This window comes from Notolabrus celidotus, chromosome 3 (genome assembly GCF_009762535.1).
Source record: "Notolabrus celidotus isolate fNotCel1 chromosome 3, fNotCel1.pri, whole genome shotgun sequence".
In the NCBI taxonomy this organism is placed as follows: domain Eukaryota; kingdom Metazoa; phylum Chordata; class Actinopteri; order Labriformes; family Labridae; genus Notolabrus; species Notolabrus celidotus.
The window spans coordinates 27,168,951-27,457,308 of record NC_048274.1 but is presented as its reverse complement, the minus strand read 5'-3'; the positions used below and the strand labels follow the sequence as shown (position 1 = coordinate 27,457,308).

The following is a 288,358-nucleotide window of genomic DNA, read 5'->3' as shown; positions in this document are numbered from 1 at the left end:
GACTGTTTCCATCAATAACACAAGTAAGAAACTCATGTAGCCATAAACAAACCCTGAATTGTCCTTAATCTAGATCTTGCACATTTTGTAACAGACAAACAATTTTAGCATTTTATTTTGCACTCATAACGTGTGTGTGTGTGTGTGCGTGTGTGTGTGTGCGTGTGTGTGTGTGTGTGTGTGTGTGTGTGTGTGTGTGTGTGTGTGTGTGTGTGTGTTTTGCTGGTGTTTTTAGAGCTTTCATGTGTAGTTTGGTTTCTGAGATGTGTTATTTTTTTGGGCATGACCTCACCCACCGAGGAGTGCTCACGCGTCTCTAATCTCTTTTAGATGGGATGCCTCACTTTCCCCCCCTTTTTTTTTTCTCCTTGTGGCCCCTGGGTAATAAATCTAATGGTCCAAACTTCTCCTACATCTCATCGCTGTTTCTCCCTCCCCCCACCAAAAAAACTATACGCTTTATGTTCTCTTGAACTTCGTTACGCCGGGCCAAAAAGGAATGATTTCACGGGAAAATGTATATATCGGCTTTGATTTTTGTCTACTTTCTCGCAATATGGGCCCGCTTTAGTGGAATAAAAATTGATTTTTTTAAGCTTTTTTGTGCATTAGCTTTTAAATTTGAAATTGTATTTGCAGAACCTGTTTGTGATCAATGAAAGAAATCAAGATTTATAGCTGTGATGTAATATAGGAGGAACAGGAACATCTGACTGCCTGAAAAGGGAATTACATCTTGTATTTAGACAGTGTTGAGTGTCTGTCCAGTGGTTCTCTCTCTGTCTTTCTTTCTATCTTTCTTTCTGTCTATCTATCTATCTATCTATCTATCTATCTATCTATCTATCTATCTATCTATCTATCTATCTATCTATCTATCTATCTATCTATCTATCTATCTATCTGTCTATCTATCTATCTGTGTATCTGTCTATCTGTCTATCTGTGTGTCTATCTAGTATTTGCTTGCTAAAAAGGGCTAAAAGAGATAAAAGCAGCGAGTCCTTCTCTCATCTTTCCTAATTACTCCTCATCATCGTCATCTTCATCACCTGCCTCCTTACTTCAGAGAAAGCCTCTTTAATGGCCTGTCTCCCAACTTCATGGAGAGCTTCCTTGAAGATCACCAAGTGGCCTCTCAAAAATACACAAGTACTGTAAATGGCAACATACACTGACTTTAGCACACAGACACACACACACGCACACATACACACACAAGCTGCCCAGGTTTCAGTCTGTCTATTGTGTGTATCTGCGGCCTTGAAGAATCTTGAGGAGCGTCTTAAAAGCTTGAAGGGGGTTCAAAGAGGGACACACAAACAAACACACACTAATGGCCTCACATTAGCCATCAGTGGCAGAGGAGGCAGGCACACAAACACACACACACACACACACACACACACACACACACACACACACACACACACACACACTTCACAGGGTCCTTTTCTTCTGGCCAGTCTTCAAGAGGGGTGTTTTGGAGGCCCCTAAAGACTCCTAAAAATTGAATCATCTTTTTTTAGTTTCATTTGAAAGTAAGGTCAAAAATCTTAAATTGCATCCCTGGCCCTGCGAGCCCTCACAGTTACCCAAACATCTCTCTGTGTGTCTGTGTGTTTGTGACAGCAGCTCTGATCCAGTCTGTGGCTGCTGGGTGGTTGGAAACAGATTTGGGATAATCATCTAGTGGTCACATGAACGCATAAATCCAGATGACAGGGAAAACTTGAACAAACATTATATTATTGTGAATGCTCCTTCAATAGTGTAATTCCCTAAAAAACAAAAGACCTTTTTACTTCCAGATTCCCTCACAGTGCTGGAACAACACTCCATCATCACTATGCCTTTGAACTTGTACATTTAACTACACAATGCAGGACTGCACAATACATCAAATATTAATCAAATCAAATCAAAGAAAGGGGCAGTTGACGGCAATTATTGACATTAAAAGTGTGGCCTCCACCAACAGAAAACTCTGTGATCATTGATTAAAAACTTAAATTTAAAATCATTACCATGTTTAATTTAGGTTTGGTTTTATATTGTGATCTCTATTCTCCAAATGTTATTGATGCTTGTCCACAAACCACATAAAGCTGCTCAACTTGCTTCTCTAGCGTTCCGTTCTACACACCCAAACACACACCATCACACACACACTACTCCTGCAACTCCCACAGCAGCTTCTCCCACTCCATCTCACCTTTTTTCTTTGCCTGATCGGTTGAGAATAACATAAGTTTCGCCTAAAATTTAGGTTTAATATCAGGTGATCTGTGTGTTGACAACGATTATTGTTGATGATAAAGCATTATCTTAACGATCCAAAACTAAGAGTGTAGAAAAATATCATGCTGTGACATCAAGGAAAGACTACCTTGATGTCCTACTGATTCTCAGTATGCAGCAGACCAGTCTCCCTTGTGTACAGTTTCCCACAAAGCTCAGCTCTAACGTTCCGCTTCTTCTTTTTTCAGTATATGACGGGGGCGCTCAGTTTTTAGGTACTTTGAAAATTATTAAATTCATGAAAAACCTCTTTTTAAATCATAGGCGATGCTTAAGAAGCAGTTTCGCTATCAGCTTGTCCGGTGTTTACTTCCACTTTCTGAAACCAGAAATTCATCAACTCCTGGTCCAGCATACTGCGAAACCGATCCAACAGAACTACATTCTATCTTTAAATGTCGTAGCTAGTATTTAGCAGGCAGTTTCAGAAACAGCCTGTCTGCATATACACACACACTCAGATGGGCACACACAGCTCTGTTCTGTCCTTCTGGCTTTAATAGAGACACCGTTTTGCCTCTTCACGCCTCTGTTTCTATACTACTGATGAGTTGCAAGAATGATTGATGAGTGTTGAAAGTTTTTGATTTTGACATTCATGGATTTATAAAAAATCGTATTCAATGGAAAAGTCGTCAAAGTGAAATAACTTATTTTCAACATCAGGGCTGCACAATATATATATTGTTTGACAGTCACAATTGCAATGTGGATATGGATTATAAAACAGCGTATTCCTGCTCGTCTCAGTGGTTGTTGATATTGTGGGTACAAATAAGGACTGTTAACAGTCTTTCCCCGTAGCTTTTCCCCCTTTAGTGCACGGACAGTGAAACAATGTGAAAGTCAAATGCAGAGGAAGTCCAGGGTTTTTGTCTCACTTTGACCTCCTTTAGATAATATTCTACACTGAGAAACAGAACATTTCAATAAACTTGAAAAAGTAAAGCAGCCAGATGCAAAGTCTTTTCAAGTTTACTCAAGTGGATTACAAGTGCGATCACTCAGAAGACTTACTCATGCACTTCAGTTAGAAATACTTAAATTACCACATTTGACGAACTAGAAACTGTATTCTTAATGGCTGAATACAAACATTAACGGATACTTCATCATTTTAATCAACAGAACTTTGCTACAAGCAGAATTATTTATACTTCAACTTCCCCGTACATTAGTTAAGTATACTTAAACATAATGTATCTATTTCCTATGTTTAACCAGTTAAAAGTTTACAGTTCTGCCTTGAAACATTAAATGTTTGAGAACAATTAAAATGTGTTTTCAAGAAACACTAAGTCAGGGTGCTGGTGGCCTAGCCCCACATACAGAGGCTATAGTCCTTGTCATAGAGATCAATGGTTTGATTCCCAGCCAGGACCATTTGCTGCATGTCTTCCCCCATTCTCTACTCCCCACATTTCCTGTCTCTCTTCAGCTGTCTTATCATAAAGGCAAAAATGCCCCAAAACACAACTTAAAAAAAAAAAGAAATATAGAGGTCTCTCTATGGTCCGTCAATTAACAACAAATTCACAAAAATGCCAATTTTTCAACTAAACTAAAGACCTATTACAGAGAGTGTCCTACATGTTTGCCTTTGCCTCCAAGCTGTTTACTGGGTTAATCTGAAAAAAATATTCTCTTTGTGAGCTACTATGTGATTCTAATCTCTTCCTTTTGGTAATCTGAAATAATTTGTCACTCAGATACCAGATTCATAGGTATACTGCAGGTTTGCATTCACAGCTGATGCCACATCATCTTTTTGCATGTCATCTTATAATAAGAGCTTAAAGCCTTTTTGAATGCATGTTGTATATGATACTTCAAAACCAAACCTTTGCCTCTAATATTAACCCCATGTGATCCTGTTTAAGTAGTAAAGTGAATGTCTGCCCTCTCTCCACTATTTTAGTGTTTACCTCTGCCTCTCATATCAAAAGCAAAAGTCTTTTTAACATAATCCTGAGAGCCTTTGAAAATCTCACCTCTCCAGCCTCTGAATTGGATGTTTGTTTAGAAAAGTGCTTTTGACTTACTTTCTCAACATTTTTTATGTTACACAGCAGCTTAAAAGACTTGAAGTGCTTGCTAGTTGCAGTTCAACATTAAAGCGTGTGTTTTGTTACATCATCTCGGCTTACTACACACATTAGGTCTAAACTGCATTTTTAAACTGCAACGTCTATCAGCTTTAAACAACAACTGTCATGCATACCTCAACCTGAATCTCTGGGTTTCTCTCACAATATTCTGTTTAGATAATATCAGACTCCTTGATTAATGAACAGAATAGAATAGCCTTTATTTGTCATTGTCAGGTGTATAATGAAATTAGAAGCGCTGCTCCTGAAGGTGCATGTTATAAATGCAAATAAAAGAAAAACAGGTAGAAAATATGTATAATATAAATATAAATATAGTAATAATATAAAAAAAAATGTTGAATATATACAGTCAGGTCGGGAGAAGAGGTATTTGGGTTTAAGATATTGCACATACATGAAAAGTTTTCACAGTTCCTGGTATTGGTAATGACAAAAAAGTGTGACCGTAAATTTCACTCCCTTCTTCTCTAAAGCTGAAAATCATCATATCCTCTAGCGTGCAGAATTGACGATGACTGTTTACTTTGTGGCCAAGTCTTTCTACATCAGTCAAGTTTCTGAGCAACCCACAATCCCTTGAAACACCAAGTTTATGGTCCAGAGTCCCGACTGAACCGTGGACATTTGTGTTATAAAAATGTATTTGTGGTCCTCCAATATATTTAACATCAGTTAGTTTTTGAAAGAGCTCCACTGTGCACCAGGCCTAACCCACTGCAGGCTGCTGCTGTAAATAACGTTGCTGTGATCTGAATCTGTTGGCTGTATGAAAGGTCTCCTTTTTAACCTCTCAGGATTATTTCCCTTGAAGCTGCTATTGTTAAATCAATCCAACATACGCTGTGGTCAACTTCCTTTGGTCCTAAAAAAATCAGATAAACAGATTTAATTCGCACGGGCAACTTTTCCCCTGTTATTGTGTCCCACTGTCTGTGTATGCATGTGTTGGTGTGTGTACTTGCATGGCGGCAGCCTGCTAGGCTGAGACTGCTGCTGGTGATGGGGGACATTGATTTTTTTTCTCCCCCCTCTGTTTTCTCTGGGATTTTGACAGAATCATAGCACCATGGAAACAAAGAAACTGCTTTGTGACAGAGGAAAACCTTTCATTTCAGCCGCAGTGAATGGCGGCTTGCCGCTGATAACAGCATGGGTAATCACACACTCACACACACACGCTTACAGAAATAGACACACACACACCCATGCAAGGCACCACAAAGCACTTGCGTATAAGGTTAAAGTATGATTGTTGCACGTGATTGTGAAAATAAACAACTCAAAGGTCCCTTTTCACTAAGCTGCAACTCAGACACACAATCACAGCTATTATCAACCTCTGCAGGAATACATGTCAGTCAAAGAGTTATTTCACATCGCTGTCGCTAATAATACAGATGTATACAACCAGTGTTTTCGATATACAGATCCTATTCATCTGCAGCAATACATTTGTCCGGCATCATTTAGCACACGTCATTGCTCGGCTGCTATATGTCATTGAGCCAATTCTGCTGTAATGAGTGCAGGAAGTATCATACAAGCTTTAGTTACACTAAGTACTGGTGCTTTCTGCTGGTAAAACTCATTTACTGAAGTTAGGTTTCAGTGACATCTCAAATACATTAAACCCCCTCATCAAAACTATTGACATTCATTTCTAAACTGTCTTAACGCTTGATTCTTTAGATAAAATCATTTCAAATGATTCAGGGCCTCACAGGATTTTAAAATCACTAAAGATGTTAAATATTAACTCTGCATCAGGCCTAACTTTGTAAAAGTGGCTGCATTATAAAAATGCTTTGCTTACTTCATTGTAAAAGGTTCATCTCCATTGCACACTTTGATATGATATGAATATGAAAGTTGTTTTATTTAATGGTTAAAAACAATTTGTGTCATTATGTTAAAATTATAGGCATGAGGTCTTGCTTTGTTTTGGAGCTTTTGATGCAAGCAAAGCTTAAAAACCAACACTAGTGACATCAAGGATGTGTCAAAAAATCCTTTGTTTTCACTTCTATATTTGAATTTCTGTTATCCTGTCACTGATCGTGCCAACAAGAGCTCAATCATATGTGCCCCTTAAATGTAATTGTACTGTTCCTAACAGTTGGTTCGGTCGCTGCTCCTTCAGGCAGTTTTGCAGTGTCTTTTCAAGCTAACTATGATCCAATGAAGCGCCGTGGAAAACATCATCCTAATAGATAGCATGCAGTGAAAGTCCAGAGTCAGATTGCTCTTCATTAAACGATCTGACCCCAAAATATTAGATTTCAGAGATTCTATTGCATTTAGCATCTTTTCTATCATTATTGAGATGACGAGGGATCAGATCGATTCTATGTCAAATTAACTTGAAGAACACCAGACTGCCCGGCTTTCTTTGGATATACGTGTGTGTGTGTTTATGTGTGTGTGTTTCCAGACGTGTTTAGGTTCACTTAAATGAAATGAATGTCTATGTGCAGGCATGTGTGTCTTCATAAACAGTTGTGATTGTAATTTGGTGTATGTGTGCTGCAGCATGCTGAGTTTGTCTGTATTGAGCTGTTGGTGTAACCCGAACAGCTCTACTGAGAGGCTCCTAACCTGAACCCGAGCAGACGGACGGCGGTCAGTGGTCACTGAGAACAGACGGTTAAAGGGACAATCTGCTCTAAAACATAACTCAGCCTGCAGAGGTTACGGACGCTGCAGGCTCATCGGTCAGAAGGTGCTTGCACCATCAGGCTGCCTCTTGAGAAAAGCCTTTGAGCTCCCCATTACTCCAGCCCAGTGATGATCACACTCGCTGCTGGGTGGGAGCTGCTGGAGGGAGTGGAATCAGGATGCTGCATGGCATGACTGAAAAGCTTTGTAAACTTTCTATAAAGGAGTCGAAGACATTAGACAAAGACATGTCTGGTTAAACAGGTTGACATTTCAGCAGTCTCTTATGTGAAGATTATTTAGCCATCCATAAATATATGGCTTATCTTTGTATGTTTGCATTTAGTACATCAAAAATAGACAGTTAGCTCAGCTGGTAGTTCACCCACCCCATGTTTTGAGGCAACTGGACTTAGTTGCCTTTGCAGATCAAGCCGTGACCTGGATGACAGAGAACCTTCACAGACACGGTGTCTTTTTTGCCGCTGCACTACTTGTGACCTGGTGATGGTCCTGACTTTTCTCAGTAAACTACACACCGACACAGTAAATCTGAAATATCTTTCTGTTCAGTTCTTTTGTTGCAGCAATTCCACATTTTGTAGTTTGAGCCTCACTCCATATGACCATATATCTGTAGAGATTATTGTTTGTTGTGTATTGTTCATTATAGCTTGCTTCACACAATGTTCAGCAGGTAAACACTTCGTATGCCTCTTTATGTTCTGTAGCCACACTGTCACTTACATGCACTATGTTGCTGAGGAAAATATATGATTTAGGGAAAGAACACATTTAACTTAGTTTTTGTCCGTAGAAAAAAAAAATCTGTTTTATTTTTTACAAGTAATTGATTAATGACCGTTAACGTCTCCAAAGAACGATTACGAAGTATACTTACAACTTGCAGCCCTAGTTTGTGCTCAAGCGGCCGTGAGAAATTAAGCCAATGCGGAAAACTGCAGTTCATTGAGTGACCACTTGAGGCTGGCTCTGGAAGAAGCGGAAACCCCATACACACCCATTCAAAAAAGATGATCTTAACAGCCTAAATAAACATATCTACAGCCTGGTACAAAAATTAATTTTGGTCTGAGTAGCTAATTTCTCTATCGGGACACACGAGGGGTCAATCTTTTCATTACTCAGTCATTTAGAAAATATTAAGATTCATTTACAAGATTTACATAAATAGAGGCACAGCTGACTTGACTGACAGGCAGGCACCCTGTAGCTGTAAGCAAAGAGGCTAAAGGCCTGCCATAACTCAACGTCTTTGCATCATACTAGATAGACCAAAGTTAGGTTAAGTCAGCATTTTAACATGTCAACCACCAATGATAGGCATCAAAACTGTGCTTCACAAATGAATGGGTGACATCAAGGAGACTTCGTCCAGTTATTTTACAGTTTATGTTTGTGCCCTTATTTTTTTTAGTGTTTCTGAAACAAAAGCATGTTTCACATTATCAAGTTAGAGGCATGACTTTTACACTCTTTCTACACCTCACTGTCGATGTTAAGGTCACATGGGTGACATTTGTGTCAGGTGAATAGCTCCTAGCACTCAGCTGGCATCAGACGTAGTGTCAGAAGTGTAACAAAGGCGTAAAAGCCATTCTGAAACATCAGAGATGGTAGAGTAGGACAGCACTGCGTGTGTGTGTGTGTGTCTGTGTGTCTGTCTGTCTGTCTGTCTGTTTGTTTGCATGTCATATTGAGTGTGTATGTAAAGCTCTCACTTTGAGTCTACACATTGTGCCTCTCACAATTTTCAACACCATAACACACTATAAGATCACAACATGGAAAACCAATATTATGTGGATTCAGTGTTGTAGTATAAAGGTGTAATGACAACATGTGGAAAAAAAGGTCTTGAGACTAAAAAATAATTGTTGTAAAAATATATTTTACTGTGCCTCAGAGAAAAATACCAGGATCCTGACTGTAATTGTAAGACAGAAAGCATTCTAATAAAGGTGAGTTTAAATGAAAGGAGTGCTTTTTCATTCCTTTTTCTGACCGCGGTATGTGTTTTTTTCTTTAACTTGAAGCCCACACTTCTCAAGCATTACATACATCACTGACTTCAGGCTGTTGTTTGTGTGCTTATATTATTCGATTTTACAATCAAAAATTAGAATACAAATATGTGAAACCCATCAATTTAAACACAAACCTGTTTCATATTTGTCTATGACACATCTAAAATCCAACACAAACACCAAATCTCCATGCACTTAAAGTGATATACCTCAGAGTGCGATGGTGACTTGAAGATTCATGCTGAGGGCAGGTCTGGACAGTGTTTGGTGTTTTGATGTGCATTCGCTGCATCTCTCTGCCCTGGCCTTTAGAGGATGACTCGTCTCATCTGAAGCCACTCACAGCTAAATGTCCCATCTGGTAACATTTCCACGTTTCTCCGCCTTAAATCAATAGCAATAATTTTCCTAAGACCCTGATGCACACTCACACACACACACACACACACACACACACACACACACACAAGGACACACACAGAGGTCTGCTCCTCTTTGTTTCAGCTGTCATTTAATTTGATCGTCATTTGTGTGGATCGCCTTCATTTAAGAGATCGGCTTTGAATGTGCACTTTGAAACACAACGACATGCCTGTTTCTTGATGTGCACGACAAATCCTTCGCATATTTTCGTCTCACGGTTTTATTCTTTGATTGTTTCCTGTCCATTTACGTTGATTTGTGGTTCATTTTTTCCAGCGTTTCGGCTATTCTTAAGAAAATCCATACACCAATATTAAGCTGCGGATGCGCTCACAAGCATCGGTCTCCATCTTAGCTCGCTCCTGCTGCAGGTTGTGTGATGGCCGACGCTTTGCTTGGAGGTGCAACGCATCGATGCAGCTTCCTCGAACATGCATGTGAACACACAAGAATGCATAAACACACTAACACACACACATACACTCATTCTCTTTTACTCTGGCAGACATGCAAACACACTCTGCTTTGCGCTGTGATTGATTTAGGAGCAACGGAGTCGGGCTAACGGTGAGTGATGCTTCATTATTAATGTATCCAAATAAGATAATTACTCAGCCTTTCTGCTCCTCCGCCGGTCTGCCAGTTAGTTAAACACGCGTCGGGGATTATGATGTCAGCCAGATTAAATGATCAATTACACGCACCAGGCAGAGTGCATGCTCCCTCTCTCTGACGCACACATATAAATACACACATTCAAACACAGACTAGGCATGAACATGTGGATTTTGTGTGTGTGTTGGTCAGTGGCCGGTTGGTCGGGGGCCCTGGCTTTTGACCTCGACTCAGGGGTCAGGCAGCAGACGGCCGGCCAGCTGGACATTTCCATCTCAAAGACCCCAGAGGTCCCCTCATCTCTCTCTTGTACACACACACGAACACACACACACACAGAACCACTAAGATCCCCTCCCTCCTTTTACTTGTATCTCATTTTCTCCTGCTGTGGACGGTTGGATGGTTTATGAGTGTGGAGGAGCTGCAGCCATTCATTTCTCCCTAACTGGGGGTCTAATGGAGAGGTCTACGCTGGAAACCTGAGCTCTCACTGAGTAATGAGCCGCCCTTTACTGTCCACCGTGTGTGTGTGCTTGTGTGTTTTCTGTGTGTGTGTGTGCTCTGGCCGGCCAGGCTCTGACCCTGTAAATGATGTCTCTCCTCCCCTCATCCACAGTGGCTCTTTACTGCTAATAACCTCTGATCAGATCTTAGATGGCCGAGCCCTCCGCTGGGCCTGGACTACCTCCAGCCCGATGGCCTGCTAATACACTCCAATCAACCATGGGCTTCTCTATTGGAGATTGATACACGGGGATCCTTGGCGAGTTTGGGTCACGCCCAGAGCCCCCAAATGTGGTTGACCCACCAAAGCCCAACTCACTACCTTTACTGTCTCTGAAGGAGTGGTGTAGCTGGGTAGCAGTGATGGTGTGTATGGGGGGAGGGAAAGAGAGCCAGCCACTTCTCCACAGTCTAATGCAGTTAGTGCAGGGCCGATCAGTCATCCCGACCAATACTAACCATGTCGCTGGGCCTCTCCTCCCATCTTCCCCACACAGGAGCCACACAGAGCAGCACTGTACATTTACCTGCAATTAGATTTAGCCCAGTATCCTGCTGGGAGTGATGGAGGCCCCTCAAACCTGAGGATGGCAACAGTTCTTGCTCTTTGTGTGTGTGGGTGTTTGTGTGTGCATTCTGTGTAAGGCTTCATTTATGGAGAGCGGGTGGTTATAGCAGATCAGAATCCAGGGTGAGCCGAGATCTCCAAGCACAGATGGGTAGCAGAAGGGTATTGTCTAACCCTGAGGGGGTTACTTTTAGAATGCCACAATCTCAATATTTCATTGAACCATTTGGTATGGCATCCATGGTCCCATATGCACTTGTGAATTGCGGTCTTTTCTGTTTTGCGTGGAACTAGCTTACATGGTTTATATTTCCCTGTAAATTGCCTCCATTTGTGTGCCTGTGAGTCCACGCCGGGGTGAGAAAACCCCTCTTGTGGAGTAAATATCCAATCACTTAGCGCTTAAGTTGGGGAAAGCTGACAATACTGGTGTCAGATTTCACACATAAGTTTAACATGGTGAGCAGTGAGGAGAGTCAGCAATATAAGGAGGGACCGTCGTCTTTCATATGGGGTGGTTGTGAACGGTTAACACAATGACCGTCTCTAGACATTCTCTTAGATTTGTCACCTACATCATGACAAACATGCATGGCGTCATCCCCCAGAAATATCACTGTCTTGAAGCAGGAAGGCTGACAACAAGGGCAACAACATCATACATAAAACAACAGTTCCTCACTGGTGCCTTTCATCATACTTACTCCACTGGTTGAGAGACACAAAATATAACAAGGGCGGGGGGGGGGGGGGGGGTCTGTTGCCAACGATCCTTTGCCAATCTGCGTCGTTACCTTTTGTATGTATTTCTGCACCAAGGTATTTCCCTGATTTCTATGAAACAAAATGCAAAGGTATGGAAAACAAATTGTCTAAGGCATGGAGCCTTGCTATCACTACTGATAGTTGTTAACCTTGTGGACAAAGGGAGTAACCTCACTGTGAAAGATTTGAAAACAAAGAGCTTAGTATTTGAAACCTGTCCCCTGTATTTCAAGTCCTCATTTGGCTGTGAAATTAATTTAATATGACATGTGGGATCAGGTTGTCTCTTCCAACACTTTGCTCCAACTCGGACACACACTTTTTGTTTTTGATTTGCTATTCGGTAGAACAAACAACATGTTGTCACATACCACATTCTGCTATTAGGGAGGTCTTCTAAGTTTAAATCATGTTTCAATGTAAATCAGCTGGCTAAAGATCAACTGGGGGCTGCAGCTGTGTGTCAGGTTTCCACGAGTTCTTTTGGTGGAGAGCAGCACACAACTGCCACCCATAATGACATGGATGCGAGGTTGAGAACTATACACAGGGCGTTTTCACTATATCTCTGGATACAAAGCCAACAGACTGGGATGGCATTGATGTACAACATCTGATTACGACCCGATTGCGCTCCCGACCATAGACTGTATATATATAATGGACAGCATTGCTCCGCCTTTTCCCATTGTACAGTTTTGAAGCCAAAATATCCTGTTCCAGAAAGCTGACATCTTATAAATTTTCTGCACCCAGAGTCTGCGCAGTAGGGAATTTGTGTGTTTCCACGGTAACAAGCTCTGCCCTACAGCGTACCGTCCCGAGGTCCTGCGGAGTTTCACTATACAGCAGCTGTCAATCAAAGCAAACCCGGAAGTAAAACCCCGTTTTTTTAACCTCAAATAACGAACGAAAAAGAAAAAAGAGGCCTTGAACACAAAACAGTCAAATGATAATTACATATCACCACAGCATCCAGATGTGAGAAACAGTCGTACAATGTGTATTTATTTTTTAAAGTTTGACCGCAGCCCCATTCCAATGAATGGGGGAGACAGAGTTTTTGACCTATGCTGCAGCCAGCCACTAGGGGGAGCAGTTTTTGTGGCAGCCTCACTTCGAGCCGAGCAAGATGACATCCATTTTATATACAGTCTATGCTCCCGACTGACACCTAACCACTTGACCATACTTAATTATCAGGGGCTTGTATTTTTCTTAATAAGAATAAGTAGTTAGACACTGTGAGTCTAAAATATGTTTCTGTTCAGTTCAGTAGTTGCAGCAAATCTACATTTAGTAGTTTGAGCCTTCTGTAGAAATTATTTTTACTTGCCTGCTCCACACGTTGATATATAGATAGATAGATAGATAGATAGATAGATAGATAGATAGATAGATAGATAGATAGATAGATAGATAGATAGATAGATAGATAGATAGATAGATAGATAGATAGATGGATAGATCTTTATTTGTCCTCAATAAGGAGGTTTGTTGCTACCGTCTGTACAGGAATACATGTACAAACACAATAAACAATAAACATCCACCTAGCCTATTCAATGTGTTAAACATTTTGTACGCTTATATATGATCTATAACTATTCAATACCATCAGTTCTATGTATTGTGTTGTTGTGGAAAAGATGATTAAGGGAAAAATGCATTTGGTATTTCACACAGTTTTATTATAATAAACATATTTAATACATGGCTGGGTTGACTTCATTCTGATTGGATAGCAACAATATTCTAAGATCTGCTGTTTCTTTATAACAGACCATTGCTATTAAGAGCAAACTGTAGATAAGCATGCTGCTCTGATCATGTGGTGTGTTCACTTTAATCGTACAACTACACATACACCTGGTAAAGTTTGCGTGTGTTTGTGGTATGGGATACGACAGTGTTCAAAGATGAACTCACGGCGACAAGGCAGATGAGATGAATCAGGCACTGTGGTAATTCTTGAGTTCCTGTTCACCTCATGCTACTTCATCAAGGGAAATATCAAGTAATTTGTAAATTACAAGGGCTAACTAGATTGGTTTTTCGGAGTTTTCAAAGTGTACTGTTACCAAGGACCCAGTGACTAATAGAGAATTTATGGCAACATTTTTCAAGCAAAGGAGAAAAAATGTAATCAGGTCAAACTGAATATTTTTTCAAATTATTGGTTACTTTAGTAAGTTATCATGTAATAAACAGAATAATGTTTTGAAAGCAGGTTGTTATTTTGGAAACATTAGCTTTATACTGTAATCATTCTAATCTGCTATAACAACCCACTCACTATACATTATCTGTTACACTATGAAGTATTTTCAGTGGCTGAACTTGCTTAATTACTTTTCTCTCTTGCAAACAAGCCTTTATGTTAACATTAAAACACTTATAGAGGTTAGGTTTTTGTGTGTGTGTGTGTGTGTGTGTGTGTGTGTGTGTGTGTGTGTGTGTGTGTGTGAGTGTGTGAGTGTGAGTGTGAGTGTGTGTGTGTGTGTGTGTGTGTGTGTGTGTGTGTGTGTGTTGGAAACATATTAAGGACTGGTGCAGCTTGGTGACGGCCCAGTAGTGTTTACCTGGCCCTTTGCTGAGGTGCTGGGTGGATAATGATTTAACCATTGAAGATTAGTGATCGGATGAATACAATGGAGCGGCTGATAGCTGCCTCTGTCTGTTTGCTCTGTCCCTACTGGGAACAAGGTAGATCACACTCACTCACACGCTCACACATTCACTCACACACACACACACACACACACACACACACACACACACACACACATGCATTACGTTAGTCTAATCCCATGTCGCCAAGCTCTGTGATAAACGCAATGAAAGCATGCACAGGAGTGCTAGTGTGTGTGTGTGTGTGTGTGTGTGTGTGTGTGTGTGTGTGTGTGTGTGTGTGTGTGTGTGTGTGTGTGTGCGTTTGTGTGTGTGTGTGTGTGTGTGCACCTGTCCTAGCGACTGTGTGAACCTGTGCTGTGTAAACACGTCTGCAGTTTCGGAGGGAGGCTCTCGCTGCCTCGTCAGAATGCACACACACAGATTCCATTCCCCTCGCCCCCTGAACCCCCCCACACCTCCTCCTCCTCTTGTCGTCTCTCCCCTCCACTCCTCTCCTCTCCTTTCTTCACCTCTAGTTCCCCCCTCTGCTCCCCCACTTTTTCACCGTGATTTACAGCTCCCTGGCCCCTCCCCACACCTCGGCAGCACATTAAGAGCATTTAAACTGTGGCCGTTACTAAACAGGGGTCTTTATGGAGCCGCTCCGCACATCTAAAGCCCATTACAGCTACATCAAAGCGGGATAACAATGACTAATGAACAATAGATATCATGAGAGACTGTGCCAAATCAGTATTCACTGTTACCAGGAGGGTGTGTGTGTATGTGTGTGAGGAGTAATCATAGCTCCATTCAGTTTCTCTTGCGTTAAATGCGAGCCTATCGGTTTTGCAGCAGACCTGAAATCCCAGCATGCAGTGTGTTGATGTGTGTATCTGTGAATGCATGTGTATGTGTATGTGTATGGTACAATTGCAGAAATAAACCATATGGAGAACTTTGTTATCCACACGCATGCAGTCTTATCTTGGATCAAACAGCAGGATCCCAACACGTTGTAATCCCCCAACTCCAACAGGCAGCCTGCACACTGGACTCCTACCTCCTTACCTGAACACAAACCAACCCTGGTTCCCTCCCTGCTTTGAGAGCTCTGAGCCCATGTGAGTGTGGAGGTATTTTGAAGGCTTTGCCCCGCGCTGCACTGCTGAATGGAGAAGGTGGAAGTGGCGTCCATAATCCCATAATGGCAGGTACATGATGACAGGGGGAACCTGTGTAATCCTCTTTCTGATGCAGCTATCATTGTCCCAACCCCAGCCACTTTCCCTACTAATCCCTCCACCTGCACCTCAAGCCAGCACCCCAAACACACACACACACACACACACACACACACACACACACACACACACACACACACACACACAGAGGAACACACCTGAGTGAGCTGTACTCACCATATCATGTATAATCAGTTATGTTTATTGCATACTTTGCACAAATTCAAGTGCAGAAAACAAAGCACACTGGTTGTTTTTTTCCCTACAGTCTGTCAGTTCACAGGAATTCATTCGTAGAGGATCACATGATACATGTAGGAAACTAAAGGCTGACTGAAGCATACTTCCCATCTCAGCTGCAGACATGCCTGCAAACACAGATCAAATATATTCATTTGTCTACATAAAAATATATCTTAATGGTGACTTCAAATGATCAGACTGGAGATATTCAATATTTCTTTGATGAAATGCATGCTTAGACAAGGACACAGGCTTATTTAGAGCTAATATTTCGCATCATACAAGTCAGAGACCGGTGAGGAAGGTTGAATGACACATGGGAAAGTCAGGGAAGGATGATACATGGAGAAACTGATACTGCTGCCATCACTATAGTGTTGGTCTCCAAATTCCTGCAAAGTCTTTTAAGGTTTTATTTTGATTTTCCACTACATTTGGACACAATCCAAAAAAAACAATGCCACCCAGCTGACCCTACTTGCCCCTCTTCACTGTTAGTATGAGCCTCATTGATAATCTTGACTCTGATTGGCTTATGTTGAAATCTTTGGTATTTTTTAAAGCTTGACAGGCACTCAAATTGCAAACATTAATTATATGGAAAAAAGCTAATTTGCCATCAAAGTTTAGCAAAAATACTTTCTTAGTGTGTGTATATGTATTGAGTTCAGCCATGGTTTATATGAAAATGTTTAAAAACAGGCACACACGGATACTGTAGAGCACACACCCTCATCAGCGAAGTTCCCCTGAATTCACAGACATACTCACTTTCACACATACACACACACATATGCTAGCAGGGACCTATTGAACACAAAAGTACAGCCATATACACACAAATGCACATACACACACACAAAGGAGAGGACAGTCTCTTGTTGACATAAAATATATAATCCTTCCCCTTTCAGAGATATAGATTTTCAGGCACAAGTAAAGGACAGCAATCCTTGACCTAACCACTGAGCGCCTTGTTAAATCTTCACACACTGTGCGCCGCTCACACATCACTTTTAACAAGTGCAGCCTGGTTATTAAATATGGCTCCTCCTCTGATGTTCTGATGTGAGTGGCTGAGAGGAATCTTAACTGATCAAGAGGGAGGATCCTGCTTAAAGCATTATCAAAGTTTCAACAAGGGTAACAAGTTCTAGGACATAACACTGCAGGGTGCGAACAATCAGTGGAACTTTGTTTGTTTGTTTGTTTGAGGCTTAGCTTTTTGTTTTCCAACGGTGAACTTGGCAATTAAAAGCAACACTGAAATACTAATTTGGACTCACCTTTTGCATCCTCTGGTTGTTTTTCACTTGGCCTACTAGAAAGACGTTTAGGGTTAGTATGTAAATGTTGAAGCAGGAACTGATGGAAATCAACTGTCACAACTGAAGGGGAAATGAATAGTATGTTAGGTTGCTGAAACTAAAAGTATGACATTCGTTATTTATTATAAATAACGAATGTCATTTTCTATAAATTATAGAAAATTGTGTAGTATCATAAGACAGATACAGACCTACACCACCAGGAGAGAGCAGAAAACATCAAATTAAACGTTCTCATTAATATTAACAGATTGATATTCATGTGTTTAGAAACATCAGCAGCCTCTTCACAGGCTAAGTCTTTAAAGTGATCAAAATGGAAATTAGAACGGCCACAGTTACATGTCAACAATCCAAATTAAGGTTATCAGGTCATGTTATGTGTATTGCCAACAAGCATGGCTGCCGATATCTTAATTATCCTCTTTTTCATATCAGAACACCAACACCAAATAAATCTGAAAACAAGCAAAATGGCATTTTAGGTATATTCAAATGACACAAAACACATCTATCTTCTCTACCCTCCCAACAGATAGTGGAATAAGTCGTCCTTTATTTTGTTCAAAAATACACACTGTCCATCTCACAGTGAGCTTGATGTTCAATCTGTGCAAGACAAAAGCATCTTCCTTTTTTATTTACCTTCTAACCCCATCCCCAGTGTGTACCTGCGAGCGCATTGACCACGGAGCCCTCGGGCCTAGAGGTCGCCGACCTTTCAACCCCGACCCCCTCAGCTGGTCAAACTCTAACCCTGGAACAGATGGATAACGGACTCTATGCTTTATCTCCTCCTGACCACACTCCCCTTCTCCCTGCACTCAACACAGCTCTTCCTTTCACCTCTCTCTGCCCTTCCACTCTTTTCCTCCATCTTCACCATCCTGCTCTTGATTGTCCAAACTCTCAAATCTTCAGATACCTGTCCTCACCTGTGTGCTCTACTTTCTGTTGCCCAGCACTTCTTTTCGTCCTTCAACGCTCCTCCTCTCAGCTACCACCGTCATGTTTTAGTTTTACCCTTCTTCATTTCCTCTCTTTGTCTATCCTAACACAGGTGCATCTTTCCTGGTGTGTGTTTGTCAGCACTGTTACACTCCTCCAAACTTGATTTTGTGCTTTATTATCAGAGAATCACAGAGCAGACTGAAGCATGACAGAAAATGTGACATCCTGCTACTGTGCATCGAATCATAAGGTCAATTTCAGTCATTAAACATTGGTTATTTAACTTTTATCAACATATAATGAATGATTTTAAAGTGTGACTAATGGTGACACTAGTTTTGTCTCAGAAAAATACAGAAATTGTGGTGCAGCAATGAAAGAACAAAACATTTGGCTGTGAGATAAATAAATAGGGAAAATTGTACACAAAAACGTAGTTATTGCAAACCATTAAACCAAACAGATTTAAAATATTAATATGATAAAAAAAATAAAGTGCTATGATATACCCTGAAACTGTGTGGGATAAGATGTTCAACTTGTACAAATGCTTCAAAGCTAAATAGTTTGTCAGAGCCTGAGTCACTGCTCCTGCATCTTCAAATTAACATTTAATTTTTTTCTGCAGAATAATATTAAAGTAACATCTAAATAACTCTCCAGTATTTCCACTCTGCTCTCCTTCTGTGTTAATATATGGGATCATTATAAACATTTATGCAGCGCAGGAGCCTCTCGTGCCAAAGGGGCTGACGCTCATGCGGATCGAACCTTTCGATTGATACTGAAACAATTTGCATACTGATTCTCTTTCAGTGCGCACGGATCCATAACAACACCGGCCAGCTATTCAAATGCGCCTGCATCGAGAAAAGCAGGGAGAGAAGCCCGGCACCGGAGGAGGAAAACAGAGGCTTTTTACCGGACGGATAATTTGCGACTGGAAACAGAGAACTCCTGCAGCGGGCTGTGAGGATGTTTACCGCGGGCAGGAGTGTGGACTCCGGCCGCTGTGGGGAGAAGCTGGAACCCGGAGGAGGAGGACGAGGGAGAGGGTGGGACGGGAGGAACACACACGGAGGAATCGCGCGGATGTGAGCGCATCCTCTTCTTCTTTCAACTCGTTTGTTGGAGTTTAAAGAGTTGAAGTACGCTTGTGTTTAAGCTCTGTGGTTGGGAGAAAGCTGGGCGGCTGTTAAAGATGCATGACAGAAACGGATGCTGCGGTAAAGTCGGGGACTACAGTCTGAGTGTGTGTGGGTGTGTGCGCGTCGCTCGCACAGTGTGAGGCGTGTGGGTTTTTATGTGTGGCGCAGAAGAAGAGGAGTTTTAAACGCAGACATTTTGCACCCTGGCACCCTGTTGAGAAGAAATGTGGACAAAAGAGCGCAGTCCGAGTGTCAGTCTGGTTCTGATGCTTCTGCACACAAACTTACACCCACTGCGACAGATAAGAGACCTGCAGAGCTGCGCCAGTTAACCTGCAGTATATGCAAACTGGCAGCAGTATATGACCTGATAACAGACTGAGAGATCTTTGCTAACTTGACACTCTACTTTATAATATGTAGTTCTAACAATACTGTTTCAAACAAGGACTTTATGTAATAACTGATTGATTATGTGATGCAGCGTCATGTGAATTAAGCTGTGGTATTTAGATTAAGGGCTAAATTTACAAAGATTTGCATTAATTATGACTTATACATACATTTTAACATTAAATAGGATGGCTTATATCAGTGTGGACTAATGGAGTACATGAGTGATTGCTGTGTATATGGCTACTCGCACGAGCGTTCCTAAATGTAGCCTATAGCTGTTTGAAATTAAGAGATGAACTTATTTGGATGTATTTTTCAGACTAAGCAGGTCTAAGTTTTCCTGGAGAGAAAAAATTATGACTGATGAAAATGATCATTCTGACCGGGAAACGTTGTCAGGTCTGTCATTAGAAACCAGCCCCACCCTTATGTTATCAGATGGTGAAATGTAAAACTGAATAGAAAGAAAGTTTTTTAAAAAAACTTCCTAGAATTATCAGGCCCAAGTCTAAAAACAAAAGTTGCTCTAACCCTTAAGGCAGGTATTGATCAGCATTAGGTTTATATTAATATAAACACATCAAATATATAATAGAGAGCAATGTCTTGTTTTGTCAAGGAGTAGCTAATGTAAGGATTTTAGTAACCCCAGTTATCTAAATAAATTCCACCTACGAGATATTTTCAAAGGCAACATATTTTAACTGTCATTTTTCAAAGGATAGCAAATTATTCTCCTGAAACATTTAAAAAAAAACAGAAAAAAGTGCCACAAAGTAGAGCTTATATTTTGGAGAAATCTATACTTTATTTTGTCCTTTCTCTAAACAGATAAATCATACATGCACACACTTTCAGCAGAAGTCGTTCATATTTGTAGTCATATTTTGTACCCTGACTGTGGCTTTGCTCTTGGTTTGGCTATCGTTGACACGGTTTTGTTGTCATAATTGGAGTCTCTCCAAAGTTACAGGGAGTAATTGGACGGCATATGGACTCTTTAATGTAAAGGGATGCCTTGTTAATCTCAAATGAGTGCGCGAAGCAGAGCAAGTGACGCGGAATAACGCGAGAGAAGAGGCAGTTGATTTACCCCTGAGCAAGGCAGCATGTCCGGCATCTGCTGCTCGGCCATGAAGGTATTTTGATTAAGTAGAGAAAATTGAGGATAAAATTCCTCAATCGAGTTAAAAAATGCTGTAGGCCGTTTTATTCTGCGGTCTGATGTGAATTTAATTTGGTTTGGTCGTTTTCATATTGCACAGACACTTTTAACCTGTTCATCTTTAAGTGTTCCAACAGGATAGTTAAAACTGCAGCAGCTTAAAAAGAGATTATCAGTCTTTAGCCCTTAATATAATCTTGGCTCATAGTCTGCCTAATGCTTTCCAGGTTGGTCAAATTGAGATCTTTTTTTATTTTTGCTGCCTATTTTTTCTCTCTCTATTGAAGCCTTGGACCAAAGTAAAACGTGTTAAAACAGCCTCATCAGGAGAGCTTTAACACAGCTCAAATTTATAATAAATGCTGAATGTGTTGTCCTCTCAAAATAATTAACATATAATTAAAAATAACTTTATTTGAATAAAAAACATTTCCTGAACATTCATATATTTACGCCTGAAATACCACTGCCAGAGCACATTTTAAAAGCCTATATTTCCAGGTGTGTTTATTCTAACAAATCAAAGGCCTTCGCCTGAGTTCCTCCAGGAATTATAATTTTAGTCAGTATTGATTGGCTCTCTGTGCTGTGTTTTCAAGGCCTATACTTCAAATATGCTGTAAAGGCCAGCTGCAAACACCGCAATGCACATTTCTGTAAAAAGAGCGAAGAGAGGAATAAATTCATAACCCTTCAAATAGTGCGTCAAAGAATCCTGTATTTTCCTATTGGATCTATAATTTTCTGGAAGGGTTTGATGGTAATTTACAAAATTCATTTACAGAGCAAAATATTTATGGAGCTCGAGACTTAAAGGTGAACCAATAAATGAGTTTATGGTTTCATAAGGATTTAACAAGAGCAATGAGATTTATTTTCCAAAGGCTAATTCGGTTTCAGTATATATGCGCCCTTATATCATACGGCTTCATCCGACATGGATGAGCACAGAGGCCATAGTCAAGTAGCCTCATTTATAAAAGTTTAGCTTCACCAGATGCCATTTAGTAAAGGCTTATTCCTAAACAGGCAGTAATTGTCATTTTGAACATCTATAACGCTTGCATCGCTGTGTCACTTTACAGAGCTGCAGAAATATTGATCCACGGTCGTGTTCGCGAGGCTGCAGATTGTTCCTGCTCGGCTCTGCTGCTGTGGGCTTCACGAGGAAGATGCCCCGGATTAATAATCAGTGTGAAACCTGTGAGTCATTGACACGGTGCATTCAGGTGCCCTAAAGTCACTCTGCCCTGATACATTTTTTTCTTCTTTTTTTTTACACTCCTCTGTATATATCCGCACATGTGTGGATGTAGGAGGCACTAGTTTTTCTGCTTTGTCTTTTATACGTATTGAATTGAAACGTATCCTCTCTCAGAAGTGCTCAGAAAAATCGTGGCCCTTATATTCTCTGCAAAGCAAATGTCAGCGGCTCGTAGGGGCCACGCAGGCCTGTCTCGACACAATGGCCACAGAGAGCCAGCACGCATAAACACACACAGCTCAGGTCGTGCAGACATGGCAGCAGCATATCGATCCGCATGAGAATGTGTGGATGAGGTTTGCTGCCATGTAAGGCCAATATTTGGCCTTTAGTATTTCTCCGTCCTTCTGCATATGTCGTTTGTATATGCGCGCGGGTGTGAGGCTAAATATAAACACAACTTGGATGAACTTGGAGCACGCTTTAAATTAAAGTTTAGACAGTGAGTTTTGTTTTCTTGTGATAAACTTACATTTTATGGAAGGGGGATTTTTCATTGCATTGATAAATTAAAGTGTAGATACCCAATAAATAAAGCAGCCGATTCTCCTTGAATATATGTAAGTGTGTCCTCAGTGTTTTTGTTTCTGTGTTGTCAGCCTCTATAAAGTCCATGATGTGCGCAGGGCTGCACGCTTGGACAGCCACACTCCGAGGAATTAGTGTCCCTTTGTCTCGACACACGTCACACACACGCCGTTGACATTGACTTCACATCAGAGACAGTTTAACTTCTTCTCTTTTTTTTTCTTTTCTTTTATTTAACTCGTTCAACCGAGCGCTGCGGCTATTGTGGGGACCCTGACAGATGCGGGGCCCCTAGCAGGTCCAGGACAGGGAAAAGTCTGAAAGGTTAATCTGTCCCCCCGCAGATGTTGGCTTTGGGAGTCTTGAAGCGTCACCTTTGACATGTCTCTCATTCAGCGGGGGGTCCAGCAGGACACTGACCGCTGCAAGCTGTCACCTCGGCCGGCTGAGGACGCCTTGTAATACCGCTCTATCAGGATAAACGGCCCCTGACATGTACGCAGGGCCCACGGGCTTTTATCCTGCATACAACAGCACAGGGGGAGCATGCATGTTATGTGTCAGCATGTCATTTCCTCCTACAGCTTTACGTAATGTGGATGTGTTAGTAGTCATGTGTATTTCGTTGTACCTGGAAGTTCCTTTTACAAAATAAAAGTTGTCTTATTTGAATGAATGAGATGCTGGCGTTTTATTTTATATTATTGGACATTTTTTTTTTGAAAAGGTTCTCAAATTTCTAAATTAAAAGTGCATGTATTTATTTCCAAATAGCACACACACACACACACACATACACACACACACACACACACACACACACACACGGTGCTGGGCTTGGTTCGTTAAGCCTAATGGCTGAACAATAGACACATCTGCTCATCTTTTTCTATCAAAAGAGAAGGTCCTACAGTCTTCTTCGTTTGTTTAAACCGCCACATATTTGGGGGTGGGGCTGCAGCTGAAGTTATGAAAGAATAAATAAATCCATGTGGTGATTATGAAAACAAATATATGACACTTTAGTGTCTACTATGTAGCTACTAATTAAATAATCTATGTTACATTTTTTGAAGTCTATATTTGTTAAATTCAGAGTAGTTTTGTGTTCATTCGAAGTTGTAAGATTTTTGAACCCCACACCTCACTGGTTAAAAATCAACTCCATATGAACCCGGAAGTTTACTTCATTTGCGCCTAATAATTTAAGGAGGACTGACGAGAGAGCCTCATTATAGCACTAATGAGCCTCTATTTTCTAAATAATTCTTAATCACCTATGAGGTGCCGTAAGTAGTTCATTTGCACGTCTCTAATCTGAGAGGACTCAATAAGAGACTCTTCTTTTTACATTTTAAACATGCAGGCAAAGTAAAAGGTAAATGCTGCTGAAAATGGCTCGTTGGAGGGAACAGCTCTTAGCAGGTGGTTTGATACCTCCCTTCCTTAATAAGGTAGCTGACGTCAGAGCAGCGGGGCGGTGTGTGCGCGCGCGTGTCGGGTCGAGAGAGAATGAGGGAGAGAGAGAGTACGAGAGGAGATGGATGTCAACAGTGCGCATGTGCAGACGGCGATCTGTGCTGCGGTGGAAGAGGGGCTGGAGACACACAACTAGAGAGATGGCGCGGCACCCGACCGGAGCGCGAGGACAGCTGGTTGGCGGTGGGGGGGCTTGAATCATAAAGAGAATCAGAAAAGAAAAAAAATTAAAAAAGAAAGAAAAATGTTTTAAGAAAAATAAGAAATCGGGAAAAGGAGTTTTCAAAACAACGTCAGTGGAAAGAGAAAAATCAGAGAATATCAGGACTGAGAGGAGGCTGCTGCTTCTGCAAGAAGGAAAAAAGCAACAAAAGAAAATAGAACTTTACTGCACGTGAGGACTTCTGGACACCAGCTACGTGCGGTAGGTCAGATAGATGGTTGGTCCACAGCGCTGCCCGGATCATGAACGCACAGCTGTCGATGGAGAATATTGGCGACCTGCACGGAGTGAGCCATGAGACCGTGTCCGCTCACGGGGACCTACTGAGCGGCCACAGTCCACATTCCCGTCCAGGGCCCCGGGGTCTAAGCCACCGCGCTATGGGCATGGCGACCCTGCTGGACAGCGGAGACTATCACCACGGACACCATGGACACCTGCACCCAGCCATCAGCATGTGTGAAGCCCCCCCTGGCATGAGTGCGAGCAGCACTTACACCACCCTCACCCCCCTACAGCCCTTACCCCCCATCTCCACAGTGTCCGACAAGTTTCCTCCCCATCACCACCACCACCACCATCCGCATCATCCTCACCATCACCCGCACCAAAGAATCCCCGGAAATGTCAGCGGCAGCTTCACGTTAATGCGCGAGGACCGGAGTCTGGCGCCCATGAACAGTCTGTACCCCGCATATCATCACAAGGATCCCTGCATGGGCCAGAGCCTCTCCCCGCTGTCCGGCTCAGGTCTGGCCAGCATACACACGACCCAGGCTGGCATCCCTCCCTACGCTCACCCCGGTGCCGCCATGCCAGGTGAAAAGATGCTCACCCCCAGCGGGTTTGAGGCTCACCACCCGGCCATGCTCGGCAGACACACGGAGCAGCACATGAGCTCCTCGGCGGGCATGGTACAAATCAATGGCCTCCACCACCACCCGCACGCCCACCTCGGTGCGCAGGGGCACGGCCAGGGGCTGGGGGGCAGCCGGGAGCAGGCCTCCGGGCCCGGGCAGCAAGGGGGCGGTGGCGGTGGAGGGGGTGGTGTTTCTGGGGGCCAGATGGAGGAGGTGAATACCAAAGAGGTGGCGCAGAGAATCACCACGGAGCTGAAGCGCTACAGCATCCCTCAGGCCATCTTTGCCCAGCGGGTCCTGTGCAGATCCCAAGGGACCCTGTCCGACCTGCTGAGGAACCCTAAACCCTGGTCCAAGCTCAAGTCCGGCAGAGAGACCTTCCGCCGCATGTGGAAGTGGCTGCAGGAGCCTGAGTTCCAGCGCATGAGTGCGCTCAGGCTCGCAGGTGAGCGAAGCCTCGGTAAAGCCCCTTTTTGTTTTCATCCTTTTTGAATATGCTGCTCAGAAAAAAACACACTAACAGGAACATTTGCCCTGAATGCAACCATATAATGACTACTGGGTGAAATAGGCTTGGAACCAAAGCAAACATTGGACTGAGGCAAAGTTATCATGAAAAAGAGATTTTAAAAAAGTTTAATTAAAGCTCATGTCACACCTTGGTAGCATTCAGGACAAATGTTTCTTTTAGGCAAAATATGCATTGATCACCACAACACTGAAAATGACGAGCTCACAGCTCTTCACACATTACACCTGCCCCAGGTGTGGAAAAAATGGTTTCTAGATCTGGCCTCTATGTTGTGCCCTTAGGGGAGATCTGCATCTTCGTAAATTCAAAACGTGCTGAAAAAAGTTTCAGAGTGCTTCGTATAGCTGATGCTCATGCACAAACTTGGTAGCCTGACATCAATCTGCATCCTTTTTTGTCTGTACAAGGATTTTGGGATTGTGTGAAACAAGTGCTCATGTCATTTTACCTCAAAATATCGACCGCTGGACTGTGTGCGTAAGCTGATCCCAGGCCCAGAAATCGTTAGGAATGTGTTTATTTTGGTGTAGATGCAACTGATCAGCTTTTTGGTGTTGGTGTTGGTCTCGATGTAAACAGAGAGAGGGGGGAAAGAGTATGTGCACGTGTCGTTGAGAGTGTATGATGAATTAAAATTAAGTGTTGAGCAGAGCAGTAGTTATGCATTGTGTTGTTTTAATTAAATAGACTGAGAGTAGTGGAACAGAGAGCACGTGTTTGTGTTTTGGTCGTAAACTAGCCCTGACTTGGCTGAGGTTTATCTAATTAACTGATAGACCTCTGTATTAATTTGTCCCTGAGGTATACGCACGAGTCAATTAGGGCGCGCTGTGGAGGCCCCAATAGCACATGCGCGTTCGTGGACACCCAATGGATTTTTTTAACGTTCAAGAGTCTAATCAATGACCTACAAATAGGCTTTTTGGCTTTTTGAAAAGTGAGGCTGCAGTGGTCATTTAGTGGAAAGTGCGCGTGCATTTGTGTGTGTACGGCATGCTCGCGCGAGTGCACGTGGGTGTAATCGCAATAGATCATTTTTCAGTTTTCCCATCTGCTGCTTTTGTGTGTGTGTGTGTGTGTGTGTGTGTGTGTGTGTGTGTGTGTGTGTGTGTGTGTGTGTGTGTGTGTGTGTGTGTGTGTGACTTGCTAATGAGTTAAACTGATTTTTAACTTTTGACAGCTGGTTTTGTCCTCGGTCGTCTAATGGTCATTGCTATGATTTTGTTTTTATCAAAATCAAAAATCAAAGAAAAGAAGGATTAGCTTTTGATTGGCATTGCTCAAAGTTTTTTTTTTTAATCAAGTCAAACTTATACTGGTTGGGGTATACCTGGAATATAGATGTCTCAGGCCTGCTTTAGTAGACCTATTTGTTTTCGACCTTTTATTTGGTTTTACGACTGCTCTCGTTTAATCATAACTTCTTCGAAAGAAAAAAAATACAATATAAACAAAAAATCCCCAAAACGTAAGATTTAAAATATGACATGTCTGATAAATATCGCCCAGAAAAAGATAGGAGCAAATGTACAATACAAAAGTAAATTAATTTGGAGAGAATAGTCTGAGCGCCTGTATATTGATCCGTTCGTTCCTAGGTGAACCAGATATGTGATCGTGTTCTGAAGTAGATGTGATATACTTATTGATTTTAGGCTTCTGAAATTAATCTCGGGCCTTTTCTCCTTTTCCCACGTATTCAATTACCCATCTGAATTTGCTTACCTAGAACAGAATATAATATAATAAATCTAAAAGTGGACGGATTTGGCAGAGGACATAATGAACAAATTCAAAAAGGGAGATTTATTATATAATGAGAAGTAAATCTGTGAAGCATAGATGATGTTTTGTTGACATGTTTATTGTTGACAGTTTTTGATGTACTTGTATAAAACACTGAGTGAATATTACCAGAGTACAGTGAAATAGGATGGATCTTCTGGTTAAAAAAAGTAAAAGGCTGTTTTTCCAGTTGAATATTTGCAGGGTTTTCGCTCAGATGTCTGTTTGTTGTTCTCTGTGAGATTATGAAAAGCAGGACTGTCGCTGTCAGTGTGTGCTGTGTTTGAGTGAGTGTGTGGAGTTATCTGTATATTTGTAATGATTAGCTGGGAGCAGCAGCTGTGTGTGTGTGTGTGTGTGTGTGTGTGTGTGTGTGTGTGTGTGTGTGTGTGTGTGTGTGTGTGTGTATGTGTATGTGTGCGTGCGTGCGTGCGTGCGTGCGTTTGCACGTAGCCTATGTGTGATAACGAGGCCGTTATTGTGTTTCCCCCTGGTCCTGGGAAAGCTGCTGCCTCTGTGCTCGGGCCTCCTGCTCCTCCTGCACCCTTCCATGCTCAGGCTCTGTGGAGGCTCCTGCTGTCTGCGTGGCCTTCACGGAGCTGATTTATAGCCGCCCCTCCATGAAGAGCTCTGGCTCTCTGTTAATATTTAGCAGCACTGGAGACACTGGGCTGCTCAGAGTCACTATTAAGCTCTAGTTTACAGTCACGAGGATAGCATGCACTGTACCTTCACACACACACACACACACACACACACACACACACACACACACACATCTGAGAGAGTGAGTGTTAAAATAAAGTGTGCTGAAGGAGGATAGGATAGACGGTGGAGCTGGCTTAATTAGCAGACACCAATGTGCCAGTTATTTGTATGGTTGTATCTCTGAACATTCTAATTAGCAAACCCGAATTTGGAGGGCAGTGACACCGGTGTTACACCAAAAACTTTACATCAACAACATACAGTGACACACGGCTACATAAAAAATAATGTTTCATTATATAATCGTAGTTATAGCGCAGTAATACGATTATTATCACCATTAGTGACACCTTTTTCATATTTTGCATGAGATTCTGTAAATATTTTGTGTTTCTGTTATCATTGGTCATCTTTGAGGATTTTTGTAGGCCTAATAAAATGTTTTTTATTCACCCTTTGAATTCTGGAAATAAAATCTGCACTGTTTTGAGGAATTACTACGTCTGATTATAAAACAGTTATTGAGAATATCCTGTTGGAATATCTCGTTCATTAATTTCCCTCCTGTCCATGCTGGGCCTTCTGCTCCAGCAGCTCACGTCTGCCCCCTTCCGGTGTCTACTCACAGGTGAACCTTAAAGGGATGTCTGCGAATACCAGGACTTAGCGAGGGAAAAGAGCGAAGTTGAAACAGCAGATCAGTTGAGTGGGGGTTTGAGTTGCGGTCAAAACCCACACAAGTTTTTTTTTTTCAGTATTTGATGATCTGTGGTTCAGTTCTGTCAGAGCTGTGGTCTATAGCGAGGTACGTTTTATTTTCAGCACCGTGGACAGCGCTCATTGTTGCCGGCTGACAGGCCTCCTGTTTTTCTGCTCCACATAGGAAGAAACAGAGCTCCTCTTCTGGTTAAAAGACTAACAGAAGTCCTTGGAAAAATGTGGAAGAGTTCATTAACACAATTATGTAATTTGCATTTGGCCCATTGGAAGAATGTCTGTGTTTTGAACACGAGTAGCACTGAACCTGAATTATTCCCTGAAAGGTAGATTCAAAGATTCAAAGGTTTTTATTGTCAATTTTCACTGTATATACGAGACATACAGGAAAAACGAGATGCTGTTTCTCTATTCCAGCTTTTAAATATATAAAATTTAAATATAAAATACAATAAAATCTAATAAAATACAGTTCTATAAACCATTCTTTGTACACAGTGCAGGTAGTACACAGTGCAGGTAGTACATCTTTGGATAAAATCTAATTAGATAGCTGCTTCTAAAATAAAAGAGGCTCCCATCAACATTTTTAGCCATTTGTAAGTGAATGACAATAAAATGTTGTGACAACCCATTTCCATCATCAAAGCACTGAATTACCAAGTTTCAAGTTTCATAATTTTTCTGACTATTTTCAAAACATTTTGAAATTTAGTTACACAAATCAATCTTTATTTTACCGCTGTATTTTTTAAGATTTGTGGAATCATCATATTTGTGGTTCATTTTTTGATAGTCCTAATAGAATTGTCAGGGTCCCAAAATTAACATAATATAAGCATTTATGGAAAGCTTAACCTGTTTTGGACCAAACAGCACCAAAACAACCCATATAAGGGCTTTTTTTGTGCATGAGAAAATATCAGATACTGGTTTGGGCTTTCTGTTATCTCACCAGTTTGTCTTAGCTTGAATACAAACTTGCAACGCTTTACAGAAAGATGGTACAGGGAAAAAATGTATGGGTCAGTCAATGAATTTGTATATCCCAACCTTTCTAATCAACATACTCTTTCTTTCTTCTATCTCCCATGAACTCTCCACAGCATGCAAACGTAAGGAACAGGACCACGGCAGGAACGATCGGGGGAACATGACCAAAAAACCACGGCTGGTGTTCACAGATGTGCAGCGACGGACGCTCCATGCCATCTTCAAAGAAAACAAGCGTCCATCCAAAGAGCTGCAGGTCACCATCGCCCAGCAGCTGGGCCTTGAGCTGACCACAGTCAGCAACTTCTTTATGAACGCACGCCGCCGGAGCCTGGATAAGTGGGTGGACGATGGCTCCGGTCACTCCATCAACTCTGGCCCCAACTCCTGCACCAAAGCCTGAAGACGGACTGATCTGACCAACTCATGGACTGACTCAACCTCGGTGGAAAAGCTTTAAAACTTTAGAGAAACAAAGAGAAACTTAAAGAGACCTTGAAGCAACGTTTTGCCCTTAAACCTGTACTATATTGATATTTATAGTATCCAAAGATGAAAAAACAAACCAAAGACTTCTTGTTTGACCTGCTTTGAAATGTTTGTTTCAGCAACACGTTTATGTGTAACATACTGCAAAAAGACTATAGTTTTACCCTCCCCCTCACACACATTCACTGTCACTGGTCTATAGCTTTAATATACCCCACTTTACCTCCCCAGCCAGTATCAATCTATCATTCACCATCCTTATCTTTAATCTGATTGGTTGGTTTTAATGATGGAGGTTTTAATCAGCCTGTTGGCAGCCTGGTCTGCAGATGTCCACACCCTTGAAAAAACAGCCAGAATGTGGAGCTCCAGTGGGATTGGCCAATCAACTTTAAAGACAAAAATAATCCTACAGGAGCGACTGGATTGTTGTGTTTGGACAGGTGGAGGTGGACTGTCTGTCCAGCTGTCTGTCTCTCTATCAAGCATTCCAGACAGACAGGGAGATGCCTCATGTGTAGACTGCTAACCCAACCCAAAACAACAAAACCCCAAACCAAAGCAAAGGAACCCCCAAATCGAAGCCCTCGTGGTAGTGCTTTCCTTCAACATGCTGAAGCGTTGAATAATTAAACAAGAGAAACCAAAGCCTTTTACAAACCAAAACCTCTCATTCATCTTAGGGTCACAACACTTAAGAACAAAGTTATTAGACCAAAGAGTACATTTTGTAGTTGTTAATCTTAAAAGTATTTTTACCTCCTTTTCTCCTTTACTTCTGAGACAGACTGTTAGTTAGGCTCTACAACAAAGAGGTTGTTGCTGCTTGAAGTTCATACAACATTCTGAGTCATTCTTGAATTTCTGTTCTTTGCAATTGGAACATTTCTGTGACACAACACTGGACACAGCTATTCAATCAGCCAGTGAAGCTTTATTTATACAGCACCGAATCATAACAAAAGTTTTCCTATGACACTTTAAATACAGAGCCGGTCTGGAGCGTTGTCTTTGTAATATTATATAGAGACTAAACATTAATTCACCATGAGCAAGCACTTGGCAATAGTGGTGGGGAAAGCTTTAACAGGCAGAAACCTCAAGCAGAACCAGACTCATTGGTAGACAGCCATCTACTGAGACTGGATTGATGTTTGCCTTATTGATGCCTTCTTGAATCAACCCATATCCCAGCCAAATCTCCATAAACAGTCTTATTGATGAATATAAGAAGATGAATAAATGCAGAGACATAACTTCCCCACTTTAGCAGATTAGTTGTGTTCAAATACCAGCAGCCTGGAAACATTGACAGATCCATTTATCAGTATGTTTTCTCTGCAAAGGTGAAAACAAAAGACAGCTCTAACTGGGTTTTCTTGACACTGTGAGAGAGACAGCCTCTGTGTCACCGCTCTAATAATGATAAGCATTCAGCCTCAGTGCATCGCCCATGTGTGCTTCATACCTATTTGATTTATCCTCCTCATCAAAGATGTTGGGCCGAGGGGATGATATCAATGATCAAATCACTTTCAGGCACTTACACAGCAATGTCAGCTCCTCACCTGAATACTAAAACACCCCACCCTGCTTGTTGCAAATCCCCACACCCCCCCCCCCCCCCCCCCCCCCACTTCTCGCCTGTCCTAGTAAGCTATGCATTTCAGCAGTAGGAGGAAAGCACTACGCGGGGCCGGCCCAGGGCAGCGTATCATTAAATATATTGAGCCGCCCCCCCTCAACCCCCTCTCTCGTCATCTCATGGCCTGGGTTAGCAGCTCTACATTCATCAGAACAAGCGCTGAAGGAGAGGCGAGAGACTGTGCTCGCTTCTTCATCTCTGAAAGAAAAACCAAAAAGAGGACAAAGAGACAAAAAAATGTGTCAAGACCTGCTGATGTTTTATAGTGTGAACCAAAGATGCTACCTCACTCAAGTTCCATACGTGATTTCTATCACTTTGATGATACCAAAGATAACCAAAGATTTTTTCTTCTCATTGCACGGCCTCTATGAGTGGTGTTTCAAGATGTTGTGTGTCTTGTCCCCTCCCCCCTCCTGTCTCCTCTTCTCTTCCTTTCTTCTCCCGTTTCTGCCCCTCCCACCTGCACTCAACCCATGCACCCCTGCTATGCTTGCTCTTGCTTCATCTATGCTCTGATTACAGCTCCATAGGTAGTCATGCTGATGTAGCTATAGGCAGATATGCTGATCTAGCCATGGATACACACAAGCGGCCACACTGGGGCCCTGCAGGGGACAGAGGGGAGTTGCCAGAAACGTAATCAGCTTTTCTTATAACTCATCAGCTGGACCAAAGGGATTATTTCTACCGTTTTATTTGCTGAAAAGACATTTTCAGGTACCAAATCTGGAAAAAAATTAAAGTTTTACTTTGGTTTTATGATCAATTTAATAACAATCAGTGTGAATTTCATGGTGTACCTGACTGTCTTTTCTTTCCAGCTTCCCTTCTCCTTGGACCTGCCTCTTTGTGTGTATCTGTGGTCATATTGATCCACCATATAGGTCAGACATCTTTGCATGACAATAGGCAGACAAGCTGACATAGCCATGGGCAGATTTGTTGACTCAACTATAGGCAGACATGTTCCTGAAAGTAGAAGCAGACGTGTTGCAATCTTTCTAAAACTCCCAGGACGAGTGCCTTGCTTGAACCAAAGTGTAAAACCGCTGTTGACCTCTCACCTTTGACTCTGTGAATACCTCAGCCTGTAGAAGGGCCACTACTGAAGAAACAAGGAAATGTGTTTTTATTCCTCTTCTTTTTTTTTTTTTAAGTCACACCGTGGTGCTTTTGCCAGCGCAACCATGCAATGAAAACATACCAAAGGAATTTCTGTTGTCCACTTCTACAGATTAAAACCAAAGGTCTTTGTTTCTTCTCTCTCCCTTGACCTCTTTCAACCCTCCTTCCCTCCTTCCCTCCTTCCCTTCTTCCCTCCTAACCTGCCTCGTCTCTCTGCTGTGTGTAGAAAGGTCCAGCACTCTGGCCGTGCATGTCTTTACCAATGTCTCTGAATACCTCATAGTAATAATTCCTTTGAGTTCTGCATTGAGACGTCTATCTGTGAGCTAGGCAGAACTCCACTCTTGTGGTAACTGTTGTTGTTACTTCAAAAAAAAAGAAGCTGTATGATTATCTATTTTTAAGGGTTTTTTTTGGCAGAAGTGCTCTGTTCAAAGTTGCGGAGGACAAGTTTCAGGGTTGATGTATGAAACTTAAAGGGATGGAGGGAGAAGCGTATTTTTTATCAGACATTGGGTTATGCCAATATTATGATGGTAGACTATTGCTTTTACAGGGTAAAACCAACTGCTGTGATATTGTGTTCCTATTTTCCCTTTTTCTCTTCTTCTGTGTTGTGATTTTAATTTAATTGCATTTTTGTAATGGTTAACCACTGCTTTAATTTATGCATTTGTAGAAACTCTAGATTTGTATATAGTAGGTTTTTTGGAAGAAAAAAAACAAACAAAAAAGACAGTTTTATGTTACAGCCTTATTTCCCATGCTTAGATTTAACAAAGGAGTAGTTTGTATTCTTCTTCAGCTGAATCCTAGCCGGCATTTCAATGTGTTTTAAACACTGCCAGAAACCCAGACAGTTGATTTGCCAATGCAGACAAAGTTATACAGGAGCTACTTTGTTAAACAGCTGGCAAAAAGCAGTGTGTACGTGTGTGTGTTTTTTCTATTCTTTTGACTTTTTAACAAAAACAGTTATTTTATGGGTATTACTGCACATCCAAAGATTTTTAAAACAAACCAAAAATTGGACAAAAAAATATGTATAATGTTGAAAAGCACTGGCATTTGTGAGGTAGACTTGTTGAGTTTTGATTTGCCATTCGCACGGGTATAGAATGTAGAAGGCGTAGGGCTGTGTAGACAAGCTTACTCGACCATGTGGGAAACCTCCTGTTCAACGTACAATCTTGAAGCATCTGAAGAAACGAGGGCTGCAAGTCCCGCTCACTTTGCTGTCTCATGCACTGAGTGAGGTGGAGCCGAGGCCGGGCAGCCGGTCTGCCAGGGGGGCCGTGCCGCAGAGCTGGGTCTGTTTTTATTGCTGTGGCACTGCCGCCTCGCTCCATCTAGTGTCTGTTCTTCTGGAACATACTCGTGTAATGACTATGAGCAAAGTCTATTAAAACTGTAAAGAAGCTTACCAAGGAATCAGTGTGTGAGTGTGTATGGGGACAGCCACCTGAATTGATCATTTATTTTGGCTGTGTGCTCGTGTGCATGTTTTACTTTGCTGTGTGTTTGACTTTTGTTTCAAATCAGTTTGTGCTGCTGGTGTGTTTGCATGTGTGTGTGGCTGATTGGTGCATATCACAGTAAGTCTGAATCCCTCTGCCTGTCAGAGGCCTTACTGTTGGATAACAGCAGCATGTTATGCAGTCATTATGTCACTGAATGTGGATGTTTTTGCAGAAAAACTACAGGTGCTTACGTAACAAAATGAAGGCCTGTAGTAGAGAGGGAATGGATGATGTGTGGATTTGCTTTTTACTCATTTTTACATGTTCTGTTATTTATTTCGACCCTAAGGAGTTCCCATATGATGGGTAGCTTAGCTACAAGTCTCATACAATACTGCGGCGCCTAAGACAATCATCTGGATCTCTAAAGCTGGGGAACTAGTTTCTCGCCCGCAGAGGGGTGTCCTCCAGCTCTTCATACACAAAGATGCTTGAAGGGTTTTGATAAACAAGCATATTTGTTGTCATAAACATTAAGGATTAGACCACAGTAGTAGTTCATCTTGCACTTGCATTCTCAAAATGAAATCTCATCGCTCTTGTCCACCTTGTGTTCTATCATACTTGATCTTTTTCTTTTTATCTCCTTCTCAACTCACAATGCTTCTTCAGTTTACGTATGTGTGTGAGCGTGTGTGTTTGAGAGTGTGTGTGTGCAAGCAAGCGACAGTGTGTGTGCGCTTGTGTGCCGGAGAGGCAATGCTGTCAGTGTTGCTCTCAGATGTATAACTCCATGTCTCATGACTTGATTTGTCATTGCTGTTTCCAGGCTTTGCTACTGCTTTCTCAGTGCCGTGCAATATCATCTGTTGTGATTGCTAAGCAAATGAAAAAAAGAAAGAAAATTGAGAAGCAAGTGATGATGTCATCCAGCTTTTTTCAGTGTTCAAATGTTTCAACATTTCTGTAGTCACAAAAAAGTAGAAAATAAACAGTTGGTATTTCCAGCCTCTGAATCCTGACTCTCTTTTTTTCTTAATGTTTCCTTTTTTTGTGACGTGAGAGTGTCTTCTTCTTATTTTGAAACTCTGCTTTTCAGCAAACCATCGACCTACAACAAAGCTGAATTAAATCAACACGTGTCTTCATCGGAATAAGTATTGCTGTGTTTACGCTACACAGTACTTCTGGGTCATGTAATTTGGGATTCATGGTTATTATGCAGTCCTATATATAGTCTGTACCCAAGACAACGGGACCACTCACCGTGACAGTGCGGTAGGGTGGAGCAGCTAAACATTTCATGTCCTTTGAAGCTCTCATGCTGCTGAAAACAGCCTGATCACAATTTAAAGGGCAGAGAAGCTCTGATGTTGCCATTTGGATAATCCAAAATACACTATCATTACTACTACCTGTACTAATTCAAATCAGAAAAATAATAAGGATGATGATTTAAGCTTTAATAGTTTTTCTCCCTCAGCTCCACGGCATTACAAATGAATAACCAGCCAGTCTGAAAAATCAAAATACCATCAACGCATCACTAATTTTCTCTGATTCAAACACCAAACAGTAAAAGTGGCAGATTGTGATGCCTAAGGATGACATGCTAAACTCATACACTGATTCAACGTTTGAAAGCAGACCTATATGTTTACACATAGGAATCTCACATACTCTGAAACATTGGTAAAAGTGGATAAAAAGCCAGTAATGCGTTGAAATCAAATTCTCAATATTTAAATGTACAGACACTGTAAGCACTGAATCAGAGGTAAATCTCTGATCCTCATTAAACACAGTCACTGAACTACAGATCTCTCCTCACTTTGAGCATGTAGAAATCCAAAAGTTTATCAAACTTCATAAAGGAAACAAACCAGAACCAGTGCACAAGAGGAAACATGGAGTATGACATCTCAGCCTGGTTGATTTTAAATATAAAGAAGACAAACATCTTTAATTATGAAAATAAAATAAAATAATTGCACATTTTCACCTGACTCTATGTGTGGTTTGGTAAGAATGCATGTGTACACTACTTCTCTCAATGTCAGAGTGTACCAAATAATGCCATTACAGTGAACTAAACAGATGAAGAACAACCTCTGGATGAGGATCCAGGAGTAACAGGACCATATCCCCGAATGAGTCACAACACCTTCAATATGTTGTTGCTGTTCATATCAAGTGCAAATGTATTCGTATAAGATGTGTCTTCCTGTCTATGAAGATGTGTAACACTTCCACTTCCATGTTCTGTCCCTTTTTGAGTGTCCAAAGACACGCAGATATTTTCCTGCTGTACTACAAATATTCTGCCACTAGATGGGGCTATAACATGGATTTTCTCCAAACACAAAAACTTCTTTGTTTGGATTTGCCAACATCCTTAAAGGGAAAATTCACATTAAAATAAGATTATCTAAACCTCCTAATGTGATCATTGTGAAAGGGTAAATCAATACCTAAAAATAGATGACTGTCTCTCCGCATTTTTCCATTTGGGCAGTTATTGGTAGTTATTAGAATAAAAATAGAACAAGTATGAGGTGTGCAAGAATTTGAATCACAAAGCTGTTTTTGTTCAGTGTTTAGCCATAATGAATTATATATGGAATTGTTTTTATCATGGTGATCCTATCTAACTTTTTTGTATATTTCATGTTGGTCTGTTGTCAGTAATGTTTAGGCTGAGGCTACCTTTTCAAAAGCAGACATTATTATAAGCCCTTGAATGAAACTGAACAAAAGTTGTAACACAGGATCATTAACTCCTGACCTCCACCACCCAAAACCAACTCACACCTGCCCTTATACATATGTTTCTTAGCTAACAGCATGACTGGATAACTGGAATAAAAACCTGTATTTTATTCATTTTTTGTCTTTGTTTCAGAAATGTTTGCAACAGACACCTCCTGGTGTCTCACACTCTTGGTTTTGTCAAATAAGCGAAATTACCCTTGCTCAATAAACGTTGCTCCCTCTCCAGATAAATGCAGATAACCTACAAGAAGAGATTGATGTTTATATTGAGGACATTTTAACAACACACTATCTGGGTCACTGCTATCTGGTTTCATAATTAAAGGACTACTATGTTAGTTTTAAACAGGTTCACAGAAAACAAAGCACAATTCTTTAAAGAAGTGTGGTGCCCTTTAAACATAACATGCTGTAAGAACAAAAACTGTTTAGTGTGCCATAAATGATACATCAAATATATCCCACATGTATTTACAATCAAACTCAAGGTTTCCCTGTCTTTGTGCTGCAAACAACACTAACACAGTAAGTGCAACTGCAGCTGCCAAACAGATTTGTGAAGCTGATTTTGGTGTCCTCATTTTGGCCTTTGCCTTTGTTCCAAGAGGTTTAAGCAGAGATGAGATTATGACAAAGAGCTCTTCCTCTGACCTTTTTTATGTGCACCAATGGACAATGGCCGTCATCCAACATTAAGTAATGAGCAGCCCCGCTGGTTCTATAATGAACATGTCCTCTTCATGTCCTGATCTTCCAGTTTGACTTCAACTTCATTTTGCTTTAGATTGTTTTTGTGAAAACTTCAGGAACATTTCTTTATTTCTTTATCAAGTTGCTTCACCATAACATCCCCTGGTGCTTCAATAGGTCTGATAAAGCCTATAGGCTAAGTTTTCTGATAAGGTCAGTATTAGATGGGAATTCAATTTTGATATTCTTCCTCAAGATCTTCAGCTTTTTTTTTTTTTTGCTAAGAAACTCCTTCATCATTACTTAAAGCAGGGGCCAAACTGTCCCTCAAAGTGACTTAATGTGGCTTAATTTCGCTGGACTGCAGAAAATTTGCCTACCTACATGCACATGTGTCTGTGTGTCCTGTGCCTTTATGAAATAACCTACTGCTATAGATGCTTTTGATAATTAACTATTCACTAACCCTAAACTTAAGAGTCATCTGGCAAAAAGAAAGGCAGAAAAGTCCTTACATTTTCTATTTTTCAAGTTTAGCTACTATTTTTTATCAATATTCTTTACAATAATGGGTAAAATGTACTATTTTACACATAGATAATTTACATAGAAAAACATTCTTGAAGACATCTCACGACCCCCAAGGGGGTCCCGACCCACAATTTGCGAACCCCTGACTTAAAGTAACAATATAAGTTATTTCATAAATCTCTTTTGTTTTTCAGTATTAACAATGACCAACTGTGTTTCTCTACTTGTTTCAAATGAAGAGTTCATTTGAAAAAACACTTAACTCACTTTTGAAAAATTTAAAAGATGTTTCAAAAAATACATTTTTTCTAATACTAGCTTTTGGTAATGTCAATCAACTGAGGTTGGGTGGCTTTGACTAAGTCAAAATGACTTTACTAATCTGAGATATCTTGAAAATGTAACTTTATTAGGAATCTTTATCAAAAAGAAATATATTTATTGAACATTTATCAAAAGGGAGTTATCTGTTTTTGCAAATGAACTCTTCTATATACATTTTAGTAAACATTACTTGGCTCACTGGTCACAAAGACCCAAAAGTTAATATTAAAGATGTTTTCATAATGCGGTGCACTTGAAAGGAACTTCTCAAGAGCTTTAAAAGACCCTCAGACAAGCATTACTTTAAACATACGATCTTTGGCAACATACAAGCCAAACAAGCAGGAACAAAATGTTCACGACGGGAAGCGAACCCTCGTGCGAACGTGAACGCGCACAGAACTGCACTGACCAATCAGCTCAGGGACACTGAACCCTTTTCTGCTTGTGCCTCTTTCTCCACCCAAACTCCACCCAGTAATGTGACAGCACTGTAAAGGAACATCTCAGCTGATGGGGTTTAATTTTGTAAATGTTCCTGCCTCAAAAAGCTACACTGAGTTTTTGGTACCACTTCTAAGTTGGTGGTTGCTATGGCTGCGAGTTCATGCGAGGCTGGCTGGCAGAGAGGGAAGTGACGATGGGGCTGTTGTTGGGACACGTGACTGGAGCTGCACTGATATGTTTTGACAAGCAGTGGGGAGGGAAGAGAGAGAGAGAGAGAGGAGGGGAGGCAGACTGGAAGCATCACGACTAGGAGGACTCACTGTTCCTTTCATCTGAATAATATCAGTATCGACTTAGTGTTCCAGTGTTTGTCAGTCAGTCTCAGGTGTGTCAGCGGGGAAGTGGAAACAGCTGATCGGGGAAACGCTGCAGTCGTAGCCGAAGCATCGAGCGAAGTTGTTGGTTCGAAAAGTTTTAATGAAGATCTCAAAGGAAGTCAGTACAGGTGGCGTGTCTAACATTAGGTACATGGAGACTGTTCGGACGCTGTGCGTGGACAGAAAGTGGAGCATATCCGTCTGATGTTGGCTGTCTGTGACAGAGAAACAATGTTGCGTTAAAAATGTTCTCGTCTTAGCAAAATGAGACAGTCCGACATTGGAATCAGTGTTTGTTGTTGAGCTGCTGCAGCTACCTGTGCTCACCGTGGGGGGGTTGGCGTGTTTGCTGGCTTCTTCGTCACCATTGGACTCTTAATCAAACAGTCAAAGTTAGTCGTGGGTCTGACTGTCTGGCTAGCTAACAGTGCTGAGTTAGCAGCAGAGCGCCGTGGACAGGAGAGGAGACACAGGGAGGGATGCACCGCGACGTGACTATGGTTCAGGTGGAGGAATTTGAGACATTCTGCGAGGGTGGCCTGCTTGCTAGTTAAATCACTAGTCAGATTGCTCACTGGCAAAACAGATTGATCACATCTAACAGTATCTGGCCGATCTGAGATCAGCTGTCTTTGTGTCAGTCAGTTGGACAATACAGTGCGACTCCATGGAAGCGTACAGTAGCATGCTAACAAAGCGAGGCTTTGTTGTTGGATAGGGGCAGCAGGCTTCACAGCTGATATCACTGCTTAGCTAACACAGCAGGTCTCAGTCACCGAGGGGTTTGGTGGTGGGGGGGCCCAGACACCGTTGAACTGCTGTCAAGGCTGATTGGAAGAAAAAAAAGAGAAGACCCTGCAAGAGACCCTGAAGGCATCCTGATGACACTGGACAACATGAAGCCTGAGCGAGGTATGTGGAGCACAGAAACACATATATGTTGGGTGAACCTGATGGTGTGTAGTTCCAGTTTTAGTCGACTGACTGTTTATGTTCCCCTGAGACAAGAATCAGGCCAGAGGGTTATGTAACAGCTGGTCAGCCTGGTCACTGGTTATATGAATTTGTAAAGCTTGACCCCACTCAGTGAGGACGTATACATACAGTACTTATTTACAGCTCTAGTTTTGGATCCAAACACAAAATGTCAGCTGTTTCTTCCCCCCATTTTTGCTCCAACATACAACCTGCAAGATCCTCTCTCTGTCAAATACTGTTCCCTCTTCAGGCAGCTCTTGTTTTGACAGTCTCTTGCACTGCAAAATGTTCCTGACACCCACCCTGTTGTGGAAATAAGGCTCCTTCCATATGCTCTGCAACCTGTTTACATGTCGCTGGATCTGCAGCAAGAGGCAAAACAGGGACAGAGGGGACAGCCTTGTTTGTTCCAATGTGATTATGCTAATTTTACCATTGCATTAATTTGTAAAGGGCATTTCGGTGGCTTAATCTCTGACCCTGACACAGTTACCAGGAGGTGTTGTGTAATATCTTTCATCCTAAAGGTAAACATTGCACTTTGTGAGAAACAGTTCATCGTTGTTTTTTTCAATCAGGGGCAACTGGTGACTTGATCTGTTGTCAACAACACAATAGCTCCATACTTGGAAGCAGTGAGGGCCACTGTTCCCAGTCATGATGAGATTAGCTGCAGTCAATCACAGATAGTCTGAGTGTTTGCAGAGGTTATGAAACTGCTGTCTGGCTGCTGCCTGGTCTCTATGGGATCTTTTTAACCCTCCTGTTTTGTTCGTTTCTCAGGAACAGCAATAATGTTCCTGGGTCAACTTGACCCCAGGAATATTTAATTAACCATTTAAATCAATATTTTGTGCAACATTGTGTTCTTCAACTGTCACAGATCATGGTTCAAATAGGATAACTCACTTGTTTTTTATTAAATTAATGTTACAACTTTTTTTTTAATGTACATTGGAAAGCCCTAAATATAAATACAATAGTTTTACATGACATAGATTTTTATTTATTTTATTTTACATTTGTATTCTTGTATTCTTTGTGTTTCTTTATGAAGTGATGTTGATAAATTAACCTGAGACACCTCTTCTGTCAAATGCTGCCCAGATTTTGATGCTGTATTTAGCTGGTTTGGAAGGTACATACTGCCTAAAATGGAAGGAACCTCTGAATGCCACTAACCTCTCATCCACTGTGACATTAGGGCCTGGGTTATAGACTAGTGGAAGTTGCTTTACCCACTTGTCTCTCACTGTTCCTATGGCTGCAAGCTTGTCTCTATTTGATCCAAGCTCCTGCAGATGTCAAATATGTGAAATGAACCATTTTCATTTTATATGTTCATGTCAGAGGAAGTTTCACACCAAAAAAATACTTGTAACATTTTTTTTAGATTTTTGAACTTTGAAATGGGTCAATTTGATCTGCAACATAACAGGAGGGTTAAAGAACAAAATGCTGGTTATTGGAGCCAAATAAACAACAAACATGTGCCCTATATGGGCCTAGACTGTTAGCTCTATCTTTGTCTGCAGGACCCTAAGCCTTTATAAAAAAAAAAAAAGAGCTGATCCAGACATCTGGGACAGTTCAAAGTAAAGGACACACTGACTGGCACTCTGTTATGTAATTATAGCCAAATAATGCAGCACAGCATGTTGGGTCAAGTGTGAACAGCAACGCTGCTGAAGTATGTTGAAGCATCGTTTGGGGTTATGAATCTCGTGACGGGGTCTTCAGGTTATTTACAACATGTCCAGTATGTGCATGTGTGTGCCCCTGGCTCATTTCAGTAAAATATATAAAACCCGACTGGCCAAGGCTCATCACTACGGCAGATCTGTTCTCCACTCTTCACATATTGTCATCATGTCAGGTTGTCATGTTCTAATTATGAGAGCTTCACAGCAGGAGCTCCCTGTTTGAGTGGCAGACACTGTGGGGCTATTGTTATTTGGAACATACTGTACAGTCCCCGTGGTGGAGATACCAGATTGCTTATAGCCCACATCCCTCCGTTCTTTCGCCTCTCTGCTCTCCCTGTTCTCAGAGAAAGAGACTGCACAGTGAACAGAGATGTTTACTTTAGTAGCCCGGCTGAACCACACGCAGGAAGACCAGGTTGAACAGTGAACCGTCAGTTTCACAGCTCTGGTGCTAGTTTGAGGGTCCCTAGGTTTGAATGGGAGAGCTGAACAAGTCCAGACATGCGCTTCTAACCCTAACACTGCAGCAACAAGTTTCACAAGCCCTGACCGCCTGATCAGAAGGGTGTGAAAAATCAAGCGTAGGCTATGGGATGGCGATGACGAGGTGATAGAATAAGGTTGTACCCTGTCACACGTCTGCTCCCTCTCCACCTTTAACACCTGGGATATGAACGAGTGATGTACAGATCGAACACATTGAATCTGTATGTGATAATGTTCTGGATCCTTAAATTCAGATCCAAGTACCGATGCATACATTTTCCTCTGATGTCACCCTGACAAGATGATGTTCCTATGCCCTTATTTGATGATCATTTAGGATTGGTGTGTTGTTATTCTGAGCATATTTGATAACCCAATTGCTACCTTTACAACAACAGCTGATCTCTAAATTCAACGATGTTCTATGAACACTGTTGTTTAGTTTTTGAGTTAGTTTTGGGGATTTTTTGCGATTGTTAGTAGGTCAGCTGAAGAGGGACAGGGAATGTGGGGAGTAGAGAGCGGGAAAAGACCATAGACTGTATAAATAATGGACGTAGTATCCGTGACGTCACCCATCTGTTTCTGAAGAGCTATTTTGTTAGAAAATACCCTACAGTGTGTGCCGATCGAGAAATTAGCTATCCAGACTACACTCGTCTTTTGTACCAGGCTGTAAACATGTTTATTTCTGCTGTGAAGATCGGCTTTTTTGAATTGGTGTGTATGTGCTTTCCTGTACCTCTGGAGCCAGCCTCAAGCGAGCCTCGATGAACTGCAGTTTTTAGCACTTTCGCAATGGACTCGTATTTTTAGACCGGAGGTTGCTGCTTGGGAAAGACGTGCAGCAAAGGGTCCTGTCAGGGAGTCAAACCAGCGACTGCTATGTCGAGGACTAGAGATTCTGTGCAAGGGCTGCACCATAAAACTGCTGGGCCAACTGCAACAGTGTAACACAATACAGTAGACGAGTGAATTCCCAGCTTATGGTAATGACGACTAGAAAGTGTTTCAAGCAAACATTAGCTTTTGTCCAGTCATACCTAATGGGTTGTCAAATATGTATCTAATGAGGATGTGAGCTGGAAACAGCAACACAACATAAGCCCTGTTCACACTCTAACCTTTTCAGGTACTCAGTGTTTACACATGCTGTGTATGTGTATACTGTGTACACACTGTGGGAGATCATCTGTATCAGTCTTGTCTCACAACTAGAAACACTTCTTTTGTTTTTGGTGATGGGGGGGCGTTTGGGTAGAGCATACAGGAGAAGAAATCTTCCGTTATGGTGACTGTGTTATGTCACAACAAAAAGTATAAGGACTTTTTTCCATGGCAAACAGAAGTATACTGAAACTGAGGTGGGCAGTGACGTAGGGCTGGGCAATAATTCAATAGCAATAATTAATATCAATATAGATATAACAAATGTTCGATACAAATTCAATATAAATAAACCTGTAATTACACCCCCCAACCATTGGAAATGGAGGTGGCGCTAATCAGCCCTAAACGCTATACAATTGCCACCTAACATTAGATAGATGAAGAAGACGCCATTGAACAGCCAATCATGATGCAGGGTGAGAGGTAGACAGGGCTTAAAGACGTTTGGAGCAGAATGTAAACACAGCTGAATCAGCAACACGGAAATTCAGGATGTTGGTAAAAGAAGAGCACAGTGACAACTTCAGCTGTACATTTCTAACACATTAAATGTCCACCCTGACCGTAGTACAACTGAACACTGAATAACCGTGATACATTCACTGCACTTTGAGAAACAATGTTTCCTCGCCTGTAACCTTTAGAGAAGTGCACTACTCAAAACAATACTCTATGGACACAACACAACACTGGGAAGACACAAGGATAACTCTGAAACATAACCAGAAATCAAGGACATGATATTACAAAGAAAATACAAAACAAAAGTAACTAATGACATATATACTATATTGGGGGGAATCATTTGTCAACAGCATCTCAAACTGTAAATCAGTAAATTAAATACCAGGCATATAACTAAAACAAACGGAGCAAGGAAAATACAATCCAAAAAATAGGACCACTATCTCAATGAACAGGAAGTTAGAAAACTCGTTTTTTTATCTTTCTTGCAATCCTACTGGAGTTACATTTCTTTAGTGATGAGAAAAACGTCTTAAACTCATTTAAAAAGCAGCTAAAGGAGGGCTGATTATTTCTCCACTTAATACAATGAATATGATACCCAAAAGTACAACTATATTTATGGAGGTTTGGCAGGAAAAGTTTGGGTGAATTCAGGGTGAACAGAATCAGCCATTTGCATCCACACATGAAGCGCACATGGAAAATGCTGTGAAATTTGCATGTTTTGAAGGAGCTATGATAACATAATTTGAGTGTCGGACCACGTTAAAATGAATGATATCAGGTTGGTGACCAATCAAAATGAAGAGCTGCCCCTCAGTCATCGCTGTATAAACACAATTTTATAGAGATCTTCAAAGTGTTGTGCTCTCCAAAAACAGCCCCCAACAAAACAGAAGAATTTAGACATCAGATGGGCAGAGATTTCATGGACCATATCTTAGTGGCACTTTGTGAACCACGCTTTTGTTATAAAAGGAGAAGAGGAGCACTTCTGTTCTGCTCAGGGGCCTAACCAAAGTCATCTGACCCCCTTGTTTTTCTGTTAGCTGAGCTGTGAGTCAGGTTGGCGTGTGTGTGTGTGAGTGAGTGTGTATGCCGGTGTGAGGAGAGAGGTGAGTGTGTCAGAGAGCACACAACAGATTGCTATTGGCCTTAATAAGCGCTGTACGGTTAAACCATGTGGCTCAACTGACAGCTTTTACTGGTCCCATAAAGAGCGGCTGTGGAAAGCTCCGCCAGGACCTGTTTACACCAGTCAGAGAGAGAGAACAGTCCGTCACTCTTTCAGCTGTAGTGTGGTCAGGCTTGGTTTTATTTGTATCCTTTTCAGACGTAATTTAGTTTCAGTGTTGTTGTATCCACATGTAGAAGAATAAGTTTGATTCAAAACCACATCGGAATTGTTTACAGCTTCAGAATAGTCTGTTTTTACTCACTCATGGTCGTTTTTACAGCCAAGATCACTGATGTGACATTAGAAATAAAAAGGCGTTGCGTAAGATGGTGTTATGAGGTCATCTGGTGAAATAAATGAGCAAATACTGAAGAATGATGGCTCAGTGCCCCCTTCTTTTTGCTCTTAACCACAGCTCTCACCCTCTTTCAGACGCACATTAAACACACAGATGAGCTCAGAGCCGGAGCCGCACTCAGTCAGCGCTCTGCTCCTGCTCCCTGTATGATTATTTGGCGTGTTTGTTTGGAGGTTGTACTTCCTGTTTGGAGCCTTCAGTCCTTTTATAGAGGAGCTGAATAGAGTCCACCACCCACCCCCCACCCAGTGTACTCTCCACTGGCTGCCTTCTGCCGAGCCAAGCGCTCAGCCAGATTACAGCTGCCCTGAGATGTCCCAGCCACATGCCAGCGGATCAGAGAATATACACTCTCACTGACGAGAGGCCCGGATAACACAGAGCGACTAGCACTGTTGTCCTGAACAGCACCTGTTTGGTGCTGTGTTGTCTTTTCCACCTCCTCTTTCTCCTTAGGAATGATTTAACCAAGCGGCAACCTCCGGTCTCAAACTATGAAACCCATGTGGAAGTGTTATAAACTGAAATTCATCGAGAATCTGCTTGAGGCTCGCTGCAGAAACACCGGAAACCACATAGACACCAATTCAAAAAAGACGATATTTGCAGCATTAATAAACATGTTTACAGCCTGGTTCAAAAAACGGCTTGGCTCCACGTAGCTAATTTCTCTATCGGCACACACTGTACGGGGGTGAATTTTTTCTAACGCGACGGTTCAGAAGATATTAAGATTACAAGTTTTTGCCCAAATAAGGACATGACTGACTTGACTCCCGGACAGGAACACATAGCTGTTGGCTAGGAGGCTCAAACTCCGCCCCTTTACGTCACACTCTGCCTGGTTGAGTTCCACATTTCCAATATGGCTGCTGCCGTCGATTGGCTCAAAACAGCGCTCAGGAACAGATGGGTGACATCACGGATACTAGAGGTGTGAAAACATATCGATACTTTGACCTCCAATATGATATCGATATTGCAACTCTTAATATCGATATTTTTGTAAAAATAAAAATTCACATTTTAGCCAAGTTGGAACTAAAATACAACTTCAGTATTTTAAAAACAATAAAGTGGAAAAGTTGTTTTTAATCAAATAGTTTTTACTTAATTTGTCCTTTCGATTTTGAGTAATATTGTGTGATTTACATTTACACCATCCCTATTTTTTCTTGGTTAACTGTGTAGAATATCGCAAAATATCCTGATATTGTGATATATCGTGATACTATCGTATTGTGACCCAAGTATCGTGATGCGTATCGTATCGTGAGGTTCTTGGCAATACTCACCCCTAACGGATACCACGTCCATTATTTATACAGTCTATGGATGTGGCGTATATCAGGGGGCAGCCAGAACAGGTGCTCTGCGGTACTCCTCTCAGAAAGTTGAAGTCCTCTCCTCTTTCTTGATTGACTGATATTGTTTTTTACTCTAAATGTGGTTGGTGTTCGAACCTTTTCCCAAAATACATCCTACTTTTGTCTTTACTTTTCATATATGTGTGAAAATTGGAAACTTAGCGCAACAGAACCCAAACAATGAAAACTTTTAAACATATGTAAATAAATTACAAAGGTGCAATTGCTTTTTTCTCAAACCCTATTTCTCTTAACACATCCCCAATCTTGTAGAAGAAATTAATTGTATCAACTAGTCTAAATGTTTCGCCGTATCGCCTTTTCAATTCAACACCATTGCCATTTGCTGACCCAGCTGTACTGAACATGGATATTGGACTCCCCATTGTGCTGCGAGATTCAGAGCTGCCTTTCGCAATGAATACCAATACTGGTGAGGCATTCAGCTGTGAGTTACTGCCCTGGCCCCGAGAGTAATCAGCCTAAATCAATGCTGTTGTGACAGGTTTCACTGTAAGTAGCCTAGCGGTGCAGAGCCACTGCCTGGGATTGGACACCCAGTCCTCCCAGTCCAGCAATGCTCTTGTGTAATGCTGCAACTTTTTATTTAGCACAACGACCCTTTATCAGGACACGCACACAGATAAACTGATACTTTATAAGGATACTTGTACTCTGCATGCATTGGCTTAATGCTTAACATCACTTGAGTGATAGCGATACAGACATAAAAGTAGGTCTGCATATCAAGTACAGCAACTCAGATCACAGCTCGGTGTTAACAACCTGTGCAGACGCACTCAAATAAACCCTGTAGATTCAAAGCTGGGCTGGCTGAAGCTGAAAGGAGCAGCATGGGTCAGATTTCTATTGCCGGGGTGCCACTGAGCCAGTGATGTCATGGCTTATGTGTTTGTCATGTCCTCCCGCCCCCGTGGCTCCTCATAGCCAACCAGCAGCCGTCTCTGTAGGAACAGGAAGAGCCATCTGGACCTGGTGATTTCGGCTGGTAGGGGTGCTGTTGTGGTGAGGATGATATAATTGTGTTTTTATTTCCGGCTTACCGTCATTTTACATATTTGATATTTCCTTGCTTAAATATGTGTCTCTCTTCTTCAAGGTGCTCGTGAGTCTTAGAAAGGTCTGAATGAAGTAGCTTAAATGTAATAAAATCCTCGTGACCTCTGTGGTGCATCTTTCTATCCACTCTAGTTTTAATCCCTTATGTGGATTAAGTGGATCTACTGTAAATTATGTGGGAATAGTATGCCAGTCCTGGAAACCCCATGCTAAAGGAAACTCAAGCACCCATGCTTGAGCGTTACTACTTTTAAAATACTAGTTTTTCTATTTATAGCTTTTACATCACCTGTTATTTTTGTATCAGGAAGTAGAATGACAGCTGACATATGCAAAAACTCTGCAAGATTTTTCAGGAACACCTTGCAGAGGCTTTTTTGTCTCCCTCCGACCTTGTGGTGGACAAACTTTCCCATTCCTCGCTCCACTGGTCTTCTTCTACTTGTCCTATCTACCTCTCCACTCCTCTTTTCTTCTCTTGTCCTCTATAAGTCACATCACGTAGGCTTCAACTGCTGTTAACACCTCAACACTTCACACCTCTGCCACTATCTGCTGACGATATCTTTACAAAAAGGAGCATATTGGCAGAAATAGAGCACAGCTGAGTTTGTATCATGAACACGCAAAAGAGAGAGAAGGGGATTATAGAACCTGTTTTATTTTAAAGACATCTCTAAGTGCATGATTTGCATTCATTTCTCATATCTGGAATAGAGTAAAAGTAAGACTAGTGTTAAAGCTTTAAAGATGTTTTTGGGCTGTTGGGCTGCACTGCTTTAATTACAGTCCCAATGTCAAAATAGTCATGAAACTAGGGATGCACCAAAAATTTGGCCACAGAGCATGCACCCTAGTTGTCTGATATGTTCAATGAGATCCTTGATTGTAGGGAGGTTAGTACACAGTCATAGCCATAAATGCAATGGTAGGGGAGACCGGGTACAGTTGTAACATTTTTGACATTTCTGTCTATAACTTTGAGCTCTTTTAACCCAGTGTGTTCAAACTGCTATACAAACTAGCTGCAACTAAACTGAGCAAGTGCAGAGTGAATCAGGTGATTCCTAACTTGTTCCTGATTGGAGCAAGTGCGAGTGTTACAACTGACCCGTGTTACAACTGTCCCCAGTCTCCCTACTAATAAATGGCATAATAATTTCTTTCAGTGTTCCGGTGTTTCGTTGTTTTGGTTTTTGGTTTTTGGTTTTTGGTTTTTGGTTTTCGGCCTTGGACCTTGGTTTCCTCATTTTCAGTTTTCGGTTTCGGCCAAGAATTTTCCTTTTGGTGCATCCCGACATGAAACTGTGTAAAATGCTGATAAAAACAGAATTTTATGGTTTGCAAATCATTTAAACTTTTTATTTAATTGAAAATAGCACAAAAAACAACATATCAAATCTTGAAACATTGAATAATTGTAATGTTTTGTGATAAACATAAGCTCTTTTTAAATGTGATACCAGCAACCTGTTTCAAAAAGACTGGATAGGGACAAAGACTTGGACGGCAGAGCTTTTAAGAGCCCTCCATGAACAGGCCTCAGAGTATTTGACAGAGCTCATTCAACCATACTCATCTGCTCACTCCCTGAGGTCCAGCTCACTACACCTACTGTCCGTCCCACAGACACGCCTCTGGGTGATCGTGCTTTTGAGGCAATAGCACCAAACCTTTGGGACTCTCTGCCTACATCTTTATGTTCTACTGACTCAGTTGAGTCTTTCAAAAAACAGCTACTAACATTGACATGTTTAGACAGGCATATAGCCAATCATGCTCACCCAGGCTTATTGTGCTTATTTTTTGTACATTATTATTTTGTTGTTGGTCTCTCAGGACTTTTACGATGTCTCAGTGAGTCCGTCTTTTGTTTGTTTTTATTTCTGTGTATTGCATGCAAGTTGACGTAAATCCCCTTGTGACTTTGATTTGCAACAAGTGCTACATAAATGAGGTTTACTTAGATATGGAGGGACATCACAGAACAGGATTCTATGGAAATTGTCCAGAATTCAAAACAACATTTCCTGTAAAGTGCAAACGACAGAAAAAAAGAAACGATTTGTCAGATAAACAATGGTTGGGGGTTTTTTGCATCCTCTGAGAGTCTCCTTTGGTCTGATTGACTTCAGCTTTTAAGGTCTGTTACCAGACACCACTCAGAGTGATGTAAGGCAACACTTTAATCAGGTTCATATGCCAGACCGACACATAACACACACATCTCATCTCTTTCTGTGTTTCCATGCTGACACTGCTGCTGGGGTGTCATACAATCAGACAATGATAGAGGATGAAGAATGTAAATGTCTGATTACAGTTTGGAGTGAGAAGAAGATAAAAAGATTAGGGATGGGCATTTCAAGCCAAAATACTATTCGATAATCATTGGCAATCTTTTCGACGATTATTCGAATAATTCCCCCCCCACAAACACACACCTGTCCCATTAGGACGAGGTGCTGCTAGTAGCGGGCACTGACAGCGTCTCTCTCAATCTTTATGTCGGCGTTTCTGTGACGAGGCGTGTCGTGTATGTTTTTACAGCCATGCTCAGTCTCTGGAAATACATGTGTAGTAGTGTGAGATTCAGAAACCGAGAAAATCGCCGCGACTGTTGCTAATCTAATGTTTTCTTCTTATTTTGCTATTTAATGAAGTTAGAAGTCTTCTTCTTCTGTTTGATAACAGCTTGAAGATGCTCTATAGCCACCGTCTGGCGGGAATACCGTATTACAACCAGGCACCGTAAGAACGATGAAAATTTGTACTTTTAAAATGAGAAAATATTCAAAGTAACTCTTCAATTTTTACAAAGTGAACGAATACTCGAAAATCATTGCCCATCCCTAGAAAGATGTGTTGAGGAGGAAACTAGAGATAGACCGATTAATCAGGCGGCTCAGTGGCATTTTTTTACTTGGCGACGTTGCCCAATGCCTGTGCTCACGATGATGATATCAGCAAGTTCAACAATTTTGTTTCCCATTTATTATTATTTTTTAATTGTTCAAAAATCAATAGCAAAAAAATAGTATCAACATGGTGAAATCGGCGACATGTATCGACCATCAGCTGACCCACTCCCTTATTATCCACATCAGCCTCAGCCATTGAAAAAACACTATCGGTTCCCTCGCTAATCGGAAGCGTTCTTGCTTTCTTTCTTTGAAAATTTGTGAATTTTTTCAAAAGAAGAGAAATCTTATGCCAACAGATGCCTCCTTATCGATAATTGACCTTCCTTTAAGACAAACTACTCCTCTAAAGTAACAATCATTACACACACGCACTGCTCCCAGTCTGTGTTAACAGAGAGTACCTCAGGGGCTTCACGTGGAGGCGTTAAGCACATTGTTTATTAACAACTGCATGAGGTAAAGTTAATTGGAGACTTGTCACAAGTATCCTCTTTCCTTCTCTCCATTGTCTCATTGCTTCAAGGCTGACTATACTAAATCCCCTATCACCCCCAGCCTTGCTTCATCCTCACAACAAAGCAGCTGACAGTCAGTCTGTCCTGTTTAACTGGGTTAATGTTTCTCCTTTTCCCATGTACTCAGTTGATTTTTAGTGAGGTTTGTGTTTTGAATGCTGTTAATAAATGCTGACTGAACGTGGGGGGTACAGAGGCTGTCGCTTGGAGTTAAAAGCCCTGTCCTGAGTCCTGTTAACTACAATATAATAATAATTAAAGAGAAGCGCCCAAAAGAGGTGACAATAAAGACACTTTTTTTACAGCTGCACAAATAGAGGTGAAGATTATTTTCCCTAACTGAGTCAGGATTGTGATCTTGTTCTTCCTCGTTTGTCCTAGGTGGTTAATTCCAGTCACAAACCACCTCAAACTGCCTGTGCCACAACTGACACACTTTCCACGTGTGTGTGTGTGTGTGCACGTGTGCGTGTGGGACTTGGAGCTAGGCTGCTCGGGTTGCTCAATCCGGACTCCTCTTACTAGAAATTGGCATGGGCAGCAGAGGAGAGGTCAGAGGCCTGTACATTCAAGTCAAACAGGGTGGTTCTGGTTACAAAGAGAGGCTTGTCTGTCCTACTGCCCTAGTGTCCTGTAGCCACCATCAGCCAGCTTGCCGAAATGTAAACTGCTATAGTAAAGATTAAGTTTCAGATTTTGCCTTGAGGGGAAATAGGAATTGCTTGAGGAGACACCATACATGCATATAGTTTGATAAAGTTGCCAGTTCAGGAATATTTTATACTCAAGTGATTGTGCTCTTGATCATTCAGGGCCTATCCATTATCACAGTTTTTTCCACGGCAGTACCTGTTCCTGTTATCTCTACAAAACCAGTGTACTTCAGCTTTTTTAGAGCTCAGTGTCCTAAGAAGAAAAATGTCCACGGCTTCGGCTGTTTTTTGTCGGTGCACCTTCAGTGCTTTTAGTTAAAAATGATTTACCGTTTGGAACACTACCACGTTCATCAATGTCACATCTCTGTCTCCACCTATCAAAATCAAGAGTGGGTGGGACTTTGGATAGAAACTTTGGAGTCAGCCTGTACAGAGGAGAAACTACCCGTACTCATTTTTTTCAATGTATATTTCCAGGTCTAGAGCTACTGCTAAAGCTATGACACCATTTCTACCATTTTTGTTAAGTTTTCATAGTAAACTAACACTGAATGAAAGAGAATAGAGCATCTTGAAACAGTCACTACTGAGGGAAGCAGAACAACCTTCGTAACTTATCAACTTGGGATGTCCAGATCCTGATCCAAACTATCGGATCAGAGCCGACCTGGGCGCTTTTTAATTGATCCGTGATCGGCATTTGTCGCTCATAAACTAGTGGCAGCTGCCGTTCCCTATACCGGCATGGTGCTCCTAAACATGCAACGGTGTTTTGATCTCACTGTCACTTCAAATATTTATGTTCTCTGTCTCACAGCCTGATGCAGCAATTGTGAATAACGCAATGTCTCATGAGAGGTGCATGCAGAGCAGCCTCGGATTTATGTGTGCTGTAATGCATGAACACAAGCTTCGGGCATTTTGGGCCAACGATAATCAATCAATCAATCAATCTTTTTTTGTATAGCCCCAAATCACAACAAACATTATCCCAAGACACTTTTACAAATAGAGCAGGTCTAGACCATACTCTATTTTAAATTATTAACAAAGACCAAACACCAAGACAGGATAAGATCCAGTCCGCTCTGACTGACAGGACTTGATCTTATCTCATCTTAATCCACCAAGAGTATTGCACCTCGCAGTATTTGGCTAGTTACAGCGCAGAGGAAAAACGTCCTTTTAACAGGCAGAAACCTCGAGCAGAACCAGACTCATGTTAGACAGCCATCTGCCTCAACTGAATAATAAAATATGAATAACTTGTTAGCTTAACTAGAAGCTTTGATGCTAACTAACTAGGGTAATAGTTTAGTCATGCCTACTTTTCACAGTACCTGCATTCACAACAAGTCCCTTCTGTCTTTTTTCCCGACCATCATATTGTCGCCTCTTAAAGCTAGGGTTGGTAGCCACAGAAAACTAGCATGAATTTGAATGTAGCATTTCCTCAGGACTCCGTTTAACCCCTCCCTCCACTCCCCTCGGAGCTCTTCCAAAACGGCGCCCCCGTTCACATGCACGAGCGCCGCTGATTCGCTGGTATGATCGTGACTGATTGAAAACCGGTCCTCAGCACATCGTTTGTGTTTTGCACTACGTCAACTCATATCTCACTCAGCGGTAAGAAAACACCAAAACACTATCATAGTGAAAGTTAAAAACAAAAACAAACATTAAATGTATGCACAGGAGGCGGGCAGAACGGCAGGACGAGATTTGATTGGTTTCATAATTTGGCTCCTGATGGCAGGGATTGGTTGGTGTTTTCCAGGTTTACTCCGCCTGTAGATAGCAGCTTTTTTTTCGCTCTTTTTAAAGAACACTTTATGTATTGATTGCCATCGGGACATAACAATAATTTTAACCAGTATAAGAAAGTGTATCTAAATCTGACTACCAACCCCAGCTTTCATCTAAAGATGGATTACAACTGGCTTGAGCTTCATCAGACTGCATCACACTGGTGTAAAAAGTATGCCTGTTATACCTCGGCCTCCATCCAACAGGTAAAATGTTTGCATGCTGGGAGAGAAAGTGTTGCTTGTTTACATATAATATATTTCCCTTATCACTATGATAAAGTCAGACCTTTATGATGTGTTCATTGCAAATGCTTATAACACAATACAAATGAAGCAGCTATTTATTGTTCAGCCTTGCTAGGGCTAGGTCAGGCAAGACCTGCATTATTTTTATGGCTCTACAGGGTTTAGTTTTTCCCTCTTTGCCCACCTTGTCCTGTACTCACTCCACTCTGCGTTACATAACAGGCATTAGTTAGACAATGAGTCTGCAAAGGCCCTCTCTCGCTTGGATAACAGGGGCTTAGGGGTCCCAGCTACAGTATGTTCAAGTCAGGTCAGAAAGGGTAAAGCAAACCATAGCTGCTTTTGGATAATGTTTTTTCTGGCATCTCAGGAAGTATGACAAAGTAAATGTTACGGCATACACAATGACTGCCTTATTGTTTACACAGTGTCTGTATCCTTACTCTAACAGGAACCTTCATAGCAAATGTCTTTATCAGAGTCACTCTTTTTGGCATTTACTCAGCCTAATGCATCTACATCTGGAAGCAGTCCAACGCTACAAGGCTCCTTCTTTTGGCCATCGAGTGACTCATCTGAATAATGATGGCTTTTAAGTACCCTGCTCTTGGACTTCAGTCGCTATGGTTGTCAAAGATGAAGAGCGCATACTGAATATCATTATGGTCAGTTTCTGGCAGAGAGAGCACGCAGGTTTTCTTTTGATTTCAAGGCTTTGGTAGCTCGCTGATTTATTTATTTTCTTCCCAATCTCGTCTGGTTAAAGGTGTGCTTCTCTCTCCAGATCAGCCGGCTCAGCATGTGGTGGCAATAAAACCCTGCAGACTCTTGGCACCCTTTCAACGCTTGTTACCTAACCATGATAGGCTGCCATTGTTAGCAGTAATTTCTTCATTCAGAGCTGATTTAATACTGTAGGATGTGGATTTGTTTGCATGAGCTCAGCAGAAGGTAACTGCAGTAGGTTTGGATGTAAAGTACATGGCCTACGGATATTAAATGTAGAGCAAGACTTCTAAATATCACTTTTTGCTTTCTAAACAATACAAATTTGTCTTGTGCAGCTTCACTTGCCAGTGCTGTGATTCTCAAACAGATATGTGTATGGAAAAGAAAGACAAAAGTCCTAACCAAGTGAAAGAAACACTAAAGGTGCATTTCGACCAAGAGTTCCGGGGTCTTTATAAGCCCCCAGAACTACTTTCCCTGAAACTAAAAGGTTCCTGTGCCCCCATTGTTGTCTGCTTTTCGACTGCGGGCTGAAGTCCCGGGTAGATTGTGCAAATCAGGCCAGTGACGTATGGAGAAAAAAATGTATATTCCATAATATTTTGAAAACTTAATAAAAAGCTAAACTATTATGCATTTCCAGGAACTCCCAACTGTGTAAACTCCACAAACACTGTTACGTTCAACCAAAAGTACCAGGACCTTTGAAAAGTACTACCCCCCTAAGCAGGGTCTTTTCAGGGGGGAGATGAACTACACCTGAACTAAATTTAGACCCTGGTTCCTCTGGTCGAAACGCATGAAGTTCCAGAGTAAAGTTCCTGCGGTCGAAAAAACGCCTTTAACTCAGTAAGAGAGCTTTAAATTACTCTCTCCACGTCAGCTGAGACCGGTTTTGTCCGTCAAGGCCTCATGCCCCATGCTGTAAAGTTTTTTCCAGTGTCTCAGAGCTTGTTTATCAAGTGACTTCACTAGTATGCTAGTTCTAAACAACAGCCTTGTTCATGCCCGACAATGACGGATGTGAGCGAAAGGGCAAGGTGGTGTGTCAGTCTGGGTCGAGTGTGTTAGTTTGTTTGTTAGCAGTGGGAGAATAATGGCAGCTGAGTTCACAGGACACAAGGAGGATTCTCCTCAACTGGAACAGTGCTAACGCCTCTTGGCCAATCAGGGCCTGTTGCTATGTGTGCTGTGAATCTGCCCCTTTGTGTTGCAGAGTGGGAGAGAGGGACACACACTTGTGGGGGGATCCGAAGTCCAAAGTTTTAAAGACATGATTGTTTATCAAGAGGGAGAAAGTAGAAAAGTTTTGAAGTAAGGCAAACTTTCACGCAAGATCAGAAAGTGTGACTGTAACTCAAATTTTTTGTCAAAGAAGTAGTAAGAAAAAGTTTTTCTTATTGTTTTGAAAAATATACGTCTGTGGTGTTTCAAAATATCTGGGTCAGCCATGCTGTTAGCAGTTCTCGTGTTTAGCTTCAACAAATCAAACCCCATCTGAATCAGCTCTTCAACATGTCACTGTTCTTGGCAGACTTGGTGTGTATTTTCATGTTGTAACACAAGGCAGACAAAAACAGGAAAGGTGAGCTGGCACTGACCTGTGCTTCATGTTATAAAACACTGTGGATGGAAACAGCTGACCCCATTATTAAAAGTACAAATGAGCATTTCTCTTCTAAAACTAGAGTGTCTTAAACGCTCGGAGAAGAAGACAGACTCATCTCAGAGAACTGAAGTGGTACATTACAGACAAGCAAGACAATCATATGGGTTCACGTCACACTCAGACTCAGACTGGGGAGACGGAGAGATGACTATCTTGCAAAATCTCTTCTGATGTAAAGTCTCAAAAAGGGAAAGTAGCTTCGGCTTTTACAAGACAGTTTTTCACAATTGAGCCTCCACAGGTGCAAAGATATTTGCTATAGAATCTTAGAAATCTGTTATTTTGACAGTATACCCCAACATCGGGTCTGCTACAGTCCGCCTCTGTGCTCTCTTATCCGTCAACATTTACCGGTTGCATTTCGGGACGCAGCACGGAGCCGGACCGCCGGACAGCTGGAGTCATGTGACCAAGGTTTTCCTGCGGTTATCACAGAATCAAGGATTATCCGACTCCTCTCCTTATCCATGTTGTCTTTATTGGCCTCTCAAAACCTCTGACTTGTTGACTCCGGGCCTGGCTTCACTCATCATGATGGTTTGTTGCTGTAGTTAAGTGAAAAACGATCTGGTGATAACACAGAGTCTTTTGAAAATTAACCGGATGTTTTTATTTTGTTTTGGTGCCTGACTTCCTGTCCTGCTCAATCTGCTCTGTTGAGAGGATGCGTCAGGCTCATAGACTGTATAAAATATGGACGTAATATCTGATACGTCACCCATCTGTTTCTGAAGCGCTGTTTTGAGGCCAATCGTCTGCGGCAGCCATAATGTTGCTGTTGAGCGATTGTGACGTAAAGAGGCGGGCTTTGAGCCTCCTACCCAACAGCTACAGTGTTCCCGCATGTCAGTCAAGTCAGCTGTTCCCCTAATTGGAAGACTTGTAATCTCAATATCTTCGAAATTGCCCCATAGAAAAAAAACTCACCCCCTGTACAGTGTGTGCCGATCGAGAAATGAGCTATCCAGACTACACTCGTCTTTTGTACCAGGCTGTAAACATGTTTATTTCTGCTGTAAAGATCGGCTTTTTCGAATTGGTGTGTATGTGGTTTCCGGTACTTCCAGAGCCAGCCTCAAGCGGATCCTCGATGAACTGCAGTTTTTAGCACTTCTGCTTTGGACTCATATTTTTAGACTGGAGGTTGCCGCTTGGTCGTGCTCCAGCATCCAGCAAAAATGGAAGTCTTGCTTCTCTGATCTGGAGGGCTCCGGCCTGCCGGATCAGAGACGCAGCTGGAACGCAACAGAGCGGATCCAGTGGAAGTTAACACGTCAGATCTGGTGCTGTGACAGATTGGAGACAGACCCGACACAGATCTGGAAGAATTTGTCCGCAACTCTGAAGTTCTTATAGTAGCTCTTGTCTAACTCAGGTGTTGTGATCAATAATAACAAGTTCTTATCTTTAAAGGGACACCATCTGCCAGCTAATAGTATATCAGCTCTTCTCAATTAACATACATTCAGTTGTCAAACCTGCAAACGCTACTTGAGCTACATGTTCTCAACATGGGAAGATGAGTTCACAGTCAGCATGAAGTCATCACAGCTAAACAGCTGATTACAAAAATAGACACCACTCTTCTCCTTGGCCTGTGGTCAGAGAAAGCTTTCTGACCATTAATTTTTTCGGCACCATTAGGAGGGACATTAAGAGACTGTGGAAAAAAAGTGTTGGCTCACCTCAGAGCTGCTAGAATGAAGAATTAAACACCATGACACTGCACACCAGGACTGAATCTCAGCAGGAAATCTGGTTAGCACAAGCGCTATTATTATACCAAAAAACAGGTGTGTTCTGGGTATTTGTAGGTACCACGTTACTTGTTTTAATTCTGTGTGCTGAGATTCAAGTACAGACAGCTTTGCTTACTAACAAAATGCCTCACAGAAACTCTTTAATGAGTGTTATGTAATCATAACAGGTCTTGAGTAGCAGACGAAGGTATGTCAGTGAAGACTCAGAAGGTTATGGAGTTGGCTGCATTGTAGATTTTGTTATCTGATGCTTTACACACACACACACACACACACACACATACACACACACACACACACACACACACACACACACACACACACACACACACACACACACACACACACACAGATGGATTCAGTGCATACGGTACATACTGAGACTGGAGTCTGCTTGCTCTCATGTAGCTTCTCTTCAGGCCTGTTCTACAGCATGTTTGGTATCACACCCTTGTTGTGAGGCGCGCATAGACGAGGAGAAATGGTGAAGAAATCAAAGAAAAAACATGAAGCAGTTTTTATCTGTTGGATGAAAAGAGAGGAGATGCAGTTCAGTCGGTGTTGCAGTCCAGCTGGTCTCCAAATATAGTCGGTCAGACTGCAGAACTGGCGGTGGAACAGAAAAAGACAGAGTTGCAAACAATTCCCAGAGTGGTGAAATGCAGTATCAGGAGCTGCTGACACTTCAAATCTGCCACCTGCTTTGCTACCAGTGCATTTGAATACTTTGAAACTCTCAGTGTGCTCTCGTCCTCTGGGGATATCCACATAGTGGACATCCTGGTCCTGGCAGCCTTAAAAAGCCCAGCCCAGTGGTTTGGATTTTAGGGGAGTCCCTTTGTTATACAAAACCCGCTGAGTCGCCTGTGCTGTGCTATGAAAAGAAGGGTTACTCATACATTAAAATTGTAGCGCTCTCTACTAAATGTCGCTCATTGAAAGCAGCTCAGAACTGCAGATGTGTCAGGGTTTATGCTTAAGTTGTTGCTGTTGGAACTCTCCTAGCAGCCTTGCAATTATTTTTATCTCTCCATACTGTGTGACTTCAGGCATTCACTGCATTAGTCTTTTGTGACAGTGTTTGTTAGCACCCATGTTGAAAAGTCATCATACAGTTGAATGGAGAAACCAGCGCTTTGAAATCACATAGGGAGAGAAAAACTGAAAATGAGGGCAACAAAATTGTGCCTATATTTATCTCATCTGTGCTGAAGTAAGGAGATTTAGCATGGAGGAACTGTCTGTGTAGTCTCCTATTTTGCCTCTGTATCATTTTAGAAGTGCGGCTGTTTGTATGTGCATGTGCGTGTGGGTGTTTGGACTGCACATTTGTTGAGAAAATAAACATATTTCTTTTGTTATTCAAGCAGCTTGAAGAATTGGTCGTTACTCGTGTAGAACTTTGTCTGTTTCACCGACAAACAACACGCAACATGACTGTCTTTTTTTAGCACAAGCACAACAGAGCTGGTGTTAAATTTAGATTTGCTTCTCAGCCTACCTACATTGCGGCACGTTTAGTCTCTTCCAGTTTGACTGCAAGTTAAGGAAAAACGAGATGCCACAATTTGTTTGACGCAGCTGAGATTCCTGTGAATGTAAATGTCAGAGAATTTTGCATATTATTGAACTATTTTACATTACAGATTTGATGTTCCATACATGCACTCGGACCAGATTACATATGAATATAAATGCATGTTTGAAGGTCAGAGTATTACGACATCACGGTTTTCTTGATGCATTTATTTTACACATTTTTAGTGCAGGGTGGTGAATAAAAGGAGGGAGTGGTGCAACAAAGCTTTCACTTTGGCTTGTTTCCCATCATCCCTCCATCTGCTGCTGTACCTGATCAGAATGAGGAGTCAGCACACAGTAAGGTTGAACCTGTACCATTTGGTTCTTTTCAGAGGAAGTTAAACATCATTGTGTGCTAAGTCGACACACCTCAGTGAGCTCAGCAGACCGTCTCTGCTGCACTGAAGCTGCAGTGGAACGTCTTAAACACACAGCCTCCCGACAGGCTGCTTATCTACAGGCTTCAGGTCTTAGAGGAAACACCTTTGAAAACAAGAGCATCCCCGAAATGTACAAAATCCTCTGGTGTTTCTTCAGCTCTGTTTTTATCATGAAGAAATTGTTCAGACCTCTGAACACTTTTTTATTATTAATTATTCATCCTGAGAAAATTGATTCAGTCCCACTGGGACAGTTAGGGGCTTTATCATCTCGCTCAGGAACCGCAACAGCAGCGGTAGACAGACGCTTTCAAAGCCAGTCTCAAAACGTTAACTGGGACGAGTTCACTCCCCAAGACATTCTAGAAACTGTTTCACTTGGTAGATGTTTAAGTCAATGGGGGAATATTGGACTTTGAAATTATGTAAAACACCTTTAGTTTGTGTTTCTGTGTTGTTGCCCTGTCTGCCTGATTACACTGATTCTTGTATAAAAAGAAATAATTAATTTCACATTAAAGATGTATTCATCTCACTTCAAGCACAAGGTTTCTATAAGAAGTATTAAGAAGGATCTGTTCAGTTTTACAGTAAAAGAGATTGAAATAGACATTCAGAGGGGGGCAGGTGGCCTAGCAGTTTAAGCGCCCCTCATACAGAGGTTAAAGTCCTCGTCGCAGAGGTCAGCGGTTCGGCTCCCGGCTGTGACCATTTGCTGCATGTCTTCCCTCACCCTCAACTCCCCACATTCCCTGTCGCTCTTCAGCTGCCCTATCAAATAAAGGCAAAACAGCCCAAAAATATAACTTAAAGATGCACTATGTACAGATATATTCACCACAGTCTGCCAGATAAGCCCCTCACTGCCTCGGTATGACTCTGTTCATGACTATTAAAAGAACAGTAATAACTTGCAGTTTGATAACAGACTGAATGTGTTGTGACATTTAATAAGCTCAGATTTGACATCAACTCAGCTGATGCAAATGCCACTAAATTCCTTTTTTGGTTTCTTCAAGATTTTGAACTTTTGCGTGAAATCAGCCTTACAGACAGTTAACTGGAAACATCACTTTTATGACTTCCTGTCTGTCTTTTCAACTCACTGTGCATGTTTGCTATCTGCCCTTTAAACCACTCCGTCTGTCTCTTCCAATATCTGTGCAGACCTTCTGCTTCTCTCCCTCTGAAGTACGCTCAGCTCTCCCTGACTGCTGCCCTGCAGTCTATTATCTCATATTATCTTTTCATAACCAGTCAACCTGTTATAGGTGAGCTCATCGCTGTTGTGTCTTTGATCTGTGAGCCTTTCTCTGTCTCATCTGCCACTGGCTTTTGTCTCCCGGCGCAGATGTATCACTAATGAGGAAAGAGCGAGACTCTAATGCCTTCTGTGTTTCATTTAAATGAAACATGGTCATAAACAAATGACACACATAGAGAGAGAGCAGGCTCTGGCTGTGCAGAGGACGGGAGTGGTTTTTTCACCATATGGGTACTTGCACTGCATTTAAATTAGCTGTGAGTGTATGTGTGTGAATGAGTGCAGAGAGCAGAGCGGCTTTGCTTTAGAAAGAGGGACAACCAGGCAGTGACTGTGTGTCCACAGTGTACAGATTAATGGCCGGGTTTATCTGAATGTCTGCGTGTCTGTCTCTAACTCTGTGTCTCTCTTCCCATCTGTCTCTCTGGTTAAACAAACTCAGAACGCCGCACAAACAGAAAGCAACATGTTCTCAGATTAAAGGTTTTAATTTGCGTTTGGAAACCTAATCATCACAAGCCATCATCCTTTCAACCAGGCACTGACATGTTTTATTTCCCTCTTAGGTAATGATGAATCACACCAAAGTGTGTAAGTGTGTACCGTGGTGTACTGTGAACACTGTCGAGGCTGACCCCTCCGCTCTTGTCCTGGAGGCCTTTTTCCATCCCACATGACTCTTTACTGATCTGTTGTTCTGAGGACACAGAGACAGCTGAGAGGTGTGTGCGCCTCAGAGCATGTGTGTGTGTTTGTGTTTGCGTATACAAGCAGAACCAACCAATCGGTAGGCGGGACTCCAGCTGCACTTGGTGGCAAGCAGTCACAGGTCTAATAATAAGATGCCAGAATCTAAATCCAACCTGTTACATAATTCACATCACACGTTATCGGTCGATGGAGCAGAGGTCACACGCGCGTGGAAAGGAGAGAAGATCAGCGTTGTATTTTGCGTTACATGTTTGGTTCTGTCAGGTGCAGGATGTTTCTGCAAAGCTTCGTATTATTGAACCAGTGGACCTAAACCTGGCTGTGTTTTCCTGCTCGAAACGTTTTCTGTTTGCATTTCTCCAGCAGTGCGAGTAGTTGCTATGGTACTTCGCACAGCTGAATGCAAGAGGGAGCAGAGAAGTTTACACACCAGGTTGAAAAAAAGACAATAAATTGGATTGTGTAAACACGGCAGGAGAAGGGGAAGAACACATCTTATAGAAATGATAGTAATAAATTCAAGGAGAACAAATATTGTTGATCAGAGTCCACCGCTCTCAGAGATGGAGAAATGAATTGGTCACAGTGTAGTGGGGAAGAGCGGGGGAGGAGGAGGAGGAGGGGGAGGAGGAGGGGAGGGGCGCAAACGACAGGATTGAACACTGAACCCAGCTTGTAATGCGCAATTGGTTAACAGATTATTTCAGAAATTTCCCAAAACTGAAACAAAACCTCATCATTCATTTGAACTCAAATGTCACAATGCAGTGTTTTGTTTTGATTATTAATGATGCTGAAGAAAAACAAACTAATTAGATCTCAGGTTTTCATAACAGCATCTGGATGTTGAACATGGCTCTCTCTTTTCGTGTCCATGTTTCCCACAGCCCGTGCACTGCCGTGCATTCTGATCACCTCCCAGCTTTAACTAAGGCTGTGTTTCTATGCGTGTGTGTGTGTGTGTGTGTGTGTGTGTGCATGTGTGTGTGTGTGTAGGCTTCATAGGAATGCTCTATTCAGGCACGACGCCCTAAAGAATGACAGCTCTCGTCTATGCACATGGAGGCTGCTGGGCCCCTTAACCAAATCCACCATCACTAGTCCTTTGTCCTTGCACTGCACGTGTGTGTGTGCATGTGTATGTGCTTGTGTGTGTGTGTGTCTTTCTTTGCATGTTTTCAGTGCTTTCATACATGTTTTTCTTGTATGTGTTTAAGGGGTGTGTGTATGTGTTCCTGGCTCTGCCTTTCCTAGAAAGCAGCAATCTGACACCCTGTGTGCACACATGATTGTGCCTATGTCTGTATGCGTTATTGTGTGTGTGTCAGTGTGTATGTGTGTTTGTGTGTGTGTGTGTGTGTGTGTGTGTGTGTGTGTGTGTGTGTGTGTGTGTGTGTGTGTGTGTGTGTGTGTGTGTGTGTGTGTGTATGTGTGTGTGTGTGTGTGTGTGTGTGTGTGTGTGTGTGTGTGAGAGAGAGAATATGTGTGTTGAAGAGGGGGGTTTGTGTAACCCACCCCTTCTCTGAGGCTGTTTTGTTTAGCTCCGTTTATCTCTGTCCTACCTCCCTCCCTTCATCCCTCCATGTTTTCTATCTCATCTGTCCCTCGCTTCCTTCACGGAGCATCACCTTTAACCTAAATCCTTTAAGAGGACCAGAATCTGGAGCCTTGCCCTCTCTGGTCTGATCATGACAGACAGGCGTATTTCAAACCAACCTTCATGATGACGAGCTAGTCACCCTAATCATATATTTCTACTCATGTTCCGTCTCTTTGTTGAAACCCCTCGTTTGAAGCCCAAACGAATGTTGCCTCTCCCTCTCTCTCTCTCTCTCTCTCTCTCTCTCTCTCTCTCTCTCTCTCTCTCTTCATTCACCCTACACTTATTCAGCCTACAGCTGGCTAACAGACCCCCACTCTCCCTCCTCTACCTCCCTCCCTCCCTCCCCTCCTCATGTTTTGTGTTGGACTGCGCCTCTCTCCACGTGCAGCAGCAGCTCAAATGCGTGTAGGAGGAGTTCCCCGAGAGGAATGTGCGTGACTGGCTGGCTGGCTGGCTGACTGCAATACGTACATTGCGCACACGCACGCACACACGCACACACACACACACACACACACACACACACACACACACACACACACACACACACACACACACACACACACACACACACACACACACACACACACAGCAGCAGCAGCTCATAGCTCACGCTTCTGCAGAGCCAGCTGAGAGGGACTCTGTTCTATCCAGCCTGGCTCTGGTGGGAGGAGGACAGGCTCTATGTATATGTGTGTGTTTTTATTATTTTACTTCTAGCCTTATGGGGACATGACATTTTGTAAAAGGATGAAAACATTAAATAAATCTACAAATTGTGACCTCATTTTGTTTAGACTATTATTAGAATAGCAGCAGCAGCTGGAGAAGTGTTAGAGACTGTGAAGCAGGCAGCTTCTTCTCCATGTCGTGTCTCTGCCTGCGTGCTGTTACAGAAAGAAAGCTGTGATTCTCCGAGCTGCTGTGTATCAGCTGACCTCCTGCGGGATTCTGGGAGTTTTCTCTGGAGGAGTACAAGAGCTTGAGAGCTAAGAAGGGCTCTTCAACCTTCTGCTAAAAATACTGCTGCTTTACATTTAAGCTTCAATTACAACACAAACAGAGCAGGACTTTGTTAATTTTGTTTTGGCAGGAGACAACCACGAGACACAGACTCCTGGAATGAATAGCATCTGAATACGTGGCCTGTCACATGAAGAGCGCCCACCTTCACCCTTGTTAAATCTGCTTTAAATATGTTTCAGCAGGAGCTACAAGATTTCTTTGTCATAGTCTCTCCTTCGTCAGAGTTAATTTGAAAAGTGCTGATCAAGAAGAGAATAACCTTTTCTAAATTGTTGAAGCTTGATTCAGACTTCTGTCCTGCCAAGTCCTGGTCCCCAAACCAGCCCAACCCAACTCCACCCTGGCAAAATTAGTGGAACAAAGGGTGATGCAGTCTAGCTCTGCTATTTCTGCCCGATACTGCCCTTGTGTTCAGCCCGAGTTTTTGTTTGTAAGTGACTGAAAATGACGTCACTGTCATTATTGCCTATTCTTATATGTGTGTGTTTATGTGTACTGTACAAGGAGAGAGAGAGAGAGAGAGAGAGAGAGAGAGAGAGAGAGGAGAGAGAGAGAGAGAGAGAGAGGAGAGAGAGAGAGAGAGAGAGGAGAGAGAGAGAGAGAGAGAGAGAGAGAGAGAGAGAGAGAGAGAGAGAGAGAGAGAGAGAGAGAGAGAGGAGAGAGAGAGAGAGAGAGAGGAGAGAGAGAGAGAGAGAGAGAGAGAGAGAGCGCTTCACCCTCAGTGAAGATCTAAATATACTCCTTTGAAGCGGCCAAGCTGGAAAAGTTGTGTCATCTCCTGCCTTCCCCCACACCCCTTCTCTAAACAAGTCTTTCCAGCCAAAGTTAAATAGTAATTTCCACCTGAGTAGAAGCGTAAACAAAGACATGTGCTTGTCACGTCACTTCAGGTGTCTTTCTGGTTACTTTATCTTTTGATTGCCCAGAACTGTCACTGGACGGAGAGAATAGTATTTACCTGCCAGCTACCTCTTAAGTTGTCTCCGCTTTCTGTTTGGATGTCTAATGATTTGAAAAGACCCGCTGACTGACCCTCTGTTTCTCTGCCTCGTCTAGATGCATCGGAGGAGTTTTTTCGAGTACGATGCGGAGGAGTTCCTGGTGTTCCTGACCCTGCTCATCACAGAGGGACGGACCCCAGAGTATTCTGTGAAGGGCAGAACCGAGGGGCTGCACTGTCCACCGGCCCAGTCGGCCATGCCGCCTCTTCACAAGCATGAGTGCAGCGACAAACTGCCCCAGGTAGCACACGTGCGCACACACAGACACATCTGTGCACACAGCCTGTCGTGTCTTCTCTGGATGTTTGAACAGAAATGCCTCTGTTCTCTTTTTGTTACAAGAGGATGTTGTCGCTCTATGTGCGTCATCCAAGTAATAAGCGTTCAGTCAGGCCTTCTTATCAAATACAACTTATAATATTATTAATAGAGATGTTAGTGATTACCACGCTCTGTTATTTCACAACTCAAAAATATATGATGTGAAAATGAAGCCCTAGTGAGGCTCTTTCTGGGTCCCATCTGCTTCCCCCTTAAATATCAACATCCCAGTGTTGACATTCACTAACGAGCGCTAACCCTTCAACTTTGTCTGTGGCTGCACGTGTGTCCAGTGTCGGCAGGCGAGGCGAACCCGCTCCGAAGTGATCCTGCTTTGGAGGAACAGTATCCCCATCATGATTGAGGTTATGCTCCTGCCGGACTGTTGCTATGGTGATGAGTGCCCCCCGAGTGACCCCATCAGCGACCCGGTCATCAAACAAGATGCTCTGCTGCTTGAGAGGTGGACCCTGCAGCCAGTCCCGAGACAGTAAGTCACATGCAAACAAGGGGGAAAACACACACACACACACACACACACACACACACACACACACACACACACACACACACGTAGATTACTTGAACTCCTGGAACGCAGTAAAAAATGCGAAGAGTGCTGCTCCCCCTTCTTGGTTAAAGTCAGTAGTTCCTGAAGGAAATAAATTATTTTTAACATTCAATTCAATTCAAACCTTTATTTATCCTCTCAAGGACATTGAGGTTTCTCTCATTTCCTTTTTATTAAAGATATATTTTGGGGCATTTTGGTTTGTAATGGCTAGGACAGCTGAAGAGAGAGAAATGTGGGGAGTAGAGAGTGTGGGAAGACGTGCAGTAAATGGTCGACCGGTCAGGAGTCGAACCAGCAACCTCAATACACATCTGTGATTCACTTGATTTCTCTTTCTTTACTTTGTTCTACCTTTTTTGTATGTGTGTGTACTTTTCGAAAGAAGAAGCTGTGATTCACTTGATTTTGCAGCTTGTAACAGTAGTCTTCTCTCAGCCCACCGCAAATGCGTCTCTCCCGGTGTTACGGTTTTAAGAGTGACCCTGTAAAGTGGAGACCTTTTAGCTGAACATGTCAGTATTTTTGGAGTTTACACAGCAGTTGAAACACAGAGGAATTTTTAAGATTCAATACCCTCATCAGATATTTAATGATCGTCTAAAGAGGTTCATGAGGAAAGCATCCGGCTGAAAGTCGGCAGTTAACAGGGTCGCGGTTTAAACCAAAACACCGGCGATCTCTGCCACGGCTTTTTGAGTTAAAAGGATTTTATAGCCGTGTTGAAACGTCTTTGCTACTCAAGCTTATCTCCTACATGTGTTTAGACCTCTAGGCCACCAGCGCCCCTGGTTTCCCTCATTTCCAATGTCATCAAGATCACAGACACATCGGAAACAACAAACAAACAAAGACACATAATCATTCACAAAACAATAGATTAATTAAAACCGATACAATTGGAGACACAGTGGTCAGAGATCAAAGTCTTAAACCCTGCAAAAGAGGGAAAAGATACTGTATCATCTTTAGAGTCTGTTGGAGGGTATTGAGTTTGAGGCATTTATGAATCCTTGCTGCTTTCTCCCATCATAGATAGCTGCCTTTGTCTAGTAATGCTAACATATGCTCCTTACTTTGAGCTAAGTCAGAATAAATAAAGTGCAGCAAGAGAAACATGAACAGAGGTAAACAAACAAAAAGATCTTTCTATAAACTGTGCCTGTAGACGTGTGTTAAAGTGAGCACGTGTTAGATCATACAGGTCTAACCAGCAGGTTCATTGCACAGAGACTGAGCATTGGCTGTAACAGTTGTTGCAACTGCTGCACTTTTTTTTTTAGTTTTTCTTGTGCAGGAGTTTATCCAGATCCAGAGCCAGATAAGTGAGGACTAAAAGGATCTATAAAATGAAGAAATATAGGAACTAAAAAGACATAATTACAAGACAAATCCCACTCAAAGACTTGGCACACATAGGGTTAATTAGCCTCACAAGTTGGCCCACTTTCCCACTGGCACACGCAACAACAGGGGACACTGTGTTGGAAAACACACACACACACACACACACACACACACACACACACACACACACACACACACACACACACACACACACACACACACACACACACACACACACACATATCCTTGAACTGTTTTCTCATTAACCCGGCACACTGGCACATTTCCACCTCTTTCTTTATGACTGTTTTTAACAGAAGCGGCGATCGCTTCATTGAGGAGAAGACCCTGCTGTTGGCTGTTCGCTCCTACGTCTTCTTCTCCCAGCTCAGCGCCTGGCTCAGCGCCTCTCATGGCATCGTCCCCAGAAACATCCTGTACAGGTCAGACATAACACTCACTCAAGACTTTGACACCAGTGGGCTGAATATTTTTCACTGAGGAATATTGAAGCTCTAAGAAACCTGATCCTAAGTTATGCTGTTTTCAGATTTATATGGAGGTATAAATCTTGTGTACTGTGCTGTTTTGAAAATTAAATTAGAGGAGGTAAAACTGAATTGCTTGAGGCTCTGACATTTCCTCCATATTTTACCGTATGATTGTATTGATGTGATGTGAAATGAATCTCCTCTCTTTCTCTGTCAAACAGAATCAGTGCTGCTGATGAGGAGCTGGTGTGGCAGTTTTCCCAGCCACCGTCAGAGCACATCTTCCCCGTCCCCAATGTATCCCAGAGTGTTGCGCTTCAGGTTCGTGTCCAGTCACTCCCCCGCCAACCCACCTACCCAACCCTGGCCTGCAGCATCCACACCGGCCTGCCTCCACTTTATAGCAAGACCACCAGCCTCAGCCCGAACTTCAACACCCACGGTGGTCTGCCTACCTTCAAAAAGAGCCTGGACCCCAGCAAGGACAGCCTCCTTCACAACTCTAACATGTTCAGCAAAAGCTCAAACTCCATGTCCGGCCTCGTCCTCAATGGGTTACCCATTCCTAATCTCCCCATCAACAACATCCCCATAAACAGCCTTCCACACACTGCAGTGCCACATCCTTACAGCAAGAAGGGCCAGGAGCCATCTGAAGACCACACATATCAGAACGGAGAGCTCCCGCAGGTCAGCATCCCCCAACGTCAGGGCTCCCCGCTTTTCCACAGATCCTCCCACTCCCCCACGCCCTCCCGCTCCCACTCTCCCTCTCCACTTCCCTCAAGTAAAGCAGGAAAGTGGCTGTACTCGGCTCTCAATGGTTCATCTGATTCCACACAAGTCGAGGACTATGGGTGTGGCACCAACAGCAGCGATAGGTCAAAGGGGCCCATCCCTGAGCCACTGAGAGCATTTAAGACTTTCTCCTTGGCTGAGCCGCCTCGCTGCCCCTCCCCGAGGCCCTCTGGGTCAGAGACGAACCCCCTGATTGGCTCGTTGCTGCAGGAGAGGCAGGAAGTTATTGCCCGCATCGCACAGAGGCTCAACTTCTGCGACCCCACGGCACCGCCACTCCCTCCCGGCCTTTTTGCTTCTGACAACCCTCCCAAAGCCATGTGGGGCAGTAACCATGAGGACATAACTGCCAGTAAGACCAAAGAGCCTGAGGTTCCGCCCTATGAGTGTGTGGGACGTGTTTGGCCCAGTCCATTTAGCACACCTGTGACTGATACTTCGTACAGCAAACAGGAGTGCTCTTCTCCCAAACCTGCAGTCTGCAGGAAACTGAAAATGACAGAGACAAGAGACGTTGAGGAGGAGAGGAAAGGAGCGAAAGAGAGAGTGAAAGAGAAGGAGAGGGAGAGAGACAGCTCTCTGATTGCCCAGGCGGTTCAAGACATTACTAGACTTATCCAGGAGAGACTGTCTGTCCCCTCTCTGTCTCCCAGGCACAGCAGGAGTGGCAGCCCTCTGCACCAAATGCACACAACAACAGTCACACACACGGTCCGCACATACTCACACGCTCCACACAGCCCACAAGCCTCACACACTGCCACAAACGGCTACTCCAACGGCCACATACCAAGCCACGAACCTCACAGAGGCAGCACGCACACCGCTGCCACACACGCTCCCATTTGCACAGACAAGCCCCGAGTTGATCCGGGGACCGAATGCCATTCAGCCCGGGCCCAAAATGGTGCTCACTTTACACTTGAAGAACCCTCATTTAAAGGCCAGTCCCACCTCCAGGCTGGTCAGTGTTTACGACCCCCCCCACAGGAAAAACTCAGAGTCAGGACACCCAGCAGCCATGAACCCCCCTTGGCCCCCTCTAACCTTGAGAACAGCCCAAGGAATGGACACATATTTAGTTGGACTTTCAGTGATGCCAGCCCAGCTGTGAAGTGTCACATAAGCCACAGTCACAGCAAGCCTCAGCACCAGACGCAGACATGTGCACCTGCCCAGGCCTCTTCCCCACAGGATGAGAACGTGGCACCCTCAGAGTCTGGATGCTCCAGCACCACCAGTCCAGACATGACCCCCCCTTCCTCTGTCCTGGTAAGGGACTCTTCATAATGTCAAATAATGTTTGAAATTGGTAGCCTATATGCACTGGAAAAAATGCCCATCCAAAAACAAGAAAAAAAACTTTTACCTTGAAATAAGCAAAAAAAACTGCCAATAGAACAAGTAAAAATTTGCTTGGTAAGATTTCTTAAAATAAGATGTAATATTTAGAAAACTGTGATCTTAAAATTAGTAGGGAAAACTTATTTTAAGCAATATTTTAGCAGTATTTTAAAGCTTAGTGTCTCAGAATAAGCCAGGAATTCTAACAATTAGTAGATAAGATTTTTGCACTAATAAATTTCATGTCAACTTCTTCATTTGAGATATATTCACCTTAATTTGAGTTGTATTATAGCGGCACTTCTCTAGGTTTAAGACCATCAAGATTATACGTCTTCTACAAATAAGATCTCAGCTTGAAAAATGTATGAAATGTAAAATAAACCTTGTTTCTTCTAAATTACAACTCAAACAAGATCATTTCAAGATTGTTTGACTTAACAAGATATTTAAGATTTATTGTCTTAATACAAGTTCCTCTATCTTGCTCAAATGTTACTTGCTAAGTAAATGTATCTTAAATTAAGTGGGATAAGACATTTTGACTAAAAATAAGACAATCTCACTTGGTTTGATTTTGAGTTTTGCTCTGTCCAAAGGTAACAAATCCTCCCTCCCATTGTTAGCTCTTGAGCTCATAATTAACCCATTATATCTCTTTTGGTTATCTTTAATTACTCTGCAGTGGTTTGAAGAAAGATTATGCGAGGAACAGGTTTTTTCCTAGGAGCAATGACGTCTCAGAGTTTCTGTGCTAAGCTAGGCTGAGCTAATCCCCAGCCGGCAATAGCAACATATTTAAAGTACAGTTAGACAGGGCATAAAATTTACTTTTTACATCATCTGCCATTGGCTAGTGACCTCCAAAAATGTTTCTGGCCAAAAATATTTTGTTCACCGGCCAAATAAAAAAATCATGCCTTATTTGATAATAAAAAAATAATTACCATACGTTTTTATTATGACAATCCAACTTAAGCATCACTTAAAGAATACCGTTATGTACAGATAAAATCAGATTATTGCTATTTTATTGCATGCATCATCATGCATTAGAAATATTCAAAAGAGCAACCTTTTACATTGACTGAGTGAGCCAAATGTCTGTCTCACAGCTTTAACAGGAACGTCTTTAACTTGATCGTCTCCTGCCTCTTTGTTTATCCTTTTTGTTTGTGGTGGCTTCACGCTGGGAATGTGTCACCACATCTTCCTCAAAACGCTCTTCCCGCCGCGCTACTTCAAGCAAAGGGAATGAATAGAACTCCAGTAGCTGACCACACGCCATTCCCGACGTCCCAAATCACAACACAAGTACAGCGCACCGCAAGGGTCAAAATAGCCTGACAGTCAGCAGAAATGAGCGAAAGCATGAAAAAAAAAACCTCACATGCAATACAAAATTTTCCATCGACCACTGGTGGGTGTGTGTTTTCGTTTTACATGCCAAACAAATTTTTTACCTGCCAGTGGCGCTTAGCGGGTGTTAATTTTACGCCCTGCAGTAAGAGTGATATCTATCATCTAACTCTGGAAAGAGTGAAAATAGAAGTATAACTAAAGTGAAGTGATGTATTAAGGGAATCATTTTTAAATATGTGGAACTATTTTTTATTTCAGTTACATTTTAAAACTTGAATTAACACCCATATGGCATTGTTATTGTTATAATTATTGAAAACAAATCCGCAAAAAATATATATCCTGACACTTATAACTCCCAGAGTAACAATAGATATCTCCAACTGGAAGAAACCTCCTCAATAATACACACTGCTCAGTTTATATTGACCTGTCAGGATCATGAACCATCGGAGTGCGGATGAAGATGGCTATGATTTATTGAAAACATGACATCATATATATTTAACCTTTCCCAGTTTACTTTCAATATTTCAATCTCTCTCCATCTCTCTGCTCCAGCGAGCCCACAGCCCCTCCCCCCTGCGTCCCTGCAACAGCTGGAAGAAACACAATCGCCACTCATTAGACGCCACAGCAACCAAGGCCTTCCACCCCTGCACAGGCCTGCCTCTGCTCTCCAGTCCTGTAAGTAAGGAAAACACACACAAACACACACACTCTCACATAATCATCTACATGGTGTAACTGGCCGTCATTGTCAGTTCCTGCTTTGTGCATTTGTTAAGATTTCACACGGCAGGCTCACAGGCACACTGTAACAGTCACTGGCTCAGTCCCTGCCTGTGTCAGTGCAGCTGTGTTTATCATAACACCACACTCGCTCCCCTTTTATTTAACGCCATCCCGAGCGTTACTCACAGTACTTTCACCGGCGTAAGAAGTGGGCCTGTGAATGTTTGCAGTAAAGGGACTTTGAAATATCTGGCAGGTGTTTTTACTGCCGCCTGGCCACTGAGTTGTTGCTAAGGTTAATGTACACAGGAATACGCACACACATACAAACAGACGGCAAGTGAGTAAGGCACGTGAGTCATCCGTGCCTCATCAGTGAGTTGTTTTACAGAGTTAGTCAGATCACCACACTCCCAGATCATTGTTGCTTCCTGTCCTATGAACAGTCACACATGAACATAGACACGGTGTCACCAACACACAAAATCACATGATGTCACATTGTGATGCGCACGTGTAGACCTAATTTGCTATTTAAAGCTCTTACATTGTGTATTTTAGTTGGGAATATATCATTTTTAAGTTAGATTCAAAGCTTATACCTCCGGGCATTATAAAAGTAGGTTTTTAAAAAGTGTATACTTGAAATTTGTGCGCCAGAATTTCCAACAACATATATGTCATTGTTTGAGCTTTAACATGTGATACAGTGACAGTAGCTCTGTGTAAATCATGTCATGTGTGTGTGTTGCAGGTTCCTCAGAGGAAAAATCAAACAGGCTACTTTGACCTGGACACCTCTCTGGCTGGCTGTAAGGGTTTGCCTTGGGCCTCTGGGAAAAGGTACATATTTCCTCACCTGGGATCTGTGTGTCACTGTAGTTCATCAGAGTTTGTTCACAAAAAAAAAAAGAACTGTCCGGACACTTTCACAGCTTCAGTGCAGTCCACGCAACTGTCAAAAGGACAAAGATTTTTTTCTTCTTTCAGTTGCCTCCCACATCATCTGTTCGTTGTAGTGCCATCTGGATAAAGTAACTCATATTCTGCATCATCATTTTAAAAACCTGTTTGTTTTCTCACTTTGAAACTTTTCAGCTGTTACTGTGTGTTAGTGCCAGCAAGGCAAACTTTGTTTTGATGGCTTTGTGTTGTCCTTTTTGTTAGCTTCCCACCAGTATTGATCAAGCCATCCACAGTCATCAGATTATATAAGGAAGATTACCATATTCCATTCCTAGCACTCTAGTAAACCTGGATCAGCAACAGGTTTTTGAAGTATTGTCTGCGTGCTGAGGGAACACACAATGAGCGTGTTGTTCTGAACGGTGTGGTTAGGTCAGCACCGTTCTGTCGACTCTTCCTCTCACGCTGCCACCTGCTGAAGCTCTGCTGTACTGTGACTGCATCCACAATCACACACACATTTTCCTCAAAATGGTAGACACAGCTGAATTGGCTTTAGATACACAGAGCTTCATGGCACTGCCTACACACAGCAGGCGTAGGTGGCAACTCAGTGCTGCTTTAGACAAAGCAGATGTTGCAAGATTTTGAGTCTTTGAGGTGGAAATTTTGAAATTATGGTCAATTTAGGCCTTCTTCATTGTTCCATATAAATTTGGGTCATTAAAAATACATGTCATTAATGATTTTTATCTATCCAGTGTGACACAGTCGCTGTTTTTCTGCCTGGTCTCGTATTTTTATTGACTAAGTTGTGATGTTGGAACATTTGAAGGTTGTCTGTTTAAACACGCTAAAGGTCTGAGGTCATTTTATCCCCCTGGACTCAGAGCTGTTCATACATCCCAAGAATGTTTGTTACATAAACATCTGAAGATGCCCTTATCTGAAACAAATTCATCAGTGTGTGTTTGTGTGTGTTTTTTAACCCTTTAGGGTGTGCCCAAAGAGAGAGGGCTACACAGATGAGTCACAACAGCTGTTCAGTGCCAGCGCTCCCCCTGCCAGTCTCAGTCTGCTGGGAAACTTTGAGGTAAACACACTCAGAATCATGTAGTTTTTTCACCAGTCTATTAATAGTTTATTTTTTTTTCATGCCATTTCAGTCCTTTCAAAATTAAAAGGAACAAAATGTTCACAAAGGAAAATGAACTCTTCAAAATCTGGACAAAGAATTACCTTGCAGATTGTTTGTTTTTAGTGGCTTACTTTGTGATTCCCAAAATATTCCCAAACTACTTTGCTCACTGGATTGTTGTCTGCCTGTATTATAAAAAATCAAAATCAATTGTGTTGACTGTTTTTAAAAAATGAGCTCTTCTTCCCTCTAGGAGTGTGTGCTGAATTATCGCCTGGAGCCTTTAGGGTTAGTGGAGGGTTTCGAGGCAGAGGTTGGGGCCAGTGGGTCCTTCTGCCCCAGTCACCTGACCTTACCTGTGGACGTGTCATTCTACAGTGTCTCTGATGACAACGCGCCATCACCTTACATGGTAACATCACTTTTTTTCTCAGTTAGTTCATCTATAATTCACATTTCCTCACAGTCTGTATGACAAATCCTTGAGAAAGCTGTCCTTGTTTGTGAGTGGACTACATGTAGGCTGACTACCTTTGTATGCCTGCTTGTGACACATTGCTTTGAATGTGTTTCCTCACAGGGTGTGATAAACCTGGAGTCCCTTGGTAAAAGGGGCTACCGTGTACCTCCATCAGGAACCATTCAAGTGGTAAGGAAACACTTTAAATGTAGAAATGTTCTTTTGTTTTGTAGTTCTTGAGATAGCTGCATCATTTTGTACACATGGCTGTGAACAAAGAGCAAATGGCACAAGAAGGAAAGGGAGACCCCTAGTGGTTGTAATAGGAATCGTATCACTACATGCAAACTAAAGGACAGGTTTTAAATTGATCTAAGCTGATTTTACATTTCAATAAGAAAGGCATGTCCTCTATATACGTAAATGAAGTTGGATGTTCACTATGTATTACATACAGCTTCTCAGGTTCTGTTGTGTCTATGAAGATGGTCGAAATCTGTCTTAATCCTCCCATGCCTTCCTGTTCTCAGACCTTATTCAACCCAAACAAGACGGTGGTGAAGATGTTTGTTGTGATGTACGACCTAAGAGCCATGCCAGCTGGACACCAGACCTTCTTACGCCAGAGGACCTTCTCTGTTCCTGTCCGCCGTGACGCAAACAATCAGACCAGCAGGAAGCCCCTCTCCCTTAGCCATGGGCGCACCTTACGCTACCTCGTTCACCTGAGGTCAGTTGGCTGTTATGTCAATTTTTAATTGTTATTAGCTCCTCAACTGGACAGTATCTAGAGGTAACATTTCCTTCCTTTACACATGTCTCCCTCTCCGATTAAATCCAGGTTCCAGAGCTCTAAGTCTGGGAAGATCTACCTCCACAGGGACATCCGTTTGCTGTTTTCTAGGAAGTCCATGGAGGTGGACAGCGGTGCTGCCTACGAGCTCCAGTCCTTCACAGAGTCTCCCATGGACCCACCGTTCTCTCCTCGCTGCTGAGGACAGACACCCTCACTCCCTCCACCCGGCAGGCTGGGACTGAATCTTCAATCACACTTCAATGCCAGCGATAGACTCTTACTCAGCCCATGGTTAGCTGAAAGGCTCTAAAAGAGCAGAGACTTAAGGACAGCAGTCAACAAGACTCATCTGGCCTGTGCCCAAAATCTTCTGTTTCATCCTTTCTGTCACTCAGAACTGACAGAGGTCGAGCTAAGAAGCTGGGAGACTCGTCAGAATTGAACCTTGTACTCTGCTGAGATCAGAGTGGTTTGGGTCAAGAGTCAGACAGTAATGCTTCAGATCCTGTTCTCCTGGTGAAGAAGACCAGATATGATAGGAACTATTTTTCCTGTGTGTGTCCGCTCCAGCGTCTGGCAGGAGAGTAGAGACCAGTGATTATCTACAAAACCAGTTAAACCCCTCAAATTCATCAAATTACTAATTGGAAGTCTTTTAGACATCATAAATAAATGCTCAATCTCAATTTATTTATAAATGCAATACAATGCCCTTTAATGGCAAAGTATTAAGTATTAAATCTTTGAAGATTTCATTGATTGAACTGAACATGAAGTCAGATCTGACCCTGTGATTCCTGAGGTCGGAGCAGAGGGAGTGTGTATGGAAGACGAAGACTGTGGTGCAGCGCCATGCCCTCGTCCAAAAAAAGGACACACCATGGACCACTAAAGAAGTCGAACAAGCAATCAAGCTAGATTCATCTGAACGCATCATAGCAGAACATCAGAAGTGCACTGTGGATCTTTTTTTCCTCATTATAACTGGAAACAGAAAATAGTAATATTCTAATACTTTTGTACTGTTACAGAACCACTTTATTGGAAGTGTTGCAATAGGAAGAGTAACCTTAGTTTAGTGTTTACACATTCACTCTCAGTTTACTTAACCATCAGTTTATTTAATATTTAAATTAATATTTCAGTTACTACTTGTGACGTCTGTCATGCTAAGATGATGTAGTGCAAACTGTATATCATAGTATGTATTTTTGACATTAATATTCAAATCTGGAAAAAAATATATATCTTCTAAAGCAATCTGGCAAGCTTCTCTGTCTCTTTGTGGTATTGTTTTTCCCATCATGTTTCTTGTTCCATCACTACATCTTCACAGAGCCACACCTGAGGGAAATAAAGAAGGGACAAAACACCATGCACAAACATCACACCTTCTCTCTGAGAGGTACACAAGTTCTCCATGGACTGTAAGAAAAGTTACAAATAAGGAATCTGCAATTATTATATAAACTTCACACCCATTACATTCTATTGATAGCCTTAATACAAAATCCTATATATGCACTCATTTGAGATAGATCACAGCATTAAAAGTAGTCCAGTTTTGCATAGTATGTTGTTATTTTACACATGCACTGTGCTCCTCAATGTACATAGGAACATGGTGCATTTAAGATACATATGATTAAAAGCAAACAAATGCTGTATTGACCAAAGTCCTAGACCAACTTTCATCAACAGATAACAAACATAAAGGTTATTTCCTATTCAATCTGATTACAAACTACAAAAATACAGAAAATAACAGAGGGGCTAAAAACAGTAATGATAGATTTAGAAGTTGGAATTCAGAAGTCAAAAGCTACAGTATGTCATTGTTTTAAGTGGTCAAAACAATCAAGGTGACACTCCAACAATATACATAAATCCTGAACACATTTAATTTAACAAGATGGAGGTCCCAAAGCTGTACTTCAAAAATAGAACATCTTTGTAGATGATCAAACATACAATGAAAGGAAAAAAAGCTGTAGGCCTAAATTCTGTCTGTTCCAAAATATCTCTAAATGTGTGGCAAACTCTGACAAGATTAAGCCAACGACGCAACTTTGTATTCATAGAGGAAGTTAAAAATAGCATCTATTACTGTTGTGCAACTCTGTTGCAGCTTGAAGTCAGCAGGTGTCCTGTTCAGACAGATTGTAACACCTGTAACAGCGTAACAGTTAACAGCAGCTGACGATAGTAGTGTACTATGGAAATGACACACAGGGCTGCAAATGAAATTCAATGTGTCTGTAAAGCCTCAATCATTTTAATGACACTATTGACGCTGCAGAACCTGTTTAACCCTCCTGTTATGTTAGTTTCTCAGGAACAGCAATAATGTTCCTGGGTCAACTTGACCCGGGGCATAATTGATTATCCAAAAGTGTCAAAAACCAAAAAATCCCAATAAACATTCATTTAATCTCATTATTAACTCCATTACTAACTATTTAATCAACATTTAGTAGAATGGTGTTCTTTAATTCTCACAGATCATGGTTCAATGAGGCTAACTCACTCGTTTTTTAAGAAAATTCATGTTAAACCTTTTTTAATGTACATTGGAAAGACCTAAATATTAATACAGTGGTTTTACATTACTGAAATGTTTTGTTTATTTCTTTTACATTTAGATTTTTTTTCATTTCATTAAACATTTCTTTTTAGATTTTTTAACTTTAAAATGGGTCAATTTGATGACCAGCAACATAACAGGGTTTACATGTGCATGCAGTGTTGTGATGCTTGGCTTAAAGTTTGAATCAGTGTAAGCACAGCAACCACGTTTCAGTCTTCACCACAAAACACACTGCATGAAGAAACACCACTTATATGGCGAAACAGTTGGAATAAACTGAACAGCATTTATCGTGATCCAGATTTAAGGATTATTTGGCTAAAATCTGGATTTGTGTTGCAGCACATGGGTCTAACAGCTGATCGGTATGTTACGTAATGTAAATCCGATCCCCAGCACTCTGCGCGCGTGCTGGGCAGGAGTGCCCGAACGCGGGCGCGCGTGGTGTCTCCGCATGTGACGTAGTATTACTTAGCGCGCAGGACTCGTATGGGTACGGAAAGTCAGAGAGAGGGGATTTGTGGATCACTTGTCAACTAGTGTGCAATCTCTGGTCTAGGATCTAGATAACATCGACATGTCGGGGGATAACGAAGAAACTCAAACGGCAGAGGAGACACCAATGGACGACAAGGTATTAGTGCTGCGGATTAGCAGTTTGGCATCGGCAGTTAGCACCGTTGACTTTGTTATAGCTAGCGCTACGTTACATAGCTTAGCTTCCTCACCCGCGCTCGTCATTGTTGACATAACGATTAAAGCCAGCTCCTGAGCTCAAGCTCCAACAAATAACTGTATTTGTAAAACTTCATAACGGCATTGTGTCACCTGTTAGCGGACATGTCGTTTGTTTCTTATTTAGGGATATTCCCGCTGGTTGCTATGAATGTCAGAGGTACTGCTAGCTAACATTAGCAGCATTCCTTTCGCCAAGCTAACTGTCATGACATTCACACACACTGGGAATTCTGCAACTGTTAGCTCACTTGCTAACTTTAGCTTAGCCAAACCAAAACGATTGCTGCACCGTGGCTTCAATCCTTGCTGGTTGGGCGTTTTAATTTCCTCGTTTTACGTCTGTATTTCCACCGTACCTTTGGCCGGTACGTGTACCGTAAACTACATAGCTTCCATCGGGCTGTTGCATAACGTTAGCGTAAAGAATGACAGGGTTTTTTTTACGGACGGTTAACGGCTATAGTCAACCGCTGGTGCACCACAACCCACACAACCCAGTCTAGCTCAGCTCTACAGGGGCCACTCTGTGCGTGGGCTGCAGAGCAAACCCCATCCTTTTGGTTTGATGGTGACATAAACAGGAATTCTGAACAAAAACACGGTTTATTAAGCATATACGTAGACACTAGCACAGACCGAATAGTAATTCATAAACTGACAGTATCGCGTATAGTCAGTTCTTCATTGTTTCGTTGATTTTATTTGGATTTTACAAACTTGCATTAGTAGGCGTAGGTCTGATCATATGGGTCTAACTTGGATAGATTACCGCAGTGCAATCAGCTGACAGATATTTCAGTGGGAGTCTGGAGGCACCTGATGCCTGTTCTGTCTTGATGTGCAGTATGTGGTTTGAAGCCAATCTCGTTACATCTTGCCTCTGCTTGCTTTCAGGACATCCAGGACAAGGTGATCAGTCCTGAGAAGGCTGAGGAGGCCAAGCTGATGGCCAAATACCCCAAAATGGTACATAAACCTGGAGGATCTGAACTGCTTCGTAAACACCTGACAAAAGGGGTGAGCTGTTGCTTTGTGTTTGTCTGCAAAACATGCAGGGTTTCCTCAAGGACAATGTAAATGAACTGTCACCTTTTGTTAGTGAAGTTATCTAGATGGAGGGATACTTCGAAGGGATCCTACTGAAATGTTCCATACAATGCTATTTACATCAGTCAGGACAGAGTAAATGATGAAACATCCCGTAGCATTTTACAAATCATAAAAGTGAATGAAATGTATAAAGGTGGAATCGGCTTATGTAAGCATCATCATTAGAAGCTGAACATTTCAACTTTATAAAGCTATGATTTATTGCAGAGATGTTTGACAAGTCTGTGTTTGTTTTAGCAAGGTTTGGTTCACCTCACTTGTTTTGGCACTTTGGCAACCGAGTGTTTAATAACACTGTCGCCATGTACTTATGCATGATACTTATCATTGTGATGCTAGAATGATGTGAATCATAGACTGCTGGCCAGAAAAGGGCACTCATATTTTCTTTAGAGTTTTGTTATTATAATTTGTTATGGACACCTGTTTTTTTATTTTGCCAGACTAAGTAATCAATGAAAAACCTGTTTTCCTCTCTTAAGAATGTGGAAACAGTAAGTTAACTAATGGCTTTCTGGATTCCCAAGACATAGATTGAGTTATTTATCAGCTAAAACTTCAATATAGAAATCTATACTCTTTGGTCACAATGAGCAGTTAAAAATAAAAATAAAGAAAAAAGGGAGAAAGTAAATTTACTAAGAAAAAAAAAAGTCCTGTGTGGTGTGTTAAATTCATTTTTACTTTCTTATGGTTGACATTTGTTGGTGCATCTCAACATTTGTTTGTGAATAACCTTATTGGCAGAATACTGCCACACCCACCTGAAAATTCTAGATCAAGTCACCCGGATGACTGTGTGTATTCACAATCCAAACAAAACAATGATCTGCTTATAAAGACACTAGTATCGGGCTCCTAGTGGTCAAAACTCTACAGACTACCTCTAAAAAAGACAGCAGTCTGTGCCATGAAGTCATCACTACGAATAGCCAGGTGGATTTTATAAATAAAGAAATGTATTTTAAACCAAAATCAGCAAGTCTCTGGCATACTGAAGATACTTGTAATATTTTGTTCACATTTTTGGCAACTCACGTTATTCTGTCAGTTTTCATCCTTCCTCCTTTAACAGTTGTTTCTATGCCTCTCTACAGCAAAAGTACTTTGACTCTGGAGATTACAACATGGCCAAAGCAAAGATAAAGAACAAGCCGTTGCCGACAGCTGCACCAGAGAAGACCGAGATCACAGGGGACCACATCCCCACCCCCCAGGACCTGCCCCAGAGGAAACCTTCTCTGGTAGCCAGCAAACTGGCAGGCTGATCCACGTACACATACAGCCCCTGCAGAACCCCCACCCCCCCACACTCCTTCCTTCTCCTCAACCCTAACCCTCTACACTCAAGTCTCAGAGCTGTAACATTACCTCTCCCGCCCCTCACAGTACCACCTGTTCCCTGCCTCTTCCCCCTCCCCACTATCCTGAACCCAGCCCAACAGGAAACCCACACCTAGCAGCACCCAGCAAACTGGCTAGCTGATACCTTCAACCTTTTATTTTGTTTCCATCCCATCTGGCCCTGTCTCTACTACCTCCCCCCCTTTGTTTTGTCTACTGCTACTCCCCCAAAACTTACAGCCCATTTGTCATTGTCCTCTTACTTTTCCACGTTCCTTTTTTTTTTTTGTTTCTATTTACTTCCATGTAAAGACAGGACATCAGAGTGTGAGTGTGATGTGGACTGTGACGCCTCTTTTACAACCATGTTTTGTACTGGCTGTAGAGAGGAGCGAGCAGAAGAAACTATGTCTTGTACAGTTGAAGGGCTTCAGTAAGGTCACCAGGACCCTCAGTTTGGAAGTTTGTGTAAATATATATATTTCCTTTTGTTTGGCACAGGGGCAGACGTTGGCCTTTTTAGAATGTTTTACATCAGATTTGTATCATTCACTGTATGTCCTTATTCTAAATTATGCTGTCAGTATGTTTGATCGATTGACTAAATATAGTAATCTGGAGGCCAAGCTCAGTTTTATTAACACTTCCATTGTAAATCAGGAGGGAAAGCCGTGCTAAAGGACCACACAGTGAAAGGCCAGAGTGTTATATGGAACTGCATGTGTGATGCAAAGACCATTCTTATTGAGCTCCATGATAATTCATCAAAGTGCACTGAGCACATACATTTACACAGATGCTAAAAAGCTCAGGTGCAGTTTAAACACACTGGGTTTCATCATGTACAGGGTGCATTCAAGACATCTTGAAACTTGAAAGTGACCTAGTTTTAAAAGTGACAGCAGAGTTTGAGCTGCATTGTTGAAAGTTTACACTGTATTTGTTTTGTGCAGAGCATTTTGGCCTCAAATGACAACTTAGTCCTTCTCACGCCAAAGTCTCTGGTTTAAAATAGACATGAATGAATCATCTTGCTCCAACAGAGGAGTATATGGGACCTGAGGGATAAACTCCTGTCAGTAGAGACCAGTCTTTGTGTCCTGTAATCTGTGTGACTAGACCTATTTCATGTTAAAACAATACTGGGAACAGCTTTGGTCACTGGGAACAAAAAGTGTTTGAATTCTTTTCAAACTTGGACAAAAAAATCTTCTAATCGTATAAGTTCAAGTAGTTTGATCTTTAAAAAAATGATCTTGACCATGTAAAGTGCTTTTCCAGGGTCCTAACTGACTGGATGACATTTACCTGCGATGTGGTAAATCTAAGCTAGCACTACATCCGTCTGTGCTGTGCATGTATATGGCTGCCCTGCTGTCACTTTGTGCCATTTTGTTTTGTAAATAAAATAGTTTTGCACAAATGTTCAAGTTCTGTGTCATGTGTGTTATATTGAAATTGTGTTAGAGCAGGGGTTCTCAAAGTGGGGGCCGGGAAACCCTGGGGGGTTGCCAGACACTTATTGGGGGTTGCAAGATATATATATATATATTTTTAAGTAATCTTAAATTTTGTATAATGCCTTTACTGTAAATCATTTTTTAGAAAAGTAATTAATTTAGAAATAAAACCTTGCAAATACATTTATTTTCATTATTTTCTTTAGATGAGTCCAGTAAGAGTTAAGGTTAGTTTACAGTTAATTAAAAGCATCAGTAGCAGCAATTAATTTGTAACAGCACAGGAAACACAGCCACATGTGTGTGTAGGTGACTACTTTCTGCAGACTAGCTAAATTAAGTATGAAGATACATTTAATCACTTTGTGGGAAAGTGGGGGTCGCAAGTCTTTGGCACCTATATTTTGGGGGTCGTGGGCCGAAAAGATTGGAAACCCCTGTGTTAGAGGATCTTCCAGTCGACCAAATGGTGAATACATCTGGCCAGGTAACATTTATGAAAGGACTTCACAAAATAACTCTGATGCAGAAACCGTGCCTGTTTGTCTTCTGTCCCATTTAAACTGAGTTTTTAAACTTACTGCTACTACAGAAGTGTTCCTATTTTTCCTCAATGTGTAAAGTTGCCCAGTTTTGTTGCACCAATAGTAAACAATAATATTTATCTCAGCAATACCGTCTTTGACACCTTAAAACAAGATTATTTTTAAAATATGGATCCATATATACTAAACCCGGATACTTGAACAAAGTTGAAGATCATAGATTAGCATTTAACAACACTTCTGACAGTGTCAACAACAACTTCAATTTAGGATTTTTTGCGCAACGTAGCTGCAATCTACTATAAGCTCTTGTTGCATTAAACCATTCAGCTGTTATTTAAACACAATGAATATGTTCGTTTTTGTAGAATGGCCTCATCAAGTGTTTATAAACATTTAAAATGTGGAAGTCTTTTTCATTTATCTCTTTTTTTTTTAAATATTGTGCAACGGACATCTTGATCATGCAACATTTCAAACAACTGCATATACCATCATTAAAGTTGTTAAATGTATTTGCAAAAGGTTATAATTATTCCTAAAAATGGTGTGTAAAAAAACACATTTTTTTGGGTCTTTTTTTTGCTTTTGAACTAAAGTTTATTTCCTCAATTTTTGTGTATGTGTGTACTACGGAAGAGGATTAGGGCCACTGAAAAAAAAGGTGAAATATATTTTTTAGTATTCTGAGACTAAAGTCAGAATTCTGACTTTAATCTCAGAATACTAAAAAATATATATTTCACCCACATTTTCCCCCCTCATTCCTTAATATTTTTATTCAAAAATCCTCAAAAAATTCAGATACAATATTGTATTTTATTACTCTGCTTTCTTACTGATCTTCCGGTTGTGTAAGAAGCTTGATTCTGATTGGTCAAAACCCCTTGACAACCCCTTGACAGCGGTTATTAACATTCACTAACATGAGCAACACCAGAGTCAAACTGCATGCATTCATGTCAAAATCAATCCACTGAAAAGAGTTCCTTCACTTTGAAAACAGACAGAGAAGAATCCATCACCATGGAACGCTTAATGACGTGGAATCACAGGGATTATTTTAAAACTGTAAACATAAATCATTTTAAATCAATAAAATAATATTTTAATCAATGTTTTTGACAAGGTGTTTGTATTTTAAGTTAGTGGCCGGGTAATGCGGGATAATGTATGGTTAGCAGCTTGTTATGGGAAAAAGATCCCTTCTCAGCTAATCAGGGTGATGTAGTGGGGCCTCCACTCGACCAGTCAGGACCAGTGGTGGACAGTCACAAAGTAAATTTACTTGAGTACTGTACTTAAGTACATTTTTGGAGTATCTGTACTTTACTTGAGTATTATTTTTTGGGGGAACTTATAACTTTTACTCCACTACATTCAGAAGATAATTATTTTACTTTTTACTCCACTACATTTCTATCAATGCTCTTGTTACTCACTACTTTTGCTTTGAAGTCAGCTCATGAATTTCCTTCTCTCTTCTGAAATCTGATCCCTTGGTTGAACGTGGAGCAAACAGAGCAGGCTTCACTCAGATCAGGCAGTTCATTTAGAGGTGGTAATGATGGCTATAATTCTTCGCCTGAGCACCCATGGCCATATCTTCAGCGCGTGTTAGAGGTTTTTGAAATGAAGAATGATACGTATCGTTTGAAATGTTCTCCCTGTTTCCCACTCTACCCAAACATACAAACATTCACTGTCCAACCTGAGAAAGCGTGTTGAGCTACATGACATTTGTTTCATTCCAGGTGAACATTTCAGACTAAGTTGTCTGTGCTTGGAGTAACTTAGTTGCTGTTTTTATTCCATGGTATAGTTTTTAGAGATTTCAAGTAATGTTTTCTAAATAAACAGAATGTAACAGAATGTACTCCTATGTATTCTTGACTGCACTGATATATTGTCGAAATACAACATTTTTATATTTTTTAAGAAGTACTTTGAATACTTGAGTATTTTTAAAAGCAAGTACTCCAGTACTTTAACTCCAGTAATAATCTGACAGAGCCACTTTCACTTGTATTGGAGTAATATTTGACATGGAGGATCTATACTTTGACTTAAGTAATGAAGACGTGTACTTTGTCCACCACTGGTCAGGACAGAGGGTCGGGGAGTAGCTCTGATTGGTCCGTCATAACGGGAATAAGGGGAATAATGACATTGCTTTATACATACGCATTGGAAAATGAGTACCAATGGGTACTGATGGGTATTATGACACCATTCCTACTAACAGCAGCTTTAATCTCACACTAATAAAACAATGTATATTTCACCTTCATTTTTTTCCCCTCATTCCTTTATATTTTGATTCAAAAATCCTCAAAAATGCAGATACGTTATTGTATTTCAGACAAGCGGTGAGGTTTGCAAAAGTAGCTTCAAAATCAACCTGAGTGACAATGATTTATCCTTTCAGTCGATTTAGATGTTTTGAGGTTCTGCCTCGAATGAAAAAAAAACAGAAGATTTTTGTTGATGTGATTTCAACATCTGACCATCAGGGGGCGCAGTTTTCCACGCGGCCGCAGACCCCACCGGTTTGGCTGAATCATTTCATCCATCATACCCAGAATGCAAAGTGAGACACCGAAACCTCAGCTGCAGCCTGGAGCTTGTTTTCACTTTATCATGGCGTTAAGAAGAAGCACCTCTTCCCCGTGAGCTGCTGCAGCGACAAACACTGTCCTCCTCCTCCGCTGCATGAAAACACTCACCGAGTCCATGCAGCGCGCAGACCCGCCGGAGCTTGAGCCCAGATTGTAGTAAGGACACAGAGACTGAGCGCCATGGCAGCGTCGGAGCTGTACACAAAGGTAACTGTGTAGATTTATCAGATCAGAGATGGTTGCTACATGTCGGCTACACAAGCTGTCCTTGTCGGAGGTTTAGCTGATGTTCTCCTCGGAAATAAGCTCACAGCTTGATGTTTTCGGAACGAAAATATGTTTTTCTGATAGCAGGCTTCCTTTTGGCTTTGAATGAATTAAAATGATATAAACCCTGTTAAAAACGCTGGGGTTCAAAGTGTCCTAGAGGGGTTTAAATATAGATAACTGAAGCGACTGAAGCTGATATTAAGCTGACAGATGTCCTTTTCCCCCCAACTATTTCCCTTTTCATACACTTACATCCCACTAAATCAGCTTGATTATTTTGTATGTTGACACATTTTCGTTCTTTAAAAGAAGAAATCGTCTTCTCCTGGTGTTTTTGTATTTCTCTCCATCCTCCCCTGTAGAAGCTAAGGGGATGGGATGATGCAAAGGCGGTGCCAGCCATCATGGAGGCTCTGCTTTTTACGCGTTTAAACTCGAGCCTTAGCTCAAACATAACCTCGTGTAATTGTTTTAGGATGATATTTTGATGTGTCTGTTGCCTATGACCCGGTTCTCTCTCTGATGTAAGTCGAATCCTAGCTGCAGGCTTGGGTACCGCTGGGATGCTGCAATGATGAGACCTGCATCCGGACAGTTTTAGCATCCTTTAGCATCCAGGATGATGTTTAGAGTAGCAGCAGAGGCCCTGCAGCCTCACTGCAGCCTCACTGTAGCTGCACAGCCCCAAATGCTCACTGTAGAGAATATGACACTGCTGCTGAGGAGGCCTGCTACACTCAACACTGACAAGGTCATAAGTGCTGCTATTGCTGTGTGTTTCTATAACAGCATATATGAAACCTGTGTGTGTGTGTGTGTGTGTGTGTGTTTGGGGGGAAGAAGAAGATGAGTCACCCATCCCCCTACTTTGAAAGCTGGTGCCTGTTTAGGGTTGTGGTGGAGGAGAAACGTGACATTGGGTTGTGGTGATGATGGTGATGATGATGATGATGATGATGATGATGATGATGACAGTTGTTGCTGAAACACCATCCTTAAATCTAAACTGAACAACGCCACTGCATATTTGTGCATTTAAAGTTGTGGATGTTTTTTCCAGCCTCTTGTTGAGGTTGTCATAGATGAGAGTAGACATGTGGTCAAACACTGTAGCAGATGACACAGGTTTGAACTGTGTCGACAAATGTTCACTCTGTGGGAGTTTATGTGGGGTCTGTTCTTTCGCTGACTCTGACCTCTGATCTTTAAGAGAAAGCGTTAAGCAAATGACACAACAGAAATAGAAGATAGCCAAACCACATTTGATTTATGCATCGTTTTTTTTTTTTAGTATTGGGGATGCTACATTAAATCAGCTAGTCTTCAACCATTGGTTTTAACACTATTTTTTATGAGTATTTCCCTTGAAATTCTTAGATTCCTATAGATAAATACATGTTTCTTTCCTGCTCTGTTGCTGCAAACTGAATATCTTCAGGTTGAATTCATGATGCACCAGCAGTGCGCAAGTTGTGTCCTAAGTTAGAGTGTAAAGTCATCACTAAACCACATGTTGAAACTAGTTAGTTTGTAACTTAAGTTGTGTCGTTGTTTGGTCTCACCACAGAGACATAAGGTTCATCCTATCTAGTAGACCATAACGTCCAAACTAACCACAACATTGTCGCAGATATGACGTTGACACTTCCAGCAGCCAATCAGAGGAAAGCACCAATTTTGATGCAGTGATTATGTGTTTTTTTCGTGCCTAATCTTCTCGGAACTGACCAACAGCTGAATCAAATTAAAGTAAAGTGATAACTATAGCCTAAATCCTTAATCTGCAGTGTCTATAATAACAGTGACATTGAGTGGTAAAATGATCAACTACAACATATGTTAATACTCAGGAGTGCAAATCTTGGTCATCATATTTTTCCAAAGGATGTAATCTCTATCTTGGATATCGCATTGCAGAGATAATCTAGCAGGGAGAACCCTCTGTGTCTCCTCATCCTCCAAATCACCTTTCAAAACGACGCGCCATGGCAGCCGATATACTCTACGGAGGACTTTACTCCTTCTAGGAGCCAAGTGTAGGAATTACGTTGTAACTTAGGCTTACGTTGGAACTATCTCAGCTGGTGCAACGCCCAAAACGTTAATAGAGTGTAAACTTCATCCTAAATGAGAAATTACATCAAACTAGGCTACGTTTGAGTTTACGCACAGCTGGTGCAAAAGGCTGCTGATTTTCTATTCAATAATTCTCTTGGTTCAACCAGTTTCCATCTTTTAGTGCACTTATACTTGAGTCTTTTAATGTGTGTTCTTAAAATACGTTTGTTTTAAAACTTGACCTGTGATGTCAGATTAATCTATAATCAAAATACCTGTTATTGCAGCTGTAGTCACATTAGAAATTTAACTCAGTGTTTACTTTCTGCATTCACACAGTAATGTTCACATGGACTGTGGTGTCTGCTCATAAAGTACTTTGGTGGGAAAGTACTGCGAGAAACCAAGAAATCAAACTGAGGCTGAGTCCGCTAATATGAAAGATTGGCCTGTAGCCAGTCATCATTTAGGCTGGCTTAGGTTCTATAAGGAGCTTATTTGGTGTTAAATGGTTTCAATCACAAAGAAATCTGAAAACTTTATGCGTTTTCTTGTGTCAGTGTGGCAGGTATAGACACAAAGTGAGTTTCTGCTCTGGTACAGCCAGTTTTAGAAGCCAGCCTCTGATGTCAGACCCCTCTCTGATTTACTTTTCCATCACAGGGAGGAAAACACTCTGCCCTTTGTGTGTTTGAGTTGGACTCATAGAGGCTTATTGAGTGGGTCAGAGCTGCTTGGTTAATATGCACAAACACACATACAAAGACACACACAGGATCAGATTCTGCTTCAGTCTTTGCTTGGCTCCTGTCTGACCTGACCTCCGATTTAAAAAGAGAGGTGATTGAGAGTTGAAAAGAGATGTTGTGACTTGGAGGAGAAGGATGAAGCTACGGTTCACAAGATTTGTAAACATTTCAGGAACAAAAATAAATCCGATTTTTTAATTTATTATTAGATTAGAATTCAGTCCGTTCCATCAGTGTGAGCCAAATCTAATCAGGATCAAACCGGAGAGACGCAGTAAATGTGAATGAAACAGAGCTGTGTAAGAAAAGCAGAAAAAGAGGAGAGGGAGGATATTCACATGGAAACAAAAGTGAGGCAATGCTCCATTAGATGACTCAGAGTTGGAAACACTTTTCAACACAACAGAGTTTCACAAATACAAACTGCACACAAACATCATTCATACTGTTCCCAAACATTCACTGTATTTGTAGAAGAACTAGACTCAGTGTGCTTAAAAGCAAACCTTACATCTCAGCCAAGCAGCAACCTCCGGTCTAAAAATAGGAGTCCAATGCGGAAGTGCTAAAAACTGCAGTTCATCGAGGATCCGCTTGAGGCTGGCTCCTGAAGTACCGGAAACCACATACATACCAATTCAAAAAAGCTGATCTTTACAGCAGAAATAAATATGTTTACAGCCTGGTACAACAGACGAGTGTAGTCTGGATAGCTTGTTTCTCGATCGGCACACACTGTAGGGGGGGGGGATTTTTTCTAACGCGGCAATTTCAAAGATAATGAGATTACGAGTCTTCCAATGAGAGGCACAGCTGACTTGATTGACAGGCGGGAACACTGTAGCTGTTGGCTAGGAGGCTAAAAGCCCACCTCTTTACGTCACACTCACTCGACAGCAGCAATATGGCTGCCGCTGACGATTGGCCTCAAAACAGCTCTTTAGAAACATCTCAGCATGCTAAAAAGGCTCCATGGTATTATGATGCATTTTGTACCACTGCAGTTTACAGTGCAGACAGTCTTGATCATGATGAAGGGCTAAAACCGACGATCACACTTTGAATCAATACATTTTCTAGAGAAAGCAAAGAATACATAGGGTTAAAAAAGATATACATAGTACGAAAAGTTCATTTTCTTTTCAACCAAGAGACCAAAAACAGAATCTAAATGGCTTCAGAGAGAATAGCAAGAAATCTTAAGCGTCTGAAAACAGAATAGTGTACGAGCCCTCAGGTATCTTCACCGTTTTCTGCTTGTGTATGCGGTGGTGGCTAAAGGAGGATCTGAACTTATCTCGAGGCTCTCTGCCATCCACCATTGTTGCAACAAACTTTGTTTACTTCTCGTGCACATTCTATGAGGAAGTAGTTACGGCTTTCCAGCCAATCAGGACGATGTAGAAGGGGCCGCCACTCAACAAATCACGACAGACGGTTGGAGAGTAGCTCTGATTGGTCCATGATAACGGGAAAGAGGGGAATCATAACATTGTTTGATACAAAGATATTGGAAAACACAGAGATTTTGCCATAATCTCAAATTACTTCAATTATTGATGAATGCCGATGGGTATTATGACTTTTTTTCCAAACCCAGCACAAAAAACATAGTTTTTTACCCCTTTCCTACCAACTGCATGTTTTTTTCCCTGTTTAACATCTAATCGATAAGTGGAATAGTTTTCCTTGTTCTATCATTCTGTAACTTTCTTGATTAGTAGTTAGATGACTTCTAAAGGATCAGGACCAGAAAACACAGGGTGAGGGATGTGAGTATGTAAAACTGAGGTATTTAAAGGAGAATACAAAACTGTCCCCTTCGTCACACTGAGATCTGCGCATGACTGGTGAGGAAAACTCACAGCATGAGTTTTAAAAAGCAGGTATCATTCCTCCACTGACTGTGTTGTGTATTTATAGCAGTATATGAAGTGCTCTCTTGTTGACTCACTCGTCTAAACTTTGCTATGAAACAGAATCGATTCCTTACTTAACCTAAAAATATGCTTAAGTTAATGTCCCACCATCGTCTACTGATATAACCTTGCAAAAAATGTTCCTGTCAGCAACTTGTCTTATTGATACCCCCTTCCTTTGTATCGTAGTGGAGTACTCTTATAGTAATGTATTTTTTACAACAATACCATGACTTCACACCTCTAAAAATGTGTGTGTGGCTGATGTTAAACTTAAACGGCTGCATGGGATACATTGATGTGAAACTCCTTGCAGGTTAAATCAGAGTTAAATCATGTGGGCCCAAAAACAATGGCTGGTTGAAACTTTAAAGCGTGCTGCACATGACTCCACCGCCTCAGTGATGTGAGGGAGCCGTGTTGTCATGAACAGCTGACAGACAGGAAAACACCTGCCGTTACATCACTTGCTGGGAGGTTGCCAGAAACTCAGCATGGTTGACCGTTTCAGCTCTCTCAGAGCGGTGCAGCAGTGGTTACCTTTGATTTAGTGTACGTTTAATTTACACCGCATCAAGTTTAGTCTGATCTCTGTTATTTAACCTGTTATTTAACATGGCTGTACAAAGGGCTTTGTTCTCCAGTTGGTGGACAATTTGCCGCTTTGACTCTGATTGAAATGTTTCTGCTCAACTTTCTGAGGGACAAGAACTATCACGTGGACATGCATGGTTCCCAGAGGATGGACCCTGCTTAATTTTAGGGATTCCCTGACTTTCAACACTTAACATCCATATTTGTCTTTTGAGAGCAGTATATATTGTAGTTTCTTACCACAGTATGATCATTGGCAACAAATACATAGCAGACATTCTAATTTACAATATGTTAAAAATGTGTATTTAAGTAAAATTTTATGGTGTCTGACTACGCATGCGCACATTTTTACCTATTGTAGCCTGGGTATGATAGCTGAGCTTCCAATATAGCTGTTTTCAAATATAGCTGTTTTGACCCTACAAAGGAACCAGCCTACAAAGCCTACAACCTTTGCAGCCTGCATACGCCGCTCACATATCTTGACCTGTTATTCTAAAAATAATTTGTAGTTTCAAGGCCCCTTTTGTCTTTTAGCATCTCCCTTTAAACTAGATTCTTTAATTTTAAAACATACTCCTGGGCTGCTTTAGGGCCCAATTGTCTCATTTTTGCAGTTGCACCCAATGATTCTCTGGATAGGCTGAGTCAGGAAGGATGAATCGGAAAGATCCTTCATGACCGGGGAAAATAAGGACGTGTTTAAAGGAGTCTTGGAAAGGAGGACAGCCCTCAATATGCCACTGTAACAAAATCAGTCCTGAAAAGTATCCTTTGGAAATGCAGCTCCTGAATTGGGCCAAAGTTACTTTTTCTTTATCTTTATTTGCCTTAATAGTACAGCTGAAGAGAGACAAGAAACATGGGGTGTAGAGAGTGGGGGAAGACATGTAGCAAATGGTCGTGGCTGGGATTTGAACCAGCAACTGCTACGATATAGCCTTAGCCTCTGTACATGGGGTGAGCTTTTTTTAAGTTAGATTTTTGGGGCATTTTACGTGTATTATATAGGACAGCTAAAGAGAGTCAGGAAATATGGGAAGCGGAGAGTGGGGGAAGACCATAGAAATGAGGAACTCAACCAGGCACAGTGTGACGTAAAGAGGCAAGGTTTGAGCCTCTTAGCCAACAGCTATGTGTTCCGGTCCGGGAGTCAAGTCAGTCATGTCCTTATTTGGGCAAAAACTCGTAATCTTAATATCTTCTGAACCATTGTGTTAGAACCCCCCCCCCCGGTACAGTGTGTGCCGATAGAGAAATTGGCTACATCGAGCCAAGCCGTTTTTTGAACCAGGCTGTAAACATGTTTATTAATGCTGCAAAGATCGTCTTTTTGAATTGGTGTCTATGTGGTTTCCGGTGTTTCTGCAGCCTCAAGCATTTTCGCTGAATTGCAGTTTATAACACTTCCGCGTGGGCTTCATATTTTAAGACTGGAGGTTGCAGCTGGGGGAAGACATCCAGCAAATGGTCGAGGCCGGGACTCAAACCTATGACCGCGTGCTTAAACCGCTAGGCCAAAAGTGCCCTGTACATGGCCAAATGCGCCACTACTGTTTTGATGCAGTTAGCTAAAGCTAAGCTAGCTGTCAGCTGCTCTCAGATTCATCACGCATTTTTTTCTCATATCCTGCAGGTCTGCTACATTAACACAAGCTGCATGTATCTTTAATAAACTCTTATATTGCAGTATGTATCACCAAAATAAGAAATATCACAATGCCGTTTTTTCCAATATTATACATCCCTGTATCATTTATCATAGTTGCTTTAATAAATATGTTATGGAACAGAACAGACACGCCTTGTATCCCATAGGTGTCACATCAGCTGCATTGAGTGTTGACTTTTACGTCATCTAATGTCAGTGGGTTATTTTCTCTTCCTGGCTCTAGTTGAGTTCATGTGCATTAGATTAGTGATTTATGGTAACCTGGTTAAAGTAATTGTGCAGACATGTTGTATATGCTCTGGCATGCAGTCATCACAGGCCTGTCTAACAGAGACAGCAGGGGCAGATGCACAGAGGAGGAAACAAACCTTTTTACTCCAATATTCCTTGTTTTTTAATTTTCCTGCTTGTACTTTAAAGCATGGAATATGTTGATGTTACACAACGCTGACATAAGCAAATTTCACGTTGAGTTATTAAGGTGGAGTTAAATTTTTGGATGTTAATAGATTAAACTCCTCTTATAAAAAGAGGACACCATTACTCACCTTGTCTCTGTGCTTGACACTTTTTGTTATTTGTAGCTTTAACTGTGATTCGTGGAGTCTTCCTGTGTCTTTGCCTGGAGTCTCTTGTCTACTTGTGGTAGAGAAAGGAGGCCAGGATGATTGACAGCAGGGATGGCCAGTGGTATTTCACAGGATAGGGGACTTCTGGTTAACGTCGGTGAACGCTGCCTGTGTGTGCAGACACAATGGGAAGGTTTCATTCACTACAGCGAGCTCTGGAGCTCAGTGCTCGATCATCTTGTGTCTGGTCTTGTGGCGCGTGTGCATCCGGAAAACATCCATAAAATCAGGAGACTCACAGCATGAGCAAGAGACTAAAGAGAGAGACAAGATGAACCGGGAGTTGGAGTATATGTTTGTTCAAGTAAGTTTTTGTTTTTTTTCAAACTTAAATTTGTCATCCCAACCCTCCATTTATTTATCATGTAAAATATATATCCTGAAGTAATCTTGTACATACTGTATGTCAATTATTTGGGTTTCAATTAAACAAACAGTTGAAGAAGAGGTCTTTTTTTAATTTATTTTTTTAGCTCTAGGAGTTTCTTTGATAAGTGAAGTGTTCGTATGTTGCTGTTTAAGAGTGAAACATGGAGCCCCTGTTCTGGCACACCCTTCTTTGAGTCCCATCTCTGTGGGGGAAAGTTTGATCAGTAACAACCAAGATTAACAACAAATAAGATCTAGGCCTAAGCTGATTTTTGCTATTTGAATAACAGCAAAATCTTTGTTTCAAATTGTCATAAGTGAATTACTGAAAGAAGTTTGTACTGTGTCCTAATTTTGGCTGATACAAAACTGTGCTTCTGGCTGAAAGTATTTTAGTTTGATGATTGCGCAGCATGTTGTTAATGTCATGCAGATTTTGAGGCCATATGAAGCATTTTTCACAGGCATATTGATGACTGCATGTAGAAGCAAGAGAAGAACATTATTGCTAGGGTAGCTTTTTTTTCTTTTCAGTGTTTGGATATGTTTGGCAAAACTGGACTGTAAGGGCCGATTGTCCGTTCTGAACATGATGCCCAGCTGTTCACTGGTTCTCCTGCACTGTCATGACAAACAGAAGTACACTACACTACACGAAGAGTCAGTGCTTACTAAAGTAATGAGATTAAGTGCTCTGCAGCGTCACAGGTTGTTAGTAAGAGTCTCTGATCTTTGACAACCACTGGACGCTGGCACGCTCGTTGTGCCAACAGTCGAGTTTGGTAGCACCCTTGGGCGTTGTGAGACTAGCACAGTTTCCTCCCTGACCAAACTCTGTACAGGCGCTGAGGTCTCTGTATCTCGACGTCATGCTGCATGCGCCCAGCTGAGCAGAAAAACAGCAGATTCTCACATGAGTGGCATCATGTGACGAGGCTTCAGCAGTCTGAGCCTCCATTGACTGCCTTACAGGGACTATGTGAGCAAAACACTTTTCAAATACCACTGCAGCTGTCCAGAGAGTCGTCTCTGCTAGACCATGTTGTAAAATGTCCTAAGCTCTTGATCCAGTTCCACTTGAACCAGTGTTTCCTTCTCTTCATTTGTAAAAAAGCAAAAGATTATAGAAGCTTATGAGAGTCACTGAAGCGGTAGATACTGTAGAGGACTGTCATTGTTTTTATGGAGTCTTTAGCTGTGGAAAATGTACCCTCCATGCTGCGACCCTTTTGACCTGATTTTAATTTTGTGTTTGTAATATTAGACTGGCCAACTACATTAACATTTTGTGTTATTCCATCTACACACTCTAAGGAGGATAGGGCACTTCAGAGTTAGGTTAAAGTATAGGATGCATGATGTCATTGTAAATATCCTGGCTGACCCTTGAGGTCTCCTTTTACTAGATCAACATACTGAAAAACTCCGCCACACTAAGAGATGACACCTGTGCTCATTTTCAACCAGCTAGTTTTGGGGCGTCAAACCTCCAACAAACCACATTCTGCTGCAAAGTTTGCTCAAAGGATGTTGGCAGCAGCACAATCAATTTATTTCAACGTCTTAGACAGAGGCATTTGTCTCACTATGAGAAGCAAAAGACCGCTACAGCAAACAAACACCCGCTCAAAAGCAGCCAACATTAGAGGAATCACTCTCCTATTGCATGGCTTATGACAAGAAAGGGACATGGTGGAAAGCTATAACTAATGAACTTGCACTGTATATGTTTAAAACATGATGCCCATACAGTGGGAAATGCAGGGTATATCCACATGGGTAAAATTATGGACCCAAGGTCTGTGCAATCCAGTTGCATGTATTTTGCTAGAGTTGCCCTGCCTTATCTGTACAACTGTACACATGAAAAGATTGATAGAGACATGGAGGGGATGACATTTTATTCTACTTCAACAGACATATGGTACAGTTGAATATTGCAGCCTTACATGAGTCTGATGCATTTCATCAAGAACCATTTGGCTACACAGTGTCTGCCTCCAAACAGCATACTTCCCTGATGACCACAAAGTTGAGCCACATGCCCAGGGGCTGAACCTCATTTTGAGTCCTTTCTTTGTCATGTGAAATATTTTATTTTCTTAAGAACGAAAACAAAAATCGATTACAATCTGGAATCAAGTTTGTTGGGAAAAAATCTGGGATTTTAGTTTTAAGACCATATCGCCCAGCCCTACTGACTGGTAATTCTTGTGCCGAGTAGTGAAGGTGATGACTTTTATCATTTGGCAAACTAAACGCGCACGCACATCCCCGCTTTAATCTTGTAAGCTAGTGGGAATTCAAGTTTCCATTTAAATGGCAGAGACATTAGTCGCTTCGGAGCATCCCTGGTCCTTGCTGACCCTTAAGGCCCTGACACCAAACAGGGGCAGCTCAAACTGTGATTTCATTGTTGTGGGAAGTGAGGTATGCTGTTTCAGTATACAGCACTGTTCAACAGATACAGATAGAAGTTGTATACATTTTGTTTGTTCTCTACGCTCCATTTGCTGTTCTAAGCTTTTTGTATTGTATCATAAATTTAAAGCTGACTCAAGTTTGTGTTAGCATACACCTGAATTGTGATTTGCTCCAATGTGGTCCTATAAGTGTTCATGTTGGCCCTGGAAGTGGTTGTGCAAGTCAAAGAAAACCCTCTAAGGCTTCAGAGGAGTCACCGCAGGCCAGAGTGAAAGCTTCAAGCTCGGCTTTAGCGAGGTGAAGTCTCTCTAATCTGCTGTTGACTTTGTGCAGATTTGTCAACACTTCTCATGGATGCCCCGCCCTCAGGTTACAGCCCCACTGCCCAGCACATGCATGAACACACTGAGTTCACACTGGACACGCACACACACTGTCCCCATGCCCCAGTCATGATGTGATCTCCCAATCTTTAATCCTCCACGGATGTCCTTCGATGCAGCAGAATCAAGAGCTAAGAGTTGTATTTTTAAAGTTTAATTCAGGTGACTAAATGTTGTCCTTTGTATTTTAAAAAACACATCTGATCACATTTTCTTCACATCATAAAATCACATCTAATCAATATAGCAAATAACAGCTTGTTATTTGTCTATCTTGTGTAATCTCTGCTGTGGGATGCTCACATTATTTCATGTTCCTGTCTTTCCTTCAGCACCGGAATAAAAACTAGTATAAGCTTCTGTCATGGCCATATTTGAAAGTAATGAAATCTTGGTGTAGTTGACTGGGAGTAGATTAGCTGATGTTAAACCCTGAGTTAGCCTAATCAGGTCCTGATCCTTTGTCTCTGATAAACCAGGATTAGCTTGAGACCAGCCTTGTACCTCTAAAAGCAGCCTTTCCAGCTTGATACTGACATGCTGGCAAATACTGTGAATGAAGTGTAGACTACAGTCATCATTTCACATCAAATAAAATGTGTCATTAGAAACTTGGTGGGTCCAGAAAAAAAGAGTGCATGGTGAATACCAGTTGTCCAGGAATCCTAGATGCTGCTGTGATTGTGAAAACACAAGTTTTATTGATTACATCACACATTTCATAAAACAGCAGATAACACAAAATATATTCAAAGCCCCTTTTGCTGCATTTCCATCAATACAAGCAGATGTATGAAGGTAAATCTGGAGAATCCAGAGAATAAAAGAACAAATTACACTAGACATTGTTACCCTTTAGTGTCCTCCCAGCTGTGTCACCATGAATTTGAATCCCTCAAATTGAAATGTCATCCAATACATTGATAAGCGTCCTCAGTGTAACACAAACAAAGTTTTATTTCTTAAAACAGAATTGAGAAGCAGGAGAGATAAATGGTAATCTGTGTAAATCTTGAAGTGATGAGGACTTTAATGACAGCAGTTTTGCTTTACGATCTGTTCCTGCTCAGTGTATTCATTATGAGGAGAGCCATAAAATCAGTGTTAGAGTCTTCAGTGGCTCTGGAGGAGTTCATCAGAGACAGAGAAGAGAAGGGTCTAATCTGAGAACCACAGATGGACTGATTAATTGGTCAATTAATGGCATTTTAGGACTGATCTGCATCAGTTGATATCTGCGCTCACAAGGCTAATTAAAAAAATAAACAAAACAGTCTCGTCAGTGTAGCTCCTGTTGAGCAATGTTAACGTACCTTTAAATGATTACACGTTTTTCAAAACCTATGTCAAATCTTAAACAGTTACTGACTAGTGCTTAATGTAAATGCTGTTAAGATGTATAGAATAATGCATTTTACTTTTGCTATACACTGAAACAGTGTGATAACTCATTGCTTCACAGCACTTTGAAAGCGCAAGAGGCCCAGCTTGTAAACACACAGCGAGCGTGCGACACACACACACACACACAATCAGACAGCGCTGTGCCACCCTGCTCTGACACTATTGCCACCTTCTTCCCGCCCTTCCCTCCTCTGTTACTACCTCCAAGGGAGGTTCACAGTCGGAACGACTTTGCCCCACCATCAAGCCTCCATGCCTAACACATTGCAGAGGAGACCAAGCAAAATCTGCAGTGCGTCGAGTGTGCACTTGAGGCTGGCTCCGGAAGTACCGGAAACCACATATACACAAATTCAAAAAAAGAGATCTTTACAGCAGAAATAAACATGTTCACACCCTGGTACAAAAATTGGTAGTATGTAAGCGCCCATGGTTCCTCCACTGCTACGCCCTTTTGGTAAACTAGCTGCAGGTATTCAGAGTTCACCAACAAATAGGAAAAATAAAAGCAGGAACAGCTGAGGGTGTAAAAACAACATTTTTCAGACAGACAAATCAGGAGGACATGAACGTTTGAGACTTGTCCCCAGGAATTGTTCAACCATATACCTCTTGATACAGCATTGGATTTGTCAGGAATTAAATTCCTGTGCAATAAATGCATCAACAAAAAAAAGGAAACAATAAATCTTAATTCCGTCAAAATATAATGCAAGCAAAGTGACATGCACTTGCTTTGGTGGTATTTATATGTCACTGGTCAGGCATTTTCTTAAGGCTAGTTTGAATCAAGTCACTGGTGGGTGATTCCTTTTAGCTTGTAGCTCTGAAGTGTGTCCAACTAGTGACTGTTCGACTTAAGAGTGACAACGAACAAATGTCAGAGCTCCATACTTGTGTTGAAGCTCATCGCTGTAACATCCTTTAACTGTGATGATACGTTTTTTTCCCACTTTCTTAGAGAGTTCAGGCAGAGCAGTGTCAGAGAAAGGTTTTGTGATGGGTTCCAAGTGTTCAACCAGGCAGCAGAACCCCCTGTTTTTAATGAGTTGTAGGGATTTCTCATCCAGAACAATGAATCCAAGAACCTTCTCTGTTTTCACAGGAGAGTTTCTCGGGTCTTTGCACCACAGCTGACAACGTTAACTGCTTCATTTCTTTGTGTGTGGTTGAACTTGTATTCTTTGACATGATGATTCTTGAGATGCTTGATTAAACTGGCTATGCTGTATTTTGCTAAGCTACTGCCACACCTTGAAGAGTGAGCTTCGCACATATTGCAAGTTGCCGTCAGAGTTGTTGGCGAAACAAGCGTGAAACATCTCTGAACTGCTGATCCTCTGTGGTTAGCTCACTTCATGCTACATTAGCTCTCTACACCGCAAAATGCACAGACCCTTTGATGCACTGATGACATAGTACATGCACATGGTTGTTGTAAAATCAGAATAGCATGGAACTGAGTGGAATAGGTCTGCCTCATAGTTCAGCCCTATGAGTGGGCCCTTTGTCATTGAGCATTTATTTTTCAGACTAAAAATTATTCAGTTTCAACACTTGATATGTTGCCTCTGCACTTTATTTAATTAAATATGGGATTTGAATCTAAATTTAAATAATTTGCAGACCATCCAAGTCTGTATGTATCAGCATTTTACACGATTTTTTAGGAATTGTTTTTTTTTCAGGAGTTTATTTTGACCAGTCCTCTTTAATCTGTCAATGTTGAATCCCTCAGCCATATGGTCCAAATCTATTCTGCTGGAGTTCCCCCATAATCTACAGTGAATTAACTACACTCAGTGGAGATTGCTGCTTTTTCCTGGGAAAAAAAACGATTGCACTTAAACTATCATTATCTCAAATGAGAGCATCTCTTACTGACTGCATGCAGATAAAGGATGGAGAAACAACATTCATCTCAGAGAGAAAAATTGAGCCTTCAGTTTGACCACACCCTGTGTTCACCCTCAGCGGCTCTGAGTTTGACTCACGCATTGAAAAGACACACTGAATGTCCCACCTACTGATGGAGCTTACTGCATGTGCAGCTAGCTCAGTGCAGCGACAGAATCTGAGTCACGTGATCTCTGATGTCACAGATCCTCTGACGTCTCTGCTCCATTTTCGTCACCCCCCCCCCTCTTCGCCTACCGCCCAGAAGACAACAGCCTCACCGTCATTCATGTCTCTGCAAGGCAGACGAAGAGGCGGCTGTCTGATTCATCACGTTCCTCTCTCCTCTTCTCCAGATTGTGTTTCGTTGTGCAGGATTTTGTCCTTGAAACACGTAGAAGTTGGTCTGTGTGTCTGCGGTACAGTTTCATCCTTCATCTCTCCTCTGTTTTCTGAACCCAGGGGACTTTGTTGGTCTATAAATATGATTCACAGCCTCTGCAGCTGCAATTTTATCACTGCCTGCCTGTCTGTCTTTTTATCCCACAAACACACAGACACACACACATCAGTGTGTTTGTTTTTGGTGGATTTGGAGAGAAAAGGAATGTGCAGACTAGCAGCATATTTCAGTGATAACTAATTCAAAATAATCATGCCTGACACCCTGTGTGTGTGTGTGTGTGTGTGTGTGTGTGTGTGTGTGTGTGTGTGTGTGTGTGTGTGTGTGTGTGTGTGTGTGTGTGTGTGTGTGTGTGTGTGTGTGTGTGTGTGTGTGTGTGTGTGTGTGTGTGTGTGTGTGTGTGGTTAGGAGGGATGCTCAGTAGCGCAGTGATGTCTGTGAGGTGTGATGCTGCTCAAAACTTGCTGTGGCTATTTTTAGCCTCCATTCTCCCCTCCTCCTGTTCCTCCTTCTCTTCCCTCTCTGTCTCTTTCCCTCTCTTCCTCCCCCTCTATCTGCCCTTCTCTCTCTCTCTCTCTCTCTCTCTCTCTCTCTCTCTCTCTCTCTCTCTCTCTCTCTCTCTCTCTCTCTCTCTCTCTCTCTCTCTCTCTCCCTCTCTCCCTCTCTCTCTGTTGCTAGGAGGCTGTCTGCTGGGACTGTGTCCTGTAGGGACCAAAAAGGTGAAATGATGAACAAAATTGTAAAAGAGAAAGAGTGACAGAGAGAGAAGCGGACACAGATTTAATGCTGCCTGTAATTGTAAAGCCACACTGGCTCATTACTTTCCCATCGAGAGGCTTTTCAGATGTTAAAATCGTTTCTCTATTTTTCATCATCTGTTTTTACAGCTTTTCATTGAATCTGTACTAAGCTAATAATGTGTGCATAATGTGAGAGTCCTTCTGTCTGATGAAAACATTCAAATTTAGCCTTACAAATTTAACATTTTTAGACATTATTGAGGTTTCATTACATATTGAGATACATATCTGCTGGCTTGCACGATGTTTGACTTCACAGCTAAAGTTTGTCTTGACTGAACACCCATTACTTTTTTTACAGTCATAAGAAAATAAAAATAAAACGGTTCAACTTCAACATTGTAATTAAATATATTTTTTTATTTTTACTGCCATTACATTTTATACGGATTCATACTCTCGTACTTGTTGTGAAACGATAAAGGTGGATATAGGATAACATCTATATGGTGCACCATTTGGTGCACTCTAACTTGCTCCTTAAGGCAGCAGCAGCTTTATAAATCAGTCAGTTTTCGTATATATTGTACCAATAAAATTTTGGACATTGTATTTGAAGTTGTATATAAGGGATAATGCATAGTGAGCAGGTCATTAACATGAAATAGAATCCTGGCATTGTGAGACAAGACGCCGAAGTATTGCCAAAGACCCCACCATGTTGCTGTTTGTGATTGTTTTGTCTGCTTTCTTCAATTTGGTCGACGTCTCTTTCACCCTGCTTCTTGTTTGTATACATCCCTCCTCTTCCTCCTCTTGTCTTCTTTTCTCTGGTGATTACTGGTCAGCCATTACCCACCAATATAAAGTTTAGTTCTCCAGTTTACTGATGCTAACGGAAATTAAGGTTTGCCACATTGTCAACAGGAAGAGGCGAAATCAAGACCTTAATACATACGCTGGACTCCTTTCCGTGGATGATTTGATATGGTGTGGGTGATCTAGTTGTCTCCATTGTTGCTGTTGCTATTCAGAGTTAATCATCGTTGTTATGGAGTTTTGACCAATCAGAATCAAGTATTTAAAACAGCTGTGTGTATAGTGATAAGAAAGAAGGTAATAAAATGTATTCATATGTCTGCTGTTACCAAAAAATGGTGATGAGTTATGCATTTACATTTATAGCATATATTTCATTCAATTAAAATAATCATTAAGTTTTTTAGTTGAATGAAAAAAAAGTATGTCTAATTAGATAAATATAGTAATTACAATCAGAGATGTGTTAGTTACAAGGGATTATGTAGATGCGATGGTTTCTGCTGTGGTTTGTGCTTTTCCTCCTTTCAGCAGCTATTTGATCTGAAACCCAACACATGTATAAAAAAATCAGACTCCAGGTCCCCTCTGTCTCTACAGAAACAGCAGATTTGTCAGCTGGTGTTATCTGAAGTTAACACAGATATAGTCACATCAACACACGAGGCAGGTGATAATTAAACCACACTGCAGGATGCCAAAGACGTGATCATAGTAATTTTGACACAGTGTCTTCTTCAAGCAGTTTAGTGCGGACTTGAATTCAGCTTAAAGCACTAATAACATGATAACCTTACGATATCAGTGCATACTGTGATGGCTGCTAGCACATTTTGTCTTTTTTTAATATAAACATCAACATTAGCAGTGAGCACTGAGCAAAGGACTGTCTGAGACACTGAGATCTGAGTATTTAATGTACAATGTAAAGGTATTAAGAATCAATGCAGTTTTAAATGCACAGGTACAGAAGTGAACACACAAGTTCCCACACATATTTTAAATTAAACGGATCATGCACGGTGGCGCAGTGGTTAGTGCAGTTGCAAGAAGGTTCCTGGTTTGAATCCCCGGTCAGGCAGGTGCCTTTCTGTGTTAAGTTTGCATGTTCTCTCTGTGCATGTCTGGGTTCCCTCTGGGTGCTCCGGCTTCCTCCCACAGTCCAAAATTAGGATCACCAGGTTGATTGACCAATCTAAATTGCAGCCGGTGAATGTGATTGGTTGTTTGTCTCTATGTGTTTGTCCTGTGATTGGCTGGCGACCTGTCCAGGGCGCCCAGTGAAGGCTGGGATAGGCTCCAGCTCTTGTTTGTGTCTTGGTTTCTCCTCTGCCTTCTTATTTTGATCTTTTTCACAATATTTTATCTATGTTTAATCTTGATCTTTTTAGGGAGACTTTTTAACATCTGGCAAGGGACTATGGATTTAAATTAGCCTTTTGGCTAATTCTGGCATATTTACAGACGTGTTAATTAATATGCATGGTCCTTTTAAATACTAAATAAAAATCAAATAAATAAGCCCCTGTGCCACCCCATCAGGGAAAAAGCGGTAAAGATAATGGATGGATGGATATTTTATTTAACTTTCAACGTCCTTATTGGTCTCATAAACCTGTTATTGGTTGGTCTGCAGTGCACAGTCACACACTATCAGCATTACACACACTTCAAATTTCCACTCTCCCCATCGAAATGATGGTTCTACCATTTTGAAGAGAAAGTAAACTTTTAAACACATCAAGTAAAGCTCTTCATTCACATATCTCGTAAATGGCTCTCAGTTTCAATACGTTCTGATTAATTTTGCTGTTTGCTCTCTGTCTTCCTCTCACCGGCTTTACCTTTACACACCACATAGTTCTCTAAACAGGAAGAGAGAGAGACAGAGAGAGAGGGAGGGTGCTGGTGTGTGACCATGACATCATGATTCAGATGATCGGTGGTGAAGCAGCAGGCTGAATTAAGCGGTTTCTCCTCCGTTTTGCTGTCTACAATAAGCTCTTTTTCTCCCTGTCCTATAAAATTGTCAGAAACAGTTTATATAATAAAGCCGTGAAATCGATATCCGACTTCCAGAAAGTGTCTCATCGTCATGTGCTTCTGTTGCCTGTGTCCTCATCAAGATGCTGGCTGTGTGAGCGGCAGTTCACTGTTTGTGTTCAGTGTTAGAAATAAATGAGGCTCAGCAAAGTTTAAATCCTCATCTGTAATGAGATTGCAACTTATTAGGGTTTTAGTTTCTAAATCCAGTCATGATGTGGAGCAGAGATTTGTGTGTGCGTGTGCGTTTATGTGTGTTAACACTGGCCTCAGCATATCATAAATAATACCCAACAAAGACAGAACACGTCTGCTCCAGTTTTATTATCGGTTGTTTGTTTTATGTTAGTTAGTTCCAACAAAGTAATTGTATAAGAGACTTTCCACGAGTGCTGAAATGGAGAATAATGACACTGGGTCTTTTAACTTCATGTTTCAGCCGGCCTTATTGTTTTGAAAACCTTTTAATTCATTATAACCGTAAACAGATTTCATTTAGACTGAGTGAGCTGGTGCCTGGAAATCTCACAGCGCACCGAAGGAACTGTAAGCAGACTGGTTTTCACTGGCTGCATGCTAAATGGAAACATACAGATTAATGTACACGATACAATGAAGAGGCAAAAGTAGAGGAAATCAAAGTTCAAGTCACGTTTGTTGGTGGCGCAAAAAGAATGATACAAGAAACCACCTAAAACAAGGACGACAACAATCTGTTGTGTAATGGATAAAGTATAGTGAGCCCCCTGCTCACTTGTTCACCCTTAAGTTTTGGATGCATAAGGACCTGCTCACAATAAATTATCCCGCTTATTAACCGGCTACCTACTTAACATAAAAATAAGTTAACACTAAGATTCGACAGTTGGCACAGGTGTTCTTATGAGCCTGCTTGCGGGTCCGGTTAATGTTAAATTAAACACTTTCATTCAGCGTCAAAGTCTTAACATTAGCCTGCTTTGCTGTTATTAAACATAGAACTTCCTGATTCCTGATCTTCTCTTTTCTGTTGGCATTTTTAACAGATGCAGAAAATAACAACAGGTCTTGTATAAGGTCCTCTTCCCTGTTACTCCATGGTATTTTCTTCTCACTCATACAGTCCCAAAATACTGTCAAAGCCCAAACCATGTTACCATGTTTTTTTTTCAATTTGGTAGACGTCTCTTTCACTCTGCAGCTCCTTGTGTGTTTTTATCATAGACAGTATAAAATGGACGTAGTATCCGTGACGTCACCTATCTGTTCCTGAGCGCTGTTTTGAAGCCAATCGTTGGCGGCAGCCATATTGGAAATGCGGAACTCAACTAGGCAGAGTGTGACGTAAAGAGGCGGAGTTTGAGCCTCCTAGCCAACAGCTGTGTGTTCCCATCCAGGAGTCAAGTCAGTCATGTCCTTATTTGGGCAAAAACTCATAATCTTAATATCTTCTGAACCATTCCTAAACTTTATAAATGTCCTGCGCTCCTTTACGTGGATTTATTTAATATGACCCGTGTGATCTGGTTCTCCCTGTTGTGGCTCTTCCTATCCAGAATTAATAACCCTTGTTGAGGGGATTTGACCAATCAGAATCAAGTATTCAACACTGCTGGGTGATCATTTAGAAAGCCGGGTGTTGATTAATTAATTAAGGTTATGCTGTTATACTGAAAATCAACCATGCCGTGATTGTCTTCTGTCATCTATCTTTGACAGAATCACTGCTGTGCTGATATTTGGTACAACAGCACTCTGTGAGATATTGCTTAATTCACTCCCGGGCCATGGATCAAAGCACACAAATAACACTTAAAGTACCGTGAAGTGGATAAACACTGCATTACAAACCCCAGGAGAGTCTGTTCTGTTGAATCTTCAAACCTCTTAACTTTATTTGCTCTCATCTTCTCCCTTATGTAATGTTAAATCTACTGTAAGAAAAACGATTCAGTGCACACACACACACACACGCACAGTGTAGGCCTCATCTGCCACTGTTCTAAGGTCAAACTGGGGTTCACCCAATTCTCCAATCACTGCACAGTCGTCTGGCAAACCGCTGCACAATCTGAAGTCAGGGTTCTGAGTGTGCATGTGTACATTTGTGAGCCGGATTCCTCAGCCATGTGACTGCTAGTGTTCATCACTGTTTTCCCACATGTCTGTAATCAGCTGATCGCCTGCAGTCACAAGTCTGAAAGGCCTGAGACAGTGTGTGTGTGTGCTGATGTCTGTGTGTGTGTGAATTTTAAGTTATGACCATGCAATGCCCAGAACTACATTCCTCAGTCATTATGAGCGTCTATTTGTTCAGCAGAGTGTTCCCGTTACGAGCTACGGGCGTTTAAATACATAGAGGCCAGTGTGTTCTTTGAGGTCATATGGTTTTACAAAAAAAGAAAAAACCTTCCTGTCATCCGTCCTTTAAAAAGATTTTCAGTTGAACTGAGTTGAGCTAGACTTTAGTCATTGTGTCCAAATGTATTACATCCAAATAGTAATATTACGTCAGGCCTACGTAAGATATCAGATCAAATGGTATGTTGTGTCAGAGTTTACTTAATAGGTTTTGTAACTCAGCGTTTTTGAAACATGAGGTTTTCATTTTGATCATCTGGCACGTAAACTTTTAGATGGTTTTGCAATCAAGATTAAATGAAAAACAAAAATCAAATGTCTGTGCTTTTGTTTGAAAATCGTGTGCTCTTTCTGTAACACCAAATGTGTGCTTACACAAGCTTGAACTAACCAATGTCGTCCATTAATATCATTACATCCATCCATCAGTACTTACCCTTCTTTTGGCAGAGCAGAGCTAAGAGTTATTAGTAAGCAGACTTTCAGCTACAAAGTACCCTTGAGAAGAGCTGGGCGATCTGGAAAATTATTTTATCACAATCAAATATTTAATATCAGTCTATCGATAATTATCACAATAAATATCAAATCATTATTTCATTTGAATTTAAAATAATTTTTTTGGTCTGTTAAGGTGTATTTCGACCAAGAGTTCCGGGATCTTCAGCCCCCAGAACTACTTTACCCTGAACTAAAAGGTTCTGTGCCCCCCATTGCTGTTTGCATTTCAACTGCGGGGCCAAAGCCCTGGGTAGATTGTGCAAATCAGGCCAGTGACGTATGGAGGAAATAATAAATAAATGCACTATGCCACCAGACCAGTAGAGGGCAGTAAGTAAAAGACGAATGCTATTCATCACAGATGACACCAAAGAAGAAGATGGCAGGTATCACAACAGTTAGCCTGTTAGCATGGAAGAGACTCAGCTCGCACTGTTTTAGATGGTGCTATATTTCATCACAGATAGATTCACTAAATCAACACGTGAGAGGAGATAAGCTCGAGTAGCAAAGACGTTTCAACACGGCTTTGAAATCCTTAAAAATCCCTCTGTGTTTCAACAGCTGTGTAAACTCCACAAACACTGTTACATTCAGCTGAAGGTCTCCAGTTTACAGGGTCACTTTTAAAACCATAACACTGGGAGAGACACATTTGTGGTGGGCTGATAGAAGACTACTGTTACAAGCTGCTAAATCAAGTGAATCACAGCGTCTTCTTCTTTTGAAAAGTACACACACATACAATAAATATAGAACAAAGTAAAGAAAGACAAATCCAGTGAATCACAGATGTGTGTGATGTTATTGTGGACGACTGGTAAAAACACTGTGGTTAATCTACCAATCAGACACGTTCAGCATTGCAGGCCCTGTCCCCCAAAAGCTGTGGGGCTTTTTGAAAAGTACTACCCCCCTAGCAGGGGCTTTTTAGGGGGAAGATTATCTACCCCTGAACTGAATTTAGACCCTGGTTCCTTCGGTCGAAACGCACGTAGTTCAGGGGTAAAGTCCCTAGTTCCAGGGTAAAGTTCCTGCGGTCGAAACACGCCTTTACAGCTGTGTTTACATTCTGCTCCAAAGGTCTTTAAGCCCTGCCTACCTCTCACCCTGCGACATGATTGGCCGTCTTCTTCTTCTGTCTAATGTTGGGTGTCAACTAGTGTTTAAGGCTCATTAGCACCTCCCTTTCCATTTTTTGGGGGATATATTACTGGTTTATTTATATCAAATTATATCGAAATTTGTTATATTTATATTGAGAAAAATAATATCACGATAATTATCATTATCAAATTATCACCCAGCCCTACCCTGGAGTATCATCTGGCTGCATCAGTCTTTGTTTCCTGTCACTGTTCAGACCCTTGATAACGTCTTTAACTCCTCCTGAGCAGATACTACTATACCATCGGCATCATCTCATCCCGTTGCCAACTCTGAAATTCTCAGTGTTTGTTTTGACGTGCCCACTTTTACCTTTAGAATTAAAATTCTCCCAATGCCCTGCCTTTTTTGTCCTGTTTTACTCTGAGAATACACAACAACAATATGAAAGCTACAGTCATAAAGAAGCAGTTTGATATTATCTTTAAAGTCCTGGTTTTGAGCTGTAATGTAAAATGTGGGTAGCACGTGCCCGCTACATAATTCTGTAAGTGCTGTTATGTGTGACGTCTTTCTCTAACTCTTCCCCTCTCCTTTTTTGTCCCCTTTCTCTCAGCGTGCTCGGGTGTGGATCCCAGACACAGAGGAGGTGTGGAAGTCCGCTGAGCTGAGCAAGGACTACAAAAATGGCGACGCCTCCCTGCAGCTCATACTGGAAGATGGAACGGTGAGGAATAAATGAGACAGCAGAGAGGAGAAGAACTTGTCTCTCCCTCTTTGTTGTCTCTTCTCAGCTCTTTTTGTTGCTCTCTCTCTCTCTAAGATGCTTCAAAGGGCTCAATCTCATTAGCAGCTGTTGGTTTTACCATTAGCACTCCCCACAAATGAGACCTGCCTCTGAAGCTGCCCCAGGGAGCATTTTAAATGTAAAGCAGTTAATGTATTTCCTCAACCCTCAGCTTTGATTGCGCACAGCCACCAGCACACTGCTCTTTCTACTTGCATTCATTAACAAGCACTTCTGCTAATGAAGACATGAGGCTGGAGAGAAGATTTTCCATATTCCTCCTAATGATTTAATATTTTTGTGATCATGTGTAAATGTAAACAGATCCATCAAGGTGGTTAATTTAGGTTTCTGCTCAGAGCAGTTTCTCTTTGAAACAGGATTCACAGTGAAGTCGTTTGAGCAAAGTAAACAGCAAAAGAGTCAGTGTGCCTCTTGGAATGAGGTGGAGGATTTATTTTTTTCAATCCAATCCAATCCATTTTATTTATATAGCACATTTTAAAAACAACAAGGTTACCAAAATGCTGCACAACAAATACAAACAGTAGAAATAAATAATAGTAACATTTAAAATACAGTAAATAGACAAACAGAGATCAACACAAACTCTCATGCTTTATTAAAAAACCAAGGAGCAAAAATGAGTTTTAAGACGTGATTGAAAAGAATCCAGAGTTGGGGCTTTTTGAAGTAGTCATGGTTATACTGGAGACTTAGCTTGTGAACTAAAGGAGTCTTCTGGATCAGGGGGGAATGGTCCTTCAAGTCCAGTTTCTTCCTTTGATTAAACATCTTACGGTGCAGGAAAAGCTTCGTCTACCTGGCCATCGGAGAGATTTAATGTATGTTGTCATTGATTTATTTAAAATACTGCCGCATCTCTTTTATTGTTATTCTGTTGTCAGGTCAGTAAGGAGGATAAACTATCCACACTCCTAATTTAAAGTGTAAAATCCAGGACTAGAGCTGCTGCTAATGCTACGTCACAATTTCTATCAGTTGTCTCTCTCTCTCTTTCTTTGTAAAATTCCATTGAGTAAAGGAGAATTTTAACGATCACTGCTGAGAGAAGTGCTGTGGGACAACTGTCATATCCTAGCAACAGTAAATGCTGCTGAGAGGTGCTCTGAAATTGAGGTTGTGGGCGCTGCCAACACAAAAAAAAGCTGTAGGTGGACACAAACCCTGTGATTGTATCTGGACTTTTTTGCCTTCATTGTTGATGCAGCGTTAGATTTATATGAGCTATAGTGATGTTGTGATGAAGGGCTGGAATCAAACCTGGTGCAGCTGTGGCTCGGACATTTAGCCTCTTTACATGGGGCACATGCTCTACTAACTGAGCTACATTGGTGCTCCTGTAGCCAATACCTTTTCATGAATAGACCAAAATAACCTATTAAATGTTACAGTTAGAGCTGGGCGATATTGCAAAGGATTTTATCACGATAAAATATTTCATATCAGTCGATATCGATACTTATCACCATTAATATCAAATCATTATTGCATTAAATTTGAAGGCAAATCTTTGGTCTGTTTCAGCTGAATATACATTCCGCTCCAAAGGTCTTTAAGCCCCGCCTACCTCTCACCCTGCAACATGATTGACTGTTCAATGCAGTCTTCTTCTTCTGTCTAATGTGTTCAAGGCTCATTAGCGCCTCCCTTTCCAGTGGTTGGGGGTTGTAATTACAGGTTTATCTATATCGAATTTTGTCAAACATTTGTTATATTTAAATTGAGAAAAATTATATCACGATAATTATCATTATTGAATTATCGCCCAGTCCTAGTTACAACATTCACCAAAATATAAGATGGATATTTCCTTTGAAATACATCTGAAAAAGATTTGATTGTCTTATATTCAGGGTTCAGTAATAAAATGCTAAGACTGTGGATGGTGCCATTTATCTGTAAAGCAAGTGTACCTCTCACAACTGAGGCCAGGTGCCCCTCACTGCTACCGTTTCAGGAAGATGAAAGATGAAGAGACATTGGTCCTAGAGCAAAGTAGCACAGAAGTAGGATGAGTTCACCAACAACTGAGGCAGGGTTATGATGCCTTTATTAAGAGAGGAACAACGCAGCAGAGACGTCAAACAGCCAAGAAATAGAGTGCCACGGAGTATGACGAGAGCATAAAGACCTTCTTAAAATGTGTGTATGAGGATGTTGCAGGGGAAACCTCCGGTCTTAAAATATGAAGTCTATGCGAAAATGTTAAAAACTGCAGTTTTTCAAGCGTCCACTTGAGGCTGGCTGCAGAAACACCAGAAACCACATACACACCCATTCAAAAAAGACGATCTTCACAGCAAAGATTAACATGTTTACAACCTGGTTCAAAAGACAATTTAGTGCTTAATAACAAATACCTCCATCGGTACATGCTGTACAGGGGGTGAAATTTTATATAACTAGTTATTTTAAAGACATTAAGCTTTCAAGTTTTTTTTATCTTGCCTAAATAAGGGCATGGCTGACTTGATTGACAGCCTGTAGCTGTTAACGAAAAGGCTAAAGGCCCGCCTCTTTACCTCACACTCGCTCAACAGACGTTAGGTTGAGTTCCAATATTTCTAATATGGCACCCTTCAAACATCTGGTTCAAAACAGGGCTTCAGAAACAGATGGATGAAGTCATGGATACTACAATCATTATCTTGTTTAAATATAAATATTTTGGTGCTGCATTCACAAACATGATCAATTTTTATTTCATTTGAATGTGAACAATACCAGTATTTTTTCCCATGGTACTCAAATCAAGAAATCAGATTTGCTGATGTTTTTCTCCAACCAATCACAGGCAGCATTCACTGATTAATGTGACATGCCATTGGGCCAACACAACAGCCAGATTGGGCCATGTTTGTTAAGTGGCACGGGGTTTGTGAGGAAGTAACTGCTCAAACGTTTAGATGTAAGAAAGTATTTTAATGAGGATGGGTATAACAAGATAATAGTAATCTAATGAAGTAGATCACTTTGAGAAATCAATTGGTATCAGTATTTCAAGTTAAAAACATTTCCTTTAAGTATAACAACCCGCCGAGATGATTGTCTGACCTTTAAAGGAGTTGTGTTCTCTATTTTTTTATTACTTTAGGTAATAAGACTATCCAGCCATCTCATTACCCTTATGTTGTTCACTAAAAGCCTCCCTGTAACTGAATCAAACATGATGACAAACATGTCAAAGAAGCATCAGAGAGGGAGACAGATCTATTTAACAGGCGTGTACAAATGTGAAATGTTATTTAGAAAAAGCGCATGAAGCACATAAAGTTTTCACATTAAACTGAAAAACAGGATTAATAAAAAACAACAATACAACTCTGATTGAGTGCTGGTTCTGCTCCACAGCCGTGGTGAATCAGTAGTTTGTCTCGTGATATTTCTGAGGACATGTTTGTGTTTTTCATGTTCGAATACTGTTTGAATAATTTTGGTGGGAGTGGATGTCTGTCATTGATGATTTAAAAGTTGGGCTCAGTCACTCACACGGACAGATCTCGATGACCACAACAGACAAACACGATAAGGAGCTTACAGGTGTGCAGCTGCAAGAAGTCTCTCAATGGAATACATCACAGGATTTAGTTTTCCAGGAAGAAACCTTTCCACTTTGGGATTTTAGGGATAAAACAGAGATGTATCTCCCTCCTAGATTGGTGAGTGCAAACATAAAACATAGCTGTAATGATGACTGATGTTGTTTCAGAGAAAAGCAAGGCATTACAGTTTTTTTTTTAAGTTTTTGAAAGTTAATTTTTGACCTTTTATGCCTTTTATTGAGAGAGGATAGGACAGTGGATAGAGCAGGTAATGGGTATAGAGAGTGAGGAATGACATGCATAAAGTGCCACAATCCTGGGCTGCCCTCTATGAACATGAGGTGCACGATTTGACCACCGGGCCATATGGCACAGTCACAAAAAGTTCTTGTATTTGATTGGTTAAAGCAGGGAACATCAAACATATCTAAATCTCAGCCCTTTAATTTTTCGTTGTCATCTGAGTTAATAAATAACGTGTAGAAGACATCACTTTATTTGACTTTGCCATTGATTGGTAGCATCCTCTTAACATGAATACTTGTAAATGAATAAGTGGTTGGGTCTTAATCAGATTTGCATCATCCACATGCTATGCACAAAGTAATAAGCTGCCTCTCTGTTATAACTCTACATGTTTGGTCTTCAGGGCCTTGAGCACAAATTGGACCCCAAGACGAAGAACCTGCCTTACCTACGAAACCCCGACATCCTGGTGGGTGAGAATGACCTCACAGCGCTCAGCTACCTCCACGAGCCGGCCGTGCTGCACAACCTCAAAGTCCGCTTCTCGGACTCCAAGCTCATCTACACTTACTGCGGTAGGCGACTTATTAACTGTCTAATGAAGCACCACTGTGTACTATAACTGCTCTTGTATAGTTATACTTTCCTGTTGTGTACATTGAAGGAATGGTCGTGTGAAAAAAGAGTTGTTATGCTGTGTTAGGTCAAAAAGTGAATGAATGGTGAAGGAGAGTTAAAGTCATACTCTTTTCTTGACATACTTGGATGAAACTGATTTTCCTCTTTGCATGCTGTTTATCAGCTGAACATTGTTTCAGAGTGTGCAGTGATATAGCATTTTAGGAAGGCACTACTTTGATATACGTGACCTTTAATAACCTCTTTGATTTTTTTGTTTATTTATATTTCAAAGTTTTTTGCTTCAACTGAAAAAACAGGAAATGTCACATTGTGTTTGAACCATAGACACCAGCATAAGGCAAACTAATCTGTAAATGTAATTCATTGGATTGTACCAATTACCTCATAAGATGTAAAATGATGACTTTACTTCTCTGGTTTCAAATATGCTTACTTACATTTCTAAACTTCTTTTCCATCAAGTTCTACTTCAATAAGTTAGATGTGTTTTTCTTCTAGTTGAAAGCAGAACCACATTCTTTGCCTCTCTAACCAAGACTAACTCAAAACAATGACAATACTTTCACCCACTGAAAGCAAAATCAGGTGTCTTCTCCTTCTTCCTCGTTCTAAGTTAAGTGTTGCCTTAAAGCTTTCTGTCCTGCAGAGCAAACATGTTATCACAGGACAATCTATTTTGGACTAAATCAAATGGTTTTCTGTCAATGCAGTAATTCAAAATTACTTGTATTAAAACTATAATATAATTAAAATAATGGAAATGTGAGTCCTTATGCTACTCATTACTTGGAAAAGTATTAATACTACGAGACACCGATATGAAGGTTTAATAAAGTAAACTGCCTGGAGCCTTGAAGATCTCTCCTACGATGTTTAGTTAATTTTGAAGTAACTGAGGACACAACAAGCTTTGAGATTTTAGTCGGTAAAGAAACTGCTCTGCAAACTCTGTGAATTACAACTCTTTGCATTTACTCTGATTAAGTCGTCTAGCTTGGCTGTAGGCGTGCTCATACTTTCCTCCTCTGTTGCAGGAATCGTCCTGGTGGCGATCAACCCATATGAGACGCTGCCGATATATGGCACCGACATCATCAATGCCTACAGCGGTCAGAACATGGGAGACATGGACCCACATATCTTTGCTGTGGCAGAGGAGGCGTACAAACAGATGGCCAGGTTTGTGTGTGTGTTTGTGTGTGTGTTACCTGAGTAGCCTTGGTTCTAGTCCTGTTGCTCAGCCCTCCCTCTCACAGCGGCGTTTGTAGGTCAAAGCTGAGACAGAAATAGGCTCTTGGTGGTCTCGATATTTCTGTCAGTCTGTAATCAAACATAAACACGCTGCTCCTCTCTGCAGGTGAAGACAAGTAGATCTCATTAACAACTCTGTGACAACAACAAACACATGGAGCTAACATGAGAAAATAAATCAGCACGATCAGCAGCATAATCAAAAATCCCTCCTTCTTCCCCACACTGCTTTAGTGTGTTCTTAGGTGAGGTTGCATGTATGAGGGCCCTTAAATGCAGCATAGGGCTACAAAATAAATTGTATTTGTTGTCATTATTCAAGTATGCATTCATGATATTTATCTTAACATTAGACTATAATGGCAGTAAAGTTTTTGACAAGTGAAAGAAAGAAGCCAAAAGAGCAGAAATATATAGGTACTGTATATATCAAACACAGGGCCTGAACATGTAAGATAAAAGAAGAGATGAACATAAATGACCTTTTATTATTATAAAAATGTTCATGAATTGTAAAAGCTTTCTTATTAAAAATAGTGTGACTTATAGGTAGGGCTGGGTGATAATTCGATAACGATAATTATCTTGATATAATTTTTCTCAAAATAAATATAACAAATGTTCAATAAAATTCAATATAAATAAACCTGCAATATACCCCCCCAACCACTGGAAAGGGAGGCGCTAATGAGCCTTAAACACTAGTTGACACCCAACATTAGACAGAAGAAGACGGCCAATCATGTTGCAGGGTGAGAGGTAGGCGGGGCTTAAAGACCTTGGAGTCAAATGTAAACACAGCAGTAACAGACCAAAATGTTTCCTTTAAATTTAAATGAAATAATGATTTGATATTTATCGTGATAATTATCGATACCGACTGATATGAAATATTTTATTGTGGTGGGATAATTTTCAATATCGCCCAGCTCTACTTATAGGCAATAAACATGTAGTCTTGTCTCAATTGGCAAACAGCAAAAGTCTCCTGTCATTTGCCTGAATTTAGAGACAATCTGTAATACTTCATATGTGGTTCTGATGAGATTTTAGAGAAATGACAAGTTAGTAAATTAATGATATACCTTCAAAAAATCCAGTGGTTTTAAAGCAGTCAAATCTGTACAAACCCCATCAACAAGGGGTTGTAATCCAATGTGAGCGGTGTGTCTTAATAAAACACAAATTGATTTCACATGATAAAGTTGAATAAGATAAAAAGGAATCATTCCTGTTTGGGTTCCTAGAAAGCTGGAAGGACTTAGTGCAACAACGCAGCTTAATATTTGAATACAGTGAAACCCCAGATAAGACGAACCCTCAAAAACAGTAGATAGTAAGAAATATAAGTAATTCCAACAATACAACTAAAACAGAGTCAGCTTTGAGAGCTGCAGTGGAATGATCCTATATGAAGGCTGCAGAGAAGGAGGATGGCAGTGTGATTACAGGATTTGATCTCACTTCAAGAGTTAACAAGGAGGGCAGCCTGCAGGGATATTAAAGCATGCTTAAGAACACAGGGGTTCAAAAGCTGTGTTAACACCTGCTCTGTTTCTGAGAACTGTGATATTTGTTGATGACAGTTTCTGACACTGTCTAGCTATGAAGGGCTTCAGCCTGGTTTTGTGTGACTCCAAATCTAATTGTCAAACTTTTCAGGATCAGAGCACATCACAGTCAAACCTTTAAGTTCAGCATGATCTTTATTTTCATCACTAAATCAACACTTTTGTTTTTGTTGCATTTCTCAGGGATGAGAGGAACCAGTCGATCATTGTGAGCGGGGAGTCTGGAGCAGGGAAAACTGTTTCGGCCAAATATGCCATGAGATACTTTGCTACAGTCAGCGGCTCTGCCAGTGAGGCCAACGTGGAGCATAAAGTGCTGGCTTCCAACCCCATCATGGAGGTGAGGACGGACGGTTTTTTGATCTATTGAAATATGAAAAGATGAATACTTATTTTTAAAATGTTCTCATAATTTGAAAGACTGGATGCAGAACGTTAGAAGGTAGCTGGGAATTTAAGTGAAAGTCTTGGGTATTCTTTTCTATCAGTTTTGACATAGAGATGAGTTTTCTAAAACCAGCTCCTTCAAAATAAAGTCCCAGACTTCTTTGTGAATAATATCAGCTGAATGTCTTTCATCTTGTCCTTCTTCTCTTCCTATTGACGTATTCATCTACTTCCCCCTCCACTGACATTTCCCTCCAGTTTCTCCTCCCCACTATGTGTCTTTCTGGCCTCAAGCTGTACTCTGCTGTGAAAACACAGCTCTTATGCTTAACTGTGTGTGTGTTATGTATTTCCTCCTGTAGAGTCATAAAGACAGGGGGGTTGGAGAGCTCTCCTGTGCCCATATGCCGCTACCACCCCCCTCAACCCTCCTCCTCCTCTTTTTCTCTCCTCAACCTCCTGCCATCCCCCACCCTGTCTTTCCTCTCCCACCGTTCCTCTAGCATCACTCTCGTCCTCCCAGCCAACACTCTCACCTCCAGCCAATCCGAGACGAGCTGACAGGATGAATAGAAAGCTTTATATCATTGCAGTGATGTCACTTTAGCCTCTGAGATGGGATACGGAGTAGATGGTTGCATCAGCCGTTTTTGAAACTGAGAAAACCTGTGTGTGTGTGTGTGTGTGTGTGTGTGTGTGTGTGTGTGTGTGTGTGTGTGTGTGTGTGTGTGTGTGTGTGTGTGTGTGTGTGTGTGTGTGTGTGTGTGTGTGTGTGTGTGTGTGTGTGTGTGTGTGCGCGCGCGTGAGAAGGGAGAGTGTTTAAATGTGTTTAGCTGAAGCAGGAAGAGATTTTAATACCTGCACCGCTGAAAGAGTCCTTGTCTGCAGTGAAAGACTGTGTGTTTGGCCTTAACTCAGCAAGAACCCTCTGTGCTCACACCCTATCGAACTCTGCTTGGTTGTGTGTATGCGTTTGTGGGTGTGTGTGTTTGTAGCCCCGCCCGCCTGCTGACAATTCCTTGTAGGGTCATTGATCAATGCTGTTTATTGAACTGAGGCTGCTGACTGCAGATGATTTGAAAAGTTGCTCAGCAGGAAATTCTCATCCACTTATCCAACTTCTGTCTGTGCAGAGACTAAAGACCATTAAAACATACGACTCATCTGTCAGGTGTTGACCAACCACAAATGGCCTGTTTTTTCCGGTCCTAAGCCAAATGAACGGGTTGAAGAGTGTGCTTTTTTTAGAATCAGGTGTTCAGTGCTTTGAAATTTAGATTGACAGACTGAGAACTGAGGGGAAGATTGATTTCACGCATGTCTGTTACATGAAGAGGAATGACATAGCTTGTTATAAGAAAGGAAACTGCAAGAAAGAGCTAGCCTGATTCTCTATACGCCAAATATTAATCTACATTTGTTTCCAGTTTGTTTCATTCAACAACAAAAAAAGATCATCTTAAAACACTTTGCAGTTTAGCAGAGTTAACATGGGGACCAATTTACCCCTTTGGACGGATCCACTTCTGGCTTTTCTATTCTATTTTAGCTAACCCGTTGATTTAGTTAGCTGAATGTTCTCTACACAGACATGAGACTGGTATCAGTCTGCAGGTCTAAATCCCTGCAGTGGACCAAATAAGCACACCTTTAAACCCAGAATGTGTTTATTTGGATTTAATTGAAAGCACTATTGCCTGCTTGTACTTGTTTTTTCACTGTAGTCATTAATATCTGATCGTGGTATTTTGTGTGACAGTCAGAACAACTGTCAGTGCACCATAGATGTGAAGTCAATTACCACAAATCCAAATATGCTTCTACTTCACCTTCTGTTCTTAAATTTAAACAAAGTCATCATAACAATGTTGGGTTTTTTTATCACTAAGATTTTATTTCCATTTTTTCAATTTAAGCAAAAACAAAAACCACAAAAGCAGCAATAACAAATATTTTTAAGAGATATTTGGTGTCTCCTGTTAAGTCATCTGGGAGTTTAGTGAGGTCACCCAAGTAAAGAAAAAACAAAGTTAATGAAATTGACAATCCCAGAATTTGTTTCATAATATTTGAAATATTTCACCAAAATTGGAGTAATTTTGGACAGTTCCAAAAAATATGGTGGTGATCCGCTCCTTCACTCCCACGGTTCCTCCAACATGAATGACTTCTAGTGTAGAATATTTTCCCATTTTAGGAGTAATGAAACAAGATTCTTCCAACCAAATTTACGCCAATACACAGAACAAGAAGTGGAAAAGGTGTTTTGAAATATGTTTTCCCATTATCTGTTCAGTTATTTTATCATTGCATTCTTTTCCCCATCTCTCTTTAAAATGGTGTGTGGTACTTCCTCTTCAATCCCCTGGTAGAGTTTGAAATTAGTGATTTAGAGGTACCACTGTATGCCTGCATGACTAACTGTATTATTTTATTAGTTTCTGTGATCGTTTCCCTTTTCCTAATCATAACAATGTTGTATCTGTCTTTATGTTGTCTTTTGTCACTCAGGCCATAGGAAATGCAAAGACCACCCGAAATGACAACAGCAGTCGCTTTGGGAAGTACATCGAGATCGGCTTCGACACCCGCTACCGTATCATCGGTGCCAACATGAGGACATATCTGCTGGAGAAATCTCGAGTGGTGTTTCAGGTGAACATATTTAAGATTGAGCTATCGCTCAGAGGTGTACTTCACATGTCCACCACATATACATACAAAAAGTCAACATAACATATTGTAACAGCTGTGTCTACTCTTGTGGAGGTTGAAAAAGCACAGACTGAAGTCACGGTGGTATTGTTGTGTCTTGAGTCACATTACCAGAGTCCTGTATTGCACAATTTAACCCTGCTGGAGTGTCCTCGATCGGTTTCTTAAATGTGTTGTTCATGATACTGGAGATCTTTAGCTGATCTGACAGTCTGACTTTTTTTGATTTCTTGAATGATTTGCTCTGAACTGTCTACTGTAGCCTGCTTCCTTCACACTAGAGGTGTTTTATGAGTCAGCCCTGATGTATGTATTTACAGTATGTATTACAGCCTTAATGTGACACATTCAGGAGTTTGTTGGCTAGCAGCGGAATAATTGTCTAACAGCCAACGTCTGTGGGCTTTTGCCAAGAGAAGAGAAATACAAATATTAAAGTTTATTATGTATATATAAGACTTTTCAAAACAGTGCTGTGGGGTATTTTTTAACTGGAAGCAGATAACGTTCTACTTTTAAGTGTTAAAAGGAAATTACCTTCAAGTAAAAGTACAATTACATAACTGTTATTCCGGTTTGATTCCAGCATGACCCCTTCTTTTCATTATCAATATCAAATACAGGGAGAAATGCCAAAAGTAATCCATAAACAGTTGACAGGTTTAACCTTCCTAACTCTGACTAGTACTAAACTTCTTTGTGAACAGTGACTCTCACTTACTCAGCAGTAAAGCTTACAATCAGACATTTCAGTGCTTTTCTCATGCATGAGGTCCTCACAAGTATGACAAAGTCTAGTCAACCAGTCACACGGGAATCACACACGCCCACACCTCAGCAGCCAGTTTAGTGAAACTTGTTAAATATAACTCATACAATACTAACAGTCAGTCTGGCCCTTGTGTCCTCAGGAGCTTCCTTCTCCACAATCTCAAAGACGAGGAAACAAAGTCAGAAATCAACAAACAATCCATCTGTCACACTGTGTTACAGCACAGCACTCCTCTTCCCTCCTCTCGAGTGTGAAAAAGATCACTCCTCTGAATAATGGTTTACCTTGTTTCCTCTTCTGCCTGAATCCTTTTTCTTTCTCTCTTTAAAGCGCTGCAAAGACTCTGAGAAGTCAAATCGGTGCATGTTTAACAAGCATGACAGCTCAAATCTAGATTCTATTCAGATAGAGTTGACTCACTTGTTCTCTTATATAACTTTATTGTATATTCAGCAAGTGTATTCCCTCCTCGGTGGGGCCAGTGAGGCAGTTTTTCAGATAAAGAAAAGGGATGTTATAATTCTCCACACACATGCGCATGAGTGCACACACACGCAAGCACACACACACACACACACACACACACACACACACACACACACACACACACACACACTGCTGTCACAGACAACACTGTTGAGGAATGAGGATGTTGGCAGAGAAGCGTGAACACTTTTCCTCCTCACATTCTTCACATGCTTGACCCTCAGTAACACCCATCTGAAGGTGTGTGAGGGTGAAGCAGCCGATATGTCGGACACAGGTAGTTGTAAAACAGCACACTGCTGTTTAAGTTGTAGCTAATTAGCTCATGATGTGTGTGGATATGCCGTTATTGACCAGTTGTATCATCTATTGACGTTCACAAGAGGTCAGTATAATACTATACCATAAAACACCACATCATTGCCTCAATACCCCATACATTGCCCACAATAATAATAATAATAATAATAATAATAAAAATAACAATAATAATAATGATAATAATACTAATAATAATAATATTAATAATAATAATAATAATAATAAAAATAATTCATAGGATTTATATAGCGCTTTTTTTAATACTCAAAGTCGCTTCACATACAATAAAAGTAAAAATAAAATATAAAATATAAATATAAAAAAGGGATCCTCAGATAACTAATAAATTGCACCTCTGTTGTTCACTCTGAAATGTATCACGTAGTGGCCCATCATGGGCTTTATAAAATATCTACAGGTGTGACACGTCTGTGCTCAATCATATATGTTGAAATGCCCTTAAGCAACAAACATTATCACTAACCTCTGCAGTGGAGCTTGCAGATGTTAATCTCTTCCACGGTATAATTATAAAGCACGCATGATCATGTGTGTATACAGACACAGCTGATTTTTGTATGCATGAATGGAGGATAAAATAAGTACAGCACAGTACTTGTACAGTACTGTATATGAACAGATTACAACCATTCATGTGATGTATTAGAGCAAACACTTTTAAAGGCATACTACATGTTGCATTTCCTTCATTCTTTAAATGTCTTCATGCTTTCTTTCAGGCGGATGAGGAAAGGAATTATCATGTCTTCTATCAGCTCTGTGCTTCATCTCATCTGCCTGAGTTCAAGACTCTGAGGCTGAGTAAGTCACACTTTTGCACACACACACACACACACACACACACACACACACACACACACACACACACACACACACACACACACACACACACACACACACAGGTGACCAATCCTGTAACTTTACATTCTCACAATAAGCAATTACAAAAAGAGTAGCTTTAAATTTCCTCCCTGTGTTTCAGAGAAGGAACAGCTCAGCGTTTTGTCTGACCTAAAGACGTGTTAAATAGGTTCATACGTTAGCTACATCATTTAAAAACAGCACTGGATACACAACACTAACTGGCTGTATTAGAAACATCATAACTTTATATAAGTTACAAGTATGAGTATTTTGTCATCTGCAGTGGCTTCAAATAGCAGGGGAACTGAATATTCATCATTTCAATGAGTCATTGCTCACCCAGACAATAAATAAATCAAGTTTCACTGATTTATCTAAACGTCCACCCCCCATGAGTTTATGACTAAGTTGCAGAAGCTTCTTGCTTTTAACAAGAGTGTAAAAGCTATTTTATGATCATCAGGCGTTATAGATTTAAGATAAGGTCAGATAGGACTAAAAAGAAACACATACAAAATACATTCAGTTACTCGAAATCTCAGATCCAAGATGGCTGTCCATGACGTTGCAGCATTTTAATACAACACAATCACACATTTTGAGGAGGCTTGTCAAGGAAGTTACTTCACAGTACATTTTATGGGGGAAAAAAAGAAGAGAAATGTTGGTGTGACTAAGCCAGAAAGAATAACAGAAGCAGGCAGAACGCAGTGCAAACAATCCACCTGAGAGAACTCCACCTGCTGCAGGTGTGGAAGGCATCTTGAGACTCTTCTGAGAAATCAGAGAATCCCACATTGAAACTGCAGGAAACTTTAAAGCATTAAAGAAGGAAATAAATGTGACATAACAGGAGACACTAAATATCTCTTGAAAATATTTATTATCGCTGCTAAAAAAAAAGCTATCACCAGTAAATGGTTCCAGGCAGATCCACCCACAGCACAAAATTGGTTAGAAATCATCAAAGAAATTCACGAGATGGAAAAAAAATACTTTCCTGCTCAGATTAAGAAGACATTTGTACATTACAAGGTGGGAAAAATGGAAACTATATTTTTCAGAATAGAAAGTCTGAATGGTGGCTACTCCCCTCCTCCTTACTGCTAAACATTGTTGACCTCCATCTTATTGTATTCTATGATAATGAGGCAAAACTTAAAGTTCACAAACATGCTTTACAAATCCTATGACTGAGGAAGTTATCTAGAATTGTGAATATTACAAAGACCGGCAATGATGTTAATGTTTGTTTGTTTTTTCTTTCTTTTGTTGTGTAAAAGGGAAAAAAAGGAAATAAGATTTAAGCGTTCAAAAAAATAAGGAAATAAATGAATTAACCATATGGGGTCTAGGGTACAGTCGGCCATTTTTGACTCATTTTGATTTTACTTTTATATTTCCCCTTAAAAGCAGTTTTCCTTGCCTTTTTTGGTGTAATTTTTTTTCAGCACAACCCCAGAAGTATGACTATGCAGGTATTTTTTAATTTTGATATAAAGTATTAATACAAAAAACATAAAATCCAAATAGGAAAAAGTTAGATTTTTAACTGTGAAAACCATAAACATGTTTTATAAACCATTTTTAAAACATAGAATGCAAATATTACTTGTAAATTTAAAAAAATATATGTTCAAATTTAGTAAACAACAAAGATATTTACAACTATTGACATTAAATGCACTAAACACACATCAAACGCACACAAAACGCACACAAAACACGCACCAAACGCGCAACCAACGTGACGAAACAAAACTGATGTAACTCCGTGATCATGTTGTCAATCAACACAATTAATAATTGATATGTCCCTCAAAGTCCGGACTTTACACTGAAGTTGGAATGATGACTAATCAAAGTTGTGTCTTCCTGCCACGGGATCGTGAATAGCATACGTCATTTTGACGCGCCGGTGCAGACATGAACACAGGAGGGTTGAGAGAACACACTGAAGATTTTAAATTAAGAATAGATGCAGCAGCATTAAGAATCACAGTAAATTCCTGCAGAAACAGTTTGGAGCTAATTGTGAGGATGTAGAGGGCTGTGCTGGAAGGAAGAATTTATTCAGTGTCCATCCTTCATTTCAATTAACCAGCTATTTAGATCAAATATTTTGGGGTACTGAATTCAAAAAGCTAAGGCCAGCTGAGGATAAGTCACATTGGTTTCAATTTTAATGGAAGAAGCCACACAGTCAGGCTGGTGTATGGACAAATGCAGATAATTTGGAACAGTAATGATCACCATTAGAAACACATTCCTTAGTAGAAGATGTATCTCCTTTTTAATTTTATTTCTGCATTTTTATATGTGAACTCCGATATTTGAAGTTGTTTTGGGGGTCGAGAATCATATAATTTGCTTGGTTAACAATGATCCTGCACTGCCGTCTCTTAGGTTAGTTTTCTTTCCTCTGAGTGAGGCTCATCTACAGGGTATGACTGAGTATATCATTATGTCAGGCCTACTTAAATGAATAAATTATTTTTCATTATATACTGCAGCATCTACTGGAACTGATTCTGCACTGACCCAGCCCACAGCCCCACACTTCTAAAACATTTCACCCCTCCACACACAAAAAACACGTCCTCGAGGTGTCTGAAGAGCTCTGCCAGATATCAGATCTGAACTCATTCACACATTGGCACAAAAAGGCTCTCATGCAGAGCTTTCCTACTGTGGACCTGCACCTGCTCATTCAGTCATGACACACACACACACACACACAAACACACACACACACAGACACAGCTGACTTCCTGGAGTACTTAATAGAACGGTTGTCACAGTCATCTCAATTTCCCTTGTTGCCAGGCAACAGGCCATGCCTTAATTCAGTGTAAAGTGTGAATAAAGACTCTGATTGTGTGAAAGTTAAACTAACAGCGTTCTTACACAGAAACCCTGATCAGTCTGTAAAAGCAGCTCACGGTGTCAGGCGCTCTCTATGCTGTCCTGACTTTTTACAGAATTCACATCATTTTAATGAGAACTTGATTTCCTGTATGTGCCGTTACCAACCATACTTACATAAGTCATCATAAGTTACCTGGAGTTACACTTCTAGAAAACAAGGAGCTGTTTTATTTCCTGTCTTTTGGAACATCGAAGTGATTTATTCTCTTAAATGCATTGTTTACAAGTTATTTTCTTTGGCCACTATGATGCATATGCTTAGTTTAATTGACAGTCCTACATTAGCATAACAAATCCTTTAAGCTTTATTTATAGAACACCTTTCATACAAATCAAATGCAACCCAAAGTGCTTTAAAGCGATTGAAAAACAAGAAAGAAGCAGAAACAAAACAATGGCAAGACATATTAGGGGACAATAATAATAATAATGATAATAATAATAATAATAATAATAATAATAACAATTATAATTTAGTTTTAGTTTAGTTTAGTTTAGTTTATTTATTATTCATCGTGTCGTGCACCTTAAGGTGCCCAGCCCATACGGACTTACAAGACACTACAAAACAAAACAAAATAGGAGCAACAACATAAGAAGAAAAAGAAAAATAGAAGAAAGAAGAGCAGTTACAATACTGCACATATCCAACAATGACCTAAAGTAATTAAAAAGCACAGAGGTACACTTCAGACATTTGGCAGTGACAACTAAATCAGACATAGAGTGTGCTCCTACGCTGCTGAACAGCATTTAACACAAACTGAGCAAACTGAAACACTTTGTGAGTAAACAGGAACTGAAGTCGATCTTCATCGGACATGCAAAACAAATCAGGACAGTTTTCTGATATTTTGTTGAAAAGGAAGCACGATATGATATGAAGGACAGTAGAATAAAAAGTGCATTTCATTTTCAACTTCCTCCAGATCACACAAGGAACACTTTCTCTCCTCCTCTGGAACAGAGTGGAAGCGACCTGTTTCTGATAATAATAATAATAATAATAATAATTAAAATTAAAAAAACATAAAATAAAATAGACTAATGCACACCAAAAATTAAATATGTGTAATTAAAGTGAGTTAAAGCATCAAAATTAAGAATACAAATAGTTAAAATAAATAGATTTAAAAAGGCTAAGGATAAGAGTTGAAAATAAAACTAAGGCTAAAAATACCAATAAAACTGAGTAGATAAATAAACATAAAATAATTAATGAATAAATTGATAAAAATATTATACTAGAATACTAAAGCAACATTTAAATCAATATTATGGTAAAAGGTAAGTAATAAAATCGTTAAACCCTACAACAAAGCCATTATAGGATTTGAACAGCCACTTCAGAAGTATTACCTTGTGTCATAAAAACGGTATTAAAAGTGTTGACTCAGGCACACATTGCTCTCCAGCACAGCTCTGTGTGATAAAAAGAGGTGTTTTCTAAAGCAGGATGCTCTGATAGAACAGTTTTGCCAAAGTTGCACAATGTGAAACTGCACACTCAGCATGTTTACTGATTTCATTTGCTCTCCCTCTTTCTCCTCTCAGGCAGTGCAAACGATTTCGTGTACACCAGGCAGGGCCGCAGCCCCGTTATCGAGGGTGTGGACGACACCAAGGAGCTCAGCAACACTCGCCATGCTTTCACAATGCTCGGTAACATACAGCACCAGAACATATAGAAAGAAATGCTCATTTATATAGTCATTAAGAGAACTCATGTGATAACAGGATGTACAGTAACAGCTGAAGATGTTCAATGTGATATTCTTCCATTTCTTTCTCTTTGGAGCTATTTTAATCATGGCAGACAATATGTCAATGGGACTCACAATAACCAGTGTCTGTGTTTTGTTGCATGTTGTTCTTCCTCTGCAGGTATTAATGAGACCTATCAGATGGGGTTGTTTCAGGTTTTGGCTGCTATTCTTCATCTGGGAAACGTGGAAATAAAAGACAGAGACTCGGACAGCAGCATCATTCCTGTGAGGAAAATATTTACTTGACAACATTCACTGTCCTGTTGAAATCTTAAAACAGACTCCATGAAAGATGGGGATCTAAATCTGTAATTATGGGATTTTTAAGTGTTTTTTCCTCGATTTTTTAACTTTATTATCTTTACAGACTGTATTTCTTTTTAGTGTAAAAAAAGTTTTGAAACATTCAACCACATGTGTAGTTTAATCTATATTAAGTCTATAGAAATAGTCCCACGACAATTTGAGTATTTATGTTGAATCTATGACTTTTCCACCTCACAAGGCTCACAAAATTTTTTTATTCTGTATTTGTTGAAAGTTGGTTCAAAGTGTTTCCATTTCAAAAATGTGAAAGGTGAAATAATATAGAGTGCAATATTCTATATATAGTGAATTTAGTAGTTGATAAAGTGGCTCCTGCACAAGCCTGGTATGTACTAATTCACATTTTTTAAAGAGACACATATACATTGCTGTCTCTTAATGACTCCAAATTAAGAAATCCATCTTTCCTTTGACTACCATCTTCTTGTCCTTCTCCTGCTAATGGTTCAAATCTCTTTTGTTTCTCGTAGCCCAATAATCGCCACCTGACAGCGTTCTGCGAGTTGGTTGGCGTGTCCTACCAGGACATGACTCAGTGGCTGTGTCACAGGAAGCTGAAGACGGCCACAGAGACGTACATCAAGACCCTCCCTCGCCTTCAGGCCACCAATGCTCGCGACGCGCTGTCCAAACACATCTACGCCAAACTCTTCAACTGGATTGTGGAGCACGTTAACAAAGCCCTGATCACCAACATTAAGCAGCACTCCTTCATCGGGGTCCTCGACATCTACGGGTACGTCTGTGTGTTACCTTGCTATGTGAGGCAAATAGAAAAAGTGACGTCCTTTCAGTACAATGTGGCGTGAAAGATTTTAGGTCATATGTGAAACAAAGGCAGCAGATATCCTTTGCTTTGTTTGTTCTTGATTCTGAATAATAGATATTATCCAGCTGTTTGACTTCTCTGTTATTCCTCTAAAGGTTTGAGACATTTGAGATCAACAGCTTTGAGCAGTTCTGCATCAACTACGCTAATGAGAAACTCCAGCAGCAGTTCAACATGGTGAGCAGCCTCTGTCCTAAATTCTAGATCCTAAATTATGTTTTTAGATATGCAATGGTATAATTTTATTTTATTAACCTGTGTGTTTATGTGTTTGCTTGTGTTTGTGTGTGTGCAGCATGTGTTCAAGCTGGAGCAGGAGGAGTACATGAAGGAGCAGATCCCCTGGACTCTAATCGACTTCTACGATAATCAGCCCTGCATCAACCTCATAGAAGCCAAGATGGGCATCCTGGACCTGCTGGATGAGGAGTGCAAGGTGCTTTTTATCTAAAAATGTTTAGCTCCAGTTGTTCATACGATAAAAAAGTCACCAGAAAAGGTGCTGGTGGCCTAGCAGTCTAAGTGCGCCCCATGTACAGAGGCTATAGTCTTCGTTACAGAGGTCGCTGGATCAACTCCTGGTCTCGACCATTCGCTGCATGTATTCCCCTACTACTCTGTACCATATTTCCTGTCTCTCTGCAGCTGTCCTATCAATAAAAAAATATATATAAAAGCAAAAATACGCAAAAATATAACATTGAAATAATGAAAAAGAAATAAAAGTAATCAGAAATATATTCTGGTTACTGGCCTACTCATCACACAAACTTTACCGCCTTTGTCGAGTAAAGACGGTGCTTCTGTCTGACACATCTGCACCTTACTCAATTCTCTTCACCACTCCTTCGTCGTTTTACGAGCTGTTGACATTTAAGGTGGTCCACATTGCTAACATTACTGCAAAGTGACTAAAACTCATAATGGCTTCTTGGTAGAGAGATATGAAACAGTGTTCCCTTGTTCCCTGTGTGATCAGAGTAATGCATCACTTTTAACTCTCCTGTTATGTTCATTTCTCTTGAACAGCAACAATGTTCCTGGGTCAATTTGACCCGGGCATATTCATTTATCCAAAAGTTTCGGAACCCAAAAAATCCCTAAACACACCTTTTTAAATCTAATTTTCTAACTCCATTACTAACCATTCAATTCAATATTTAGTCCATTGGTGTTCTTTAATTCTCACAGATCATGGTTCAATGAGGATAACTTTTTATTTAAAAAAAAAATAATGTAATGAAGTGATGTTGATGAATTAACATGAAACCTCATCGGTCACATGCTGCCCATATTTTTATGCTGCATTTAGCTGGTTTGAAAGGCATATATTACCTAAAATAGACTTTAAAAAGGGTCAATTTGACCCACAACATAACAGGAGGGTTAAGGTGTAATTGTCTTACCCAATGATCCATTTAAGTACTTCAAATGTACATGTCTCCTCTCTCTCAGTGTGTGTGTACAGACAGATGGTTAAATATTTTCTTACTCATACTGTGTGTCTTGTTCCAGATGCCCAAAGGTTCAGATGACTCATGGGCTCAGAAACTCTACAACACCCACCTGAAGACCTGCTCCCTCTTCGAGAAGCCACGCATGTCCAACCGCGCCTTCATCATCCAACACTTTGCTGATAAGGTGGGCTTGACCGACACTTACTTTATGTGATGTCTGCATGAATGTGAGATTCTGAGAGGGTGTTTTTCAAACTGAGTCAAGTATTAAGCTGTGAAAGAAATCATGAGACAGGAAACAGTTTGATGCAATGTTAAGCATTCTGCTTCTGAAGCATAATAAGCAACATTTAGCAGCAGATGGACCGCAGAGACTGCTGCAGAGCTGAGATATTTTTAGGATGGCCGGAGGACTGATGACTTTATTGTTCTTGTTTTCACAGAGAAATGTACTTAAGCATTGAAGTGTTTACAGTATGTGTGTGTGTTTGAGCAGGGTGAACCTCTCTTTGGCTATTTCGGTTTCACATCTTGTAATGAGGTGCTGGATGAGGCAGTGTTATTTTCATCTCTGTTATTAGATCCTCGCTATAAAGTTACAGAAGAATAGGGTCAAAGACTAATGCATGCTCTCCCAAGGGACACCCTGATATTAAAATGGGATCCTTAGAAACATTTGCAGAGGGCATTTTTGAAGCTAGATAAACTGACATCAGTAGTTTGGACTAAAAAGGATCTAATATGATATCGTCTTCCTTTGATTAACACAAAATCCGGAGAGGGAAACATTCTCTTTATAAATGTACACTCAGCATAAACATAGAGTCAGATCAACCACTGCAGGAAAGTTACATGTAATACAAACATGCAAAAGAAGTACTGTAGATAAACTTGTGAACAGGTTTGAATGACTTGTTATAAACACTCGAAAAAGTCCTCACTCTTATTGTAACACAAACTGCGATGTGCTTGTCACATAGGTGGAGTACCAGTGTGATGGTTTTCTGGAGAAGAACAAGGACACAGTGAATGAAGAACAGATCAATGTGCTGAAGGCCAGCAAGGTGAGGGGTTCACACACACACACACATAAACACAAAACATCATTACACTGTTAACTCAGCCTCAACAGCACGTATGCACAGGCATCAATGCCCAGTCATCGTACCATGAAGCCAACATGCCTGCAGCACATAGAGAGCAGTGGTGACACCTGCTCCGTGTGTAAAAAATAGGCTTTTGTTTACAGACTCAACATCCCGCCTGCATGCTCAGGAAGCAGCGCCCTCTACTGGCCATGTAGAGATAGTGTTAAAGCAAGCTGTGGGGCCATACGCTCCATTCAGGATAACTTTGGGCTGAGAGGTTTAGGTTTTATTTAAACTTTAGTCACAATAAAATACATCACTGTCACACAGTCACCATCAATATTTGGACACATGTTGCACTTTTAAAAATGTTCAAGTGTATAGCAAAAATGAAGAAATGAAAGACTATGCCGAAAGGAAGAACAAATGAATCACGGTATGTAAGAGTAAATGTAGCATAACCCACGTTGGCTTTAATCCCTCAGTTTTTAGAAATGATAATCAACTAAATTAACAACACAAAGCTGTTAAACTGTAAATTCTCCCTCTATAATCACCTCAACACATATCACACATGTTATTAAGCTGCAGTCAGTTTCATCACATCCAAATCAACAACACGTGTGTGTGTGTCTGAATGTGATTGTTCGCTGTTTACTGCTTGATTCATGATCAGTGTGTGAAACCTGGTTTCAGTCAAGGGGCTTAAACCTTTAAATCCTCACTTCTGTTTTGGCAGCACAAAACAAACACACACACACACACACACACACACACACACACACTCACACACAATCACACAGACTTTGGTTCAGTGCATTTGTGCAAAAGTCTCACAGTGACCTTCAACTGTTCTCTTATAGACTTCAACAAAAGCAGGACTGGGTAAGGGTTCAAATACTGTCTGCTCTAACCTCTAACACAACCACTTATCACACAAACACACACACACACAAACACACACACACACACACACACAAACACACACACACACACACACACAAACACACACACACAAACACACACACACACACACACACACTCACAGACTTAGTGGAATGTTGCCATGGAAATCAGGAAGACTTAAACAAGTGGGATTAAATGGTAATGAGCTCTTAATGAGATTTAGTCTAATTAAATTTCATTTTACTTCTCTGCCAAGCTTATCCCATCACAATGTGGTGTGTGTGGATAAACGCCAGCGTGTGCGCGAGGTTGCATGCAACACAGCTTTATGATTGGTTGCCCAAATCAAAAATTCTATTGAAAGTAATTGAAAATTAAGCAATAAATTAATTTTGAACACCAAACATGGTCTTTTTGATCCATATGGTTATCCTCCACTTTTTTTGTAGCTGCCTTAAAGGTACAGTGTGTAGTATTTAGCAACATTCAGCAAAACAGACTTGGTAGAAATGGAATACAATATTCCATATATATATATATAAGTATGTTTAAAATAGCGTATAAGTAGCTGAATATGAAGATAATTTCGTTTTTGTTAACTCAGAATGAGCCATTTATTTTGACATAAGGAGCAGGTCCCCTTCCATGGTGGCCGCCATCTTGCTCAGCCATATTTCTACAGTACTTCAGGAAAGACAAACTAGTTACATACACGGTTTTGTTTTTTTTGTGAATAGTCATCAGAAATGGGCCAGTTGGAAGTTTTTGATGGTAAAATGAGACAAATGGAGGATCATACTTATCATCCACAGCAGAAGCTTCTTGTCCTCAAAGGCCATTACACCTGGTGGGTGAGCAAGGGAGCATTTCCATCTAGAATCTGACTGCTACGTATCCCTAAATTTCTACATTTCTACACACTGTACCTTTGAACCTTAAGACTAACCAGGTTTTAAACCCTCAGTTGTTAGAGGATGAATTGCATCACCGTTAAACATATAAACATGCAAAATAAAGCAGGTAGAAAATCTGCACTATGAGGCAAGGAGGCGGTTTCTATTTTTTTGTTATTGCCTGTAGAAAAATTAAGGAATCAGGAAGATGATTTTCCAACACACTGAACATCATCTTTTCTAACAGACAGGAGAAACAGGATGGACAGGATGTAGTTTATAAGAGCTTCAGTCCTTAAAATCCTGGATTATAACATTTTGGGTCTAATTTTTTAGGTTTTGTTCATCATCTCTGAGAGATCAATGTGGATTAAATTGAACTCTATTAAAATAATCACTTAGATCTCATAACAAGGTGAAATTGTAAAAAAAAAAGAAAAAACTGGGGCACTCAGATGATCAGATGGAACAAAGCTCACAGTTTAGCCAAATCATGTCAACACCTTAACTTATCTGAACCCAAGAAAACTCATACACCAACTTTGTTAGACTTATACTGAGGTCAGAATGAGATCTAAGTTTAATCCACCTTTTGCCTTCAATTTATCGTTCAGTGCTGTTCAGCTGAATTTGAATTATCTTTAAATTCTGTGATCATCCGGTTGCCTTTGTATCCTACTACATTCATCTGTAGCAACAACACTGATGTTAGAGACCGAGAACTTAATCTTGTGAGTGTCCCTTTAAACATCCCAGCATTCCAAAGGCTCTACTCTGACTGCATTGCTAAGACCTCCACTGAGACCTGACCCCTCACAGCAGTCTCACATTCATGTGGAACTCTAATCAATACACTGCACTCAAGAAATGTCTGATGCAAAGATGCTGATTAGATTTCCCATCATGCACTGGATTCTGGACATGCGACAGAAACAACAACAAATTAGATTACAGTGTTGCTGTTTTCTGACCACAGACTTGTTTTGACTTCCCGAGGATGGGTCATCACAAAGTGTTCAGAGGAAAAAATCATCATCCCATCATGTTTTCTCCATTCACTTCATTCCTCATTAGTCTGCCTGGTTGTTTCTTCTTTTCTTTTTGATTTGGTAGATGTGATGTTGAGGTTCTGATGGGTTAATAATGATTTTTTAACATGAACTGGACGTTTGGGTTTACTTTTAATGCCATCTGTGTTTCTTTTTTGTCACTGTGTCTCCATCTGTTGTCCATGTATGTTTGACTCTGTCCTCATCATGACAACCCTTCCCTGCCAGCAGAAGGTAAACACAGGCGTTCTTACAACGCTGGTCCGCCTGTAGCTCTTCCTTTAGCTTCTTTTTATCTTCCCTCCTTTTCTTTCTTTCTCTCTCTCTCTGGCACGGAGTTATCGCTCTCACAGCACTAAGGAGGTTTAAGTTCTGTGTGTGTGTGTGAGTGTGCATATGCTGCATGGGAAGCACGAGAGGCACTGTGGGAGGGTTGCACATAAAAAGGAGGGACAAAGGAAGGAGGTTATTTTTATGTTTTCAGAGTGACGCTGAGAGCGAGCAGCACGTAAAGCCTTTGTTGCTGTGGCTGTCCTGCTTTATGACGCTGGCGAGAGAAGCAGCATGGCAACACTGTGAGCTCAGCAGGAGGACATGAAGCTGCACAAATAACACAGCATCCTCCTCATATAACCTCCGTGTTATATGGAACGTGACAGATGTGTGTGTGTACTTTAATAAATGGCATACATCATACAGGAGACTGTTGGTTTATTAACACACTGTGGCAGATGAAACCATGCCGGCATATATGGAACCAACATATATGACAACTCATAACATTTCATTATTTGTATTGGCTTTCATAACAACGCAGCTCCTCTGACTGTGGATAACAAACGCTAATCAATCAAGTCAAGATTACTAACTCAACTGTTGAACTAAATGTTAAGATAGATTAACTCACGTGTCAAACTGTGTCAGATAACTAGGAATAACTAGATGACTAGAATGATACGTTACACTTTCATTCATTTAAACAAGTCAACAAGGCTTTTAGGAAATGTGCAGCTGTCCTGATGCTGCTGTGTAAGGCTTTGTGTATAAGGTAAGAGAAACCCACGAGCATGCAATGTGCAGCACAAGAGGCCGTTTGAAACAGCTACTATTATCAATCATAAATATGCATTCATGTGACAGAGTGAAACGCTTTGACCTTTGCTTCTCAGTAAAGTGTTTGCGGTGTCTAATGCTGCCGTCGACTGCTCAGTGTGTGACTGTGATTGGGCTGCTCTTCCCAGTTCCCCTTGCTGGTGGAGCTGTTCCAGGATGGAGAGAAAGCCACCAGTCCCACCGGTCAGGCTCCCGGTACTGGAGGCCGGACCCGCCTCAGCGTCAAACCTGAGAAGGGCCGTGACAAGAGCAGCAAGGAGCACAAGAAGACCGTCGGCTGCCAGGTTGATTTCTCCCTTCAGTGTTGTGTTGTGTTTAGGTACTCAGTGGGGATATTTATAGATTTAAAATCCAGCTAATTTGGGTCAAGATCAAGTTATAAAGTAAATCCACCCTGGAGCAAAGTATCTAGTAATCATTGTTTTGATATTGGATATGATTCTGAGCTGATAATAAGCACATGGATTATGACTGATGGGTGTACTCTCTTGCAGTTCCGTAACTCTCTGCAAATGCTGATGGAGACCTTGAACGCAACCACTCCCCACTATGTCCGCTGCATCAAACCAAACGACTTCAAGCTGGCCTTCACGTGAGTTTTCTTCTTCTGTGCTTTTAGCAAAAATGTACGCATGATTCAAGTTAGTTTTGGTCACGATGGGGCGCCTGATTTTTCTCCGCTGTATGCATTCATTAATTTGTGACAGAATCCTGACTGTTATAATTCTGCTGTGATTAAATCATGAACCAGATCTATCTTACCTCTGGTGTGGTTACAGGTCACCATATTGACTGTGTTGATTTGTCGTTGGCAGGTTTGATCCCAAACGTGCAGTGCAGCAGCTCAGAGCTTGCGGTGTTCTGGAAACAATCCGCATCTCTGCTGCAGGTTTCCCATCCAGGTACAGATGCATTTCTGCAACACTGCTACTGATTACCCTAGACTCTCAAACTATCCATATTTGTTACAGTATGTATCCTCATAGAAAATTACAGGGCACAAAACAATGCAAATGTAAGGATACAGTATAGTACATCAAATTTGTGAATCTCACAGCATTTGAGTGTGCAGCCAGGATAGACTTGATCAGTTCTGATGCACTGAACAAACTTCTAACATTATTTAGCTTGTATAAATGACAAACTGTCTTAATGTAGTTGCCTCCTGCTTGTTTTTTTAAATAATCTGTTTGACATATCGTCACCCTATTAAAATAACGGCCTATGTCATTTTTTTAAGTTTTTGGGAAAACACAAAAAACCATACCAAATGCAGAGCATATGATATTTATTAATCATTTCAATCAAAAAGGCCTTGACAGTGGATGAGTGTTGACATGCATAGAACGTTGTGTGTCAATTGTGTAACATTAAAGAATAAAGTGACTTAGGCCAATTTTCGAACATTTCAGTGTGACTTATGCAACTTTAAACCTGGCTTAAACTGCCCTTTCATTCCATAGTGCAAACTCAAAACTGAAATTACCCTGAGTTAAATTAAACAAATGTCAGGTAAATCAAATTGGTCAGGAGGCAGTCCCTTTCCTCACTTCTCCGGGTCTTCTTTGCTGGGTTTTTATTTAACTTAACCCATTTCCAACATCCAGTTTTGACAACTTTTTGAAACCTGACTATTAACTGTCCTTTAATTCCATAAAGCAAACTCAAAAGGTAAATAAATCTAACCTAAATTGAACAAATGTCAGGTCGATAGTAAACCTTATCACTCACCGGTAGAAACTGATTCAAGAATCATGTTTAGAGCTTCTTCTGCACTATAGATTATGTTGCTTCTTGAAGCAGCTGCCATCATGAAAGCTTGTTGAATTGCCCAAGTCAGACATTTTATACTAAAGAATCACATTTTTTGACTTAGGACAAGAATAAAATGGCCTAAGTCACCCTCTTGACATAGGCCATTGTCTTATGTGGCATAAAGAGCATAATCCTTTCAACTAAGGATTAAGGCAATTTTACCAGAAGTGGCCAGAATCATCATGAGATGATTTAGGCCAAAAACTCATTTTCGTCACAAAATGACTTAGGACATTATTTTAATAGGGTGACGATATTCAATTGTAGGTGCATTCTCCAACACTTCAGCATTGTGAGAAGCATTATAAAGATGTATTTACATGAGATTTTGATTCTGTCTCTATTATACTACTCATTAAAGATTAATCATTTATTGCAGCTACAAGTCTCTAATTTCCAGTTTGAGATTTGAAATATCATAAAATACATGAAGTCTCTCAAAGAGGAATAAAACACAAGACAGAATGGGTTACTTTATATAAAAAAATCAGAAGTGTTTGGTTGTAGTAAGTCTGTTTCTTCATCCACAAACCTCCAGACACTTTTTTTGATTCATCCAATAGTCAGTAACAAAAGTTCAGTTTATAGCACTTATCTACTTTCTTTTTGTATGTACATCTCAGATGGACGTACCAGGAGTTCTTCAGCCGGTACAGAGTGCTGATGGTACAAAAGGACGTGTTACCTGACAAGAAGTTGACCTGCAGGAACGTTCTGGAGAAACTGGTGCAGGTCTGTCAGACTTTCTAACTGGATCACAGTTATAAAGGCATTAAGATGGATTTTATGTGTCCCTCTTATCACTGTCTCACCCTTCTTCTCTGCTCCTGTATACCTTCAGGATCAGGATAAGTACCAGTTTGGTAAGACCAAGATCTTCTTCAGAGCCGGCCAGGTCGCCTACTTGGAGAAGTTGAGGGCGGACAAACTGCGCGTTGCCTGCATCCGCATCCAAAAAACCATCCGCTGCTGGCTGGCCCGCAAGAAGTATCTCCGCAAGCGCAGTGCTGCCATCACCATCCAGAGGTTCACCAGAGGATACCAGGCCCGCTGGTGAGTCAGCTGACCTGGATTTACACCTGGACTCATTTGTTTAATAAGACCTCCTGCCTAGTAAAATCGTGTTATGACATGATAATGTAAGAAATAAAGTGTGTGATGTTAAAGTTATAAATACAGCTCAGTTAAAACGTGTTAATCTCTGCTCTCCTCAGCCTGGTCAAGTTCATGCGTCGCACTCAGGCAGCCACCATCATCCAGAAGTACAGGAGGATGTACGTGGAGAAGAAACGCTACAGGCAGAAGCAGGCAGCAGCTCTGGTCATGCAGACGATCCTCAGAGCCTACATGGCCCGGCAAAAGTACCAGGCGGTAAGACACAACTCACAAAACACTGAAAAACATCCTACTCTAATCAACTCTGCTATGAGGCCTTTTATACAGCGTTCTTTAACCGATCAGAAAGCTTCGTTTCTTCCTGATAAATTACCCCCAACCTTAAAATTTGTGCCCTTATGGTGCAGTTATTCGTTTATTTTCTTTCTTCCTGACTTACCTGGATAATAAAACAACAACAAAGACAAACTCAAACCAGAACATTCTTCAATGCTACAGAAAGAGAAATTAAACATAAACTAGAATCTACAGCTCATGCTTTTGTAAAATGTTCTCTAATCACTCTTTCTGTCCTTACCTTCTCTACCTCTCTTTCTCTCCCTCTCTCTCTCCCTCTGTCTGTAGCTGGTGCGTGAGCACAAGGCAGTCATCATTCAGACACGCGTTCGCGGCTGGTTGGCTCGCTGCTGGTACAAGCGCTGCCTCGTCTCCATCGTCTACCTGCAGTGCTGCATCCGCAGGATGAGGGCCAGGCATGAGCTGAAGAAGCTGAAGGTCGAGGCTCGCTCAGTGGAGCACTTCAAGAAGCTCAACAAAGGCATGGAGAACAAGATCATGCAGCTGCAGAGAAGAATCGACGAGCAGGTGAGCTGTCCTCCCTTTACGTTACTGTCCTCACGCGTTGCTTCAGATTCAACATTTGGATGTTAAACTGTCCTGTCACGTGATCGATCCCCTGCTTCTAGACTAAGGATAACCGGTCGATCAACGAGAAGCTGGTTGGTATGGAGACTTCCTTCACAGCAGAGTGCGAAGGTCTGCGTACGGAGCTGAATCGTTTGAAAGGAGCGGAGGAAGAGGCCAAGAACAAAACCAACCAGGTCAACTCGCTGCTGGAGGAGCTGGAGAGGCTGAAGAAGGAGCTGAGCACCACGCAGCAGGAGAAGAAGACCATCGAGGACTGGGCAACGACCTACAGGAGCGAGATGGAGAAAGTAAGAAGGAAAAGTAGAGGTTTACTTATCCTCCTTCTCCCCATAGGTGTATACAGATACCTTGTATCCGCATGTCCCTCTGTACCACAGTATTTGTGGTTTTCCATCCTTTCTTGGTCTTCAGTTTCAATCCAAGATGATTCCCGAGATAATGTCCCCATACTGTATCCCCTTTTTATACTCATTTGAGTTTTATCTGCAATAAAAACTCCAGTCTTCCATTTTAGAGAGGCAGCTAAATCTCCTCTTCCTAGTTAGAGACCAAAACCCTTAGTTTATCTAGAAGTATATCTTGTATATATTACAAAATAAATTCTCTGCCTAAACATGCACGTTGGCATCAAAGGGAAACAATTTTTTCCCCAATTTAGGAGCGAAAGCGATCCAGGTGGAGACGTGTGCACGGTGAGCTCAGGGGGCAGTGTTTCCCTGAGGCAGGTGAGAGCAGGAGAGAAAGTAGACTGCTAGTGTAGTAGCCACTGAACTGTGTGTAGTACGTGATCTACTTTCTACTGTTGTGTTTCGTATTGTATTATTTTATCATCTGGTAATCAACTAGTAAACAACGTAGTAAGAGTGGAGTTCCAGTTTCATGTTAGGTGACCAATCAATGAATGAATCTGTCACATTCAGATGAAGAATCAGTTTGAGAGATCATACTCAGTCTAAATGTAAAAAGCTTTACCAAACTCTGTGTTTGTTTCTGTGTGTGTGTGTGCGTGTGTGTGCAGATGGTCTCAGAGCTGAAGGATCAGAATGGCTCCCTGAAGAAAGAGAAGGACGACTTGAACAGGTCGATTCAGGAACAGAGTCAGCAGATGACAGGTTTGAGCACATCACCTCATAAATCAAACTGTTATACTGCAGCACAGCCATTAAGTAACACACATACATTTAAATGTCATCTGAACTCACACATTATGTTTCTATGTCTTAAAATCCTCCATACGTGATGTATCCCATCAGAGAAAATGACCCGTGCAATAGCACAGGAGACTCAACAGCTGGAGACCGATCTGAACGAGGAGCGCTCTCGATATCAGAATCTCCTGACCGAACACCTTCGCCTCGAGGAGAAATACGACGACCTGAAGGAGGTGATGGCATCCTCGGTAAGGAACACACAAACCCTGTCAACAATACAAAGCTTAACGAGACATAATGTCGGTCTTTCTTCAATCAACCTTTCTTTATATAGCGCCAAATCACAACAAACAATAGCTCAAGACGCTTTACAAACATAGCAGGTCTAGACCATACTCTAGATTCAAGATTCAAAGGTTTTTATTGTCAAATTTCACTATATATACGAAGACATACAGGAAAAACGAGATGCTGTTTCTCTCTTCCAGCTCTTAAATAGCAAAGGGGAACCTACGAGACAGGGGAGCTCAGGTACTCCAGACAGGTCTATGGTTAGTAACTTTGATGGGACAGGGAGAGTAAAAGTAAGTGATAGGCAGAGAGAGGGGAGATAGGATCCCAGTGGGTCAGTTCCCCTGGCAGTCTAAACCTATAGCAGCATAACTAAGAGCAGGTCCAAACCTGAGCCAGCCCTAACTGTAAGCTTTATAAAAGAAGTAAAGTTCTAAGCCTGTTTTTAAGAGTAGAGAGTGTGTCTGCTTCCCAGACCCTGACTGATAGGTGCCTGATAAAGGCTCGACCTCCCGTGCTAGTTTAGAGACTTTATGTACAACGAGCAGACCTGACTGGTTAAAGTTAGAACATAGATGAGAAGTTATCTTAGTTATCTTTTTGATAAAAAGCAAAAGGATTTGTAACACTCAATAAGTGTTGAGTTTGAAATCTGAATACTTTTTTTCTAATTCACCCGCAGAACATCTCAAAGCCTGGACACAGGAGAACAGACTCCACCCACAGCAGCAACGAATCAGAGTACACCTACAACTCCGAGTACGCCGAATTGGAAGAAGGTTCCCGTGCCGCAGAAGTAAGAGTGTTGTCATAAAGTACAAAACTTTTTGCAATACAAGTCAGGAAGTATATCATTTCAGGATGCTTTTTAGAGGGCATATTCTCAGTCTTAGCATCTCTTTGGCATGCAGGATGTAACTCGAGGTATCGACACTTCGCTGACACTCAAGCTGCAAAAACGTCTCACAGAACTGGAGCAAGAAAAGCAATCACTGCGCAACGAACTGGAAAACAAAGAGGACCAGTTCCAGCGGGCTAGAGCCAGGGTACTGGGCTTTGATTTAACTTTATCAACAAACTTTTAGATAGACACTTTCTCCTTGTCCCACACACCTCATCTATATCATGTTTCAATCCTTCTTTCAGGATGATGCAGAGTTTAAGAAGGCTCGTGGTGCAGAGCTGGAGTACGAGTCCCTGAAGGTAAGCAAAAATAAATGTAACAATAAAGATGATTCTTCAAAAGCAGCTTTTTCATGCCACAGCTTCAGATAGCCCCCCTCTCTGTTATGACAATAAACCCCCTGGCGCTGGATTCTTTCACTCCTCAGCGTCAGGAGCTGGAGTCCGAGAACAAGAAGCTGAAACACGACCTGGCAGAGATGAGACAAAGCCTGCTGGGGGACAAAGCGACTGGTGCTGGGGCCCCAGGCTCACCTGCTTACAAGGTGCTCTTGGAGCAGCTCAATGCCTCCTGTGAGGAGCTGGACGTCCGCAAGGAGGAAGTGCTGATCCTGCGCTCTCAGCTGGTCAGCCAAAAAGAAGCCATGCACCACAAGGTAAAAGGACATTTAACTGTCTGTCTCCTCTGTTTGAGGAGGAAAGGTACATCCATCACCACTCTCACAGTATTTGGCTTCTCATCATCCACGTGTAGTTTAATATCGTGGAACAATGGTCACTTTGTGCCGTTGTTCTTTCAAAAATGATGTTATATTTCAGTGGATGTCTCACTCCTGTTTGTGTCCGTGGTATCACATTTGTCTGTTCTGTGTTCACTTGTACTCGCTTCTCTGTTTGTCAGTGAGCACACACCAAATCCCTGAAATGAGATCAAAGCTCTCATCCTGAAGATTTCTTTTACTGCATTGTTTTTGATTCTTATCTCAGATCTGCAAATTTCTATAAGTTATTCAGAACAATTACAATGTTTCACTGTAACACCTGAACCTGAGACTTGCTTGTAGGCTGCATGTCTCAAAGACAAATGACAAATTGGAAAATACTTAATCCAAATTACAATTTTTCAAGTGCCCGTCATAGTTATTTTGTTTCTGAACAAGATTTGAAAGAAATCCCACAACTGTTCACACTGTTTGTAACAAATGTTGTCTAATTTTGCTGTCTCCACCTTCTCTCCTCCATCCATGCTTGCCCACAGGATGAGAAGGTACAGTTAAAAAAAAAAAAGCATCATGCATGAGTATATCTCACTTTTCTATGTTTAGTTCTGTATGTTAAACATCCATCAGGTTGCTGATTACTGCCAGCAACTCTTAAACACAGTCAGGGTCATATTTCTCCAGCACAGATTTGATGCTGGATTATTTTATACACTTCCTCTCAGTTTCTCAAAATGATTAATTTCATGTCACTGTATCTCAGGGAAGGTTAGCTTGCTAGTTAAAAGATTATTAAGAGTACAAACATATTTTATTTGACTTTTGATCATATTTAGATATAAAATAACTACATTTGAAGAAAGAAATACATCTAATGTTTTGACCACATCATGATAGTGGCTCCATTGCTGCAGCTGTCCACTAGAGGGCCCTCTGAGGCCTTCATCTGGTCTTAATTACACTTCAGGATTTGAACTCCTGGTCTCTGTGAAACAATGGAAAATTGTAACTCAATTTGAGAATGTCAGTGAAGTGAGCAGGCTGAGGAAAAGTGGCTTCAACAAAGACTCCTGAAAAGCTCTGTACATCAGATTAGTTACATTTAAGAACATCACTAAAACTTGCTCTAAAACAGCTGCAGATGGACAAATACAGAATATACAATTTGGCAACTCTCAAGCAAATCATGAAAACACAGAGGAGACATAAGATCAGCTTTTTAGACTATGATGGTTTACATACAGACTGTCCAGGCTATGTGTGTCCATCTCATCTGTGTCGTCCTGTAGCTGTATAAATGCATGAATCACCCTGATGATGGATGTTAAAAACACACAACTGCTCTTGTTTAGTTTCTACAATTACAAAACTAATTACATAATTAAAGACTCATAACTCTTAACATAACTTAACATTGAGTTCTCTGAGTACTGTATAATACCTTACAACATAACTTATAATACTCAGGTTCTTTGCATGTAACTAACCTTAACTGCGTTGCTTTTAACTCAGTAAATATGAGACTTGTGTGCAGGTTGTCTGCTGTGCTGTAGTCACACACAGACATAAAGATATTCCCTTCATGCTAAATGAGCCTGGTCTTGATATCCAACTGTCACATAAAACCCTGCTCAAATATTTTGATCTCATGTGACCACGAACCCTTGAGGTTTACTAATCAGCTGATGCTCGGCTCTCGGCGCTGTCAGCCTCTACAATGAGCACCTCTTGTCTTTTGAACGCCGGTGGAAAAGGCCACCGCTGTGATGTGACATTCCCCGCAGATAGACTCTGCTGTCACAGAGGCTTCATTTGATGGCTTGAAGGCTCAGGCTGGCTGATGATTGTCAGAGTGAAAGGACAGCAGCAGCCAAGAGCTGCAGTGATGCTGGCAGGGAGTTGACATAGCCTGCTGAGAACTCACATTCATGAGACCACTCAGACTCAGTGATGTTGTTCATGATGCAGCTCTACAAGCAGCTATGTCACCCGTTAACATACTCCTCACACATACTCTTATGCTTTACTTTTCCTAGGAGACCATGACCGAGCCATCCATCTATGCCGAGGATGTGTCCAAACTGAAGGACGCTGACGAGCTCAAGCAGGCTTGCATTGGCCTCAAAGACACCAACAGGTACTTTGTCACAGCTGTGACTCCTCCTAGTTTACAGGTCTTCACTTATATCAGCCTCAAATTCCCTCCAAGCCCCAACTTTGTCATTTCTCCTTTATAGCTTCTCAATGAGCTCTTGTTGCACCATTATTATCACCATAAAACATGTATACAAAATGTGTGTGTGTTTGTGAACGCTGCCTTGTCCTGTGCAGATCTCCAAGGTTCATGCATAAGCCGTTGGATCTCAATGATCTCCTGAGTAGGCTGAGGTAACCAAAGGAGACGTGGCCTATGCATCATGGAGCAGAGCATGCATGGCCACGCTGTCACCAAACACAGACGACTGACGTCTCTGAATCTGAATCAGCTGATTCTTCTGTTCAAAGCTTGGGTAGCTGTTCGTAGCATTTTTGCCCTAACAGCATGTCTGATAATTGCAGCTGTAGCTACAGTTTAGGTCTTAGCTGTGCTCTACCAAGTATACCAGTAGTCAAGGTCTACAAATGCGTGACTTTGGGGTCAAGTTCTTAACTACATATCTCTGCATGGGTTGCAATACTTCAGCATGATAACAGAGAGTCAAAGGGTGTTATAAACCTACTTAATTGAGTTACAGTTTCCATTCAAACAAAGATATAAGGTATTCTCTTGGCTTCAACAGCTCTGGTCTTTTTTTTGGAGATGCTGCAGAACTTTACAATGCAGTGTTTACAAAATGTGCAGCATGTAAGCATGGATATTTCTGAACCTCAGAGGTACCTGCATCATGTTAGATTTAGTTTAGATAGGAAGTAGATACATGACAAGACTCCTTCAGGGACTGACTTTCAGCAGTGACAGACTTGCTGCTGATTGTAGGAGGCCTCCTGTCTCAGCTTCATGGAACGAGTTTGGCACAAAACCAGCATGAAAGCCCTTGCTGTTCTGTTCTGTTTGTTTGTTTGTTTGTTTGTTTGTTTGTTTGTTTGTTTGTTTGTTTGTTTGTTTGTTTGTTTGTTACAGCAGAGATGCACAGCACACATTTAATGAATGGAGTGTGTTTGTACATCTCTGCTTTTATACCTCTGTTTCTCCCATGTTACTCCCTTCGTTATTTGCAATCGTCATAAATAAAATTGAGAGTTCAGAATATTAAGCATGCTACACAAAGATAGTAATGGACTCCACCACTGTTTAGATCAGCACTGTAAAGACACATAAAACCACCGTTATTGATCAGTTTAGTCGAAAATGCACTGATGTAGATTTGGAAGTTCATACAGTTACATATAGTTTTATAGTGCATCCTGTTCCTCTTCCAATGACACACAAAGTATCTACACTAAGAGGTAGATATTTACATATAACTCCAGATGTATCAGCGTAGTGTACTCCACATTTACACACAGAGACAGCTCAGATAAATCTATTCTTGTTGTCTTGTTTATCTCCCTACCCAACCATACCACCTCTTTTTTTTGTCATCCTGTTGTTTATGTTCCTTTGTGTTGTGTGTCGGTCAGATCTGCTGCTCCAGACTTCCATAAGCTGAATGAGGACGGAGAGCTGTGGCTGGTTAATCAGGGCTTAAAGGAAACCATCAGGTGTAAATGTTGTGTTTAAACACAAGCATGAATATTTGCCTCTTCACTGGGAGAGGATGTGTGCTGCTGTTTTTCCTTCCTTCAAATCTTTGATCTTTCACTTGAAGAACCTTTCAGAGTTTTCTTTCACATCTAGCTGTTTCTTTGGTCTGAAGGTGATTGTTAGATAATGTGACTGTTTATGTAAGAGTCTAAAAGTCCTCTGGACCAGCAGAACTCTTGAAAAATGTTATCCAATCCAAATCACTTTATTAATATAGCACATTTATGCAAAACAATTCAGTTTACCAAAGTGCTGCACAGTGAAGCAAAATAAGTGAAAACACACAGAATATAATAATAATAAAAATTATAATCATCATCATCATCATCACTAATAATCATAATAATCATCATAATGAAATATTAGATTATAGTAATAAAACACATAATACACTTCAAAATATGATTAATAACATACAATTACTGTAAAAAAAGAAAGAAAAATAAATATAAGAACAGACAGAGATAGAGACCACACAACTCTCTAAATGCCAAGGAGTATTAAAAATGTTAGAACAGTTTTTAAAGCTAAATGTATGAATCGAAGCATTTAATTATATTTTAATGATACAATCGTGTTTTTATTCAAAAGCCAATAAAGTGGCTACTCTAAGTCTACTTCATGTTTTATGCATATTGACCCAGGGCCCATTACTTGCCTATAAGATGTTGCAGCAGTATAGCAGTACAATGATATGCAATAGATTGTAAAAAACACTTAAAAAGAGTAAGATAGGAAGCTGTAATACTTTAGACTCACGCAGCGTCACACTGTTCTATTCTAGTTTCTGCACTGTATAAAAATGTTAGGGTAACTGATCTTTCCCCCCAATGTTTCATTTTATACAACAATATACTCAGCTTTGTTTCAATTTTCCATTCTGTCTAAAATATTGCAGCAGAACCCTCAACCTCTTACTAACCTTATTAAAATCACCTGTAATGAAAATCTCCCAAATGACAGAGCATGTATTAACTGCATATTGACTGTGTTGAACAGAGTTTTTGCATATATTTAATGATGTAGTCTGCTTCTCAAACTAAACTGTTAGGATTTCTCTTATGATCAGTTGTGCTTGATTGCTACCTGATACATGTTTCCATCCCTGACATTTAAAATACACTTCAATAACTGATAACTGAAGAACATGAATGCTTCATTTTAAGATATTAGATTTGTTATGTTTAACTTTATTAATGTCAAAATTACATAACAAGATTAATCTAATATTTCTTCTGAAAACGTAGACAACCGTTCACGTTACAGGGGGAATGTAATGTTTGATAAGAGTCTATGAATAGTGGCCAAGCGTAGTGGCATGACTAAAGTAAGAAACTGTTTGTCTCTGCACAGCAAAAGAAACTGGGCCTCTATAAGCTTCACCTGCTCCTGGCCTGACCTCTGCCCAGAGGGTCTGCTTGGTTAGACTTTATTTGATGGTTCAGTTTAATGACCCAGCAGAGTTACAGATAGTGTTCAGAGACTCTGGGCTCTGGGCGCTGGGCGCTGGGCTGCTGGAAATGTCTGCACAGCATGCAGCTGTATGCGTCACCACACTGTGGTTAACTGTCTTCCCTCACAATATGATGCTAACTTTATTTTTCACACCCTTTCTGTTGTTACTCCCCACAATCCTCCTCTTGTCCTCCATCTTTCACCTCCTTGTTTCATCCTTTCCCTCCTGTCCCTTCTCTTACCCCTCTGGTCTCTCCCCTCCTCCCACTCCCAGGTTGCTGGAGCACCAACTGCAGACTCAGCGGAGAGGTTACGATAGTGAGGTGGAGTCTCTGCGAGGCGAGCTGCAGAACGTCAAAGAGGAGAACAACCGTCAGCAGCAACTCTTGGCTCAAAACCTGCAGCTTCCTCCAGAGGCTCGAATCGAAGCCAGTCTGCAACACGAGATCACCCGTCTGACCAACGAGAACCTGGTACGCTGCAGCACACACACAGACACACACAGGCATCACTTCACCTTGAGTCTCAACACACTCAAAATCAGACACGCTGCAGTGAAAGCTTGCAGAGGACATCATCAACAAGATGGAGGTTAACAAGTTAATAAACATAACTATAGCAGTTAATATGTATTTTTCTGAAATAGATCAGTGAAAACTCCTCACATCTTTTTATTCATAAATATCTCAACAATGTAAAAGCACAGCATGGTGGATCCTTGTGACGCAGCTTAATGAAGCACCAGAATAAGAGAATCAAGCCTTGTTCTTGAGCTCTGCGCAGCATCACTCTTTAAATAGCAAATTTGAAGGCATAGCAACTATAAGTGTTTAATTGTTGTGTTTTGCAGCTCTATTTCTTTCTGATTTATATCTACAGCTCATTTAAAGTATTTTCACATTCTTGCATCTTCTTGAAAGTGAAAGATACAACACCTTTATAAATATGTTATTACACTAAAACACTGTTCCAGCCCAGCAGTTGAATACTTTTGCAACAAAGCTGAAAAACATAGATTAATAAGAAGCCTGGCTTTGTGAGACGGTTACAAAATCCATGTCCAGCAGCTTGTAAGCTTTAATACATTTGATACCGAGATTGCTTATTAATTCAAAAGCAGTAAGTCATTGAACACTGTCTTAAAAACAGACATGAGAGTGATAACTATCTTTTAATTTGACTTTTCAACAGAAAGTAAATCAGCTTTTTGTCCTAGTGTGTCAGGTTATTACTATCACAGATTATTCCCCTGCAAATGTCAGCAAAGATGCAAAGACAGAAATCACAGCTGGTTTAAAGTTGAGTAAAAATGTACATCTAACCTGTAGTTTTCTTAAATGGGTTTGTCAGCCAGGACTAGTAACCTGCTAACTTTATTTTAATTTCTAGAGCAGTGGACACTTTGAGGATCATCTCTGTCTTTGTATGTGTGACAGGATAAGTTTTTAGCTGAGTCCTCCATACAGGGGTAACAAAAGAAAGCTTTGATGATAAATATTGTCTTTTATTTTTAAGTAAGTGCTGTGTTGTTCTAATATGAAAACAGTTTCTGTCATATCATTTTAATTCCTTTGGTTTCCTCAAACCTTGATTCTGCTTTTCATCAAAAAATACATCGTACACATTTACAACTCTCACATTTAGCTTATCTGCTGTATTTCTTTAACTCAGACAACCAAAGAATAAAAAACCAACCAGATGATTTACACAAAGATAATCACACATGATTCTGAAGTTTGGATTATTTCCCAGGAGCTGTTTAGGTTCATGGTGTTATTTCCTCTTACTCCACACATAAAGAAACTAAGACGACCACAGTAGTGCTGTTTCTCACACACACACACACACACACACACACACACACACACACACACACACACACACACACACACACACACACACTCACTCACTCACTCACTCACTCACTCACTCACTCACTCACTCACTCACTCACTCACTCACTCACTCACTCACTCACTCACTCACTCACTCAGAGACACACTCACTCACTCACTCACTCACTCAGAGACACACTTATTCATGGGGGCGGTGTCACCTGACAGGAACTCCTGGCTGAGGACCCCACCGCGTCCCGAGAGGCTCGAGTCATCATTTTACGGAAGATGGTTGTATGTAGAGATGCAGTGTGTGTGTGTTCATGCATGTGCGTTTGCATACGTTTGAACTAACCCAGGTTTCAGTGTGTGAAATGAAATTGCGCTGAGCAGCTGAATAGTTTTAACTCTTCGTAGCAGTAATTCACCGTGGAGCAGCTTGACACCTGTTTCTCTTTTCTAACAGCCAATGAATCTTTGCTTTCTTCTTCTTCTTCTTCTTCTTCTTCTTCTTCAATTGGGCAGAGCAGCTCTCATGTTGATTCAACTCTTCCTGTTTGTTTGTTGTTTCCAAGGCTTATATTTTCAAAGCGGACTTATAGAATGCTATACCACTGTTGCTGACAGCATCAAGCACCCTGATAGGTCAAAGGCTTCCAGTTTTGTCCTCACTGTACCCTCTCTCTTCTTTCTTTTCTATCCATCTCTCTCTTCCTCCATCACTTCCACACTTCTTAGGATCTGATGGAGCAGCTGGAGAAGCAGGACCGAACTATCCGCAAGCTCAAGAAGCAGCTGAAGGTTTACTCCAAGAGGATTGGAGAGATGGGAGGTAAGGGAGAAGTCTTCAGTCAGCCAAAGCTTGAGAATCTGTGTATGTCAAGTTTCTGTTTCTGTTTCTTTGCTTTCTTTCTTGACATGCATGTTGTTTGTATCTCTCAGCGGGTCAGGCGGAGGGGCAGACGTCTCCAGGGCAGATGGTAGATGAGCCAATTCATCCAGTCAACATCCCTCGCAGAGAGAAAGACTTCCAGGGGATGCTGGAGTACAAGAAGGAGGATGAGCTCAAACTAGTCAAGAACCTCATCCTTGGTAAGAGCTGATCATGAAGAGCTGAACTGAGCACTCAAAATGAAATGTCTACAAACTTTGAAGAAGATTCAGAAACCAGTTAGACAAAACTTTAACAGTACCGTGATGCCAGATTCCTAAATCCTAATTCAGAGCAGGGGAGCTGTTCCTCTAATGTTCTTTGTCTGTCACTGAACCCTTCCTACCTTCCTCTTCACAGAGTTGAAGCCTCGCGGTGTGGCCGTGAATCTGATCCCAGGTCTGCCAGCCTACATCCTCTTCATGTGTCTGAGACATGCAGATTATGTCAATGATGACCAGAAGGTCCGCACTCTGCTCACCTCCACTATCAACAGTATCAAGAAGATCCTAAAGGTTTGTGTAAAGTGTGCGTGTGATTGTGTGCGTGTGGTGCTCAGATTACATGCAGAATGATCCCACACAGGAAAGATGTTTAGAGCATATTGTTACTTAGTCAGTGTTGTTATGGTCTAAAATAGTGGGCAAACAGAACAAACATTCTGCATAGGTACGTTTGCAGATCTGTTGCTTGTAATATTTGATGCTCAGTCATTTGAAGGATGTCTGATAAGAACTCTAGTCCGACTCTTTCAGGCTGGTTCCTTAACTGCAGTTTGTGTCTTCCTCTTTCCTTTCAGAAACGAGGAGATGACTTTGAGACGGTCTCCTTCTGGCTGGCTAACACCTGTCGCTTCTTACACTGTCTGAAACAATACAGCGGAGACGAGGTAAGGATGACACACTGACACATGGACATAGGAACTGTGTCATACATGTACAAATTCATAAAGATACTTACTAGACTTTTGCACTGTTTTTCATCCTGATTATTCCAAACATGCCGCTGTTAAAGCTCATTCAGTCAGCTCAGATTTATCACAAGGCAGATGTAGATAAAGAAGCTGTTTGTTTTCTTTTTCTTTGTACAAATTAATTCACTTTTTTGATTCCTTATTTGATTTCTTAAGAAGCAGAAGACTTTAAAATCAAATTGTAAAATCATTGGAGGACAAAGTTTGACCACATTTTTACTAAAGGCCATACACAAGCATTCATTCTTCTCGGACTTCACACAGTCACAACCTCTGTTATAGATGGACTTTACTGGGCTTTTTATCATTCATTCCAAAAATTGGACATCTGTATGACTGACTCAGTAGTATTAAAGTGACTGCAGATGGTTTCCTCTGATCTAAGTCAGAGTATATAAAGCAAAGCCTTCAGGACTTATTTTTTGTAAGTCATTTTGAATATAATACATCATTCCCCACCTTACTTCAGTTTGCTTTTGATGTGACAAACTGAAAAAGTTCAAAGGTGGTGATTACTTTGCTTGTGTACAAATTCTTTGATTTTGAAATGTTTCAACTTGTGTTTGTGCGTCTCAGGCCTTCATGAAACACAACACATCGCGGCAGAATGAGCACTGTCTGTCGAACTTTGACCTGGCTGAGTACAGACAGGTGATTAGTGACCTGGCCATCCAGATCTACCAGCAGCTGATCAAATGCATGGAGAATATCCTGCAGCCCATGATAGGTGTGTGCTCATACAACATAACATGTTTGTGGACATGTTTTGCTTATGTGCAGTACTGATTGAATGTGTCTTCCCTGCAGTCTCTGGCATGCTGGAACACGAGACCATTCAGGGCGTGTCGGGGGTGAAGCCCACAGGTCTCCGTAAGAGGACGTCTAGCATCGCCGATGAGGGCACCTACACCCTGGACTCCATCCTGCGACAGCTCAGCGCCTTCCACTCCACCATGTGTCAACATGGCACCGACCCCGAGCTCATTAAGCAGGTGGTGAAGCAGCAGTTCTACATCATCGGTGCTGTCACCCTCAACAACCTGCTGCTGCGCAAAGACATGTGCTCCTGGAGCAAAGGCATGCAGATCAGGTAGGCGGATATCGCTGCTCGCCGAGGAGCTTCAGAGCACATATGATGTACATTCCCTATGTGCTTGTTTGTGGGTTTTTTTGACCACTTATATGATGTGTGCAGATACAATGTGAGCCAGCTTGAGGAGTGGCTCAGAGACAAAGGTCTGATGGTATGCGGAGCCAAGGAGACCCTGGAGCCCCTGATCCAGGCCGCTCAGCTGCTGCAGGTGAAGAAAAAGACTGATGAGGATGCTGAGGCCATCTGCTCCATGTGTTTGGCACTTACTACTGCTCAGGTAAACTGTCCTGTAACTTTTAACTCCATTTTAATCCTTCTTTAATTGTGCATAGTCAGAGCTTTTTTTCTTTGACATAACCTCTCTGTGTTTCATCTCCCTCAGATTGTTAAAGTCCTGAACCTCTACACTCCAGTCAATGAGTTTGAGGAGAGGGTGTCAGTTGCATTCATACGAACCATACAGGTGAGTTCTACATGATGTTTCTGGACAGATAAGTGCCTTACATATAGAACACAAACAGTCTTAAAGAACCGTACCTGAACAACTATAACACTAAGTTATTAAAGCTTTTTTAACTGTTATTTAATAATGAGAAATTTAAAATCTGAACATACTGTACCAGTAAATTCTGCAACCATTTTTCTCCAAGATGCATCATACTGTATCATATATTTAAATGTTATTTCCGCTCTGCTGTTGCATGTTTTACCTGCATTTAACTTTTTATGTATTTAGAAATAATTGCAGATTTCAGATCAGTCACACATGCTATAACTTTTAGAACAGTGGGAGCAGGTATGAGGCTCATTTTGATAGATTGCACAACTTGAACAAGTACAATTATATAACCGCTAAGTTCCCTTCCTTCCAAATAAGTAAAAAAAAATCTGAATATTTAAATGTGTTTGTGTTCTAAGTGTTAATGCTAAATGATAACATGTGCAAGAACACTGTAAGTAAAGGATTTTCTTGCCATCTCATCCGTTCTCTCTTTCTCCCCTCAGACCCGCTTGCGAGATCGTTGTGAGAGTCCTCAGTTGTTGATGGACACAAAGATGATTTACCCCGTCACCTTCCCGTTCAGCCCTTCCTCCCTCGCCCTGGAAACCATCCAAATACCAGGCTCGCTCAACCTGGCGTTCCTCACCCGTGTGTAAACAAAGGCCCCACAGGACTGCACAGAGTCCTGCAGCGACCGCGACATGTTGGCCGCAGTTAGAATTAAAAGTCACCTGACAAAAAAAAGAGAAAAAAACTTTTTTCCCTCAAATATCACAAGATTTAAAAAAAGTTCTGAGCATCACAAACCAAACATAACTAGGATTGTACCAACACAGTGGCGCACATATGTCTGAAAAATAATGAGCTCATAATTTGAAACACCCTGTCCTGTTCTTTGAATATATCCCTGGTCTGAACCTTCACATTCACAAATACAACATGCAAAATAATACACACAAACCCCAACACAAGCTGAACTGTCAACATACATCTGTAAAATACATCAACTGAACATTGAAGTACACGCTACAGCCATGTGCACCTGCACTATTTCACACTTACAGTAACACACACACACACACACATAATCTCTGATGTGAATAAAATCTGGAAAAAAAACACCATCCATCCACTGCTTGTATAAACGCCTGAGAGGCCACTGGCCCAGATCAAAGCCTCCAGTTCTTGCTCTGCACCGAAACCTGGGATTGTCTCCGTGGTCTTGACCCCCCAGCTCCCTCCTCTATGTTTCAACTAGTCGTTCAGATAGTTTCTTCTCGTCATTGTCTCGTTCTCCAGTGAGAATGTACGCACACGACACACACAGGAGCTCTGAAAGGCGACGCTGAGACCTCACAGGAAGAAAATACTTAAGAAATAGCTTGACGTGTGAGTCCCAGTACAAAACCAGCAGAGGGATATGTGCTAAAGTAAGCTCTCTCCACTACATGATGAGGTAACCTGGACCAGGCTTTGTTCTGTCGTTTGTCATTTTACTCTCTGATCACAGTCGAGCCAAGACAGAACTCATCGTCTGTACTATATTATTTATACATATATAAATATATATAAATATTAATAATATATATCATGTATTTTATTTATTGCATCAACTTCTGACCCCCGCTTTCCTTTTTAGAGGATTCTCTTTCTCAACATGAAGGACGGGACCATCATTTCCCAGGATGAGCAGCTGCATTAGAACAGTTTTAGTCCATTTTAATCAATTGTAGGCGATTTATGTCAATATCAGGTAAAAATTAGAAGTAGTTCTATAGTTTAAGGATTGCCAGCACAGATTATGAGTATTAGTTAGGTTTTGTCTTAACTTGGAGATGTTGCTTTATCATGTTTATCCTGCATTTCTGGCAGATGAAGGTGACATTTAGAAAGTACGAGGTTGAAACTTGATCAAGGGTTGAACCTGCTTCACTCTGAACTGTTACAGCTGTGAGCTGAGCGTCACAGGAAACACCGGCACAAAGATATTACTCACGCACACAACATTACACTCTGCTCTACTGGTGTTTTTGCACTCCCCGCATTTTGTTTTCTCTACTCGTCTTCTCTGGTCGCAGCTCGAGTCTGAGCATTGAATGTTTTACTCTTATCATTGTGGAATTATTTATTTCAGTATTGTCATTTTCTTGGATTACAAAGTTTTGTATAATGTTAAAGCCATGTATCACTGAGCAGATAGCATTCTCTGAAGTGAGTTTGAGAGAGAGCCTCAATTCTGTCCAGCTTTACCACCGTGTTTAAGCTTTTATTTGCCACACACACGCACACACACACACACACACACACACACACACACACACACACACACACACACACACACACACACCGACAAAGTGCAGCTCTGTGGACTGAATCCTCTCTTCTCCTCTCCTCTACTTTCTTTTTGTTTGCCAAGAAGCACGACATGGGCTATTATAACCAAAAAACAACCGAACATTGACGCTTTCCCCACATCTCAACTACACCTCGCGCATAAAGTTTACAGTTTCAACGTAGCTGGACATATTTGTCTTTTCTGATTGATGGCAGATTCTTTCGGATTAGATATCCACATGAATTTGGCTCCTGCTCCCAGATGCCGAGGGTGATATTGCAGTACACCCATTACTAAACCATTCAGGTAAACTGCGATAGAAAAGCTGAACAGCATGAACTGCTGCTACCGCTCTCATCTAACCTGTCTGAGCTGGGGCTTACTCATCATTAGCAGTAACTAGACATTTCCTTGCATGCTCTAACTTTGTTTAAGCTCCGTACAAAGAGACCTGGGTGTAGCTGAGTGTTGATGGACGGGTGTCAGGGAATCAGCCCATGTTGTACGATAAAAGTCCTTTGTGTTAACTCTGTCCTCGCTGCCTCCTGTTCAGCACTTTTGCTTCCTGTTGTGCCATTAGTATTAACCGCCAACCAAATTTGCCTCTCGCCCTCATGTGAACCTTATTTTAGTTTCGAAACCTCATCCTTTCAGAAAGATGTTGTTGTTTTGTTGAGGTGCTAACACACAAAGGAGATTAGGAACGGTCCCTGATGTATCTTGTTATTTTTAGAAATGATTAACAGAGTAAGCAAAATATTTCTGAGTAATGTTTCATTCAATGAAGACAAGCTACAGACAAAAGTTGTACATGGAGTGAAGAGATTAGTATGTGAAGGTATTTAGTGTTGCACTTGTATTTGAAAATGATCTGATATCCATCCTCTCTCATTGGGACCACGTGTTATCAATCTGCCTTTGTTCTATTGTTTGGATTATTCGGTACTTCAAAGTATGATTTGTGTGAAGACAACATATCTGCTGGTCGTGGAGAGAAAAAGTGAAGGAATAAATTAATGAATGTGTTAAACTGTTAATGACGTGTTTTTAGCTGCACATTGTGGACAAAGCCTTATCTGAATTATTTGCTATCTGAATGACAGAATCGACCGTGTTTTGTTCTGTCAGCGTAGAGGTTTGTTTTTCATTGTAAAATAAATATGAAATGTTAAATGTGATCATTTTTGTTTTGATAAGGTGCATTTTGTCCTAAAGTTGGTGTCACAGATGGGTTGCACTGTTTAGTCGTCAGTCAAACTGCACTTTTTAGACATTGCTGAGGAAGTCAGGTGGATGGATATGAAGCATAAAAAGAAAACTTTACATTAAAGAGTCTTTCTTCCTTAAATTCCCACATATTAATAATCTGCGGCCTGTCAAGCTTCTTCCTATACATTCCCCATCCCGTTATAGCAGGCGCTTCATTTTTTAGTGATTCTTCTTCCTGTTTTGCTCAAACTTTCAATCAACACGTGCCACAGGTTCAAAGATGAACTCTTGTGGTTGAAGCTCCAGACTTCTCAGACTTGTGGATTCATGGGCTAAGAGTATAGATTGGGAATAAAGGCCGGCCTTGATAAAAAGTAGAATAAAAAACATTTTCATTAATTAGTATGTTTGTTGAGCAGTGCTGTTGCTTCTCTTGTGCACTCAGACAGGAGAAAACTTCATTCCTTCACTCTGCGTTTTTACATTAAGGAGAGATGGTTGTACGATATGACGTCGCCATTATAAATTACCATTGTTCTTATCAGCACTAGCATTGATTGTGCCATTTTAAGATAATTGTGAAAAACAACAAACACTATATCATCACTCCAGCTGTTACTGTGGTTTACTGGTGTGAACATACCGAAGCCAGAAACCAGATGTTTCCTCTCTGACCCATGTGTACATTTGACAAACTGGACTGTTTGTAGTTTCTGGTAGCTGTGCTTAGTGAATGTGTTCACCGTTAAGAAACTAAGAAACTTGGAATAAATTGTCAAATCTGTAAAAGTAAAATAAAAGAATTCAGCACTGATCAGCTGTGTGTTGTTTTGATTGGTTATGTTTTTGCTTTTTTAATGACCAGCAACTGAATTTGTAGCCATTAAAGCTCCAAATTGATTTTAGGGCCCTCTGTAGACAAAAGGGTCCGAGCCGATTTCATCCTGTACATGTGTAATTACTTTTTCTTGACAAATATCTCATCCTGTTGTCTCATTACAGCCAAATGTTTTTTAAACTCTTTGCCATGGAAAAGGTAGAAAAGAGGTGTGGCAGCAGCATGCAAATAATCACTTGGTGAAATACTGAAACCTACATTCTGCCAGAGGTTTCCAACATAAAAAAAGACCAGCACCTCTTGTTGATGGTCTTGTTTACATCTTTTAGGTCATATGGAGCATCAGTATTAATGTCAATCTGTTTATAACTAAACACTCCCCAAAGGACTTTCAAATAATCGTCATCTGCAGCACTGATTTGTATTGGAAATGTTGCAAAGGTGTATTTTTCCTTCAGATGTTGGACTGTTTTATTTTTACTATTTCAATGAAAGCACAAGAAATGAAGAGTGCCAGTAATCTGAGATGGATTTAGGACTATTATATCACATTACTGCACTTTCTCGCTGGTTTTAAACTACGTTTTTATATTTACTTACTGTAGGCTTTAGGTTTATGTATTTATTTCTTTATTTGTAGAGTCTTCTTTTAGCTTATTATCTATTCTGTATGCTGCTGGACCTGAGTAATCTGTTTCGTTCCTTCATGTTTTTAAATGTGATTGAATGACAATAAAGTGAACCTTGAACCTTGATTAGAGTTAGTCAATCTACATGATATAGCAGTTATAGGGAGGAAATCCAGTACACACACACACACACACACACCACACACACACACACACACACACACACACACACACACACTTCGCTGATTCATCTTCTCAACCACTGTTACAACAAGAATGGGATGCAGTATGGTTTCAGGTAATCCTGTTTTAGGAATATCCTGATTTATGTACATGAAACCTGCATTGTGTGTGTGTACAGATTACCATGTAAAAGCAACTGTCCGGGCCCTGCAGACCTATCTGAAGCATGGAGGTAAAATGAGAACAGAGTTGCAGCTTAAACACTTCACTAAGAAGCTTACTGTTCCTTCTCTGTACTGCTCTGACAATCCTCTTCAGTGGAAAACCTCCTCTCAGGTCTCCAGAGACAAATACCTGCTGGACAGCCGTGTAAAAAAATTCTCTAGAGAGGTAAGATTTTTTCATTCATAAGGGGGAATTTTTTGGGTGTTTTTTTTTTTTTTCCAACTGATCATGTGTTTTCTGTGAAAATCTGGGGTTATGTTGCGGACTTAGCCATTAAAATATATCTGGAGCTTGTACTGTGTGTCATTTTTGATAAGCCAGCAGCATGTAAAACTAAAAAAGAGAAATCCTATTCAAGAAAATGTAGACACAGTTTGACAGCAGGATATATTTTCAGTTTATACACAGTTTTTTCACTACAAAGTCAATATGGTTAACAGGAGTAAGCTGTACTGTAATCAACAAGTTAGTTAACAAAGAATGAGCATTACCATTTAACATTAATATATTACACATTTGTGTTTAAAACATAAGGATTGATGCAGATACAACTACATTATAGCACATTTTTTTACTTTAACGTACCTTATATACAGATACATTTTAGTATTAATGTAACGTCTAAAATGTGATTTTGACCTTCTTGAAATAATGATCAAATAAAATCTGCAGAGCACTTTCTGAAACAATAAAACATATTTTAGAATAGAACAGGAACCATTTAATAAAATTTTAAAAAAGGAAATGAAAAATAACTTGGAGACTAAAACATTATGAATACAAAATAATAATTAATTAGTTTTTAAACGTTGCTTATAAATCACTTGAAAACAAGAAGTGTTAAGTTTCAGCATCTTTTGAGACGTAGAACAAAGCAGATGAAAATATCCTAAGGATGTAATGACATTAGCACTAGCACTGCGCACATTAGCACTGACATTAGTTTCATTACTATATTTTTATATCTTTATTTGGGAAAATTTGAAATCAAGTATTATTTCAGATAAAAGTACACTGAAAAGATGTGGTGTTGAATCTACTAAATTGTATTATGTCAAGTTGTTACATGAAATACATTTCTCTAAATCCAGATATATCTAAATATTGGATTTAGAGAAATGTATTTCCTACAACAACTTGACATAATAAAGTTTAGTAGATTCAACACCACATTTTTTCAGTGTAGATCACAGCAATAGTTATCTATGTGCTGTGAAACATTACAATTAGTTATGTTGATCATGTACTGTGTTGGGACAGTTTATGCACGGTTCCCAGAATAGCTGCGCTGCTCTCCTCTCTTCTCAGCTCAGAGGATCAGGCTCCAGTAGATTACCAACGACTTATCTCCTAGTACATACAGACATCCACACACACACACACACACACACACACACACACACACACACACACACACACACACACACACACACACCACACACACACACACACACACACACACACATCCACACAGTGACCGGCCAAGTGGTCACAGCCCAGAACAGAAATGAAAGGAGGTTCAATGGTTTTGTTTTCTACAGGTGTGTTGGTGATCCTCTGCAGACATGTGTGACCAGACGTTTGTGGCGGTCACCTTTGGCCCCTGTGAGAGCTGTGGGTTGGCCAGCCCCTTAATGAACATCTACATTAAGAGTGAGGCCATCAACTACTGCTCCTTCTGTGTGAAGTGGTATGTGTTGTTAAACTCTCATAGTATTTTCATTTGAGTGGGAGTTAGTGGTAGCAAGATATTTATCTAGTTAAAGTTGAATCATGCACATCACTCTGTCATACAATTAATTGACAGATATATTAATTAAAAACTTAAATAAAATGCATACAGACTCCTTGGGTTTCAGTCCTGTGACCCCAACACTATATTGGTGACAGTATTTGAAAGTTACAAGGACAAGTGTGTAATAAATGTACCTCCTGATTTGCTTTTTCTTCAGCAGCTCAGTTATTACTCTCTGTCCTAAAGCATGTCTACATAAGAGTCCAGTTGTGTATTATTAATGAAAGTAAAGAGTAATAGTAATTGTAATTAAACTCCTCAACATCAGGAGCTGATCAACCTTGAATCTTTTGATACTCTGATCCGTCTTACTCCACATCAAAACACCTACATTTGATGCAGTGATAATTTTAGAGGAAATTTGAATGCTCCCTATAGGCACCATGAGCCAGTCCGATTGTTTTATAGGTTTTAAGTGAAGATACACTACCAGTCAAAAGTTTGGAAAAACCTTCTCATTCAAGGGTTTGTGTTTATTTAATTATATGAAACATTGTAGATAAATACTGAAGACATCAAAACTATGAAAGAACACATCTGGAATTATTAAATTAACAAAACAGTGTTAAACAAAGCAGAATATGTTTTATATTTTACATTCTGTAAAGTAGCCCCCTCTCTCCTTCATGACAGCTTTGCACACTCTTGGTATTCTCTCAGTCTGCTTCATGAAGTGGTCTCCAGGAATGGTTTCTAATTAACATGAGGCTTGTCAAGAGTTAATTTGTAGAATAACTTGCCTTCTGAATGTGTTTGAGACCATCAGTTGTGTTGTTCAGAGGTAGGGTTAGAACACAATGGACAGCCCTGTTTGACTAGTGTTGTAATCCATATTATGGCAAAACCAGATTATGTTATAGTTTTGATGTCTTCAGTATTAAACTACAATGTTGAAAATAATTACAATAAATAAAAACCATTGAATGAGAAGGTGTGTCCAAACTGTTGACTGGTAGTGTATATCTGTGGTTTTATTAATTTAATTTCTCAGCTAAATATTGTCGTTCAGTTTGCATTAACTCAAAGGTAAGGGCACCTTGATTAGGCTACTTATTTTTCACTGTACTTCTGAATAAAATAGCCATACTGTTTTCATCACTAGAGCAGCATTGTTTTACTTCCATTTATACCATCAAGGTGTCACAGCATATCTTTAGCGTAGTATGAAAGCTAACATAATAGCCTATTGATGAAACTACAAGTGTAAGGTTGGCCTAATAGAATAGGCCGGATTTAAGAAAGGCAATAAAGAGACATTTAAAGCTAAAGGGTCATTAAAATGTGACCCAATACCAATATGAAATGTTATACATGTAAAGTGTTCAACAATAATTGAACTACAGGATATATGCAAGTGAAAGTCATGGCCGGCCTGTGGCATAGGCAGCATAGGCAAATGCTCGGGGTACCAGCCATCCAAAGGGGCGCTGCTTGCACCCTAAATGAGTGAGGAAGAAAATGTGAAGATAATAGGAAAAATAATATTGTTTTTTCTAATATAATTTGGGGTTAAATTGCGGAGTGATGCCAGTATACATTTAAAAACTTGTTATTCACTTGTGGTTTATAAAAAAAAATGCAAATCAGTTCTTGAAGTCCATAAGTGTTCATGATTTACCTGTTTTCGTTTTGTTTTGGTTGTTTTCTTTACACTTTTGAAGCTTAATTAGATAGAAAATGTAGGCTAGGCTGAAATTACAATTTTGCTTCTGGCTTTTCAGTCATCATTTAATATATGACTGTTGCTTTGTTGAAAGTGTCTGCACTGTGAAAATGATTGTGTTAATAATGACTGAATAAATTCTACTACTATTAAATTATGCATTTTTAAATTGTATTTTTCCCTGCTAAATATCAGTGTTGTTACCGTTTTATTAATGTTCTTTTGGAAGTAATTTTTATTTTAAATTAAGGAAACCTGTAAGTTGTATGTCAGTTTTCTTTAGTGTAAATGTGATGTGATTGTTGGAGTTGGTTACAATACAAGGGGCAGCAGTTGAAATCTTGACTAGGGCACCAAGTCGGTAAGGGCCGGCTCTGGTGAAAGTATGCATCACAAAGAGCCTGCGGTGCTAGTTGTATTGTATTCGATGGAGGGAGGAGGGGGCTTAGTACGCGCAGCAGCAGCATCACTGTCGCGCTCCAGGACTGTCTCATCAGAGAGTCCCATTCCCCTCTTAAACTGCCCTGTCTCTCCCCGTGTCTCCCGCCCCTCTTCTTCTCCCTCCTCTGTTCTTGTTTTCTGAGTGTTTTGTTTTTGTGTTTTGTGGTTGTCTCCCTCTAAAGATGGCCTGTCAGGGGCTCCAGAAAGGGGAAACCCTGGCGTCGCTGAAGAAGGAGAGCGAGACTCTGAAGAAGCTGGACGAGCGGAGCAAGCTTACCGACGTGGAGTGTAAGTGTCCGGACATTCGTTAACTAAAACAAGACAAGGCATATCACACCTCTAAGTCAGTCCCTTGACTTTTTTAAAATATAAACCACGAGTAAGAGTTTAACAGCTGGCAGTCTTTATAAAGGAGGAGTCTGTTTGTTGTTGTTGTTGTTGTTGTTGTTGTTGTTGTTGTTGTACACTGATAATGACTTTGTTACTACCTTCTGTCAGTGTTGGTAGCTATGAATAACTAAGAGCATACAACCCGAAAACTCTCTTTGAACAGTATTTGGAGGAAAAGTACTTCTAACATTGCTCAAGTTGCTTCAATATATCAGTAATTATCTGCTACTGTAAACTTCTCTTTCACTGTGCAATAAAATGTGTGAAGGAGGCATTCAGGAATCTAAAAAAATCGTACATTTGTGATGCCAGTTTTTGAAATGAAAGATTAAGCTGCTTGCCTTTGCCGTTCATGATGGTTAGGCCTCAGAAAGACTCTCTGGGGTTTGGAATGTAAAAGAAGACAGAAAAAGTAGCTTACCCCTTTGAAAAAAATTGAATGAGTGTATCTTTTAGTCATGACCATTAGTTTAGCACGGTGGCCCTGAAGGACAAAATACATTTACAAAAGATGAAACAATTTTATAAAGTTGGAGACAAATTTACATTTTGGAAAACATTTTTACAATTTTTAAAACAAAATTACATCAGCAAAACCCTTTTACCAAGGCAAAACAAAATTACATTCAAGTAAAAAATTGACAAAAGATGAAATACTTTTACCATTTCTGGAAAAAAAATTAACATTTCATTTTTACAGAAAGAGAATGTACCAAATACTGGAAGTGATCCGAAAGTGATCGAGTGAGGGGTCAATTAGTTTGTTTTGATGGAGAGAAACCAAACGGAGATGGACATGGTTTACATATTAGGACATCCTCAGGTCTCAGAGAGAGGTGTCAGACCTCAGATTAAAAAGCATCATGTCTTCGCACAAGCTCCATCATGTCTCCGCAAAACCTTCATCATGTGTCAGAATTCAGATGAAACGGCCTCAGACCACATCGCCTCAGGCTAAACAGAGTCAGACTAAAAGGAGTCAGACTTAACTGTAAAAATGTTTCAGCTTTTGTAAATTTGTTTTCTGAAATGTAAAATTGTTTTCGCCTTGGTAAAAGTGTTCTGCTAAAGCAATTTTGTTTTATAAAATGTAAAATGTTTTCCAAAATGTAAATTTGTCTCCAACTTTGTAAAAGTGTTTCATCTGTTGTAAATGTGTTTTGTCCTTCAGGGCCACCGTAGTTTAGAATAGAATGTTGACTTAACTTAAAGTAAATTCCGACCTTTGTAAGTATTATCTTTTATTATTATTATTATTATTTTATTATATTATTATTATTTTATTATTATTATAAACCTTTATTTAACCAGGAAATGCTCATTGAGATTAAAATCTCTTTTCCAAGAGAGTCCTGGCCAAGATAGGCAGCAGCACAATTACAGAGTTACAATTTTACAATAGACATAGATACAAATTTTATGTGTGTCATTAAACCTCTCATTAAAGCAGGAGGATACTGTTTTGAGTGGTTGAAGTGGAGCTAATTTGTTACAACACTGTTTATACACTACTCAAATATAAAACTATGAATAATAATATATTTTTGTATTACTCTGATATTAATTTTAATTATTTAGAGACTTTGTAAAAAATGTGCGACTGAGAAGAATGAGAAACGCTTTCCCATTGACCAAGAATCTGAGGCCACATCTTAGAAATACTTGTTTTAAACATGCATTGAAATTTTATACTCAAACGTGTGTGTTTGTGTGTGTGTGTGCGTGTTTGTGTGTGTGTGTGTGTGTGTGTGTGTGTGTGTGTGTGTGTGTGTGTGTGTGTGTGTGTTCGTGTGTGTGTGCTTCAGTGCACCAGGTGGCTGAGAAAGTCGAGGTGTTGGGTGCTCTCTCCATAAAGACCAGGCGTTTGCTGAAGGGTCATGGGAACAAGGTGCTGTGTATGGACTGGTGTAAAGACAGACGTCGTATCGTCAGCTCTTCACAGGTGAACTTCACCTGCCTTCATGCACACACATACAGATGGTTCATAGTTTGTTGTGAGAGGGTTGTATAATGTTTTATCAATTTCTTATGACTTCAAAATCCTTATTTTTATGTTATTTGACCACACAGTAAATCCTGTTTTTTGTCTATTCCAGGACGGTAAAGTGATTGTCTGGGATGCCTTCACTCTCAATAAGGTGAATAGAGGTCTATCTGATGCTCGTGTGCTTGTGTAAGATGTAACTTAAGTTGTAAATGACCATTAATGAAGTGACAGAATATTGAAAGCTCTATTTTTTTCAAGGATATAAGGATTAAAATTTTACTTTTTTTTTTTACACCTGGATTGAGAGCATAAATGTAAACAAGTCCTTTTATCTAAGTTTTGGTAGACAGTGGAGTGTTTTAGTAGTTTTAGTAGTTTTAAGTAGAAACTCAGTACTTCATTAACTAACACACAAATAAATTAGGTAATTTATGATGCTACGGAATCATGGCCATGGAAATAATTCCCCAATACTTAAAAATACACAAGACTGAACTTGATACGTAATTGATACGCTCATCTGCTCCTTTGTTTCAGAAACTATATCTTCTTAATATCTATAACATCAATATCTCTGAAATATGTTTTTTTTTGTATAAAATACAACGTGAAGAGATTATCCCTTATCACTTCAAGTCTTACTTCAAATTAAATCCACAGGTCCACTCTTATTCAACTCGTCAAACTTTATTTCTTCATCCTCCTAAATGTTTTACCTGTAGAAGTCAATTCTCAATACATTTCAGGGGCAGCAAATTCTGGAATATCTATTCCAATGTGGCGAAAAACCGTTTATCTTTAAAATGTTATAAAGGATGCTTGAAAAAACTTCTAACCACTGTTACTTAATTATACTCATCATGCTCAACTATATACTCAGAGACAGGTATCCATACACATCCTATTTATTTTGTACTTTTGAACTCTGTTGATGTAATAACTGTATTTATTTATTGATGATTTTGTATATTTTTATGTTATTTTATTTTTAGTATCAATTGTCTTTATATGTGTCAATTTAATATTTTTTATTATTATTTTTTGATATTAGAACACTATTTGAGTGGAGGCTTCAAATAATTTCTCTGAGTTTTCTGCTTTCTTCCTGTGGAGTATATTATTATCTTTGCTCTTTTTTTTGTGTATTTTCTTTTAATTATGCAAATAAATAAGCAAAACATAAACAAACATACTTCTATTATAAATTCACCCAACAAGTTCTGCAAACTCTACCTCTAACGCTCAGCCTCAAAAGAAACCTTTTTTTTAGCTAAGTCAGCGGTTTTTCTTCTGCAGTGGGACTTAGACTTGAACAAGCTCAAAGCATTTCACAGAAACACAGTGCTTTGTCTTGTTTATCTTTTTACGTCAATCATCACAAATCCAGATGTTGCGTTTAATGTCCATCCCAAAGACTGCAATGCAGAGACAGTTGGTCACGCAAAATGAATAGGGCGGTTATTTCCTGGGGCTTGATTGCCCAATTTAATCTTACCCACTTCTCCGCTCTGTTATGTAAGAAGTGTTGTGTTTTTCCACTCATGTCCTCCTCACCATATGCATGAGTGGTGGGAGGGTGGGAGGGTCACCCCCTACTGCCACAGTCCTCTGAGATAGAGGCCACGACACGGTCACATGGAAATATGCGTTTAAAGATTATCTATCCATCTGTCCCTGATGTGTGTGTCTGAGTGCACTTTAACAGCAGCCGGCGTTCAGCCTAAATTCAACCATCAGGCCTTTTGATGGAGCAGACATAACCACAGTGAATATAATCCCTATTAATTCACATCATATCCATGTTGACTGCAGCTGCACGTATAAACATACAGTTTATGTGAAAGAGCTGAATGTTCACTCTAATTAAGAAGAATGTTTTGTCTTTCAACAGATAAGAACTTGTTTCTCCCTTTATGTGTGTGTGTTTGTGTTTATGTGGATGTGTTACAGGAGAATGGGGTGAGCTTGCCGTGTACATGGGTGATGGCATGTGCTTACTCTCCTTCGGGTTGTGCTGTGGCTTGTGGGTGAGTATCTGTTTTGATCTGTGTGTCTGTTTTTAACTTAGGTTGAATAAACTGCTAAACAGAAACACACAAGGTTATGTCAGGAGCAATAAGATGAGTTTCTGCTTCACACTCATGTAGACGGATCTTAAAAAACACAGAATAGCAGAAACACACTTTGCATCAAACAGCTGTTTTATGAATCTTTTAATGTGTAACTGTTTGTGTATATATGTGTGCTATCTGACACTGTGAAGTATATTGTGTTTCATTTACTGTATAATATATCTGACACATAATACAACTCACGTTAAGCAGTCATATTGTGTCTGTCAGCTTGGATAAGTAAGGCAATATCCACACCCTGTACCTGCTTCATGACCCCAGATCCCTGATGAGATCCCATTACATGACCTCTGATGTTTTTTTTCCTTTAATAGTGGATTGGATAACAAGTGCTCAGTGATCCCGCTGTCACTGGACAGAAACGAGAACTTAGCTGCAAAGAAGAAATCTGTGGCCATGCACACCAACTATATATCAGGATGTACCTTCACTAGTTCTGACATGCAGGTGAGCAAAACTTTACAATCTCAATCTTTTTTATATAGTGACAAATCACAACAAATGTTATCTTGAGACTCTTTACAAACAGAGCAGGTCTAAACCGTACTCTGTTCTATTATTAACAAAGATCCAGTATCAAGAGAGGATAAGATCCAGTCCCTCTTACAGACAGGACTCAGTCTGATCTCATCTTAATCCACCATGAGCAGAGCACTTTGCAACATTTAACAAGTTACAGTGGCAAGGACAAACTTCCTTTAACAGGCAGAAACCTCCAGCAGAACCAGACTCATGTTAGACAGCCATCTGCCTCAACCAATGATCTGACCCTGAAAGATTTGATAATCTCTTAGAGGATGTTCTGTTAGGGGGGCATAATGAGATAAGCAGCTACTTGATGATATTCATGTTGCTCCAGCGTGACTTGAGGTTTTCAGCCTATAAGTCAGTACACTGAAGTGACTTTGACTTTTAGAGGCACAGACATCATGCCGATGTTGTACAAGGCTGTCTGTTCTGTAGACAGCAGGATGCAAACACAAGTTATGTGATGGCCAGAGCTTGTCCAGGATTTCTCACACCTGAAAGATCCTCTCTAGACCAATAAGCCACTTATTTTCCATATTTCTGCTGCTAGGATCAAATAAATGATGTTAAAATGTATTTTTTTTGTGTTTGAAAGAACTGTGTCAAAGAAATAATATTGGGTTAACGGGACTGTTTATCAGCAAGAGGAAGGCAGGGGCTGATTCAAAAAGAGAACACAAAGGAAAAAGCCTTAGATATTTGCGCTTAATTTACTCCAATCTGGCCCTCAGCGAAGCAGAGGAGCATAATGACAAGGCAGGGCAAGAAGGCAGAGGTGAGGGAGATGGATGGCAGGGCTGAGGAGGGACAGAAAAGAGACAGGGAAGCAGTGGAGAGGGGGGGGGGGGGCACAGTCCTGTGTGCTGGGTTTATTAATGGACACTGAGTGGCTTTTATCTAAGAAAGAGAGGAGCACACTGACCCGAGGGCGGAACATTTAACACATAGCTGGCACGCACATGCATGTTTCCTTCTTGTCTCTCTCCCTCACACACACACACACACACACACACACACACACACACACCACACACACACACACACACACACACACACACACACACACACATACACACACACACTGCCACACTTCTTCTCTCTCGTTCTATATCTCACACACAAAGACACACATGCACACGAGCAGCTTGCAGCCTCAGTACCATTTGAATAGAAAGCTGTAGACTACATTTAAGGTTTTATTTTTGAAAGATCATTTTTTTCTTAGATGTAGGCTCCGTTTAAATGTGAGTAATCAGTTTTTCATTGATGACATTTCTATGTAGAAGCAGTGAGTAATTTAATAAGCACTCTGTGTGTGTTGCATGGATCTAATACATGCTGACATGCAGTTGTCGGTAGAAAGAAATCGGACTAATGCAAAGGCTCTCTTTTAGATCATCAAAGTCCCATCTGTGTGTGTATGTGAGTAATTGTGGCTTGCTGATAATTGCCCCTCTAGTTGAAGCTGGAGTTACCTCTGTGTGCAGGCAGGATGTGGTGTGTTTTGGTGCCTCAGGTCATCCAGCAGGAGCTCTCTAATCAAGCAGCCAGTGGGGATTTCTGATGTCTGCAGCATGTGTCTCTAAGTGCCCATAATCTGTTTTCATCACAGGAATCACTGCTGACATTTTGACATTTTGTGTGCTTGTTTGTATGTGGACGTGTGATGCACAGGGAGCGTTTTCTTTGTTAGAGGGGGGGTGATGACCTTTGACTTATGCGTGTGTGTTTTTGATTGTGTGTTTTTGCACCATGTGTTGAACTAGTGCCATTACAATTAGTCATTTGGTAGGATAGAGTTCTGAAGAACCACTCTGTGTTGCCCATACTGTTCAAATAAACGGTATATCACAGATTCTGACAATACTTTTAGTTAGTTTGAAATAATCACATTTTCAATACTCCTAGCACACCCAGATAACATTTCACTTTCACTTACAAATGCTGTCCCATGATATTAGTTGTGTCCCGTGTTCTCCTAGCTGTCTTTGTTTCCCAAAAAAAGGGTGTTTGAAATAAGATATGTGAGAAAAACATGCAGCTGAATTAATTTATAAAGTAGACAATAGATAACTAAAAAATAATCCAACACTTAATGTGGTTGATGCCATTTTTATGTCATAAAGAAGGCCTATAATGTCTTAGAAATCAGACACATCCTGCTGTGAATGTTTTGTGAATAATTAATGTTTGTTTTATCATCTTCTTATCATATTTCTTTCTTTTTAAGACCAGCAGCACTGATGTTATTATCTTAAAACACACCAATTTACGCTGTAGCCCAGTCCTTGTGGCGGTCCCAACTTAATTCAGAACAACAATTTGTACTACAGTTTTTAAACACTATGAATTTTTAAATCTATACATATTGGAATATTCTGAAAAGGTCAGAGCTTCTTATTTTATTTTGCCGATGTGTTTGTGTTTCCTGTCTGTAAGTTGAACATGTGGTGTGTGCATGTTCTCTTGAATGGCTGCACTCTTTCATGTGTCTGTACGTATGTTTTCTTTGTGATAGCTCTTGACCTCCAGCGGTGACGGCTCGTGTGCACTGTGGGATGTGGAGAGCGGGCAGCTGCTGCAGAGTTTTCACGGTCACACAGCTGATGTTCTGTCCCTGGACCTCGCTCCGTCTGAGACCGGAAACACTTTCGTCTCTGGGGTAAGAGACAGACGAAGTGTGTCATTGTAAATCATTTGCTGATGAGAAAACCATGTGACTTTATAGGTTGTATTCAATACTGAAACTTTTTTTGAATTACATTAATATACACAGTTTGTGTTTTTCAGGGAAGTGATAAAAGGTCCAACGTGTGGGACATGCGCTCTGGACAGAACATCCAGTCTTTTGAGAGCCATGAGTCTGACATCAACTGTGTGAAGTGAGTGCAGCTCTTTGATTCAAACAAGCCTCACAGTGGCTGAATCTCTTGAACACATGAAACTTGTGACAGGTGCTCAGCGTCATAGAGAACATCTGAGGCACTATGCTGCCCTTTAATTCCTCTCTGTAACGAATGAGAGCGGGTTGTGCCCTCACTGTAGACCATGCTTCAGTGGATTTGAATCTAGCTTCATTTTGTCTTGGTTTATGGAAAAGATTTTGATTTAAACCTCCACACACTTCTCCGCCACATCTTAGGCCATATTTCTCTTCTTCAATTCATAATGGAATTTGTTGCAAGTTCAAATTTTAGCCTTTCTTTTTGACATCTGTCGATTTGGGGTTCAAAGGACACAAGAAACCAGCAGCACCAACAGTGGATGACTGGTTTGGAATAATTTTGGAAATATTTAAAATGGAGAAGTTGACTTACTTTCTGAGGATCCAAAAGGACACATTTTATCAAATTTGGAACAAGTGGATTCAATTTATAACCCCAGTGCGAGCGGATTTTGTATGACTCCACCAACAAAGTATTAACCCTCCCCCTCCTTAGAGAATACAACATAAATGTAAGCTCCCCTAGTTTTTATGTAAATAGTTATATATCTGATCGTTTGTGTAATGGATGTATGCAGGAAAATGAGTGTTGATTACTGACTGAAGAGGTGAGGATTAATGTATGTGTTTAAATGTCAAGAGTATAAATTCACCTGGAAAGATAGAGGACAGAAACATTTCGGGACTGAGTGGCTATCTGGACATACTATTTCTCTCTATGCATACGCATATAAAAGACTGGAAAGGGATGAATACAATTATCGAAGTGTTGTAAATTTTGTATTGTTACCCTTTCCAAATAAAAATACAATTAAAAAACAAAACAAAAAAACAAACAAAGTACACAAGAAAACTGAAGTGCTGAGCTTTACTAAATGGAACCCAATGAAGCATTTTCTGAGCTTGGGGAGGCGGGGTTATGTAGTTGTTACAGACCAAAATCCAGCCTCTGTGACTCAGATCAAATTTTAGAATTTGTAATGATTTTGATATAATTAATCATGTTTCGGTAAGACTGCTCATCCATAAAGTATATTAATAATCTACCTGTTTCATGCATCTTTCAGGTACTATCCCAGTGGCGATGCTTTTGCTTCTGCTTCTGATGATTCCACCGTGAGTCATATCAGCTGTTCGTCAGTGTGTTGTGATGTGTCGGTGCTTTTCTGTAAAACACGTCCTCAGTGCGTCTGTTGATTGATTTATTGATTGAGCTCAAGTGTTTACAGGAATGGTGATCTCATTGTTTATCTGTTTAAAGCACACTTGTGAGATTGTTGCAAAATGAGAAACCTCTTGGTAGGACTACTTGTCCACATACATATCATTAAGAATTGAATAGCATGTTTCAATGCCATTTCTTTGTTTCTATGTTAAATACACATTAAGAAGCCTTTAAATACCCCTGATCCTATTCCTATGGTATACTGTAAAAGTGCCTCCTGTAGACTGCTCTCATTGTAAAATGAATACAGTTACATAGTCAGCTTGTTTCTGTGTTTTTGTGTGCTTGTTGGCATCTCTCAGTGCCGTTTCTATGACCTGCGAGCTGACCGAGAGGTGGCCGTCTACCAGAAGGACAGCATCATATTTGGTGCCTCCACTGTGGATTTCTCTCTGAGTGGTGAGGTGTTCTTTAAGCACTTTCAGTTCTTCTGCTTCTTTAACATATGTGTCTATAATATGAATCTGCAAAGTAAGAGATGACAGAGACGTCTTTTTAATGTATATAATGATCTGTCAGTTTCAAGAAGATATTTTTACTATTTCAAAGAAAAAAGAACTGTCTCAAATGTTGACTGACACTTTATCATCTACTTTCTGTTCTACGCTTCGCACTTCCTCTTTCACACTCTCTCATGCTTGTCTTCATTCTTCCAGGTCGTTTACTCTTCGCTGGTTATAATGACTACACCATTAACGTGTGGGACGTTCTAAAGGGAACTCGTGTCACATGTTTGTTTGGACATGAGAACCGCGTCAGCAAAGTCAAAATGTCACCTGACGGCACGGCACTCTGCTCGGCCTCCTGGGACAACACCTTACGAGTGAGTTGGAGTTTCCCCGCAATGTTCTTTTATATTCCATATTTATTTCCTCTGAACCATCTGAAGTCTTTGTTAATGGTATTTGATTTTGTTATGTATATTTATACTAGTATGTTCAGTGTAATAATGTAGATGTATGATCACAGAAAGTCTGGGACTCATACCTGGATGATGAGAGGGTTTAGAAAATGAAAGAAAAATGTCAGTTGAGATTTAGTGACCAGACATAATCTAATTTGATAAACTTCACTTCTTTTATAAAAATTATAATTACTTAAAGCAGGAACATAAAACATAAGAAGCTGATGCATGTTCAGGTTTTTGTTCTTTCTTTTGTTTTATACTTTGACTCATGTGGTTCTTCTCTTCTCTTCTTAGATTTGGGCGTAGACTTTATGTCACAGTTGTGATCCAGAAAATAAAAAACATCACCAGCATCATGTGCGCACTACAACTGCAAGTCCCTCCCTACCTGAAATTAAACCAACTGCAGAAGTGTGACAAATGGCACAGCTACAATATCTTCTCTGAATGTGTATATATATCGTGGTATCATTACTGAAGGGTGGGTAATGATTCAAGAAGACTGCTGATCATGTTAGGTTTCCCTTAGAGTTGTTAGCTTGATGATGACGTGTCTAATTGTTTCATCATTGGGGCATATATTAGAGGAAATTTGTCAATGTAAAGGTCCAAAATTAACTGTATCAACCAGCAGTGTCAGCTCTGTGTGTAACCCTACAGACAGCATAAATAATTCTTGAAAATGATGTACAGTGAGAAGCACAGCTGTCCACAATTTATTATAGGTGCAGAGACTTGTGTTACTGTGACACTCTGTCATAGATGTTGTCATGATGTTTATCCTATGAGAGACAGCTGTAAAGTGTAGCTACAGGTTTTTCTTATCTCCACATGTATAAAGCTCAGCAGCCTAGGAGATAAATTGTTGCATAAATAAAAGAGATTTTGATTATTTTTCTGTTTTGTACCTTTGTTTGTCTAACTCAAAGCTGAACACCTCAGCCTTGTGTGGCGACGGATCTGTGAAGACTAGATTAGTTGATTACAAACAAAACATTAAATGTTTGGTCCCTCCTCATTGGGACCCCCAGCAAAAGTCTCCACAAGCTCCAACTAATCCAGAACACCTCAGCCAGGATCTTACTCAGAGTCAGAAAACACGAACACATCACCCCAGTACTCCGCACACTTCACTGGCTTCCCGTCACTGCAAGAACACATTACAAAGTCGCTTACATAACCCATCAATGCATCTGTGGAAACACCCCACCATACCTCAAAGAACTCCTCACCCAGCAAACCCCAACCCGGAATTCACGCTCTGCACATCAGAACCTCCTCCACCCTCCCAGAACCAAGCTCTGCCCCACGGGAGCTCAGGCCTTTTGTGCTGCTGCACCACGTCTGTGGAACTCCCTGCCCAGCCACCTCAGGACCCCAAAGACTGTTGATGCTTTTAAGAAACATTTAAAGACCTTCCTCTTTAAAGAGGCTTTTAACTTATTTTAAGTACTCTTTTTAAGAAATGTGCAAGTTTGTTCCCTCCTTTTCACCGTTTACCTGTAGCACTTTCAGATTTCTTGAAATGAAAAGTGGGTTATAAATAAAGTGTATTATTATTATTATTATTATTATTATTATTATTATATTACTTTTTTTAATCCTCTGACCTTTTAGATTTTTTTTGTGCCTCATTTTGTACATTTAACCTGTGGGACAGAGAGGCTGACTTATTAAATCCTGTACGTTGGAAATTGCATTTCTCCTTTGGTAGAAGGAAGATGTGTCTTGCTAAGAATATGATGATTCTTTAATTATGTCTTGTGATTGGCATGATATGACTTCTTACTGGAGCACATTATATAAAAGCACTTCCTTGACACTAAATGAATGCTATTTTGATAAGATATAAATGTACCTTTAAAACATGCTCTATTCTTGCTGGGTGTCCTGTCTTTTCAAAAAGGACTAAATGGGTTATGGGTAAACGGATTAATACTGAACACTAGTTACATTTTTCCCCACCAGAGGGCACCGAAGCACAACGTTTGACTGTCCTGTTTCTGAGAAGAGTGTACTTCTATCCTGCACTGAAGACTAGTTATTTAAAATAGCTCATGGCAGATCAGTCCAGGGATTTTGCCTTTTCACAAATCAGAGAAGACTCAACTGTTCAGGGAACACTTAGGCACTTAACCGGACCCTTCTCCTCTTTTTCCTCAGGGGTAGAATGAATCAGAAGGTCTAAAGCCCAGCTCCTATTGAATATTTAGCACTGAATATTGAATGCTGTTGAACAATATTGATGACTTGAATTATTTGTTGTGATTAGCTGTGGCTAAATTATCTTTCAAAAACAACAAAAAAAACCTTGCACTTCTTCTGGCACTAGGTGGCAAAACCTGTGGCCAATCACCTTGAAGCACTGTGTCGCACTTACTAAGGTTTTTCCCTCCAGTCTAAATTCTTGCTTGTGTTGTACATTGCTTTGGACAAAAGCGTCTGCTAAATGAAATTGTAGAATTGTAGAAATCATATATTTTACTTTGTTTTGAAAACATTTTGGCATTCAGTGGTTTCTATTTATCTCCATTAGCCTCTATTAGAAGTCTTCCAACACTAACTTTAGTTATTAATCCATTGAAGCAAACATACCATAGTAACTGCTCAGGGAAGAAGTCACTGTGAATTACAAAATGTAGATTTTTAATGTGACTGACTGATGAAGTTAAGAAGTTTCAGTTAGGAAGAAAAGACTTCACACATCAACTTCAAAAGTGCATAGGATAGAAATAAGAAGATGCTCACAAAGTTCGAGTCCAACTTGTCCAACTTGCATATGAAATAGTTGGACAGTGTTCGACAGCAGCACAGCAGAATTGAAACCTGGACCATCATCAGGCAAACATGTGTTTGCCTGATGAAGGTATGGCACCGAAACGTTGCAATTAAACTATTTTACATGCAAGTTGGACAGTGTGCGAGATTCTTGTAACAAGAAGTTTCACTCTACCATATTTATACTCCTTCCTTGTTGAGGTTAGGAAAAAATAACATGTTTAAAATGTCATAAATAACAGTGTATTATAATCCATGATTAAAACCTTTACAATGTTCAGAAAAAAAATCACAATATTCTATACATCTTTGTTAGTTGAGGAGTTTAAACATTAAAGCAATGATCCCTGCTCTTTACTCTGTGTAGACTCCTAAATTAAACAAGTATACTGAATCATAGGAACGTATTCATAGAAAAAAACTGGTGTTCTCCTGATTGCATCAATTCTTTGTTCAGTTTCTCTGGCACTTGTTATCTTTGAGAGAATATACGTCATGCCTCTGTGTGTGTACTCAATACATTGATCCCATTGTCTCTTCCCATCTTGTGCATCTTTATTTTTTTTCCAACAACTGTCAAAGGTCAGTCGTAAATATCCACGCCATCACTTCAGGTTAGTTTTGGGAAAGTACACAAACTGTTACGATGTAGTATGTTACTGAAGCAAGGGGAAATCATTTAAAAAGCCCTGCCAGTCCTGAGCAAGAGGTACTTTGCCAAACTGCATCAGATTTTACATTAAAGCCGCATCAACATGAATAAAAGGATATCCATATCCCATGACCTTTTCTTTTGTAGATTGTACAATTATTTCTCCTTGCACCTCATATCACAAACGTAACATCATGTGGGGATCATCTTTCCTTTTGTACTTAATGCAATAACTTTATTTAGCACCCTATTTATGGAACTGTATGATTATTTTTAATTACATAAGCAGTCGGATGAAATGTTTCTGCAGTTCAGAAAGGAAGCTGCACAAAGGGAAAGACCCAGGTGGAAATGGAGGTTGTAAAAAGACATGAGTTTAAAATAAGGAGGAGAACAGAGCAGGGATTTACCACAAAGAAAAAGTACCCTGAAATATCACCAGATGCAACAACTGAGCAATCTTCTTTGACAGTCACAGCACATCCTCTGCAATGTTTCAGTTCCTCACTCAGTGTGTTTCGTGTGGGTACTTACACACACGAGAGTGAAAGTACTTTTTGGTGATGAATGAAACCAGGGTCTCACGAGTCTCTTTGATTTTTCACAGAAGAATTGAAACCTGGAATGACATCAATGAATTACCTGGAAATTACGACAATTTGGTTTCACATCATCCCCGGCCAATGGATCCACAAAATCGTATATCTCTATACTGTGCTGTACCCAGTCTGTTTCAGCGCAGAGAAAGTTGTGACTAAGAAAGAACTTCTTTTAGCAGCAGTTTGAAGACCATTATTTCCACTCTTATGTTTTCTCTCTCTCCTTGGTATTCTGTATCATGTGTGTTAAAGGAAGTTGCACAGGCTCAGTTCTAGTCTGTCAAATATAAGGGTCAGCATGGTTAGAAATTCAAGTTGGCAACCTGGGTAGTAGGTAGCCTGGAAATTACACAATTGGAATAGGTTTTCAAACCTCTATTGACCACAGGGAAGGGTTCATTGAAACATATAGAGGCATAAGTCATTATAGGGGTCTGGGGGCTCTTCCATAGGACATGTATAGTATCTATTACTTAATTCATACTGATGATTATTCAAGAAACAAATTGTGGAGGAAATCTGAATATGTGAAAAGCAAACATAAAATACATCATACAGCAGAAAGCTCTGAGGACGTGTCAATACATTTTGCTTAGTTTTTCAATATTCAGCAAAATAACCTTGTCATCACAGGAAAACGATTTATCTCGAGATAATGAGATCAATCAATCCTTTAGTGGGAAAACCCACGTAGTTATTCTGAGATATAGACAACAATAACCTAGAGAAATGAAGAAGAAATTACAATATTATCTCGATATATAGAGATAAACGAGTTGAGATCAGCAGAATATTATATTTGATCATGTTCTTTTAGGACTTCTGTACTAAAAATAAAGGGGCACTTATACACATATGGTAAACAAGTAACTTCAGGTAATAGAAAAGGCCTGTTTTCAGTTTCTTTGATTGTTTTTTTTTTTCACAAACATTGTTTAGAAAATTTTGCCTCAGTAAAGAATAAAAATACATTTTGTTACATGACATTTATCTTACAGGTTTAAGATCAAAAACACAAGTAAAATAGTAGCTTCGTTTAAAACAAAGATAAATGATCCCAGATCTTGAGATAACGAGAAAAGTAACTTGTTATCTCAAGAAAACTGAGGAAATAAATTGGATTTGAGTTTTATGAGTTTTATTTTTATTCGTAATAGTTCTATTTATTTATTTATTTATTATCTGTTTCCAATTTAGTCACTTTTATTCTACTTTATTTATTTATGTAATTATTTATTTTTTTATGTCTAGCATCTGAAGTTATTTTAATGGTTTAATATGTTAGTCTTTTATTATCTTAGATATGTATTTTACTTAGGTGATTTTAATTTCCTGTTTTGAGTTTTAACATCTTATTTTACCTCCAGTGTTTCCTCATTAAGATATCATGAGAGTGTTTCCTCAGTTCGTTCAGCAACTTCTTTTTTATTTTATTTTTTTTTTATTTTATTGTTTTTATTACTATTGTTGCATATCGTGTTCTTAACCTTAGGATTGTGGGTGGGTTTGGGGTCCGACTGGGGGGGATCTTTTCTTAATTTTTTATTTTGAAGTTATGTACAGCACTTTGTGTTACAATGTCATTGTATGAGAACGCTTTATAAAAAAGTCTGATTGATTGATTGATTGATGATTGATTGATTGATGATTGATTGATTGATTGAATCATGTCCTTTTAGGGCTTCTGTACCAGAAACAACAAGATAATAAACTATTAGGAGAAAACAGAGTAAACAAATATATGTAATCATGTTTGTTTAGGGCTTCTGCAAATGACCCTGCTGCTCATAGACAGTTCATTCTAACATCAATGTTACATCCTCAATAAAGGTTTTATTTGGACTTTCCCACGTGGTACATTTCCCTTCCCTGGGTAAACAATAACTAAGATAACTTAATTAGAAGGTTTTTTTTATTTCTAGTAGGACAAGTGTTTTTTATTTTATCTCTATGAGGGAACTTTCGGGTTTTTTCTGCGGGGGAGTGGATGTGTGTCTGCGTGTTCCTGTGACAGCCTCGGAGGAGGAGTCAGAGGATAAATGTGAAGCTAAGGGAAGCTGAGAGTAAACCGAGGTTCTCCTTCCGCCGTCCGTATGTGCAGAGAGCAGTCTGATATCGCTGGGAGGGTGAGCTTTTGTTTCTTTTTCCTACGACAAAAAGAGTCACACCTGTTTCAAATGGATTGCTTATGAACTGTAACATCCCCTTCCTTTAATCATGCTTGAATATCTGTTCTCTGTGGATGCGCGTGAGTGTTTTGGTAGATGATTGTGTGAACGCGGTCCTTCCTTTGTGTCCTCCATTACTCTGTGACAGATCAGCGCTGTGTGTGTGTGTGTGCAGCAGCCGGGATACACTACTGCGAGTTCAGCTGAGGACTAACATATAGATACTTCAGGTTATTTCACTCTGACTGTACTGTTTATTAAAGCAGGGTGGATGAGTTAACGTGGATATCTGGAGCCTGCAGAATCTCCCGGCTCGTGTTACCGGAGAGGGGCCGTCATTGACGTCATTGATAGCTGCTAACCAACCTTTTATAAAGGGTTTAATGTTTATTACACAGCAAGGATTCTCTTATTTAAAACATTACCAAAACCAGTAACGTGTCAATGCTTGTGTGAGTATCACATTGTGAGGTTCTCATTAGAGCTGATGCATTTGTGTTCTGGCTCTATTCGAGTTGAAGGCTAGCTTATTGAGCTGTTCTCCTAAGACAGACATTAATCATGCAATCCATTCACAGGAAACTAGATTACTTTCATCCACTAGGTCAGAATCAGAATCAGCTTTATTGGCCAGGTATGCTTGAACGCACAAGGAATTTGACTTCGGTAAACTCTTTATACAAGGCATAAATAAGACATACAAATAAAAATAAAAATATAATAGAATTAACATCAGCTATAAATACAAAAGAACAACAAATAGGCATGACTAATATGTACAGGCTAAATAATATGATATTAGTGCAATGGTGAGTAGCAGAGATAGTTTTTACATAAAAAAAAATGTAGTTAAATAATAAAATAAATAGAAATATAGAATTTCTTGTTGGAGAATTGTTGCATTGTATGTTTAAATGTGTATTTACAGAGAGTGTTGATCCGACAGGTATGACACTGTTATGGTTTAGTGTTCATCAGAGTGACAGATCAGGGGTTCTCAAACTTTTCAGCCTGTGACCCCCAAAATACAGATACCAAAGACTTGTGACCCCCACTGTCCCTCAAAGTGATCTAATGTGGCTTCATTTAGCTGGTCTGCAGAAAATGACCCTACCTATATGAGCATGTTTCTGTTTCCTGTGCCTTTTATGAATTAATCTACAGCTACTGATGCTTTTGATAATTTGCTGTTCACTAATCCTAAACTTAGGAGTCATCTGGCAAAAAGAAAGGCAGAAAACTCATTACATTTTCTATTTTCAAGGTTTTAATTCAAGTTTAGCTTCTATTTTTGTCTATTTTTTATTATGAATGGTAAATGTACTATTTTTAGATAAGTTTCATTATGGTATATATTGGGCTAAATGTTTCCACTATTCTTACAAGAAGCTTTGTGCTATTTTTAAAATTCTATTTACTCCCTTATTTTCTTTTCCTCTATCTTCACCTCTGCAATGTACATTGTGAATCCTGTGCCTGACGCCTGTATTAACTTCACTTGAATGCTAACCATGATACCATATACATATATTATATAGTAGGGTGCAACATACGTGTATCTGTATCGAACCGTTTGATACAGTGGTCACGGTTCGGTACGCCCTATGAACCGAACGATCCGCAATTTTATATTCATTTTATCAACTTCTGACGAGGCGCTCTGTGCTGAAAGTTCAGAGGATCTGCGCTCGATTCCTCCGGGCTGCATTGTCGAGCGCAGATCCACTGAACTGCGCGCTCCTCCCTCATTCATTCAGTCCAAGCTGGTCACGTTTCTTTTAACTGTGCTTCATCTGGAAAAATATATTTCACCATATGACCGGGTCTGGGGTTCATATGTTCACGTATGTGTGTGTGAGTGCCGTGCGTCCCCGAACGGAGGGAAGCACGAGTTGTTCCGTGGTCCTGTAGTGATGTACTTGTGGTCTTATACTGCATGCTGTGTAAGACTTCAGCCTGATACCGGACAGTGTTTTCCCTGCCGTTATATCGGGGGCGCATCCGCCGGGTCCGCCCCCCCCTTGGAAGTCAAAGCAGAAGTGATTTAAGGTTCCCTCTCTCATAGATCAGGTCTATACCTTGTTCTTTTATTTAACAGACTAAATATCCTTATGTTATTTATCTTATTTACATGATGGGATGATTCATTTCTGTCTACATGGTCGCGCGTTCACAATTCTCCTCTGCTCTCTATCGCGCACGGCAGATGCGCACCCAGACACGCAGGTAGACAGACAGACACACACACACGCAACCTCCCCATGTACAGCAGAACATGTCAGGTGTAGCTGCCCCTGATACATTTAATTTAATTTAAAAACTGCTTTTGAGCTGAAACAAATGTTGTATAATATCAATAAACTACAAGTAAAAAAAGGCATGGGAAATTCTCTTTTTCTGTATCGAAAACGTATCGAACCATGACAAAAACGTATCGAACCGAACCGAACCGTGGATTTGTGTATCGTTGCACCCCTAATATATATATATATATGTGTGAGCCAAGTGTATATGTTTTGTTTGTTAAAAAACCTAATGAATATATTTATAAAAAAAGATAAGTTGTCATTCAACTTTTTTTTATGGCATTTTTTCAGTATTTCTTTGTTCACCACAAGTTAACAAATTATATATTAGTAATACAAAACCAACAAAAAGAAGAATAAATAAATAAATACAAAAAATACAAAAATAATAATTAACAGTACAAACAAAAAGGAAGATACACTTAAGAAAAATAAGGTAAACAAAAAATTATTAAGTATTATAATAAATATTTTAACTAAACATTTTTATTTTTAGTACTGTTTTAGAGCCGATATTGAAGCCATCTTTAAATTAAATTAAGTAAGTTGCTTTATAATAAGTCATACTAAAGAACCGTATTTGAATTTGCTGAATAATAAGTGTATTAAAATGTTTTTTTGCCTTTTCCCCTTGTGACAGAAAATGTCGTGCGGGCTGTGGAAAGAGACCCTGGCTCTGGCAGAGGACTACCTGTCCCAGTGCTGCACAAGCCCCCGGCCAGCCCCTCCACCCCAGCGAGTCAGCCGCTGCCATGAGGCGCCTGGCCCAGGACATGGAGACGCAGCACCAGGCCCGCTTCCACTCCCTTGCTCAGACCTTCCTGAGGCAGTGTGGCCGGACCCCTGCTCCAGCCTCAGGAAGGTGATAGAGGAGCTTGTGGGAGACGGACATTTGAACTGGGGAAGGGTTGTTTCCCTTTTCACCTTTACCGGGGTGCTGGCCAGACAGCTGCAGGAGCAGAAGGACGTGAAGCTGGGGCTGGACCCTGGGCAGGGGCAGGAAATGGGACAGGAGCCCGGACACTGCAGGGGACTGGCAGAGACCATAGCTGACTACCTGGGAGAGGAGAAGAAAGACTGGCTGCTGAGAATGACGGATGGGTAGGTTGTCACAACATGTCTGCTAATAAACTAATTTACTCATACAGGTGACAGCACCAAGCTGCTTGAGTCACAAACATTGTAGGTAAGGGAAGTATTTTGATGATAGTGAATCAGATTAACAAGACACTTAGACAGAAACCTTCCTGTGATACTTGAAAGGGAAAGTGAATTTGTTTTAATCTCTTCTGGTGTTGGAAACCACCTAGTTAGATCAGATCCTTTTTTCGCTTCCTGCTCAGGCAGGCTGTTATATCCACTTCTATGTGTGTAAACGTGGCTTCCACTTGGCCAGGGCTCAGTTTAGATGCAGCCTGTTTCTGCTGTTTGTTGATGGGTCTAGCTCTTAGCTGTCTCATGTGGCTGCTGTGATTATGTGAATTGTAGAGTAGCAATAGGCCAGATTCTGAGGAATGTACAATGGATGAAAAACGTTAGCAGTGTAAATTCAGGGTCATGATCAAACAGCACTGGGCTTTAGATTATTTGAGCTTTGTGTTCAACAAAATGGACTGTATTATCCTCAATTACTGGAAATAAAGCCATCAATGATAACTTTACACCTCCTTGGTGAGGCTGATTTAACTGAAGTTTTTTAAAGGAATAGTTGGGATGAACACTTTGCTCCCAGAAGCCTCAAAAAACAGAACACTAGGAGAGTTAAATGTCTGCTTTTGTGAATGGGCTTACTCTGGCCCCCTCCTACACACCCCAACAAAAAACACCCCTCCTTTCTTCAGCTGGCAGCTGGTTTCAACAGACACGTAACCAGCTCAGCCAGATGGACTCTATAGTAACAGTCAAAGCTTCAGTGTGTTGAGTTTGGCATCAGCAGAGCGGAGGGTTGGCGTTGTATGACTTGAAAAACAAGCAGCTGTGAAGCACCTGGAGCTGAGAGCAGGTGCGCTCACTGGTCAACTGTATTCAGTTTGAAAACACGATGTAGAAATACGGCTTCTGACTCGTCTGCTCTGACTCTATGATTCAGAGATCAGAGATCAGAGATATACTGAGGTGCCAGACCATGTAGTGACTTAAAAACAAACATTGAAATCTTAAAATTAATTCTAAAATGGACAGGGAGCCAGTGGAGGGAGGTGAGAATGGGGCTGATATGTTCATGCTTGCGGGTTCCTGTTAAAAGGCAAGCAGCCGCGTTTTGGACTAACTGTAAGCGAGCGAGGGAGGCCTGGTTAATGCCAGTGTAAAGTGCATTACAGTAGTCCAAACGGGTCGAGATAAAAGAATGAATCAAGCGCTCAAAATCATTAAAAGATACAACAGATTTAATTTTGGATAAAAGCCTCAGAAGATAAAAAAACTGGTTTTAACTACTGAGTTTATGTTTATCAAGTTTAAAATCGCTGTCCATTTTGACGCCAAGGTTTGTGACTATGGGTTTTACATAAGTCTGCAGGGAACCCAGGTCTATAGGAGAGACACCACTGGCTCGACTGGGTCCAAACACCATGACCTCAGTTTTATCTTCATTTAAGTTTAAAAAGTTAAAAGCCATCCATGCCTTGATGTCCTTCAGGCAATCTAGTAGGGGTATCAGGGAGCTCTTATCATTTCTCTTAGTGGCAGGTAGATTTGGGAGTCGTCCGCATGAAAATGGTAGGAGATGCCATGTTTTTTAAAAATGAAACCAAGGGGGATTATGTAAAGAGAGAAGAGAATGGGCCCCAGAATTCCTCAATAACATCTGATTTAAAAGTACACCAGTGTAACTTTCTCATTTTTGCGTGTAAAAGCCATCTTTGACTCAACCTAACACTTTTTCTTTCTTTGTGTTTCTCTGTAGGAGGGGTTCTGTAAGTTCTCCGCAGCCAGAGAGGTGAGTCAGGACTCATCCATGAAGACGGCACTGTTTGCCGCAGCTGGTGTGGGCCTTGCTGGACTCACCTTCCTCCTGGTGCGCTAGCTAAGCCCTCTGGCATTGCAAAACATTGTCCTCCATGTTCTCATTTCATTTGGCACAATTATGTAGATGATTTACATTCTAACATCAATGCTGCAAAAATACAACAGGCTTAATCTGTAGTGAATTCAGGGTCATAATAATCTCATGTCATCAACTGAATGTTTGCACATACTCAAACCCCATGCACACAGAAATACTGACATTGTGTCACTTGCTCCTTTTTAGATTGTAAAATGATCTCAATGCCTTCAGAATTTTTGGAGCAAGTGGTATCAGTGTGCATGTGTGAAGTACTTAAAGCACAGGTTTCTGCACAGTCATCTTGATTTCAAAGTTTTCAGCAGTGCAGCTAAAAGACTTTTCAAATCCCCACAGCTTTTTTGTTTTTTAACTTGTCAGCTGCCTTTTTATTCATGGTGTTTACCTGAGGTTGTGTAAGTGGTATAGAGCCATTCTAGTGTACAATTATAAATTATATATTATATTTATATGAAATGAACTGTAAGCAGCAGTGGCCCTTTTCAAACCTCCACAGCTAATTCAGTTGTGTCATTGTTTTTAAGTCTGTCCTTCATTCATGTGATTCACTCAGTCTGATGGAGCTGAACAGCAGAGGCCCGACAACCTCGCAACGGTGCTATGAGGATATGTTGTGAAACTGTTTCTTCATCGATCTACCAAACCAGGGACCAATCTGACGTCAAACATCCTGCTATTAGAACAAAACATGCTCTTGCATTCCCCCCACAGATCTCTGAAACATTATATTTTTACATTGTTTTGTCTATTTATTTGTCACTGTTTTTTTAATAAAAAGGAGTAATCATGGAGGAATGAGTGTATGAGGTCTGTTTTATAACCTTCAGTTTTAGGTCATAGGTGTAACGGGATGGTACCTGTCAAGTTCTTTAATTTTCATTCATTTGTCCCAACTTGAAAGGACAGACAATCAAACAAAGATGACTGGACTCCACCTCGAATTAGCCAACATGTACCTTATTTTCCTCCATTTATTTGATTTCTTTCATCTCAGGTTTTTCAGAAACCAATTCTCACTAATCAGGTGAAAACCTTAAAATAAAGGAAAAAAAAGACAAAAGAAATACCGCATCAAACACATGAGACTGCAACATAAGCACAGAGCAAGGAAACCACAAAGCAGCATCCCTCCTCTCCTCTTTTATGAGCAGACGAATTGTCTAAATAAGAGATGTTCAGCTGTCTGTCGGCTCCACTGATGTCACAGCGCTCCAGTTCACAACAGCAAGCACAAAACACATGAGGCCTAAATTAGCTTCACTGGGGGCCGAGTTTGGTAAGTGGATTCTAACTTCAGGACGTGTTTGTTTTTGAAGCCATTAAATTTAAACTTAGAAGTAGATCCATGATTTAGATTTAGAGTGAGGATGCAGAGATGATTAAAGCTTCTTTAAATGTGCTTTTTGAAAGCTGGTGACAGAGCGCTACTTAGAACTTGAAGATTGAGAGATAAAACTGCCTCCATAAAAAGTGATGGTTTGTTCAATCACATCAAAACAAATTTAAAAAAAGAGAACCACCAACTGAAACGTTGTCAAGCACACACTGTTCAAGCAAGTGCTCCCGATTATGTGTGGGGTGTGTGTGTGTGTGTGTGTGTGTGTGTGTGTGTGGTGTGTGTGGTGATGACACTAAATCGAGGCCATTGTCCCTCAGTCTAACTTTTCACAAAGAGCCCATGTGTTTGAGCACTGAAACTGAAACTGACCCACTTCCCACATTAGTGGGATTGGTTTCAACAGACACTGCACACATCAAAACATAACATTGTGTATTTATAGTCCGTCCTTTTAGTCTTAGTCTGAAAACAACAACACGCCAACTGAGACCCAGCTGGTCCAGATATTAGCTCAGTTTTTTTTCAGTTAAAATGTTTGACTTCCTGGTTTCACGATGACAGGCTCTACAGATTGTTTCTTTCTGGTTCACTTAAGTAGGGGAGAACGGGGTTGGTTGTCACACGGGTTGGTTGGCACACTCATTATATTTCGCCACCAGAGGGCACTGTCTCTGAACTTGGGGTATGGACATTTCAGAATTAGGATCAGAACTCACCTACATTAATCTTCTCTGGAGTAAGACAGCTGAACTTGAGGTAGTGTAAATATTCAGCTCTCTGTATTTTTCTCTAGGCTTTTAACCGATGGGTTTATAACAAAACAAGTGTTACCCTCACAAACTGTTAGGGGAAAGCTATATTTAAGATTTCTATTAGCTAGCTAACTACTTGTTAGATGGTTGTTAGCCTTGATGCTAGCAAAAAAATCCAGTTGGGGTTGGGTCGTCACATTCTCTTAGGGTTGGTTGTCACATGTAACAACCAACCCCTGTTTTGTTTCTTTATGTTGTTATATAGGCTGGACTAAAGATGTGTTTCCTGTTCGTGTTCCTTGCTCATTTTATGTTAAATGCATTAAGTTATGTAGGCCTATCACTTGTCAGTGCAACTAAACTAACCCCACTGACAACCAACTCCAGAGTGTGTGACAACCATCCCCGTGATGGGGTTGGTCGTCACAATGTGTCTGAGTGTGTTTGATAGTTTATTGCCTCTTTGTTACAATGAGTTCAAAATGAGAGGGGTACACATTTCAAGCCAACACCTTAAGCTTCAATTGGTTGAGGCTGGAAACAAACCTATGACCTCTGCAACGAGGGCTATAGTCTCTGTATATGGGGCGAGCGCTTACACTGCTAGGCCAACAGCACCCCCTTGAAGTGACTGTTCAGATATAATCTATATAACAGGTCGATACAGTTGAGGAAGATCAGCTCTTTGACCTCTCTTGAGATGAGTGACAAACAACCACTACTGTCACCACACGCACTCACACACAGATAGAATAAGTCAGCACTGTGAAATATTAAATTATCAGAGTGAAAATAATCCGAGCAGTACAAAAGTCCGGAACTTATCGGCACTAAAAACTTCTTAATGCTGTTTTGTTTTTTGACATTTCTCTTATTTTGAGACAACAATGGTCAATTTCAAGAGATGAGGAGAAAAATGTACCCTTAAAGATCACCGTCATTTCTGTGAGAGAGAATTTGTGACTGAACAGCGACTGATGTTCTTATTCTTGATCAACAACGGATACTCCTCGGTCTGGCATATTCTCAAGTAAGATGTCATATGTACAAGCTGGTTTTGCACTTCTGTTCTCTGATCAGTCATCTGTCATTATCAGTGGTTACAGGAAACAGGTCTCGTTCTTCTGGTAAGAAAGGTTTCATTATGCCATGATGTCAACACAACAACTCCTGATTGTGAGATACTGTCTTTTAAAAGACTTTGTAGGCGGTTGTTGTCTTCCGTACAAAAGAGCAGATTGTTGGTTTTCAAATTTACTTTATTGCATTTCCGCCAAAAAAAATTAATTAGATATTGACAGAATCAACAAGTAAGAAAACAAAGGAAGTAAGCTGCTTTTAGAAATCAAAATATGATGTGAGTCAATAAATCCCCAAAGTAAATCTAAAATTTTCATTGTTTATTTTAACTGCTAAAACGTGAGAATAGTACAAAAGATAAGAGCACATACGCATTATTTAGCACTTAAAATAAAATCCACATCAGAGTTCGGGTAGATATTGCAAAGTAGGGAATATATGGCAGATTTAAAAAAAAAAGAATAGATCTGACATGTTAAAGAAGTTTGAGTCAGTGTTAATGTATATAAGGTTATAAAAGGAACAGACATGAGAAGCTGTCATCTGTCAGGGAATGCACACCTAAGGTCATGTAAGGTGTCTACAGAATTTCTATGTTCAAAGACTCAGTGTTTTTCTCCAGGTCAGAGAGGAAAGTGGACCCTAAAAGATTACAAGCTTAATGAGACAGCTTTTGGAAATACCCTTTTTTCACTTTCTTGCCTTTGAGCTTGATAAAAGTTTAACATCAAGCTTGTGTTTCCTAATTATGCATGAGCTAGCATGAAGACTTGAACTAGCTAGACTGGCTTTCTCTCAGTGTTGAAAAAGTGACATCTAGCACCTCCAAAGTTCACAAATTAACATGTTTGATATTTTTGTGTTGATATTTGTATAAAATTCACACTTCAAGATGAGGGATGCCATTTTTCAGGGGTTATTAGCATGACTCTGTGACTAGGGATTGCCAGGACTTGTGGAGCCTCTAGGATGTCCCAGCCAAGAAAATCCACTCAAAAACCCCTGTTGAAATTTGTGTTTACATCCAGATTTTGTACCATGTTCACAAGTCAATATTAGAGAAGCTCTAAGCTAACAATTCTAACTGTTTATTCACAAACAGACTTATCAGTGCTAGCGTTGTATGATGCTCTGTTGTATGCTCTTTTTATTCATGATAACACTTGGCAGAACAGTGAGGAAGAGTATGTCCTTAAATCTCTTTATAAAGAGTTACACAAGAGATATGTAAGATTTTTAACTCCTGAGTGAGTGCAGCGTTACAGACATTGATTTATGAGTATATGTCAGACTGACATAATGAGAGCAGTTCCTCAGGCTCCAGTTTGTTGCAAAACTTTTGGGCTTCCATCATGTACACACTACATCTTTTTAAGCGTGTACATTCATAAACAGTTGTGCAGATCAGTGCCCTGGATCCTCCAGAGTTGCTCTCATCATTTTCTGTCATTGTCTGTTTTTAATTTGAGTGTGTGGCCTGTTTTCATGGCTAAAGGTCGTTACTGAGGGATTGGATTTTGTTCAACGTTAATTGCTTTAACATTGTTTCATTGCATTAAAAAAATTTGATTTTTTTTTAATGCTTTGTTAGTGAATACACCAGGATGTATTTGGATCTTCAGGAAACAAAACACTCTTGATCTGTGAATTTAGTTCTTATATTATTCTCCTTGATCTAAAAGAGCGTTTGCTTGTCTGAGTCACCAGATTCCTGATGGACCACTATCGTCATCCCCGGACGATGTCCTCTGCACGGTATAGCAGCCCCCTCCTGCCCCTCCTGAACTCGCCCTCATCACTGCCGCCTTCACCTGTAGAAATGAAATGTTGTTAGAATTTAAAAGGACTGTTTACTCTTATCATATTGACTTTTTAGCTGAGCTGTTCTCATAAAATTGAATACGTGTTACTTTCCATTAGTAATCCTAAACCTTTAGAAACACAGAGCAAAGATTCATAAAATAACTAGCTAGCAACACCATGTACAACCAGGCACCTTACATTTGATTGGCGAGATTGTTGTCCTACCAAGCTGTTTAAAATTAAGATTTATCTTTTCATGCCACAGCGTTAATAAGATGTCGCTTTTAAGAGTAACTTTTGACTTCTCCAACATGTTTACCTGTTGAGGATCAGGAAACTTCCCAGTTTGTCTCTTGGAGTGGACCAGCTCCTGATTAACCCATACCTCAAAGCAGCCTGTGGGGGTTTAAATTAGAAGCAGAAATACATCCACATCAATTCATTATGAAATATGTCTGCATGTGTGTTTATATCACAACAAGTATAACAGGTTTATCACAGAGATGGGCCGGGCTCGATACAGTGAACCACTGCACAAAGAAAAAATTAGAACACTGTGAAAACCTGCTGAGACCAGAACCCTGGAAACAAAGACATGCCTTTATTTTAATACGAGACACATAATTGTTTTATTCTTGATCCAACAGCTTAAAAAGGTTAATTTATCAAAAAGTTGTCAGACCTACATCAACCATGGCAAATACACAAGTTAAAAAAATCCTGTTGATTTCATCTGAATAAGTCCTGAGTCATGCATGGAGAGAATAACACATCATGCTTCTTTCCCATCATCTTTACCATATCTTTGTACCTTAACGTCCCTGAAGGAGACAAAAAGTAAGAAATTCTGCAAACCCAATGATTGACTGTGTCCTTTTTTATGACACAGTGAATCACCTCGGCTCAGTTAACTGCTTCACCAGGAAGGATTGAGGAATACTTTGTGCCGTTTATCTTTACCTGTTTAATCTTCCTACATCAGTCCAAACCACCTGTGAACCCCTGAACTACAGATACCCATAACAAAACGCAGTAGTGAGGGTTGTTGTCATTGCTAGGTTCACTTTAGTTCTTTCCTGTTCAGTGGAATTTACCAAAGGGAGTTTTTTGGGGTGTGGTGCAGTGATTCATGCTCAAACATTTCTAAGTCAAACTCTCTGTTGAAATGTCTGAGCGTGAATCACAGTTCAATATAACAACCTTTTTACTTCAATGTAGTTCAGAATGAAGAGCATGCAGAACCCTTATTTTAAAGCGTTTTAAAGTGTTTCTGTTTTTGTTTGACTTGACTTGCTTGATTTTTACACAGGTTGAATCTTTCAATTTTATACATGTAGCTTTCAGTGGCAGTAAAATATGTATTGCACACCACTGAGATCAAATAATAATGTTTGGAACCGGACAGGCCACATGTTCATGTTTATCTTATATAACACAAATCTCCAAACTGCATTTTCTCCAGATAACCTCTGGTTTTGGCCGGGTGCCAAAAAAAATCAAAAATCAAATATACACTTGTAATATATGTATCACTATGAGTTAAACTGATATCCTATGATCATAAAGTGAGTCTTATTATGATGGGGAAGTCAGCTAGTTGTCTCTGAATCATACATAATGGTTAGACTGATATCAAAGTCTGAGTTTTAAACAGATATCATAAGAATGAAAAAACAAAACAAAAAAAACATTTGGACTCTTAAAATGCCTCATACATACTTGGTATAAAACATGACACACATGAACAGCTGTAACATAGGCATAGTCATTTAGCTTTATTCTTTTGGCAGTAATGAGCCTCAATGGAAACGAGAAATGGAAACGTACTGGATAGGATGCCCGATGCACCACCTGCACACCGGAATAGTGCTGAGCACTGAAACCAGTTGCTGGTAGTGGCTGGCAGTGCCTCATCCGTGACTAAAACAAAAAAAAAACAGAACAAAGTTATTACAAAATAGCACAATAGTTATGCCTCATTATACTTTAGCAAGAAGTGTGCCTATCATTAAGAGACAATATGTTTCTACATCCAAGTCAACCAGCTCTATTTTTGCTTTGCTCTTTAGAGTGTTTGGAGACCAAACATTAGTCTAAGAAGCTAAAAGCTGGTGCAGAAAGCCATAATGTGCAATATATACATAATATTTCTCACTAGTTACCTCACCTTATGTTCTATTCATAGTAATGCTGCAAATGTACTTTTACTTTTTAATAAACATCTCTATATATATATATATAATTAGTGCTAAGATCAATCTTAAAAAGAGAGAGTTATGAACTCACCCGTAGTCGATGGTGACTGTAATCATGGTTATGGCTGATTTGTTCAACCAGCAGACGATGCAGAGCTGTAAGCGTTCAATCCAACAAATGAGCAGAATAACAAGCAGAGTCGATGTCACTGGACACTTATAGGAAACCACACCCAGCGGGAGGGGAAACCAGTCAGTCCAGTTTGGGCATCAGCACCAGTATGGCAGTATAATTATAGTTGCAGTTCATCTTCTCTCATGAAAGACTTATTCTTCCCTGCTCATACTTGCCTGCTGGAAGCTTGTTCAATAGAGAAGCAGAACAAATTGTGACTCTTGTCTGTCTGAGCCAGAACAGACATAAAGCAGAGGTAACACAGGGGCTCAGCTTGACTCATTCTGTTCAAGTAGAAATCATCTGAATACAGTGTTGTTGTGTCAAAAGTCACATGGTAGCTGTTGTGCAACTGCAGGTACTAAGGGACTCAGTTTCTTCATTTTATTGAGGGGTTAAATATTTAGTACTGAGCACTTTGTCACTTGGTTTGTCTTGTCTTTTACCAAATCTACTATGGATACAAATAAAGTAACCCCAAACCTTGAACTTTGAACCTCAAGACAATTTCAAAGGTTTTACTGCACGATACTGTGGATAAATGGAATTATCGTGCATCCCAAGCCGAAGGTAACTCTTAATCCCCCTTATACAAGTTGAATGAGAATGTGAGGGTTAGTCCATCCCCCTCCTGATGACCTTATTGAACCCTCACACAGGTGCACAGGTGAGCACTCTTTCAGTTTGGTCACAGCTACTGAACAAAGGTAATCGTGTTTGGATTCAAATACCAGCTGAATGTGAGGCCTCAGTTCAGACACTAGATCCACTGTTATCTCCTGCAGGTGTACATACATCATCCACCTGCCTCCTACTGATGACGGCCCTCACTGCCTTTTGTCAGAGCATGTTTTCTCTTTTCTTTCATTGTGGTTTCTAATTTGATCTTTTTAAAACAAGTTGTATGGCTTCTTTAGTTGATATATAATGATTACATTTTAAAAGTATAAATATAAATATATTACAGCCAACATTTTTTCAAGTTCAAGGGCTCATGTGGGGGTCCTACTCACATTAAAGGCTATCTGCTATCTGCTGGTATCCTGCTTATTGCTACTCAATACATCCACAGTTTTACATCATGTATAGAGAGGAAATGTTGTGCATAATGAGCTAAGCTACAGTGGATAGCAAAGGTCTACACACCCCTGTTAAAATGGCAGGTTTTGTGATGTAAAAATGAGACCAAGATAAATCATGTCAGAAAATTTTCCCCCTGTAATGTGACCTATAACGTGCACAATTCTAATGAAAATTGAAATCTTTTAAGGGGGAAGAATAAGAATGTGGTTGTATAAGTGTACATACCCTGGGGATGTGGCTGTGTTCAGAATAAACCAATCACATTCAAACTCATGACAAATAGTTGTCAGTATACACTTGTCATAATTTAAAGTGACTTTGATTAATCCAAATAAAGATCAGCTGTTCTAGGAGGATTTTACTGACATTTCCTTAGTTTCATCTTCCAGCAAAAGCCATGGTCCACAGAGAGCTTCCAAAGCAGCAGAGGGATCTCATTGTTGAACGGTATCAGTCAGGAGAAGGGTACAAAGATGTTCCAATGCATTAGATATACCATGGACCACAGTGAAGACACTCATCATCAAGTGGAGAAATATGTTACAACAGTGACATACCAAGAACTGGACATCCCTCCAAAACTGATGAAAAGACGAGAAGAAAACTGTTCAGGGAGGCTTCCAAGAGGCCTACAGCAACATTAAAGGAGCTGCAGGGATTTCTGACTAGTACTGGCTGTGTAGGCCTACTGTGGTGGAAAATAACTGAGTTAGATGTTTTCTCATGTGTTTGTGTAAGATTGATAGAAACTGTTGCAGGTGCAGTTTCTCCAAAAGATCGAAGACGGGAGGCTTCCTGTACTCCCATCCTAGCTTTCTCACATAGCTTGCTTACGTATCCTGTTATGCTCTCTCATGTGTCCTGTTTTTTACTTACTGCCAATGATCTCTGTTAGACTAGAGGATTTTACCTTTTTTGGAAGAGCTTCCTGTCATATACCACACGTGTTTTCACTGGTTCATATACTCTGTTTTCATGCACTTTCACAGAGGAAGCCTGACTTCGACTGAGAGAATTTCACTTGTTGTCACTGCTTTCTCCCTCTTTGCAAAGAATGTTTATAATAAAGACTAGACTAAAGACAGCCGTTTGTTTCTCCATAAGTTCATTTCATCCATCACACTGACAACTTAACCTGAACAAGAAATTGCCATTACTGTACTACATGTGTCAACATCTCTCGTATTCTTCATATGCTTCTGCTATGGGGTTAGGGTGACAAGATGTAAGCCGTTTCTTATGGAGAAAAACATCCAAGCCTAGCAAAATGTTTCAAACACATATGGGAAGTCTCTTGAAAGCATGTGGCAAATGTTTTATGGTCTGATGAAACCAAGGTTGAACTTTGGTGTGTGTCATAAAAACAACACTGCACTGTGGGGTGATCTGAAGAGGGCTGGGCACAGCAGATGTCCTCACTTCCTGATGGATTTGGAGCTTTTAAGTAAAGAAGAATGGGCAAATACTGCCACGTTAAGATGTGCCATGCTAATAGACTCCTCCTCCTACAAAAAAGGAGTGCTGTAATAAAATCAAAAGGTGCTTTAACAAATTATTAGCAAGGGTGTGTACACTTATGCAACCACATTATTTTATCTTTTTATTTTTTATTCCTCCCCCTAAAATATTTGAATTTTTTTTTTCAATTGAATTGTGCACGCTATAGGTCACATTAAAGGTGGAAAAAGTTCTGGCATGATTTATCTTGGTCTCATTTTTTTACATCACAAAACCTGACATTTTAACAGGGGTGTGTAGACTCTTGATATCCACTGTAGCTGCTACCTACCACTCACATAAAACTGTATATTTCTTATTATTAGCTCTTAGCTGTCACTCCCATTAAAGTATCTGAAATATACCAGCCTGTTATTACTCACAATTTGAACATCTTTTTCTTTTTTCTTTTAACGTGTATTGGAGTAACCCCAGGATGAGATCGCAGGCTGTGAATGGTTTGTTCGAAAGGTCACACCAGAGGTGAGGGAGATCCACACAAGATTGGCTCAAATTGTTACATCACCAACAGGTGAATGTCCTCAAAAGGGCATAATAAATATAACACGTACCTGGTCTTTGTTACTGGGCTTTTTTTTCCCTTTCCAAATTGTCTGGGTTATATTTGGGGTCCACATTGAATAGTTTGCCATATATCATAATTTGTTATTTTAAATGAAGAAACACAAGTTAACTCAATGACGACTATTTCAGACCATGGAAACCGTGGGGTGAGGGCTCGGAGTGCTGGGTTTCAGAATTATTTTAAGCGCCTGATGCCGAAGCCAGACTGCATTTTTTTAAGCACAATTATAGCCTGATCCAGATATATGGTGTCAAGCCCTGTTGGCCCCAAAACATGATTCTCCTGTGTATGGTATCATTGTGAACGACAACTGAAGCCACTTCTGGGACCACATCGGGACAGAAAGTCTAGCATGTTTGGTTTTTCTCTGCCTTCTATGATTTGTTCCATCATGTCAGTGAGCCTGACAAACAACCAACTTTTGCAAAAGTCGACAAAATGAATGAGCGCAAACAAAATGACGAGGCAAAAGAAGAAGCATTACTAATGATAAAGTTGGTACTGCGAGATGGAACTAGGAGAAAAAGTTTTGCAACATCTCTACCTCTATGATGTGTCGTCAATGGAACAGACGTACTGCTGTTAACATTTCTGGGTGTGCCGTCTAGTCCAGTCCTCCTCAAGCATCATCACATTGCGGAGACGATTGGTCACCACCTGATCAACAGTACGACAGAAGCCTCAACACACAAATGCACACACATTTAAAGCCACTGGACATTCACTGGTGACTTCCTGGAAGAACAACTGATACAATCCAGCTTCTAACACATGGACTGATGACTTTGAATAAGAGACTCTATCCATCAATTATTTGCCTTTTTCTTGTAATATCTTTCACGGCATCTCACTTTTTAAAAGCCAAGGCATCTTCAAAACCCCTGTAGATTGAAACACAGTTATTTGGAGCCAAGCTGCTAAAGCTTTTAACATTTTATTTGTTTAAAATGATGTCTGATGTCCAGTACAAAATGTATACAGTAATACCCTCACGTTTGTCAGTTCCCCTGAATAAAATATTTTAATCTGTTCAGCTCATGCCGGATAACAGTATCTATAAGATACACAAGATTGTAATTTGCTCATACAATAGTTGATGACAAAGATATAGCAATAGTACCTTTGTAACAATAAAAACTATCAGCAATATTTTGGTGGACACACTTTCGATACAATAAAATTACATACATTGTTCTGTAAAAGTTGCATTGCAATCTGCCCTTATTTTACAAGATTTTCAATTTCATGTATATCCTTTCATTAACTACGAGACAAAAAGTTGTGATACACTTATAAAATGATGTGGTGGCAAACTGCAGCTCCGCAGTGACTGAGCCCCAGCAGGCTGTCCTCTCTGCAGCTGCTGTAACAGATATACAATGCACTTAGATTTGTTCTTTTTCTTTTTTTTGTTAAAAACAAGGCAACTTCTCAAACTTCACAATAAATAATAAACCCTCTGCAATGATACGGTACCTGTCAATATATCCAGTTCATATATATTTATATATACTGTACAGATATAAATCATAAACTTATACAAAATAGGTTTAAAACTTTTTTTCCTTACTGATGTAATAAAACACAAAAAGGTTAACATGGTTGAATTGTGTTCGACACAGCATTTTGGTGGGACCAACAAAAACATGACACAGTCTGCATGCACTGGTTTCCGTGGAAACACAGGTGTGATTCTTCCAGTTAATGGGGTGCGCCTCTCAGCTCCTTGGCTTTGACTAAATGGGATCAAAACAGTGTTGTCTCGTGATCATTCGTCGTCTCCCTGGCTTTGAAGCCATCACAGCATCAGCCTCATGGATTGGCGGGACTCTTTGACTCCGCCCCCGGGGTTGGAGGGGTCTTCTTGTGGAAACGTCACCTTGTCTGGTGTGTAGTCGTTCCGCTTTAGATCTGACAAACAGACACAACAAATAAAATCTACATGATGTGCCAAATCAGTTTTCGTATCATCTTGTGTGACTGCAATGAAGATTGTGATGTGTAAGGTCTTTTTCTCATATTTACATAATGGCTGTCAGAAAGATGAGATTAAAGTCAAAATCCAAAGTTTAAAAAAATGTTTTGCCTTTTTTTTATTTTTCTGCACACTGTAGTGAAGCTGCCTCTCCTACTAAATATGAATTGCAATAGACTTAAGTTACAAAATGAACACACATTTTCATATGCTATTTTGTCCCTTTTGGCACACTGTTGCCGCAATGTTTTCGTGCCTCCTCCTGCAGCAGTCCTTTCAGTTTGAGCCATAGACATATAAAGAGTAGACGCCGCATTGGCTGCTGGGGCGCAAGAAATACAGCCGCCATCTTGGTCCGGTCATCCTACCCATGATCCTACCTGTAAACGTAAACTGAATCTGCGGAGACTTCAAGATGCTAGAGCACTGTGCGGCCTGAATACCTATCATACATCACATATATCACATATCAGAATATTCTATCACTGTTAAGCCCACTATGAATATTAAAATATGCCGAACCATGTGTCCTGTATCATACCTACATGTATGACATTTGCAGAAAAAAAAACCTGCATGAAAATCAGTTTAGTATTCAGCGAGTTATGATTGATTAAATGCCACTTAATTGCGCCTGCCAAACAGATTACACTGGAGTGGAGCAGGTGACCGGACCAAGATGGCGGCCCCAATAGGTAGTAGAGGTTGATGCAGCGTCTACTCTCTATATGTCTATGGTTTGAGCTACCAGGAATGAGCTTAGCATACAGGTGCAGCTAATCGGACTGATGTCAGGGGCAATTGCATTAACAGCTGGCAAAGCTCAACTTGTTAGTCTGAGAGTCGCCACAGACCAGTGGATGAAACTAAATGAAAGAACTTAACAGCACTTGCTTCAAGGGTGGCAACAAACTGCCGGCCAACAATGTGGAAGACTCCAAATTAAGGGACGTCCTCGGGTTGGCATGTTCAGATTTTTTTATTTTTTTATTTAAACCTGTAATTATACAGGTTAACTCACTGAGACAAGGGGTCTAATTTTCAAGAGATGCCTGTCAATGATATGCCTCACCATTGCAGGCAACAATAGTTTCACTCGTACAGGATCTCTACCAAACAGAGAAATTAACCAAACTGGAACTCCTGAAAAGTGCAATTGTCCCATCAACCAGGGATCACTGGATGTCAGTGAGCAATCAAAGCGCACATCATATTTACACTTCATGAACATTTTGTACATGCACTCCTGCATTTCTTACAGTGAAACAGTGTTATCCTAAAGAAATTAAAGAAAACACTGCTCTTCTGAAGCTGTCTCCTACCTCTAGGTCATGGTTACAGAACACACTAGTGTAGCAGTCCGGCATTTATTTCAATAATAAATCTAAATTTAAAGGTTCATTGCATTCCAATTTAATCCCCAAATCAAGAAACCTGTTAGAACATTGCGTTTACGGACGAAATAACTATTTACATGGTATAAAACTCATCTTGAGGGGATATTGAAAGACCAACATGCTGCCTTGAACATCTGTGAGTAACTAACTGAGCAGTAGCTGTGTAATATTTCTCACCAGGAAGTTTGAGTTTCCTGCAGCAGGAGTTGCAGTGATGTTTTGATCTGAAGTTTCTTATGGCATCATCCCCAAGGTTAGCCGGCCCAAAGATCATATCGTAGGATCTGGAAGAGTCTCAAAGTGTGAGCAATCAGTGCAAAACTAACCATGTTGTTATTTAAGAAATGTTGATCATTATTAATTGTTGAAAGTTATCACACATATTCTCAGTTCTGTTCAATTAGACATACTTTTAGGCGTTGTTTAGTCTACAGTGTAAAATTTAGAATAGAATAGAAAGTCAAATTAATTCGAAAATGTACGAGAATAAGGCATTTCCTTCACTTTTACAATACTGAGCTACATGAAGAAAAATTTATTCAAACATCAGAATGACTTACCCCTTTTCACCACTCTTAATGACTGATGGATCTGTCAGAATCTCTCCGACCCCTAAAAGAAATGCACTTCATTATCATGACATTTACTTAAGAAACCCAACAGTGTTTCTCTTTTAAGAGCGCAGTTTTTAAATTCAGAACAATTATTTATTATAGCTGTACAGGACACATCCTCATGTGAGCCTAATCTCTTTTTTTTAGCTCCTCTTCATGACTGACTAATGCTTCATTAATGTAAAAACAGTCTTCTTTAGATATACTTCACTGTATTTTTATGAACGAGTACACTGATTTGGTTGTGGTTTACCCTGCAGGTCGAGCACCAGCAGCTCTCCGCGGGTATACTCGTAGGTCCAGTGGCTGAAGGCCAGCATGGTTTCCTCAAGGAGGTTTGTAGGGACGGTCTCATCTCCATTGTTGTTGTTGAACTTCCTGAACTCCCCAGTGATGCACTCTTCTATAGCGAACCACTGTCCGGCAGAGTGACAGTAGAGCAGAAACACCTCCAGAAACCTGAACACAACACACACACATACAGGATTAAGGTTTCAGGGTTCTGTATGTAAGGAAGAGATGCAAAGAAAATCAAACCTTCACTGTTAGTTTCAGATGTTTTTTTTTTTTTTTTTTAAGTTGTGGATTGGTTCTGCTCAAGGTTTCTGCCTGTTAAAGGAAGATTTTTCTTCTTCTGTGCTTTAACCCTCCTGTTATGTTGCGGGTCAAACTGACCCGTTTTTAAAGTTCCAAAATCTAAAAAGAAATTGTTAATAAAATGAAACAAACTCAAAAAGTAAAATAAAATAAACAAAAATACAAGTCTACTGTATTTATATTTAGGTCGCTCCAATGTACATTCAAAAAAGATTTAACTTGAATTTTCATAAAAAAATGAGTGAATTATCCTCATTGAGCCATGATCTGTGAGAATTAAAGAACACCATTGCACTAAATATTGATTTAAATGGTTAGTAATGGTGTTAGTAAAGAGATTAAAATAATGTTTATTGGGATTTTTTTTGAAAACTAAATATGCCCCGGGTCAAGTTGACCCAGGAACATTATGTTAAGTTAATGTTCCTGGGAAACGAAAACAACAGGAGGGTAAATGTTGAGTTTTTATTTATAACACTACAAAAGTAAGTTCAGAGTTTAGACATGTTCTTTATGGAAAGTTTCCTGAGATCTACATCAACATTTCCCTGCTCAGTATGATACTACAGCTAGCTGTCTGAAAACACTGACTCAAACCTGTTTATCAACACAGTGACGCGTTCATTGAGATAGGATAAAGGAATGGTTGTTGATATGCAAATCACCTGTTGTACTGACTACTTGAAATGTTTCCCAGCAAATGTCTCTGGCCTTACCAAACAAGATTTCTGATGTCTGATTAAAAATATAAAAAACACTTTTTGTTCCCAATTTTTGATTGTCAGAGTACATGACACACTTTTTTTCTGTACACAAAAAAATGTATTGTGCTTAAAATGTTTACGAGTTTGTGCGCAGCTCTTTGCCAGTAAAATCCATCTACCTGACAGGTGTGGTATATAAAGATACAGTGACAGGATGGGGCACACCTGTGTAATAATCACACTAGATAATAAGCATCTTGATGTGTCAAACCTGTCAGGTGGGTCAGTCCTCTTGGCAAAGAAGCAGCATTCAATGACACGCAATGAAAAAAGTCTAATTCAAAGTGTGAAAGGGATTCGAGAGCTTTGGAGAGCCAAGAAAAGGTTAATTTGTGAAGATTGAAAGCAAAAGTAAAAGTGTTGTGTTAACATTTGTTTTTTTAAATGTGTGTGAGTTCTGCTCGGCCTCCTGTTTGTGCTCTTACCTCGGTGAATAAGGAATGGTCTTCGGCCTGATTTGGTTGAAGGCAAATGTCAGCTTCTGAGCAGCTCGCTGTTGTTGAATTTCCTGCAGTGACACAATGTGTTGAGTGTATATCCTTGTATCATAACAGAGCGGGCATTTATAAGATATAATGGTTTTAGTATTAAAAACATTAAACCACGTGAATCAAAATGCTTTTTTGTTTTTGGGGATTTACAGGTTGTTGTTTTTTTATTGATCAGGTCTCTAAGTTTTTGTTTCGGTGCACTTGTCTTTAAAGGAAAAGAAAAAGGCTTTTGAGGATATTCAACAACTTTCCATCTAAGCAAGTTACACCGACTTTTTCTTATAACAAGTTAGCTTTGAAGAATAAAAGACTGCACTTTCTCTACAGCCAGAGAGGTTCTCCGTAACGGCACATTCCTCACAGACTACGGCATGAGGAGTGTGTCTGGGAGTGTCTGTCCTTCTAACTCTTTAAAGGAAAGGATAAAGCCTATTGAGGATATTCAACAACTTTCCATCTAAGCAAGTTACACCGACTTTTTCTCATGACAAGTTAGCTTTGAAGAATAAAGACTGCACTTTCTCTACAGTCAGATGTTCTCTGTGAGGAGTGTACGGCACAGATTACAACATGAGGAGTATTTCTGGGAGTGTCTGTCCTCGTACCCTGAGACAAAGGTGCAGCACAGTGTCCTCCTTGTAGATGCTCTGCCAGGTCTCGACCACCTCAGGAAGGAAAGATTTGACTATATACAGATGTCCTGGTTTCAGGATGTCGTACTCTGACCAGGTACAGAGCACCTTGAGGGCCCGTCTGAGGCCTCCGCCCATCTCCTCCTTGCCCAGAAACTCTATTTTGGCACAGAGGCCCCGCTGGGCCCAGGAAGACATGCTGTTGTTGATGGTGTTTGGGGAGCTCTCCTCCAGACGGTACACAGTCACAGGCTCCCCTGATGGAAAAACAAAGCATCATGGGAAGTTTAGAGATAAAGGCAAAATAAAGGTTGCACGCACACCAAAATCGTCACCATGAAACGTTACTTGTGATACTTTTAATAAAACTGTCATTGGAGCAGCTTCCAGGGTTACAGATAAACTCAGCATTAGTTTGATGTTTCTTGAATCAAGTGTAATATCTCTGGCTGAATGTCACATATTCTGACCTTTTGCAATCTTGTGGAGTTGTACCTTATTTTAATCGTATGCTCAAGCAACACAACTGGTGTACTCTGGGTTTATCAAGCTCTAGCTGACAAGTTATTAATGTTTGACATTACTTAATAAAAATGGAGAAATATGTGAGCAGACAGAGTAGAGAGGTGATATATTCAACATAAAAGGCCTCTGGGTTGGATATTTGATCTGTAGATGCTTAGACTTATTTGACCATCTGCCTGGTGTGAATCTGGCAGAGAGACAAAGTTTCCTCCAGGGTGTGTTGCCAAGAGCTTATAAATTCTGCAGTGAACAACTAACCAAGAGCAGAGTGAAGCACTGTTCCTGTTTGAAGCTTTTGGTTTTATCTTAAAACATTGCTGTTAGGAGGAGTATGAACAGCTGTAAGATCAGAAGCTGTGCAGACTTCATTACCCATAAGCACTTACTCCTTTAGCTTTTTCATCATTAGACATTAAGAGTAATTTCAACAAACTCAAATCAAAATACTGATTTCAACTTCAGCAGGGGGATGCATCTGAAATGTGAAGACAGCAACACTTATACTTAAATTCAGTGTCACACCCGAGTAATTAAAGAGCAAACAACTGCAGGTGTGGGAGGCAACAACACAGAAACCTGATCTCTAATCCAATTCCATACTTCCTCATTCTCCAACCACCTACTACCGCCTCTTCTCAAAAACATCCGGGAGTGTTTTCACCTGAGCTGACATATCTGAGAACACAGCGTGTTCCTCACTCACCTCTAGGGGGCACAGGGGTGAAGGGGATACTCTGGGACAACCTCATCAAGTTGTTGCGTTCTACAGCTATAGAGGGAATAAGGACACATACATATAAACATAAATATAACAACAGGTTGATAACTGCTGAAGTGAAATGTTGACCATTGTCACCTCAAGAAAGCTTTAATGATTATACGCAAAAATCAGTAAGACTGCTTATTTTCCACATCTCACCTGAGTACTGGTAGCTCTCCATGGGCTTGAAAGGAGAGCCAATGGCTGCAGAGAACAAAAGATGTTTATCAGGAAATATTATGGAGTCGACGACATATATGCATGCTCTTACTGTAAGTCATTCAGATGCATGAATTCAACAGAAAGCACTCAAGTTCCAGCATCCACCAGTAGATGTCTCCTTAATACTTGAAAATAAAGTACAACTCAAACTTGATGGGACAGCTGTCTTTTGCTAAGGTTACAATAGTTTAAAACTAAAGGGTTACATTTGAAAGCTAGATCATGTATTTGTTCTACCAGTATAGATACTCACAATCCTTTCTGGCTCCAAGTGGGGTGTGTCGTGGTGCATACAGAGAAACGGCAGCTGTAACCACAGGTGAAGAAGAAGAAGAGGAGGAGGGTGACGTATTTATCTTCAAACATTAGTTTATTTTTTATCTTTTTATTTTATTATTTCTAGATCTACAGGCTTACTTTTTTATCATTATTTTTTATATATTTATAAAAAAAGAAAAGTTGTATTCACCAATTAGTGTATATACATGTAGTCAATACAGACATACTAACAAGTACAAACATTACAAAACATGGAAGGACACATTTATACACTTTTGAAGAGAGAGAAAACAGAAGGGAAGAGAGGGGGAAAAAGGAACCCAAAACAAAAACAAAAAAAGAAGAAAAAAAAACAGAAAATAAATAAAATAATAATAATAATATTAGCTATCAATAAGAGTAGCAATGTGGCAATATATTATAATAAGTCAATAAGTAAAATAACTCTAAAACCAAAGGAGGTGAAAAAGAAGGAATAATAATAACCAAATTGAAAAGAAAAAAGAGGAAAAAAAGAGATTGAATGAGGGAGAAGCAAAAAAAGAGTGAATACATAGAGGGTGGAGTCTGTTTGGGTGCATTTCAGGAAATTCTTACAGATTGGGTTTGGTGTTATATAGTTTGGTTTTTATCTGGACTTGATTAAATTAACTCAAACATGATTTTAGACATCTCTAATTATGCTGAAGGGTTGATTCTCTGGTCCTGATGTAATGTGAAACACAAGAGGTGAGGGACATGATATGCAACAAGAGGGCCAAAGGACTTGGTGGGACGGGGGACTCAGCCTCTGTCCTACAGGTGACATGCTCTATTATTCCACTAAGCTAAACCTGCACCCCTAGTTCTAAGTGTTGATTGTATCACACACACAAGCATTCATTTTATGCAAAGAAAGAAAAAAGGTCACATGTCACTTTGATAACGTTGCTGCTGGACCAGCTGATCAAGACAGAACAAGTCAAACCAAATGAAAGTGTTCAGACAAAACTTCACATCTTACCAGTTAGTGTGTCTTCACCAGGGGGACGACTGGAAGAGAGACAACAGGAGGACATTAGTTTAACAAACAGATTACATGCCTGTCAGTTAGTGAATCCACACAGGAGTCTGTGGTGCACATTAACACAGGTTCTGTGATTAAGAATGTGCTGGTCTATAATAAGTGAGAAAAAAGATGCATCATAAATTCAAGAGGTTGTGTGTTTGTTGTGTGTTTGTTGTATGTGTGTAACACACTTACAGGCTACTGGCTTGGGCTGATTTAACCTGAACTCTTTCCTAATGGAGAAACGAGAACTTGTTAAATAGTGACAGAAACCAAAATGAATAAAGTGAATGATAGTTAAAACTGAACAAGACCATGTTTTTACTTTGTGCTAATAGAAATGCAGATTAAGACTTCTCACCAGGACTGCAGCTCTGGGGTCCTCATGGATGAGGATGTCTTCAGCGGACACTCTGCTCCTGTCCTTCTTTGTTAAAGCTGCAGAAACACAAAACAGTAAGTTAAACTTTTACCTTTGTAGATTAATTATTTTTAATATTTACAAAATGTGTAAGCTTACTGGACTCAGGATGCAGAAAAGCTGGGCTCCTGTCAAACTCTGTGAAGCCAGCGTAGGAGTTGACTGCTCTGATATGACCGTGAGCTTCAGACTGATGCTGCAGCAAGAAAGAGAGAGAATGACAAAGTCAGGAGGGATCAACATTTTGAATTTTATAACGTTTATTTCATCAGGCTAGATCATTAAGTATTGCTACAAGACTGTACAGGTGTCTTAAGTTACAACCTCATGAGGGTTTCCTGCTGCGTTTTATTGTCATGCTTCTGATTTTTGGTGAGGTACTGATCAGTCACAGTAACCAATCAGTGCATAGTGTCATAATGTTTGGGGAAAAAAAGCAATCTTCAGGTTTTTTTGATTTAAGTGTTGCTTAACGATACAAGACGGGTGAGAGACATGAGAATACCATACACAATATACAAATCAAAGTGAAAGACAAGACAACAAGTGAACATTACAGAGAGTGTGTGTGTGTGTGTGTGTGTGTGTGTGTGTGTGTGTGTGTGTGTGTGTGTGTGTGTGTGTGTGTGCGCAGGACAGTAGTTTGAGATAAGCTGGGTGGGAGAAGGTAGTGAAGACAATTCTGGGTGGGGGGGTGGGGGTAAAATATTAGAGCTACCCAAAAATAAAGAATTAAATAACAGATAAATAAATAAAAAAATAAAAAATAAAAATGGGGACTAGTTCAGTGGGCAAGTAAGAAATTGAGTTAATATAAATAAAGAGATATAATACTACAACTACTACTACTACCAATAATTAATAGTATTAATGGTAGTAATAATAATAATAGTAATTAGTTCGATTTGATAAAAATAAAAAATAAACAAATAAATTATTATATATAAAATATTATAACTAAATAGTAAATAATCTTTTGAAAAACAAATCCCCAACTCGAGGAAAGGGAGCAACAGAGGAGCATTAAAGTACTCTGGTCAGACAAAAGCCCAAACGTGTCCATATAAAGACAAATATTAACAGAAACATGCTAAACTAACACACACACACACACACGCGCACACACACACACACACACACACACACACACACACACACACACACACACACACACACACACACACACACACACACACACACACACACACACACACACACACACACACACACACACACACACACACACACCTGGGTTCTGGCCTGTGTAGCCGGGCTCTCCTGTCTACTGGAGGTCTCTCTGGGTGGTGAAGGCTGGAGGTCAACACTGTCTTTATGTCCTGAAACCAAAAATATTGTTAGGCCACATTACATTAGCCCAAACTGTCCTTACAGTCTGTCACATTAAACAAACAAAAAATTAAAATAAATCACAAAACACTGTTTTCCCCCTGATGATTCATGTTTTCCTTCACATAACTTCAGAACCATTAAAGAATTATTTGAAAATGATTTGTTCACTACTCCCGTTGTGAAAACACATCCAGTTGTTGTGCAGCATTCAGAACACATCGATAAATTACAATTACACTCATGATTCTAATTCAAATCGTCTCACCTCCACCTCACAAAATAATCCCTGATCAATCCAACGGTCAACCAATCATTCATGCTGCATTCACATCATACCTGAAAACCTCAGAAGAGCCCAGGAACAAAGAGCAAACTGTTAGAGAAGAGGTCCAGACAGACACAGAGAAAGTGAAAGGAGAAGGCCCCAGCAGGTCTACATGGATCCTGATCGGATCTGGACCCTGACAGCCGAGCACCCAGCAGACGCAGCCCTCCACTTAGACTGAAACTCAAACCTCTCATTGTGTTTGGCTCTCTTGCTGTGTTCCTCATTTCAGGCTGGACTTCTGACCCACTTTGACCCTCATAGCAGGATGCCTGAGAGGCGGGTAATCCAGGTTTATTCCATCCCTGGTTCCTCTCTCTGTGGGGTCTCCTGGGTGCTACAGCAGGGGCAGGAGCACTACCTGGCAGGCCTCTATTTGATGATTCAGCTTCAGGAACCGATGGGACTTCAGCGTCTGTGCTCTGTGTGCTCAGACAGACTGATCTGCCCTCGTCATCGAGGAACGCCTCGTTCACATAGCCCTGACTCACCCCCCTCTCCCCGCTTCCTATACCCTCTGTGCACTCAGGCTTTGCGGTGTAAGCAGGCAAGCAGGCAGGCCGAGCAGAGCCAGAAGTCTTTGACACAATGAAAACAGTAGGATACACACACACACACGTTTCATCCTCCTCTTTTATCTTTTTGTCAACACCAGATTCATCCTCGATCTCATACTCACCCACAAAAGCCCCAAACTCTACTGTAGTGCTGTCAGGCTGGAGGGGCTGCTGGAAAAGCCCAGCTAGGGCAAGTTCTGGGTGGCTGGAGCCACTGGGCTGGGAGGGGGTGCTGCTGATGTGGAACTGGGCCCCGGGGGAGGGCACGTTGGGCAGGCTGGATGGGGAGTCGGAGAGGCCCGGCTCTTGTGGACGGGTCAGCTTACTCTGGGTAAGAGAGTGGCCTCGGAGACGCAGCTCCGGAGGGGAAATGGCCACAGCACTTTGGACAAAGGCACTGGGGCCGGCACTGCTTGAGGAGCCAGCCTCTGCAGAAAGGTGCCCAAATAATCCCCTCCTCTCTGGACTCAATGCTGGGGTCAGGTTGGGGTCCAGCCCCAGTCCTGCTCCATGGCTGGGGCCAATTCTCCGACTACTGTCTGTCCCAGCCCCTCCTGCGACACCAAACCCAAACAGAGAATCTGCAATGTTGGCTCCTGCCTGGGGGAAAGAGGAGCCAAAGAAGGCCCCCACACTGCGTTTGCATATCACGGACGATTTAGAGTGGGAGCCAGTGTCTGTGGGCACAGGGGCGATGCTGGGGACAACGTTCTTAGAGAGACTGAGCTCCCGCGTGATCTGATTGTGAACCTTGCTGGCCTCTGACGCCCTCTGCGCAGTGAGGGTCTTCAGAGTGTCCACAGTCAGAGCTGAGAGGTCCTGCAGGTGGCCAATCTGGGAGTCCAGAGTGTGCAAAGAGCGTTTTATAAAGTTGACCTTGTTCCCGACCTCCCTAAGCTGCAAACACATCGTCTCAACCCTGAATAAAAAAACACAAACACAAACTTCAGTTAGCCCAAAGACAGTTTGTGTTTCCGTCTGGTAATGTTATTGTACTGTATGTGTATTTGGTATCTCTACTCATTTGTTGATTCACTTATTAATGTTTTGCTGTTTTTAAGCCATATACTGTGCATTTAGAGATAAGACCCCGAGATGACCCTTTTAAAGCTACACAGCCGTTGTCTTTTAGGCTGTTCCTGTTTTGTTTGATCGTCCTACTAATGGGACACATGCACACCCTGATGATGCAAGATGAGAGTGAAGATAAGGGGTTCACACAATTCTGACCAGGTGGCAGTAATGAGCCAAGACAGCAGAGAGCTGATAACAGATAAAGTGAATTAACTGCTGTTTTAAAAATGTGCTTTGTAATCTTTCCAACCCCAACCTGGTCGAGGCAGATGTGTGTCTAACACGAGTCTGGTCCTGCTCGAGGTTTCTGCCTGTTAAAGGAAGTTTGTCCTTGCCGCTGTAACTTGCTAAATGCTGGAAGGGGCTCTGCTCATGGTGGATTAAGATGAGATAAGGCAGTCCTTTCAGTAAGAGGGGACTGGATCTTATCCTGTCATGATGTTGGGTCTTTGTTAATAATATAACAGAGTACGGTCTAGACTTACTATGTTTGTAATAGCGTCTTGAGATAACATTTGTTGTGATTTGGCGCTATATAAATAAAGATTATACCTTTATGATACTCGCAGTGCATTTTAACCCTGGTTGGATACATACATACACCGCCCCCCCCCCCTTCCTACTTCAGTTCTACATAGAGACCTTTAAAAAGTCACTCATCAATTTCTGGAAGTCAATCAGAGGTAGCATTGAACAAGTTTTAAAAATCAAGATTTATTTATGTTTTCAAGTCTTGTAGCTGGGTAAGATGCCACCTCAACTTCTTGGCTTTCCAGAGTTTACATGTTTAGAGTAATGCTGGTGGCCAGCAAAAAAGCCATAATGATAAAGTGGTTATGTCAGGATTCACCTGCATTAGTAGACTGGTTTAATGTGATGCATGACATTTTTGTTATGGAAAAACTAGTGCTTACTCTGAGGCTCAAAAATGATGCTTGATAAATGTTGGAAAGGATGGATTGAATTTGTTAACCCACATAGAACAGATTTCAGGTTAAGATCTACAGATGTACTGTAACTCCCTTGGTTCCCTGCTAGACATGGACTGTTATGTTTTCTTTTTTTGTTGTATTTTTGTTTATCATCTTCTTTTGTGAAAAAAGGGCTCATTTCAGAATGTGTTGTATAAATCTACCTTAAACTTAAAAAAAAAAAAAAAAAAAAAAAAAAAAAAAAGAAGACGCTCACCTTTCTGATGTGAGACGAATGCGCTCCTCACTCCCCGAGTGAAACTGATCATCTTTTTCATGAAAGTACGTCTCCACACACTGCTCCTCAAAATCATGCAGCTTCTTTTGGTCTTCCTCTGTGAGAAACAGCTCTAAGAGAACAAAGAAGATATTGAATATTTTTGTTCTGTTGCAAAAAGCATTAATATTACAGATCCTTTATGTTTGGCCTTAATGACAAAAATATTCTTTGTTCATTTTTTTAATATGTAAGAAAATGACAGCAGGGTGATCGTACTTGGTCCGTAAGTGTGCTCCTTCTTCCTTTTTCTGCACATACAGAAGAGGGAGTAGATGTGACACAGGAGGATAAAGGGAGGTGGGAGAACAGGCTTCTCATGGTAGGCCATAATGAAGTGGTAGCGCTGGTACTTCCACACCAGATTAGAAATGGACTTCACTTGTAGATAGACATTACTGTAAGAGATGAAGCAGAGACATTTGAGGGATGTGGGTGATGACGCCTCTGAAGAGAACCTGCATTAATCTGCTGACACAGCTCTATGTAACAGTGAAGTGCTCTTACTTAAAGAAAGCGATGAGGAGGTTGACCATTAGAATATACTGTACAAAGAGGTAGACTGCTTGTAGGAGAGGAGTCAGCCACACTCCGGCTGCACACAGGGGCTTCACTGCTAGGTCACTGTTATTGGCACAAACTGTGAAGAGGAAGATACGAATGTAAACATATTCAACACTGCAGATATATCAATCAAATCTTCCTGATACCTAGCTACTTGAGACAGTATTGGAAATCATTTGATTTCAGTACTGGATCAGTGCATCTGTTTCAACACATATTAGAAAAAACTGAGAAAGGACAACACTGTGCTGTAATGTCAGTGATTTGCCTGTTTTTTAAATTCTACATATATCTGAATTGCACACAAACAGCTTCACTGTTGGCTACAGCTGCTGGAAAAAATGTCTATATGTACATCAGTCATTTTTTATTTGACCTATATTTTTCATACTTACCTAATAACTACTATTGTATAACACATTCTCAGTAAAAAACCCTTTACTTTTAGAAAAACTGGTCGTCTTGTTGATGCTGTGTGGCACACTAGAGGTCTGACTAAAGATATTGTAACTCTGATTTGTTGAGGAGAATGAACACACACACATTCTTATTTTGTTTTGGGGATGCCCCCCCCCCCTCTGTATAACTTAACCTCCAACTCACACAGAATAATTAACATCTCCTCTTACCTCTTTTAAACTGTAGGACAAAGTGATAAACAATGTGATGAAATTTAAACATTTGTGAAACCTTTGGACGCCAACTCAGGTAATGGGGGCACAGCAAGGTGCTTTGTTCCACCCAAGCTTCAAATGCACCTGACTCAAGTAATGATCACCTAATCGTTGCATTTCATCGAGACCATTTCTACTCGAGTCGAGGCAGTTGATGCTGCGGAGAAGCTAAAAAAAAAGCCCTGCTGTCCCCAAACAGACCTGCGCTGGCTGCTTCTCTGTGTGAACCATATTGTGTGACCGAGGCTGTGTGGGGCAGCAATGATTAGGCCATCGTGGGTTTTGATTTCCAGTGATTGTTTTGGGTGACAATCAGCTATCATGCTGTGGTGAGAAGCTTTGAATAAACTGTTCTTACCCTCGTAATCTCCCCTACCATCCTCATCGTCCTTACCATCGATTTCATAAGCATACACTTCCCCATACATCATCCAGTACGGCTGGAAGACCACATCTTTAGCCAGTGTCCAGCTGGGCTCCTCTTCAGGGTACAGAATGGCTTTCCTGGGCACGCCATAGCTCAGGAGGACTATAGCCATTATTACTACAATATAAAACATGTTGGCCACCTGAAAGAGATGTCATACATACTGAATGAAGTTATCATTACAGCAAGTTATTATTAATAAACTTGTGTTATATTTGACATATTTAGAGCGTTTCTGTAGTGAACACACATCTTCTCTGGGGAATAAACAATGATAAACTATCTTGCGTGCTGCCTTTTGAATCTTTATAAATCTTTTTAATGTCTGTGCTGAAATCCCCAGGGAAGACCATGTTTATACTGAACCATTTATGACTACTTAACAGCTATGAAGGTGGATTAAATGGAAAATGGACTTTGTGAAAGGAAGACTTTGATATTACGGGATATTCAGTTATTTGCTTTGTTGCAGAGGCTAGATGAGAAGATTGAAGCCAGTCAAACATTTGTATACTCGATATAAAGCTGGAGAGAGCAGCAGGTTAGCTTGGCTCAGCGTGAGGACTGTAAACAAGGGGAACTGCTAACCCGATCCATCCAAGGAGAAATAAAATACTGAAGACTCGAGGAGAGTACCAGGACAAGCTATTGTCCCATGTAACTCAATTAAGAAACATTAAAATAATAATTTTGCACTTTTGTTTGTGAGCATATCTGAAAAATAAATAATAAAAATTACAATAAAAATATTAATAACATTTATATAACAAGGACAATAACAATAATGATTATAATATTTAGCATAATAAGAAGAATATTTATAATATAATAAAATAATACATTCTAATTTAGCAAAACTCACAGGTGTCAATACACAGAAATCTTTTGCTTGTGGCAAAGCCAGGTTTGCAGTTCTCCCTGCTTCTAGTAATTTTTATCCCCAAAGTAAGCTAAGCTTATATTTTGTTGGGTCCAGCTTCATATTAAGTGCAATTCTGCAAGAAAGCAAATATGTATTTGGGTATCAGAAAATAAAACAAACACATCCTTTACATTATTGTAACGTGGTTTCATCTCATACTAGAGGGCAGGCTATCAGCGAAAGGTTAATAAATACTAAACAAATATATGAAGCACAGTTACACACAAAATAATAAGTTCTGCTGGCAATGCTCAGGGTGATACTCAAGGTTACAATACCTGGTAACATCATGCTGATGATTAATGCTGTTGTGAATGTTTGAAGTGATACATTTAAACATTAACATTTAAATTTGCAGTTTATGAATAGCAACAACTTCCTCAGTTTGTTTAGACTCTCGAAACAACACAGTCTAAAAGTTCTACATTTTTCAGTGCATGCAGAGAAATGTATATCTTAGAGCACTTGGATGGTAAAACTTCTGATTGCTTTAAATTAAGCAGTGGTATGGCTCTCATGAGGACTCACCATTTTAGCGATCATCATGACGTATGGTCCAGCTTGCTGGTTGACAGCGAGGATATCCATGAGTCGCACGTACCAAAAAATTATATTGAGACAGTAGACCGTCCTCCCTGGGACAAAGGTGTCACCTCCACCCAACCTCAGGCCAAAGCCAATAAAGAAAGTCACTATGGCCAGAAAGTCTGACACATTGAAATAGTCACTGAACCACACCTTTATCTTCTGGCTTATTTTGCCTGCCTCAGACATGAACATCTGAAAAAAAAAGATGGAGGAGAGAAATGTGAAATAATGTCGAGCTGATTGGTTGATTGAGAGGCCTCTTTAATAGTTGAACACTGTTATTTCACACACCTCTCTGATTTTCTCTATAGCAGAGGTGAATATGTAGAGGATGACCACCCACTCTTGAGGAGAAGGCCATACAGGCATTTTCACCAGGACCACATACGAGTAGGACATCAAGAAACCCAAGTAGAAGAGCTGATGAGATACAATAAGAAGAGTTGTTAACAACTAACATCAATAAGAACCCTGTAAGCAATGTCAACATATACTTTTCAGAAGAGACATATTTGACCTAGATAGACACCATGTTGACAACAAGCCTCTAGATTCAGACAGTCCCAGAGAGGGGCTGTCTCTATTTTGAGATGAGGTCAGTTGAGGCCGTCTGAGGGGGCCGAACCATATAATGGCACTTGAGTCTGGAGCAAGTACTCCACCATACTGACCGAGGCCTCTGAGGCAGCTGGGTTCAGCTGGTGGTTTGCTCAGAGGGTAAGGGCTGTGTGAGAGAAAAGAAAATTCATCCTCTATTGGGAGTGGTGAATTTACACACCACATACACACCAATTCAAAAACGACGATCTTTACAGCAGAAATAAACATGTTTACAGCCTGGTAGAAAAAGCGAGTGTAGTCTGGATAGCTAATTTCTCGATCGTCACACACTGTACGGGGGGTGAATTTTTTTCTAACGCAGCAATTTCAAAGATATTTAGATTACGAGTCTTCCAATGAGAGGCACAGCTGACTGCGGGAACACTGTAGCTGTTGGCTAGGAGGCTCAAAGCCCGCCTCTTTACATCACAATCGCTCGACAGCAGCAATATGGCTGCTGCTGACAATGGTCCTCAAAACAGTGCTTCAGAAACAGATGGGTGACGTCATACAGTCTATGGTTCTACCGTGTTTCGTGATCATTTGAGGATCAAATGTTAAACTAAGTTGATTAAAAAGGAAAACAGTTTGTCTCCTTAAAGATAGCATGTTAGCATTAAACTCAAAGTGGTGCCTTAGTAGAACCTCGAGCACGACTGCAGCCTAGAGTGTCTTTGTTTACATAAAAACCCTCATGTTTTTATTTTGTCCTATATAGAAAAAAGCACATGGCAACGTGATGCCTCCAGTGGTACTTGAGCTCCCATCTGGATAAGTCCGTACAACAGGGCTCATTTCTGTTTTAAGCACGGGTCAGCCATACTGCAGACTGTGGGAAAGTTTGAAATGCGGTTAAGTTACACGAGCACAGGCACACACACACACATCCACTTTCTTGAATTAGACAGTTTGAAAAATTGCTGAACCTTGTAATGTGCAGCGTGAACTTTAGGAAAATCAGCCGTTAGCTGTCCCATCTGATGGGGAAGTCAGTGATGAGGGCGGCATTGTTGTGTTGAAACCAGGTTGGAAACAGGTAAAGCAGATGTAGATAAGCTGCAGCACAGGCTGTGCTACATAGAGCGGTGGTTTCAGTGATGGTATCAGCTTCTCTAAGTCTTGAGCAGCCTGTAAAACAGCCCTGTGCCTGCGTACTAAGTCATCAATGATGGCTCCCAGGCTCCTGAGAACCAGCCTTGGGCTTGTGTTTATAAATAAACATGAGCACAAGTGAGACAAGAAGAGTGAAAATCCTGTGAATGATGGCAAATGTAACAGTACAACACCACTGACTCTGCTATAGTTGAGATTTGAAAGTAGAGCTGACCAGTGTGACACTGAAGCTGAAGTGTGAAGAACATGTTCTTTTATTTGCCCCCACTTGTGAACACTTCTAGTGGGTTTTAAAGGAGCAGAGCCAAAGTACAACCTTTCATTTGTCCCTGAGCGTTCCTGTGGATGGTGCTGTGGAAGCATCAGTCCACTCATTCAGTGCTTAAACACACAGAGCGAGGGAGCTGTGTTTCTATTCTTAGTGTTTCGCCGCTGTCTGATAAGATGAGGCTGCACTTTGTCCTCCTCCACTATTTGTGGTATTGTGGACAATCAATCAATCACAGTCAGTCAGAGGGTGGTGGGTCTGCCCAAGACCACATAAGTGGAAATTCAGCAATTAAGCAAAGCTGTCTTGTTGATCATGAGCAATGGCCTGATCTTGAATATTCTTATTGACCAAACTGTCCCAAATATCAAAGAGCCAAAGGAGAAAAGTTCAACGAAGAGTGCTCCCTTCCCATTCTGTGTGTTTGTGATGGAAATGTCACACACCAGGATTGAACAGGAGTCATTTATTTGTGTTCACTGTCATTTTGAATGTATTAAAGAGAAGCAGAAATGTCCCTTTTTAAAGGTTTTTCTTCCTCTTGTAACCGCGTTAAGCTTTAAGCTTTGTTCAACATAATCCTCTTTTTAAATGCTATTCAGATACACTTCCTTAAAATAGGCAGCTGGGTACACAAGCAGATAACTGAATCTGTTTGAGTGTGTATATTTGACTTTCTCCATACCGTGTTGGACCAGAACTTGACAATGGGAGCGTGGTAGAAGGCATAAATTTTCCTGGTTAAGGGCAGCTTCCTGGAGCGAATGTGTGTCTCCATGTCATTCTTTGCCTCCACTTGGTCGTGGGATCTGGCCTCCTTGAACACATCCTGCGGAGAGGTTAAAAAGGCCCAAATTAGATAACAGCAAGGCCAAGATGTGGAGAGACGGAGAGGGAGAGTAGAGAGGAAAATGTGAGGGGAAGAAAACCAGCAAATAAATGACTCAAAGAAAACACACAAAGAAAGAATCCGTTTTTATCTGCAAACTTTTTGCGTGAATATCTTGTTCATGACTCTGTTATACTTAAACATCAACTAAAATTTGGACTATCTGATGCTGAATTGTATTGTGGCGATTGTACCTAGACATTTTCTATGATGTGATACATTCAGAAATACCCGATATTTTTTCCCTGTCTGCCCTTTATTTATTACTTTTTCTTTTTCTGGTGTTGGGTGGTTTCGGGATGCAGGTGGTACCAAAAACTCAACCACGTACAGCTAATCATACTGTTGTTACCCCACAACCGCATTACATTACCCTTAGACCTGAAATACTTGTTTCGACATGCAAAAGAATGGAAATTTGAACATGCAATTATAAATGCCATTAACTGCAATTAACTTTTGAAATTTAGCAATTAAATGTGATTACAAGAAACAATTGATTCGACAGTCTTAAGCAGTGGTAATCAAACCAGACAGACTCAGGGAATCTAACCATTTGGATGTCTTCAGCGATGTTCTGGAAATTGTTCTCACTGTCCTCCATGGTCATCTGGTGGTCGTCCTGACTCTGAGGGATGTGAGCCATCTCAGCCTTCGATTTGTACTCCAAAAGAAGGATGGCAGGAGGCACCAAGATACTCAGAAGCACCTAAAGGCAAATAACACACTCATATGGGTGGATGTTGCTAAATTAATTAAGAAAGGCCTGTGAATTATGCAACCCCCTGTATCTCATGTGTCTCACTGGCTACTTCAGGTCTGACCCGGAGCCGGGTCGCAAAGCCCAAACATTTCATTCACCTTCTGGTTTGAGTAGAAAAAACTGATTTACGTTTATTAAGCCACATTCTTTAAAGAGCTGAGCACACATAAAAATTAGTTTATCATTTATTTTAAATGTGAGCGGCTAATTGTTGACCAAGGTTATTTATTTGGATCAATAGTTGTGAACTCGCTTCTGTGACAATGACTTCTCTTACTGTTATTTCAAACAAAGTTTAAATTTAGCTAAATACATTTATAAAAGTGAACATCATGTAGAACTTGTATAGAAATATTAAACCATCACAGAATGGTTAAATTTTTGTGTCAAGGAGTACTTAGACCTATTCTCGTCACTGTTGAACTCCAGCAGCCACTTGTCAGCAATGATTACAGCATTTGTATCCCCCCCAGGTGTTGTTTGTTACCAAAAATAAAATCTAAATGGAACATGAACCTTGTACCAGGAGTTCTTGCGCATGTTTAGCCGTCCCATCCACATGTCTGACAGCAGCATCTGGGTGCAGGTGTGAGCCACAAACGGCCGCAGGTGTGAGGAAACGGCCAGCTTCAAACAGGTGGAATTGCTCCAGTTCTTCAGCTCGTAGGTCAGCAGCTTCATGGCCATGGTCTCATCCTGCCTGAACGACTGCTCCAGCAGGTCCACCGCTAACGTCCCAAACTCACTGAAATAACAACAGGAATGATTTGGGTCACATCTGTACTTGAATAAAGAGATAAGAGAGGTGAAGAGATATCTCACTTTGAGTATTCCTTGAGTTCCTCTGAGGTGTCGTCCACAACATCGCTTTTCTTAGCCTCGTAGCCCATGGATCGGTAGAGCTTACAGGCCACCAGAGCCTTGGCCATGTTCTCCTCACCGTGCTGCCAGAAGAAGAGCGACATTTTCTGCCTCTTCATCAGCACAGCCCACACCAGCAGCTCATTGAAGGGGTAGGGAACCGCCTGGTCTCTGGGTCGTCTATGTCTACGATCTCTTCTTTGCTTCTCTTCTTGTTCTGCTCCTGGGTAGATTCGAGCTGAGAGAAGAGGGAACAGACTTAGCTTTTTAATTTAACACAGGCTCCTAAAAGTAGAGAGATCCTTAAGGTCATTTTTTCTATGCAGCCTTGTTCTTTTGATTGAACTGGGGGGACTTTACCTTGGGTTTGTACGGCTGTGCTGTTTTGATGAAGTGGTTGTGCCTCGTCTTCTCCTTCTTGTCCGCCTGCATGCTGAAAGCCTCGTGACTTTTCCTCAAATGACAACCAGGACCTGCTGTTTGCGCCCTGACCTCTGCGAAAATAGGAAAACAGTCTGATTTTTATTAAATCTCGCAATATTTTCAGCAAGAGCCGACATCATGCATCAAATGTTACTGTGGGGAGTTTCTTTGAACACATCCTCAAAGCATGCTAGAGTCTTAGGCTATGATCACACTGAAGGCAAAAGTGGCCCAAATCCGATTTTTTTGGAGTCAAGTGACCAGGTAAGTGTGAACACTCAAATCTGGCCCAAATCAGATTTTTTCAAATCAGATTTAGACCACTTACATATGTGGTCCTGAATCAGATGCGGATCGGATTTTTCTTCAGTGCGACCTCAGTGTGAACGGACAAGGCGAATTTGATGCTTGTTTGATACTTACATGTCACTTTATAGCCACACACGTCACAACTCTGCGCGGCGGTAGCCTAGCAAAAATGGAGGATAGCACGATGGAGCGCCTAAATTGAGTGTCCTGCCAGAGTTTTGGGGAGATCCGCTGACAGATGTAATTGAAAGTTGCCCTCGACATCCGGAAGTTTTGAATAAACTCTGTCTCTGTGAAACTATTAACGTCACAGACCCACCACTCCTGACTCCGTGTCCGCATCCACATAGACCTTTCAATCGTATTTGTCGCCACAGCTCCACAAAAAGCCAAAACAAGCAATTTGGTTCTCTTTTTCTTCATACTTGACCTCCTCCACACCTGGTCATTCATTCTCCGGCGCCCACTGCACAAAAACTTTGTAACAAAGGCGAAAATGCTGACTTCCTCCATGTTTACGTTTGTGAAACAGCTGCATGTGACGTCATTGTTACTGTTCTTTTGGGCTTACGGGGCAGTTCGGAGCCGCAAACAGTTCACACTGGAATCAGATACAGGTCACATTATAGATGGTAATGTGAACAGGCAAACAAAAAATCAGATCTGAGCAAAAAAATCTGATTTGAGCATTAAGCCTTGCAGTGTGAACGTAGCCTTAGTGCATTGCATCATAATTTAGAAAGTTAAGGCCCAGACATAAGTTCAAAACAACGCTTCCCGATGCATTTTGGACATGATCAGACAATGATAGGAACTCACCCTATTGCTGCCATGGAGATTGTTATAAATTATCCTGAAACGTTTCCTGGTGTAGTTGCACCTGTAAGTCCCACCCATCAGGTACTCAATAACCAGGCCCACATCAATCAAGGTGATCTTATAGTTTGGAGACAGATGACTCTATGAGAGGGAACAGAAACACTTGAGTTAAGATTGATCAGACTCAGTGAACTTTAATAAAAATAACTTAAACAGATCCTCTTCTACCTGCTTGACATCCCGAACCAGGTGCAGAAGAGTTGGGTTGCTGTTGGGTTGTTTCTGAAACAAATGAACAAAAATAGCTAAAACACAATTACTTCAATTTGACAGTCTTTGTATTGAATTCAGTTAGTGCACGTTGCATAACATTACCGTGTTGTAAAGCTCCTCCAGTCGGCTGATTGTCAGAAAGCGGTGCATGCTTACGCCGTTTTCAATGAGCAACTTGACAAAATCTACCCTGTCCATCACGAGTGCATCCAGCATCGCCTGCTCCAGAGAGCTCACCTAAAAACACAAACAAGGGTAAACACGCTGATATGAAGTATATTTTCATGGCAATTCAGTGTAGTGTTTATAAAACAAACACAAAGAGGCAGAGGACCAAAATGGGCCAAATTACAAAAATACAAAAAGGACAAATAAACAAATAAGCTATCCCCTCATTCGAGCACCAGTCAGGATTCCCCCGGTTTAAAAATAAACATGAGCGATGAGGGCAGCTTATGAAGACAACTGTCATAGGGTTCATGTTACAGTGAAGACATGCAGCTCATGGCAGCCAGCCTGAGTCCGATCCCCTAGGCTCCACAAACTTCAGATTGTGGTTAGGGGAGATTCTGGGGTCATTGTAGGCAAGTCCAAAGGTTCCGAGCTAATACTGGGCAGAGCAAACAAGACTAGAGGCCGCAGCTCACACACAAACACACAAAAAGACACACAAATAAACACGGAGACGTACCAGGAGCTGCTGTCCGTACACAAACACATGATTCTTGGCAATGTCAACGCGGTCCCAGGCCAGAGTCAGGACCAGCTGATCGAAGGCAGTTGCGTTTGTGCCTGAAATACACAGCGGCAGCCATAAGTTAACACGCACACACATTCAAATAGATATGTATTCCCATGCAAGTAAAGCTTTATTAACTGTGTATTTCCTGATAGCCAGCTAGAAGGATTAGAGGGGGTTAGCAGAGCAGGGCCCAGGCAGTAATACACTCAATTACACCCTAATACAGCATCACAGCAGCTTAGACTGCAAAGTAAATCCCTGTTCAGTCTACCGCTCTCTTCCACAGTAAGCTGCCTTATTGTCCTCTAGGAGCCATCTGAATCAAACAATCATAACCACTGTCTGCAGGTTGTAACGTTGAGATGCCTCATAAGAATCTCAGCAGAGATTTGATGGACTTAAATCACTACGTTTTAACATTTTTTCTGCTATAAAAATACTAAGTCAATAAAAAGGATTGTAGTTTAAGAACAATCAGCTTTTAACTTCCCATTTCACATCCAGCCTCGAAAATGAATTGAATCTTAGTGAAACAGATCTTAAAGCATAACTAATTATACTCATTATACTAATGCTCTTGAGTGAGAGCTTGTGAGGCCTTGGGTCCCTCTTAAGATGAGTTACTGTTTCACCAAGTCTTAGGCCTGACAAATATTTGCCAAAGTAAGCGTTTTCAGTCAAAGCCTATTTGTCTTTCAGTGGCTACACCTTTTTTCTTCAAACTATCAATCAGCTGAAGTCACTCGTAAATGCCCTTGCTTTTGTCTGAGTAAACTGGAATGAGGTTGTACAACACAGATTTGCTGCGCCTACTTGAGATGAAAACAACACCCTTCTTTCAGGAGAAGAGTGATCATTTTAAGAAATAAAACATGAAAAAAATGCATTTATCCAAGAATAAAAAACATTATTCAGACACAATTTGAAAAGAAAAGCCAATGTTTCTGGAGGAGACTTTAGAAAGAGTGAGCCTGAGTCATGCAGCTCAGTGACTGACAGTGTTGGAATAAGGAGGCCCTGTGAATGTGAGCAACATGATCTCCTCAGAAACACAAAGACAAGGGCACACAAGAGGGAGAGTCTGTTCTCAAAGCATATCTATATCAGAATAAAAACATTACCAAGTCTTGAGATTTTCATCTCCTAACACCAACAACCTCGGCATAGGAATAGGCTGGATCAACTTTATGTGACTTTCCCTCTCACAAACAAGGTTCAGAGAGAAGTGGGGCACTAACCTTGGAGTAAAGCCCTCAGAATAGCCACATCAATGTCCTGGTGCTCCTCGGAGCTGATGTGGAACACAGTGATCTGTTTACCAAGAAACAAGATAGAACTTGTTAACAAGTTCCCACAGACATCATCCAGATGATTCCAGTTTGCGGTATGTGGTGCATTAATTTAGCAGAACAACTCAAGTGATCCACAATGGTAAACGGGTACTTTTAGTTGAACTTTGCATCTTTTCATTCTTTGATTTTCAGAGTTGAATAATGATTCAGAGCTTTGAGAGTTTATTTCAGTGCAGAACTCAGTCATTGAAATAGAAACTGATGTATAAAACTGAACAAGAATGATTACACATGTAAGAGCATGAGGAAAATATACAATTACAATTTCAATGTGTTTGATTTACCAATTCTTTGCTCTTCATGCACTCCATCAGAGTCTGAAAGAGATGGATGGCATCGCTGTGGCTGAAGTTGAAGGTTTTCTTAATGGTTGCTATGATGTCTGTCTCCACCCCATCAGGAAGACCGCTGCAGCAGAAGAGTAAGACGGAGATGGATTTAAACAGCTCTGAGCATAGGTTTTTAAAAAAAAAAAATCGACTTATAGAGAGAGAACATATAAAATTCCTCCAGCAACACAGTGAAGTCTTGACTGATTATGCATAAGTGTTTTAGTTTCATTTGCTTTATTTCTTCAGGAAAGGTAGTAAATCTGAATAAAATAAAATGCAGATCATCCATCAATAAATGTGTCATTTGATCCAGGCTTCAAAACTGAAGGTAAATTAATAGATTTGATTATAACAGAGGAAATTTAAGTCATTTAAGCCAAAGGTGGCAACTGTTTAAAATAAATATTCTGAGACTAACTTTAAACTCTGTAATTCAACAGGATTCAAATATAAGTGTAGGTTTCTTGTGAATGTGATGCTTGAACAGCCTTGTTTTATTTGCTTGGTGGATCAGTCTGTGTAATGGATAAATGTCCAAAACAAACTCATTGAAGAGGAAGAAGAAATGTTTGTTGAGGGGGTTTTCACAACAGATAAGAGTGTATTTCCAGTCAAGTCTTTGACACTGAAGAAACTTGTGGTCACTACAGTAGGTGCAAATTTCATCTGCCAGTTAGCTTTAAAGTATACTTAAGTTGAACTATTGTCAGCTCCACTCAAACAGAGCAGGTTGTGGTTGGTTGTGAGAAAGCCTTCAGGGACAGAAATAGAAGAGAGCCACTAACTACGCCTGCATCAAAGAATAAAGGAACCACAGATCTAAATATTTAATGAAACATTTGCTGAAACCTTGATCGTACTCTTCTGCTCCTCTCTTTTTCTGTCATCTGTTTATTTAATTTGTAAAAAAACAAAGTACAAGAAGGATGTAGAAATGTAGGTCACACCAACCACATTCAACCGACAACCCCCATGTTCATATATGTGTGTGTGTGTGTGTGTGTGTGTGTGTGTGTGTGGGTGTGTGTGTGTGTGTCTGTGTGTGTGTGTGTGTGTGTGCGTGCGCATATGTCCTACCCTCCCTCCTCAGTCTGCTTGTGGACGTAGGCCAGTATGTCAGCAGCACGGCCTGTCCCCTCACACACCACCACAGGGACAGGAGGGCTCTCCTGAAGGTACTCTAGCACAGTCAGGATCACATTGGGACCCCCCTCCAAGATCAGAGCCACAACAGGAACTCCTTGACCAATTCCTAAAACAAAGAGGATGAAGAGTGTGCCTAAAGTCTTGGTTCATGACACTTTTTATTCTCCTAACACAGAGTCATCCAAATGACAGGTTGAGAAAGGCTGAGATGATAATGGCCAGCTTACTGTTATCTCCAAGTTTGGACCAGACAGACTCAAACTGACGCACAATGACAACAAAGTGGAGTGCAATCTTAACTGGACAGTGGAGATAATTAATTCCGATATGTCTCAGACTGGTGTTAAGGATAACGACATCATGATAAAGAGTAATCTGTCTTGGGTCTGCTGTGAGAAGAACAAGAGGAACACTTTAAATCTATGTTTTTGGAACAGAGGTTGGGTCGATCGTTTATGATGTATTCAGGTAGTTGAGTCTTTTTTAAGTCTTTTGCAAAACAGTGTTGAGCAGATTAGAGTCTTAAGTGGACACTTTTGATCTGGACCTGATTGATAGCTGCATTTGCACGGGCATATCCATTTATAGCAAGCGGCAACCTCCGGCCTAAAAGTATGAAGCCCATGTGTAAGTGTTATTAACTGCAATTCATCGAGAATCCACTTGAGGTATGCTGCAGAAACACCAGAAACCACATAGACACCAATTCAAAAAGAAGATCTTTGCAGCATTATTAAACATGTTTATAGCCTGGTTCAAATAACAGCTTGGCTCTACGTAGCTAATTTCAGCACACACTGTACTCGGGGTGAATTTTTTAAACACGACAGTTCAGAAGATGTTAAGATTACGAGTTTTTGCCCAATTAAGGACATGACTGACTTGACTCCCGGTCGGGAACACATAGCTGTTGGCTAGGAGGCTCAAACTCTGCCTCTTTACGTCACACTATGCCTGGCATATCCAATATGGCTGCCGCCGATTGGCTTCAAAACAGCGCTCAGGAACAGATGGGTGTCGTCATCGATACTATGTCCATTATTTATAAAGTCTATGTTTTATAGAGCTTAATAATCGTCACTGGATTACTACCACTGGAAGCTGGAATAACATTGTATTGGTGTGGGTTTGCGAGCCCCTTTTTTTCTCTCTATACAGACTGTTTTTCCTGCATACACCACAGCTCCCTGAAATGTGATCGGTCAACACAGACTGTACATTTTAATGTTGAATCTGTTAACGGATATGAATGCATATTAACCTGATTAATACATAATACAGGCAGATATTTAAATATATATATTTTCAGAGTCTGGTAACTCTTAATGGACAAATCATGAATTAGCCAGCAATGCTTCACAGCCAGTGTAACACTTCGGATAGTTAGACAGAAAAATGTCATCAGTGATCTGTATTGTTTTTGGTTTTGTAAGTTAATCATCTGTAAATGCAGTCTTGAGTAATTTCATGGTCATCTAATGTCTCCTTTTTGGAACACTTTTGAAAACTCAAGCAACTTCTCGAGTTAATAATGGCTCTTATGTTCACTTTTAGGTACTGGACAGTTTTATAACAATGAATGACACTTTTAAAGTAAATGCACACTACTTTAAAGTTATGCATCAATACACCATTTGTCACAGACACCATCTCACAGCCTCTTCAGCCTGTTGCCATCAGGAAACTGATCAGGAGACTACGCAGTCTCCGGGCCAGAACCAGCAGACTGAGGGACAGTTTTATCCACCAGGCAGTCAGGATGCTGAACTCTCTCCCCGTTTTGCCCCTTCTTCCCATGGTGCCCCTTTCACAGACTTAACCCGGTCACTGACCCCCTCCCCCCAAATAAACGCTGAGGTCTGTCATCCTCAGGACTGAAACGCACACACTCACTTTGATTTTAAAATGCACTATAGCAACGTTTTTGCACTGTTTTAAACTCTATTTTATTATTTCTATTAGCTTTCTACTTATCTTTTTCTAGCTTTCCTACGTTTATGTGTTGTTGTTGTTGCTTGGGTCTGAGAGAGAAACCCAATTTCAAATCCTCAGGATGTCTAGTGCATACTGCAGTTTATTTGACATTAAAGAAGACTTTGATTTTGTTTTGTTTTTCTTTTGCAGAAGGGGAGCTCTATTAATGTATTAGCTTTGGAAAACAGCTCTTTAAATGATGTCCATAATGTGGAGTTGGACTAAAAAGAATATTGTATGAGACAAAAACTTACTCAAGCTAAAAGTAAGTACTAGAATGAATTTCAGTAATTAAGGTCCAAGTGTTGTGTTTTGTCTCCGAGTTGGTAAAAACTTGAGTAAGGGGATGTGGGGTTTTTAACTCAAACAAATAATGTCACTGCATTATCACAGAGGATATCCCAGGACTGCCTCTGCAGATCTTAAAGAAATCCCATATAATCTCCTCTTGCTCTGGTATCTTAGCAATGAAAACTTCTGTACTGGAGTTTGTTTGTTGTTTTCTTACGTGCATGTATTCTTTGGAGGTTAATGTGCTTCTCCAGGTCCCGCCGCAGTTTGACCTCAGCGCCGTACCTGCCCACTGTCCCATCGTCCACCAGGAGGAAGTGAGAGTGCAGACTGTTGAGAACGTTTAATTTGCTGAGAGGGTTCAGCAGTGTCTGATATGGAGCGATAATCTGCAGCGAGGACATGGAGAGGACAGAAAAATCGATGAGGATAAGTGAATGTGGGTAGAAGAAAAAAAAAAGATTTCTGTAGCTTAAAAAAAAGATTCAAGCTCTGACAAAACCAATGCTGTCATGAAAATGCAACATTATAAAGAAGAAGAGGTTATCTTAGGAGAAGTTTACAAAGCTTAACAGTTATATCTTACATCTCTGCCAATTAGGTCATTCCTGTTTTCAATGACTCCCCAGGGTGCGATCCCAATAGTGCAAATTTTTCTTGATGATCTTGAACAGTGCTCTTTGAGTGCGTCTCCAACATGCTTGGCCACACCTTTAGAAAGGACACATTGATCAATCGATACATTTTCTGTTTTCCTTGTACTTAATTTCATTGTACGCATTACAAATGACAATAAAGATATTCTATTCTATTAAAGTATTTGTGGCTATACAACTGTCAATCCTCACTTTCAACTGTGACAGGCGATGAAAACCAGAAATGAATGATGATTTAGAATTATTTAAAAAAAAAAAAGACAGAGCCAACACCCTCTACCTTCTGTGACAAAGACACTGCACATTGGGGCAAGTCCACAACAAATACATTAGCCCTGAGGTTGTTATAAGCCACCGTCCTCAGTAAAAGGATCTCATGGGTTCAGCAGTAATTTGTGAGCCAGGAGACCCTCCCAACAGCCCTGGGTGCCAGAGAGGCATTAAACGTAATCACAGGTCTGGATAATTGACCCTGTGAGTAATGATTTAAACACTATTATCAGACCACATCATCTTAACGCCGCGCTGTGGCTGCAGACACACCTCGGCCACGACACACAGCAAAATGACATGCTTAGAGCCCGGTATTACAACTTCTGCTACATCAGCGCATCACACTGATGGTGGCTGTGTGTTTGTGCAGCTTTGTGTCCGATGTAAGTGAGCGAAAGTGTTCATTAGAGAATGTGTGATGGAGCAAGGGAGAGTAAGAATTATCTAGCTGTCATGTCTATTCAATAACTGAAATATCTATTTACTCACAGAAGGAGGCCTTAACATTACAAGTTTGATGTGATATCTTTCAATTTAATACAACTTTTAAAAAGACTTACACCCCAGTTTGTTATTGTTTAAACTGAAGAACAATCAACAAAGGATGTCTCTGATGAAAAGCACCTAAACAACTGTGGGCTAGTTTCATTAAACTTTAGAAACTCAGTGCCTTTCCTTTTCAGACCTGGAGCCCCCATGATGTGCCCAATTAAAGGTGATCTATTTTAACTATGGATGCAGACATCAGACCTTTTAAGTCATCGTAAATAAGTCTGATCTGCAGTAATGGGTTGATACAGAGCACTGATCTGAGACCAGCCTTTAACGGACGAGCTGCATGCGTCACAGTATGAGTGAGGCTCAGACCAGTTTTCATGCGTAATGCAACATCCGACTGGATTCAGACATTACTCCCGATCTATTTAAATCTAAATGTCACAACAAAAATAAATAAATTAAGTAATTAAAAATAGAATGAATATAACTAACAAAAACTGTTTCTTAGCAACTTAGTATAACAATCTTAAAATCAACAGGAATTTTAAACTCTAGTTCTTGGGCATGGTGCTTCTTGGAAGTCCTTTATTAAGTTGGTGGTAGTATGTCTTGCAGTCCTATCACTAAGCTTCAATCAAACATTAGCTTTTCAGACATGTCAATAGAGTTGCTGACGCACTGCACAGTACACACACGCAAATGTAAACTGAGAAGAATTGACTCACTGTCAGGTAGGCAACCCGCTGATAGAGTGAGTATGAGACTGACAACTGATATCAGAAAAACTGAGAATCTGCACTTCTACTGAGTGACATTTAAAAAGAAACCCTCTCTCTAATTCTGCTATAAGAATGTGTGTCCTCTCCCTTTTTATCACATGTATAAGTACAGCGGTGACTGAAGAATCTGCTGACTCCTGAACCTGAATGTGTGAGTTAAAGGGCTACATACCATTTCTATTGAGTTGTTTGATTTAAAGGCATCTAAGGGGTAACATTCAGGCCTGCATAACATTAGTGCTTGATGTGGAGACAACAGCTTAAAACCACAGAATTCCAAGGCTTAACAAATCTCTACAATCAACCACATACCTGTGTTGACCCCTCCAGTGAGGATCCAGGCCCCGGTGGTGACTGCAGCTTTAATGAGGCCCTTCCCTACTACCTGCTTGATGCGCGGGTGCAGCTCAAAGTTCTGAACTCCTCCGTGGGACAGAGATGAGATCTTAGGCAACTCCATGTGCCACTCCTTCAGCATCAGTCGCAGGATGCTCTCCGGCCGCGAGTCGTTGGACAAACGCACATACTGCCGTTTTCAGAGACGAAGAAGAAAGTTAAGATCATGTGGACACAAAGAGCAGAGAAGAAAAGAAAACATCACTAGAGGAGAATCACAGGCAATGCATTTGGTGCTTTTTCTTCAAAATTGTTGAATTATTATTACATTATCAAAAATTACTTTCGGTCAAATGGCAAATTGATTGATTTTGTTGTGGCACTAAATTCATATGAATTGAACAAGTAAAGATAAGGGGCATACTTTTTAAAGCCCCCCCTTCCCCCTTATTCCATGCTTCAAGTGATTAAGTACTTTCATACACAATGACAACAATTACATATTCATATTTTTGTTCATATTTTTGAGCTGGGAAATCTTACTTGTGTGATAAACACAAGTGAACAGTGTTAACTGCATGGAAGTAAATGTTGACATTGATGTCCAAATAAATCTCAGCCAAGAGAAAGACTTGAGAGTACTGTGCAAGACCTTTTTTTAAACAATCCATGTCAAAGTTATCACAACCGGTCTTTTTTTCATTAAAAAAATAAACCCTCCAGCAGAGAAGAATTTGCCCTCCTACCTTGGCCCTGTATGAGTGAGACCCTCCCTGGAAGTTGACGACACCATAGGCGTCAGTGGGGCTCGCCTCTGTGTGTTTTTCCACTGACCACTCCTCCGGCGCGGGCAAGGACAGGTTGGAGTTCTCACCCAACTTCACATCCGAATACTTGGTGGCCAGGCTGGCTGTGAAGCCAACATGCTGCCTGACCAGTCGCCCACAACAGCACCTTCAAGGTAAACAGAGTGACTTTTAATTGATGGTGCAAGAATCAACTCTTATAATCTTTAATGTTGAATACTCAAAACTGAATGATATCAATTATACTAAAACATACTTATGTAGGACTTTCAGTGTAATGCAGGACACTCATTCAGACACAGTGGAATAATAAAGGCCAATTTAAAAGCTCAGGACAAAAGACAAGGATCCCTGCCACACCTTCTGAACATAGTCTTTTATATCCTTCATTAAACATCTGTGAAATACAGGCTCTATGGGAACATATCAAACAACCCTCACAGGAACTAAAAACAGACCTTGTTGATTTTATCTAAAAAGTAGCTCAGTATTTCAGCTAAGATTTTAGCAACACTGACATGCTTTAAGTAATTAAAATGATAAAATTCATCAAAAAAATGAAGAGATGGGGCGCTGGTGGCCTAGCAGTCTAGGTGCACGCCATGTATAGAGACTATAGTCCTCGTCGCAGAGGTTGCTGGTTGGACTCCCAGCCACGACCATTAGCTGCATGTCTGGCCCCGCTCTCTACTCCTAACATTTCCTGTCTCTCTTCAGCTGTCCTATCAATAAAGGCGAAAATGCCCAAAAATACATTTAAAAAAAATATATATATGAAGAGATAAAAAATTTTTTTTATCCAAAGACAGTGTATGGAAGACATGCTATTGTTTTAACCCTCTGCTTGTACAACATGTGATCTATTAACTCTGATAATGCCAGCCCTTCAAACAGCAACGCCCAACCTTAACTCAGAAACCATGACTGGGGAAGAAAGCAAGACAAGCTTTGACTTCTGAGAATAGTTACTACAGCTTCTACCGTGTTGAGAAATTCAGAGTTTGCTCTTCAGCTATACAAGCTGTGTGTGTGCGCTTCTTTTTTTTCCAAACCATGTGGGGGAAATTGGGTTCGAATTACCTTTAGTTCTACGCATATTTGGATCAGTACGCATCTGCATGAACAGGAAATGCTGTACTGAAATGGTTCGGGTAACGAGTAAGCGTACCTTTAAATCCCTAGTAGATATGGGAATATTCCGCAATATCTGGTGATCAGATTCTAGACTGAAACACTTCCTTACTCACCTCTCTCATCGGTGAAACGACTGTGGCTTTTAAGAACAAGAAGCTCCAATAATGTGTCATATTCCAACTACTGCATTTGTGCAGCCATTCACTAAATACAAAAACGCGTGTGTTATACTTTGTCCGTTCTCTGCTACTGTAGAAACATGGCAGTGCAAGATGGAGGCCTCTTTGGAAGGAAAGCTGCTCCTATGCAGATATAAAAGGCTCATTCTGAGTTAACAAAAACAAAATTATCTTTATATTCAGCAACTTTTACTTTAATTTAAACATACTTATGCATACTATATTCCATTTCTACCAAGTCTGCTCTGCTAAATGCCGCTATATTCGGCACAGTGTACCTTTAAATACTCAGCTGGAGAAAATGTTACTAACTATTGATGTAAATATGCTACTGTAAGCTCAGTTAGGCTATGATCACACTGAAGGCAAAAGTGGCCCACATCCGATTTTTGGTGGGTCAAGTGACCAGGTCAGATTTTTTAGAGGCAGTGTGAACACTCAAATCTGGCCCAAATCAAATTTTATCAAATCAGATTTAGACCACTTACATATGTGGTCCTGAATCAGATACAGATCTGATTTTTTTCAATTCAACCCCAGTGTGAACGGCCAAGTCTGATTTGATGTGCATTTGATACTTGTCACATGTCACTTTATAGCGACACATGTCACAATTCTGCGTGGCGGTAGCCTTGCAAAAATGGAGGATAGCAACGATGGAGAGCCTAAATTGAGTGTCCTGCCGAAGGAGTGTTGGGGAGAGCCGCTGACAGATGTAATTGAAAGTTGCCCTCGACATCCCGAAGTTTTGAATAAACTCTGTCTCTGTGAAACTATTAACGTCGCAGACCCACCACTCCTGACTCCGTGTCCGCATCCACATAGACCTTTCAATCGTATTTGTCGCCACAGCTCCACAAAAAGCCGAAACAAGCAATTTGGTTCTCTTTTTCTTTATACTTGACCTCCTCCGCACCTGGTCATTCATTCTCCAGCGCCCACTGCACAAAAACTTTGTAACAAAGGCGAAAATGCTGACTTCCTCCATGTTTACGTTTGTGAAACAGCTGCCATGTGACGTCATTGTTACTGTTCTTTTGGGCTTACGGGGCAGTTCGGAGCCGCAACAGTTCACACTGGAATCAGATACAGGTCACATTATAGATGGTAATGTGAACAGGCAAACAAAAATCAGATCTGAGCAAAAATCTGATTTGAGCATTAAGCCTTGCAGTGTGAACGTAGCCTTAGTTGGCTACATCTGGTACAACCCCTGGTCACATTTGCAAGATTGGGTATCAATTCTGTATTTTGACAATGCATCTTAAAATGCCACCGTTTGATCCTTACAATAACTTCTATTTATCTTTATAATATTAAAAATCTATCTAAAGATCGAACCATGATGACAGGGTTAGAGACTTTCAAGACCATTGGTAAGCTGTATTTTAAGCGTGCTGTTTCAGTTTATTATCATTACAATGAATCAATAACCCAAGCTTTTTGTCCCTCTTTCACCTCCTTTAATTACCTGAAAGGCGAGAGTGAGCATCCTGACACACAAAGCCTGGAAGTGAATTGTTTCCTGAGGAGGGTCGCTGTTCAGTGGAATAACACTGTTAAAGAATTGGCTGCAGGCTTTTTTTCTGGTGTTCAGTAACTGGTCAGACTACACAAGAATTAGTAAAACAAAAGCTCAACAAGTACTTACCGGACTAGCTGTTGGCAGATTTGGCATCCTGGAAGGCATCTGGAAAGAATTTCACAAGAACATAATTAATCAGGGATTTAAATTTATATAACCCACAACACCTGAATGTCAAGCATACTTTCAAACATACAAAGAAATGTACAATGATTTGATCACTTTTACAGTTAAGTTTTGTGTGGACAAAGTGTTTGAGGACATAAAGGAAGGTTATCTGTGTGCTCGGCAGGCTGCCCGGTCAGTTTGGCCTTTAACCAAGAGCAAGTTGTGAAACCTGCCAAGGGGAATCTCACTCTGATCACAGTCACATGCGGGCCTCTGGCCTGATGTGAAATGAGCCCATGTTCACTAACACCTCATACTCATCCTCGAGCAGTAGCACGTACTTTAGTTAGTGGAGAAAAGCCAGTGGCAAATAATTGATGTGAAAGAAAACTAAAGGAAAGGGTTATCCATTATCACCGTGACTTTACACGAAGAAAGGAAGGAATGCTACTTCTTGAAAAACTAACTAGACACCCAAATGGCTTACACACAAATGAGGTGGTTAAACAGTAAAAACATGCGAGTGGGAAAGCTTTTTAGTATTAAATCAAGCTGTTAAGTAAGCTGGTGGACTTTTGATTGAGTTATTTCATGTGTGTTTCTCATCCACATGCTGAGCCAATAAGAAGCCTTCCAACGATTTCAACACTGCTTTGTAAGATTCCAGTAAGTCTGCAGAAAATCCTGCTACACTGGACGAACAAATGTTCACAGCAGGTCTTTATGCGTGCCCACACACCATACACACTCACACAAACACAGGAACATTTCAAGTTTAATCACCAAAAAGGTTTCACTGAGATATGTATTTTAGAGTTTTTAAAACTGATTCAAGAGATTTTAAATGATTTGTTATGATTCTGGCAGATTGATTGGTATTAAGATGAGGAGATACATGACACACAGGTTCTCCATCACCGGTCTTAACTAACACTTAACACAGTAATTATAGTGACAGACATAAACATCAAAATTATGTAGAAACAGACTCATTTTCTGTATGGAGAGTAGTGGTTAGGGTTCGAGCTGTCTTTAAGCGCACACTGTACAATTACACCGTTTCCATGGCTCTGGCCACAAAGCACTCTGCAGAGAGTCTGAGCACATACCTGTGGGGGTCCTTTGACACTGGAAGTATGTACACACATTCCCTCTTGGTGAAAGTGCTTTCTATCCAGGGTTTCTGGGACTGTGAACAAAAGGAACAGTTGCATATTGTTAGAGATGAATGGCAGCAGACATTCCCTACTGCTTTATCATGTTAGCGTTTAGTCATTTCAAGCTGTTAGCTAATTGTCTCCCATGGTTGTTTAAAACAACAATGCGGCTGTGTAGTGATAACATTTTTATACAAACAGCGCTGACATTCAATACAATGTTGCTTAAAAGACGAAGATAGCGAGCTGAAAGAGCATGAAGATGAATCATATTTGTGTTTTACCGCAGTTAAAATCCTTTTCTCTGAAAACTCTAAATATCCCCAAAGGGCACGGGGAGTTTATAACCCCTTAATCTCAGATTGAGTCGATGAAAATAAAAAGGGATTAAAAGGTTTAGTAAAGGAAAAAAAATCACTGCAGCTATAACTACAACAGTTCAGGAGGCATATCAGCTACAGGTGTCTACCATTGGCATAAAGATGATAAAAAAAAACTACGACTCTTTTTCAGGAAGGATTTATCTTAAAGGAATTTTCAATTTCTGCCTCATGGTTCCCCCAGCACAGCTGAGGGACCCAGCACAGATTAGCAGCTTTAATCCTTTCGAGCACTGAGAGCGAAACCTGCAAACACCATCACCTGCTGCAGACCAAAGCTTTCAACTATTCCTGAAACTAGAACAAGAGTATTGCAAAACCAGCAAGCACGGAAATTATGTGTAGCTGCAAATGCTGCACAGAATGCAATGTTTTCACGTTGATGAATATATCACAAAAAGAACGTTTTCTAGCAATCAGTAATCACATCAATCCCTACAGGGAAACAGTACCATCCACAGTGTTTCAGGTCTAACGCTGCCGAAAACAAATGGTGGTTTAAAGGTAAATCTGAACACACAGGTCATCCCGCGGAGCCACTGAACGTGTACCTGGAGTCCTCCTCTTCATCTCTGTGTTTAAGGGCTTTGTACAGGAACATAGCAGGGCTCCTTCATGCATCTCCTGGACAAACCACAGTCACCACAGCCTCCCCTGAGCACTGGATCATCAGCAACAAACCAACTTCTGCCTGCCCCTGTCCCACAGCAGAAGAAGATCTGGCCACAATTTCCATAAAGGTGTCAAAGTCTACAGCGATGCTGTTACCGTACAGATCCGGCCCGAGTTAAAAGCTGAGTGATCAGTAAGAAGTTGCAGCCTCCAAACTCCATCCACAGTTAATCTGTAAGAAGGCACTCAGGGGGCAGATGAATGTGTCTGAGACAAACTAGATATTATACTTAACGCTGGGGAGAAAGAGACGAGGGAGGCGGGGGGTGTGGGAGAGGATTAGTGCATGGGCAGAGGCTTCAATGATATATACCTAGTTGTCGACTGAAGACACACCACCAACTGTGATTCATGCAGCACACACAAAACCTCTCCCGACAACTGAGGGCAGGCACCAACAACTCAGGAGGCCTCCTTTATTTTGAAACTTACTTCCAGGAAAAAAAGCCTTAAAAAGTTCGAGTCAGAGAAACTGAGCGCCACAAAGTCACATTAACAGGGAACCCACAACATGACATCACATATCAGCATAAAAGCAGGGTTTGGATGTTCAGGTCTGAAATAGGCATGCTGAGTCCATAAATGACAAACAATCCTGATTATACTCTACTCTTAGAACTGTTGCAGCGCTGCTCAGGAATAACTATGGGTTGGGATGTGCCAGAAATGTCTAAAGGCTCAGATGCTTAATGATGCCATTTCAAGTTCATTCAGACCTATAGTAACATTGTTTATCATTGGCACTTATTTTTTGGTCTTTCATTTAACTTGCATACATGCTGCTCACTTAATGCTTTTTTTTGTATTCATCATCTACTTTTCAAAATATGTTGTATTAAGTTTAACCTGTCTGAAAGATTTACCTGCATATTGAGCTGGCTGATATAAACATATTATATGGGTTTTGTAGATGTCAATTTTATTCTCAGAAGAGCAAGTTTCTATCTCTTTGTTTGAGTACAAATGTAAAGCTCCTGTGAGGAATTTTATGTATTTTTTGTATACATTTTGGCGCCCCCTGTGGACAAAGTGGGACCTATTATCTCTCTTTGCTGATCTTGTCCTGTGCATGTGTAAAGGCTGGTTTATACTTCTGCGTCAACCCTAGGCAGCAGTGGTCGAAGCGGACATGAACACTACATACTTGTGCGTCCAGTGTCCGTGACACGCAGCAACACACGACCGAATCGTTGAGGGCAGTGTGGTCTCTCTGATAGTCGTCTGTTTCCGGTCCGCTACATTTTCTGTATACTTTGTTCACTGCGATTCCAAGCGTATTACATTCATTTATAGCCGATACATGTTGCTGTTTATCATACAGCAATAATTACAGGGAAGAATGGAGAGGACACGTTGGAGGAGATGAAATACATGGCCGATCTGCGGCCGATGTGCAGGGATCATGGAAGTGCTAGAATGCGGGAAATACAATGCAGCCGAGCAGACCAATCACAGGGCTTACTGTCTGCCTCGATTCAACGCGTAGTCACATTTTCAAGGAGGGATGCGTTGGCTACCTGCGTAGGCCTTTGCATAGGTACGGGAGCTACGCGGACATATGACGTAGGCTATGCTGTCGATTCGACGTAAACGTTAGATCAAGTTTTCTGAAGTAAAATCTCACCCTGCCTTCTTCAAACAAATGTCAAATTTAACACTCAATATTTTCTGTGGGCAAAGTTTAAAAAAAGGTTTTCTTCAGGGGCTGTCAATGGTCTGATCCGACCTCTACCTTCTCACAGTGGTGACAGGCAGTACAAATTACAATCTAGGAATTGCCAAACTTTTTGCTGATGTCATAAAGAGGCATCCTTGTATACATCAGTCTGTTTCATAAACAGTTAAAAACACCTTACAGGGACTTTTAGTAGAGCAGCTAGAAACCTTGGATTAAGTTAGAATATCAAATACAACTTTTTTAGATATGATAAAAATAACAGGCAGAACACCTGTGAGTGTAAAATCAATCACCATATCCACATCAAAACAAAACAAAACAGTGCACATCCACAATTAGAGAAGTAATGCAGGTCTCCTTAATAAAGTGATAAATGCACCTCTAACAAGAACTAGTTCAACACTTTTTTAATATTACTAAACATTTTATTGTTATTCCAAAGTGAGTGAGGAGATCACTCTCAAACTTGCCCCTTAACATAAAGCCAGACCCCAGGACCTTAAGGGGGAACTAGCCACCCTGGCTCTGTCCAGGTTTTATTGACACAGCTATGCTAGCTGTCAGTACGTCCAGTATTGCTGCTATGCTAATCTAACTCTTGTTATCAAATCAGTGTACGTTTCATAGTTCTTTTATCAAAGTCCTGGTGCAAAAGGAAACATCTGCAAATGTCAAAAATGTATTTGAAATTGAAACATAATTCAAAATTACATTTTTAATCAGCAGCCTAAATAATATCTGTGAATGATGTTGTTGTGATGATGTTATAATACGCTGTGTTGTCATTGTTTGCTGCAGCTCATTGACTCTTCAGTGCCCTCTGGTTCATTGAATTATCAATGTAATCATGATCTCTAATCTAATCCTCTGTTTGATGATTCCGTACCTGGAGAACTGGTGGTGACAGACGCGAAAGAAACGTCACAACACAAACTGGTTGGTCATCCTGATCCAGCTCCATCAGACAAAGCGTTAATAAAGGATATAAAGAGCGGACTGTGTCCTGCTAACCTGTTACCACGGTACCTGAGAATGTCAGGCAACAAAAGGACCCAAGCACTTTAGAGACCCTGCCAAAAACACACACACTTCCTCCCTCCCTCTTCCTCTTTAGTTTCTCTCTTAGCTTCAGGTTTTATGATTAGGAAATCTTGGCCAGCACCTTTTCATCTCTCCTGGGCTCTGTTATTTGGGATTCTATGTGTTTTGTTAATTGGCAAGTGTGTTTGTTTGAGTGTTAGTGTGTTCATGTTCAACAAGATGAACAGTAAGAGATGTCTTTGACTGTACACTCCTACTGACATCACCTCACACACAGACATCCAAACACTGAGAAACCTTATTAGATGAGCTCTTCCTTCCCCCTCCTTTTTCCCAACAATGAAACAAGGCTGGCTGATTGACCCGTCATTCCTCTGGCCCTGCCTGACGTAGTACAGGGTTCAGATGACATCTGGTTTGGCAATTCTATTACCCGTTAGATAGACTGTAGGACATGGGGGTAGTAGAGCACTAGCCAAAAAGAAGAGCAGTTCCCAGGGTACCAACAGAGGCCGTTGCACTTTTTCCTGTTAACTTTTAAAAGCTTGTTTTAAAGTGTCCTGGCTCTGATTTGATTTATATGAGGTTCCTACATGGTGCAATGGAAAATAGACATAAGGTTTGAGTTTGAGGGGAAAAATTGGGCTCCCGTGTACCGCCAAACTGAAATAAAATGCAGCAGTTAGGTGTCCTGCTGTATGAACTACTTCATACAGATCACTGTTATAGGTTTTATGACAGTAGTCACCACTGAACCGTTGTTACATTGCTATAGCTATAAGCATAAACACAAAACTAGGGCATCCTCCACGGTACAGTGAGCTAAGGCTCCTGTCATGATTTTTTTCCATGCTATAACCTTAATTCCTCTCCACTGTTTCTCTTTGCATTAGTTCACATCACAGGGGAGCTGCAGTCGTACAACACAATCCAAGGAGGTACTACAAGTCCGGTTATAGACATATACGTCATACATTTTTGAGATGTGATGGCGTATAACCAAAATGATAAGTAATAATCCAATAGAAGATCAACAGAAAATCCAAGCAACAAATTTTTAAGTAAAAAAAAAAGGCACAAAATCTCTGGTTCTGAATGTGAGCATGCAGTAGTTTCCTAGTTTTATAACAACAACCCAAACCTTTCTGTGTTCTTGAATTTAGGTTTCATGGAACAAAACATCTGAGGACAATACCTCAGCTTTTTAATAGCGGTGTAACGATTCATCTACTACATCGATGTATCGATTTATATTCCTATAATCCGACTACATCGATCTGTGCTTGGCAAGTTGGCCTTCCGGACAACATATACCGATCTAACATCGTTTTAAAAGGTAATAAATCGATACTTGGAAATAACACATTGGATTTAAGCACGACAGACTTTATATGGATGAGTTTTTTTTGCACTTTTAATGGTAAAGACGTTAAACGTTATTCAATTCAGGCTGCCTGTCTGTGACGTCATCGCTACGCGCCAGCAGACAACAAAACATAGCATGGAGGATGGCAGAGGAGAAGCCGGCGAGCGAGAAATTATCAAGCCACCATTGCAGTCCAGCGTCTGGAAACGCTTTGGCTCTTGCAAAGACGGAGATGTTCTAAATAAGTCGCTCGCTGTTTGTAGGATATGTAAAGGTCAAGTAAAGTACCACGGCAACACGACAATTGGCTAAAAAGTTACTGAATCGATTTCAAGTCACTGAACTGTTTCGGATCATATCATTCTAAATGAACCATTATCGTCCTCTAATCGGATCGGCAACCACGAATCATGGTACGAATCAAATCGTTGTTAAAAGACGGAGTCCTGAGGAAATGCTACATTCCAATTCATGCTAGTTTTCCGTGATTACCAACCCTAGCTTTAAAGTCCCTCAATAAATAACACAGTAAAGCCATGAAGACTATCACATCTCTGTACGATTAAATCCTACACAGTGTGACAGAGATTCTAACAGATTTAAACATGTCATAGTAATTTAATTCGGCTCTTTCTGCATGTGCATTGATGACAATCTTTGAGAGAAAACAGCTGACCTCTCTGCTACAGAAGGAATTAATGCCTACACACTTAACAGCTACAAACCTGCCTCATCTCTAAAACTCTGAGGAAACATTATAGGAAAATCAAAATAGCAACCAAATAATGAAGCATTTTCAAAAACAGTTTAGATCTAACAGTCCTTAACAGATCAGGTCTTGTGTCCTGATTTTGGAGAGCTAGGTGCAGGCTGACAGTTCTGGCCAGCACTATTAAAAAGGTCAGAATATGACATTTATATATGAAATAGCTAGGTAAAAATTTAGCTTTTTTAATGGTGTTAAAGCAAATTCAAAGCAGGCTTTTGTATTGGCTTCAATTGAAAATGAAGGACATTTTAGAACACAGGACCTTATCAAATGTAATCCTTGCACATCTTCCAGTAGTTTATCTAGGCCTTTTAAAGAAAGATAAGCGGAGGGTAAGGGTTCATGAAAGTCTCCAGATTACACTCCTGAAAGCTACACGCTGAAGTGAAGTCAGCTCATGCAGTCATGAGACCAAAGTGTGATGGTTCTCCAGCTCCCACACTTGTAGCCCCAGGGCAGATCTCTGAGAGGCTGCACAGCATGGGCTGACAGCATGCTGGCATGCCACCCCCGAGTCCTACCTCCGAGCAGCTCCATAGACTATTAATGTAAAGCATGTGATGGTCCTTCTCAACATCTGGTGCTCATGGTTACATGAGCCTAAGAAAAAATAAGGTTAAACCGGTACAAGAGTTAGAGATAGCAGGAGGGAGAGTGCTAGGTTACTGCTTCTGAAGTCTTCTGCTTAAACAATGCCCTCGAAAGTTTGAAACCATGCATGTTTGTCTTAGCACATAATATCATAGAAAAGCTGCAGCACAAGAGATTAAAGATTTACTACAACATGCACATGGTAGATTCTGGGAGCTATAGCTCTGCAGAGTGAGGAATAGAGGTGGGGGGAATCATCTGTGTAGGAACTACAGGGTTCAGGGCTCCATTCATGAAATCAACAAACTGAGACTGTGACCAATTTTTGTTACAGTATTTCTCAATCACTAAAACACTCAACCCTATCGTCTGAACCAAATTCATTAGCGGCCTGAACCCATACTACTGAGTGACTGAATCAGTCACTCCTTTGGCAGAACCATAAACACTTATCACCTGTTAGACACAACTTCAAACACATTCTCACTCACTAAAACACATGTTGCACTGTGATGCACTTGTGTTGAATAAAGGTAAGCACAGGTAGCAAAAGTTTAACACATTTGAAGCACAGCTTCAATACAACAACTCAGAACTGATCACACCTGTGGCTAATGATGTGAGGAAACCAATATAAGCCAGTTCAGAGAGCACTGGGTGTTGAAGGTTGTACAATGGACAGAAATCTGAGAGGCAAAGGAAGAGTGTGTGTAAGAGGTGGTGGAGGAGGAAGAGGAGGGGAGTGATACCGAGAAAGACAAAGAACAGTAACTTCTGATGAAATCCGAGCTACTGTGATAGACCACGTTCTTCTCATCAATATTTGTTTTGACTTTATTTTGACTGGATATAGGAGCTAAATTCAAAATTCATTTAGCCTACTGTGAAGAATAAACATTATTTCTACAGCTTCATGTCCTGAGCGTTGTGTTTTAAATTTTTTGATGTAGTGTGTAGTGACTGCTCATTATTGTTTTTAGTTTTGATTGACTTGGGGTATGGTCTGACAACATTGTTTGGTTTTGCAGGAAGAGCCAGAGGTTTGGTGAATGTAGTTTGAAAATTTGGTTTTGTGCTCATAGTGTTGAGAAAATGAGGTGGATGTCAAGAAATGTGTTTAAGCAATTGAGAAATACTGTAAAGCCCTGTTCAGGTGTCAATGGAAAAACTGTGTTGGTCATCGCCAAAAGGGCAAGTGTGTATGCAAATGGATTAGGTAGGAGTGTGAGATAAGAGAGGTCTGAGAGGCATGCCACAGTTGTTGCTCTGCAGGCTGAAACACACACACACACACACACACACACACACACACACACACACACACACACACACACACACACACACACACACACACACACACACACACACACACACACACACACACACACACACACACACACTCTATATGCTCAATTCATAAACATTAACTATACTCCGCACCAAAACAAAGTGATCCAAGTCAAGTTTCAAGCACTTATGCCAGAGCTAGTGACCACTTCATTCACTGTTACTCAAGATATAAATGATAAGACTTCATCACTGATCAGTGACCCAGATCAAATTACACAGAGTGCTCAGAAAAAACAGTAACAGTTCTTCAGGCAGCTATCAGGCTATCACAGTAGCAGCATAGGACTGTCTCTCATCATCTAGTGGTAAGCTGGGGCATGTGATCAGCTCAGACTAACACTGTGGGAAATAAGGCAGAAGTCAGGTGGAAGACAGGCAGAAGACAGGAAGAAGACTTGAAGAAGATAGGAAGAAGACAAGCACCTGCTAGCCTATCAGAGGACACGAGAACATGCTGCAGGGAATGCATCAGTACTGTCATGTGGGATTAGCAATCACTTCTTCATCTTACAGGCCATATATCTGACTTGTTAGTTTAAGTTAAATGAAAAACTGCTGTCTTTAGCTTCCTGACTATCCTATCCACATTATAAGATAGTTGTTATTACCTTTTAACATTGTCGGTATTTTTTCATAACAACAAAAAGTAAGTGAGGAGATATGAATTAGACTTCCCTGGATAAACATGTAAACAATGCCAAGCCATTCTTCCCCATTGGGTTAATTTATTCCCATAATAATACACTACAACATCAATTTAACAAGGTGTACAATTGTTTTTTAAGCTCCAAAGAAAGTGTTTTTTTTTCATGTCAACAAACCTAGTATGAACTATCATGGAGGTGTAATGTGATATATGAGCCAGCTCTCACTCACTGTGTACCAACAACACAGTGTGGTCAAACATGACTCATGGCTTCTGGCTACAAGTCCTCTGCTCTCCTCTCACCCTGAGCTCCTCGGTCTGCAGCGTGACCAGAGAAGACCAGACAGGAAATTCAAGGAAAACAAGCAGGCCGTGTGTGTCACGGAGCAGAGGAGGAGAAATTATAACTTACAAATACTAATGTTTAATTTCAGCAGCCACATTAAGACAATTACAAAGTCAGCCTACTATCACCTTAAGAATATATCAAGGATTAAAGGACTTATGTCTCAGCAGGATGCAGAAAAACTTGTCCATGCATTTATCTTTAGCAGACTAGACTACTGTAACAGTGTCTTTACAGGACTCCCTATAAAGTCCGTCAGACGACTGCAGCTCATAAAGAATGCTGCTGCTCGAGTCCTAACAAGGACCAAAAAGGTAGACCACATCACTCCAGTTCTTAGATCTCTACACTGGCTTCCTGTCTGTCAGAGAATAGACTTTAAAATCCTGCTGATGGTTTATAAAGCACTGAATGGTTTAGGCCCAAAATACATTGCTGATCTGCTACTACTTTATGAACCACCTCGACCTCTGAGGTCATCAGGTACTGGTCTGCTTTCAGTCCCAAGAGTCAGAACGAAACATGGTGAAGCAGCGTTTAGTCATTATGCACCACATATCTGGAACAAAATCCCTGAAAGCTGTAGGTCCGCTCCAACTCTTACCTCTTTTAAATCAAAGATCAAGACTTGTTTATTTGCCACTGCCTTCCTATCTTAGCTTATTTTAACTCACTTTAAATGCAAATTTTCAATTTACTTTTAATATATTTCCAATTATTCTTCTCTTTTCTGTTTTATTATATTTGTCATTTTAATTGTACTATTTTATGCTTGTCTGGATGTTTCCAATGCTTTTAATGTTTAATGTAAAGCACGTTGAGTTGCCCTCGTGTATGAAATGTGCTATACAAATAAAGTTGCCTTGCCTTGCCTAATGTTGTCTTTAACACTGTCTACAGAAGGCCCTCTACCTTAAAACAACTAACAGCACTGAGGTAGGATGAGTGAACGTGCAAAGGTCACATAAAAGAGCTTGGATGATAAATGCACTATTTAACCCTTCTGTTATGTTCGTTTCCTCAGGAACAATATGTTCCTGGGTCAATTTGACCCGGGCATATCTAATTATCCCAAAAGTGTCAGAACCCAAAAACAATCCCAATAAAAAAAAATGTAATCTCATTACTAAGTCAATAACTAACCATTTAAATCAATATTTAGTGCAATAGTGTTCTTTAATTCTCACAGATCATGGTTCAATGAGGATAATTCACTCGTTTTTAATGAAAATTCATTTTAAAAGTGTGTGTGTGTGTGTGCATGTGTGCGTGTTTGGGGGGAAATATGTCACACAGTTGCAAAGAAACAATTAGTTTTTGACCCTTCTGACTAGTGATGCACCGATCCGATCCTGGTATCGGATATCGGCCAGATCGGACTCAAAAAGCTAGATCGGATATCGGTGACTAGGGGCCGATATATATAGCCACAGAGGCTCCGCGGTGTAGGTGCATTTATCGCTTCTTTTGCTAACAACTCCATCGGAAACTTGCAACATGTGCAGAGCTAATGTTCCGAGGGATGGCAGTCGCGCTGAAAAATACAATGGAAGCCCAAAGGAGGAAGTTTACGTGAGCTGTAGCGTACTGCAAAGAGGGAAGAAACCCTCTATTAATGAATTCAAAGTGTGAAAAAACAGCAGGTTATTGGATTTTTATCATCACATTAAGGAATAGAGATTGTTAAATCAATACCGGGATCGGATCGGTTCAGTATCGGGACCTAAAAAGTAGAATCGGTGCATCCCTACTTCTGACCCCTTTGAGCCACCACTTTGACTGCCGGGTCAAATTGGCCCACAAACAGTATATAATATAAACATGCAGGGGGGTTGCAAATATGTGAAATCAACCATTTTCATTTTATATGTTCATTTAACTTATTAAGCCAAGCAGAAGAAGTTCCATACCAAAAAAATACTTAACAATTTTTCTTTTGATTTTTGAACTTTAAAAAGGGTCAAATTGACCCTTTTAGAATCTATTTTAGGCAATGTGTGCCTTCCAAACCAGCTAAATGCAGCATAAAAATCTGGGCAGCATGTGACAGAAGATGAGTCGCATAAATTGATCAACTTCACTTAATACATTTTTTTTAAATAAAATAAAAATAAAAAATACACAAAAATATGTCATGTCAAACTATTGTATTTATATCTAGGGCTTTCCAATGTACATTAAAATAAGTTTTAACATGAATTTTAATGAAAAACGAGTGAGTTATCCTCATTGAACCATGATCTGTGAGAATTAAAGAATACCAGTGGACTAAATCTTGATTTCAATGGTTAGTAATGGAGTTAAAAGTTAAATTTAAAAAATGTATATTGGGATTTTTTAGGGTTCTGACACTTTTGGATAATTGAATATGCCCCGGGTCAAATTGACCCAGGGACGGTATTGCTGTTCCAGAGAAACGAACATAACAGGAGGGTTAAACGTCACTTTAGTTTGCGGAGTAGAGAGCTTTAAATTTAAGACTTGGCTGCAACTCAAGGTGGCATTGACGTGTTACTGGCAATGACAGTGTGCAACATCTGAGACAGCTGGCAGAGATGTCTCTGAAACAAGGGTCAGGTGCTGCACTTTTATCTGTCAATCAGACTGTGTGGTGGAGATCATCTTTGTCTCTGTTGTCTTGAGCCAAAGAAACCTCTGCTAGCTTCATCCAGCTGCCTTAGCCTCTTAGCTAGGTTGAGTACCTAGCATTTAGCACTAGCGAGCTAGCTCTGTAGCCTGCTAACGTGACGCCTGAGTGTGATTTGAGGGTTTTGTTGCTCGACAGTGAGCCACCCTGTGTGATGTCCTTAGTAAGACTCAGTCACAGTGTTTCAGCTGAACAACGACACAGTTAGCAAACAGCAAAATCCACTAGGGTCTCCTATGGGTGTTTGACGGACAGGAGGCAGCATGCCACTCAAAACCCCCAGATCAGTCACGACGATAATCTACAGGACTACAAAACCAAGAGTCCTGTCAAAGAGGACCACATACCATTCTCTTCACCGTTGAGACTCAGGAAGAGCTGTGTCGTGGCTTTTATCCATCTATCGGCGTTGCTCTCGGTTAGCCTTGGAAGGAAAGCCCGGTGGACGTTGGAGTGATCCGCTTCGGCTGCAGCTCCAGCGGAAGGTTGCTTTTTCATAATTGTGCGACTCCAGACTGACGCTGCATGACGAGCCGGCTGAGTCAGCCTGCACACTGTCACATGGCCGAGGCGGAGCCAGCGGCCACATGTGCGCTTTGTTTTAGTTCCTCCTGAAAGAAAAATATGTTATTTTCACCTTCCTCTTAAAGTATGGACATCCGCTTCAGAATCTTAATGATGAAAGCGTTCACGAGGTCTAACTTTGATCACAATATCAGTATCCTCTGCGATGAAGAACTCGAGTCTAATGGTGATTTTTTTCGGTCTCTACATTGCTGTCCGGTTTGTATGATTCGAGATTGTATTGTATAAGTCATGATAATGGAATACATTCTTATTTTGTTGACGACTTTAGGTGACTCCCCCCTCCATAAATGTAACTGATATTGGTGTTTATTATCAGAGCAGGGGCGTGTCCAGACTTTTTGGATAGGGGTGTCCATGCTAGGGCTCTGACTTTCTACGGTGGCCCTGAAGGACAAAACAAATATACAAAAGATGAAACACCTTTACAAAGTTGGAGACAAATTTACATTTTGGAAAACATTTTTATATTTCATAAAAATTACACCAGCACAACACTTTTACCAAGGCCAAAACAAATTTACATTTAAAGCTAGGATGGGTAGTCTCGCATGCACAAGCGCCGCTGACTTGCGACCATATGATGGTGACTGATTCAAAACCGGTCCTCACCAAAACATTATCATAGTGAAAGTTAAAAACACAAACAAACATGGCTGCTGTTAGTACTCACAACTGTCATGCTAGCATTATCCAGTTGTACTGGTGACAGGATATCAGGAGAAAAGTTATAACACATATATAACACTGTAACAGCTCTACTGTTGTTAAACATGTTCAGTGTAGATGGTCTATTCCTACAGTGTTGACAGTCATGAAGGCATCAGGAGAGGGGTAAGTGTATGAGGAGGGAGAGAGGAGAGACAGAGGAGAAGTGTTTCATTCATTCAAACATTGATTGTTACTTTGTTGGTTGGTTGGTTAAAATTTTGGCACCCAAAAAAGGCTGATTGGTTGGTGTTTTCCCAGGTTTACTCCAGCTGTAGATAACAGCTTTTTTTCACTCTTTTTTAAGAACACATTATGTATTGATTGCCATCAGGACATAAAGATCATTTTAACCAGTATAACAAAAAGTGTATCCAAATCTGACAACCAACCCCAGCAAGAAAACAAATTTACAAAATCAAAAAAACACTTTTACAAGCGGTGAGACAATTTTACAAACGACGGAACACTTTTACCATTTCTGAAACAAATTCACATTCATTTTTAACAGAAAAGGGAATGTACCAAACACCGGAAGTGATCTGTACCAAACAGAGTACCGGTACCATGGCTGATTTAATGGGCCATTCGCAGTTTTACTGTGCCGGCCGTGTGTACTTAGACTTACTGGCTTAATCTTGAGACAAGCATATGCTACTGGCAGGATCAACCAGGTAAGCACCCAAGTTGGTTCCTACACTTTGTGTAACATCGCTCCATTTGGTTTCTCTCCATCCAAACAAACTAAATGACCCCTCACTCGATCACTACCGGATCACTTCCGGTGTTCGGTACATTCCCTTTCCGTTAAAAATGAAATGTTAATTTGTTCCAGAAATGGTAAAAGTGTTCCATCGTTTGTAAAATTGTCTCACTGCTTGTAAAAAATTTTTTTTTTTTTGTTTTTGTAAATTTGTTATGGCTTTGGTAAAAGTGTTTTGGTAATGTCATTAAGTTTTATAAAATGTAAAAATGTTTTCCAAAATGTTAAATTGTCTCCAACTTTGTAAAAGTGTTTCATCTTTTGTAAATTTGTTTTGTCCTTCAGGGCCACCATAGACTCTAGCAGGCAATTAATAGCATTTAATTAAGCTTCATGTGTCCACTACAATTGCAGTTTTAAGCTCTTTCTTGACATAGGGAGTCTTAGGAAACTGGATATGAAGTTGGAATTTTTCACAATAAATTATCAAAAGTATTTTATGTAAGCAGTGCTTTCTCAGCAAGTTTACATTAAACCTGTTGGATAAAGGGATGGGTACAATAGCCATGCTTTCACACCATTGTGAGGCAGTCAGATGATCTGCCACTGAAAGTTTGATTGGAGAAAGTTAAGTGGTGGAAAGAAAAACTGCTTTTGGATTTATTTTGGTTTCAGGAGGGCTATTGTGCAATCCCAGGTACTGATGAAAACATGACAAATGGCAAATAGACATTGAGTGAAAGGTAATGTGCACTCATTATTTTTTATTGTACTTCATATCGTTTCCCAATGTGGCTCGGGTGGCCAATCAGATTTTATGAGGGGTACATCCCCTCATGACACTCCCTAGGGTGCAATCACATTTTTAGCATCCCAAGCGCAACTTTCAGCAAGGCCACTCTTGTTCACTCATAGACCTACAGCACATAAACCAAAATCTATTAAACATGTAAGATATTTTATTACTGTCGATAACTAATAATCAATACTGAAATCATAAAATGATTACTCACTGCAGGCTGTTTCATCATCTTGCTTGTTCATTTTTGGCTGGCAACCAAAACTTGTCGTAATTGGCTTCTAACGAGTCTGTGAAGCAATAATACACATTTATATCATCTGTCAACAAAGGCATGATAGAGAGTGACAGCCTTTGTTAGCTTAATAGATATTAATAGTCATATATGAGTCATGCCAAAAGACACACTGGCTGGTGTTTGTTTGTCCTGTAGCTGATTTGGTCTGTCATTCTTTCCCTGTGCTGATCCAAAGCTAAAAATAGGTCGAATCGCTTTCAGAATGATAAAAAAGTAGAGATGATACTTTAACCTGAGGTTTCAGAGTACCTCACTGAAATATAGTAGGACCAGATTTAGAAATAAGAGGGCATATTGTTTATTATAAATCCCCTAATGGCAAACATATTGACTTAAGATGTATGTTTTATGAGTGTTTGTGTTGTCGATAGGTTTTCTCCTCAGGGCAATAAACACCTGTAACCATTTTATATTCAACCTGACATTCATAGTAAAAGGGGACAACCTCAGAGCAGAGTCTACAGGGAAACTTAAAAAACAGCCAGGCAGAATTAAATTTATATTGCTTAACACTTTACAAAATTGCATTTTATCCGTAGCTGTTTCATCTCCATCATAGTAGCATCCTCTATTGTTGCTGAATTGAATCTAAGCGCTTATTGATTAATGTTGGCTCTGCGTGGAGTCCTGGCTGCCTCACAGATCATAAAACCCCCATAAGTCTTTTAAAAATGTGTCTTTCCTCTAAACACTTGGAATGGAGTTTTCTCCAGACATAGCAATATGTTACTGCTTGACTGGAGATGTGTGGTTTGACTGTGTGGATGATTTCAGCTGGGCAAGTAATATACAAGAGCATCAAATACAAGTTGTTGATTTTAATATAAGGCATTGAAAGAAATCACATCTTACAAACAGGTTACACAGAAACCCCAGAAGAGTTATCAAAAATCTATCAGACTGTGTCTACAAGGGATTAACCCCCCCCAGCCCAAAACCCGCCCCAATGAAACTGTCAAGCTGAATATCATAAAGTGCTTTCTCATTTGCTTTTTGCAATAATCACCAAGGCAAAGTCATTACATTTTGAACATGAACTTAACCGGCCCTATAGGCACCAGAAAAGCCTTTCAACCACTTAAAACATCAGTTCCACCTACACAATATATACTGTATGCATCCTAAGTATTCACAGCTGTGAAATGAACCATTACTGTTTTTTAAGTTTCTGTTGATTAATTACACGTGTTCCCTTGTTCTGGAGATGTAATATAAAAATGTAAAAAGAAATCCTCCAGGAGTTGGGTCAGCAATTTTCTCCCTCTACGGTGCACTCAGTTCTTCCCTCTACAGAAAAGGGAAAAGAGAAAACGATTAGGTCTCAGTTTTGCAGTCTTGGTTTGCTAAATACGCAGCGAAAGAGAGGGACAAATACAGGACCAATTTGTAATGCGTACTGCATATACAAACACCAGACCACAGAAATGACACATTTCAAAATGCATGCCACAGCTGCTCAGGGTTAACTGCAAGCACAAGCATGCAGAAGGAGACCATGACCATGTTGGTAGCTGCTTAAATAAGGAGTGACATGAGCGGTACAAGTCACTTTGGTTGAACAGCATGGATGAGTTGAGAAAAGAGATTGATGAAACAAACTGCGAATAAAATAAACTGCAGAAAGGAAGAAATGAGGTTAATGGTATTCCAGGGCCATGGCTTGACACAAGTCCACTGTGGAGAGTCGCTGTGAAGCTCCCCAGATGCATCTCAAATTTGTCTTTATCAATTAGTGACACCCAGTGTCATTTAATGCAAGCATTGAACAGTCCAAAGTAAGGCTCTCTCAGTTCTTTCTTTATGAAAATGTACGGCATATGTGTGGTCTTTTAATATCACACTGACCCTGGAAATCAGAGGGTAAAATATCAAAAGAATAAGGGGATGAATGAAGCCGATAAGAAAAGACAAGTCACTGCAGTAAGCAACTGTAATATAGCAGGAGAGATGCCAGGGGAGAGCTGTGGGTTGGAGGAGGCACACCTGGCAGCAAAGGTTTCCTGGATGAGTCCAAGACCTGGTGAAGAGGAAGCCAGGTCGACTTTTCAAGTTTCAAGGTTAATTTATTGATTGGTACTACAACACCAAAGTTGGGCAACAGAAATGCAGGCTGTCATTTCTTTCTGCTACAAACAAAGCAAACAAAACAAGCTATTGTTTTAAGCTCACAGTATGAACCGAGGATAATGTTAATGCTGATAGTCTGGTGATAGAGCAGCTGACACTTGGGGGCAGATTTAGTCACCTATACAATCCTCTGTAATGCTACTTTGTCATGTCTGAATGCTTCTATTGCTCCTCAGTGACACCAATTGGTCTTAAGAGCAGTTAATGAACCAAGGTGGAGAAGTGAGATGTCAGTGATTGGCTCTCCTAATGCTGTTTCCAAGGAGCCTTAAACTCTCACTGGAAATGGATGAATGCCTTTTCTCCTTTTTCTGAAGTCTATCTTTCTCTTTTTGGTCCTTCATATTCACAACACATTCTTGTCCATGTAACTCTCAGATAGTCCAGTAGCTCACTGTAAGAAATATTGTGGACAAAAAGGGAGGGATGCCGATATTATCGGCATTATCGGTATCAACCTGATATTGGCTTTAAAATGAACTATTGGAAATCAGCCAACATGCCGATATAATTAACTGATAAAAATGATGGGCTGCTGCACACATGTTGGGCTCATGTTTTAAGTTAAATTTGAATTTAAGCAGCAGTCCTGTAAGGTACATGTAGCTGACTAATTTAGACACATTTACTGTCAAAGAGTAACCATTTTATTTATGTGGGTTTAATTGCTGTACAGTTGCACTTTTCACATGTTCCCTGAGAACACAGGTTAGGTTTACTTACCATGTCAAATGTGAAATTGGCCAAATTTGCCCTGGTTGTGGGTTTTGTTATGATTGTCTCAGGGAGAGCATCATCCAAGTTTTAAGTAGGATGTATCTTTTTGATTAATTTTGTTTGAAAGCAATTGTCATAAATAAATATGCAGTTTTAGTGTATTAAGTATTTTTCTTATTTTGCACAAGAAATTTATATTACACAACAAATGTGATAAGAGTATCACCATAATACTGTATGCTAATTCCAATACAGAAGAGAATTGATGATCTCTGCAATTATGTGTGCAGAAAAAAAATATCGGTAATCGGCTAAATGAGTTGTAAAATATCAGCATATCGGATATCGGCCAAAAAAAATATACCATGCATCCCTACAAAAGGTATTGTTTTTATGATTATCAAAGTATATCAACTACAACTTTATCTACCCGACCCTGTATATTTATGCAGGCCATTTCATAAACGTTAACAGAAATGGGGTAAATCTTAATACATGACTCAGTCACTGCTAGCTGAAACTGCACTGAAACAAAACACCAGCTTCCAGCACAGGGAACTCATCACATGGATGGATGAACTGTGACTTTGACAAGTTCTCTGTGATGGATAATCTACACAAGGGAAATCTGAAATCTCAATCTGAAAACCCAACTGGTTTTGAAAAAAGACATGGTAATATCTTTATAAATCATTAGTTTATCCTCTTTATCAAAGCTCCTGTGAAAAGTTTTAAGCTGGTTATGAAATTAATACTGATGCCTCTATATGATCTACAGAAGCCAAAGAGACTACTGTCAGCAAGGTTATTTCTACACAGTTATTTCAATGACTGTGAATGCTGCTACAGGGTAGGTATCAAACAGGGTGACAGACAGCCAATGCCAAGACAGCCTTTTTTTTTTTACATTTTCAGCAAAAAAAACATTCGCATATATCGTACTATTTGAAAAAAAAAATACAGGAAGCATTTTTGTTGATAATTACACACTCAAACAAGTACAGGGTAACAAACAGCAAAGAGATAAGAGGAGCCACTTCGTCCACTGAAATCAACACAAATCAAAAGTTCCTGAAATGAGCTCCTAAGTTTCTGCTTAAACACACCAGCAGGATAATTGATGGTCAGAGGTGTTATAATATTCCTCTCCTCAAGTATCTATAAGCTCTCTTGTGCTCCTCATATTTAATGTCTCTGTTCAATTACACAAAAATAAATCAGTTGTGTAGGCTTCCGTAAAAATCAGTCTTTATTTCTAATTTAGTGTCTCCTCCTTTTCCTTGCAGAAAATAATGGAATTTACACGCTTTCAAGTCCTTGCCTCTCTTTTCTATCCCTGTCAAGTGAACAAGACTTGATGCCTCTCATCTCCGGCATTATTTCTGAGAACGGCATCATGTATCCACTCAAATTTTTTTTCTTTCCTTTCTTTCAACTTGGTTGCCTTGGAAGGAGCTTCTTCAAATTTAGTCCAAATAAGAAATCATTAATCTCTCTGACATATCTCTGCCTCATGTCACTTAACAACACATCTATTATCAGAGCTACATGCTTGGGAGGAGGCAGATTCCTCCTGGCACATATAATTGTTCTCTATCTAGTCTTACTGGTTGGCGGACTTTATGTTCATCTTCAAAGTTTAGAAAATCAAGTGTTCTTATCTTAAATTTTGTACGAGTTTTTATATGATTCTGGTCCATTCAAGTAATGTCTATTGGTCTCATGTATGTATTCTAAATGATCCATGGCCTAATCTGGTTTATTGTATGCATCATTGTCACTGCGTTGTGTGCTGTGTATTGTGGTGGTGCATTATGATCTCATGATGCACTTAGCTTATTCTAGATGTCTTACCAAAAAAAAGCCATCACTGGGTGCATCACTAACACTCACTTCCCATATCATGAGACACAGCTTAAACTCTCTTTCAGGTCCTCTCACCGTACAAAGTTCCTGTCCAGAACTGTTCTCATCTCTCCCCTGCACCCTGCCACCACAAGCAGACGTTATCAGTGTAAAGGGCACCAGGTAGAGTAGTGCAGGCTGACCCATGCCTGACAGCAGCATCACGGCAAATGTCACGATCATTCCCAGCAGATAGGCTAGAGGAAATAAGAGACAGACAAAGAGAGTCACAATCAGAGTATGTTGGTGAACTAATCAGCTGTTCTGTAGTCCTCTAAAGCCTTGTTTCCACCCAAGCGGTTCAGTTCGGTTTCGTCTCGGTCTGGCACGCATTTTGTGGCGTTGCCATTGACTAAAACTGGGACAGATCCCCAAATTACCAAGCTGTACTGTCCCACTTTTTGGTACCCTTCTGTTGGGGTGCCAGACATACCGATCCAACCCCAGAAGGTGGAGCTAGAAACACTGCAGTCCGTTGATTGGTCGAAAGAATTGTCACTTCCCATGCAACAGCGGTAATAAAGAACACTTACACGTCGCCCACCAAGTAGGGCACGGCTGGCTGTGGAAACGCAAACAGGATCAGGCGTTACCGATCCGACCCGTACCAAACAGTACTGATCCATACCAGACCACTTGGAAACAAGCCATAAGTAGAATCATTAAAAATACTCTTATGATACAAATGTCAATTAAATATTGTCACACGTAGTGTTTATAAATGTCTGATGTATGATTTTCTTGAATATGGAGAGAAACCAAGGCATATTGTTCACTTAGAGATTAAAGCTATCAAGAGTGTAATGAAAACTAACTCGATGATCTTTTTTTTAGGTTTAGAGAAACTGGAGGTTTTTATATTAAATGACATGGAGCTGTGAGGTACCTGTGCAACAGCTCAAGAAGTAGATCTTCTTCCTGCTGTTGATCACACGTCAAACCTGCTGCAGTAAGCCACCAGGAGACCTGTTGAACCAATCAAGATGCAGAGGGTTATTTACATCACACTTTCTGTATTTATTCTCGGCAAAGAAACAATACCACCAATCGCATTTCTGCTTATACGCTAGCTGGTTGAGAAGCTCAGCTTAAATATTTAACTTATGAGTATTGAACTGGGACATTATAGATTTCCTTTTTTCTATCTGTCCTCCGTGGGCTCATATTGGTTGAAACACTGTGGTTCAACTGCCTGACAACAGCTGCTACTTTGTCTGTATTCAAAATATTAACCAAGGATGGTGAAAACTTAACCCTCACCTGGAACAATGATATCTCCGTATCCCAGAATGGAGAACTGCATCCCACACAGGTTCTGAGCCCAAGCTGAGAACCGTGGGACACGCATTACGACTGGCAGCTGAAAATAAAACATGTGACATGTTTATGATCACATAGAGGTTCAACAGATTATTTGTGTTGTATGCACCGCAACACAGTGGGCTGTTCATTCTGTGACACTGACTCAATATGACTCTTAACCTCCTGTTAATGTCCTAACCAGGCACCATCAACTCATATTGATGTATACTGCTTCAAAATGTTGTTTTGTTTTTTTCTTGCTCCCATCGGATTGACATCTCAGCTACACCTCCACTTTCTCTCTACATGTGTGCTGACAAAACACCAATGCACACTTTCACACAAGTACTTGCAGAACACACTGTGTGATGTTGAAACAGGGTTTATACACAAAAGGTGTGTGCCTCTTTAGTCTAATTCCCAGAGAATAAAGAGACTCTAAGGGCAAAGGTGCTCTAGCTTCAGCTTTCCTTTAAAAGGCTTAACATTCCTCACTGAAGTATCTGGGCTGCTCTCAGTAAAAAGCAACATTCATGCTAAAGCCACATTCTTAAACCCTCTGTGTTTTCCTAAAATAAAATCAAGACACTTTTATATTAACACATACAAAATGTACCCCTTTGATGAGCTCATCTATTTTACAAACTGCAGCACTATGAAAACGAGTTCGAACATGGATTCAGATTGAGATGAAGTGCTGTGTTCAGAAAACTGCTTTGACTGATTTGTTCTGGATAAACCACCTGACACTCACATGAGAGTGTGTGTATCATTCCCTTGCACTTATGAGAACAGGTTAGGTGTATACCCCTACTCTTCACAAAGAAGTTAATGGCCGTTTAAAAAAAACCCAATAAGAAAGGCACTAAGGCAACTAAGTTGCAACTACAATTCCAAAAAGTAAGGACACTGTGCAAAACTTCATTTAACTTTCCAGGCATCGGGAACAGGTTAGCCTCGCAGTTCAAGCATGCGCCCCATGTACAGATGCCATGGACCTCTGTACGCAGCCGCTGATTTCAGTCTTTGCTGCACGTCTTCCCTAACTCTATACTCCCCCTCTCTTAAGCTGTCATATCAAAAAGGGAAAAAAATACACAAAAGTAACTTAATAATTAAAAATAATAATTTACAGGCATCAAGGCATCAATATTAAAAAAGTTGACAAGGTTGAACATTAAATATTGTGTTTCTGTTCTTTTTTCATTTGTTATAAAATTACTTAAAAATAAACAACAACAAAAAAAAACTGTAAGAAATTTAAATGTGGGGCGCTGTTGGTCTAGCGGCCCAAGCGCCCTACATACAGAAGCTATAGTCCTCGTGCAGAGGTTGCCAGTTCAACTTCCGCGCGCGACCATAGCTGAATTTCTTCCCCCGCTCCCTACTCCCCACATTTCCTGTCTCTCTTCAGCTGTCTTATCAATAAAAAGAAAAAACGCCCCCCTACGCCCCCCTACGCCCCAAAAATACAACTTTAAAAAATCGAAATGCTGATTTATAATTATTTTATTTTATAAAGTTTTACCACAGTGTCTCAGGGGTTTAGGGAATATGGGTTGCTGAAACACCATAAAGGGCGGGCACCAAAAACATGCGGTATAAAGAACTTGATACAGAGTGTTGTTTTTATGTTTCAAGCGTTTTTGAATGTGAAAATAGCATTATAATTTATTGTCTGAATTTTTTCATCTGTTCTGTTTTATTTCCTTCTCTCATTGTAACTAAATAACAACAATAACATCAATGTATCTGTGTTCCATGCATGCAAATATAGACTACGATAGGATTCCCTTAAGAAGAGTAAAAGGGTAACAAATGAAGTCTTACTTTCTCAGAGGGAGTCTGGGGTTCAGCAGGGACTTCCACCATGTTACCTTGTGTCTACGACAGACCCCACCCAACCCCAGCCTAGAGTTAGTCAATCAGTCTATAATACCCCGCAGGGCAAAAAACAACAAGCAGCCAGGATGTTAATAAAAGCCAGAACAAATGAGACGGGGAAAGCCACCAAGCTAGCTTTAACCTTGTTGTACATGATATCACCCCTGCATGAGAAACTGCATACTGCTCTTCTTGATCCCAGTCACTATCAATGAGTTTATTCACAGGTGGGTGTTACAGTCTTAAGCCTTAAGAAATGATTGTGACCTTGCTTTTGGAAAAATAAGCTTTAATTTATTTGATCTTTTTCCTTTAGAATTAAAGACATTAAACCTAATTCACGACAGAGGTTGTACATTGGATATGGAATTTGACAAAAGTAAATATTTTGAAAATGTCTTGTGGAAAACAGTTGGTGGAGTTGTCCCCTTCAGTAACGAAAGTAATGTGAAGGGACTTACCTTCTCTCCGGAGGCATCAGGGGCCAAGTGCAACCTGAACCATAATGCTCACACCTTCTAGTGACAGAGGAAGAGATATCAAGCATTCATATCAGGTTTCTGCTTTATAACCAGCTTTCATCTCTGATATAATAACAGAGATGCAAAATGTTTCCAATGAACTGATGTCTGTGTAGATATGAAGGGGTTGGAGATATCAGCAGAGATATGGAGGATTGGCTAAGAAAACAGTAGCAGCTCAAACAAAAACACTCCACTGCTCCTGTATGACAAAAAAAAACCCAAACATATTATCATACCTTGGTGAAGAACGGAGTGATGAAGACGAAGAAGACATCATACACAAGCAGGAGGCTCAGGAGAATCACACAGATCTGGTTGTTTGTGGGGGAAAAAAATAGATAACTATTACTTTAAGCCGTGTTTATTCAAATACAATGCAATCTGGACTGATGGGACAGTGTTAATATACTGATGGAAGAAGACTGCATAAAATGGACTTATTACAAAAACCTTGTCTTCAAAGATCATAATACAAAGACAAAAGTACACTGAGGTGCAAAGCTAGAAGGATGAGAGAAGGGATTTCAGAGAGGGGCTCTAAAGGAGGTACCTTGAAGTTGGACAGTGAATGGTCTTCATGAAGTTAAGGCAGAAAGCGATGCCAAGTAGATTCCTGCAAGATCCAGATCCATCTATAAGGACACAAAAAGATGTTTCACTTTGTGCTTTAGCCTTGGCGTGTGCGTACGCAGAAGGAAATGCATTGAGTTTGACATGATGAGAAATAACACAAAGCCTAGAGAACTGAAACATACACAAACTGATATCTAATGTGTTGATACATTTTAACAAGTTAAAGAAATTATTCAGATTGAGTGTTTTGCTTCAGGACAAGTCTCTGAATGTCCTTAAGTGGCCCAGCCAGAGTCCGGACTTGAACCTGATTGAAAGACCTGAAAATAGCTGTGCACTGACGCTCCCCATACAACTTCATCAAGCTTCAGAGGATGTGCAAAGAAGAATGGGAGAAACTCCCCAAATCCAGGTGTGCTAAGCTTGTAGCATCATACCTAAGAAGACTGGAGGCTGTACTTGCTGCCAAAGGTGCTTCAACAAAGTATTGAGTAAAGGGTCGGAATACTTATGCACATGCGATATTTGAGTTTTATTTTGAACTAATTTGCAAAAATTTCTACAAAACATTTTTCACTTTGTTATAATGGGGTATTGTGTGTAGATGTTGAGGAGGAAAAAATGGAATCAATTTTAGAATAAGGTTGTAACATAGCAAAATGTAGAAAAAGTGAAGGGGTATGAATAGTTTCCGAACCCCACTGTATGTCACTGTGGCATCATTAAGAAATAGGTCAGTCATATTGCCTACAAACATGTCAAACTTGCCAACACTGACTTTGGTGTTTTACAGTCCAAACCACAGATAGGATGTGGGTGTTCTTCAAGATAACTTTAAAACATTAACCCCTCCTTTTTTCACCACACACACACACATGGTCCTCTAAGTACAACAGAGAGACACACTTTATTTTTGCGTTCTCTATACTTGCGTAACCTTGCAGTACCTGTCCTCATTTCTGTAGACGCCCCCAAACCACAGCTATGCTGATGCATACAGCAGCCAGAATGAGAGACCTCACCGAGAAGGTCCAATTCCGGACAGAGAAGCTAGAAAAAGACACAAGCAGTCATGTAAAGAGAAAGCTTAAAGCTGTCAAGACTGGTTTCATTCAGAGAGACACACACAGCTGTTTCACATTCACTTTGATAGGTTACTATGAAAGCTGTTCATCAGGTTATATTAATACATAATTGCTCAAGATATGCTGACAAAGAGATGCTCATACTTCACTGTGCCACAGCCTATCAGGTCCAGCACTGCGTCTGCACAGCTGAACAGTGCAGAGGCAGATGCCATGCAGAAGATAGCAATGATGACGTAAACTGGTGAAGAAATCAAAACAATGGTATGTAAGCAAATATAAGACAGTCCCACTGCTTCAGAAATCACAAGAGTTGGTTTTGCACCACTCACCAAGGATGTTGTAGAAGAAGTACATGAGGACCAGCATCCCACACATCAGGGCCACGAAGAAAACCACTTTGAGAGGAGATACAGGAAAAGCTCCCCACTGTCTGCTTTGTTTTCATCACTTCCTCCCCCTGCAAAACTACTGCTCAGTCGCTCCCTGCCCCCCAAAAAACACAAACATGTTTCCTTTAAAGTCTTATTGTGCAAACAAAATGATAGTATACAAAAGTAAAGATAAGCTCGTATGCACAGCAGCAGTAACTCACTTCTCACATGCCCCACTCCAGTAGCCACCCAAGACGATGGTGACGATGGAAATTAGTAGCATACAGCTATGCTTGCATCAATTTTTGGGTTTGGCGGAGCATAAAGCTTCACCTGCATCCCTTCACCAATACCTGAGGACAAACACAGACTAAGTAACTCCATATTCAGCTGAGCTCCAACATCTAATCCACCTTGATTAAATAGGCTGTAACAGAAGAAATGAGTAAAGACGTCAGACCTGCTGTGCCTCCAGGAAGTCCCTGTATCTCATGAGAGCCAGAGAAATCTGGACTTTAGCATACTCAGAGTCATTGGCTGATGGAGTGATCTGAAGAGAAGGAGAGTACAAAGAGATTTTTAGCATGCAGATTGATACATGTGGGTAAAGTTTATTAATACAGTTCTTAAAAATATTTTTAACTGCCAAACTATATTCATATTTACATGGAAATCCCCCACACCACACTAACTTCCTTGTTTATGAATCACTTCTGCTGTGACTCTCTCTGGTTACGTTTATGGAACTGACCGCAAGTTTTATGGTGACATCAAACTGACAATAAGGAAAGATAATTAGTCCTCTATGAGATATTTAAAAACACTGAAAATGTCCTCCCATTTAATAAACGAAATACAGATTGGTGTAAGTATCATACCAATGAAGTGTTGCTGGCAATGAGCAAAGCTTTAGCACCAAGGCTCTGTGCAACAACAGCTTTCTGGCTGAAGTCACAGTCCCCTCTCATCACCACCACCGCTTTGTCCTTAACCTCATCAGGACTGATTCCTGAGTATTACACAGCACAGTGGAGGTCAGGTTCACCAGTGGATACTGCTCCTGAAAAAGGGAAGGTGATATTGATGAATGAAATGAGAGGGCGATCTCTTTAGTTTTCCAGTCATAACTTTGACAACACAACAGAAGTCACCACGTTTACCGCTTTTACAGTCAAACAACCTAAGTCTACAAGGCCACCATCTCTACTTCTTACCTCTTAACTTTATCTATTTCAGTGCTCATGATACAAACAGAGAGAAAAAACACATTAGAAGTTGGAGTTACTTTCCTGTCTGTCCTAAAAGTAAAAAGTCACAACAGAATACGAATGAGAATAAAAACTTACAGCAGCATCAAGGGTTTGTGACAGCGGGGTCCAGGAGTGATTGTGGACGAGGCAGTACTCCCTCTGTGTGTTTTCATTTGAAATGTGCAAGATGGCTTCTTGGCAGTTTATCTGTTAGAGAAAAAAAATATTCTTTAGAGTTTTATAATGACTGAATAAACTCTACTACTACAACATTATGCATTTTGAAAATGTATAGTTATTTTCCTGCTAATATCAGTGTTATTACCCTTTTATTAATGTTCTTTTAGGGGTTATTTTTATTTTAAAACAAAGGAAACCTGTAAAACATAAAGCTGGACATCAGTTGTCTTTCAGTATATATGTGATGTGATTGTTGGAGTTGGTTATAATACAAGGGGCACCAGTTAAAATCTTGCCTAGGGCACAAAGTCAGTTAGGGCCAGCTCAGCCTCATACATATATTTTGTATGGTTAATGTATGGTTCAGGTTAATGCAAGGACAATACACTGCTGCACTGTGATCATTGAAAGTCTAAATTACTTACAGTAGCCCTATTCAATTAGCGGCCCGAAAGCAACCCTTGAGTGGCCCGAAGCAACTGATGAGTGATTGTGACTTGGGTCCGGCAAGAAAAAACTGTGCCCACTGTTTATTTTTTTGATTACATGCACTTAAATTGTGACTGTCTCAGATGGGACCAAATATGGACAGGGACAAACTATGTTTTTTATTATTTAAAAAAGAAGAAAATACCTCAAGTTCTGAAAAGTTGCTGTTGAGCAAGTTACTTTTTTATACACTTTCAGATATGACCAAAACAAAAGATTGTGTTCCTAATCTACACTTTGGTTTTTTTGTTCATATGCACCTTAACATGTGCTTGTATTTACCTGTCAAAATGTGTTGAAGTCATGTGTTTGAAAAGTAAAATTTAAAGGAGCAGTATTTCAGCATAGGTTTAGTTTAAGTACTGCTCTTTTATTGTGTTTATGCCCTTTTGGATGTGACAATAATGGATGTTAATAAACATCCAGTGTGTTTGTAATCTCATCTATTTGTTTTTCTTTTAAATGGTTAACTTTGCTCACTGTCTTCTAAAAATGTCCGGCCCAGCTCATGTCCTTAGTCTGAAAATCCGTCCCGACCAAATATTGAATTGAATAGCCCTGACTTACAGTAGATATCCAACCTTTGTCCGTAAACACATCCGTGTCACACCTTCGGGGGCATCTGAGAAAGTGTCCTCCGTCAAACTTCTATTTCAGTTCGATAAATAATATGAAAGAGGCCTGTGAGTTATGTGTTACATAATATAAGACTTTAGAAACTGTCTGACTTCTTCTCCATAAAGAAGTTTAGACTTCTTAAGGACACAGTTTGGTCTCTTGAACACACTGCAGTCATCTCGAGTGACTCACTGACCTAATATCTAAGCTAACATTGATTAGCTTGTTAACCGCAGCATTAAAAGGTTAAAATGAAAAAACCCGGTTCCTCTCACACACACATGATCACAGTGTGTTCTCCACACACTAATATCTCATCATTTTAAAGGTTTAAAGTAGATCTAGCTATCGTGTCTGGACTGAACATTGAGCTTTCAGGCCTGAGCTGCTAACGCTTCCACACTTTAGTTACTGTTTTCATCAACTTACCTGCGATGCCAAGAAAATGACCGAAAACACGACGATTCTGATAGATCTTTCCATTTTGGTAACATTCGCGTTTTAACAGAGTCTGTTGACACCAACAGACTGGCTTCTTCTGTGAGGCACGGAGACACTTGTTTCTCTCTGTTGCTCGTATCTTCAACGGGATTGTTTAGCTTGACATCATCAGCTGCTCGGTACTTCCTGGATTGGCTCGTGACACATGATGACAGGCTGACCCACTAGTTTCTGTTTTACCTCAGAGCGTCTCTTTCATCAAATAGAACAGCTTCGGTAATACATTCAAAAGGGTGTCCAATTAAGCATTCTGAGTTCCCGACTACCTATGATACACCTGTCACTCCTAAATGATTATGTATTGGATGTCACTCTCAAAGGTGTAATCAGTGGTGGACAAAGTACACAGCTTCATTACTTAAGTCAAAGTATAGATCCTCCTGGTCAAATATTACTCCAATACAAGTGAAACTGGCTCTGTCAGATTATTACTTGAGTTAAAGTACTTCGAGTATTTGCTTTTAAAAATACTTAAGTATTCAAAGTACTTCTTTAAAAAAAAGTAAAATGTTGTATTTTCACAATATATCAGTGCAGTGAAGAATACATAGAAGTACATTTGTAATATCATGTTTATCTAGAAACCATTACTTTAAATCTCTAAAACTATACCATGGAGAAAAAACAGTAAGTTACTCCAAGCACAGACAGCTTAGTTTGAAATGTTCATCCTGAATGAAACAAATGTTCTATAGCTCAACAAACTTTCTCAGGTTGGACAGTGAATTTTTTATGTTTGGGCAGAGTGGGAAACAGGGAGAACATTTGAAACGATACGTTTCATTCTTCATTTCAAAAACCTCTAACACGGGCTGAAGATATGGCCATGGGTGCTCAGGCGGAGAGTTTCTTCCCCCAGGCTGTCACTCTGATGAACACTAAACCATAACAGTGTCATACCTGTTGGATCAATACTCTCTGTAAATATACATGTAAATATACAATGCAACAATTCTCCAAGCAGAATTCCATATTTCTATTTATTTTTATTATTTAACTACTATTTTTTTAAATGTAAAACTACCTCTGCTACTCACCACTGCACTATTATCATATTATTTTAGCCTGTACGTATTAGTCATGCCTATTTGTTGTTCTTTTGTATTTATAGCTGATGTTATTGTTATTACATTTTTTTTATTATTTTGTATGTCTTATTCTTATGCCTTGTACAAAGAGAGCAAAGTTTACCTAAGTCAAATTCCTTGTTTGTTCAAGCATACCTGGCCAATAAAGCTGATTCTGATTCTGATTCTGATTCTAGCCATCATTACCACCTCTAAATGAACTGTCTGATCTGAGTGAAATCTGCTCTGTGTTTGCTCCACGTTCAACCGTGGAAAAGCACGATATAGAGGTATGTCTAAACCACTGAGACAAACAGAACTACATAAACACATTTTACTGTCTTTGGGATCAGATTTCAGAAAAGAGAAGGAAATTCATGAGCTGACTTCAAAGTAAAAGTAGTGAGTAACTAGAGCACTGATTGAAATGCTGTGGAGTAAAAAGTACAATAATTGTCTTCTGAATGTAGTGGAGTAAAAGTCATAAGTTTACTCAAAAAATGATACTCAAGTAAAGTACAGATACTCAAAAAATGTACTTAAGTATTGTACTCAAGTAAATTTACTCTGTTACTGTCCACCACTGGGTGTAATAGACTAATGTTGTTCAACAGTGATAGTGAGCCCTCTCATTTGTCATTAACACTGAATGACACCATAGCAGGATAAATGTTTTTCTCGTCTGGTGCTTCCTCTATAGGCACAGGAAGTGAACGTCTAACAGGGAATAATCACAAACACATCTCTGAATGTCTGTGTCAAAATCCTCTACTGATGATACCCATCAAAACATTAGTTATAAACAACATAAGTTATATTGTGGACTTGTTACTGAATGATCTCACAACTTTTACTTTTTTATACAGAGATGTGTTGTATGGATTTTATGAAATTAGCTGATAAGAACAAAAACGAAACACGATTAATCCTTTCACTATAATGGCTCAATTTAAATGTAATAAGTGCACTTAATGCTAAATAATGCAAATATAAAATGGGACTGTGCAATCTTTTGATCACTTGAATGTCTGGCTGTTCAATGCTGCATGTTTCTCTTTGTTTGTTTTTTTGTTATTTCTGTTTGTCTACTGTTTTTATGATTTTTTATTCTTTTACTACTGTTCTTTTAATGCATCTTTTTGCACTGATAAATGGGTTGCACTTCAATTTTGTTGTACATGTACAATGACAATAACGATATTCCATTCCATTCCCTTCTATTCTATTCTAATTTCACAATCATAAAAGTAAAATTAGTATCAAGTACCAGGGGTTATGAATGATCATTTAGTCAATCGTTATCCTTCAGCCAAAAACACACTTGTTTTCACTACAATACATTGAAAGAATCAAAAATGCAAAATAGTTTTTACATATTTTACATACCATAAATTAAAAATAAATCTGCTGACATCATTTCGAAGGAATGCCTCTAAGGCTAACAGTAGGTGATGCTGATTATATATACACTGTGTCTAAGCGTATGTGTAGTTTTACAGTTTTTTGCACACATGGATCCATGGAAAAAGTTGCAAAACATCAGATCATATCCAGTGTGACCACATTTTCAAGATGTTTTGTTGTCTTTGGAAATATCTGGAAAGGTTGGTGTTCACCACAGGGGGGCTCTGGTCAGCACTCCCTTCCAGCAGCGAGAATCTGCCACCTGCATCAGAGTATCACATGAAACTGAAAAATAACAACACGGAGCAACAGAAGAAAAGTCACAGAACCGGCCCAAGGTCTTTTGAGGGTTCATTAATATATTTATTGGAAAAATATCATTGTGTAAGATTTCTTAGTTACGTATATTCAAAATCAGAAGTGTTGTTTGGAAAAGCACAACAGTGTAAGAAACCATTTGTCATCAGAAAGGCCACACATCCAAACCTTTAACATTACATAACTAAAACTTTTTCCACTTTGAAGCAGAATGGAACAGAATACGGATCAAATGTGGTGCTGTTTATTATGACTCAACTTTCTTAGTTTTGTCACTATTCTGATTCAATCTATGGTAACATGACCTTTAGTTGGATAGTAACAAAGGCTCAGAATGACTCACCTGCAATCTCTTATGAAGAAACCTCAGTTTCTGGTCGAGACACTCAATTTCCTGCAACAGGTCAGGAGAGGGCACATCAACAGGTGGATGAATAGATGCAAACAAATAAAAGAATGCAACCACAGTAGTTTATTAATTTCTTCAAATAATTAGTTGTCACATTTTCACAAAGAAACTTACTGTCTAGGGTTACGGAAGATATGGTTGTGTCAAGGTGTATAATTAAGAATGAGTGTACTGTTGTTAATAAAACTGAAATACCTGGTTTAGCTTTTCATTGCGCCTGAGTTTAATTTGAGGCAGAAGATCTCCCAGTTTCTCAATCTGTAAAAAAAAACAACAACAGAGGATCAAAACTTATGTTCTGGCAGGTTTCAAAAAGGTAGAGGATCCAGACAACAGTATTAGATTATCCTTTTATTAACATAGGGAAAAAAAGTTTGTTTTAAGAGGACTGAACTTCTCCTTGAAATGTGGTATTTTTTATTGTGGATCAGCATGTTTGGTAGTTAGTGTACACCATTCAGTGTATGGTACTATTACCATCTTACTTCCTGTTACACTGCCTTACCCTCCGGTCAATCGTCTGCAGCCTGGTCGTCATGCTCCTGTTAAGAACAGTCATGGGAATGGTTCGAGGCTTGGGACGCACTGGAAATAGAAAAATCACAGGCAGAACAGTGGTTACTAAACTTGATCTTTTTCTTCAGGTTTTCACTTCTACTGTCCAACCTTGGAATTTCATTCATATTCTGAGGCTTTTTAAAATGAAAACACTGCAGTACCCTCAACATACTACACATCTTCTCCAGTAAGAGTAAATACATGGTCTGCTTTTAGATGAGAAGGTCAAAATCGGTCTATATGATGTATAGGGTTGCAAAATTCTGGGAATTTTCAAAGTTGGAAAATTTTCCATCGGAATTATTGGGAATTTATGGGAATTAACGGGAATAACCCAGGAATTTACTAAATTGAAGGTTGGCTCTTAATAGGGAACTTAAATATAGTTGTGGAAAATATATTTTAGCATAATCCTGACTAAAAAAAACAGATTTCATGCAAGTACAGTTAAATATCTATGCAGAGCCATTCTCAACAAGGCTGGGCAGTGACACTCAAGAGGAAGAGTCGGAGTTGGATGTTGAGGAAGTGGACATGGAGGATGTTGATGAGACCAAGTAAGAGCCCATTGCCTGAAAGGGTTCAGCAAAAATGCAGAGGTTCGGCTTGGGAAGCTTTAGGGAAGATGCTTTTTAATTTGCATGTTGAATGGGACTTCTTTGGAGGGAGAGGGGCTCTTTTCATTTAACATTTTGAATGGGACTTTGTTGGGATTGCATCTTTGCAAAGTTTTGAATGGGTTAGGTCGGGGGGGATGAGTAATATTTAACTCAACATTCATGTTTTTGTTCTTCAATGAAATAATTGATTGTTCAATAAAACATTTAACACTTGCTAAAGTTCTATCTTAAATATGTTTTAATTGTATTATTTTGGACGGATGTCTGCTTATAACAAAACAAATATTTATGCTTGGATATGATACCTTCCCATTAAATTACCCTCAATTCCCATTCATTCCCATAATTCCCAGGGAAAGTTTCCAATTTGGAATATTTCCAAAATTCTCCGGCTTAACTTCCCATGGAAATTTACTGGAAACTTTCCAGAAATTTACCGGAAATGTTCCACCCCTTTGCAACCCTAATGATGTATTTGAAGCAACAGCTTGTTAACTTTGCAAATAACAAAGATTGATACAAAAGGAAATAACTATCGTGACTCTGTCCTAAGAAACTCTGAATCTCAATAGTTTTTATGTCTCATTGTTTAATAACTAAATTCAGAACAGAGAAATGCTTAAAAGTTAAAAAAATAGTATAAGCACTAGAGGTGCTTTAAGGCCACTTTTATTCATTTGGACACAAGCAAACAGTTTTCCTCTTTTTATAGTCCTAATGCTTTCACAAGAAAGAAAATAAGTGCAAAGTATTTTACAAAATAAAACAATCTGATACACAGTTAAGGCCCTTGTGTAGGTCTTAACCAAGCGGCAACCTCCGGCCTCAAACTATGAAGCCCATGTGGAAGTGTTATAAACTGCAATTCATCGAGAATCTGCTTGAGGCTGGCTGCAGAAACACCAGAAACCACATAGACACCAATTCAAAAAAGACGATCTTTGCAGCAGAAATAAACATGTTTACAGCCTGGTTCAAAAAACAGCTTGACGTCACACTATGCCTGGTTGAGTTCCGCATTTCCAAAATGGCTGCCACCGTCTATTGGCTTCAAAACAGCACTCAGGAACAGATGGGTAACGTCACGAATACTGCGTCCACATTTTATACAGTCTATGGTCTTAACCAGAAGTTCATGAAGGGCCTCAAAGACAAGAACAGAAGAAGAATCTTCTCTTACCGTGCTGAAAGACCTTGGCTACCTCAAGCACATAAGGCCTGCAGTGAGAAGACAAGATACATTTATACAACACATTTCAGCACAAAGGCTATTCACAATTAAAATGCTTCACACATGACATCAAAACATAATGACAAAATCAGAAGAAACACATGAAAAGATTTAGATAAATGCCATCACTTTAAGTCAACAGGTGCATGCTTAATAAACGTAGCTTCAACTGAATCAGTGTAACTCATTGTGTACAATAGAGCAACCTTACATGTGCTTGCTGTTGGCAGGAATTGAACTGTTCATAGGGATCAGACAGCCACAGTGGTTCCTCATCTAAAAACAAATTCATGCTACAGTTATTAACGTACTTTGTTTTTAAGTTCCAGATCTATCAAAGAATATATACAGTATATATACATCCTGTGGAGCAACACTCAAAAACAGTCATTTCAAACATGAGGGCTGATAAGTTGTTCTACCTTCAATATGACATCAGAGGAGATTAGCCCGAAGGTGGTGGTGATAATCTGGAAAGAAATGCAACACAAAAGGATTCAATATCCAAAAATATACAAAGAGAGAGATATTAATAGGTAGACAGACGAGCACACCTCTACGATCAAGGAGACTTCAGCTGATGGAGGAATAGATGCTTCTCGAAGAGCGATCACTCTGTCATCTGCATCAAATACAACATTAGATGCTAACACTCAGTGACATGACAGCCTTTTGTGTTTTAGGTTGTAACCAATGACTCAAGTCATCATTGTCTCTAGGTCGGTCATAAAACATTATTAAGAACAACCTTTAGGACAAGTGGATGACAAATGCCAACAGAACTCCCCTCCCATGAAAAAGTGTTTAAGATTTGGTACAAATTTGAGCTGAATGATGCATGTGCAGGGGTTTCACATAAATCTCCTGTAATTACTACTATTTCCTGTAATTACCACTATTCACTATTTACATCATTTGTAACATGTATATATCTTACATTTGTATTCTATTTTTTATTTATCTATTTCTATTTTTACTTGTGTTTGTACTTATTTAAACTTATTCTCAATTGTACTTATGTCTGTGTTGCTGCAAGAACCGAACCAGGATCAATAAAGTAATATCTTATCTTATCTTTTCTTAAGGAAACATTTCTTGATTGACACGTGTGTATTTCTAACATAATAAGTGCTAGAACTGAAAAATATCTAAATTACACAAATGTGATGTGATGTGGAAATTTAGGCCCTGCATGGCAAAACAACAGTAAATGAGCTTTAAAGTGACATATCATACATTCTTCATCCTCGATCAAGATTTTGAAATATAATATGACTTGCATGTTGTTTGATAGTGGATTTGTCAATGTCAAGTAAAGGTACAATACATTATTGGGTTACTTTGCTACTCAAAGCAGTTGTCTTTTTGCTTATTCCTTTAGAAACTCAAGACCCCTATGATTATCAATTAATGTCCTAGCTTTGAAAATAACTTGGCAGCCAGAGATTTGTCTCATTATGACTTGGTTGAAAGGTTTCCCATCGCTCTGTCCTTGATACCCACTTATAGACAACAGGTAGCTGATGACACTCAACCATAGCACTCAACGCTCAGACGCAGCTGCTGCTCTCCTCTTTTACCTTTTATGGTTATATTAAGGCTCAGTAGCTACATCGACCATCTTTTCTTAAATAAAAAATGTCAAAATTGATAACACTTTAAAAATGAATTTACACCATGGTCTGAGAATTAAAATCTTGGTTAAGGTTATTCTACAAAGAGTTAATGATGCTGTATTGTCATGGAAACAAAAGCACGGACCGCAAACATCACTTGCTGAAAAAACATTTCTCACTCAGCGAAAAGTCTACCAAACTTAAAAAAACATACGAACCATTCAAGTCGAGCCGTCTCAGAGCGATCCAAACCTTAGATACGAGAGTATTCTTGGTAAAATTGTAATTAGACATTTCCATCGTTCACGCAGCAGCAGATTGACACGAGACGACCAGCAGCATCCGGTCAAGCACTTTCAAAATAAGACTTTCCTCCAAAGTTCCCACCCCCACGTAGCGCAGAGGGGTATGTGTACCTAATATAACTACACAAAATTACGCTTTTAAGAGCAAAATCAGCTAAGTATGCTAATCCAATGTAACACTCTTCAATACAGTTCCAGAGTACTTGTCATGCACATTAAATATTACTGCTCTCAGATGTTTAATAGCACTCAAAGGAAATCTGTCAATTCCCATATTAAATGTGAACCATTCAAGATTCAAGATTCAAGATTCAAAATTCAAGATTCAAGATTCAAGATTCAAGATTCAAGATTCAAGATTCAAGATTCAAGGAAGCTTTATTGCCAAGTGAGCTCGCACACACAGGGGATTGGACGTGGTGAATGGAACACTGGTACTTAACAAGACAGTAAGGACACAACAAGACAGTAAGGACAATAAATATATAAACCTAAACACAAATCCAAAAATTCTAGATAAAACTAAAAATACTATCTGGACAAAGAAAGGTGTAGAAGTACGTTTAAAGACATGAAATAAGTTAAATTAGCCTAAGCCAGAGTGCACATGTAGCAGATGAATATAATAATAAAAATAATAGAATAATGGGCATAAAAGGCACATTTCAAAACCCCAGAATTATGAATGGATTCAGACAGATAAAGGTAATTTCACCATTATGGTAAGCAATAGTCTTTTTGGGGGGTTAAAATGACAGTAGTTGCCAGGTTTTTTGTTTGTTTGCTCAAATACTCTTTTGGCTCTCTCATTCAAGTAAGGGTTTGTAAATATGGCAGTAAATAATGTTGGATGACAAAGTAGGTTATCACCCGAAATTATCAAATGCAAGATCATGTTATTTTGCCTAGAAAACAGACAAACAAGAGAGCTCGTGTTATCACATTTTTTAAACCTGGTATGGAGCATATGGGGGAGTTTAATCAATTGTAATAATTAGCATAATCACACAATCAAATACATAGGTATTTTTGTGAAATATCAAGATTTCTGCTAATGTCATGGAACAGTTTTTGTCCAGTTTCATGTCACAGCAGGGCAATTTTCATAAATAGTCATTTTTAGCTATAGTAACTTGTGTCATGCCATACAGCCTGGAATTATGCTGAATATTTATTGCTCTGATTTATTGTAGTAACTTGGTACCCTTTGAAATCAAATATGAACTAAGTGATTTGAGACTTACTTATATGGTGATGAAATGCTACAACATACATTCAGTTCAGAAGCATCAGCTTGTGACCGACTGAAAGCCTGTCCTTGAAACATTTGAAGTGGTCAAGATAACCAGCTTAGATAGAAGCACGCTGTTTGACCAGCCATTCACTCCCATCCAAGATTCCTTGGGATGAATATTTAACCAAATAAAACAGGAAGTCATTCACATAACTTGTGTGCTAATATTGTGTGATATAACTCTGTTACTGTAAACCCTTTATATTCTGCCCTTAGTTTTGCTCAAATCAGGGTTTCCATGTGTCTTGGAAAACCTGGAAACAGTTGACCAGTTTTCCAGTACTGGAAAACACCTGGAAAATGGGGGAAAAGTCAAATGTCCTGGAAAATCACATATAGTCCTGGAAAATGATTCCAACATGGCTGCGTGCGACCTGACCCTATTAACAAAACACATCCCCATTCATTGAAAGTTGAGTGCACGCTGTGCTGGAAAAGACAGCGACACTGCGCAACTTTTTTCACATCTTTTCTCCTTCACTTAATAATCATGCATTCACAGAAAATGAGGGTATATTGTTTATGTTTTATGGTACATTAACCGTGTAGAGTGCTCTTTTGATTCAAAGAGTCTTATATTTAAATTATAATGTGACCAGTGGAGTCGGGCAGAGAGCTTGGGGGTCTGTGCCTCACAACTTTCTCTGCAGGCGGAGAGCTCAATTACCGTACTCTAGCTCAGTGGTTCTCAAAGTGGGGTCCTGGGACCCGTGGGGGTCCGCAAACCATGGCGTGGGGGTCCGTGAAATAATTTGAATACATTTCTAATAAATTATAAATTGTGCTGTCATTACAAAACAGCATACACCATTGTTATGATACCATTTGGTGGCTCGAAGGGATATGTGAGTCTTGCTGCTGTTAATTTTCTGAAAGCGTTTAAGATCAATTACTTGAAAAGTATAAATGCTGTCATGTTGAGTCCACAAGGAATGAAATGACCCTCTGTTTTAAAGTATACAAGTGGTATTTACTTGATTCAAATTGAAGTGTTATCTGTTTATCACTATGGTACAGGTCTGAAGTATTTACAGTGATACGTTTTACAATACAAATAGTTCCAAGGGCAACTAAGAGTGCAAATGGTAGTAAGCATGTGCTTTAGTGATGGGAAGTTCGGCTCTTTTCAGAGAGCTCTTTTAACTCGGCTCCCAAAGAAGAGCCGGCTCTTTCGACTCCCGAATGGCTCTTAATTTAGGACCTTTTGTAGCCGTATATTTTACCTTAACTTTACAAAAAAAAAAAGGTTTGTGTTAAAACCCCTTTTACGTGCAATGTTTTTATGAGAAGACTTATAATTGACCAATTTTGTGCATTTATTCTTTTACAAAACCATTCTCACCCTAAACCTAGGGTTAGGGTTAGGGTTATGATTAGGAGTTGGGGTTAGGATTAGGGTTAGAATTAGGGTTAGGGTTAGGATTAGGGTTAGGGTTATGATTAGGGTTAGGGTTAGGGTTAGGATTAGGGTTAGAGTTATGATAAGGGTTAGGGTTAGGGTTAGGATTAGGATTAGGGTTATGATTAGGGTTATGATTAGGGTTAGGGTTATGATTAGGGTTAGGGTTAGGATTAGGGTTATGATTAGGGTTAGGGTTATGATTAGGGTTAGGGTTATGATAAGGGTTAGGGTTAGGGTTAGGATTAGGGTTAGGGTTAGGGTTAGGATTAGGGTTATGATTAGGGTTAGGGTTAAGGTTGTGATTAGGGTTAGGGTTAGGATTAGGGTTAGGGTTAGGGTTATGATTAGGGTTAGGGTTATGATAAGGGTTAGGGTTAGGGTTAGGATTAGGGTTAGGATTAGTGTTATGATTAGGGTTAGGGTTAGGGTTGTGATTAGGGTTAGGATTAGGGTTCGGGTTATGACCAGGGTTAGGATTAGGGTTAGGGTTAGGGTTAGGGTTAGGGTTAGGATTAGTGTTAGGGTTAGGTGTAGGGTTAGGATTAGGATTAAGGTTATGTATAGGGTTAGGGTTATGATTAGGGTTAGGGTTATGATAAGGGTTAGGGTTAGGGTTAGGATTAGAGTTAGGGTTAGGGTTAGGGTTAGGATTAGGGTTATGATTAGGGTTAGGGTTAAGGTTGTGATTAGGGTTAGGGTTAGGGTTAGGGTTAGGATAAGGGTTAGGGTTAGGCTTGTGATTAGGGTTAGGGTTAGGGTTAGGGTTAGGGTTGTGATTAGGGTTGGGGTTATGACCAGGGTTAGGATTAGGGTTAGGGTTCGGGTTAGGGTTAGGGTTATGATTAGGGTCAGGGTTAGGGTAAGGGATGCAATCAGGGTTAGGGTTATGATTAGGGTCAGGGTTAGGTTAGGGTTAGGGATAGGATTAGGGTCAGGGTTAGAACCAGATCTCAATTTAAGCAAACAGAACCAGAACCAAACTCATGCAAACAGAACCAGAACCACACCCAAGCAAACCCAACCAGAACCGAACCAGACCCTAACCAGAACCGAACCAAAACCGAACCAGAACCATACCAGAACTGAACCAGAACCGAACCAGAACCGTACCAGAACCGTACCAGAACCGAACCAGAACAGTACCAGAACAGTACCAGATCTGAACCAGAACAGAACCGAACTAGAACCATACCAGAACCATCCCAGAACCGTACCAGAACCGAACTAGAACCGTACCAGAAACTAACCAGAACCGAACCAGAACAGAACCAGAACAGAACCAGAACAAAACTAGAACCGTACCAGAACCGAACCGAACCAGAGCCGAACCTGAGCAAACAGGTCCAGAACTAGAACCAGAACCAGAACCAGAACCATACTTAAGCAACAAGAACCAGAACCAAACGTAAGCAAAAAGAACCACAACCAAATTCAAGCAAACAGAACCAGGACCAACTCAAGTAAACAGAAGGGTTAGGGTTAGGGATAGGTTAGGGTCAGGGTTAGAACCAGATCTAAACTTGAGCAAACAGAACCAGAACCAAACTCATGCAAACAGAACCAGAACAAAATTCAAGCAAACAGAACCAGAACCACACCCAAGCAAACCCAACCAGAACCGAACCAGAACCGAACCAGAACCGAACCAGAACCGAACCAGAACCGAACCAGAACCGAAGCAGAACCGAACTAGTACTGAACCAGAACTGAACCAGAACCCAACCAGAACCTAACCATACCAGAGCCGTAACAGAACCTTACCAGAACCGTACCAGAACCGAACCAGAACCTTACCAGATCTGAACCAAAACAGAACCGAACCAAACCAGAACCATGCCAGAACTTCCCCAGAACCATACCAGAACCGGACCAGAACCGTACCAGATCTGAACCAGAACAGAACCGAACCAGAACCATACCAGAACCATACCAGAACCATACTAGAACCGAACCAGAACCGTACCAGAAACTAACCAGAACCGAACCAGAACAGAACCAGAACCGAACTAGAACCGTACCAGAACCGAAACTAACCAGAACCGAACCTAAGCAAACACCTAAGGGATGTGATTAGGGTTAGGATTAGGGTTAGGGTTATGATTAGGGTTAGGGTTATGATTAGGGTTAGGGTTAAGGTTGTGATTAGGGTTATGATTAGGGTTAGGGTTAGGATTAGGGTTAGGGTTAGGGTTAGGATTAGGGTTAGGGTTAGGATTGTGATTAGGGTTAGGGTTAGGGTTATGATTAGGGTTGGGGTTGTGATTAGGGTTAGGGTTGTGATTAGGGTTAGGGTTAGGGTTATGATTAGGGTTAGGGTTAGGGTTGTGATTAGGGTTAGGGTTCGGGTTGTGACTAGGGTTAGGGTTAGGGTTATGATTAGGATTAGGGTTAGGGTTAGGGTTATGATTAGGGTTAGGGTTAGGACGGATTAGGGTTAGGGTTAGGGTTAGGGTTATGATTAGGGTTAGGGTTAGGACGGATTAGGGTTAGGGTTAGGGTTAGGGTTATGATTAGGGTTAGGGTTAGGGTTGTGATTAGGGTTAGGGTTAGGATTAGGGTTAGGGTTATGATTAGGGTTAGGGTTAGGGTTATGATAAGGGTTAGGGTTAGGGTTAGGGATAGGTTTAGGATTAGGATTAGGGTTAGGTTTAGGGTTAGGGTTAGGGTTAGGGTTAGGGATAGGTTTAGGATTAGGGTTAGGGTTAGGATTAGGGTTAGGATTAGGGTTAGGGTTAGGGTTAGGGTTAGGGTTAGGGTTTTGATTAGGGTTAGGGTTATGATTAGGGTTAGGGTTAGGGTTTGGGTTGTGATTAGGGTTAGGGTTGTGATAAGGGTTAGGGTTCATATTAGGGCTTTATCAAACAGAACCAGGCCCAAACCCAAGCAAACCCAACCAGAACCGAACCAGACCCGAACCAGAACCAAACTATAACCGTACCAGAAGTGAACCAGCACAGAACCGAACCAGAACCATACCAGAACCGTACCAAAACCGAACCAGAACTGTACCAGAACCGAACCAGAACAGAACCGAACAATACAGATCCGAACCAGAACAGAACCTTCCCAGAACCTTCCCAGAACCGAACCGAACCAGAACCGAACTCAAGCAAACAGAACCAGAACCAGAACCAAACTCAAGCAAACAGAACCAGGACCAACTGAAGTAAACAGAAGGGTTAGGGTTAGGGTTAGGGTTAGAACAGAACTAAACTTAAGCAAACAGAACCAGAACCAAACTCATGCAAACAGAACCAGAACCAAACTCAAGCAAACAGAACCAGAACCAAACCCAAGAAACCTAAACCGGAAACGAACCAGACCCGAACCAACCGTACCAGAACTGAACCAGAACCCAACCAGAACCATACAAGAACCTTACCAGAACCGAACCAGAACCGTACCAGAACCGAACCAGAACCGTACTCAAGTAAATAGAACCAGAACCAGACCTAGAACCAAACTCAAGCAAACAGAACCAGAACCAAACTCAAGCAAACAGAACCAGAACCAAACTCAAGTAAACAGAACCAGAACCAAACTCGAGCAAACAGAACCAGAACCAAACTCAAACAAACAGAACCAAACTGGAGCAAACATTATTAATGTCCTCAGCTTGGCATTGAGAAAAATCCGATGCCTCAGCTTGGATGGGCTGATCCGATTTCTCCTCTCAGTGAGTATTTGCCCGGTCTTCAAGAAGACTCTCTCTGAAGGAACAGATGTAGCCAGGATACACAGCCTCCCCTCCATCACCTGTATCCTATATCCTCACATGTGATTGGCCGCATGGCCGCTATGCTGACCAATCAAAACAAAGTTCTGCTGTGAGCAGAGCTGGGGCTGAGCACTGTGAGAGCTAAGCAGGGAAAGGAAAAAACTGGGGTCCGGCTCTCTCTCGATGCGAGCCGGCTCTTCTGATTCACTATAAAGCATCGGCTCTCAGAGCCGCAGCTTTTGATCATGACACATCACTAATGTGCTTAATCTATGTTACAATTATGAGGGGGCCTTGGACAATTTTCTCACCTGGCTCCAAAAAGTTTGACAACCCCTGCTCTAGCTAGTAGGAGTCCAAATTCCCGATAGTGAAAACAAACGGAACAAAAAGAGCGACACAGCTGCACAGAAACTCCACGTTGTAGACATCGCTGATCATAATAGACATCGCCATGCAGGAAGACAGTTTAAATTTTTTTAAATCTCTGAGAGATCTTCAAATACAGAGTGTGTCTTTACACCGGTGTGATTTTTCCAGAGTTTACGGTAACTCAAATAAAAAAACGTGACATTTGTTTTGTTTTATATCGACCATTTAGCAGGATGAATATCATGATGAAGCAGGTATATTTTGAGTCTGAGTTGAGTTGAGAAACATTTGCGGCCATTTTTGTCATTCAGTTCTATTTAGGTCATTAATGCACTGATCCTCTGATCATTATTATTATTTAATTATTTCAGTAAGGCAGCTTCCTGAGTCCTTTGCAGGCTCTTTTGTTTTTTTCTTAGCTCATTTTATATTTTTTGAGAAAAGAGAAAGCTGAGATGTTGCCCATCATTGTTACTTGGTTGCACTAATAAAGTGAAGTGCTGTACAGCTGTGGTTGCATTATTCTATTATCAATTTGCCACAATTTTTAAGTATGTAAGAGATGATTTCATTGATAGCCATAGACTACATGTCTTTCAATGTAGACTTCCACTGAGAGGAACATATTAGACTATTTAGGAGCTAAATTAGGAACTAAATTTAGACTGTCATACCAGCTTGATCATCAATGAAAATGTCCTGGAAATGTCCTGGAAAATGATCTCTGGAAAAGAGTGGGAACCCTGTCAAATTACTTGACATGTGACTCATGCAGATCACCATGGGGAGTTGAATGTGGTGATCATGGTGAAGCCGTGGTCATGTTTTTGCCATATCTACACATGACAACAGTACCCTCCTCTGAGTCAATTAGTTAATAGACAGTCAGCTTGTTTGTCAAGGATGTAATCAAATCTTTTCTAAAGCTGCTTTTTAAAATTAATTAGTTTAACATGGTCGCTTTCTATATAAACAATTTTGTATACACAAAATTTTTAAAAAGAAGCAATTTCCTCTCAGGATACATTTTAATTGAAGGCTCATTTTGTGGATTCAATGTAGCACACTACAATGATTGACTGTGTTTGGCTATGCATAGCACGCATGTATTGAATGTAGATTTCCCATGCTAGTGGGCAGAATTTTTCATTTCCTTTACGTTACTCTCACACATTTTATTTAATAGTCTGCCTTTTACAATTTTATACATTGAAATGTGAATAAAAAGGCTCATCACATCTTCGTAAGGCTCATGCGATTTAACAACTGTCCTTACATGCCAGAGAAAAGCAGAGAAGCTATGACTAACCATATGGTGATAGCTCACCCCTCAAGCTGCACAGCATTTAAAGTTCAGATAAACACAGCAGCTGCCTGGCCTCGCCTGGCCTGACCCTAACATCAGCACCTGGCTCATATGGGGATTTTGAATATAAAGTGCCACTTAGTGCATGGCTATCTTACCTTTGTTTTCAGTAATGACTGTCATGATCTTTGCAATGCATTTTAATGTACAATATTCAAGTCCCAACATTAATTTATTTTGATGTATGCGTAGATATTTGGCCGGAGTCCATTGTAGAAAAGTCAGATGTAAATCTTCACTGCATGTAATGTAGTAATGTTGCCTATTTGTATGCAAAACTGTGCACAATTTTTTTAACAAAAGGCATACACCCTTTCTCTCCCTCCATCTCTCTCTCTCTCTCTCTCTCTCTCTCTCTCTCTCTCTCTCTCTCTCACACACACACACACACACACACACACACACACACACACACACACACACACACACACACATAACCACACACATCTGGCTGACGTCTTTCCGAGCCATGTGTTGCTTTATGCTGAGTCCTTTTAGAGTCTTCACCCAATACAATACGATTTGGATTGCAATAATGAAAAACACCATTCACCGTTTCCTTAATTAGTCACTAGATTGATGTAACAAGTAGAGGGGAAAACAGCATAATACAATAATAATAAACCTTGTGTTACAGTGATATGCTGCATGATTTTTGGACAGTTCCTTTCAATGTCTCTAAAATTATTTTCAGCAAAAGCCTACCTTATTTAGATAATCTTTCTAGGTGTGACTTTCAGGCATCTTGTCATAAAGAACATGAGGTTCTTAGAGTTCTTATAGTTACAGAACGCTGTGCAAGATTACAGCTACTTTATGAGAATCTAAGGACAACTCAAAGTCTACTGTTTTTCTGAATTGATACCTTGATAACCCTAAAATCCAAACAGATGCACTGTCCCCTGTATGCAGTAGCCTGAATGCATTCGAGATGTTATATCTGTGAAGCATGCCATATTGGCTCAGCTAATCCTGAGGAAATATGCAATGTCCAGCAGCTCAGAATGGGTCAACAAGCTAATAACGGTGTAACTTATAGACAGGAGTAACTCCCTATGTCTCAAACCCAAACAAAAATCAAACGACACCAAGGTAAACAGCCTGTGTGCTTTCTTCAGAGGCCCAAATGGGGGCTGCGATTTTGAGTATCTTGCCAATTCAACAAAACAGAGCTTTGTTTTCTTCAAGTGAACACAATACACTACATGAAATAGCCCAAAACAATCTCTGGTCAGAGGCCCTCAAATTTGTTCGTCTCAGAAAACTGACTATTTTGTTTGTGATTGGTGCTGTTGTACCCTGGTTTTGTCTTGATTGCAATAGTTATAATCAAAGCAATATTTTAGGTTTACGTATTTTTTTTTCTTATCAGTGAGCATGGCAGATAGAGGTCAGAGATATTTCTTAAGATAGTGGCAACAGGAGAAAAATGTATCATAATGGTAGAGACTCAAATTCGAGCTCTTGGAAATGCCTTTGTTAGGGAGGGCAGGATGTAAAAATGAGAATGAGTAGTTCAGACTTTCCATTACCTATAGGAAAAAAAATTCTCAGGTGAGAAACAACAATTTCTGTTGGTCATTTGTAGATGCAGAATATTATTTTCCATGTAAAAATGTATTGAGCTGAGGAGTTTAAGTTTAAATGATGTGATGTTTTTCAGCTTATTTGAGATGTATAGCTGAATGTCATCTGCATAACATGTGATACATCTATAATGACCAGTAATCTGTTATTTTCTTCACATCACAAAACTGATGGTATACATCCAAAAGGGTGGAGGGTTTTGCTGTAACTTAATTTCAAAAAGGAAAAAATAAAAGTCACACAAAGATTCACATACCTTATCTAGAACTTTATATTTCAGCTGGCATAGAGGAAAGACACATGCCCAATCAACCAATATCCGGCTTTTCAGACTGAGAGCTGTTTCCTCTTGAGACTGATTTCCATTAATACCAAATTTTAGTGCATGCTGTCTCAAGGGCAGACTAAATTTCTATTGAGCACATAGGACACAAGAATAATGATTTCCCTGAAATGCTTATGTGTGATTTCATTTTGAATGGCCATACTCAATGAAAATGAGCATGTGTCCTCATATGAACCAAAGATAAATCCTTTTCACCAATTAACAAAAAGTCTACAGTATTTATTTTTTCAGCTTATGAATTCAACTGAGCGTGTATTGAGAGTATTGAGTTGCAATGTGACACGACTTCCATTTAAGGGCTTATAATGAACAGAACCGGAAGCCCACAGTGACAAATGACGACATGTTTTGGGTCAGCATGTTCCCTACCTTCCTGGTTGTGCGCTGAACACAATTTATCTTTTATAAATCAGGATGAGGGAAATTAAATACCCTCAATGATTTAGAACATATTCTGCAACAAGGATACTGTGAAAGGAAGGGGACCAAACATTGATTGTATGATTGTACAACTCATGACATATGAGTAAGAGGATGTTGCTTTTTTAATCAGGATAATGCCACCAGATGAATCCTTAGACGTTGTCTTGTTTTTCTCATTATGTAATTAACTGGTACAAAAGAGCAGGTATTATAATGACATGTCATTGAAAGTGACCATAAACAGGTGGTCAAATGACATCCCGAAATACACATAAATGTCAAATTTAGAAGCAGACTAATTTTGAAAAATACAAAATTGGAAAAATGTATTAATTAATTAATGAAGCCTTAACAAAAAAATATCAAATCTATGATAACACATCCATTACAAGTATGGTGTAACTGCAAAAAGCTAGCCTTCACCTTATATTGCTTTACAAAGAGAGCCATTACAGCTTTTTGTGTAAATTACTCATGTTTTCATGTTCATCTGGTGCCTTTAATGTGCAGGACAAACACTGAACTGACAGGCAATATATGAAATACAACTTGGTTAAGTAGTAGTAGTGGTCATACTGTAAATAAGCTTTAAGTCATGTTGTAGTGTATCATAGTAATTCCAGAGTAACGGTTGGGGTCCTCCAAAGATGCATCTTACAAGAGAACCTTCTTATTTATCCTTAGAGAGGTTTAAGAAGCAGGAAAAGCAGATTGAATATTCAATTAAAACATAAAGGCTTGCTTTGAGTTGAGTAGTACACAGGTTTATACAGAGAGCTATTTCATGAGTTCTAATATAAGTATAACAGTATAACAGCACAGGAACTTATAACTTTGTGTATCACTCTGCCTGGGCTAGGAGGTTAATCATACTGTCCATTTACATCAACATCCAACTGAACTTCTTTGTTGAGATTGATCAAGCCAACACATTAGGACCAAACTGGTCACTAAAGCATCTATCAACGGATTAATATTCAAAAAATTAAATTGTGTGGCAACATAGAGACACTCATAGAGTTGAAAGAGTGCAGGGAATGTGTATGTGTTGAATGAATGAATAATTCAGTTAACAAGAAGTAATAATCTGTTAGTAGTTATTACTTTGTATCAGTTTGCTTGTGAAACAGTTGTTAAATCAACTACCCAGTGAAGGTTGTGAAGGTTTGCTGAATATCAGGCTTGTTGACTTGACTTGTTGTGTGCCTTGTGTTACTGGATTAGGGAACTGAAATGGAGTGTGTCGTTGCAGTCAACCTGTAAGTATTGATTCTAGAGCAGTTGCACACTCAGCTGTTTAATGAGACTATCTGCCCACTGATTATTCAAAATGTGAGCAAACAGCCACGAATAGTTAACTCACATAGATGACTTAGTGTCTGACCCTGTGGTCCACTAATGATTGTTGATACTTGCTTGTTCACAAGTAAAGAAGCTCTATGCACACATGCAAGCATCCATTTTTTGTACCCTGTCTTCCAGTGATATGTGTTGATGTTATTTCCTTGAGATGTGGACGTAGTGTCTGATAATCATAACTCGAATACTCAGAGTTGCAAAAGAACAAAATAAATAATCTCATTAGTTTTGTTGTCTAGATGATCAGTTAGTTGTTTCATTATCCCGAGCAAACCAGATCTTGAGATCTCAAGACAACAAACAAAATATGATATGCATAACTGCTTAGGGTTTCCACGCTAAGGTGGCCCTAAAGTGCAAAACACAACAACATTTCAGGAAACACAAAAACTTTTCACAAAATACAACAACATTTCACATAAAAAAAAGGGTAGGGACAACACTTCTCAAATTTGCAACTGATTTGGAAGTAATGGAGGAGGAGTTATATATATACAGTATATATCCCCTAACAAGAGGAAAAAGCAATGGGAAAAGAACATAAATAAAAACAGACCCTTACACACAAAGGTGGTGTAAGGTGGTAAAAGGTGGTGAATTTTGGCTAATTTAAAATAGAAAGATTAGAAAGAAAGATACTTTATTAATCCCAGGGGGGAAATTCAATTTTTTCGCTCGTGCTATTTTTTGGACATGCTACACACACAGTATATACATACAATCATGCACACACATGCAGTGAACATGCTTAGGGAGAGATGTCAGAGTGAGGATACTGCCATCAACCAGCACATAAATATATTTTACCGTTGTTCTGTACTGTAATCATCTCAAAGTGTTCATTTCAACTTTGTAAATAAAACCACTGGCCTTCATTAGCCTTTGTGGGTTGAGAAAATACTGAAAGGAAAATAAGTTTTAAAACAGACTTCTGCAAACTCTTGAATATGGTCTGTAGTATTTTCTTAACGTGTGGTTTCACTTGCAGTTGAAATCTGGTTCATATTCGCATTCATGGAAACAAGAATTGATGCTGACATTAATGACTTTAGGGAATATATAGAAACAGCAGACAGCTTTAATTCATCAGCCTCACTGAGCCATAAAATGTGCCCTCACTTCGGTTTCATTTCATAGAGCCACCATGAATCCTAATGGCCCTTTGATTATGCAAATATCCTGATAACATCACCCATTTCTCCCTTTCTGTTGCAGCATTTAAAAAATAAAAAACTGGAGTAACTGAACCGAAATGTGATGTGAGAAGTTGACTGCTTTGATTAATCCCTGTCACCTTTCCTCACTGCCATGACCTGCTTTTGTTTAATGTACAGGACATTGCCATGGAAACGTAGGTCGGCATTTATAATCACTTCAATTAAAGGCAAATGAATTAAATCAGTGCAATTATGTCATTAGATAAAACAACATGGCGGTGAGAGGGAAAACCGCTGCCAGAGAAACATGACTTTTAACAGATATTGGAATCTTAAAGAAGCGGCTGTTGTTTTAAAGCTCTCAAGGAGAATTCAGCTTGTTGCAAAACACACTGATGCCCATATGAAAAAAGCAAAAATGACAACTTTTAGCAAGAAGATTATTTCTATAGTGTTGTTTTCAATGTACTACTTTGTCCACAGGGGGCACCAAATCACACTTAAAATTTCTCCCAGGAGCTTTAATACAATATGATTTACTCACTTTAGGACCAAATTGAGCTAGCTATTTCTCCCAGTGTTTTAGACTTTATGCTAAGCTAGGCTAACCTGGAGCTTACTGTACCTTTACATGTGGACATGGCGATATTGATCTCATTGATAAACTTAAGTTGAACAGGAAATAAGCTTCCAAAATTTGGGAAAATAATTTCTATAACAGACAAGGTACCTTTGATTATAAGCTTCAAACAATGTTTAACCATAATGGAGACATCTGAATTAAAAGTTTGTGCTGTCTTTATCATTAAAGTTTTGTTACAGGACTAACCTGACTGGGAACCTGACCTGAAGCAGCTCTGAATCTCAGCTGTCTGTCTCCTCATGAACCATGCCCTAGAGAAAATAGAGAAAATAGATCAATCTTTGCTGGGTTGCCACAGCACAGACATACTCCAAACTGGAATTTTATTGATGTATTATCTATTTAAAAAAATAAATAAATCAAAACAGGCTTTTTTCACTTATATATACAGTCTATGTTTTTTCATAATTCTGCTGATAATCAACCTCAAATGTGTTTTCCCTTATTCTCAAATCATATTTGAATTCTTCTCAAATAATAACCGAATACGTGAATGAGCATGGGGTCAGACCACACCCCGGGGGTGTGTGTTACGCGGCTGGGTTTGGTATATGGGTGAAGGTGGAGCAGCTTAGGCGCACATGACGCATTGGATAGTAGAGGAGCTGGGCAGCAGTTATCCGCTACCTTGATAAACTATCTGCATCACGTTTAATGAAAAGAAGCAGACCCTAAGTGCGACAAAGCTTTTTCCCTGCCGAGACTTCTGAATATTTTGGATCCAGCTCGTGCGTAAAAATCAAGACGCACAGCTCACCACTGCACATGGCGGTAAGTTAGCTTTTACTCACGAGACGCTTACAGTCGTGGACATAATTTCTCCTCTGGTATGTTTCCTCTGATGTGGTCCATGAAGTGTGGAATATGGGAATAAAAATAAACTTTCTTTATTTGTCTTTACGGATACTAAACTATGTATACTGGAGCTCACTGGTGGTGTATGAAAACAAGTCAAATCTGACTTGTGTAGATGAAATCAGCACATCTTTAAAAAATGCAATCTGCGGAGCATGTGAGCAGCTTTACATTGTGGGGACGTTCATGTGATCTGGTTGCAGAGCAAGAACATCTGCCGAATAAATGTCGTCTGACTGACACATTATTCACCTGTTCTCCACATATGACCGTCGTTAGATGTATTTGAGATTAATTAGTGCCATAATATGTCAAGTTTAAAAAAAAGGAATTTCAATGTATTTTCTATGCGGATCAAAAGAACACATCGTGAAACTCACAGAGGCTGGATGACTCAGTTCTGTATGCTGAGTTGTTCTTTGTCTTGCATAGTTATTTATCAAGCTACCCTGTCTTGACATTTAATATTTGTCCTGTTCTCTCCGATTTATTAACTTTGTCCTGTTTGTTTGTAATACGAACTTAACCATACAAAAAGAATGTTAAATGGTTTGACATCTCCATCGTTCCACCTCATTGAATTGCTACATAAGTGAGGCTATTCATACTATCCAATATTCATGAGCTGCTATAATAGTTTGTATTTCTTTACACAATTGTTATGATGATTTACTGCCATTTCACAGCCTCTGACTCATCCCTCTTGTGCCTCTCTGTTTCTCTCTTCTCAGCGCTGATCTTCAGGTTGAATGAGCAGAATGCGTCTTCCTGAAGATGAACATCTCTCTGTGTGACTCTGCAGCCACCATGTATCACCTAACCACAGACCGCCACCCGAATGCCAGCTGCAACTTCTCCCCGCCCCCGTCCAATTGGTCAGTGGGGGGCAGCGCCCTACAGCTGCCCACGTTCACCACAGCAGCCAAAGTCAGAGTCGTCATCACCTGTATCCTCTGCGGCATGTCAGCTTTCTGTAACCTGGCTGTGCTGTGGGCGGCGCACACTGATGGAAAACGAAAATCTCATGTCAGAGTGCTGATCATAAACCTGACGGTGGCTGACCTGCTGGTCACCTTCATCGTCATGCCTGTTGATGCTGTGTGGAACATAACAGTGCAGTGGCTGGCTGGGGACTTTGCCTGCAGGTTGCTGATGTTTCTCAAGCTGCAGGCCATGTACTCATGCGCCTTTGTCACCGTAGTAATCAGTCTGGATCGGCAATCAGCCATCCTCGACCCTCTGGCTATCAATAAAGCCAGGACGAGAAACAGAGTCATGCTGACTGTGGCATGGAGCATGAGTGTCCTGCTGTCAGTCCCTCAGGTAAACTTCATACACAGGCCAGAGGTCAGCTCAGATTTACATTCAACAAGCGTAGAATCAGGTTTTCTTGAGAGGCTGTCAGAAAGATGGTGGTGTTTCATGCATGGAGGAACTCAACCACTCTCAGTACTGGTCCATAAATAATGTCGTCCACGAAAGCTTTTGACAGCATTTGTATCTGCGTGTTATCCTCACATTATCAAAATGAAATAAATGAAGAAAGCAGTTAGTTTGTTCCCATTCATCCACCATCTACACCACTTAGCTTGATCCCAGCTGTCATTAGGAGAGGTGGTACACCATGAACATGTCACCTGTCTATCACAGGGCTGACATATAGACAAAACTAATTAATCCTTGCTCACTTTCACACCTATGTGCAATATGGAGTCACTAATTAACCCTTAATAGCATGTCTTTGGACTACATTAGGCATTCCCGCAGAGAACCTTTCCACAGGAAAACCATTAGGGTTCCACACAGATAGACCCCAGGATTCAGGTCAGGATTTGAACAGGAGGCGATAGTGCTACTGAACCATTACCATCCAAGTTTATTTCCATAGAGGCAAATGTTGAACATTATATCAGGCTTGATTCTGGTCACAGCATACATTAATTATTTAACACTGAGATATATTTCTCTTCGTTTTCATTCAGTGCAGCAAAGCAACCGGCCCACACTTCATAGGTGATCATAGAAACTATCACTGTTAATATACACAGATAAAAAAAAAGAGGCCCACATTTCTTTTTACTTTTATGTCCCCATGAGCAGCAATCAAAGAGAGGTATATTTCTGGTATTAGGTGTGGTATAATAAATTTGTGTTTTAAACTTTCAGTTATTCCTGTTTCACAATGTGACCATCGTCCATCCTGAGGACTTCACTCAGTGCACCACACGGGGAAGTTTTGTCACTCACTGGCATGAAACGGCCTACAACATGTTCACTTTTTCCTGTCTGTTCCTGCTGCCGCTGGTTATCATGTGCACCTGTTACACCAGGATCTTCTGCGAGATCTCAAAGAGACTGGGAAAAGACAACTGTGAGTGCAAATTGGATCCAAAACTATGGAAATGTGTTTATGTTATTGAGTAGTTCTTGTACAGAATAACTGCGGCCCAAATCTCATCCTCTCAGACTTATTATTATATATTATGTGAGATAATATCTTGAACAGACTAGCCTGAGCCTGCTGGTGGATGCTGGGGAGGTGCAGGTCACTGGTAGTAATGACAGCAGGGGGAGAGACCCAAAATCTTGCAGATTAAATGGACCGCCAAAATAGGAGGACATTAACAAGGTGGTTGTGAGAATGATGCATGTCAATAGTGAAATCATTGCATCAGGAGTTGCCTAACCTAGCTTGCAGGTGTGGCTCCAATTTTTGGACAAATTGTCTATGAGGTGGACAACTATTGACTTGACTAGGACTACTGAGGTGGCCTGTGCACCACTAACAAAACATTTTTTAATCAAATCCTGGTCTGGTTCCTCTGACCAGGATTTGATTAAAACTCCTTGAGCAGCATTGTAGTGTCTTCGGCAGCAGCCATCTTGGTTTTTATAAAAAGGTGCTAACAGAGTACCCTCATCATTTGAAATCTGCCTCAGTAGGTGATAATGTATAGTGGGCATGTTGTTACAGAGAATTAGAATCCCGAGTTGTTGAGCAGGGTTCGGATGTGAAGTGGAAGGGTCTTGTCTAACCCTGCAGATGGTCTACATCTCTTTTATTCAGGTCCTCATCTTTTAACCTTTCTGGCTGTTTCTGAAGTGTTTACTTGCTCTCTGCTTCTTTTCTTTGCAGGTGACTAGTCAGCAATGAACCACAAATCTAAAGTTTTGTGCTCTTCAAATAAATCAGAATTAATATCAAAAATATCCTCCATGTTGTTGACAGATTCTGAATGCTTAACAGGGATGTTTTTGTCACAGTGTCAACAGGCAGAAGTAAAATATGCAGCACTCCTTTCGATCAGTCTGATTTCATGTGTGGAATCAGGTTGTCCCTGGAAACACTTTGTTGGCATGAAATAAAACTTGTTTGTGACAGGGTTTTAACCAATCAGAATCAAGTATTTAAACAACAATGTTTTACATGGTTTGGTATGGTTTCAATTGAAAAACAGATTTAATGTATGCATATTTAAGTACACACACACACACACACACACACACACACACACACACACACACACACACACACACACACACACACACACACACACAGTTTTTTAACTCAAGTTTTTGAATTTACGTCTTACTTTGTGTCTCTAATCTATTCTGCTCACAGTGCCGTCCAATGAAGTGCACCTGCGCCGGTCAAAGAATAACATCCCCAGAGCCCGGATGAGAACTTTGAAAATGAGTATAGTGATTGTTCTGTCTTTCATTATCTGCTGGACTCCATACTACCTGCTGGGTCTCTGGTACTGGTTCTTTCCAGATGACCTGGAAGGGAAGGTCTCCCAATCACTGACCCACATCCTGTTTATCTTTGGGCTTGTAAATGCCTGCCTGGACCCCATTATCTACGGCCTTTTCACAATTCACTTCAGAAAGGGGTTTCGGAAGTATTACTGCAACACCACCACGGCATCAGAGCTGGAAAATAACACGGTTATAACGGAGTCTTTCTCCTGCAATGCTAACACTTTGCCAATGAAACGAGAGGTGAGTCCCGCCAGCCAGGACAGGTTCATGTTGTTCAGTGACAGCAAAACAGAGTCATCATCACCAAAAAGCAGCCCTTTAACAGCAAACAATGATACAGAGAGAGATCCAAACCGGTCCAGCCGTGAGAGCGCCATTTGAGGGGAGTGCAAACAGAGACTCTGATCTTTTCTATTACTGTTGTTACAGTGTTTAATTTGTTCAGATGTATTTACTGTTGGACTATCTGATGTGTTTGGTCATTGTGTTTCTTAAATACTGCCTGTCATTTTGGCTCATTTCACTTATTGTTGCATTCCTCAATATAAATACAAAGGCCAAAAATCATAACTGCATTTGGCTGGACAATAATGAACTATTATCGAAGTGGGAGCCCTCTAAAGAAGATACACTGACAACGGGACTGCAACATAACAGGATTGTGTTTATAGAGAAATGTTCAGTACTCTGTGATTTGTAACCTGTGGTCATCTTATATTAAATGTCTCCACCGGGACTTGAAGTGTCTTTGTGATTTTTTTTGTTATCAGCTGGAAAAGCTCATACTCCAAGGAAAACTACAATACAATCCCTCAGGAGACATACATTTAAGCAATTTTGTGATGCAAAGCAATTTCTGCGTGGATCTCATTTGCTAGCACATTTCTGTGTCTGCAGTGTGAGGCAGTGTGAGGCTGGAGGATCCCTGAGGAGAATGTTTCCTGTCATCAGTGATGATTCAGAGTTTGAATAGAGGGTATTTTTTTTCTTGATGTGGAGAAATGATAAAAAATGATATTATCCCCAGCTTGACACAAAAAATTATGTATTTTTCCTCTTTTGTTCAAAACAAAGAACGGGTAAGACAAGGAACGGCCAGGTGCAGAGTCTTGTCATTTCATCTGATGAGCTTCCAAATAAGTGGGGGATTGATTTAACATGTAATTTCTGAAATGGTGTGTCACTGAAAAGTGATGGAAAAGGTATTTATATTAAAAATGGATTGAATTGAAAGGTTTTTCAGGTCACTGTGGCTAGATGCCTTCACTTTAAACTGAGACAACAACCTCATTGAGTCTTTAAATCTATCATTATTCACTTATCTGCATGCCTTTCCACATTCTCTAAATCTCCTACATGTAAAATCAACATAAACACAAACACACACATATATATATATATGTATATATATACATATATATTTTATTTCTATCATTAACCAATCACTAACCTGTTGATTGCTTGGTTAATATTAAAAAATGAACACCTCGTGTTCCAAGGATGGAAAAAAATAAAGCATTGATTTTGACAGTAACTCATGCCAAGCTCCTTGAATAGAGCACCTGGGCTTTAATCTCTCTCCATGACATGCTGCCTCCTGGCATTATTCCACAGTGAAGCTTATAGAAATTGAAATGAGGCTTTCACACACAAATTAAAATCTGAATTAATATGGTTTCATTTATCAGAGAGATTAAAACAGTGCGGTCTTATTAGCTACTGAAGGCTGGAAAAATAATAAAACAATATAGATAAATCTGTAAGAAACATTGCGGTGACGCAACACAAATGGCTCAAACAGCCTGTGCTGATTAGTCGTAGAAGACAGATGTGCTTTCTGTTAGATTAAAATCCCTCATTTCACAAATTCTCATCTTATTGCTAGAACCCTCACAGAACATTAGAGGGAACATTACTTAAGAAGATAGAAAATTATACTTTGCAGGAGTTTCTTTTCTGTATTTTTTTCTTTCTTTTTTGGCAACATATGCATTTAGAACATAATTCCAGTGCATATTTCCGCTGTACATTGAATGACATATAAGAGAAACTTAGTCTAGAAGAAAAGAAATACTCCATCAGACAGTATCACTGGCCTGAGATCATTTTAACTTCCTCTTTCTCTATCCAGACTTTTTTTTTCATCTTAGACTACTGTATAAAAAGGGATAAAAATTTCATTAAAAATGTTCATAGCAGGCATTCTAAGGACACTCTCTGCACCATGTCCTTTTTTTAGCTTCTTAAAGTGCAGATATGACATGAAACATTAAAAGATCCCAAAAGCAACAAAACCCTAACGTGCCAAGACCAAAAGCAGCCCGTTCACAGACAGCCTGAATATGCTCATCTTAAAAATACATATCAGAGATAGCCCAGCAGCATCAGAGGTACAAATGAGTTAGTGTGTTATTCAGCAATGTCCTGACCAATTCATCAGCAGCATACCTCTAATCTGCTTGATTTGTGTTAGTGGAGTGAGGACACATTTGAAAAATGTGAGATATTGTTGAACGGGAATAAACAGGCAATTATTTAAGTACGTAATTGATTTAGTGCATACTCGTTTAAGTGCATACAGATTGAAAGGTAGCAGGCCCATACTAGTACATACTTAAAGAAGTTCAATTTTGATTCAGTGCACACTTAAACACAAAGATACTCATAATACTCATACTG

General features: G+C 40.3%; 10 protein-coding genes and 1 long non-coding RNA gene across 16 annotated transcripts; 7 read left to right on the top strand and 4 right to left on the bottom strand.

Moving 5' to 3' along the window:
* The first annotated feature begins 24,817 nt into the window (after positions 1-24,817).
* onecut1 (one cut homeobox 1) lies at positions 24,818-30,663 on the top strand. Its single transcript, XM_034679163.1, has 2 exons — positions 24,818-25,895; positions 30,284-30,663. Exons 1-2 carry the CDS (start codon positions 24,818-24,820, stop codon positions 30,571-30,573), a joined length of 1,368 nt encoding a protein of 455 aa, XP_034535054.1. The 3' UTR covers positions 30,574-30,663.
* Positions 30,664-39,620: 8,957 nt separating this feature from the next.
* fam214a (family with sequence similarity 214 member A) lies at positions 39,621-78,236 on the top strand. The gene is made up of 12 exons (XM_034680206.1): positions 39,621-40,945; positions 66,752-66,937; positions 67,311-67,507; positions 69,253-69,378; positions 69,648-71,496; positions 73,492-73,617; positions 74,420-74,508; positions 75,568-75,664; positions 75,963-76,121; positions 76,290-76,358; positions 76,700-76,899; positions 77,011-78,236. The coding sequence occupies exons 2-12, from the start codon at positions 66,752-66,754 to the stop codon at positions 77,162-77,164; spliced, it is 3,252 nt and encodes a 1,083-aa protein (XP_034536097.1). The 5' UTR covers positions 39,621-40,945; the 3' UTR covers positions 77,165-78,236.
* A 1,746-nt stretch (positions 78,237-79,982) lies between these two features.
* On the top strand, positions 79,983-84,174 carry LOC117810377 (cAMP-regulated phosphoprotein 19-like). The gene is made up of 3 exons (XM_034680196.1): positions 79,983-80,186; positions 81,185-81,307; positions 82,498-84,174. Exons 1-3 carry the CDS (start codon positions 80,130-80,132, stop codon positions 82,666-82,668), a joined length of 351 nt encoding a protein of 116 aa, XP_034536087.1. The 5' UTR covers positions 79,983-80,129; the 3' UTR covers positions 82,669-84,174.
* Positions 84,175-87,090: 2,916 nt separating this feature from the next.
* myo5aa (myosin VAa) lies at positions 87,091-157,489 on the top strand. 5 transcript variants are annotated; one of them, XM_034680170.1, is made up of 42 exons: positions 87,156-87,574; positions 110,307-110,417; positions 114,693-114,864; positions 115,966-116,110; positions 117,937-118,093; positions 120,652-120,795; positions 123,175-123,256; positions 127,802-127,909; positions 128,132-128,238; positions 128,811-129,076; positions 129,265-129,346; positions 129,465-129,605; positions 130,685-130,810; positions 131,607-131,690; positions 134,794-134,796; positions 135,804-135,959; positions 136,170-136,267; positions 136,491-136,577; positions 138,114-138,222; positions 138,332-138,543; positions 138,705-138,861; positions 139,231-139,470; positions 139,572-139,820; positions 140,552-140,645; positions 140,787-140,932; positions 141,658-141,771; positions 141,887-142,021; positions 142,122-142,178; positions 142,307-142,534; positions 143,137-143,145; positions 144,634-144,734; positions 146,219-146,299; positions 148,072-148,270; positions 150,371-150,464; positions 150,575-150,724; positions 150,924-151,078; positions 151,363-151,452; positions 152,113-152,263; positions 152,344-152,626; positions 152,732-152,906; positions 153,012-153,092; positions 153,635-157,489. In XM_034680170.1, the coding sequence occupies exons 1-42, from the start codon at positions 87,548-87,550 to the stop codon at positions 153,785-153,787; spliced, it is 5,559 nt and encodes a 1,852-aa protein (XP_034536061.1). In that variant the 5' UTR covers positions 87,156-87,547; the 3' UTR covers positions 153,788-157,489. The 5 variants fall into 5 exon arrangements, with proteins under 5 accessions (XP_034536063.1, XP_034536061.1, XP_034536062.1 ...); XM_034680171.1 differs by lacking the exon at positions 143,137-143,145 and having other exon boundaries at positions 87,157-87,574; XM_034680173.1 differs by lacking the exon at positions 146,219-146,299 and having other exon boundaries at positions 87,157-87,574.
* A 4,963-nt stretch (positions 157,490-162,452) lies between these two features.
* gnb5b (guanine nucleotide binding protein (G protein), beta 5b) lies at positions 162,453-173,453 on the top strand. The gene is made up of 11 exons (XM_034680463.1): positions 162,453-162,737; positions 164,645-164,781; positions 164,936-164,977; positions 166,777-166,853; positions 167,273-167,405; positions 170,005-170,148; positions 170,277-170,368; positions 171,498-171,546; positions 171,958-172,054; positions 172,312-172,478; positions 172,857-173,453. Exons 1-11 carry the CDS (start codon positions 162,632-162,634, stop codon positions 172,866-172,868), a joined length of 1,056 nt encoding a protein of 351 aa, XP_034536354.1. The 5' UTR covers positions 162,453-162,631; the 3' UTR covers positions 172,869-173,453.
* Positions 173,454-178,669: 5,216 nt separating this feature from the next.
* On the top strand, positions 178,670-184,924 carry bcl2l10 (BCL2 like 10). The gene is given in 6 exon segments (XM_034680595.1): positions 178,670-178,717; positions 181,706-181,774; positions 181,776-181,899; positions 181,902-182,147; positions 182,150-182,166; positions 183,971-184,924. Coding segments are annotated over 6 exon segments (609 nt in total). The 5' UTR covers positions 178,670-178,684; the 3' UTR covers positions 184,091-184,924.
* Positions 184,925-187,600: 2,676 nt separating this feature from the next.
* Positions 187,601-189,499, bottom strand: LOC117810887. The gene is made up of 2 exons (XR_004630871.1): positions 189,423-189,499; positions 187,601-189,111 (listed from the first exon to the last, which is right to left on the bottom strand). It is a non-coding gene; the product is annotated as an uncharacterized LOC117810887 (long non-coding RNA).
* Positions 189,500-195,554: 6,055 nt separating this feature from the next.
* Positions 195,555-243,838, bottom strand: LOC117810301 (transient receptor potential cation channel subfamily M member 7-like). Its single transcript, XM_034680065.1, is given in 42 exon segments — positions 195,555-196,550; positions 198,189-198,295; positions 198,572-198,623; positions 198,879-199,084; positions 200,412-200,494; positions 201,083-201,366; positions 202,338-202,403; positions 202,554-202,598; positions 202,870-202,923; positions 203,899-203,927; positions 204,139-204,176; positions 204,305-204,381; positions 204,464-204,560; positions 205,613-205,701; positions 206,719-207,515; positions 208,859-208,991; positions 209,138-209,316; positions 209,426-209,558; positions 210,551-210,725; positions 212,034-212,285; positions 212,385-212,513; positions 214,760-214,903; positions 215,517-215,672; positions 216,243-216,471; positions 216,549-216,747; positions 216,750-216,825; positions 216,948-217,069; positions 217,072-217,081; positions 218,139-218,279; positions 218,367-218,420; positions 218,514-218,648; positions 219,103-219,203; positions 220,392-220,464; positions 220,790-220,913; positions 221,915-222,089; positions 224,466-224,637; positions 224,835-224,959; positions 226,767-226,980; positions 227,537-227,744; positions 230,561-230,599; positions 231,712-231,791; positions 243,593-243,838. Coding segments are annotated over 42 exon segments (5,718 nt in total). The 5' UTR covers positions 243,596-243,838; the 3' UTR covers positions 195,555-196,437.
* A 3,298-nt stretch (positions 243,839-247,136) lies between these two features.
* On the bottom strand, positions 247,137-260,150 carry zgc:123258 (uncharacterized protein LOC641502 homolog). Its single transcript, XM_034680726.1, is given in 24 exon segments — positions 247,137-247,625; positions 248,322-248,357; positions 251,124-251,284; positions 251,974-252,018; positions 252,021-252,053; positions 252,348-252,447; positions 254,220-254,266; positions 254,735-254,793; positions 255,035-255,108; positions 255,348-255,367; positions 255,370-255,406; positions 255,408-255,429; positions 256,318-256,340; positions 256,342-256,420; positions 256,600-256,696; positions 256,788-256,865; positions 256,868-256,941; positions 257,051-257,114; positions 257,117-257,182; positions 257,283-257,379; positions 257,708-257,844; positions 257,847-257,889; positions 258,176-258,286; positions 259,796-260,150. Coding segments are annotated over 24 exon segments (1,581 nt in total). The 5' UTR covers positions 259,850-260,150; the 3' UTR covers positions 247,137-247,601.
* A 2,057-nt stretch (positions 260,151-262,207) lies between these two features.
* Positions 262,208-267,449, bottom strand: si:zfos-1056e6.1 (uncharacterized protein LOC107988029 homolog). Of its 2 annotated transcripts, none has more exons than XM_034680502.1 (9): positions 267,309-267,449; positions 266,029-266,096; positions 265,897-265,944; positions 265,686-265,750; positions 265,424-265,461; positions 263,571-263,650; positions 263,261-263,323; positions 263,000-263,050; positions 262,208-262,623 (listed from the first exon to the last, which is right to left on the bottom strand). In XM_034680502.1, the coding sequence occupies exons 1-9, from the start codon at positions 267,388-267,390 to the stop codon at positions 262,606-262,608; spliced, it is 513 nt and encodes a 170-aa protein (XP_034536393.1). In that variant the 5' UTR covers positions 267,391-267,449; the 3' UTR covers positions 262,208-262,605. The 2 variants fall into 2 exon arrangements, with proteins under 2 accessions (XP_034536393.1, XP_034536392.1); XM_034680501.1 differs by having other exon boundaries at positions 262,208-262,600; positions 267,309-267,447.
* A 14,188-nt stretch (positions 267,450-281,637) lies between these two features.
* On the top strand, positions 281,638-286,406 carry LOC117809993 (putative gonadotropin-releasing hormone II receptor). The gene is made up of 4 exons (XM_034679519.1): positions 281,638-281,833; positions 282,649-283,240; positions 284,084-284,288; positions 285,540-286,406. The coding sequence occupies exons 2-4, from the start codon at positions 282,692-282,694 to the stop codon at positions 286,058-286,060; spliced, it is 1,275 nt and encodes a 424-aa protein (XP_034535410.1). The 5' UTR covers positions 281,638-281,833; positions 282,649-282,691; the 3' UTR covers positions 286,061-286,406.
* Positions 286,407-288,358: the final 1,952 nt, after the last annotated feature.

Excerpts from the sequence above, each read along its gene's own strand:
- LOC117810377 (XM_034680196.1), top strand. The coding sequence starts at position 80,130 with ATGTCGGGGGATAACGAAGAAACTCAAACGGCAGAGGAGACACCAATG. Across the intron at positions 80,187-81,184 it reads AGACACCAATGGACGACAAG|GACATCCAGGACAAGGTGAT; the intron begins GTATTAGTGCTG and ends GCTTGCTTTCAG. Across the intron at positions 81,308-82,497 it reads GTAAACACCTGACAAAAGGG|CAAAAGTACTTTGACTCTGG; the intron begins GTGAGCTGTTGC and ends GCCTCTCTACAG.
- si:zfos-1056e6.1 (XM_034680501.1), bottom strand. The coding sequence starts at position 267,390 with ATGGAAATGTCTAATTACAATTTTACCAAGAATACTCTCGTATCTAAG. Across the intron at positions 265,751-265,896 it reads CCTCTGATGTCATATTGAAG|ATGAGGAACCACTGTGGCTG; the intron begins GTAGAACAACTT and ends ATTTGTTTTTAG. Across the intron at positions 263,051-263,260 it reads GCAATGAAAAGCTAAACCAG|GAAATTGAGTGTCTCGACCA; the intron begins GTATTTCAGTTT and ends GACCTGTTGCAG.
- onecut1 (XM_034679163.1), top strand. The coding sequence starts at position 24,818 with ATGAACGCACAGCTGTCGATGGAGAATATTGGCGACCTGCACGGAGTG. Across the intron at positions 25,896-30,283 it reads CGCAGGTGAGCGAAGCCTCG|CATGCAAACGTAAGGAACAG; the intron begins GTAAAGCCCCTT and ends AACTCTCCACAG.
- fam214a (XM_034680206.1), top strand. The coding sequence starts at position 66,752 with ATGCATCGGAGGAGTTTTTTCGAGTACGATGCGGAGGAGTTCCTGGTG. Across the intron at positions 73,618-74,419 it reads TGCCTCTGCTCTCCAGTCCT|GTTCCTCAGAGGAAAAATCA; the intron begins GTAAGTAAGGAA and ends TGTGTGTTGCAG. Across the intron at positions 76,900-77,010 it reads CGCTACCTCGTTCACCTGAG|GTTCCAGAGCTCTAAGTCTG; the intron begins GTCAGTTGGCTG and ends GATTAAATCCAG.
- gnb5b (XM_034680463.1), top strand. The coding sequence starts at position 162,632 with ATGGCCTGTCAGGGGCTCCAGAAAGGGGAAACCCTGGCGTCGCTGAAG. Across the intron at positions 162,738-164,644 it reads CAAGCTTACCGACGTGGAGT|TGCACCAGGTGGCTGAGAAA; the intron begins GTAAGTGTCCGG and ends TGTGTGCTTCAG. Across the intron at positions 167,406-170,004 it reads TCACTAGTTCTGACATGCAG|CTCTTGACCTCCAGCGGTGA; the intron begins GTGAGCAAAACT and ends TCTTTGTGATAG.
- myo5aa (XM_034680170.1), top strand. The coding sequence starts at position 87,548 with ATGGCAGCGTCGGAGCTGTACACAAAG. Across the intron at positions 118,094-120,651 it reads CTTCCAACCCCATCATGGAG|GCCATAGGAAATGCAAAGAC; the intron begins GTGAGGACGGAC and ends TTTGTCACTCAG. Across the intron at positions 135,960-136,169 it reads AGAAGACCGTCGGCTGCCAG|TTCCGTAACTCTCTGCAAAT; the intron begins GTTGATTTCTCC and ends ACTCTCTTGCAG.
- LOC117809993 (XM_034679519.1), top strand. The coding sequence starts at position 282,692 with ATGAACATCTCTCTGTGTGACTCTGCAGCCACCATGTATCACCTAACC. Across the intron at positions 283,241-284,083 it reads TCCTGCTGTCAGTCCCTCAG|TTATTCCTGTTTCACAATGT; the intron begins GTAAACTTCATA and ends TTAAACTTTCAG. Across the intron at positions 284,289-285,539 it reads GAGACTGGGAAAAGACAACT|TGCCGTCCAATGAAGTGCAC; the intron begins GTGAGTGCAAAT and ends TTCTGCTCACAG.